General features: G+C 31.7%; 6 protein-coding genes and 1 long non-coding RNA gene across 13 annotated transcripts; 3 read left to right on the top strand and 4 right to left on the bottom strand.

The window, feature by feature from the left end:
• Positions 1-1,404: 1,404 nt before the first annotated feature.
• Positions 1,405-28,678, bottom strand: LOC127709040 (vacuolar fusion protein CCZ1 homolog). The gene is made up of 12 exons (XM_052214360.1): positions 28,309-28,678; positions 24,817-24,914; positions 23,453-23,543; positions 21,587-21,709; positions 20,509-20,598; positions 19,444-19,619; positions 17,264-17,404; positions 16,612-16,757; positions 14,303-14,417; positions 3,081-3,230; positions 1,922-2,049; positions 1,405-1,556 (listed from the first exon to the last, which is right to left on the bottom strand). The coding sequence occupies exons 1-12, from the start codon at positions 28,546-28,548 to the stop codon at positions 1,501-1,503; spliced, it is 1,554 nt and encodes a 517-aa protein (XP_052070320.1). The 5' UTR covers positions 28,549-28,678; the 3' UTR covers positions 1,405-1,500.
• LOC127709065 (uncharacterized) lies at positions 8,227-11,363 on the bottom strand. Its single transcript, XR_007985480.1, has 3 exons — positions 10,870-11,363; positions 9,130-9,664; positions 8,227-8,313 (listed from the first exon to the last, which is right to left on the bottom strand). It is a non-coding gene; the product is annotated as an uncharacterized LOC127709065 (long non-coding RNA).
• Positions 28,679-28,704: 26 nt separating the features above from the next.
• LOC127709048 (short-chain dehydrogenase/reductase family 9C member 7-like) lies at positions 28,705-39,139 on the top strand. Of its 2 annotated transcripts, none has more exons than XM_052214375.1 (7): positions 28,705-28,759; positions 30,452-30,717; positions 31,862-32,059; positions 35,616-35,768; positions 36,357-36,550; positions 37,595-37,831; positions 38,830-39,139. In XM_052214375.1, exons 2-7 carry the CDS (start codon positions 30,477-30,479, stop codon positions 38,935-38,937), a joined length of 1,131 nt encoding a protein of 376 aa, XP_052070335.1. In that variant the 5' UTR covers positions 28,705-28,759; positions 30,452-30,476; the 3' UTR covers positions 38,938-39,139. The 2 variants fall into 2 exon arrangements, with proteins under 2 accessions (XP_052070335.1, XP_052070334.1); XM_052214374.1 differs by having other exon boundaries at positions 28,711-28,766.
• Positions 39,140-41,351: 2,212 nt separating this feature from the next.
• LOC127709021 (myocardin-related transcription factor B-like) lies at positions 41,352-127,274 on the bottom strand. 4 transcript variants are annotated; one of them, XM_052214295.1, is made up of 12 exons: positions 127,202-127,274; positions 119,036-119,104; positions 107,192-107,230; positions 74,421-74,663; positions 73,638-73,703; positions 72,030-72,085; positions 57,423-57,498; positions 53,546-53,710; positions 50,450-52,715; positions 49,749-49,884; positions 48,798-48,930; positions 41,352-48,362 (listed from the first exon to the last, which is right to left on the bottom strand). In XM_052214295.1, the coding sequence occupies exons 4-12, from the start codon at positions 74,557-74,559 to the stop codon at positions 47,578-47,580; spliced, it is 3,822 nt and encodes a 1,273-aa protein (XP_052070255.1). In that variant the 5' UTR covers positions 74,560-74,663; positions 107,192-107,230; positions 119,036-119,104; positions 127,202-127,274; the 3' UTR covers positions 41,352-47,577. The 4 variants fall into 4 exon arrangements, with proteins under 4 accessions (XP_052070255.1, XP_052070253.1, XP_052070256.1 ...); XM_052214293.1 differs by lacking the exons at positions 119,036-119,104; positions 127,202-127,274 and adding an exon at positions 111,328-111,564; XM_052214296.1 differs by lacking the exons at positions 53,546-53,710; positions 119,036-119,104; positions 127,202-127,274 and adding an exon at positions 111,328-111,564.
• Positions 127,275-127,459: 185 nt separating this feature from the next.
• On the top strand, positions 127,460-156,834 carry LOC127709043 (3-phosphoinositide-dependent protein kinase 1-like). Its single transcript, XM_052214364.1, has 15 exons — positions 127,460-127,568; positions 130,300-130,422; positions 136,748-136,790; positions 137,285-137,422; positions 140,613-140,757; positions 141,563-141,672; positions 143,630-143,720; positions 144,670-144,738; positions 145,012-145,108; positions 145,999-146,172; positions 147,059-147,117; positions 148,951-149,068; positions 149,883-149,980; positions 153,800-153,854; positions 156,436-156,834. The coding sequence occupies exons 2-15, from the start codon at positions 130,318-130,320 to the stop codon at positions 156,559-156,561; spliced, it is 1,428 nt and encodes a 475-aa protein (XP_052070324.1). The 5' UTR covers positions 127,460-127,568; positions 130,300-130,317; the 3' UTR covers positions 156,562-156,834.
• Positions 156,835-185,269: 28,435 nt separating this feature from the next.
• LOC127709035 (dynein intermediate chain 3, ciliary-like) lies at positions 185,270-199,447 on the bottom strand. 3 transcript variants are annotated; one of them, XM_052214325.1, is made up of 16 exons: positions 199,318-199,447; positions 194,706-194,904; positions 193,637-193,798; positions 193,109-193,227; positions 192,837-192,979; positions 192,198-192,311; positions 191,498-191,760; positions 191,034-191,213; positions 190,660-190,703; positions 190,173-190,308; positions 189,314-189,460; positions 188,484-188,582; positions 188,065-188,220; positions 187,786-187,836; positions 187,336-187,383; positions 185,270-185,649 (listed from the first exon to the last, which is right to left on the bottom strand). In XM_052214325.1, exons 2-15 carry the CDS (start codon positions 194,886-194,888, stop codon positions 187,339-187,341), a joined length of 1,842 nt encoding a protein of 613 aa, XP_052070285.1. In that variant the 5' UTR covers positions 194,889-194,904; positions 199,318-199,447; the 3' UTR covers positions 185,270-185,649; positions 187,336-187,338. The 3 variants fall into 3 exon arrangements, with proteins under 3 accessions (XP_052070285.1, XP_052070287.1, XP_052070286.1); XM_052214327.1 differs by lacking the exon at positions 187,336-187,383 and having other exon boundaries at positions 199,318-199,419; XM_052214326.1 differs by lacking the exon at positions 185,270-185,649 and having other exon boundaries at positions 187,332-187,383; positions 199,318-199,420.
• A 219-nt stretch (positions 199,448-199,666) lies between these two features.
• Positions 199,667-225,240, top strand: LOC127709029 (AP-5 complex subunit zeta-1-like). Its single transcript, XM_052214315.1, has 19 exons — positions 199,667-199,727; positions 201,599-201,736; positions 202,352-202,547; positions 204,054-204,100; positions 206,738-206,835; positions 207,185-207,349; positions 208,063-208,239; positions 209,596-209,633; positions 210,655-210,817; positions 212,041-212,219; positions 212,655-212,738; positions 214,537-214,733; positions 219,700-219,786; positions 220,529-220,651; positions 221,521-221,653; positions 223,257-223,442; positions 223,782-223,933; positions 224,666-224,713; positions 224,949-225,240. The coding sequence occupies exons 1-19, from the start codon at positions 199,687-199,689 to the stop codon at positions 225,016-225,018; spliced, it is 2,322 nt and encodes a 773-aa protein (XP_052070275.1). The 5' UTR covers positions 199,667-199,686; the 3' UTR covers positions 225,019-225,240.
• Positions 225,241-225,559: the final 319 nt, after the last annotated feature.

Raw genomic sequence — 225,559 nt, 5'->3', positions numbered from 1 at the left:
CATTTTTGGTTGTTCCGTGTATTCCCTTTTAGTTTGATAGCCAATTTTGGTTGTTCTATCTGTATTCCCTTTTAGTTTGATAGCCATTTTTGGTTGTTCTATCTGTATTCCCTTTTAGTTTGATAGCCATTTTTGGCTGTTCTATCTGTATTCCCTTTTAGTTTGATAGCCATTTTTGGTTGTTCTGTGTATTCCCTTTTAGTTTGATAGCCATTTTTGGTTGTTCCATGTATTCCTTTTTAGCCCTTTTAGTTTGATAGCCATTTTTGGTTGTTCTGTCTGTATTCTCTTTTAGTTTGATAGCCATTTTTGGTTGTCCTGTGTATTCCCTTCTAGTTTGAGAGCCATAGTTTGATAGCCATTTTTTGTTGTTCCATGTATTCCCTTTTAGTTTGATAGCCTTAGTTTGATAGCCATTTTTGGTTGTTCTGTCTGTATTCCCTTTTAGTTTGATAGCCATAGTTTGATAGCCATTTTAGGTTGTTCTGTCTGTATTCCCTTTTAGTTTGATAGCCATTTTTGGTTGTTCTGTCTGTATTCCCTTTTAGTTTGATAGCCATTTTTGGTTGTTTTGTCTGTATTCCCTTTTAGTTTGATAGCCATAGTTTGATAGCCATTTTTGGTTGTTTTGTCTGTATTCCCTTTTAGTTTGATAGCCATAGTTTGATAGCCATTTTTGGTTGTTCTGTCTGTATTCCCTTTTAGTTTGATAGCCATTTTTGGTTGTTCTGTCTGTATACCCTTTTAGTTTGATGCTTTCAAAGGTTTTTATATCTTTGATTCTGAAGCATTTGGTCATTGTTAAATAGAAAAGTTAACTGACTTGTGGTTATACCAACACTTCCATATAAGATATTATAATAATGATGATACCAAGAGTAACATCAGCAACAACCAGAGGTCACTGTCTTTAATATCAGATACCCTTCTCCAGATTCCTTTACAATCAGCAGGCATTTTCCCCTATCAATCATGGGTGTAACTGTAGACACCCTTGACACCTTAAAATTTGCAGCAACACCACCCAGTACATAAAGTCAAGAAGAGTTTTATTTGCGAATTCAATATGCTGTTAATTTCAGCTTTTATATAGTAGTGTCCTCCAGGGTATGTGACGACCTGTGATGATACAATGGAGGTGGTATGCAGAGAATGGAAGACTTATGGATGGAAAGGAAAGTACCTGGTTACATTTATTCCAGTAACATGTGCTGTATGCACTGAAATTAGTTTAATACTTAATATTGTATACAACTATTTAGCAAATTAAAAATACACTTTCATATTGGTTTGAAAAACATAAGTTCATGAGACCTTGTGAATTATATTCTTATATAACAATTAATTTTCTCATACCTTTACTACTATATACTGCCTGGAGATGTTATTTTAAATATCACACAGTTACAGTGTCTTTTATTTATTGCACTTTCAAAACTCACATCACATACAATTTGAATAAATTAGTAGTCATAGTTCATTACCATTCATTTATATTAATTAGTCCAGGAAGAAAATACTGTTAAAATGACTTGCACATAGTCTCTTTACTTCCTCTGAAAAAAAATACACTTATTACTTTATAACTGTTCTAATCTACTTATATGAATACAAATTGCTAGTTATTTAGAGGCCACAGGAAAAATGTTAAAATACTTTTTTTAACAATGATATTTAAACTATCAATTACTTATCCAATCAATTTTACTTCAAAAGGAAATTTTAAAACTTTCAAAAGATGTTCTCATATTTTGAAAATGATGAACGATATTGTTATGCAATTACCAACAAACAGTTCTTTTTTATTAATATTTTTGTAGCAAGTAATATGTTTTATAATCTTCATTGATTATCATATTATTTTTTTTTTAAAAGTCTACACCTAATAAAAATAATAACTGTAAAACTGTAGAAAACTTACCATTAATTTCTATTAAGTTAGCATTTTTCTGGTTAATTACAACATAAAATTCTCTTTGGTCAGACCGTTTTCCAACAACCCAGTTATCTGAGGCAGTCTTTACAATAGTCTCACCGTCTTCTCCATTTCTTAAAAAGAAAATGCATTTCTGTAAATTTAAAACTACTAGACTTAGTTTTTTTTCCTTTGGCACAAAAGTATGACATTTTTTAAAGCCACAAAAAAAGCCTTTAAACTACACTCCTTACCCTGACATCCTTTTTTATCTGCTCATAAATAGTAAATAAATTTTTAAGCAGCAAAATATATTTATTGTTTATTTCTATCAATTTTTAATTGAGAAATCCAATGTTTTTCTAAATGTATCTCAATTAAAAAAAACAAAATAATCTTAAAACATTTAAAACCGCTGCATTTTTATGCACCTGTCTTAAGTCAGGAGCCTGTTGTTCAGTGGTTGTCGTTTGTTGGTGTGGTTCATAGGTGTTTCTTGTTTCTCATTTTTAATATAAATTAGACCGTTGGTTTTCCTGTTTGAATTGTTTTACACTAGTCATTTTGGGGCCCTTTATAGCTTGCTGTTTGGTGTGAGCCAAGGCTCTGTGTTGAAGGCCGTACTTTGACCTATAATTGTTAACTTTTTATACATTGTGACTTGGATGGAGAGATGTCTCATTGGCACTCATACCACATCTTCTTATCTTTATTATCTCTGTTTTAAGAACACCTGACTAGTCTTAATTTTTTTTCTTTTGTTAAGAACGCTTCATTTTTGTATAATTTCCTATTGGTGGTTGGCCTTAGTAAACCACAGGGTAATGCTGACAAATTTATCAAATTCAAAAACTGTCCGTTGCTTTTTGAATTTTAAAGGTTACATTTTCTTTAATTGTTGATCTAGTTGATTTTTGTAAAATTTAACTAGAGCAAGTGGATATGAATTTAAAATAAAATATATATATCTAACTTTTATACTTTCTAAGATATAGTTTATTCAAATATCTTCAAGACTGAAGTAGAATTGTAGAAATGTATAGAATGCATCTAAATGTCCCCTTACTACAAAATATCAGGAAAAAGAATGGAAAATTTTCTACAGGCAAGTTTTATTTCATTCTCCAATGAAACTTAGGTACTTACTATCAAATGAATATCATACCTTGACATATCAGAACTGATGTCACTAATGAGGCGTAGTGTATCTTGAGGTATGTTGACACCTGGAACTTTCTTATTGTCTGTATGAACTGTTGTTTTCTGAGCTAGGTTCATATGGTTGAAATATATATATCTGTAAGGTGGGTCACTACTGAAAAACAAAAGTCATTTGTCTAAATGTAAAATTTAAAAGATGTGATATAATTACCAATGAGAACTATTAATCAGCGATCAAATGTCATAGATTTAAGCAACTATAGGTCAATACAGCCTTCAATATTGAGTAAAAACCAGTACCCCAAAAAACAGGCTTTCAAAGGCTCTAGCATGATAAAGTATATAACAATCAAACAAGAAATCTAACAGCCTGGTTTATTTTCAAATTAATAAATGATATACAAATATATACTCCGTCATGTTTTCTTAATGAAGTTTTTGAGAAAAAAGAGTAGTGTATGAATACTGATCTTTACTAGTTGACCAACGACTTGACACTGATTGTATTGGACTTCTATGAAGCTCTTGAAAAATTCATGTACCATATAAACTGATGTCACTCACTCTGTAGACTGTTCCACTGTCATATATCTGTTTGGCTTTGACAGATGCAAGGAAGAGTAAATCACCAACTCTCCTCTTTCTTACTTTTTATCACTTACAAAAACATGCCCAATTTAGCAGAAATTGTGGTCCAATCACTGCAATGATGTGGTTTTTATATAAAAATGGTTACATGATATCATTTAAAAGGAATTTTTAGGGAATACCTGTGCAAAATGTTTGCATAAATTTGTGACAGTTGGAATTCTGACAGAAACACGGCTACTGAAAACTTAACCTTGGCATGATTGGTAGCATTAATCCCATTATTTGAAGACGTAAACGTAAACGTAAAAGATATTTAACATAGTAACAGAGTAGTTGGGCAGTATAATCTAGTTTGACCAGACTGGTAGAATGACCATTTGACCCCAGTCAATGACAAATAGGACATCTACTTAACAGCAATAAATGAAGCAACTACCTTTAAAAAGCATTTTGTTTCTTTTAATATTAATAACTAGAATACACAAAACAAACAGATCAAAGAAGTGTATTATGATGTTAGATAATAGACTAGTTATTAAGTTAGAGGTCATTCCATTTAAAACACATTAAATCTCCTTAATCCAAATCTTGTTTTTAAAACTAACACTTTAGGTAATTACCCACCAGAAAAAGACTATTGTCAATTTTGGAAATCTGTTTGGTTTATTAAAGGTCTTCAAAATATTTAACAATTTAAAGTATGTTTAATACATATGTTGATTGCGTCTGCATTCAAAAATAAATTCAAAATATTTAACAATTTAAAGTATGTTTAATACATATGTTGATTGCGTCTGCATTCAAAAATAAAATATGAATGAACTCAACAGTTTGTTTATAGAAAGTTTCATCACCTGGGGTAAAGAAAAGGTGAGCCTCAACTACAAGCTTAGTCTTAAGCTGAATCTTTGAACACTTACATATCATAAGAAAAAATATGTTTCGAAGACTGCAATAAAAATATATCTGACCAGCATTTCAATTTTTCTGCCACTGCAAATAATTTATCTGTCTAAAGTTTTTCATGTAAAACCTTCAAGAAATCTAGACATGAGAGTGCTTACAATGCAATTTTCCATATTATTTTCATTTTCAAGGAAAAATAGCTATGCTAAACCATTCATATGAATTTCATAAAAATCAGACTAGAAATGTGGATGTGAGAGCACTTACAGTTAAATTTTCCATATAGTTTTCATTTTTAAGGGACTTAACTCACTTAGAAAAAAATTGATCGGTGCTGACTTTTAAGTTTGTCCTAGACATTGCTAATATATTCTTATTTTATATTTAAAAATTTGACATGAAATGTAGGCACTTACATAGAAATTTCCATATAATTTACATTTCTAAGGGACATAACTCCATTAAAAATACCGTATAGCGGGTTATTTTCGCGGGTGTAAAATTTCGCTATTTAGGGGCAACAAAGTATACGAAAAATTTTGGCGGATTCTTCAATCCCAATTAAATATTTTGGCGGATACTATAATTGTTCCAGTTAAAAAGTTGTAAAATTGAAAACAAGTTAAATGTCCAATTTATTGATTATATTTTGATACAGTTATTCAATAGAATATCGGTAATTAGATATTTGTAACAGCTGTACAAACTTCTTGTAAATGTAACGGTTGGTTAGTTACGAAATTGACCGGACCTTTGATGTACTAATTAGAATTCAAAATTACCAAGAGTGACTTGCAACTCTTAAATAATCTGACACTAATTAATAAGGATAACATACCTGACAAAGTACCTTACACTCTTATATTATTAATTATCTTATTATGTAACCAATTAACTAATTACCACCTGACAGCCAGTGAACAATGACATTTTGCATTAAGTTGTTTAAATTCACATAAACCATTATTGATCCGACGAACGGGAAAAAAATAGATAGTTAACAAAACGCTTTACTTATTAGAAAGAACCGAACGTATGCATACATTTTCGCGGAATTTAATTTCACGATTTTCCCTTACCCGCCAAAATAAGCGAAAATAAACACCCGCGAAAATAACCCGCTATACGGTACTTGATCTGACCATTTTTTTAACATGTCAAAGCGAACACAATGCTGATATAAACTTCCGATATAAATTTCATAAAAATATTGACACTAATGTAGGCTTGAAAGTGCTTCAAGTGTAAATTTCCATACAATTGATAGCTGCTGATTTATCAACTTGTCAAATTGCTGATATAAACTTTTGATAAAGTTTTGTTAAAATTTGACAAAAAACTTAGGAGTGAAAGTGCTTACAAGACAGGATTGAAAAAACAGATGGACACATGGACGGACAGCCAGTATTTTATTGTCCCCCACTCTTTGTTTGCAATAGGAAACAATAAAAATTAGTGTTCTACTAAATTAACACAAATATGCAAATACCAATGAATAACATATAACACCCCTCCCCCAAACAAAAAACCAAAAAGATTTTGACATGTTTCATGAATGTATTGAAAGAACATGTACTCTCCAACAATCAAATACAAAAATTCAGGGTATATTTGTAGGACTTGGAGGTGCGATGGGGATGCTGAAATGCGATGGTCAGGCTGAAGTGTGATGGTCTGCGCTGAAGTGCAATGGTCCTTTCCCTGATGTGCGATGTGTTTTTTAATAGTTACCTGTAGTATATAAATTTGCATTCGTTATTTTCTATGAGTGTCCTTAGTTACAGTTGCATACTAAGTGAGAGATTGTCCTCAGCATGTGAACGTAATTCTGCGTTAACATTTTATCTTTACATAATATTATAATACAGATAGTTTGTCTGCAACCTGCATGTATTTAGAGAATGCCACGCTCCATCATAAATAAAAAAAAAAACCTTTGGTAAATTTCGAAAAAAAATCAGCTACAAAAGGTTCACTTACCCCTCTCCACCAATCATTCCCCGTTTCCCTAAATATTAAAAAGTTTATAAGCCCCTTATTAACCTAAAAACTAAAATAACTGCTTCTATCAAAAAACTGCTTCTAACAAACAACTTGACTTCTACATCGATATGCAAAGCATTGAAAGTATAGTTTATGTAGCCCATTGCACTTCAGCAATACCATCATCGCACTTCAGTGTAGCTATCAACAAGATAGTGTCACAATGCCACCATCACACTTCAGAGCTTTTAATAGGAAACTGCAGATTGTATTTTTAAACACTTCTTTTCCTTTTGAGTATCAATACTAATTCTGTGTTACCAAATCTGGGCAAGATATCATTTAAATTACATTTTAATATGTTACATTTAAAAATATAGATAGGGATGCAACTGGATAATTTTGTTTCTCTTTTTCTCCTCTCTTTTTATTCTTTTTTATTTCACACTCCTATATAATCTGTCACTTGTTATTGTTTATTTATTTATTTTGATATTTTTTCTATTTTTTTCTATTAATCTGTTCTATAGAAAATGTCTAATATTTCAAACTATAATGTATTCATAATAAAAGAACAGAATTCCAATGTCCCCTGCATTGCACATATTTCATCTATCCAAGGTACAAGGACAATAACTCAAAATAAAATGCTTCGCTGAGCGCAGCCTGATACGACTGCAGTGGTCAAATCCTGAACAGTTGGGGCAAATTTGGACACAATATTCAAGCTTGATACTATCTGAATTTGGATTGTGATCAAATTTTTGACATAATATAGGTTTCTGACACAAAATAAATGTGGTCAAAGATCTTACAAATCTAATGTGAGATACTGTGCAATTGAAGATTTCTTCGTGAAACTTTTCAAAAATTTGAAATTTTGAAAATTTTGAAAAAAAAATATGAACCCTTTTAAAATAAAATGCTTCGCTGGGCGCAGCTTGATACCACCGCAGAGGTCGAACCCTGAACAGTTGGGGCAAGTATGGACACAACATTCAAGCTTGATACAGCTCTGAATTTGGATTGTGATTAAATATTTGACACAGCATAGGTTTCTGACACAGAAAGAATGTGGTCTAAGAACTTGAATTTTTTTAATTTACCTATTATGGTCCAATGTCCAAAATCAAAATACATGGTTAGATTCAGCATATCAAAGAACCCCATATATTCAATTTTTGTTGAAATCAAACAAAGTTTAATTTTGGACCCCAACTTGGACAAACTTGAAAACTGGGCCCATAATCAAAAATCTAAACACATGTTTTGATTCAGCATATCAAAGAACCCCAAGAATTCAATTTTTGTTAAAATCAAACTAAGTTTAATTTTGGACCCTTTGGACCTTAATGTAGACCAATTTAAAAAACGGGACCCAAAATTAAAAATCTAAATACACGGTTATATTTGGAATATCAAAGAACCCCAATAATTCAATTTTTGATGAAATCAAACAAAGTTTAATTTTAGACCCTTTTGACCTCAATATGAACCAATTTGATAGCGGGGTCCACAAATAAAAAATCTAAATACATGGTTAGATTCAGCATATCAAAGAACCCCATATATTCAATTTTTGTTGAAATAAAAAAAAGTTTAATTTTGGACCCCAACTTGGACCAACTTGAAAACTGGGCCCATAATCAAAAATCTAAACATGTTCTAAACACATGTTTAGATTCAGCATATCAAAGAACCCCAAGAATTCAATTTTTGTTAAAATCAAAGTAAGTTTAATTTTGGACCCTTTGGACCTTAATGTAGTCCAATTTGAAAAACGGGACCCAAAATTAAAAATCTAAATACACGGTTAGATTTGGAATATCAAAGAACCCAATAATTCAATTTTTGATGAAATCAAACAAAGTTTAATTTTAGACCCTTTTGACCTCAATATGAACCAATTTGATAGCGGGGTCCACAAATAAAAAATCTAAATACATGGTTAGATTCAGCATATCAAAGAACCCCATATATTCAATTTTTGTTGAAATAAAAAAAAGTTTAATTTTGGACCCCAACTTGGACCAACTTGAAAACTGGGCCCATAATCAAAAATCTAAACATGTTCTAAACACATGTTTAGATTCAGCATATCAAAGAACCCCAAGAATTCAATTTTTGTTAAAATCAAACTAAGTTTAATTTTGGACCCTTTGGACCTTAATGTAGACCAATTTAAAAAACAGGACCCAAAATTAAAAATCTAAATACACAGTTAGATTTGGAATATCAAAGAACCCCAATAATTCAATTTTTGATGAAATCTAACAAAGTTTAATTTTAGACCCTTTTGACCTCAATATGAACCAATTTGATAGCAGGGTCCACAAATAAAAAATCTAAATACATGGTTAGATTCAGCATATCAAAGAACCCCATATATTCAATTTTTGTTGAAATAAAAAAAAGTTTAATTTTGGACCCCAACTTGGACCAACTTGAAAACTGGGCCCATAATCAAAAATCTAAACATGTTCTAAACACATGTTTAGATTCAGCATATCAAAGAACCCCAAGAATTCAATTTTTGTCAACTCAAAGTAAGTTTAATTTTGGTCCCCTTGGACCTTAATGTAGACCAATTTGAAAAACAGGACCCAAAATTAAAAATCTAAAAACACAGTTAGATTTGGCATATCAAAAAAACCCCAATAATTCAATTTTTAATGAAATCAAACAAAGTTTAATTTTGGACCCTTTTGACCTCAATATGAACCAATTTGATAGCGGGGTCCACAAATAAAAAATCTAAATACATGGTTAGATTCAGCATATCAAAAAACCCCATATATACAATTTTTGCTGAAATCAAACAAAGTTTAATTTTGGACCCCAACTTGGACCAACTTGAAAACTGGGCCCATAATCAAAAATCTAAACACATGTTTAGATTCAGCATATCAAAGAACCCTATATATTCAAATTTTGTTAAAATCAAACTAAGTTTAATTTTGGACCCTTTGGACCTTAATGTAGAACAATTTAAAAAACAGGACCCAAAATTAAAAATCTAAAAACACAGTTAGATTCGGCATATCAAAGAACCCCAATAATTCAATTTTTGATGAAATCAAACGAAGTTTAATTTTGGACCCTTTTGACCTCAATATGAACCAATTTGATAGCGGGGTCCACAAATAAAAAATCTAAATACATTGTTAGATTCAGCATATCAAAGAACCCCATATATTTAATTTTTGTTGAAATAAAAAAAAGTTTAATTTTGGACCCCAACTTGGACCAACTTGAAAACTGGGCCCATAATCAAAAATCTAAACATGTTCTAAACACATGTTTAGATTCAGCATATCAAAGAACCCCAAGAATTCAATTTTTGTTAAAATCAAACTAAGTTTAATTTTGGACCCTTTGGACCTGAATGTAGACCAATTTGAAAAACAGGACCCAAAATTAAAAATCTAAAAACACAGTTAGATTTGGCATATCAAAGAACCCCAATAATTCAATTTTTGATGAAATCAAACAAAGTTTAATTTTGGACCCTTTTGACCTCAATATGAACCAATTTGATAGCGGGGTCTACACATAAAAAATCTAAATACATGGTTAGATTCAGCATATCAAAAAAACCCATATATACAATTTTTGCTGAAATCAAACAAAGTTTAATTTTGGACCCCAACTTTGACCAACTTGAAAACTGGGCCCATAATCAAAAATCTAAACACATGTTTAGATTCAGCATATCAAAGATCCCCATATATTCAACTTTTGTTAAAATCAAACTAAGTTTAATTTTGGACCCTTTGGACCTTAATGTAGAACAATTTAAAAAACAGGACCCAAAATTAAAAATCTAAAAACACAGTTAGATTTGGCATATCAAAGAACCCCAATAATTCAATTTTTGATGAAATCAAACGAAGTTTAATTTTGGACCCTTTTGACCTCAATATGAACCAATTTGATAGCAGGGTCCACAAATAAAAAATCTAAATACATGGTTAGATTCAGCATATCAAAGAACCCCATATATTCAATTTTTGTTGAAATCAAACAAAGTTTAATTTTGGACCCCAACTTTGACCAACTTGAAAACTGGGCCCATAATCAAAAATCTAAACACATGTTTAGATTCAGCATATCAAAGATCCCCATATATTCAACTTTTGTTAAAATCAAACTAAGTTTAATTTTGGACCCTTTGGACCTTAATGTAGAACAATTTAAAAAACAGGACCCAAAATTAAAAATCTAAAAACACAGTTAGATTTGGCATATCAAAGAACCCCAGTAATTCAATTTTTGATGAAATCAAATGAAGTTTAATTTTGGACCCTTTTGACCTCAATATGAACCAATTTGATAGCAGGGTCCACAAATAAAAAATCTAAATACATGGTTAGATTCAGCATATCAAAGAACCCCATATATTCAATTTTTGTTGCAATCAAACAAAGTTTAATTTTGGACCCCAATTTGGACCAACTTGAAAACTGGGCCAAAAATCAAAAATCTAAATACATGTTTAGATTCAGCATATCAAAGAACCCCATTATTCAATTTTTGTTAAAATCAAACAAAGTTTAATTTTGGACCCTTTGGACCTTAATGTAGACCAATTTGAAAACTGGACCCAAAATTAAAAATCTAAATACATGGTTAGATTCGGCATAACAAATAAATAAATGTGGTCAAAGATTTTACAAATCTAATGCGCCATACTGTGCAATTAAAGATTACTTCTTGAAATTTTTCAATATTAGAAATTTGAAAAAAAAATAATATTTGAAGAATAATTCTTTTTAATTTCTGAAATCTGATATGAGAAAAAATTGACCCCCCACAATTTCTTTTTACACCCCCCCTTTTTCCCCAAAAAAATTCTTTCCCTCAAGATATGGTCATAATCTCAATTCAAATTTCCAATGGAGTTTGCAACCATAATTACCCATTTAAATTTACCATAGTGCTAACTTAATCTATTTTATAATAGAATTTAAAATATATTGTCAAATCTTTGATATGGATTTTTTTGTTAAAAAAAAGATGGAACATTTGCATATATTTTTACTGGTCTTCCTTTATAAATATACATTTCTTTAAACATAATTTAAAAGCAGTGTAAGGGAAGTAACCAAATCGTTGTATTTGGATTACCTCCCTTACACTGTTTTAAATTATCTTAATTGTTCATTAATCATTACTTTATACATAATTTAAAAGCAGTGTAAGGGAGGTAATTTCAATGATGTATTTGATTTATCTCCCTTACACTGCTTTAAATTATGTTTTGTACTAAAGTATTTGTCCATTAACCAGAACAACCTTGTTTTTCCCCCTTTTTTGCCCCTAATTCCTAAACGGTTTGAGCCATAACCCCCCAAAGCAAATCCTAACCATCCCTTTGTGGTATGGAAACTTGTAGTATAATTTCAGAGACATCCATACACTGTTCCACAGTTATTGTCTGGAAACTAGAAAATGCTTATTTTTGGCCCCTTTTTGGCCTCTAATTCCTTAACTGTTGGTACCATAACCCCCAAAATCAATCCCAACCTTCCTTTTGTGGTATTTAACCTTATGGTAAAATTTCAAAGAGATCCATTCACTTAAACTAAAGTTAGAGTGCGAAAACCAATGTGTCTTCGGACGACGACGCCAACGTCATACCAATATACGACCGCAAAAATTTTTTGCGGTGGTATAAAAAATTGGAAACCCTCCTTCCCCCCAAACTTTTTGAATCCCCTTTTAGCATTAACCATCAAACTCAATTGCAGTCTTTCCTTTGTAGTATAGAACCTTGTAGTACAATTTTAGAGAGATCCATACACTTAATCACAAGTTGCTGTCTGGAAAAGCCCATTTAAATACATCATAAAAGTATTAAAATAGAAAATGACATCATAGTCATGGCTAAAATTAAAAAACCTTAGTCAGCAACTTTTAATAGTAATATCTAAAATTAAAATTCCTTCATCAGCATTTAAATGTAACTTCTAAAAATAAATTGACAGCTAGGACTTTGCAACCATAAAAACCCATTTAAATACATCATAAAAGTATTAAAATAGAAAATGACATCATAATCATGCCTAAAATTAAAACACTTTCATCAGCAACATTAAATAGTAATATCTAAAAATAAAATTCCTTCACATACATAATCATGGCTAAAATTAAATAATTTTTAAAATAGAAAATGACATCATAATCATGCCTAAAATTAAAAAGCCTCCATCAGCAACATTAAATAGTAATATCTAAAAATAAAATTCCTTCACATACATAATCATGGCTATAATTATATTACCTTTATTAAACAATTTAAAATAGTAACTTCTAAAAATAAATTGACAGCTAATCACCTAAAGACAATACATTTCTTTATAAATAATTTACGAGCAGTGTAAGGGAGGTAATTTGACAATATGTGTTTGAATTACCTCCTTTACACTGCTTTAAAATCATGTTTTGTACCTTTAAGTAATTGTCCATTAACCTGGAAACCCTTGTTTTTCCCCCTTTTTTGCCCCTAATTCCTAAACAGTTTGAGTATAACCCCCCAAAGCAAATTCTTATCATCCCTTTGTGATATGGTAACGTGTGGTATAATTTCAGAGAGATCCATACACCATTTCACAAGTTATTGTCTGGAAACTAGAAAAATGCTTATTTGGGCCCCATTTTGGCCCCTAATTCCTAAACTGTTAGGACCATAACCCCCAAAATCAATCAAAACCTTCTTTTTGTGGTCATAAACCTTATGGTAAAATTTCATAGAAATTCATACACTTAAACAAAAGTTATTATCTGGAAACCAATGTGTCTTTGGACAATGACGACTTGATACCAATATATGACCGCAAAATTTTTGCTGTCGTATAAAAACACTGTTTTTTTTGTTCTTTAAAGCTTTTTATTAATATCTTAAGAGAAATGAAGGCTTCAGAGCAAATGCAATGCGATTTCCAATATAATTAATATTTCCAAGGGGCATAACTCGTTAAAAATATTTGACGAGCACTTATTTTCGAAAATGTCCAAGACATTACTGATATAAACTTATGATATAAGTTTCATAAAATTATGGCAAGAACTGTACACATGAGAGCGCTAACAATGCAATTTTCCATATAATCAACATTTCAAAGGGGCATAATTCTTTTAAAAAAAATTGATCGTCACTGATTTTCCAACTTGTTAAAGACATTGCTGATATAAGTTTCATAAAAATCAGGCGAGAATTATACGAATGAGAGCGCTAATGATGCAATTTTCCATATATTTAATGTTTCCAAGGGGCATAACTCTTTTAAACATATTTGATCCGCACTGATTTTCGAAATGGTCCAATTCATTGCTGATATAAGTATAGGATATAAGTTCGTGAGAGCGCTAACAAGACTGGACGGACAAATTGAAGGACAGACGGCAGATATTTCTATGTCCCCCCATGTCCCCCGCAACCTGTTGCGCTGGGGACAAAAATGATATTTATATCTTACATGTATTGTATTGTATGTAAGTCAAGTATATGTTTTAATTGTTGTAAATAAAATTTTTTTTTTTTAAAGATATCATTTAAAATGATAACCCTTCTTAATATGTTTTCTTATCTATGCACACTTTCCATGATGTGTACACATTTAGAATGGTGCATACACACATATTATCCAGAAAATTCCCAAATGTATTTCTCCTATATCTCATTCCTTTCAGTATTAAAATCTTAAAATATAATTATAATTTGTATAACTAATTTGAAAATTATACCTGACAGATAGTCGCTTAGAGTACTGTTCACCAATGTCTGATGCCAAATTTGTTAACTGTGGTCCTAAGAAAACATCTAACTTCTGACAGAGGTCAAAATTCAATGTCGTTGAAACTAATTCAAAACATAAAATATAAAGTTAAATGTTCAATATGATACAATATTACTAAAAATGAACATCATCATATTGGTGTTATTTGGTTGACTTAGTTACTAAACTCTATACATCACTGATAACATTTCATATATGATCTCAGTTATATCAGTCTAGTCACACTAGAATTGATATGGAACATGGGGAATACAAGTTGATAATTTATTTACAGAATTAACTTATCTGCTTTAAAGTTAGAATTTTAAGATGAAACAGATTGTTTCATGCATTGTCTCACCTGTTCAAAAGTAAAAAAAGCTAGATGTGTTTGAATGACACAAAAAGCTTGGAAGCCATTTCTAGGAGTGGAAATTTGAGAAGGAAAACTGTTATTCCACAAAATTTTCAAATTCCAAAACCAATAATTTCGACAAATATCAGCGGATCAGAACCAAACCTTAACTGAATCTGTAACTCATCATAGTAGACTCACATACTAAAAATCAGCTCAATATGTGGAGGAATTTAGAAAACTAAATATGGACAATGCCCCCCCCCCCCCTCTTTCTGCTCTGCCATATGCATGAGTATAGTTCCACATATTTTAGATTTGACAAACAGTGATGTTGGCATACAACTTGAAATTGTTATGCTGTCTGTAAGACACAAATGATGCCCCCACCTGACCATAGGAAATTATAAATTATAAATTTAACACTATGTATGATGATGTAACTGTAGGAGGAGATAGCCGGACAAACCATGATCTCTTTATGCAGCTAGTACCAAAAAAATGACAAAAAGTCCAACTAACTGTCATTTTCAGAATATTTGAAAAAAAAAATCAAAATCCTGTGGCCATGCACACCTCCATTATGTGTATGAACATCCTACAAAATATTAAAGCTGTATCTCCAAAACTGTAGGAGGAGATAGACGAACAAACCATGATCTCTTTATGCAGCTTGTACCAAAAAAATGACTAAGTCCGACTACCTGTCATTTTCAAAATATTTAAAAGAAATCAAAATCCTGTGGCCATGCACACCTCCATTATGTGTATGAACATCCTACAAATATTAAAGCTGTACCTCCAAAACTATAGGAGGAGATAGCTGGACAAACCATGATCTCTTTATGCAGCTAGTATCAAAAAAATGATTAAGTCCAACAACCTGTCATTTTCAGAATATTTAAAAGAAATCAAAATCCTGTGGCCATGCACACCTCCATTATGTGTATGAACATCCTACAAAATATTAAAGCTGTATCTCATAAACTGTAGGAGGAGATAGCCAGACAAACCATGATCTCTTTATGCAGCTAGTACCAAAAAAATGATTAAGTCCAACAACCTGTCATTTTTAGAATATTTAAAAGAAATCAAAATCCTGTGGCCATGCACACCTCCATTATGTGTTTGAACATCCTACAAATATTAAAGCTGTACAACCAAAACTGTAGGAGGAGATAGCTGGACAAACAATAATCCTAATACCGAACGGACGGACGGACAGACGGACAGTGGTAAATTAATATGCCCCCGACATTTTGTCTGTATAACTGTTCATTGTGGATTCTGATGGAATGGGGGAATGACAGAATGACAGGATGGACAAGGGTAAAACTATATGGCCCAACCACTTTGTGGCCGTCCCAACTGTCAAAGCATTGTGCAATAACGTGTTTATGAATTTTTGTCTAAATGGGCCTTATCAGAAAATTACAATCATTTTGGAACTTTACAAAATATCAAATTCTTATTCAGCCTCAAATTGAAACACATTAATACTGACCTAACAAATACCTAAAATAAATGACTTATCGCAAATATCTAAAATGTAGTTTGTAGTCATTCTGTTGGTCGCTGAACTGCATATTTTTCATTGTGTTTTAATTTTACAACATATGGTCTAGAGAGGCAAAGAGAGAGGTTAATACACATATCAAACTTATTTTTAACCCCACCACATTTAGTGTCTGTACCAAGTTAGGCAATCTGGACAATGTATTGTTTGTTGTTGTTTGTCTTTCTTTGAATACCTATTTCTTCAGGTGAGTCAGGAGATGGTGGTTGGCATTGTCTACAGTATTGTCCAATAAGTTTGGTATTTCCAGTTATCTTTTTAATGTATTATTCAAATATATATAATGCTCTCAATTTACATTTGTCAATTAGCAATTTTTTCATAATGTAAATAACAACAAACTTACCATTAATTAACATACAAACACTTGCATTATGTGCTCTGTACACTAGTAAATAACATTCTTCATTCTCCTCTGATGTATTCAAGTATACTCGAGGTATTTTACCAATATTTTGATCATCTTTTATATCTGGAGGACCTGTTATAAACCTGGAAATTTTAATAAGAAAAATGCCTACACATAATTACACTCATTTATTTTGAATATATGCTGAAACTCTTGTTTTTTTGTTATGTAGATTAAAAATAAAAACTTTAGATTGGGAAAATTGTAAATCTATCCTTTCTTGCAAAAAAAATGCAATTATTCATGTCTAAATATTAGTATTGATTCACAAGTCTCAATTACATGCAAACAAAATATCAAGTTTGTGAGTTCATTCAAATATAAGTTCTCTCACAATAACAAACAACTCCAAAAACTTTGTTACTTTTTAAAAAGTAAAAATTCTGTCAGTATACATAGTGCTATTTAGTAATTGTTTTAGCTGTTCTGTTTTGAACCTTTCGATACTCTCAAATGTTTAATATATTTGGTGTCACAAATTTGCAGTCTCAAGCATACCTAAAATTTTACTTTAAAATTAACTCATATACTGAAATTGGTATCATATGTTCATATAGGTAACTTTCTGTCATTTGACTGCTTTACTTACTTGCCATAATGGACACTGCCTTGAACTCTGGCTGGTGAAGTTGTTGTACTACCTAAGAGTTCTTGCTCTAAATGAGTTGGAAATAGACTTGTAGTAAGATATTTGTACATGATCCTCATATCTTCTTGCTCTAACCCACTCCTGCAATACAACAATTACAATTTTTTGTGCAACAAAAGATGAAACCTCACAAGGCTGACCATGTTATTCAATAGAAGATTGCTGATTTTAAATTTTATATTTTACACAATGTATCATTACAGAAAAGTAGATATTGGGTAAAAAGTAAAGTCACAAAAATACTGAACTTCGAGGAAAATTCAAAAAGGAAAGTCCCTTATCAAATGGCAAAATCAAAAGATCAAACACATCAAACAAATGGATAACAACTGTCATATTCCTGACTTGGTACAGGCATTTTCTTATGTAGAAAATGGTGGATTGAACCTGGTTTCATAGCTAGCTAAATCTCTCACTTGTATGACAGTCGCATCAAATTCCATTATATTGACAACGATGCGTGAACAAAACAAACAGACACAATAGGTAAAAATGTCATTGAGACAGTGACACAACAACACAATAACAGAAAATACAATTAGAAGTCAATGCTCAACCATAGGAAAATGTTTATAGCATATGTTAAGCCGTAGCATCGAAAAGTTTTTAATTTTTTTTTAGTGCATAGTACATAAAATACTTTTTAATATTTTGGATCTACTGAATGAAAATGATAAATCTAGTCAATCATATTTATTAAAGAACAAGCCAAAAGATGGGAAACGTTTCCCAAAAATAAAAACTCACATTTAAAACTTCTACAGCATTATTTGTATGAATCTTTTGCTGAAATCACAGTAATTTATATAACATTTTTGCCTACTGTTCAACATTCTCAATAATACTAAGTGCACACAAAAATTTCTGTTTACAGTAACTGATTCTACAAACAAAAAGTGGGGAATGTGTCCATGGGACACAGATGATGCCCCCGCTTGCATATAATGTTATAAAGGGATATAACTCAAGAACTGTAAAAGTGATGCTACCCAAATTTGTACTTGATCTGAGTTTTGTGGTAATAAGCATTGTGTATACATTTCATAACATTTGGTTGAGGCAAACTAAAGTAAGAGAACGGAAACAAAAAATTCAGCAATTTGTCCATTTGTAGAGGGGCATAACTCTAGAACAGCAAAAGTGACGCCACCAAAATTCGAACTTGATCTGCATTTTGTGGTAATAAGAATTGTGTATAAGTTTCATAACATTTGGTTAAGGCAAACTAAAGTAAGAGAATGGAAACGAAAAATTCAGCAATTTTTCCATTTGTAGAGGGGCATAACTGTAGAACGGCAAAAGTGACGCCACCAAAATTCAAACTTGATCTGTGTTTTGTGGTTATAAGCATTGTGTATAAGTTTCATAATATTTGGTTGAGGCAAACTAAAATTAAAGAAGGGAAACGAAAAATTCAGCAATTTTTCCATTTATAAAGGGGCATAACTCAAGAACAGTTTAAGTGAAGCCACCAAAATTCAAACTTGATCTGTGTTTTGTGGTAATTAGCATTGTGTATAAGTTTCATAACATTTGGTTGAGGCAAACTAAAGTTAGAGAACGGAAACCAATTTTGGGACGTACGTACGGACGTACAGACGGACAAGGGTAAAACTTAATGCCCCCTCCGCTACGGCGGGGGCATAAAAAATGCAGATCTAAAACAATGAACAGTAAAAGCTCAGCCTCAGCCTTTAAACTTTGGAGAAAAAAAGAAATGTTACATTAATATTTTTTCTGATATATCAATTTTCATCACAAAATATGGTCATCTGTGCAATATAAGAAGATGTAGCAACGAAATATCAAAACTGGGATGTATGAAAATACAGGCATCTCCACTGGGGGCATTGATTTTATGATTCTGTTATTTGGAACAGAAAAGACTGGGAGTCAAAGCAAGCAGTAAAATCTGGTTCTACCCACTGCTTGGATCACAAAGTGCTTGTACCTGGTCAGGAATATGATAATCAATTATGAATTGTTAAAATAATAATCGTTTTAACAGATTTTTCCTGGAATTGGTCAGTATGTTTGCATTGATTTTTTTAAATATACATGTATCAAATTTAAATTAAATGTATATCTGTTGTTTAATTTCTTTCATATGTTGTTCTTACCAGACTAACTGATCGTTGTATAAGAAAGCAGTATATTTAACAGCTGAGAACTTGGCTTCTAACAGGTTGATAAAACACTGGACTCTAAGGAATGTGTTCTTGTCTAATGGCATGAAATGAATTCCACAAAATATATCTAGTATATCACAGAACTGAGGTTTCAATGTTTGTAGATACTGAAATAGAGAGGTGTTAAAAATATTACTGTGGATTCATTCGTTTTCAAGACACAAATATTCCTGGATTGAGGAAAAAATTGTATTTATATGGATATTTAATTTTGTGATTTTGGCCAAAGTCTGCATCCAAACCTATATAAAATTTGTACTTTGTTGAACATTACAATTCTTTGTTTACCTATACCTATGAAATCCATGAAAATTGGTATCCCACAAAATAAAATGAATTCACAGTATATGATCAACTATTTGTCATTTTTCAAAGGGTTAAAACAATTTAATAACCTGTACATTTATGGTAAGTGGTGGCAACCTCAACATCAAACTTTGTACACATATTAATTGTGATGTAAACTCTTTACTATATATGCCAAATTATGGTTTTTATTGTAATTTCAAAGAAAACTGAAAATGAAAATTTAATAGAGTGAAGCATGGTGTTCTATGGACACATATTCTTTATTATTCTTTTGTTTGACCCCACAGCCTTTTGCTTGCTACAATGAGACCACAGAGATAAAATACAGTTATAAATTACAATAGGGGTCTGAGAAATTATTCTAATTTTAAAACATAAACAAAGTCACTGTAGTGTAAACTTTAAGCCAAAGTGAGGCAATTGTACTATGCTTAGCAAGGATATTGAAGAGGAGAAATACTGTTGATATATGCCTATGTTAGATTATAATAAATTCAGTTATTTGAGAAAGTCCTATGGAAAACATGTTTCTGTCTCTTAAAATATGTCATTTCACATAGGAATTTCCACAGGTGCGATGTAATACATGTAATGCCTTATTAATTCCAAGAAATGTGATAACACTATACATTTAACTTGGTGGTGTTAATATGGAAAGATTCCTCCTAATCTGACTGCATTACTTACCCTACTGTAGAAATGTTCTAATCTTTGTTTAAGGCATTGCACATCTTTGTTGTTTTTGGCTAAAATATGTTCAAATGTTCCATTAAAAAGCTGAAATAAAAACATAGCTTTATAAATATTGGGCATTCTCCTATTAGCAATGATTTACTTCCAATTTCCAAGGACAGACGAATCTATTTATTTTTAATCAAATAACCCTTAGAAATAATTATTTCCTAGAATCCATATTAATAGGCATACAAGATGCAAAATAAAAAATGTTTCGGCACTTATTTCTTGTAGGCCATACCATATAAATAAACTGGTGGTTATATATTGCTTGGCAACTGGCATCAAAATAACACATTTGGTTATCTTAAATATTAAATAATGCTGATTTTTTTTTTTACCTTTTACCATCCGAAATACTAATTTTAAACCTACCATAATAATCCCTAATACTTTTCGAGGTTTAGCTAGCTATAAAACCAGGTTTAACCAACCTTTTTCTTTGGAAAATGTCTGTACCAAGTCAGGAATATGTCACTTGTTTTTCACTTGTTCTGTTGATTGGTAGCCTTTAATTTTGTCAGTTTTTATGGACTTCCCCTTTTTGAATTTGTATATGGCAGTTGTTTTTCACTTTTTTTGTTGATTCAAAACATTAAATTTGTCAGTTTTTATGGACTTCCCCTTTTTGAATTTGCCTTGGAGTTCGGTATTTTTGTTATACTGTCTTACATACTACAATATCCATCTTTTATAGTCAAAAGAAGATTAGTATTTCATTCTGAAAGAATCATTCTTCAGTTCCTTTACAAATTTCTATGTGTTTACCTGGTACTATTAATTATCTTTGGATAGAAGTTTATGGAATACCACAAATTAGAAAAAACAGATCCACTGCTCAAATTTAAGATACATTTGTTGTATTTCTTCTTCAAACAGAACTTTCAAACAGACGGAAGGACGGACGGAAAGATGGATGGTCAAGGGTAACACATTATGCCCACATTGCCTACTGCAGGGCATATAAAGCAGGGAGAAATTTTTTTTTGTTAAATTAAGATTATCCATGAATTTTAAAACTCCTACATACATGAAACATTCTGTAAGCTTGTTTAAGTAAAGCTTCATACACACAATCTTGTACATCTTCTTCTCTGTATTCCACTATGGGTTGTCCATCCTTTGTCTTCTCTGTATAGGGTACACTAACTGTCTGCAATAAAATCACAGGCATGTATTAATTACTGCAGAATAAATAATTTTCAGGGAGTTATAATTTGATAGTTTTGTCTCTAAATTTGATTTCTTTGGAATTAATTTTTCGTCGTTTACAGTATGTGAAAGTGATATTCTTAAAGGTTTAAATTTTGTTACGTTTTAAATCTGTGGATAGTGTCCATTAAAAAAATCATTGAAATTAAAACCTAAAAGAAAATTTTTGCTTTTACATTAAATATGGTACTAACTGGCTTCTAATTAGTGACATCATCAGTGACAAAAATATGTTTTTAACATTTTTTTTTAACTTTTCCTATACAATCATGACAATCAAATTGTTATTGCATGAATATAATTCATCTAAGAATATATATATTTCACTTGCAAGCCCTTTCAATATAAAAATCTATTCTGGACAATATTCATGCAATAACCCTTCAATCAACATCGTATATCAATTCACAGATGAATATTATACACATTCTGAGACAAAAGAAAATCAAAACATTTCAGTTTTATACTTATAATAAAAAAAAAATACAACTTCACTTGCTTACATAAAGCTATTATATATATTAGGCTGATATTGAAAAAAAATCACTAGATTGCTGAAAAGGGGAGATAACATCTACAATGTATCAACTTATTTTACTACAATTGTTTGATGCTATGGTTGCACCTATTCTGTTATATGGTGCTGAGGTTTGGGGGTATGAAAACAATGATATTGTTGAATCTCTGCATTTAGAATTCTGTAAATACATTATGAAAGTTAAAAAATGTACACCTAATTGCATTGTATATGGTGAACATGGTAGAGTACCTATGTCTGGTCGATTAAAGCAAGAATGATTGGTTTTTGGGAACGTATTGTTATGGGTAAAAAAGAAAAAAATTCATATACACTGTACGAAATGTTGTATAGACTTGATTGTGGTGATGTTTATCATTCTAAATGGTTAAATTATGTAAAAGATATCTTAATTGAATGTGGTAATGTTGATGCTTGGAATAATCAATTTGTTGGAAAGTATTGTAATTTATCTAAGAATGTGAAACAGTATTATCATGATTTATTTGTAAATAATTGGAAGACTAAAATATTCAATTCATCTAAATGTTTAAATTACAGAATGTATAAGGCTGAATTTGGCATGGAAAAATATTGAACTGTATTACCTTTTGATTTAAGACACAACTTATGTAAATTTTAAATGTGGTAGTCATAGATTACCCATTAATGTGGTAGATTTTTTAGTATAGATAGGTCAGAAAGAGTTTGTGATTTATGTAATAAAGAAGAATTGGGTGATGAATTTCACTATATATTTAACTGCAATTTTTTCAATATTGAGAGACAAAAGTTTTTACCTGCAGAGATATGTAAAGTTAAAAATGTTGATAGTTTCTATGAACTAATGAATAGTAATGATAAATTCACTCTTGTTGGATTGTCTAAATTCTGTAAAATTGTAATGTCAATATTTAAGTGATATTCACCTTCCTGGATAATTCTGTACATTAGTATATATGTTTAATTTTGTTCATGCATTATATTTGTTATATTGTATTGTTTGTACTTTCATGCCTCATGTGAGGCCTTTAGTGAAATAAAAAGTTTCAAAAGTTTCAAAAAAGTTTCAAAGTTACAAAGGGTAAAGATGAAATTTAGTGATCTGCAGACAGAAAAAAGTAATTTTATAATATCTTTTTAACACTGTACAATTCTCTTTTTTACCATGATTATCCAGAAATCTTTCTCTGGTTCCAAATATGTTTGTCTTGTCTTTTGAGTATGTAAACTTTGACATGGTTTATCAGAAAACGTTCTGCAAATATAAAAATGATACATGAACTGTCGGAAACGTTCTACAAATATAGAAATAATACAAGTCAGTCATTATAAGATATATTAGATAGATTTTAGGGCGCATATACTTTTCTTCTCTTTCATCAAATACCTCCGCCATTTCAAACTATTTATTTGTACTATTGATTCAATTGTATAGACTATGTCTGAACTATAAAATTTTGGGAGTCAGTCACTACTCCCCAACTTCCCCAAGATTTTTCTTTTTTACAAAGTTAAATATATAAATTGATTTATTGACCTCAAAAGTCAATTACTGTCTTTCTTTCTTGAGGAAGCATTAAAATCCATGTAAGTTTGATAAAGATCTGATTTCTGGCTTAAAAGATTTTGTCAAGAAACAAAACTTTACCCAGATTTGTTCTCTTCTGAGGAGACATTACCAAACATATTTTGTTCATGATTGGATGTATGGTTTAAAAGGGTTTATCCAATGGCTTACACAAAATAAATGGAGGATATGTGTCCATGGAACACAGATGATGCCTCTGCTTGCATATAAAGTTATAAAGGGCATAACTCCAGAAAAGTAAAAGTGACGCAATCCAATTTCGAACTTGGATCTGAGTTTTGTAGTAATATTAAAGCTTTGTGCATAAGTTTCATAACATTTGGTTGAGGCAAACTAAAGTTGAAGAACGGAAACCAATTACAGGATGACGTACAGATGGACAAGGGTAAACCTTAATGCCCCCTCCACTACGGGAGGGGCATAAAAATTGTCCCAAGTTCATTCTTTTAATTGCTACTGAGATCTTTATCTTGACTAGTAACCTAAAATCAAAAGGGGTCTTTTTCCCCCAAGGTTTATAATCACTTAAAGATTAGTAAAGATCTGTTTTATGGCTTAGAAGATACTGTCTGGAATTAAACCTTTGCCAATTTCATCAGTCTATTTATAGGTAATGTGACCAAGACCTTGATCTAGACCCCCACAATCAAGATGTCTTGTTCTTTCATAAGGTCATTTTCAGATAAAGTTATAGTTCAGGAAACCAGAATTTTGCCCCAATTTCAGTCTATCACATAATGCTAAGACATTAACCATTGACCTAGTGACATAAAAAATCAATAGAGAACTTATTGGTCGTATTGGGCATTAACATAAAAGTTTGGCTAAGATATTGTATAAGGGTCAAAAGTTCTTATCTGATAATCAAAACCTTGATGTCTGGACAAAATTCATCATATTTTAACCTAATTAGAGGTAGAGGTAGTAAAAATATACTTACTCAGTAAACTTGCAGATAGCTTCACACAGCCCAATTTGTTTGATCTTAGTATCTATATGGTCATTCTTTGGATAGTAGTACATAATCTTTTTCTCTTCCTGGAAAAAACATTTTAGTGTATTCTAAAGTTCTGTCTTTACTGTTAAGGAATTAGTTCTGGCTGATGGGCAATTATTGATATCATATTTTTAATCCAATAAATGTCAGATTGTCATAATTTTAAAATAAAACATGGAAAAGATTAATGACAAGCCAATTTTGGGTATTGAATGAATTTTTTTTTTTATCCAATTGCTAATCAATAACGATAAAAAAATTGCTTTCTGGCAAGAACTAGATTGTTACCAGTAATGTTTGAAGGTATCCATATTTCAAATTCTGATAATATTACAGAAAACATATAAAGAGTTGAAAAACTGCTATCCTAAGACAAACTGATATAGACATCCTACTGAAATTTATATATCTGCAATAATCATATGTACAATGATGTATGCTGTTTCCAGTTTGCCAGGATATTTGAAGTTTGTTGAAGTTCTGTTATACTTTTTTTGTGCTGATATCCCTTTGATTACCGGTACATGTATTTGTGTAAGGATAAAAGGTTCTTCTATTGACTGCCTTGATAAGAATCAGGCAGTACTTTGGAAAATCCAATTTACACTTATATTTGATGCTTGATTTAAATTGGAATATATTGCTTTGATACATCTATTTACCTAAATCAAAGCTTATGTTATTTATTGTAAATTCAGCACCAAAAAACTGTCAATTTTCAGTTCTTGTGTGGGAAACTGAGAAAGTAAAATGTGTAGAGTGCAGCCTTAAAGAATAATTTGCTAATTCATAGTTTGAAACAAGACTTAAATGTTGGTTTTTTTCTGTATTGAAATTCTGTACAAAAATTTTTCTGAACATAATCTTGTTTTCCTGTATTGTTAAAGACATTGCTGTAAGAAATCCATGCCAAAGTATGGTCACAGGTATTACAGTGTAAGACAACGTTTCATATTAGCAAGTAAAGTACAACTGGACTTGACTTTACTTTCAGTAACTGCAATAGAAAAATAAGATGTGGTATGGTTGGTATTTGGACAACCATCCATCAGAGACCAAATGAGGTAGATGTACAATTGGTTACTGTACAGCCTTCAGCAATGAGCAAAACTCATAAGGTACAGTAAGCTAATATAGTCCGCAAAGCCTTCTTTGATATGGTTTTATACATTTTTATTCAGTTTTACTACTAGACCATTTTCACAGGTAGCAGCACCCACCCTTTCTATCTGACATACTGTGTCCTTTTACCTTGAAATATATGCACCTTGCCATTTTACTTAAAATTTTACAACAAAAATACAACTTTCAAACATCGATCTACATTTGTAATTCCGGTTTATCAGAAAATCTAAATTCAACCAAAATTAATTTGAACCATTGAATAGCTTCCATTAACAGATTCGGTGTCAAACATACTGTAAATTAACATCTGTTAGCACTGCCCTAAGTAATATAAATTTGTGTACATACATGTATGCTTTGAATTTCAAAAACAAAATGTATGTATAGTTACTTCCCTTGTCTTGCAGTGATTTCAAAATATACCACATTAAACTATTTTTATATATATGAAAATATTAATTAATAAAATTAACTGCAATTAAATTAATCATTGTTTCTTACATAATTTTAATTCTTTAGCACATTCATGTACATGTATTAAAAATGATATATTGAAGTTATTTTAATGTACTTTTTCAAATCTATTATACAGACCTGTGTATTATAGAGTTCAGTGCTTTTCCTGCACTGATTTTTTTATTGTACATTCTTTTTTTGAACTTTTTGAAATTCCCCTTATTGTGATTAAAAGGGACATTGAAATATTATAATATATAATAAAACAAGTTGCTTACATCTACATCATTTGGACTCTATGTTAGATAATTGTTCCATTTGCAATCATACCATATTTCCTAATTTTTATATAAACCATTCCACATGTTCATTTGTCTGTCCCAAGACAGGAATATTGTTAATGCACATGATTGTCTGTTTCCATAAATATTTTTTTTTTTGCTTCTGCTTTTTTGCAATTTGATGACAAAATTGGCAGGTTAAATTTTCACTGTGTATAATTTTTGGTGAATGGGAAAATACACACGAAAAAATTACTGAATTGTATTGTTAAAGATGTAAACAACAAACATTTGATTGAATGACAGATAATCAATTACAAATAAATATGAGAAATGCACATAATTCACAGTACTTTCAAGGAAAGTAAATTATAAACATTGCGGAATGAGAAAAGTTTTGAGCATTTTTGTGATGGTATAACAGAGCCTTCTAAAGCATATTTGTGCAAATATCCATGTAAATGTGATTTATTATAATTTAATTTTTACATTAAATGCAGCATGTTCAGGTTATACATGTAGTAATAATGAATAGATCGTCGCTTATTAACATTTTGGAACATGTCAGATTGCTGTGTTGTCAAAAGGTAATACATATATAATTAACCAAACTTATTGTTATGAAAACAGAGATCTTTATAAAATATGCACATTCTTATGATCTGTTGATCAACACAAAAGGCTGATTTTTTTGGTAAATGTTATTTCTCCTTTAGGATGAAAAGAGTTTACATATCAATTTCCTGTATACTGGATAATTAACAGTATAATGTATGCAACTTTTAAAAAGCTATAAATCTTGGAATATGCAGGGAAATTTTTGCAGGGTCAAATTTTCGCGTTTCTTTAGCTGCCACGAACAAAGCGAAAATAAAACACGCTAAAAAACCTGATATACAGTTTTACATGGTGAAACTTTTTTGACGTTTTGTCTCTAGGATTTGTTGTGTTATTGGGTTCCTGTCTTATTGATATATTCTACACATCTCCTATTTTTATAAAAAGGGATAACTGATTTGGGGCTTCTTAGCTAATAGAAAATTAAAAGTGTATTGCAAGATACATCATGTACATCTGTTACCACTGATTGTGAGGTGATATGATAGAAGTCTACAAGCTACTGACCGGATTATATGATAATAGAGTTGCCAAAGACATTTAGATACATGTATGCATAACACAAGAAAATCAACTTGACGTCACTCACTGAAACTGAAGAAACAACAAAGTCGTCTAGATCTCAGGAAGTATTTTTTTTAACCAATAAAGTTGTTGACATACAGCATGTACAGTGTATGGAACAGCCTCCTCGAAGAAGTTATTTCAGCAAAAACTTTTAACAAATTTAAGAATACAACAGATAATTTCTGGGCGAACCAAATATTAAAATATGATTTTGAGGCAGAATATGAAATGTTATCCAGAAGTGAGTAACGAACAATTAGTTATAATGACGATGAAGTAGAGCAAAATAAATAGGTACAACAGTGCTAGCTTTCTGAAGTTCCATAGGTAAATGTTTATGCTAAAATAACCAAGGGATCATATCTTATACTATGTGGTATAAACTTACATCACCCTCTCTTGGTCCATATTCTGAATTGAATACAAAGAAATTAATTAGGCTTATTCCTCCTTTAACAGCCATGCTTTTTTTTTTTTTAATTGGTGCTCGGTTATGTTTTATTTCTTGTTCGCTAGATTGTATACAAGGTGGTCTATGACTATGCTTAGTAAAAATGTTTGACAACTTATCACTGTTGCAACAACATGAAGTGGAAATTTCTTGTTTCTCATCAAAAGATGCATGCATTAATTAATGCAGGTGTGTGGTACAATAAAAGCAATCTTCAAAATCAATATCATTTTCGATTAAAGTCATATTTTGGCTTTATAGACTTCAAGTTTACTCCTACTTCCAGACAACTCTACTTTCGATTGAACCGGATGTGGTACTCTAGGCTATTTCCGGCTACTTTCACTTTGTATGGTTCGATATCGAGGACGACAGACTTGATTATTTTGTACGATGTAAAGTATTTAATAAGTATTGAACTATCAAATACACAGTTTTCAAAACACTACTTTGCTAATCACGCATAACGAAATGTTCCTTGGTTCTTAGATTTATGCATTCATTATACTGTAAGACGTCATAATTATTTGCATTTGGAATGCAAACATAAAGTGCATTGTTAATAGCTCAGTTTAAGGATCATAAACTAAGTTGGGTTGATATGCACCCTCTCAGGTAACAATTGATTGATATGGACAATAGAAGAACAATAGATATCTACACAGCAATATTTGATTTAAAGAGTGTAACTGAGTGGACAGTATCAAAAGTAATTCAGGTGTTGGTTTATCTTACCATCATATGCAGTGACGGGAAAAAATGCCCAAACAGATTTTATCTTTCTGAAACACAAAATGCATTTAACGTTTATATGTTTAGTAGATTTTAGACCTTAAAACTTTTCCAACTGCACAGGTTTGTCAGTACTCAGAGTAATTTTCTAGGTGTAAACAAAGCCATTTGTTGTGATAAAAGACCTTAAAATCGATAAAAATGTATTTGTAGTTCTTAAGAGGAGGCAAAAAATTGATGTGAAGGTATAAATAGAAATGTGATGATTTAATTTGTCAATGGGTCATAGATTTTCATCTTTGGATTACCTCATGTTGCTTTTTACTTTAAAAAGTGATTAAAACTTAAATTATAAATACTTTGCTAATTTAATGTAATCAATCACATAACAATTAAATCTAAATTCAAATGCAATAATAGTTTACATTAAATTATTACTTTCCTTTAAAGTAATCATGAAAACTTTGGATTACTTATGATTACATTGTATACTTTGATATAAAAGAAACTGTTTTTTTTACATTTTATCTTCACATAAAAAAACTTATTTTAGTGAAAAATTGTGTTTTTAATATATTTTATATATACCACATCTCCTTATTTTTATGTTATTAAAAAGCTTAGAAAAGGAGAAGAGTGTACTTGTGCTTGTCATAGTCTTTTAATGATTTTTTTGCCTGTTTAGGAATTTGGTTTTGATGTTTAATTTTTAAATTTGTATGTTCAATTGATTATGATTTCATTCACAACTCATCTACACTTGTCATACAGTTTGAGTCTATCATTTAGGATCATATTTGTAACTGAGGATGTTTGTATCAAGCAATGTGAAGCAAACATTTAATGTTGAGTTTCTCTCTCATTGACATGATCAATATCTTCCTTCATTTATATATATATATCCATAAGTTGAATTGACACAACACCCTGAATAGAAAGCAAAGTATTTATCTCTGTGTTTTGATCAGATTTATTTTTGAATTTTTGAAAGTTAACTTTTGACATTTAATTACTGTAAATTCAGAAATTATTGCGTGCATTTATTATTGCGATTTTTCAAGAATGGACAAAAATGCGAGTTTAATTATTGCGATATCATGAAAATCTGCATACAGATATATGTAACAGACATCAGAATACGAGTTCTTGTTATTGCGATAGTCACCCAGTCGCATTATTCGCATTAATAAAAACCTCGCAATAATTTCTGAATTTACAGTATATGTTTATGTGTTTTTCATATATTTCACTTTTCAAGATAAGGTTAGAAAAATGCACCAACAATTCTAAGAAAACTCATTCTGAGGTACAAAAATGTATGTCAAACATTTGTATTGTTTAATTACAGAGAGCTATAGCTGCAAGCTATCAGAATGGACAGCATAAGAAGTTACCTAGGAATGGGAATCAAGAAGTTTATAGGATTCCAGGCTTTTGAACTGACTTATCTTGGAGTATTGGCAGTGCTCCCATTCATTGTAGTCCAACCATTCATCGCCAAAACTATACTGTTTGTAGCTTTTCTCATTATACTAAATGTAGTGTATCAGAAACTTACCTTCAGACGAATAAATACAGAGGAAAAATATGTCTTCATAACTGGTTGTGATACAGGTGATAATGTGTTTTCATTATTATAACAAAATAAAGAATCACATTTAGCATTAGTAAAAGATATTTTGTATTCCAACTGTATGTGGAGGAGAAGTGTGGTGATAAGGTCCAAAATAATACCTTTATTTTTTGAACTGAAATGAAAGTAGGATCGCTTTGTACATGTTGTAATGTGACATTTAATTTTTTACCATTTGAAAATGCTTGTTAAAAATGACAAAAAATTGCAAGCATTTAAAAATAAACTCAGAGTGAGTAAAAACACATGTAAAGCCAGAATAAAGGATTCATAGTCTCTGATTATTGACTTTTCAATTTGAAGTAAACATCAGGTAGATTGGAACCATATTTAAATAGAATAATTCTTATGGAATTATGATCAATGGCTTAATATTGTGCCCAATCAACATGGCAACTGTTACTGATAAGAAATAACATTTATATCAAACTCAAAGGATACTTACTGTATGTATTTGTCCTCTTCATGTTTAGTAAAATAAGCCTACCACACACTAACTCAAATGTGGAGTCATGAAATTAATCATCAATCACTTATAAAAATGGAAAACAAATCATCACACCACCTATGTAACTATATTGAAAAATTACTGTCATTTTCTTGCAATGGTACAGGGACTTTCTCTATGAGAGATTTGGGGGTTATATCTGGTCATAGAACAACAAATCTGCCATTTGTATGACAGTTCTTCAGGTTACATCAATTAAACATTCCAGACAAAACAGACATCAAACACATAGCTTCTATATATCCCCCATCCACACATGCAGACACCCAAATAAACAACTGATGTCCTCTCTAATAAGTAGTATTCAATATTCTGTAGATGGAATAAAACTCATTTGATTTGACAGTATGTGTCAGAAATCTATAGGTCCAACAGATCCTAGCAGATCTCTTTTTATATTTTTGTTAGCCTTTTATAATGTGAATTGAGCTCAATGCTCTCCTAACACTAGCATCCCTTGTCCATTGAGATGTGACAGTAATATATTTAAATCAACATCACAATAACATTACAGCTGGAATAGGAATATGTCTTGCTTAAGAACCAAAACTTTCAGTATTTGGTTGTTAAGTATTGAAAAATGTTATTTTAAATTTGTTTTTTGTTTACTCTAAAAGGGTTTGGGAATGCTGTGGCTCGTCGTTTATCAGGAGAAGGACTGTCTGTATTTGCTGGATGTTATAATCCTGATGGAAAAGGAGCCAGTCAACTTAGATCAGAGTACAGTAGTATACAGATTATAAAGCTAGATATTACAGATGACAATTCTGTTGACCTAGCTTTTGCAGAGATAGAGAAGAAAGTCAGAGATAAAGGTATATACATATGAAAAATTGATATCAGCATCATAAACAGAAGCAGAAAGACATTGCCACAAAAAATTGAACAGAATTTTAATACTGAAGAAAACATAAGAACTGTTTTTGGTCTGACAAACTATAAATTTTATGTAGCAAATTGGTGTACATTTCTTAAAAAATTCAGATGCAATGATAAATAATAATCAATCAGTCTATTAAGCCAACAGTTATAATTAATGGACAATTCCTGTATTATATAAAGTGGATTAATACTGTCTCAATAAATTACTATATATCTCTGATTAAATAAGGCAAAGTTTTCACCAATTAATGACATACTTTCATTGTATTTTTTAAATGTGCATATTGAATTAATTTTGAAAATGTACATTTCATCAGGAGAGCCATCATAATATCATCTTCAAGGAAAGGGTTGGATCATGATTCTTTTTGGCCTAATTACTGCTTGTGTATTTTTGTAAATTTTGATTTTTACTAAAAAAAGGAATTGTGACTACTACAACATATCACTGAACAAGGAATTGTAACAGCAACTAACTTGAGTAATAATTGTTAACAAAATTTGCATCCCATGTTTAGTCTTCTTTTAATTATACAAAATTTCTTTAATGTAATATGTAGAGACAACAACATCTGGGTTACCGCAAGGTGATAGTTTTATTGAGTCTACATGTTTCGCCACTTACGGTGGCGTCTTCAGGACAATTTAAACATAGAAAACAAATACTGAAGTACATGAAATGCGGTGCATATGGGGTTACAAAGGTTAACAAGACGTAACGTCACAATAATTGATTTGACAACTTTAAAATGAAAGTGAAAGTAAAAGTTAATAATGCATTGTCAGTGTTTTTTCCAAAATGGACAACACCTCACAGGACATTCCGTACCATTCCAAAAGGCTTCACTCGGAAAGAGGTACTACTTCCAATTGCGTCGGGAATGTTGTAAGATGTATGGTAGTCGCACATGTAGGGCATGGTGGAAGTTGTGGTGAATTGGTTACATTTTGCGGTTGTGGTACACTATCCATGTTGCAAGTTTATTTCAACAATAATCGTGCGGTTCTGCGGTTCAGTAAGTTTTGCGGTGGTCTTCTTTTTCGTGGGTTTTCCTTTTCTTCGAGGTATGGGCGGTTTCTTCAGTGAGGTTGGTGGTAGAATGGAACTGGTCGGTAGACATGAGGCTAACGGTTGTAACTACAACGCAGGACGGCTAAGGTGGATCGTGTGCGGATGCAGGGGTTCACAGAAAAATGAATGATTTGTGACGAGTGAACCAACACCTTCTAACGGAAAAGCTGGTAGAGTAACCAAGATGGATACCGAAGTATGCTGCGGTTGTCTTAAAACCTCATGGAAATGTAATATGTAGAGACAACAACATCTGGGTTACCGCAAGGTGATAGTTTTATTGAGTCTACATGTTTCGCCACTTACGGTGGCGTCTTCAGGACAATTTAAACATAGAAAACAAATACTGAAGTACATGAAATGCGGTGCATATGGGGTTACAAAGGTTAACAAGACGTAACGTCACAATAATTGATTTGACAACTTTAAAATGAAAGTGAAAGTAAAAGTTAATAATGCATTGTCAGTGTTTTTTCCAAAATGGACAACACCTCACAGGACATTCCGTACCATTCCAAAAGGCTTCACTCGGAAAGAGGTACTACTTCCAATTGCGTCGGGAATGTTGTAAGATGTATGGTAGTCGCACATGTAGGGCATGGTGGAAGTTGTGGTGAATTGGTTACATTTTGCGGTTGTGGTACACTATCCATGTTGCAAGTTTATTTCAACAATAATCGTGCGGTTCTGCGGTTCAGTAAGTTTTGCGGTGGTCTTCTTTTTCGTGGGTTTTCCTTTTCTTCGAGGTATGGGCGGTTTCTTCAGTGAGGTTGGTGGTAGAATGGAACTGGTCGGTAGACATGAGGCTAACGGTTGTAACTACAACGCAGGACGGCTAAGGTGGATCGTGTGCGGATGCAGGGGTTCACAGAAAAATGAATGATTTGTGACGAGTGAACCAACACCTTCTAACGGAAAAGCTGGTAGAGTAACCAAGATGGATACCGAAGTATGCTGCGGTTGTCTTAAAACCTCATGGAAATGTAATATGTAGAGACAACAACATCTGGGTTACCGCAAGGTGATAGTTTTATTGAGTCTACATGTTTCGCCACTTACGGTGGCGTCTTCAGGACAATTTAAACATAGAAAACAAATACTGAAGTACATGAAATGCGGTGCATATGGGGTTACAAAGGTTAACAAGACGTAACGTCACAATAATTGATTTGACAACTTTAAAATGAAAGTGAAAGTAAAAGTTAATAATGCATTGTCAGTGTTTTTTCCAAAATGGACAACACCTCACAGGACATTCCGTACCATTCCAAAAGGCTTCACTCGGAAAGAGGTACTACTTCCAATTGCGTCGGGAATGTTGTAAGATGTATGGTAGTCGCACATGTAGGGCATGGTGGAAGTTGTGGTGAATTGGTTACATTTTGCGGTTGTGGTACACTATCCATGTTGCAAGTTTATTTCAACAATAATCGTGCGGTTCTGCGGTTCAGTACGTTTTGCGGTGGTCTTCTTTTTCGCGGGTTTTCCTTTTCTTCGAGGTATGGGCGGTTTCTTCAGTGAGGTTGGTGGTAGAATGGAACTGGTCGGTAGACATGAGGCTAACGGTTGTAACTACAACGCAGGACGGCTAAGGTGGATCGTGTGCGGATGCAGGGGTTCACAGAAAAATGAATGATTTGTGACGAGTGAACCAACACCTTCTAACGGAAAAGCTGGTAGAGTAACCAAGATGGATACCGAAGTATGCTGCGGTTGTCTTAAAACCTCATGGAAATGTAATATGTAGAGACAACAACATCTGGGTTACCGCAAGGTGATAGTTTTATTGAGTCTACATGTTTCGCCACTTACGGTGGCGTCTTCAGGACAATTTAAACATAGAAAACAAATACTGAAGTACATGAAATGCAGTGCATATGGGGTTACAAAGGTTAACAAGACGTAACGTCACAATAATTGATTTGACAACTTTAAAACTCAATAAAACTATCACCTTGCGGTAACCCAGATGTTGTTGTCTCTACATATTACATTTCCATGAGGTTTTAAGACAACCGCAGCATACTTCGGTATCCATCTTGGTTACTCTACCAGCTTTTCCGTTAGAAGGTGTTGGTTCACTCGTCACAAAAAATTTCTTTAAGTTAAAGTTGGAATTTTGCTAAAGTTTTGATGTAAAATAAAAAATTCATTTTCATTGGTATCATTTTTTGTTGTTGGAGAAAAATTGGTGATTTTTAGTGTATCTTATTATCATGCAATCACCACATTCTCCTATAAAATTCAACAAAAAGCAAAATTTGACATGTATTTAATTTCTTCATTTCCCAAAATCCCACTAATGATAATAAATCCACAGTATGTTATAATTCTCTTTGTTGTAATGTTTTGCTACAATCTTTTGTATTTTATAGTGCCATAATTTATATTACATAAAGACTGATGTACTCTTACAGGATTATGGGCCTTGATAAACAATGCTGCTGTGTATGGTGTTGGAGATATTGAGTTCTCTCCCCTGGATGAATATAGACGTCTTGCTGAAGTTAATTTATTTGGTTTAGTCAGAGTTACAAAGAAATTTATACCCTTGGTTAGAAAATCCAAAGGTAATATATAATGATATGGAGTTTTTTAAATGAATTTTTCATTATATGGAGGTATAAATGTACATGGCCTATGTAAAATATTATGGTATTAGTACCGGTATATGGTAATATATGAATAAAAATGAGATACTGATAGTGAATATAAACAATGAGATATCAACCTAAGAATGCAACCATTTGTTGGCCATTAGTATAGTATAAAAATTAGATTTCCTAACTCATATGGATGGATAGACAACAGAGAAAAAAAAACCTCCTGACAGACAAATACAAGACTTAGGACAAGCACATATCAATTTGGATAGGGGTGCATTGGACTCCAGTCTTAATTGACTAGGATTGTTAGTTTTCCTTCCGAAGGTCGTGGTTCTCTCCTGGCACTCTGGCTATCTCCACCAATAATAACTGATGCCACAAAATAGCACAATAGTGCTGAAAGTGGCATTAAACAGCAATCAATCCATTTGGATAGGATAACCTAGTTTCATGGATACTCATCACACTTCTAAAACCCTAAATGGTTTAATATTTAAAACGTGATCAATATAAAATAGAATTTTTGATATACATCCTAAATGTATTTTAAAGGTAGAATAGTAAATGTAACCAGTAATAAAGGAAGGATAGGTATACCCAGTAATTCAGCATTCTGTATGACCAAATATGGACAAGAAGGATTTACTGATGCACTCAGAATGGAGATGAAAAAATTTGGTGTGAAAGTAATAACTGTAGAACCTGGTAATTTTACAGGATCCACTGCCATGCTTAGTAAAAATAAGGTTTGTAAATATTGCTCTATGTAGGAAAATTTTGCTCATTAATTTTATCTGAATTATTTGACATTCAAATGAGAATCCTCTATACTGTAGAACTGAAGATTTTCAATCTTGTATGCAAGTTTCATCATAAACTACTGTGTCCTGCATTCTTTACTATTTTAATTTACTCTGTCCTAGAAAAGAAGGGGGCATAATGTTTTCTGGTCTGTGCATTGGTTCATCTGTCCCATATCAGGTTAAAGTTTTAGGTTATGAGAGGTTACCATGAAGTAGTGGTCACACCAACATAGTAGTACACTTATTCATTATGTTGTGAAATTTTTGAATAATATGGCAAATTAGGATTTTGACTCTGATTTCACAATTCAATTGAACCTGGATAAGAAAAAGTGTGCACATGGCATCATATTCTGTTTTACTTTACTTTAAGAAATGGCAACTTTCATGTAAGTTAGCACAAAATGCCCTGCAATTATGCCTCCAGAGAGTACACAAAATATGAGTAAGAAAAGCAAGCACACATATTTAAAGCCTATTTGGGATAGTTATACTCCTTCCCCCTCAGCATGTATTTATACATTTATAAGAACAAAATTTACAAATATAAAATTTGTTTTCTTCAATTTTCTTAGGGTTAAGATATTAGTCTTGGTTCTTGGTTGTCCCCGCTTGGTTGAATATCATGACATAGTCCTGATTATTAGGTTTGCCGGAAAATATTTTCACCCCTGATACCTACTGCAGTTCTGTCACTCATTGGAAATTAACTTTTGAAGAAAATTCCTCATTTACAATTTGACCAAATTAGCTATATTTGTAGGTACTCAGAACTTGAAACTTTTTAAATGTGAGCTTAATTTGATAGAGAAAAAATAAGTTTATTGAACAAAAGCCGAAGAAAATTATATGAACTTTAAATTCCACGTTATGTAAAGAGATGTGTGATACAAATTTACAGATCACAACAGTATTATAAACTTTAGATGAATTAAAAATATATTTTTGAAAAGTCATTTCATATCCTGTAAAACTTTTGAATTACAGCTTCCAACATATGAGACTGAATTAGAAAAGATGTGGCAGAGTAGTCCACAGACAGTGAAACAGACTTATGGTAGAAGTTATATGGATGGGATGATCAAATCTATTGCAGACTATTCTTCCAAGTCCAGTAACTCTATAGCACCAGTTGTCAATACTATAGAAATGGCTGTTATATCTCAGAACCCGAATCAACGATACCTTGTAGATGGAAGTAATAGCCTTGTAGATCAAGACAATGTAAGTAATAGTTCATTCATAAAAAATATGTGTTGCAGGCAGTATACACAATACAACAAAATTCATGTCTGTTTTATTGGCCAATGGAAATTGAAAACAAATTTGTAGGAATCCTATTGTCCATCTGTTTATATTATTGTATGTTTTGATTGTAACTTTATATTGCTTGTTTTAATTTCCACTTCCATTCATACTTGTATGCATCACTTTGACTCTGACATTTTCAGCAGCATAGATGTTGAATTTGTTGCATTTTGAGTATCAACAATTGTTAAAATTTTGTGATTAGGTCAAGTTTAAAAGGTACCACAAATATTGATCCAATGATATTGGTAAGCAGTTGCATCATCATCAGTATTTATCAGTTTCTATGAGTTAATTTGTGTTCCTCCTTAATCATGGTCTAGTAACATTAATATGTTGTTGAATAAATGAATGTAAGAAGATAATGGGTATATTTCAATGAGACACCAACCCTGTAAAACAATCAAACTTAAACATCCATCAAGAATTTAATGATTGACAAATCACTATACCATTATGTCAAAGTCAAGACAATTCATAAACAATTTCGATAGAAACCATCAAAGATAGTAAAAAGGCGGATTTAGGGGTCCAGGGTGCCCAGCCCCCCCTTTTATGGAGCTACATTTATGGTTAATGTAGTCTTTTTACCTATTCCACTCCAAAATTGTCTAGTTTAAGTTTTCTAGGCCTTAACAGTTATGATTTAATGACTGATATTTTTGTATTTTAAATTTAGTTTTAGGATTTTGATATCGGAACAGTTTTGTAGTTTGAAAAATCTGAATAGTGGTTAAATGTTTGACATTGTTTTGTATTAACCAGTCCTACAATCACTATAAATAGAAAGTGATGGAAGAAATTTATTTTTTTTACTCTAATTTTAAATAATTGTATATGTTACTGATTGATTATTGTATTTTTTTTAATGTTCTTAGTAAAATAATTTTTTGTATACATGTATATACTTTCAGCTTTTGATTCGGCTGGGAAGTTTTTTACCAGAACGTGTCATAGATTTCATGGTGGATAGAGCTTACAGTTCTGATAAGCTGCTTCCAAAGGAGAAATCTGCCCAGTAAAAGTCATTAGTTAAAAGGACAATCTGTCTCTGAAGAGAAATATAATGGACTTTTTTTCACTTGCCACAATAATGTACACAGAATTTGCCACATGTGAACAAATCAAATTTGAAAATTGACTCCTAATTTGTTTTTCATAGTGATTTGTAAATTTTTGTAATTGTATTTATTTAATAAATATTTTCTACTACAACTGCCAAAATGTCTTTATAGTTTTTGTCTTGCCTGAGACATAGGAATTACAATCTGGGGGCCACAGCGACGGTTTAAACTATTTGTATAAAGCTTTATATTTCAGAAGAAAGAAGACCTGGATGCTTCGTACCTTTTATGCAGATACCTTATGTTAAGATGTTTCTGTCTATCGAAAGTCCATTATCCTTGACCTCATTTTCATGGTTCAGTGACTGCTTGAAAAAAAATATAGTTTTTTGTCATGTGCAATACTCAATTATTTTGAGTTCATGTGTAATAGGGTAACTTTATTTGGTATATGGCTTCCTCTACATGTCTGTCAGACATGGGTCACCTGACCTCGATCTCATTTTATGGATCAGTGATCAAGGTTAAGTTTATGTGTTCAAATCCGTGTCTCAGACAGTGTTCCAGCTAGGTCGTTTTCACAGGGCGGTCCGCCCGCCCTTTCCCGAGTGCCGCCCTGTGCCCTTTTTAAGATGCCCTGCCCTTTTTCGTAAGTCCATGCCTTTATTGCCGTAATATATTGATGAAAATACAATTATTCTACCTGTCGTCATATTTATGACAAGTTTATGACCCTTAGCTAATTAACATTTACAGCAGGTGTAATAAGTTGTGATTACAGATAATCCGCTTATCGACATCGGATGGGTCATTTATCCATTAATTAAACTTCATAATTTACCATTGTAATAATTTTTCTCATTAAATTCGGTCAGTCAGCATTTCAATTTCAATATTTCTCAAAAGATGAAAATTTGCGTTTGATGTATCCGTAGATCGTCTGTTGTTATGTCAAAGATTTTTTTTTATGAAATTGATCTTTTAAACTAGTTTTAATCCAGAAGAAAGTAAAAACAATGCTTGACTGTACTTTTCATTATTACAAATTACAAATCTATTAAGGAAAGCGTCTAAGTATGTACATGTAGTAAAAATACCCTGGTAGGGCCTTAAAATTTCTACTGGGCCCTTGGAAAAAAGTTTTGGGATCCAGGTTGGCCCTGGAGAAAATGTAAGGTATTGTTCCTGACTGTATTGCAGATCTAGTGTAGTATTTTAACTGACATGCACAATTCATTTCACTAATGAAATAAAAATAATTCTACAAAACGCCGCTGCGTAATATACGTCCTTGCATGGTCTCTTAAATACTGTTACCCAAAATAAGGTTGATTTTCATCTAGCGTAAAAGTTACTAAACCCCCTCAAAACTCCTAGCTGAAACCCCTGCAGTTAACATAAGGCAATGTTTGACATGCCCTTTTTGAAATATCAATCATCATGCTAAAGTGCCCTTTTCATGATTGGCTCCCTGCCCCTTTGAAATCCTAGCTGGAACACTGTCAGATACTATAAGCAATAGGGACACTACCGCTATATTTGGTGTATGGACTGATTCTAAGATGTACATGTCAGACTGGCAGGTTTCATCTGACCTTGACCTCATTTTTATGGTTCAGTGGACAATGCTTAGTTTTGTGGTTTTGTCTATTTCTCATATACTATAATCAATAGAGGCTCTTTGTTTGGTGTATGGAATGATTGTTTCATCTAACCTTGACCTCATTTTGACGGTTCAGGGGACAATGTTTAGTTTTTGTGGTTTGGTCTACCTCTCTGATACTATAATCAATAGGGGCTCTATATTTGGTGTATGGAATGATTGTAAGGTGTTCATGTCTAAATGGCAGGTTTCATCTAAGCTTGACCTCATTTTCACAGATCAGGGGACAATGTTTAGTGTTTGTGGTTTAGTCTACTTCTCAGATACTATATTCACTGACATGATAGAATGTGAATCAGTTCAAACAAAATATCAAACAGCCTGAACAATAAAAGAAAAACAGATGTAACAGGCAACAACCAACAACCACTGAATAACAGGCTCCAGACTTGGGAAAGGCACATACACAATGTGGTGAGGTTCAATATGTTTAGAAGATCACCTTAATCATATTGTTGAATTGTAAATTCTCTCAGGTACATTGTCTAATACTAATATCCACCAGTTAAGATGTTATCCACCATTATTCAATGTAAAATCATACAAGTGTACTCTTCTTTAATTTAAGATATAGATATGACACTTGGATCAATGATAAACTATTCCACTTCCTGGTTGTTTGGAGAGGAAGCCATTTGGATCTAGCTGATGTAGTCTGAGAAATATTCAAAACAACCAAGTAATGGATAAATAAAACTAAGACCACTAATCAACATCAAAGCTGTTTTTATTTGGATCTAAGTAATGACATGGTGAAATGCATTTACAAAGAGCCAGGTAATGTACACCTATGTGGGTCTTTTCAAGACTGATATATGTACAAAATAACAAATGTAACAAAATTCTGTAACAATTCACTTAACCATGTGACAACATAAAGGCCAACTATATTTTCTATAATTCTGCAATTTCAGTCCTTAGCATGCTATAGCATTCTTAGAAATACTAACTTTTTACAATAAAGAATTTCTATAAATACAAAAATCTAAACTGTTTTTGACCCTAATAATACACTAAATCTTATTGATGGCCATACAAAAAAATTCACCAAATCTAAAATTTAACCTGTCACATGGTAAAGTGTTCATTAAATACTGACTAAGGTACATGCCAACAGGATGAATCATTCTACTATATAAACTCTAAATATTTCATTACTCAAATTCTTATGCTAAAAATGTGTTCAGAATATTAAAATGTAAGTTTTTTTATGATTTTCTGCCTTCAAACTTGGACGAGTAGGCAGTGCCTATATAAGGAACAATTTTGTGTGCCATTTGTTACATTATGGATAAATATATTTTTTTGTGGAATGCAAAACTGAAAAAAATCACTAATTATATATCTACATTCTAATAGGGTGCATAATTTTAAATAAAAATTGTTTTGTTTTATGTATACATGATTTTTATTTTGTTCAATGAGTATACTCCTTTAAAATTACTCTATAATTTGATAGATAAATGTATCAAAAACATATTAGTATTGTGATTAATATGCAAGTTTGACTAGAAAGTTGATTCCTAGTAAAAGTTCTGGTGAGCTTCATGAAAATCATAAAAGAATTTATATGCCTTTAAATATAGCTATCATGTTAAGATGAATAAATTTGAAAAGTCTATGTTAAATGAAGAAAAGTAATATCTATCTTTTTGATTACGATATTATGCCATCTCAATTTAGAATAGTTTCTGGCAATCCATCTGAAGTACAAAATTTTACATAGTAACTTGTTGACATGAAATAGAGCAATGGAAAATTGTTCTCAAAAATTCAAATTAATTACAAAGCAGATTCTTTAGTAAAGACAAGAAATTACTTATCTGAAATAAATTTCAATAATGAAAAAGTACAATTTCAACTTCATATTAAATATACACATTCTGTTAACAACATACTGCAACCATGATCACTAGCAAACACAACAGAACTAACAATATAAATTAATTAAATCATTATTTAACATGGGTAAGGATAACACAATCTGATATCATTTTATCAATTGATCACACAATACTGTTAAGAACTGCTCCCACAGATACCAATGTTTGTAACAAAGTTTAGAATTTGATCTAATTTAAATAGGACATCTAGTTTAATTAATCAAATTTATTACTTTTCATAATTTCAGTTGTTTTAAAAAAAAGTTAATTAGATTTAAAAATTTGATTAACATTACAAGTGTTTAAAAAAAAAAAAAAAAAAAAAAATGGAGGACAGTGCACACAAATTTGAGACTACCTAATTATCAACTGGCCTAACTAACCTTAGTAATAACATTATCCATGTCATCTAGACCTAACTTAACAAATAATATATTATTTTGTAAGAAAATATATCCAATCACATCATTAATATACATACATTATATGAGGGAACAACAAAACAGTTCTGACAATGTATATGTGTCATCCAATGTACTTGATTACTGATCTCAGAAAAATACCCCATGAATTACACATTTTTTTTTTAAATGAAAAGTATTTTATGATAGATATAACTGTAATTTAGGAAACATCAATATTTTTTGTAAGGTCTACAATTTATTTAGTTAATGAATAACACACATTTTTTTGAATACTGTAGATTAAGAAACTTTTGCAACAGGGTAGGTTTCGCAGAAATAAAAACTTGCATTGTTAATTTGTTAGCAGCATTTCCTGAAATCATTATAAATAATCTCATATTTTTGTAACTTTTAAAACATTCACAATAAATAAAATGAAAATGTATGCTTAAACAACAGCTTGTATTTTGATTTGAGAAAAATAACGAATACAAAATTACATTAGCAGTCAGTTGCAAAAATTAAAGTGCTGTTTCCGTAACTAAACTCCTAGAACATTGGACCACAGAAGCCCAAAAAATTTAGAAGAATTTTCCATATAGTAATAAGTACATTTGAAGACAAACTATCTATCTATCAGTTCTATGTTTACAATATGTTTCTTTACAATATTAAGTACATATGCACTCATATTAACAATAACATGCTTTACTAATTACGCTAGGTCTGAAGCAATCTGAAATGTACAGCAGTTCAAAGGTTTGTCTCTTGGTAATCCAGCTGAATTTATTTTACATCTTTTTTGGTAATCATAATTCGAAACCCAAATAACACATTGATTCCACAGTTTTAAATATTCGGTGTTTTTAGAAAAGGGACTGACAAATATTTAAATTTTAGTAAGTTTTATGGTGCTAATTTATTGCAAAACATTTTGAATGAATGTTTGAAATCATAACAATAGAGGAAGCTAAAAAAAGTGTGTCCAAAATACTCCAACAAGCAGCAAGCTTTCAATATCTAAGGGGTATAATTTCATTACATATGTCACTGGAATAATTAGCAAATATCTGCAGGCAAATATAAAACGTTGGATGAAGACAAAAAAGATAAATATATATGCAATTAAAGGAGATTTATTTTTCGAAAACTCTTTCAAATTCTGATATCATATCCTAAAGTACTTTTTAAAGTCAATTCTTTAACCCAAGTAAGTCACTTTGCATTATATTTACAGTAATAGGGAATATCTTGTAATTAACAAATTTATCATTTAAAAAAAAAATATTATAGAGTCATCAATTTGTTATTTGAAAATAAGAATCAACACATCTCTTTTACTCATTAACATAGCCCTTTACAATTTTGTTCTTAAAGCTTTGGATTCTGTTATGACATAAAATTAATTATAGTAAAACACCTTGTGATTCAATATTTACTATATCTTTATCAGACAAACTGACCATTGTTCATTTGCCCACTAGTCCATCCAATCAAAATATCTTGAAATCAATAAGTCAACTGGGGTTAATTGGTGTATAGTTTCATGTTAAAGGGATTCTAGTATAGTTTTGCTTATAAATAGTATGAGAAAACAAGAAATGTTCATTAGCAATGTAATGTATGTATAAATTCTTGAGACAAAACAATGAACTAACATCATAACTTAACTGACAACAACAATTAAGGCACAATGTGCACAGGGGTGTGAGCAAAATCTGTGACTTAACTAAAAAAGTTAGTAAAATGTTAGTTCTCTCTTATAGACTAATCCTATGGTCGATAATGAATTAAGCTTTCTCCTGGTCCATTAATCTCAGATCAGAATTAATTGTTTGCAGAATTGAGTATACCGATTCAGAACTGATAAAAGCTTATGTTTGTATGTTAAAATGTACTGACTCTGAATAAGCTTATTGTATTGTATTGTATTGTATAAGAATCTTTTGTATATATCGGAAGGAAAACTACTCAAAAATGTTTTCTGATGTTTGTTTTTATTAACATGATATAAGTATAACTGTATTGAAACCTCTTTTCAGATTTTGATCAAAGTATGGCACTGGTATTTTGGGCATTTTATTTTAATTACAGGTCACTACTACATTAACTAACATTAAAGGAATATGCTTATCTACTTGTATAACTTATACATTTTATGGTCTACCATACTAGTTGGTCATCATAATTATCTTACAGGCCTTGCCATGATAACTTAAATTTCATTATCAAATAATAACTTGAATTATTATGCAATTGTATTGATTTGTTCACAATAACCAATATACAAACTGTACAATCCTAACATGAAATCATGCAATTCTCTCTATGTACAAAATAGGTCTTACAATCTCTTACTTATAATTCATGCGGAAATTGTTTGAGATATTATGAGTTAAGTAATAAATTCTACCAATTTTGGCTACTTTTCAATTACATACTTCACACCAATCTAAAAGCTGCACCTGTCCAATATACTTAGGAAATTTTAGAGGTGACTTTTTACTAAGTTTTTAACAAGTGCACATCAACATCTGGAAGACTATTCCCACAATGATCAACACTGAAGAAAAGCACTAATGTTTCCATCTAAATTATTATATTGTATGTGCTTCTCAAACATCTTGACTGATTCTAGTTACTGAAATATACTACAGATAATTTCCTTCTGGTTAAAAGTTTCCAAGATAACCCTGAATGCTTTATTGAAAGACCTTAAACTCATAATGCCCCTAAAATCAAACAATCACTATATCATTACTAAAATATAAAATACATACACTCCATAGTTATATATAACTAATCTCTATTTAATGGAAATCAAACCAAAAAACAAAATATAAGTAGAAAATGACCTTATCAATTTTGACAAGAAACCTTTAAAAATCCAACCTGCATTCTATCTATCTACTTAAATCTAACAGGAAACGAAATGGAATGAAACTCTACATAGAAGACTGATGGCAAAGTGGTGATACCAGTTTTGGGGAATGTTTAGTAGCTATACTGAGCATTGTTTTCCTGACTAAGGCAACCACGCATACATTAACTAATCTACTCTAATCTATATACCTAGTTATCTGTAATCTGGTCAAAATAGGGCAAAAAATCTACCTTAATTCAACTTTCATTCAAAGGTTTCAAAAAAATGGAAAAAACAGTATTAAAGTAGTGTTAATCTATGCTTCCAAAGTCATTTCCTATACATGCAACTTTATAAATGAATTATGATTCATAGTTATTGTAATTTTATTTGAAAATTTAGTTATTCTGAAGAAAATTTAAGGATAAAAGCGAGAATATTTCACCAAATATAAACATGTAAAGTTCTCTTTATCAAACCAGTACAGATCTGAATTTAGTATTGTTGTAACAATTTTTTGTCAGAACTATTTTCAAAAGTAATAAAAGCCCATTTTTTGGACTGTAAAGTGTGTACATTTGTCTCTATGGAACTTGTATGATATGTTTACAGATAACTAAGTAAACTGCCTACTTTCACATTCCCTCACACATACTTTCCTATTCTAAATTTAGAAACTTTATAGAATGGTCATTTTATGTGCCCTCAACATGCGGTCAATACTTGACCAACATAATTATTACTTTGGTACATTTTTATATTATATTAATGGTCCCCACTTAATTTATAAATCTGGTATGGCCACCTTGCTGATGGAAGAAAGTTACCATAACCTCAAAAAGAAATAAGTTTAAACAGAGTTGAATGTGTATTTTATAGTCTATTAAAAAATTTTATGATCATACTTATCAACATTATTACTCTTTTCACCACATTTTTTGAATTTAAAAAGTAATTTCATTTAACAGATATGTGTTTTCTTTTTCATTCAATATGACTGTAAAATCTTTAAAAAGGCCTGCTGAAGTTAAATTATTCCTGCATTACACAATCAACTCTGATCAACCTAAGGTATTTTTGTTATAACTGTGATGGAATGCTCATAGAAAAATACATTGATGATGAAACAATGAATAAATTAATGATAAGGGAAAAAGCTAGATCACAAAAGTTTTGTTACAAAAGTAAAAATCAAAATGCAACAATATGAACAATCCGATAAGAATGGACCCAAAACACATAACAAAACTTTTGTCAGCATTTTAGCGGGACACACCCACTCATAAATATAAGATAGTATATACAAATTGGACCACACAGAATACAGCTTCTCAGTGTCTCCTTTATGTCAAATTCTATGGATAAAAATGATAAAAAAAAAAAGGTCTTTTATATTGAAACTATGATAAATGATATCAAAATTGTATTACTGATTACTTGATGTAAAAAGGAAAATACATTATTTTAAAAGGCAAAATTTGTCAATTTTTATATAAATGTATATCTTGTCAAAATTTTAATTAGTATCCTAACATTAACCCATGATAAATCCAAGGATTCTGACCTAAAGGAGAACTCAGAGCTGTAATAGAATAAATATAAAATCTGAACAATAAATACAATAAAAATTCAAATCAACAACAAAACATAGCACTGCAAGATAAGCTTAGGAAATCTTATCATTATGTTTCCCATTGCACTTAATTGGTCCAAAGCTGCAAAAAAAGCAACAATAAAAAATTTAAATTGCAACCTACAAAACGAGATTAAATACCCCACAATTCACTAATTAATATTTGTTTCAGTCAATTTCTCCCAATTTATTCCACTCTGCATGTCTGTTTGGCTAAAGTCTGTATCTTCAAAATTAAACAAGTCTAAAACTTCTTGTTGTGTCTTAGGAGTAAGTATAGGGTCTGACGGAAACGCAACAGGTGCATTGGCACTCAAAGGGGTTAGCCCTGTACTGGGCATGATCACATCTAACCAATCAGAAACATCCATCTGCATGTTTATATTCTGAGAATTTTCTAAGTCATTGATTCCAAGGGCAGCTATGTCAGGTTCAGAACCATGCACTGTTCCTTGTTTCATACCATTAATTCCTTGAGGTACATGTAAAAAGTCTTCTGATTGGTTATTTTTATCTAATTCTGATGGCAGGCATGTTCCCTCATTTAAGTCTAACTGTGTAAAAGGTGATTCTGATGTCCAATCCATAGAACTTAGATCCTGATTTAGCATTTCATTTATGTCTAATATATCAGAAGTACAAATGTCTGATGTAGTTGTCATAGCAACCGAACATGGTGGTGTGATTGGTTCACTTTTTATTACTGAAAACGATGGTGAACTATTCAATAATGATGACACCACATCAGTCACACTGGTCGTTGATGTTGTTGGCATTGTTGAAGCTAGTGTCATTGTGAATTGTGGAAACTGTCCAGCAGCACTTGAAGTTAGTCCTCCGTAGGAACTTGTGGCACTATTTACTGTGGATGTAGACAAACTTTGAGCTGTGGTCTTTGGTGTTGGTGGAGGCTCCTGTGCAGCACTTGGAGGTAGTTCTGTTAAAGATAATTTGTGATTAACAATAATAGGAATTGGAATTAAGAGTTTTATACCTGTTAAATGTGTAGTTTTATACCTGTTAAATGTGTAGTAATATTATAGTTTTACTATCACTTGATTGGTCTATTTACATTTTTTCAGTGTTTCATTCACATGCCTGATCATGCCAGAGTAAATTATGTTTTTTTCCAAAACACATTTTTTTCTTGGTTTTCAGAGGATTCACAATTACTGATTTCCTGTATTTTACATTATGAAAAGAAAATAATATCTGTGCACTAACAAAGCTCACTGATTTTTTTTATGGTTGAAAAAGTACTTTTAAATAACTGTGAGATTTTTTTTTTATGAGAGATCTATTAACATTCTTATTCTCAGAAATCTCTTCCATCATAGTAATGTTTTTGCATAAGATACAGGTATGAACAAACCTCCATGTCTGATCAATATTTCTAGTACATCATCCATAGCCTGACTCTTTATGATTGGTGTACTAATACTCTTGGTCATTGCCTGTGTAGAGGCAGAGGAAACACCAGGTTCTGACTTTATTGCAAGTCCACCCTATAATAAATAAAGGACATTCATATGATCTTATGGTAAATCAATAGGCACTACTTACCAATGCTCATGTAATCTAGGAAAAAAACTTTATGAAAAAATTTACCTTTACTTCAATAGATCGTCTTTTAAATTTTTTATATAGTTGTGAACCTGTTTTTAAAGGGGTTTTCTCAAGATTTAGTATGGTGTTTTGTAGGCTATCGTTGTAAGTCTTTTTTCCTCTTTTTTTTTGTTTTTTGCCATGATATTCATCTCTCTTCGACTTAAAGAGTTTGATTCTCCCTTTAGGATCTTCTGCCTCTTTTTTTTTGAGACTCATATGACCAGGTGAAATTCAATAAAAGGTAAAAAGCTTTGAATATATAGACATTTGTATATTCAGGTTCATTTTTGTCACAATATGACCTTGAAAATCAACAATAAGTTTAAATTCAAAGGTGCTCTAACTCCTAAATACTGCATGCTTAGCGGATAAGCAGCAAATACCATTTCTTAAGTCTTTTGTTTCTCCCGGCTGGGGAGAAGAAACCCAAGATGTCCCTTACTCTAGGTGAGCAAGCTACCACAACTATTTAATATTCATTTGTGATGGTGACCATAAAACTTATGCAGTGTCCATTTCAGTCCTTCTTCCTCAAAACTCTGTTGGAGTAATTTTTACAGTAAGCCACTTTACTCTAATTTTAAAGGAATAATAAAGTTAAAATCTAGATGGGTAGAACAGAAATTTGCTCTGCAGCGGAAATAAATCATGCCTGATATAAAGACCTACTTTTAGAAGTGCCACTTATCAGATATACTGACACAATTGTATTTACCTGAGCAAGGTTATGCATATTTTTAACAGCTTCATCATATCTCGGTGGCTCCTTTGAGGGAATAAAAAAGGGATTGGATTTGGCTCTAGTAATATTAGCCTTTCCTTCCACTGGTGATGATGGCACAGAAATGGCTCTGAAATGGGCAATACTGATTATCAGATACATAAAATTTATCAAGCTATCATGTTTTGTTTTTGTTATTACATTCTAATCAGACATAATACAACTCAAATATTTTGAAAGTTGTAGAAATCGTTTTTTTTAAATTATTTTCATTAGTAGAGGACCATGGTTTATCATGAAAAAAATCTTACTAAGGTCGAAGTTTTGTTTTTATATAAATAGTCCTCAGTTGATTTAAAATATTGTATACATTTTTATACTGCTTTTCAATATTTGTTTACTTCTTTTGCTTAATTTGTAAACACAGAAGAAACTATATGATTTATTTATACGTTAACATGATGATAAAGTATATTTTTTCTTGTATACTCGCTTTCTTTTTCTTCTTGTACTTTCTTTTTATAGTTCTTCATTTTGGAATACCTCTTTATAAGAAGCTTACATGAAATCAGGTAGAGGATCACCATCAAAAGCAAACTCAGATGAACCCTGTAAACTTTTAACAATTTTCAAATAAATACAAGTGTGTGAAAAATGCCCTAAATTTTTCTGGGGTCAATATTGTCTACCCTTACCTATGTTGTTGTGAAAGTCCATTAAGTGGTGGTAGATTGACAGTCTTTCCTGCAGTTGTTTGTATTGGCTGAATGTTGATCAATGAAGACAAACTGGTACCTGGTGTACCCATATTCAAACTCTGATGCAACACCTGATTACTAAAGAGGTTAGTCATTGACACTTTAGGTAGTTGATTATTGGTAATGGTAGGCTGTACTGATGTATTCACAGCTTTTAAAGCATCCACTGTCGTTAACCTTGTAGCATTCTGTAAAGCATTCAGTGGAATCTGTAATATAGTGGTTGTTCCTTCTGGTTGAGATACTGCTAATATTTGTGTTGGATGGTTACCAGGAGAAACGTTAACAGCCTGCGGAGGCGACCTTGGCTGAATCAAACTTGTTTTGACAGTCAGTGGACTCGTAACTGGCTGAGGTGACATATTTGAATTTACTACCAGTGGAGGTGAAATTGGTTGTTGTAACATCTGTGAACTTACTATTTGAGGGGGCGATGTTGGTTGTTGCAACAACTGGGTCTGTTGCTGAAGTTGATTTAATTGAGCTGTCTGTTGTTGGAGTTGATTTAACTGCTGCTGTTGTTGCTGCAAATGTTGATGTTGCATCTGTTGTAGTTTTAACCTTCGTTGAGAATCCTCAAGTTGTCTCTGGAGTTCAGATATTTTATGTCTTTGTTGCTGCAGCATTTCCTCCCTAATTAGTTGTTCTGGTGATAATGCTTCTCCGTTTTTGGGCACAGCTGTCTGAGGTTGTATGATCTGGATTTGTTGTTGATCCAGTGGTGCCTGGATTAAATGAACCTGTTGTTGTGTTGGTGATGTTACAAGAGTTATTGTTGATGATGATGGAGATAAACTACTTTGATTAAAACTCTGCTGAATGATATTGGATGGATCAGGTGTCTGATCAACTTCCATTGCCACATCCATTGGTGCCACGGACGGAGGCCGTGAATTATCCACTGTCATAGGCACAGAATTCTGAATAATGTTATTTTGTTGTTGTGAAATTAATGCTTGAGGAGAGGTCACCATCTCCATTATTTCAGGTGATAAAGGCATGAATGATTCCAGAGTACGAGGTGATGTTGGAGAGCTATTGCTCATTGAAACATCATCAGATTTAATAACTGGGAATTTTTTCACATTTACAATTGCCTGAACAGGTAGTTTTGACAATGCTGAAATATTTTTAGAGGCAATATTTAAACTGTTTGTGATAATAGTATCTGCATATGGCTTTAGCCTTTCTATCAACTGTGGTTTAGGTCCAGACACCGGTAAATTACGCTTTTTAAGTTCAGCTTTCAAATCAGCCACTTTCATATCTTCCAAATTGGCCAGAGGTTTATGTGGCACAACTTTTGTAGCAACTGGTTTACTAGGGGGGTTCAGTTGAACTTGTGGCTGACATATTGGTGATTGGGATGATTGAACAACTGTTGGTGACACCATCTTTGTCTGAATTGATGGTGATGGTGATATTGATGTCATAATATTTGCTTGTGATACCAACTGAGGCTGACTTACACTTAATGGTGAAGTTATTGTTTGTTGTGTCACTGTTTGAAAATGTCCTTGATTTGCACTCATTGGTGTCGGTGATGTAACTGTTACTGATGATGTTGTTCCTGTTGACATAACAACACCTGGTGGTAGTTTGTCAAGTTTGTTCAAATTCAAATTATTACCATTGAATTCTAACTGCCACTGCAGAAACAATTGCTGTTGCTGAAGCAAAATATGATATGGTGTATCAGATTTTTCTTGTAGTAATTGTTGCTGTTGTTGTTGTATTTGTTGTTGTTGTTGTTGCTGCTGTGTGGTCGATGTTGATGCAGGATTAGTACTTTTCACAACATTAGGAGGTCCTTTGTATTCATGGAATTTGATTACTTTAGATTTTGTCTGAGTTTTTGGTCGGTTGGATTTTTTTGGCCGCACTTTGGTCACATAATTTGAGTTGCCATTTTTCACTTGAGCAATTGAATAATTCCCTCCACTAGTAATGTTATTTGTATTAGTTATACTAAATGTTTGTGTCGTAACAACTGGCAATTTTGCCAAATTGGATTGAAAGAGTTTTTGTGCTTTATTTTGATTGGGTGGACTAGGTGCTGGAGGAATAATTGGAGGACTACCAATATCTGACATTCCAGAATCATCCCCCTGAGATGGAGAATAGGCTCCTTCACTTGTGTTACTGTCATCATCAAATGTAAATGGATGGTCATCATCATTAGGTAGAAATGGCAATGTTCCATCTATAAAATATCATACACATCATTAATCAGCTGTTGTGTCAGGGATCAGTAATCATTTTGTGACAATCTCAAAAGGTAAATTCAAAATACAATGAATGCAGTACACGTATGTGAAAGTACTGATATACATAGAAAGGGAATATACATGTAAATAGCAATATGCTAACAATTAATAGACTATATATGCATTAACTGGTTGCTGAACGCTACAGCTAGAAAAGCTTTGAAATGAAGGATCCTTTTGTATGAATGGCTAATAATTGTGCTGCTTAACTTTCCTAAAAACAATCTTTAAAGCATGCCAAATAAATAAGCTTTCCTGCTTGTTTTAATACATGTATCATACTTTAATTTACATGTTAAAATCACATTCCATGTAACATGAATATTTTTCTTTGAAGAAATTTCACAAAATCATTGTCTTTCACAAAGGAAGATTTATGATATTCTTTAAACCACCCCTCCCTATAAATAACATATATGTTTCTCTTTTAAAATTCATACCAACATTTTCATTTTATAATACATGTATTCTTTTCCTTTTGAATAGAAAGTACTGGCATTTAAGCATTGAACTTTTAATAAAGAAAACACAACAGTAAAAGCCAATGTTCATGCTGTTATAACGAAATCTAATTTGTTGTTATTTTAAAAGTTCATCATACATAACTTCTAAAAAAATTTAACAATATTAGAACAACAAATGTTAATTCATTGATAAAAGGATTTTTGATGAACACATAGGATAATTTATATGCTTTCTACAAATAATCATTTTTATTACATCTTTTAATCTAGATTTTCCAGAATTTAATGAAATCATTAGCTACCTTGAAGAGCTTCCATAAACTTTTCATCTTCAGTTTTTAAAATATTTCCCTTCATAAGATCCAGAGGTCCTGGTCTGTGATTTAATTTGACGTTAAGATCATCTACAAGTCGAGCACGCTTCAATAAACGTTGTCGCTCATGTAGAGATGGGTCTATAGTGGTATCTGAAAAAAGGGAGGATCACATCATGCATAGTCCTATACTGGTACATGGTTAAATGATAGTACTTGTACATGGTTAAATGTTTGTACTGGTACATGGTTAAATCTTTATACTGATACATAGTTAAATGTTTGTGTATGTTATAATTAATTCCGAACATGTAAAAGTGTTCAAAACAAAATCATTTTTTTAAGCAATAATACCTGTGTAAAGATTTGATTTTTTTTTGTTTTAAACATGTACATGAACCTCATAATTACACTGTTTCCATCGTAACAAGTCCATGATCAGTAAAATGTAACTGCTCTTTTGCCTTTGCTTTTGATTTTTTTTTCAAAGACAGTGTGATCATTGTAGATAAAATCATTTAACCAAGGTAACTAACTAACATTATAGAAAGCAGTCAATTTTCTGCCTAACTTCTTCCCTGTTTTGAGATCAATGACATGTTAAATTAACACTTTACTGCTATAAAGAGGACAGTGACCCTTATTGGCTGTTTATAAGAAGACATGTGTTATAAAGCATTAGTATATGAATAGAGACATGCTAAAGTAATAACTAGAACTGTAAGCATGCAAAGCTGTTGCCTTTATGGTTTGATTCACTTAAGTACTATTTTTGGTGTGACTAATTTTCAAGATTTTATGGTTAAAAAAAAACCACCACATTTATAAAGGTAAAACTGAAAAACCAATCCATTGAGTGCGAGAAATGAAATCTGGCATTCACAAAAAACCAGTACTTTTGCTCAGAGCACTTTTCTTTCGTTAATCACAGTGATAATGATAATGTAATTTTTTATATTCTCTGAAAATTGACATTTTGTTCAAATTAAATATTAAGATTATTTTTAAAAAATTACACAGAGAATTACATGCTTATTTGACAGTTTATAGGCACAACCTGCTTGGTGTGCCATTTAAAAACTGTCTATGAAAAAGATCTGTCTATGAAAAAGATGGTCAACAGTTACAGGTTAATAAAGACTTCAGTTTATCCTACAACTTTTGGCACAATAAGAAGACTATAGTAAGTACACCATGTTCACAGTCGATCATCAGATGAGATGAAAATAAATCTTTCTCTAGATACAGATAAATCAAAGGTCATAACCAAACTAATGACAACAAGATCTTTCTGTAAGTACAGATAAATCAAAGGTCAAAATCAACCTAATGACAAAACAATTTTACATACATAATGAAAGAAACCTCTCATTGATTTGATACATCATTACAGTCATGTTATGAATACAAAAAAAATACAAGTTAGCATAAATAAAGCCAGCAACAAGAATGAACTTTACATCCTTAATGTATATTCAAATGTTGGTTTTTAGTTCCAACAGTATTGACAAAATGTGTGTTTGTTCAATTCAAATTTCAAAAAGGTCCTTAAATGTAGGAAGTTGTGAATCTGTGACCTATTGCTTGTTATAACTATCATATTCTAGTACTCAAGAATATTTGTAACTCCTTTTTTAATGTTTGTACAATATTGGTTTATGTATATCTGGTCATGTACATTCATATATGTATGAATGTGCAAGGCTAACAAATTAGGATAAAAATGTTGAAAAAATTCAACAGCAAGTTGGAAGTTTTACATACATGTCCAAAATCATGCAATTGTCAACTTTAAACAAAAAACATTATACCAGGTTCAACAGATGTCATTGTAGCCTAACCAAACAGTATAAAAAAATGCTAGCATGATTATATTTCCATAAAAATGATGATGTTTTTTATTCTTTTCACTTGGAAATTATTATGTCTTAAATAAGGAATGTCCACAAGTTTGTGTATTGCATTCAGGGCCTGATGTCAGCTTAATGCTTCCCTCTAATCACAGAAGTATTCCAACTGTGTATAACTTCAAATACTGCCAGGTGGCACAAGAAATTTTTTTTCTATTAATTAACCAATATGATGAACTTTAAGATACATTGATGATCATAAACCTGTTAATTAGCAACTTTATATTTATGCACATCTAATGAATATTCAGTTGTGTTTTTGCCACTTAAGAGCGAGAGTTTAGACTTAACATGAACACTTGATAATGCAGGTTTGAGTATTATTTAATTAATAGTTTTCCATCAAATGATAAGTAGGAATGGAAAGAGGCCTGATATTAATCAACAACTCAAGGTTTTGGTTCAGTTCCAAAGTTTGACGGGATTCTTTGGCACTGTCCATAGGTAATGTGTCATGTATAATCATACAATGTACAATGACATATCAACACAATTATTTCTCTTCACATTTTTCTTCAATTTGATTGATATCTCTTCATGGAGGCCAAAAGTTTAACAATGACAACAAAAAAGTCAGTTAATGTCAGAACAGTCTTGGTGTTGAGTCGGTTAAAGTGCATGTCTTAGTGCCGAACTTATCATAGAACTTACAATGGTAAATAAAAATATCATGTACTATAAAACATTTTTAAAATCTGCAAAAAAAGTTATGGTTTAATCAATAATGTTTTGAGCAGAAGAAACTTTAGTTTAAACCTTCAAATATATCTATTTAGACAGTCAGTCTATGTTTATTTAGTTTAAACTTCCAAATATCATTGAGATAGTCAGCCTATATCTGTTCATATCAATTTGGACAGTCAGACTATATCAATTTACTTTAAACCTTCAAATATATCAAATAATTAAGGCAGTCAGACTATATTTATTTAGTTTAAACCTTCAAATATATCATCTTAGACATTATATTTAGTTTAATAGACTGATTTACAAAATAGTCCATATTAGTGTGATTTATATATTTTTGAAATAAATTGAGTTATATATGGGAGTAATTATTGTTGCAATATGTTATTGTATCGATAAATCCTACAAGGCAAAAAAAAAAAGCTTAAAATCATAACTTTTTCGAATTACTTTATCACAAACTTATAAAATTTGGTGCACCTTGTAAAATCTGAAAATAACAAACAAAAATTGAAACCCTACTATTGTTTTGCATTTCTAACTTCTAAAATTACCACAAAAATCACTAGAAATAGCCCACATTTAAAATATTATGAAATAGCAATGTTTAATTACTGTCTATAAGATAAAATCAATTAAAGTCAGGAAATTGTTCAAAAAATTTGAAACTTCAAAGTATCTTGATTATTTCAACACTGTAGGAATTATTTTTAGTACATTGCAATTATTTATAGCATTTTCTCTCCTCCTTAAAATGTTTCTTCCAATATGCCAAAACAGGTGTAAACAGGCTGGACAATATTACATTTGTTAGGCAACAATCCTCATTCATATATTTATCAATTTACTGCCACCTGTTTGACGGTTATGTCATTTAACAATTTTTAATCATACTTCTAAATGAAATAAAGCTTTTTAGTGTTAACAATCATTACCATCTAAAATATTAGTACCTTCACCTAGTTAAGATGAACACATATTAAAGCCATGTGCATTTAGTAATCTATAGGGAAATGGTATATCTCTCAGCAAATAAAGCAGTAAAAACAAGATGCACTTTCTTTAATGAAGTCTAAACAGAATTAAGAAAAGCTTCTGAAATTTTCATTGACACAAAGCTGCTCTAAGCAGTAGCTCCAAGCTTATTTGATGAATGTTTACTTGTAAATATAATTTGTAAATTCTAACTAGAGACTTCTTTTGTTTTCACTATTACTACCTTGGTTCCTTACAATTTTCTGTGTAAGTTTCTTAAATCTATATCATACCTTCTAGAATGTGTTGCTGTACCAATTGTTGTCTGTCTGGTCTGTGGGAGATTTTATATCGTAACAAGTCCCCTGTCTAAAAAGAGAATGTAAAAAATAACATGAAATTAAAATCTACATGAACATTATAATTTCTATACCAACTATATTTTGATGTGCAACATTTTATTCCTTTTTTTTCTCTTATACATAGATGTTCAAAGGCCTTGATATTAAATACGTGTATAGAATGTAAAGTTCGAAAAAAATAAATTAGAAAGTTTCAATGACAGTATACCAATCTATATCCCCCACTTAATTAAGGAAGGTCTAAGAACAGCAGTTTACCGTGGGGCGTTTACATTATTTCATTATACTTGTGATAATGTTCTTCAATCTGATTAATATCTCTTCATGGAGGCCAAAAGTTTGACAAAAATAAACCAAAACCATGTTTCAAATTAACATGCATGTAAAACATTTATTAATGATTTGAATTTTGGTAAATCTTTTCTATTTGTGTTTTGTTTATGATGTTTATTTAAACCCAATAGATCTATATCATTACATTTTGTTTTTCCCAAATAGCTTTTGAATTATTCACTCAGAACTATATCAACGATGCAGTCTATACAGGTACTTAAATACTTCGTGGGATGTAATATAGGTAGGACAAAAGTCTGAGTAAAAAACTATTGAAAATCAGTAAATATTCATCCATCTACACGTTTTATGCGGTTATTATAACCATATTCTAATGAGATGATCATTCCCTTCACTGAATGGTAAGTAACCAGGGGCCATATGGTCCTCATCATATTTTATAAAGCAGGCATCTAATTTCTAATTAACCAGATGTAGTAGGGTGGAAGGCAGTGTTTATAATGTTTTAAATTTAAAGATGTACACACAACAGATACAATTCTAACCATTTCTTTAACCAGCTGATTTTTGTCCTACAAATTCAAGCGAATGTTGCACCCAAAATGCACTGTGTCTGTAAATACATGCTGATTTCGATCAGATTTATTATATACACAAGTTTGCACTTACAATTACAAGTAAATAGTGTTAAATCTAGGTAAGTCAGTTAATAAATAGACTTAAACCGTCCTTATCTGACTTTCTTGCTAAATTTAAAACAGGGCAATATTCTTTATCTAATTAATTACATAATTTTCAAGTCAAGAAAACAATTCCTCATATATCTTTTAAAATGAAATAGTGAAATGCACAACTTTAATAAAATATATGAGCACTTAGGGCACCTACTTTTCTCACCTGCCACTCCCTTACCAACAAATGATTTTGCATTATAGCAACCTAGAGAACTACTGTAAATAATCAAGCAATAGAAAAGTAGGTAGAGATAGATAAAATGTCATAAACTGATAATTTATGCATAGAAATAACTGCATGTCAATTAACATAAATTTGGGTCTTAATAAAACAACATGTGTGATAATGTACATTTGGAAAGGAGCATCCCATAAAGATTCCAACAAATTATTCCAAACCATTTATAATCCCATGGGGGCATATAAGTATGCAATACAAATTCCAGAGGATTGATTAAAGCCAATTTTCTTTATGCCATATTAATATTTTTATGATATAATCAGTGCCATAACAGACAAAAGAACCTAAAAGCTCACCACATCATTTCTTTCTTATTGGTTTATAACCAAGTGACAGTACCAGGGAACTTTTGGTTATGATTACTTATCTGACTAAACTAACAATGCAAATTCATTGAAATAAACTGACAAATTGCACCAGAGAAAATCAGCTGACATCGAACTTTTCATTATTCTTCTATTAGGCAATTCAAAGCAGCTTACACCAAAAGGACTATTTAAGGCATAATCAGTAGCAATTTCATTGAAATTAAACATCACACGTAAATAAAATTGAGAATGGAAACGGGAAATGTGTCAAAGAGACAACAATCCGTCCAAAAAGCCACCCATGGGTCTTCAACACAGCAAGAAAATCCTGCACATGGACCGTGAAATTGGGGTCAAAACTCTAATTTGGCATTAAAATTAGAAAGATCATATCATAGGGAACATGTGTACTAAGTTTCAAGTTGATTGGAGTTCAACTTCATCAAAAACTACCTTGACCAAAAACTTTAACCTGAAGCGGGACAGACGGACGGACGAACGAAAGAACACACAGACTGAAAAACATAATGCCCCTCTACTATCATAGGTGGGGCATAAAAATGGATGTCACACTAAACTCCGAAACATATAAATGAACCAAAATTTAAAAAATATAGAAGACTAACAAAGGCCAGAGGTTCCTGACTTGGGAAAGGCGAAAAAATACAGTGGGGTAAAACAAGTTTTGTGAGATCTCAACCCTCCCCTAGTAGGGACTATTTAGAGCATTATCAATATCTGCACTTCTATTGAAATAAATTTCTAAACTATAGCTCCAGGTGTGTTCATGACCTTAAGGCTTTACTTTACTCCAAAGACTTTCACAGTTCTATTTTTAGCTCAGTTTAAGCAATGAATGAAGAAGACAGTGAGCATGTTATTATGATTTAGATAAAGAGAAAGGTTGATCATATAGTTAACATTTATGACAGATACCTGCATCCAAACTATATATCTGTCAATGATAATAATAACTAGAAATATGCTGACATTGCAATCAAAAGACTCAAGTTGTTTGACCCACATTTTTTCTCTGGTACATGCTAACCAGTACATCAATTTGAAGCTTTCATTCATTAACTGTTAACTGTATATAATCTATTGTGTATATAGCAAAAGGAAATCCCATCAGACAAGATAATCTGCAAAGAACTACAGCACTTTTATGTTGGGAAATAGTTGAATTATATGAAAAAAAGGACAGCTCATAGCCTACAAAGTTAGTTTAACCCCACTGTATGTCCATGTGCCTGTTCAAAGTTATACATGGTTGTCTTTAGTTAGATTTGAATGATTTTTGGTCCTGTAGGAAACAGTGTGTTGACAGATCTTTTGATTATCTCTGTATAGGTTTCTAAACTTTGAGCAATTAAGATGTAAAGACACTGGTCTTTTGTTGACTATATGAAGACCATATTATTGACCTAAATGTCTTTTTTTTGTTGGGTTGGTGCCTCATTTCTGAATGCCTTTTATTCATAAACATCAATTATACTGATAAGGACCAATTATATTAATGAACAAGTCGGACAACACAGCTTCTTAATGCCAACCCTTCAACAGAGAAAATGAATAGCCTTTTAGTCTATTTTGTGATGAAATCATACAGAAAATAATGCTCTTGTGTGCAATTTAAGAGACTGGATATGAGGGTTTGCCTCACAACCTGTATAGTATCATTACAAGAAGGGGTAATATTAGTCCATTACAGAAGTATTGGCAAGTATGAACTTTCTGATACCCTATTTTTCACAAAACAATTAAATCATAGATCAAAAGTGGGTAAAAACAAGGAAATATATGATTGAAATATGTCTCCACACCTTCTTGTACCTTTATTGTTTTCTCAAAGGAGTCAATTTCCTGTTCTGATTACAAACCAATACTGATGACAATTCTCAGTCACCAAAACAAATTGTTTCCTCCCAGTGAGATTGTTCTAGGAATATAACACTATGATAATAATAACATAAAGTGTCCAATTTATATACTTTGTACCATTTACTTTACATACTTATTCTACTTTTACGTCATTAAACAAGAAGATGTTAGAGCAGTAAATGTTTCTGAGACAATCATTTATTATATTAGTCATCAAAGAACCAATCTACTATTTCTTCAAATAGATTTTTAGTCCTTACACCAATCAGAGTGGTTTGAATACATTAGCCCTCTTTCTTCTCAATGCAAAGTGACTGCACTGAGTAATGTATTAATGGATAAACTGTGTATACCTGGAAAGTGTAGGTAAGGGAGGCTGCAGTAATGGTAGATGTTTACCCAGATCACCTGACAAAAAAGATCCAATGTTTCTAATCTGAACAGTTATAATGGGAGGCTGCAGTAATGGTAGATGTTTACCCAGATCACCTGACAAAAAGATCCAATGTTTCTAATCTGAACAGTTATAATTGATAGTTGTTAGTATGAGACAAATATAGGTGTAACAAAATTAAAATTTAAACTACAGAGATACAAACTGTAATTACACTACTAGATAGAACTAATGTCAAATTCTTGTTAATTACCTGTGAAACTTGTTTGGCACTGATTAATAAACATGCTTGACTTTTAGGACTTACAATCTCTGATTTACTCAACCTTAATCTAAATATCTTCGCTTCAAAATAATTTCTTAAAATTAAACAGTGCATCTGCACATGGTTACTTTTAAACAGCAGATTTCTAATCATGCTTTGGAAAGTAACACTTTTAACAACACCATTTTACTGAATTTTATAGTCTGTTTAGCATGCATTTATAGAACTTTTCTGTCAGTGCAATTGGGGGAAATAATAGCACTAAACGTTTTGATATATTATTTGCATTTGTTCCAGAAACAAATAAAAAAGAAAATTATCAACATGTAACAATCTGACATTCTTTTTTAAACATGCTGGTACCCATGTCTAGCTGTTTCTAAAATTCTTTTATGCATAAGGTCAAAGGTACAGAACTAAATTTTAATACACAAATAAGAAACTTAAACATAATATCAACAAGTGGGACACAATTTCAGTTGAGAAAAGAACTACTTACTGGTTAAATTAATTATACAGAAGTCAGCAAGAAAAGAAGAAGATATTTTGGTAGAAGCTTAGTCATTATCAATATTACAACAATGTTAAGTATTTGCTCATTATTGATGAACATAATGCAATGAAAACAAGAGATAAGACATGGGTGATTTTAGGTAAATAATTAACTGTTGATATGTACTAATTTACCCTTTATGTGGATGTATGAAACATATGGTCCTGTTTCTGATCAGACAGATACAGGGGCTAGAAGTATGCATTGATCTGTTCAACATAATTCTACGACCAGTAATTCTCAATTACGCACAACATGATCGCTTAGAGATATGCAGCAAAACACAAACTATAATACGTTTACGTTCCTTTTATTATGGAAACTTAAATAAAATGCTTTTAGATGATCCTATATTGACCTGACTTAGCATGTGTTAATCTCAGTTCTGTTTACATTTATTCTGGACAAACAGATGTAAACATAAGTAAAATAAACTCACTCTGGTAAAAATACAGACCCTGTGTTCACAAGGATCTGACAGTGCATTTCGTTCGATTCATTATTTTCGTGGGTACCAATTTTCGTGGATTGAGTAAAACTTGCATTTTTGTGTATATTTGATTTCTTGGTTTTGAAAAAGTCTGCATACAAGCCTATAGAAAATTTGTTATTTGTTGGACCATTAGATTTGTGGTTCACCTGTTCTCACAAAATCCATGAAATTGGTATCCCAGGAATACTTAAATGAATCCATATTTTTTTTTGTTCTGATACCTATTAACTCAACAAATGAAATTTCTCCTTCAAATTTTGAAGATATGTAAAATAACAATAAATCTGAAGATCCAGTATAAGGTCATAAAAGCAGAAAGTAGATTGGAGCATTATTGGATCCTTGTAAGTAAAACATGAATGCATGATCTGTATTTAAATCAGATTGAACATTAACTGAAACTTTGAAAGATGGATTTTGTTAAAATCTTATTCATTTCTGCCTTCCTTGTCATCAAGAACAGAAAAGCTTTTGGCATTGGGAAGTATGTCATTCTTTGACACTTTATCCTACTCTAATGCAATGTGACATGTAACCCTATTTCTGATTGGATGACGTCTGTCGTCAATTCCACAGTAACAGTAGATGATTCCAAGATATTTTAAAAGTTTTATTTTGAATTTTAAGAGTATTGCATTAGAATATGAATAAAAGTACCATGTTTAAAGAGTTGCCAATGTCACTCATTACTGCGGTATGGGTTTTGGTCATTGTTAAAGGCCTATAGTGACCTATAGTTGTTAATGTCTGTGTCATTTGGTCTCTTGTTGTGAGTTGTCTCATTGGCAATCATACAACATCTTCTTATTTTTATATTTATTTGACAGTTGCAAATATTGAATGAAATGGATCTGCTCCATGTCACCTATTAAACTGCCTTTGCAAATGTCAAATCCCAATTGATGGTGACAATTTTTCAAATATGGTACATGTACTGTTATTCCTTAATTCTTTAAAAACAGATGGTATCCAACTTAAATTCTAATGTTTCAGCATAGACTGTTATGGTCCATTTGTAATATTGTAAAAATATAAAACCTTTGGCTCCTTGTTCTACTCTATTTCTTCAAAGTATATTAAGACTAAATGATTTAGGAAATTAAAGCGATTTGACTTTTGAAATAAACATGTTATCAAGATGAAAGAAATCTATTACTTAAGATAATATTCTGTTATTTTCAAGCACCAAGTTTAAATTGATATTTAAGGAGGTAAATCTCAGCGATTTGATTTTAATTACAGTACAGTATAAGACTGTCACTTCAGACTTTATAACATTGTCTTATAACAACCTGTATGTGGGTGTATAAGATGGATAAACAATTGCTGAAAGCTCTGAGATTCTGCCAAAATTCCTTACCATTATGACTCAAGGACAAGTATTCCATAATATTGATCTAACACAAATTTTATTGACTGAAAAGCGATAAAAAAAATTGCGGTAAAAAAAGACCAATGATGTTGTTCTTCACAATAAATAATTATTAAACTGACTTTCAAGTGAAATTTGAAGGTTGCGAAAAATTGTGGTAAAAAAAAACCAATGGTGTTGTTCTTCACAATAAAAAATTATTAAACTGACTTTCAAGTGAAATTTGAAGGTTACTAGTCTGTTGATGGTGCTGTAACTTATAGTATGATTAAATCTGATTGCTTTCAATGATACTTCTTTCACAGTTAAGCAAAAACATTTAAAACGAAGAGTGCAAATGCTGAAATATTTCGCCTGCTTTACTGATCACAATTGATTTTACTTTGAAAGTGTTTTAGATAAAGATTTTACTACAAATATCACATATATTTATCACTATCAATGGTCCATGTAAATCAGGTCAAGGTCAGAAGAACCCTGCTAGACCAACATGTACAACTTGCATCTCACAGATGTGGTATGATTGTCAATTAGACAACTATTCACTAGAGAACAAATGACAAAGATGTAAAGAACTTAACTTTTTAATTGTCAAAGTTAATAGCAAGAAATAATAATCTTGTGATTACCCATGTTTCCTCAAGTTCAAAACTACTGTAATTGCCAAAGAAAGCAATAAATGTATAACGGAAATATTCATAAAAATTTGGCAAAACACTGTCAACACTGACACAGTTATATACATGTGGATTCATTGGCAAGCAAACCATCAATATGTGTATCATTACAGTTTGACCCAAATATAGAGTATAAATAGTATATTAATTTTCTTTTGACAAAAAATAACTACACATGACCTTGTAAAACACTCATAAGCATATCCAATAGAGCGAATTGGCATACACAGCTGAAAACATACTTGTGTCAACTGATTTCCTTGCAAGTGATTTATTCAAATCTAATTTAGGATGAGATGATTTATAAAGGTTAAAGCTAAGTAGAAATCAGGTTAAGTCATCCAAAGGCTTAGCCTTAGCAATATTTATTTCAATATCTAGCTATTGTTAAAATATCTTTCGATAAAAGAACCGTTGTAGGACTTTTTCATAACCAGCCATATCACTTTGATACAAACATACTTAAGGTCAATTTAAAGTAAATGGGCTATTTCACAGATTTTCAACAACATGTTATTTTCAAAGAAAAAATCTATGGATTTGAAATTGGAGATTTGACAATTTAAAGATAAATTTGAAAGCGTTTTTAGACGATTCTTGCCTTGATTCCATTAAAGAGTTTAGTTTTATTAATGTGACTTAGATCATTTACTGGTCCTTGACTGACCTTTAGAACTTATGAGAAGCCATCAGCTTGATTCCTGCTCTATTAAAGAGTTTAGTTTTATCAATGTGGATTAGACCATTTACTGGTCCTTGACTGACCTTTAGAACTTATGAGAAGCCATCAGCTTGATTCCTGCTCTATTAAAGAGTTTTGTTTTATCAATGAAGCACAACTGATTCTGAATCATGAAATAATTTTTCAATACATTTGAGTCATATTACTCCAGACCCCAAAGTTGCAGCCAGAAAAAAAAAAAACTACAGTGCATTAGGTTTCAGTGGTCAACCTGCAGTGCTATTTCAAAACATAAATGTAAAGGTCATTTCTGAAAACCTGGTCTTACATAGGTCACCATCACAGGTAACACGGTGAACTTCATGGAAGACGACTGAGGAATTTTTATTTATTTTGATAGTCAGAGATTAGAAGCATTCCATGTAATGCAAAAAGCAGAACCTATAATGGAGACTGAGCAAAGAAGACTTGTTATCAGCTATTTACAGAGTTCAAACATAACTTAATCATAGATGATATAAGATGTAGCATCTGGAATCCTCATTTATACTGACTGCAATATTTTCTGCAAATGTAACTCAGCAAAAAATAAATGAAAAAGTAACATATATGTAACATCTATAGATCTGGATTATTGCCAAACCACCAGTGAACATCACAATAAATAGTTACAGATATGCTAAGAACTTTCCAGAGTTGAAGAAAAAAAATAAATTACCAACACCTGAAATTAACCTTCATGCATGTGACCTTGTAAAATCAAGTCAATGACCATCAAAATATAGCTAATTTTCTAAAATACAAATCAATTTGTTTCACATTTATATTAACGTTCTTGTAAATTCCTCAGATTTCATGCCAAAAAACATGGAAAGATCGTTTAAAAACTTGGTGATAGTAATTGCTACTTGTAAACAGCCACTTCTGGACATCTAAACAATTATTCCTATAAGTATTAACCATTTGAACTTAAGATTATTTAAGGACTTAACCTTGTTCTTTCACGTTGAAATCAAAAATATGCTGAAAGATAGATTTTTAAATTATAGCCAACAGGTCTTACAATGAGTTGTAATTAGTACCTACATTTTCCAAAACAAAAGTACAGATGTGATTGAAAAGAGGGCAATCAATCAAAACATTTCATGAAAACTTGAAAAAAACAATTAGGTACAAGGATACTTTTATCAAAGAAAAAAACATATTTACCAAGGCAATTGGCTTGAGGTTAGTATAACTTTTTTTCTCTGTTATGATACAAATAAACTGTGGACACAGAGATATGTCTTGCCTTTGTAACATGTTAACAATACAAAAGTTTCGTAGTCAATAGACCATAAGTGTCCAGACGATGGCCAAATGATCTACATGAAAATGAGGTGAAGAATTTGTAATACAATTGGCCAACAAATACCATTGACTTACTACTCACAAACTTTAACAATTGTTGACACCACTGACAAAACCAGCATGCGTAAGTCTAGCCTCCATAACTTCATCAACGAAAGACAAAAATCCTAACACATCTGTGTAACTTTATGCAAAGTTACCTGGTATATAACATTTTCCACAGACCACTATAAGTATGATCAGCCTTTCAGAATACACAGTTTATACAAATAATGGGAAAACAATAAAAACAAGAGCACAAAAAACAGTAAAAGAAAACAATGCAGTATCTAAAATATATGACAGTTCTTGAGATATCAGACAACAACTTGCAGTGTAAAACATTTCTGAAACCAATTTTAAAAATGTTGCAAACAAGAATGCCATTGGGAAAATCTTGATGATAATAACTCTTCAAAACACTTCTAACCATTGCCATTTTGAACCTTAATGTACCATTAATTCTTATGTACTTATAACTGCCTTTGAACTGGAAAATACCATCATTATCTCAACAACTTATTGTATAGACTGTGAAATTTCAATTTGATTCAAATCATTGAAAAGATAAATAAAGACTTTCACCTAAATAAAAGACTTAAAGAAAAACACCAATAAAAAACTGACAACCACTGGTAAATAGACTACTGTGATGGCTATATATTGTCTGAGTCTCAATATTATTTAGGGAGACCTATTTTGATATGTGTCATATCCAGACAAATATCACTGAAATTAAAGCTATGACAATGACTTTTCAATTTGCAAGTCATAGTATATACTTGAAAAGAAAAGATACGGGGTGGCTGTATGTCATTTATATGAGACAAAAATACCATTCAGATATCCATGCAACCAATGGATTAAAAGATCAGAGCTTTAATTGCTATTTTTTTCCTTTACAGTGGTTGGAAGATAATCAAGGATGAACTTTTGTCTGACATAGTTGAACCTATCAGTTTAACAATATCAAATGGTTCTTTTGCTATTTCCTAATGCAGAAGGTCTGCTATAGTGTATAAAAAAGTTTTCTCTTTGTGATCATGTACAGAGATGATCAGTTAGAGATCAGATGAAATAATTTTCATTACAGATGGTCCTCAAATAAAATATGGATTATGATGAATTGAAAATATACATAAAAATTTCTTCTTATGTGAGAAATTGCCTAAAGAAAGGAGTCATCAAAGACATTAGACATGTTATTTTAGTATCCCAGATTTGTGTTTCATTTGCACAAGACTCAACAGTGGAACTCCAATCAAAACAGTTGTAAGTCCAAATCAGAGAAGACGTGCAATAAAACACCAAAAATCTTACTCAGGCAATAAAACACCAAAAATCTTACTCAGGCCATGAAACAGCAGATTTTTGCGTTATTGGAAGTAAACATTTTGTTAACAGTTATAGAAAGTGCAGTCTTTTGGAAAGGATAATATAGAATCTGATATTTTTAAATTATAATTGATCTTAGGTTACTACATGTTTAATGGACCTTGGTATGACTTATTTTGTGAACTGTGGCACTTGTATGTAGGCACTATTTATTTATATATTAGTTAACTGACATTGGAACATTAAATCTGAAGCAACATCAAGTAATAATTACCTAATATTACAGTCTCTTAAGTGTGAAAAACCTCTATTGTTCCGTAGAGTATGGTTAACGACATGTATGTTTGTCCTATAGGGAGTCCACATGAATAAAGAAGATATAGGGTACACATTGACCAGACAGCAACCCACAGATATAAATCGACTTGTGATAGACATATAAACAAGTCTGTTTTGGTGTACAAGTAGCTGTTATTCTTGTTATAAATTTTTGGCGACATATAAGTCATTAATTTGCTGAAGGAAACACAGCTTAAGTGTAAGGAGAACTGAAAAGAACATTCTCATCAATTGCCTCTCACAAAGATTTATTAGCATGGAATTTTATATTAGTCATTTTGTTACAAGCATGAAAGTTGGAATCAATTAGATAATCATTTCTTAAAGTACATCAACTCTAAATAGAAACATTTCCCTCATAAAATTTTGATTTTGATGTTGCATATTGATAATGTAAACAGATCAGTAAAGATGATTAATTTTGGATAAATTACCATGTTTTGTTCTTTCAAAGTACACTTGTTGTCAGGTGAGTTATTATTTTGGACCCTGTCATGATCAAATGTTTGCCAAATTGGTAGTATCTTTGCACTGCACCCAATGAAATTTTATGTTTTCTCTTTGACATGAGTACCTCGTCCTGTAATAGGATATTGTTGTATTTTCATACCAACAAGAATAAATTAATTGTACTATTTCTAAAATTTTCTTCACAGGACTGTTAACTGCAGAAAGTTACTTTTTTTGTTTAATAAATTTTCTTTAGAGCACTATACCATATTCAAGGTAGTGCAATAGAGAAGCAGACATGAACTAGAAACAGCAGGTTCACTAACAAAACCAGTTAACAATACTGTAAATAATACTAATAATACACCTACATGAAAAAAAAGCAATATAACCTTCAAGCAACCTTGAACAAGGTCAAGAAAGCATTGATTGAAATTAGAAAACTCTTTAACAATAGGTAATCATTAACAAACAATTAATACAGCTGCATAAGAAATAACCTAATCAAAGATATCTATAATTGCTGACAGGTATAAAAGTTGAGGTATTTCTGTCTCAGACAGCCCTACTATTTGAATGACAAGATGAGCTGACATGCTGCCAGATTTCAATCATCAACTTAATCATTATTTCATTCCAACAGCCTTTCTTCTTATACAATTTTACTAAATCGTAAAACAGATCTTTCAAAAGAGCCATAATCATTCCTTTTTTTCTTTTGAATGAAAGAAGAAAAGACAAAAAGAGAATCAATTTATCTTTTTTCAAACAACCTGTAACACTGTTACTGCAATCAGCATTAAGTTACATGAAACGTGACAATTGCTAATCATTTTTAATGACATGACAACTGTTGAGTTAATTCCTGGACAAGAGCTGCCAACTTAGTGCACTCTCTCTCTTGCCACATAATTGTGTAGGTGTATAATTTTCTACACCAGCTACTACGTAAACACCTCTATGATGTAAAACGCATGCTGACATCATCAAACAGATAACTTTTTTTTATAGTTTTCTCCTCAATCTTTATAATTATAAGGTATGTACCTATGCTTCCAAGTTAACAAAAATGCTTTTATCAGCAGAAAAATACTGGCGACAGAAAATGACTTGCACATGTACAGATTTTCTAAATGATACATCTGTTTGTTTGTTCATCAGTCAACAAGTTGTTTTTGCTCAATGTAATTATTTTTCCAAGTACAATTCAGTAATCAGGTAGATTGGAGTACATTGGAGTACAATAGAACTGTGTAATTAGTGTAAGCTTGTTAAAAAGACATTGCCTGTTTTCTAATTGACGGAAACAGATTTAAAAGTAGAGTATAACTCAGTTACCCTTATGACTTATATTAGCATAATGAGACAATACACTTAAAGTTGAAAACTTAGATGTTGTTTTTGCATATAACTTCGTAGTTTTCAAATTTTTTTTATTTGAATATGGAGTAATTAATAGGAATGTAGTCCTCATATCAAAAGAAAAAAATTTAAAAAATATGAGATCAAGATAAGTAAACAAATTTTTCTAAAAAAAATTTCTGACACTACTAAAATAATCTAATTTTGGATGTAACACATCTTCTGATTGGCTGAAAGATTTTTGTTTATCAGCTCATAGACGTAATTTTGTCATGTGACTGTGACGTCATCAATGTTTTTTCATGATTTACTCCTTAAAATTGGAATTCAGAATAAAATTATAAGGAATGACTGTAATATTTTTTCTGTCTATTCAAAATAACCTCAAAAATGTGGTGCACACTTTTAAATAACCGGTTATTCAGTGTGCACCACATTTTTTGATGTTATTTTCTTCATAGACAGAAAAAATATTACAGTCTTTCCTTAAATAATCAATTTTGCATATCCTATATGCATTTTTTTCAGGATTTTCCTAAAAACACAATAAAGGATCATATGACTATCTCCAAAAAATGTATATCTGATTACCAACAAAAAAGTTCATGTGATGTTTTGTAAAGTATACCCCCACTTGTGAAGACTTCCCTGCTCTGTGGATATAATAAAAGTTCTAGTATCGTCAAAGTGACTGCCCTGCAGATCTTAAAATTGCTAACACAATACAACTCATCATTGTAACCTAAATGACCAAAGATCAAATCATTCTTTAATACAGGAGCTGAGTGATATGTAACCAAAAATTCCATGCTCAGTAGGTTTAATAAAATTTCAAATTATTATGAACTAACAGAAATTGAATACTCAACAGACTGGAAAATTGTTAACACAGTACAACTCAAAAAGTTAATGCCTAAATATCAAATCATTCCATGATACATGTACTGAAGCTGAGTTATATGTCACAAAAATTACAGACAAGTTCATAATAGTAACCCAACCAGTCCATTAGTGGGAGAATATGATGACAAGACAAGTTCATAATAGTAACCCAACCAGTCCATTAGTGGGAGAATATGATAACAAGACAAGTTCATAATAGTAACCCAACCAGTCCATTAGTGGGAGAATATGATGACAAGACAAGTTCATAATAGTAACCCAACCAGTCCATTAGTGGGAGAATATGATGACAAGACAAGTTCATAATAGTAACCCAACCAGTCCATTAGTGGGAGAATATGATGACAAGACAAGTTCATAATAGTAACCCAACCAGTCCATTAGTGGGAGAATATGATGACAAGACAAGTTCATAATAGTAACCCAACCAGTCCATTAGTGGGAGAATATGATGACAAGACAAGTTCATAATAGTAACCCAACCAGTCCATTAGTGGGAGAATATGATGACAAGACAAGTTCATAATAGTAACCCAACCAGTCCATTAGTGGGAGAATATGATGACAAATATGTACTGTAAATAGCTACTAACAAGGTATTGGTCATCTAAAACACCTGCCTCATATTTGTAAATGATAATACTACTTTTACTTAATATATCATTATCTTGGTCAAACATGTTTGTTTTGTTTTTGTTTTGGTGGAAACAATCAAGACACATATATAGAAGTCAATACAAAAATAAACATAAATATAAGAATACTTCTGATACAAAATAAGTCAAGCAAGCACTGAAAGTTTGACTCTGCCATAGCAAATATAATGAGACTATAAATGTCTTGAACAACTGTTCAACTCTCCTTACCTTAGCTCTTTCTAATGATTTTCTCTGTTCTGCAAATGCTGGAGGGGTTTTCAAAGCTTAAAAAACAAAAGTACATCATATGATCATAAACACCTGTCATTAATTGGAAAAGTCAAATTCATTCATTTCATTCACCTTTCCACAATTACACAGCAGGAAAAGGATCCTGATGTATTTAGTTATAAGAGGAAAAATTGGAAGAATTCTCTATCTTGTATTTCAGATTTTATTACAAATGTTTTAACCTCAGTAACATCTTGGGTGCTTTATTAACTTCATCAATTGAATCATTAACCGATTTTAAATGATGCAATTCCATCATAAGGATATATTATTTGGTCCTAAATATTCACAGATTTTCTTGTAATTTTAATTTTTGAAGTTTGTATTCTGCCAATATTTTGAGCTTCAGGATGATTAAAGATTATTATTTTCACTCTGTAGGAAAACGACTTGTAATATGTAATTACTGTTGTAGCAGTTATAAACAAATTATATTTTACATCATAAATGGATGTAAAGAGCCTGTATATACACCATCAATGAATATTTTATACCACATAACTTTTAGTATTTGATTAACACAAATAATTCTGGCCCTCCCTATAACTCACCTCTCCTACTCGCAAGAGTCTGAACTATTTATACAATTAAAATGTGTCACAAATCCTGGATTTTGATTGGACCTCTTTGGAAGAGGGCACATCAATTGACAGCCCAATTTATTGAAATAGGTAAATCCAACAGCTCATTTCACGACTATACTTTTTTTTTGGTCCAAACAAATTTTGTAAAAATTCCACTAGCTGAAAACCGATTTTAATTGTCACTCGCTGTTACATGCTGGGAAACATTTTTATCCCTACCACATTCTATATGTGCCTGTACCAAGCCAGGAGCCTGTGATTGAGTGGTTTTCCCTTGTTGCTGTTTATCATATTTGTTTTTTGTTTATTGTGTTTTTCTGTTGCACCACTGTCCCAGGTCTAGAGTGAGGGTTGGGCGACCGCTAACATGTTTAACTCTGCCACATTCTTTATATGCCTGTCCCAAGTCAGGAGCCTGTAATTTGGTGATTGTTGTTGTTGGTTGCTGTATAACCTATTTGTTTTTCGTTTATTGATTTGTACATAAACCAAGCTTTCTCGTTTAAATTGTTTTACATTTGTAATTTAGGGGCCTTTTATAGCTTGCTGTTCAGTACGGATATAGCTCATTTTTGAAGGTCATATAGTTGCTAATTTCTACATTGTTAGGTCTCTGGTGAGGAGTTGTCTAATTGGCAATCATACCACTGTATTGTGGTTTTAGCACAGACTGATAATTAAATATGAATAACAAGTGAAACTGCGAGCTACTGCTCACTGAAGATACCTCCGCCCAAATATTTTGGTAAACAGGAAGTTGTTGAGTGATGAATCTGAAAACGCATCACACCGTATAGCTGACTTATATAAACCCTGAAACCAAATTTCAGAAATCCTTATGATGTAGTTCATGAGAAAGCTGCGACGGCTGTTTGGGAAAATTCAATCAAGCAAATCTTATAGTAAAATATAACTATAGTAAAGTGTTGGTTATAGACAAAATTAAGTTTATGATACATACGTGGATATATGCCTTGGTCTACAAGTTCAGTTACAGATCTTCTCATCATCAGCTTTCGTTTCAATGCTACAATTGGAAAAACAGCCATTTTATTATATTATAAGTTCTACATAAATACGTAAGGATATACTACATAACCAGATCTGGTTACAATTTCTATTTCTCCTAATTCATTAATTCGTACATAAAAGGTCTTGTTGCATGATTCATTGACCTGCTTCATTATCTTTTTTCTTTTTCTTATTAAGTCTATTAAGACATATTCTGCATGAATGTATTCTATGAGGGGCTACATTTGTGTGTCAATTTGGTTTCTTCTTTTTTGGCAACATCTGAAACCTCGAGCACCTTGAATACTTCCTTACTTGTATTATCAAGTGTATAGAAATGCACTACACTGAGGTTACTTGTAATCATGTGGTGATTGTTTTTGTAATTCTATGCTTAAAACAACAAATTTTATGATCCAAAACATAAACAGACTTTTGCAGGAACCATGTAAATTGGAGACTAAAGTATTTACAGAACATGATATTTTTTTTTTGGCTGTCTGACAATGTCTTACATCTAGTTTTCTGTTATGCTTTTATTACATTAAAAGTTGTACAGGAAAAGTTTACACTGTCAAAAGTTCGTACTTTCAAGGTCAATTTACACCTGTTAACTTAATTCAGTTAAAATAAAATATGACATTAAGTGCATGAACATTAAGACAGCATCAAGATATTGTTTTTGTTCACTAACTGCTATTTTTGTCTTGTCTTTTAAAAGTTTAATACATACATTCTTTATTTTTATCCATGCTTTGTTGTAATGACATTTCTTCTAATGTTGACTGTGGACTTGTTGGTTTTTCTTCTTCTCCGTTTAACTTAGGTGTTGTCCCATCAGCTGCAGCAGCTTTTGCTTTTTCTGCTTCCATCCTACAGTCTTTACAATAAAACTTATGGATGTACTGGATAGCCTCTTGATCTAGATGTGCCCCACCCCCATATAGGGGGGACCAACTGGAACTACTGCTAGAATCTGAAAATAGCAAGCATATGTTTAATCATGTATATCATTAACCTGAAAAAAAATCAAATAACATAAATGTTTACAGACCTAGACCAAATGATATGTTCCTAATTCTCTAATGCAAGTTTACTTACCCATATTGAAAATCTTCACGTTTTTTCTTATTTTATTGAGTTATCTATTTCCACTCTAAATTCTGTGAATGCAATGCAGTGGTATGTTTATAATGTCAAACACAGTACACTCAGACTAGAATCATTTTGAATTATAATCACCTTGTTAGGAAAAAGTGTAAATTGTATGAAGAAATATGTAAAGGTTCCAAAGAATCTTGTGTCATGCCTGCAACTGCTGTCTGTGTTAACGTCTAATGTTATATGCCAAAAAAAAAAAAGTCTATTTACATGTATCACAGTAATTTTTATAAAAATATTGTACATAGTACTCAGATTGCTTTCTTTTAATCATGAAGAAAATTTTGTCCAATTTTTTTGTCAATGAAGGTGTGACTTAGTTATTCAATTTCTAAAATCTTTAACCAGAAACCATGCCTTAATGTAATTGTCTGCCATTTATTATTCATCAGTATTAAAATGACCACTTGAATAAATAATCATGGACAGAAAAAATTTAAATACATTTTTGCACCAACAAACTATTATTAATGTATTTACTATAAAGCATTTCTGGAGTCAAGTTAGTTTTAGCATACATTCAAATTAACTTTATGAAGATTTCTCTCATCATTTTCTAAATTTTAAAGTACATTTATGATTTCCTTTTGATCCTCTTTAATAAATATGATATATAGTATAGAAATTTTGGCTAAACTTACAGAAAAAGTATTAGGAAATGTCTTATTAATTGTTACTGCACCTTATAAATAGATAATGTGGCTTCTTTTGGATTACAGCATTTGGAAAGTCTAAAAAATTTATTTGGATGAAAATTAAAATTAAACCTGTGCTATCACTGCAAGATGTGCCCATCCCAAGCAATCCTTTAGACAGTTTTATGTGAAATCATTAAAATACAGACTACTGCAAAAAGAAAAGTAATAAACTGTTGACAGAGAGATATGTCTCGCCTGTCTGCATTAAATTCAGAAAAAAGACAATCTGATGGACAGCAACATTGCTAATTGATTCAAAGTCGCTGGACCATGAACTAGTGGGTAGGGCCCCAAAAAGGTTTAACAAACTATATGTACAGACAGTAATGTAACTTTATAGAAAATGTTGTTGAATATTGTTAGTAGTTGCTATCAAACTAACTTAAGCAGAAAACCTTACATTGAAAATTGCAAATTAATTCAAAGTCACTGGAAAAACAATCCCTATGTCTCACTTTCCGTGACTTTTGCAGGCGAGACAAAAATCAGGGAATAAAAGGATGTCACAATGTGTTAAGTTAAATATTTCTATATGTCAAACTCAACACACTAAATATTCAATGAAGTTAAGGTTTCTAAAATTTATTGGAAACACAGGCTGCCATAGATCAGGAAAACACACAAAGTATGCTTCAAATAAAACATAAAAACAGAAATGTTAAAACAAGAGCATTCTGACATTTCCAGAGTATTTTTACACCTGTCAATCAACTATAACCTTCAATCTGAATATTACTGCAGTGATAAAAGTTGATATTTAACAGGTATGTAACAGTGACAGTTTGGTAGTAAAATATACAGGTTTAGAGCAGACATATAATTTCATTCAAAACTTCAACCACTTTTATGTCTTTAAGAATTTCTTGCCAAACTTAAAATTCAGTTCATTTAACACAACTGTGAAAAAAAATTCTGACCTAACTTATATAATTCCAAAAGAGCAGGAATCAGTATGGAAGAACACAAAATAACCCATGAACTTAAATCATTAAATACATTGGAATTTTCTAATGGCTTTCTTACTTTGTAATACTGTGGATTCATTAATTTTCGTGGGTTCCAATTTTCATGGATTGAGGAAAACTTATATTTCCGTGGATATTTAATTTCATGGTTTTGCCAAAGTCTGCAAACAAGCCTATAGAAAATGTGTACTTTATTGAACATTTGAATTTGTGGTTTATCTATACCTACAAAATCCACGGAAATTGGTATCCCATGAATAATAATGAATCCACAGTAATATGGTAATAATATGAACATGGCATCACATTTGCAGTCAAAATATATTGTAAGCCTTTCCTTTTATATTTGGTTAAAGACTTTTCAAAATAATATGTAGATATGTCTTTTTAGGTGACTACCTCTAGATATCTTAAAGTTTGTAATTTGAACCAAATTTTATTCATACTTTTACTGGTCTTTACAAATTTCAATAAATCTCTGCATATAGCTTGTTGTTACAAATGGTATAATCCCCACTGACTCTTAATTTGATCAGCTATTGCTCTCAATAAATTGAAATGAAAAAGAATTCTCCAGTAAACCATGATATTATTGTAAATTCCCCAAATAAAATACATGTACAAGTTGAATATGCCAATACAATCAAATAAAATACATGTACAAGTTGAATATGCCAATACAATCAAATAAAATACATGTACAAGTTGAATATACCAAAACAATCAAAGATTCAAAAAAGAAGTTTAAATAGCACATTTCCTACCAGTAAGATCATAGAACCTTTCCAATGGTAAAACTTCTGTTTGAACTCAGGACACCAGAACAAGATACAACACAGTTCAAAATCAGGCATGTATACATATTATATATACTGTTTTGTTATTTAAATGATATCTTCCAATTGAAAAGTTTTACATCATAACATAGATGCTGAAGATTTACAATCTTCTATCAAATAATGGTTCAAAAATGATAAATTTCAATTTTTAGCAAAACAAATTCCTGCCATTAATAATTTTTTGTTATAACCACCTACAACATTCTATCATTGAAATACATATAAAATACAATAAAGTCAACTACACAAATTTTTTTTCAGACTTTAAATCAATCTGCCAGCATCATAAAATGTTCTGTTTGAAACTTAAACCCTTTATACTGAATCCACTTCCAACAAAACCTTCTGTGTAAAATTTTAGGGAAATGAAACTTCAAACAGAATTCATACCTGTGATGATGGTCTGAACTTGTGCTTCAAATATTTACTACAAGTGCCAAAAAAATAAACACAAGTTAATTAAAAATTTTACATGTTTCCTGAAATCTTGCAGAAATATAAACATTATCTCAACTATTCCCTTTTAACATGAAAGATTGCACTACTTACTAATAATCATATACCAGACTTCAAATTGACCATTTCCAGGTCATGTTGTGTTTTATTCGATCAGTAGATTAGTTTCTGTGGAATGGAATTAATGTCTTGGCACTATATAGAACACTATCTAATTAGCTGATTAATATATCAAAAGTGGAAATCACCGACAAATTAAATTTGACTTCATTTTTTAAGTCTTACATTTCCTTATCCTAATTAAGGAAGTTGTTATGACATTTAAAGAAAAAATTATAGGATTCATTGTTTATTGCATTATTGATATACAACATTTCTCTATTTATAGAACCAAAATACTATCATTTTCTTTCCATTTAATTGCTGAGTGTGGTAGGATAAAAGCGAAAAAAAATCACCACGGAATCCGACTAATTATTTGGATTATATCAAATCTTTGTGGGCAAAAAAATTCAATTGAATTGAAAAAAATATTCAAATAATCTTCAAGACTTAGTTCAAAACAGAAGCCATTTACTTGTTAAAAAAGTGCATTGTCAAAATACATATTAACATTTTGACATTAATTATTATCTTTCAATGAAAACAGAATGCAACACAAGTCAACATTTATTTTCATTCATTTGTTCAATTCTTTCTTTTTCCTCTTTAAAAGTTTCTCTACTAAAATTTTAAATAAACTTCCTTTCTTTAAACATCTCCTTATGTTATATTATTTTCCTTTATACTGAACCCAGAAAAGCGCAACTGTATCCCAAAAAGCTTATTTATGAAAATCACTCTGCAATGATGAACAAGTCAGTAAAATCCGTCATCAATTTTAGTTTTGAAATTTAACAAAACTGCAGTTATTTTATGTATTTATAATAATAACAATTATCCAATATGTATATAATAATTTTCAAACATTCTCAATAAATACTATTACATAAAATGATATTGATTCTTATAAAAGTCTGATGTTCTTATCTTATGGTTAATTAGTGAAGGAAATATCAATTAACAATCCATAGAAAAAAACGCTATGCTATGCTAAATCAGACAGAATTAAGAACATCAGCTATATGTTTGAAAGTCATGTAATGATCATTGTACATAAGAAGCATCCAAATGATAGAACTTCTGTTAATGATCAATGTAATAAGGAGTATACAAGAGGTCCTTGTAATCAAATTATGTTAGCTTTCTGTTTGAACTGTCATTAGGCACTAGCACTTTTCTTATCTGTAGCTGTACAAAAATGCATGAACAATCCTTGAAAATGTGATTAGCTACACAATTCAACCAAGATGTACAAAATGCATTGTCCTCAAAAATGTGTTTGACTACAACATTCAACCAAACAAGCTTGTTTTGAAATGTTGTTAAAATGTTTCACATTTTAAACTTAAAAAAAAAACAAAACATGATATATGAGAACTACATAAATAAATACTCATTTTTAACCTTGTCACAGCAAAATATTATCTTAACATGAACTGGAGTGCAGCAAAAGTATTTACAAATAGTTAAAAGAAACAACAATATTTTACATACATGTAACAAGTTGGTCCATCCAGGAGACACCAATATATGAGTATGAACATAAAATGTAAATTTTCTTAATTTAAAACAAATTTATGTGTCCTTATTCTGAATGTACTGTAACAAGATAGAACCCACTGATGGGCTCTCCAAATTGCTTATTAAACTGACAACAGCAAACACTGCAATCAATCTGTTAAGAAACAGAAAATGTTAATTTGTTCACTGGTGCAACCGTTTAGCACATTAATAGGGTCATACAGGTACTTGTACAAAGACCCTATTCTGTAGGTACTATAACAAGATGAGTACACACTATGGATAAAGACTTTCAAAATGTTTATTTGACTGACAACAGCAAACGAATCAATTAACCTGTTACGAAACAGTAAGTGTTATGTGCAAAAATCTTGCAAATTAGCACGGTTCATACAGGTACTTGTACAAAGATGCACCCTGTCTTTCGATTAACCTACTTTTAAATATCAAAGCATGAGGTAAGTAGGTATGCAAACATTGCATTTAGTCAAAAAGTAAATTCCCTCTGGATACAAGGGAACCATAAATGAGAACCAGAGGAATTATCTGATTCCTATCGTATTAACTGCAGAAAATCAAAGCAGATTTTTATTACTTCTTTCAGGTGATAATTCATTTACTGCCAGAAATAATTAAATTATACCAAATTACCAAAAGGGTTACCTGGTTGAATGGACAACTTCCAACTTTTTTTTTCTTCATTTCTCAATTTTCTAAATACAATTATGGTCAAGGATACCCTTTATAAAGTGTTGCTATCTTGTCATCAATTGTTCATTAGATGTCTATTATTTACTATATGTTGAGTATAGCATTATCAATTAAAAATGTGGGGAAAAAAAGCAAAAATTAAAAATTCATGTTACCTATCATACTTATTTTGTAATGTCAATACTAGTATACAGATAATCTTTAAGTAAACATTAACCCTATGTATTTGATTATTGACCATCATCTTACACTGTGGACAAACATTAGAAAATAACTAGTGTTATGTAGATGATTATAAATAACTGCTGTACAAATAGATTATCCTACATGTACATGTAGACAGTGTTATATAATCAACAGCAATGTGTTACCAACATGCCAACGTTCGCAAGACAAAATCGTGACAGTACTAGGAAATAACTTCATACTTCTGTAAAATTCTCTATCAGTACTCATCTTCAGAAAGTACAAATGCTTTGTTTATTTTGTACTTTTAAAATGTGACATTTATTAGCTTCACATATTTATCATTTTCTTATGAAATGTTGCCACAATCCATAAAACAATTGTCTTAATTTGCTTATTACAAGTATTAGCTTATTTCAGAACAGTCATATTTACTGCTTCTTTTTTTTTAATTTACAGGCCAAAAACAACTTTCACGTGATAAAAACAATCCTGGTTTCACTTCCTCAACAATGTTTACATACTTAACATGCTTAAAATTCTTGGAAATGGCAACATTCTAGGGTCATGCTTCTTACTATTTTTGGTATCACATGATGATTGTATTCAATGCATTATTCTAATGGCTGAATGTTTTTACCTTTATTACAAATGAAAGTTAGAAAAAATAAAATGAACAAATGAACCACAGACAGAAAGTAATGTTTTTGTTCCTCTAACAGCTGGCATTTGCAATGCTCCATCAAATGTATAATAACCTCAGAAATTACAAAATCCAATTCATTCTGACCACAGACAGGATGCTACCTCTAATCTTCAAAAACTTGATTTTATTATCAGATGTTAAAAAAATGACTGCTCCTCAATGTAACCATAACAGCTGTTCGTAGTAGATAAAAATGTCTGGCCATTAGTTTACTATTATATCTTTTATTTGTTTACATAACTTTTACACTGTAATTATGAGGCTTATATAGAAGATTCAATTCAAGAATTTAAAATGACAAATTAAGACACATATTTCTTTCCTTTTTTTTAACATTTTAAAGACAATAAGTTGTGCAACACAAATTAAATACATTCTCTAAGGTAATGAACTCTTATAGATATAAGAAGATGTGGTATGAGTGCCAATGAGACACCCCTCCATCCAAGTCAAAATTTATAAAAGTAAACCATTATATTTTATCCATGTTTTATTGCATTGGGAGTCAGCAACTAATTTCAGGAAAATGCACTCTCTCATTTAATGATACTATTCTAAATGGAGCAAAAAAGCAGTGTGCAGGGTTGGTGCAAATGAATAAAACCCCTTTTGAACAAACATATCATGAGCCAGACTCAACCATTTTGAATAAAAATTTAATAAAATACATTTTGATTGAAAGCGAAATACTTACAGGCTTAATGAAATTTTCACCAGCCGTAGCTTTTTAACTAAAACATTTATTTTGAAGACTGACAGCTTTTGGAGGAGAATCAAAATCCTTGCAGAATATCACAATTTATCATAAATGTTTCAAATTCAATTCTCATAACTATTAGTCAGACAACAATGTGTATTGGGTTGAGCAAATGCATTCCTTTTTTCAATATTTGTATTGAATGACCTGATATGAAAAGTTCTCCTACAAATTCCCTCAGTCAAAATCTAGGTATGAAATGATCAGATATGACATTAAATCTTAAATATTTTCCCCGATAAAGAGATATGTTTTACACTTATCTTCTATCTTCACACATAAAATTGACACTTCTAAGAATATAGAAATATTGACTTGTCTGTGATTTATCATTAGGTTTACTATTATCTCCTAACAAATGCCATGTTCAAAAGAATTCGGTGCATAAAGTATAAATAAAATAATATGTTTTTATATAAATATATATAGCATATTTCTTTATCTTATCTATTAGAAAAATAGATTTTTTTCTGATGATATCATATATGATGATACAAGAAATGGAATTCTATTATGATCATTAGAAAGAATCCGGAGTTTTCCTCAACAATGGATGTCCCCATCATATGAAACACATTCCTATAGGATATCATCATCAAAATTTTCCAGTTACTCTCCTCCTCCAAACACAAACACACACATAAAGAACAAAGCATATCATTTAATTAATCCTATTGAAATAGATGTACTGATCTTTTGAGATAAGTCAATTGCTACTGATTTTTACAGTTTGTTCTTATGTTATGGTGTTAACCACTGTCCCAGGTTAGGGAGAGGGTTGAGCGCTCACAAACATGTTTAACCCCTCTTCTTTATATGCCTGTTTCAAGTCAGGAGCCTGTAGATAGTGGTTGTTGTTGGTTCATGTCTATCATATTTGTTTTCATTACTTGTTTTGTTATAAATTAGGCTGTTGGTTTTCTCATTTGAATTATTTCACATTTTTCATGTAGAGGCCTTTTATAGCAGAATGGTATGGGTTTTTCTTATTGTTTAAGGCTGTACGGTTGCCCATAAATTACTTAGATCCACTTCATTTGAATTGGTGGATAGTTGTCTCATCGGTAATCATACCACATCTCCTTATTTCTATATAAAATCACAATTTTGCTTTCTAGATATGTAAAAGAGCAAAATTGGAATTTAACATTTAAAATTTGATAAAACAGTTTATAACATGAATGCTTATGTTGTAGATTTAATTATTGTTACTATTTCTTTATTTCTATTCAACACATACAACCAAAGCCCTCAAACATTTCTAAATATATGGAAACATTGCATATCAAATTAAATAATATCAATTAAGTGTTCACCCACACCATCAAGGGTACACAAACCTGTCGTGTAACTTAGGGTATTTTTCTGACAAAAGGAAATACTTGAGAGTTTTTCTTTCAGTTACAAAAGGGAAATAATTATCAGGAAATCTCTTCATGTGGTCAAAATCAAAACCAAGACATGAACTGTTTACAAATTTGATCAGTTAAACTGCACTAATAGAACTCTGGAGTATGGAATCTGACTGTATGGCATGTTACAGTTTGTCTTATCTATAAACAACATTTTTCATTATGTAAATAGATGAAAAATGAGGAATGCTTATTTTGAACATACTTACAAAATATTACACAGGATTACAATAAGAAATTGGAAAAAGGTCAATTTTCTGTTTCGCATCTTTAGATTTTTGATTTTGATTGTATAATTTATACTGTGAAGCCAATTATCTTATTAAATGCTTAATTAACTTTTCATTTTATAAATTACTGCTATGTAGTTATGTACAGGAAGGCTTCAGGCTGTATAAAAACTAATACTTCTACATCCAGGGATAAAATCAAAATAAATAAACACTAAAATTTATCATATAGAATAGAATAAGGCAGATTTATTGTTTCTGGGGCAGGGTTATCTTGAAATGATAGTAGGTTTGAAGTGATGGAATAGAAAGTTTATCTGTAGCCTTTCATTACCTATCATTAGGCCAAATGGACAATTATCGATGCCTTCAATCATAACAAGACATATTGTTGATTTGACCACTTTAGATTAAGTCACTGATTAAAACTTTTATTTATCTGTTGTCTTTGAAAACAGCAAAAAACATCACTGGCTTCCAATCAAAAAAGAGAATTTAGCTCAAGGTCCATATTAAATGTATACAATATTTCAACAGTACATTATTTCCTTGTTATACAGAACTGTAAGAAAAATATATTTGCTCTCAACTAAATTTCATCAGATACTGATTAAATATATTAAATGAAATTGTCTGTCAAAGATTATAACTTATATACAATGTACCTGTTGTAATTATTAATTACAGTGGAATTTCTCAAATAAGAAGCATTGAAAATTTTAAACAAAGAATTTTATTCCCAATAATGCATCTGATAAATTAATCTCATAAATTGATTAGAATTTCCTTCATTAGAAATGCAAACAATGCTTTAGTTCTCTTTGGTCACTGAAAGATAAATGAAAGGTAGTGGTGTTGTCATTTTCATCTAAGTATTTACTTGTTGTAACTCTTGTTTAATATTTGAACTTTTGAGCCTCTCAACTATATCATCATGACTTTTAAGTTCAGATTTCTCTTTTGACAGCTTACAGTTCAACATATTCAGCTCCCATTTTGATAATTTGACATCACTTCAAATTTTCTGTTTTTCTAATTCTTATTTACAAATTTTTGGCAATCGAACATCAGTGAAATTAACAATAACACTGCAGTGAAAAATAACTTAATTACTTACATATATCAAAATGTAAAATTCTTTTTCAAACTGACAGTAGCCATAATTTTCAAATGTCTTTTTAATTTATATACACTTATAGTCAGAATACCTTTTCTGACTTACATATGACATTGGGTATTATATTTTACTTACAACATAAGTGTCAACATGAATTCCTGCATCCATGTTTACATAAATAACATTTTCATAAGAGATGTCATATACAATATGTCTTTATTACTTCAGTACCAAAACCAGTGTTTATTGAGATTATGTAACTTACTTCCTCAAAGCACTTATAGATAGACCCATAATAAAAACTGTTATTTTGTGTAATCTATAATAATCTTATGACAAGGGCTGACCAGTTTTTACAAACTACCAATTTGATTTCAGCAGAGAATGCTGCATGCTTCAGATAATAAGACAATGTCAAAATTATAAAAAATAAAACAAATGAGTTTATTACTTACCAACTGAATTTGTGTTTTGAACTAGACAAGCCATATCCAAGGAAATATAATTTCACAATGTCTTTATAAATCAGCTGTTTTCTGTCATTGCCATCAAGGTGTGAATTTTTTTTTAATTTAAGATGTAAACATTTGAGTAACTTTCTGTGAATTATCAAACTGTTTGAAGTTTCTTTAGCCCTAGGGTGTAGCAGGGCTCATGGGGTGGTACTCAAAAGATTACCAAACCCCTATCAGCTGATACTGGTCTGGCAATGAACTTCAAACATAACATCCTGCAAGAGGAAGAGTCTACTTTTCTTGGTAGGGGAGATATGTATGATAAGATAAAAGCTCATCACTAGTAACATCCTCAGCATGTGGTGTTCATTATCCCCCTTGTCAGGTAGAAAAATACAACATGTAATGTTCATGGTCTGGTGTAATGTGTTGATTATAAACATATTAATTAATAAGTATAAATATATAAGTGTGCATTAAAAAGGAGTTTAAGTACACTATTTAGAAAAATCAAATATTTTGACGCCTGTAAATAAACCACTCATTCTAGTGCAGTAGTGAGTATTAATCTGGTGTATATAATACAGGTTTTCCAACTATTAATCAGATAAGTTTAGTGATGTTTTGATAAAACTTCGTGAAAATCAAATATAAAACTTTCAAAAAGTTTTGATATAAACCATATTTTCAAAAATATTTATATTTTTTAAATTGAGGAATACTAGCAATAAATTTCTTTTATTATGACATTAAACCTTAAAAAAACAACATAAAGTACACCTTTAATAATTTTTAATTGGAAAAAATCTTCATCCTTAAACTGTTAATAAACACAATCTTCTCTGTAGGTAAACTTGTTTATTTGATTACACTGTATATTCCATTGGGTTTCTCTAATTATGTCTTCAGGACAAAAATAAACAATAGGTAGATGATTATCTTTACATCTTACTAATTAAATTGAAATGTTTACAGGTACCGAATCTTATCTCTGAAAGTCTAATGACTTCAACTGACACTGTAAAAAAGTATATATACAAACTCAAAGTGACCTGCTTTTATAGACGCTACTATTCTTTTATGCCAATTTTTACATCAGATGGTCACGTAAAATATCTGAGATCTGTACTCGGATGTAGAAACTAAATTAAAGCCAATGAACATGAAATATGATGTATAGGTCTCAGTGACCTACTTTTGTCAAGAGTAAATTCACAAAGATATACCTTAACCGAGTTTTATGATTGTAGGTCACTTACTATTCCAGATCAAAACTAGGAAATAACATGCAGTTCAGCGTGACTTACTTTTAGGAGACTGTCATACTCCCTGAGGTACTTTTTAAGAAATGCACTTAATTAAGTTCAAAATTTTGTAGTAAAGCAAATGAACCACTATGAAATATGGATCATGTGGCCTTCATCTCCACTTTATTCACATGTTCATTATGAATTAGCAGAATTTGTAACATTCAAATATATAGAACCTTATAAAAAAATAACATGTACCCCTTCGCCCCAATCCTGCCTGTAGTTTATAGCAACCGCCATTCTTTGACGGCCTGTATGACCCTCCATACTTTTTTAGAACTGCCCCAGCTGAACTGTGTTGAAAGCAGGGAGTTCAACCATGCCATTCATGGTCCATAAACTCTTCCCAGATGTGTTTTTATGGAAATATGACAACTTTAATGCCCTTCTGGGAGTTCAAAATCGGAAAATGTGAAAAGTAGGTGGGGTGGGAGTCATTTGATGGCCGCTACATTAATGGTATGGGCCGTAGGTATTAACTATTATCCTAAATACATGCATAGGTGGTGGAGGAACACAAGGAGGTATAATATGGCAAAAAAAAAATCTGGTCTGTAAAATCTAGGTCACTGTTTTGTCTGAAATCCGTAAAAACTGACGTTTAGGCAGACTTGGCTTGCCAATGATAATTTCCCAGCAAGACAATCGAGTCACATTTACTTCCAGTCAGTATGGATGGAAAGGTAATAATTTAATGACAAAGAAATACAGTTTGGTCAATGTTCACCTCTCAAGGTCGTATTAAAATCGAAAAATAGACTCAAAATGACCTTTTTCAGTAGAGGTGGGTTCAAACCCACCAGAAAATGAAAATAAGGCTGAAAAAAAGCTTTTAATAAACAAATCTCAGTCCTTCATTGATGAGGAAACAAAGGCCACTGAACCTGCTGACTAAGGTTCAGTGTTCATCCTTGAAAAAGATAAAAATCTCAAGGTGAAAGCAGTCTACTGACAATAAATATCAATGGAAAATGAATTGATGAGAGAGTTAGACAAAATACCTGTAAAGATTACCTCTGTGATTAATGGTCCTCTGCAACTATAATGTTAAGAAACAATACTTAAACCATACTACATGGGATTTTGATGGCAGTTTTTGTTTGCCTTAATCCTTACCATAACATAATACTTTGAACAATTATGACAGAACTTAATTGAAATTATTATCTTGATGCTATATATATAACTGTTGATGGTAAATAACATTTTTGTTTTGTTTGTAATAATTTATTATTCCTGACAGAATATGCAGTTAATCCTCTGTTTTTACAGATATCTTTCTTATAACCTATAGTTAGGCGGCTTCTAGTAAATTAGTAAATTTGTCATCAAAGTAAACCTATGTAAATAACAAATATTATATGTAATAGAATTATTGCTTCTTATTTATAAAGTAACACAGTTTATACTGTACCCAAATTATATAAACATTAATAAATTCATGTAATGTTTTCCAAACTTGACCTTAAGACTACAGGTGTTAATGCCTCAAATGTAATTCAAGGTTTCTGTAAATAATCATGATAATGTTTAAATAAAGTGGCTATGCTAAATAGTAGCATAAAGTTGAAAATTGATAAATAACTGCAAACAGTGAACCATAAAATTCACCTTAACTGTTATTGTTCAACCATACAAATAAGGTCACATCATACTACATGTATTTTAAAATACATTTTCATACTGATATTACAAGAACTTCACATTAAACAAATTTACACCTGATATCAATTTAATCTGTACATACACTTAATTGAGCATTTAACCATGAAACTGAGGCTACTACTACTACTACTGGTTTGTTTTACAACCATTACTATCCATGGTAAATATTGAGGTCATATTCTCCTTCTTTTCACATCTACCTAGTAAAGTTGATACATCTACTTCTCATCAATAGTTAGTTGACTTGAGCATTAAATTACGGAGCCTGTTATTTTTTACAGCATTGTTTCATGTGTTGGTTTGGTTAAGAATCATATGAAGGATTCTAAAATATTTTTCTGTTATACAAAAAGTCAAATAACTGCATTCATGCAAAGTTCTACATATACCAAAAATATCCTTAATTGTTTCAACATGCAAGTTTTATCCAAAAGCTGTCCTTCAAATAATTAAGCTATTATGTAAGAACTGCCTACATACAGATGGACAGACTGTAGAATGATAAAATCAGTCGTCAAAAATAAAATTGCTTGTGAGGAAAAAAAAATTTTGAAGACAGCAAATATATCAGGTCACTGTAGGTGATTTACAACACCTGGTTTCCTGCCAAGGTAACATATCAAACTGGTAACTAATTATCACACATACTGTAACAATATAATTATACTGAAAATTGCTTTCTGCTTTTTATGATTGATCAACAAGTTGGACATTTGTGTTTTGTTTTTTTTTTTTACTTCTGAACACAAATATAAAAATAAGATGTGGTATGATTACCAATGAAACAACTCTCAACCAGAGATCAAATGACAAAGAAGTAAGCAACCTTCAACATTGAGCTAAACCCATACCGCACAGCAAACATAAAACTCCCAAAAATGACAAATGTAAAACAATTCAAACGAGATAACTAATGGTCTGATTTAAGGACTAAAACAATAAATGAAAAACAAATATGATATACAACAACAAATGACAACCACTGATGTACAGGCTCCTGACTTGGGACTGGCATATACTGAATGTAGCGACTTTAAACATGTTTGAGGGCACCCATCCCTGCCAATACTAACAGCATTTTATAAACTAATGATGTATATTTAGTTATATATCCTTGAAAAAACCAATACCTTAATCATTAATCTAACTTTAATTTAAATATCATAGGTTCTGTATGTGTTTGTTCGTTTAAGAAAGAAAATTCATTACTAATTCTAAGAGTAACAACTCCTTTCAAAGTAGGAGGTTGACCAACATGAATGAAATATCACCCATGTATTTACCCATTATGAAAATATGTAAAAAAAATATGTTAACATATCCAACAATAGCAGAAATAACACCCAACAGCTACTGTTTTCATGATTTTTTTTCAGCCCAAGAACCATATGTCATTTATAACTTATCAAGGAAAAGTTTATTCACCAATAATCAGCTAAATATTTGGAGTCTCAAAAACTGATATTTTCAATATGTCAAGAGACATAGATGTGTTAAGGTATAAATAGAGAATATTATATGGCTTTTTCAATATCACATCTGTATCAACCCGAGACACCAATATAATCCCAAGAGCTCTGCTCGAGGGATTATATTGGTTGAGGTTTGATACGGTGTGTGATATTGAAAAAGCCATATCATATACACTTTATTATATACATGTATCTCAAGTAGATGTTTTTTTCACTTCAAACAGATTAGGGGTTTGATAAAGCCTTTGCAATGGTGACTGATGTCGATGACGTGACGTCATACAGATTAAGGATGTGATAAAGTCTTTGCAACCTTGACTGATATCGATATCATCACCAATGGCTGATACAGCACGATTGCTATTAATCGTATTACACATACAATTTACATGTATTTACTATTAAGTATATAATAACTCCTTATATATGAAGTACTGCTGCTGCACTGTACAGAAAATACCATTAAAAATTAATTCCAAAATACAAAAAAAAATAATCTCCTTTCACTGGAATTGCCAAAATTAAAAGAAAAAAGAAACATAACTTCATGGCATTTTCCACCTAAAGTGAAACATACTTTAAGAATGACCAAAAACAAGAACTGATGAAGTAGACAGCTGAATATTTCTAGATATCAGTGAATTCTGTTGTAACTTTTGTGAAGGGTGATAAAACTGATGATGGATAGATATCTATTAATAAAGATGGAGAATAGTTGTGGACAAAGCATCAGCCATTCCTCTTATTATTCATATCATAATTATTCCACAATCAACTGTAAACAACGTACAAATCTCAAGATTTACAGTTGTGAGTAAAATGAAGGAAGTGCATGATGTTTCGTCATCAAATAGAAAGACATGCTAATATACCCTTGAAGATATTATTAAAGTTCTTATTTTCATGCCTATACACACAAATGTAATTGAAACTATAAGCATGAAATATAAGATTTACAATTAATCTAAAACTGAAGAAATTTAGATACAGGATGTTATTATGAACTCTGGAAATTCAAACTGAAAAAACCTACATAGAGAATTCTTTTGTTGAAATATTTACAGCAAGAAAAAACCCCCAAAGGAAGCACACATATAAAAGCTAACTATATTTCTTCTATCTTGCAGCGTGATCCTAGCTTGCTCAGGGTTGTATAAATACTGCAACTGTTCATAATGCTGACATCACTACTTTGGCCCAAGAACAATGCTATTATTTTCAATAAGGATTTGTAAACAAAAACAAAGGTAATCCCACAAAAACCATTGTCTCTATGGATTGACAACAACACATCCCTTCCATTAAGGGTTTTTTAAAATTATCTCAGAGAGTTGAAGACTTGAGAGCAATTTCTGATATATTTAATATTTCCAAGGGGCATAACTCATTAAAAAAATTTGATCATCAATTTTTTGGTAATTGCCCGTGACATTGCTAATATCAATCTTTGATATAAATTTCATAAAAAATCTGTCAAAGAATGTACATGTGAGAGCGCTTACAATGCAAATTTCCATTACATTAATATTTCAAAGGGGCATAACTCTTTTAAAAATAATTGATCTGCACTGATTTTCAAATTTGTTCAAGACATTGCTGATATAAACAAAAATCTGGCAAGAATTGTACACATGAGAGTACTAACATTGTAATTTAACATATAATTAATATTTCTAAGGACCAGAACTCTTTTAAAAATACTTCATCACCACTGATTTTCGAACTCTTTTGAGACATCGCATATATAAAGTTACAATATAAGTATCATAAAAATCTGGCAAGAATTGAACACGAGAGTGCTAACAATGCAATTTTCCATATTATTAATATTTCTAAGGGCCATAACTCTTATAATAAAATGCTCCACTGGGTGCAGCTTGATACGACCGCAGAGGTCGAACCCTGAACAGTTGGGGCAAGTATGGACACAACATTCAAGCTTGATACAGCTCTGAATTTGAATTGTGATTAAATATTTGACACAGCATAAGTTTCTGACACAGAATGAATGTGGTCTAAGAACTTATAATTTTTTAATTTACCTATTCAAATCATATCATTATTATTTGCTTTTATTTATAAATCAGAAATAACCAACTTTAAATGGAAAATTTTAAAGAAAAAAAAAGGAAAAAAAATCCCCCCCCCAAATTTTTTGAACCCCCTTATGATTCATCATCCCCAAACTCAATCCCAGCCTTCCCTTTGTGGTATGGTACCTTGCAGTACAATTTCAGAGAGATCCATACACTTGAACACAAGTTATTGTCTGGAAACTAGAAAAATGCTTGTTTTTTTGCCCCTTTTTGGCCCCAAATTCCTAAATGTTTAGGGCAATTACCCCCAAACTCAAACCCAGCTTTCCCTTTGTGATATCGAACCTTATAGTCCAATTTCATAAAGATCCATACACTTACACATAAGTTATTGTCCTTAATCTAGAAAAAAGGCTTGTTTTTTGCCCCTAATTCCTAAAATTTTGAGGCAATTACCCCCAAAATCAATCCCAGCCTTCCCTTTGTGATATGGTACCTTGCAGTACAATTTCAGAGAGAGATCTATACACTTGAACACAAGTTATTGTCTGGAAACTAGAAAAATGCTTGTTTTTTGGCCCCTTTTAGGCCTCAAATTCCTAAATTTTTATGGCAATTACCCCCAAACTCAAACCCAGCTTTCCCTTTGTGATATGGAACCTTATAGTACAATTTCAGAAAGATCCATACACTTGCACACAAGTTATTGTCATGAAACTAGAAAAATGCTTCTTTTTTGCCCCTTTTTTGGCCCCTAATTCCTAATATTTGGAGGCAATTACCCCCATTATATGGAACCTTTTGGTACAATGTCAGAGAGATCCATACACTAACACACAAGTTCCTGTCTGGAAGTTACAAAAATGCTTATTTTTGGCCCCTAATTCCTTAACTGTTGGTACCATAACCCCCAAAATTAATCCCAACCTTCCTTTAGTGGTATTGAACCTTCTGGTAAAAAATTATAGAGATCCATTCACTTAAACTTAAGTTATTGTTCCAGAAACTAAATGCATCTTCAGATGACGCAGACGACAACATGATAGCATTATACGACGCAAAAAATTTTTTGCGGTCATAAAAAAATTATTGATCTGCACTGAATTTCAAACTTGTCCAAGACATTGCTGATATAAACCTACAATATAAGTTTCAGAAAAATCTGGCAAGAATTGTACAAATGAGAGCGCTAACGATGCAATTTTCCATATAATTAATGTTTCCAAGGAGCATAACTCTTTTAAAATTAGTTCATCTAAACTGATTTTCAAACTTGTTTGAAATGTTGCTGATATAAACCTATGATATAAGTTAAAAATCTGACAAGAATTGTACAAGTGAGAGCGCTAACAAGAGCAGACGGAGGGATGAATGCCCAGTATTTCTATGTCCCCCACAACGCGTTGCACAGGGGACAAAAATTGGTAATTAATTGAAGCACTGGACCCTGACCTAGGGGGCAGGGCCTTGTAATAGTCGTTTAACTGACATGTAATAACAGTAATGCAACTTTGTACAAAATATCATTGATATAATATCACAAGTAGTTCCTATCAAACTGACTAAAATAAGTAAAAATTAATTAATATTAAAAATGGCAAATTAATTCAAAGTCACTGGACCATGACCTAGGGGGCAGGACCTCGAAATAGTAATCAAACTGATATGTACTGATAGTAATGCAACTTTATAGAAAATATCATTGATCTATCACAAGTAGTTCCAATCAAACTGATTTAAGCAGAAAACTTAACAATTGTTAACTACACCCCGGGAACAGCAACACTCATGTGTCAAGTTCATCGACTTTCGTTGCAGGCAAGACAAAAATTCATTGTATTCCCAAAATTACAAACAAAAGTTATTTAGAATGACAAAAACAAGCTTTAAACAATCAAAGTCTAAACACAAAAAAAAAAAGGTGATTCTGAAAACAAGAGCAAAACTATTGGAACAGTAGCTTTTATCATGACATTAACAATAAGAATGAGATGTAAAATGTCCCTCTAACTATACCAAGTTAAAAAAAAAAGGATGTACACTTAAATTAATTTAAGAAGTTTTTCTGTATTTCCCATGTTATATTATTAAACTTCATGACAAATTTTCGTGCACTGTATGATTCTGTTATTTAGGAAGTCACTCACTAGGAAGACAACAAGTGTGTCAAATTATACATATATGGGTCATAATTTTATATCCTGTATTACATACAACATGCCTGTAATATCTTAACACATAGATTTAAATGCAACTAATTTTGGGCTGACATGGCATCTTTACACCACCAAATCTAGCGTTGTGGTCACATTTCATCGAAAAGATGAATAGACAAACAGCAGTACTCAGAAAACTAAAGATTCAGAGATTTACCACTTTATGTGGATTTGTAGTTGTACTTTGTTTACTCATTTCTGAGTAAGTTAAGTGTGTACTTTTGAAACAGTATTTGAATGACCCATGTAACACACAGTTAATTTCTTTGCAAAGATTGTCCAGTATAAACTTTATTTTTTTCCATGACATTTATTACAGACCTCCTCCTAGATTTACGCTATTCCCTAAATTGAAATTACCTGAACTAAATGTGTTCTCACACAGTATTCTTCAAAGTACAGAAAATAGCAATATATAATGACAAAAGAACTAGTTCTATAATAGTAGCTGTTCAAACGTTCATACCTTCATGATATGAAAAGGACTAGCTTTTACAAAAAGCTGACAAAGAACTTGGTTAGTCAAACATTCAATTTTTTCAGTTTTAATCTCCCTTTTGAATTTACCTTGGAGTTCAATATTTTTGTTTCACTTTTTTATGTAATACTGAATATATCCTAATGGAACAGAACAACCTGTTATCTAAAGAAGCTATAATGACAAGTCATTTTGAACTTTGGTGGATAGTCGTTTCGCTGGCAATCATACCATATCTCCTTATTTTTACATAATAATTCTTAAATCCCTGCCAATTTATCAGCTGATGGATACCAGTAGAATAATATAGCCTGGCAATTTCTGTACACAAATAATGTGATGTCTTATCCTTAATACTAATGTCACTCTACTTGAGACAATTTTAAGACAACAAGTGAATCTGTGAGCTACTGCTCACTCATGATACCCCAGCCCCGCTAAAAGTATAAGGTAAACAGGAAGTTGTTGAGTGATGAATCTGAAAACGCATCAAACGGTATAGCTGACTCATATAAACCCTGAAACCAAATTTCAGAAATTCTTGTAATGTAGTTCCTGGGAAAGATGCGACGAAAAATATTCATGGGACGGATGGACGGACTGACAGACGGACTGACGGATGGACGGATAGATGGACGGACAGACAGAGGTAAAACAGTAAACCCCCACTTTTTTAAAGCGGGGCTATTAAAATACACAATTCAAATGAACAGGACATTAGCAAATGAGTAAATTTATCATCATCTGTTCATTTTTCTCTGTAATTTCTTATCATTCCAAAGATTACCATAAAGAGACTGTGTTGAGTACTCAAATAAGCGTTGACACATTAAAACATAAAAATAAGGATAATAAAATGCTCCGCAGGGCGCAGCTTGATACGACCGCAGAGGTCGAACCCTGAACAGTTGGGGGAAGTATGGACACAACATTCAAGCTTGATACAGCTTTGGATTTGGATTGTGATTAAATATTTGACACAGCATAGGTTTCTAACACAGATTGAATGTGGTCTAAGAACTTAAAAATTTTAAATTGGACATTCACCTATTATGGTCCAATATCCAAAATCTAAATACATGGTTAGATTCAGCATATCAAAGAACCCCAATAATTCAATTTTTGATGAAATCAAACAAAGTTTAATTTTGGACCCTTTTGACCTCAATGTGGACAAAGTTGATAACGGGGCCCAAAAATCAAAAATCTAAATACATGGTTAGATTCAGCATATCAAAGAACCCCATATATTCAATTTTTGTTGAAATCAAACAAAGTTTAATTTTGGACCCCGATTTGGACCAACTTGAAAACTGGGCCCATAATCAAAAATCTAAATACATGTTTAGATTCAGCATATCAAAGAACCCTAAGAATTCAATTTTGTTAAAATCAAACTAAGTTTAATTTTGGACCCTTTGGACCTTAATGTAGACCAATTAGAAAACGGAACCAAAAATTAAGAATCTAAATACACGGTTAGATTCGGCATATCAAAGAACCCCAATAATTCAATTTTTGATGAAATCAAACAAAGTTTAATTTTGGACCCTTTTGACCTCAATGTGGACAAAGTTGATAACGGGGCCCAAAAATCAAAAATCTAAATACATGGTTAGATTCAGCATATCAAAGAACCCCATATATTCAATTTTTGTTGAAATCAAACAAAGTTTAATTTTGGACCCCGATTTGGACCAACTTGAAAACTGGGCCCATAATCAAAAATCTAAATACATGTTTAGATTCAGCATATCAAAGAACCCTAAGAATTCAATTTTTGTTAAAATCAAACTAAGTTTAATTTTGGACCCTTTGGACCTTAATGTAGACCAATTTGAAAACGGAACCAAAATTTAAGAATCTAAATACACAGTTAGATTCGGCATATCAAAGAACCCCAATAATTCAATTTTTGATGAAATCAAACAAAGTTTAATTTTGGACCCTTTGGACCTCAATGTGGACCAATTTAAAAACGGGGCCCAAAATTCAAAAACTAAATACACGGTTAGATTCAGCATATTAAAGAACCCCATGAAATCAAGAATAAAACCCCATTGAAATTGGTCAAGAAATAAGCAATTTATAGGAAGTATCTTCTTTTGCACAATCCTGTGCTTTTAAATATTTCTTGCTATTGCGCAATACTGTACAATTGACAATTTCTTGCTATTGCGCAATATTGTGCTATTGGATATTTCTTGCTATTGCGCAATACTGTGCAATTGAAGATTTCTTGCTATTGCGCAATACTGTGCAATTGAAGATTTCTTGCTATTGTGCAATACTGTGCAATTGAAAATTTCTTGCTATTGCACAATACTTATTATATAATAATTTACACATCCTGTTTGGTGTGTATCTCCTACCATATCATTATTATTTGATTTTAAATATAAATCAGAAATAACCAACTTAAAATGGAAAATTTTAAAAGAAACAAAAAAAAGGAAAAAAAAATAAATCCCCCCCCAAAATTTTTTGAACCCCCATTATGATTCATCACCCCCAAACTCAATCCCAGCCTCCCCTTTGTGGTATGGTACCTTGCAGTACAATTTCAGAGAGATCCATACACTTGAACACAAGTTATTGTCTGGAAACTAGAAAAAAATGTGTTTTTTGGTCCCTTTTTGGCCCCTAATTCCTAAAATTTGGAGGCAATTACCCCCAAAATCAATCCCAGCATTCCTTTAGTGATATGGAACCTTGTAGTACAATTTCAGAAAGATCCATACACTAACACACAAGTTATGTCTGGAAGTTACAAAAATGCTTATTTTTGGCCCCTTTTTGGCCCCTAATTCCTTTATTGTTATTACCATAACCCCCAAAATCAATCCCAACCTTCCTTTTGTGGTATTGAACCTTGTGGTAAAATTTCATAAAGATCCATTCACTTAAACTAAAGTTAGAGTGCGAAAACCAATGTGTCTTCGGACGACGCCGGACGACGACGACAACTACGCCAACGTCATACCAATATACGACCACAAAATTTTTTTTGCGGTCGTATAAAAACTGATTGCCAATGAAACAACTATCTACAGGAGTTCAAACGAATGGATGTAAGCAATTAAAGGCAATTGCACAACCTTTAACAATGCGAAAAAAACCATACTGTATAGTCCTCTATAAAAGGCCCTGCCATGAAAAATGTAAAATAATTCAAAAGAGAAATTAATTATATCAAAACAATTTTGCCTGCTTCAAGGTGATGGAAATGAATGTTCAAACGGAGATCATGGTCAAGAGAAACTGCCTGTTCATGTAAATGTACACGTTTTGAACTAATAAAAAAAAAATCACCCTATCATGTATAATTTCTGAAATATATATTATAAATAAAATGCTCCGCTGGGGCGCAGCTTGATACGACCGCAGAGGTCGAACCCCGAGCAGTTGGGGCAAGTATGGACACAACATTCAAGCTAGATACAGCACTGAATTTGGATTGTAATGAAATATTTGACACAGCATAGGTTTCTGACACAGAATGAAAGTGGTCTAAGAACTAAAAAAATTTTAATTTACCTATTCAAACCATATAATTATTATTTGCTTTTATATATAAATCAGAAATAACCAATTTAAAATGGAAAATTTTAAAGAAAAAAAAATTTTTTTTGAAGCCCCTTATGATTCATCACCGCCAAACTCAATCCCAGCCTTCCCTTTGTGGTATGGTACCTTGCAGTACAATTTCAGAGAGATCCATACACTTGAACTCAAGTTATTGTCTGGAAACTAGAAAAATGCTTGTTTTTTGGCCCCTTTTTGGCCCCAAATTCCTAAACGTTTAGGGCAATTACCCCCAAACTCAAACCCAGCTTTCCCTTTGTGATATGGAACCTTGCAGTACAATTTCATAAAGATCCATACACTTACACACAAGTTATTGTCCTGAAACTAAAAAAATGCTTGTTTTTTTGCCCTTTTATGGCCCCTAATTCCTAAAATTTTGAGGGAATTACCCCCAAAATCAATCCCAGCCTTTCCTTTGTAATATGGTACCTTGCAGTACAATTTCAGAGAGATCCATACACTTGAACACAAGTTATTGTCTGGAAACTAGAAAAATGCTTATTTTTGGCCCCTTTTTGGCCCCTTATTCCTAAACTTTTTGGACAATTACCCCAAACTCAATTCCAGCTTTCCCTTTGTGATATGGAACCTTGTAGTACAATTTCATAAAGATCCATACACTTACACACAAGTTATTGTCATGAAACAAGAAAAATGCTTGTTTTTTACCCTTTTTGGCCCCTAATTCCAAAAATTTGGAGGCAACTACCCCCAAAATCAATCCCAGCATTCCCTTTGTGATATGGAACCTTGTGATACAATGTCAGAGAGGTCCATACACTTACACACAAGTTATTGTCATGAAACTAGAAAAATGCTTGTTTTTTGCCCCTTTTTGGCCCCTAATTCCTAAAATTTGGAGGAAATTACCCCCAAAATCAATCCCAGCATTCCCTTTGTGATATGGAACCTTGTGGTACAATGTCAGAGAGATCCATACACTAACACACAAGTTATGTCTGGAAGTTACAAAAATGCTTATTTTTTGCCCCTAATTCCTTAACTGTTGGTACCATAACCCCCAAAATCAATCCCCACCTTCCTTTTGTGGTATTGAACCTTATGGTAAAATTTGATAAAGATCCATTCACTTAACTAAAGTTAGAGTGCGAAAACTAATGTGTCTTCGGACGACGACGACGACGCCAACGTCATACCAATATACGACCACAAACATTTTTTTGCGGTCGTATAAAAACTAAATAAAATGCTTCGCTGGGGCGCAGCTTGATACGACCGCAGAGGTCGAACCCTGAACAGTTGGGGCAAGTATGGACACAACATTCAAGCTTGATACAGCTCTGAATTTGGATTGTTATTAAATATTTGACACAGCATAGGTTTCTGACACAGAAAGAATGTGGTCTAAGAACTTGAATTTTTTTAATTTACCTATTATGGTCCAATGTCCAAAATCAAAATACATGGTTAGATTCAGCATATCAAAGAACCCCATATATTCAATTTTTGTTAAAATCAAACAAAGTTTAATTTTGGACCCCAACTTGGACAAACTTGAAAACTGGGCCCATAATCAAAAATCTAAACATATGTTTAGATTCAGCATATCAAAGAACCCCAAGAAATCAATTTTTGCTAAAATCAAACTAAGTTTAATTTTGGACCCTTTGGACCTTAATGTAGACCAATTTAAAAAACAGGACTTAAAATTAAAAATCTAAATACACGGTTAGATTTGGAATATCAAAGAACCCCAATAATTCAATTTTTGATGAAATCAAACAAAGTTTAATTTTGGACCCTTTTGACCTCAATATGAACCAATTTGATAGCGGGGCCCACAAATAAAAAATCTAAATTCATGGTAAGTTTCAGCATATCAAAGAACCCCATATATTCAATTTTTGTAGAAATCAAAAAAAGTTTAATTTTGGACCCCAACTTAGACCAACTTGAAAACTGGGCCTATAATCAAAAATCTAAACACATGTTTAGATTCAGCATATCAAAGAACCCCAAGAATTCAATTTTTGTTAAAATCAAACTAAGTTTAATTTTGGACCCTTTGGACCTCAATGAAGACCAATTTAAAAAAGGGACCCAAATTAAACATCTAAAAACACGGTTAGATTTGGCATATCAAAGAACCCCAATAATTCAATTTTTGATGAAATCAAACAAAGTTTAATTTTGGACCCTTTTGACCTCAATATGAACAAATTTGATAGCGGGGCCTACAAATAAAAAATCTAAATACATGGTTAGATTCAGCATATCAAAGAACCTCATATATTCAATTTTTGTTGAAATCAAACAAAGTTTAATTTTGGACCCCAATTTGGACCAACTTGAAAACTGGGCCCATAATCAAAAATCTAAATACATGTTTAGATTCAGCATATCAAAGAACCCCATATATTCAATTTTTGTTGAAATCAAACTAAGTTTAATTTTGGACCCTTTGGACCTTAATGTAGACCAATTTAAAAAACAGGACCCAAAATTAAAAATCTAAATACACGGTTAGATTTGGAATATCAAAGAGCCCCAATAATTCAATTTTAGATGAAATCAAACAAAGTTTAATTTTGGACCCTTTTGACCTCAATATGAACCAATTTGATAACGGGGTTCACAAATAAAAAATCTAAATACATGGTTAGATTCAGCATATCAAAGAACCCCATATAATCAATTTTTGTTGAAATCAAACAAAGTTTAATTTTGGACCCCAATTTGGACCAACTTGAAAACTGGGCCAAAAATCAAAAATCTAAATACATGTTTAGATTCAGCATATCAAAGAACCTCATATATTCAATTTTTGCTAAAATCAAACAAAGTTTAATTTTGGACCCTTTGGACCTTAATGTAGACTATTTTGAAAACTGGACCCAAAATTAAAAATCTAAATACACTGTTAGATTCGGCATAACAAATAAATAAATGTGATCAAAGATTTTACAAATCTAATGCGCCATACTGTGCAATTAAAGATTACTTCTTGAAATTTTTCAATATTTGAAATTTGAAAAAAAAATAATATTTGAAGAATAATTCTTTTTAATTTCTGAAATCTGAAATGAGAAAAAATTGACCCCCCACAATTTCTTTTTATCACCCCCCCCCCCCCCTTTTTTCCCCCAAAAAATTCTTTCCCTCAAGATATGGTCATAATCTCAATTCAAATTTCCAATGGAGTTGGCAACCATAATTACCCATTTAATTTTACCATAGTGCTAACTTAATCTATTTTATAATAGAATTAAAAATATAGTGTCAAATCTTTCATATAGATTTTTTTGTAAAATAAAATGATGCAACATTTGCAGATATTTTTACTGGTCTTCCTTTATAAATATGCATTTCTTTAAACATAATTTAAAAGCAGTGTAAGGGAAGTAACCAAAACGTTGTATTTGGATTACCTCCCTTACACTGTTTTAAATTATCTTTATTGTTCATTAACCATTACTTTATACATAATTTAAAAGCAGTGTAAGGGAGATAATTTCAATAATGTATTTGATTTATCTCCCTTACACTGCTTTAAATTATGTTTTGTACTAAAGTATTTGTCCATTAACCAGGACAACCTTGTTTTTCCCCCTTTTTTGCCCCTAATTCCTAAACGGTTTGAGCCATAACCCCCCAAAGCAAATCCTAACCATCCCTTTGTGGTATGGAAACTTGTAGTATAATTTCAGAGAGATCCATACACTGTTCCACAGTTATTGTCTGGAAACTAGAAAATGCTTATTTTTGGCCCCTTTTTGGCCCCTAATTCCTTAACTGTTGGTACCATAACCCCCAAAATCAATCCCAACCTTTCTTTTGTGGTATTTAACCTTATGGTAAAATTTCAAAAAGATCCATTCACTTAAACTAAAGTTAGAGTGCGAAAACCAATGTGTATTCGGACGACGACGCAGGACGACGACGACGACGACGCCAACGTCATACCAATATACGACCACAAAAATTTTTTTGCATTTGTATAAAAACTAAACCTGACCACTGGAACCTGAAAATAAGGTCATTAACATATTTTATACTTTAGGCAGACATATACTCATCAAAACAAATCAAAGTGTTGCTAACAAATCATATATAGTTATATGGAGCAGGCCTAATTATGGAAATTGATTCTGGCTGATTACTGAAGCATGGAGCAGGCCTAATCATAGAAATTGATTCTGGCTGATAATTAACTGAAGCATGGAGCAGGCCTAATCATAGAAATTGATTCTGTCTGCAGACTGAAGCATGGAGCAGGCCTAATCATAGGAATTGATTCTGGCTGATGACTGAAGCATGGAGCAGGCCTAATCATAGAAATTGATTCTGGCCGATGACTGAAGCATGGAGCAGGCCTAATCATAGAAATTGATTCTGGCTGATGACTAAAGCATGGAGCAGGCCTAATCATAGAAATTGATACAGGCTGATGACTGAAGCATGGAGCAGGCCTAATCATAGAAATTGATTCTGGCTGATGACTGAAGCATGGAGCAGGCCTAATCATAGAAATTGATTCTGGCTGATGACTGAAGCATGGAGCAGGCCTAATCATAGAAATTGATTCTGGCTGATGACTGAAGCATGGAGCAGGCCTAATCATAGAAATTGATTCTGGCTGATGACTGAAGCATGGAGCAGGCCTAATCATAGAAATTGATACTGGCTGAAGACTGTAGCATGAAAATGATGTTGAGGTCTATAGTCCATATAACATAAGTCAGACAGACACACACTCCTCTCATTTATTCACACCATGTACGGCTTGAATATATTCATGCATAATACATGTACTACATTGGAAAGTATTGACTGCTATAGATATATTAAACTCTTGTTTTTTTTGTTGTTTTTTTTTAAATAGAATATTAGACAAAACCTGTATGTAATAATAAGTCTTACATGTCTTAAACATCAACAGATCAAAATTACCTTCACTGGAAAAAAAAATCCTGACAGGTCAATACCCTCAGTCTATATAGCAATATAAACAGAAATAAACAATGCTAAGACATCACAGATAATCCATAAATCCAACAAATGAACCAGAAATGCAACAGAGTAATAAACAGCATTTTTGCTTTTCAGATCAAATACTACTGTACAAACAACAAGAATAGGTCGTTTCAGGTCAGTGTCCATGTCATCTGTATAATACATTTCTACTGTGGTGATATAATATTGGAAAAAAATATTATTCAAATTTTTTTTATTCAATATCAAACACAGTTGATACATAATTCAGAGGGCACTTAGGGGTTGTTCCATATAGAACATAACCTCAATAGATTAAGAAGGAAGGTTTTACAAATATAACTTTGTGTTGATAATAAAAAGATTTTATTTTTTGGGGGGGCAAGTGGGGGAAGAGTTCAATACGAAGGGTTTCCCTTAAAATTAGCTTTAAGGATAACTAAATTCCAAATACAATTGTAAATAGATGTTATCATAAGCTTAAAGCTGATACAAATGTTATAACAAAATAATTGCTTTTATTAAATCCTTGTCATATTTCTGTGAAAATTCTGCATCCTGATATTTATGAGGCATGAAAATCCCATTACAATTATTTACAGTATACAGCACAAATCATAAGTTAATGTTTCACAAGTTTATAAAATTGTAATTTGTTAGATCATTAAAATAACAAATTACAAGATAAGAAAAGCGTCTAAGTTAATGAGAAGGCACACTTTTGACCAATTAAAATAATTATATAAACAACATAATGGATCTACTATATGTCAAAACTTATTTATCATGCCATCTCACTACTACTGGGTTCTGTCTTCAACAAAGATAATAGCTTGTACCTATGTTGTTAATATTATACTGAAGTAATTCGTACTGTTACCAAAATATTCATGAACAAACAATTGGAAAGTATTTATGCAGTAGTATGGCCAAAATATACATCTGTCTAATTAAATAAGATATTTATTAGTTAGACATCAGACAATGGCCTTGCTACAAATTATCTAAATATTTCCATTTCAGCTTTAATTATAGTGTATTCCATTAACTGATTAACTAATTTGATAATGTATTGTAAGAACTGCATGAATCCTGCTTTTATATTAGTGATCTGCATTTTACTGTCTTATGATAGCCAATGCCATGGATGCTAGGTAAATTGTGGCCCTCAAGATCACACATAAATTCAGGAATACCCTGATGTGATGTAAAGGACAAATCTCTATGTGAGACTGATTAAGACAGAACTGAAAAAATTGTCTTAGAATAGCCAATGCCATGAATGCTTTGTAAATTGTGGCCCTGAAGATCATACATAAAGTCGGGAATACCCTGATATAAAGGACAAATCTCTATGTGAGACTGATTGAGACAGAATGGAAGAAATAAGATAGCCATTAAAGTTCATTTATGATGCAAACTTAAATTTCTCTTCTGCCTAAAAAAAAGATTTGTTGAAACCAAGATCTGCTTCAGTAGAAAACATGTTTTCATTTATTAGTCTATATTAATCAATGTACTTTCTAATTTGGATTTCCATTATGTAGGCTAAAAATACCAGAATAAATATAGGTTTCCAATCATTTCAAAACCTGTTCATCTAATACTGAGTATACCTGACACCATATGCTTTACCAACTCTTAACTTAAAACTATAAAACTGATATTTGCTTCTATAAATTTACATTAAAAAATAACACTGAGAGAATAAAACATAAACCTCGACAGTGATAGAATAAAAGCAGTGATGTTTCTGACAATATATCTATAATTACTGTCTTTGTTAGATAGTAAACTATTACAAAACAAGTAGCATTGTAAAAACTTGGCATGATTACCACCAAACGTGTGTACATCATATACAAATAGAACCACTTAAATGCAGATACTGCAGAAATGTTTACAACAAAAAAGCCTTAAAACATTATAACATGGGCCTTTTTCAAAATAAAAAGGTCATACTAATAAGTTAAAAACACTGTGCTTGTGGAATAAAATTCATTATGAATGCTTTAAACCCAACACGGGGAAGAAAAAAAAAAACATTATATACAGAGAACTATACAATCAATTAAAAAGATTGGCAGATATCATTTAAAATCAGCTTTGCATATGGCAGCAAGAAGCTCAGCGCTTGTAAAATTTACGTAATTAATGAACTGATATATGAACACTTTTAGATGTAGAGGGTTCCATTTGATATTTCCAGTATTCCTTTGGGTAGTCATAGCTTTATTCTAAGTTTCGCTAAATTCTTTTCATTCTGGAATAATTATTTTGTATTACATATAGAAATTTTTTGGTCAAAAGAGGTATAAACAAGACAAAGATGATGATGATGCCACTGTGGAAGGCTTGAGTATAGTACAGCAAGCACAAGTTTGAAATGTAATAAGCAGTGTGGTTGAAGAACAATTAACTTGAAATGGCATAATATAATTGATGAACCTACGATAGTTATGTCTTTCTAATTCTTACATTTTAAGACAACTTATTGCCTTTTGTTAGCTTAAACTGAACGTTTATAATTAAAATTGTACATGGTAAGTGCCATATCAATTTATTAAACCACTTTTAGTGAATATGGGACCAATGTATAAACACTTACTGAAAATTCTATTTATCATATGACAAGAGTGCACACACAGAAATGTCTCGCCTTCTTTACTGACCATTGATTTTCTGTTGATAGTCCTAAATATAAAGCTTTACTACAATTATCACATAAACTTAACATGATCCAATAAAATGAGGTCACCTTACAATCATTACATACACCAAATATAGTTGGCCTATTGCTTATAGTTTCATAGAAACGAACTTAACCAGGAAAACTTAACATTGACCAATGAACCATGAAAATGAGGTCAAGGTCAGATAAACCATGCCAGACAGACATGTACACCTTACAATCAATCTATGCATTAAATATAGTTGACATTTTGCTTATAGTATCAAAGAAACTAACTTAACCATGAAAACTTAACATTGACCAATGAACCATGAAAATGACATCAAAGTCAGATGATACCTGCCAGACAGACATGATACACCTTACAATCATTCCATACAACAAATATAGTTAACCTATTGCTTTTAGTTTAACACAAGAGTGCACACACTAAAATGTCTCGCCTTCTTTACTGACCATTGAATTTATGTTGATAGTCCTAAATATAAAGCTTTACTACAAGTATCACACAAACTTAACATTATCCAAGAAAATGAGGTCAAGGTCAGATAAACAAAATGGGAAATTCATGTACACCTTACAATCATTCAATACACCAGATATAGTTGACCAATTGCTTATAGTTTCTAAGAAACAAACTTAACCAGGAAAACTAAACATTGACCAATGAACCATGAAAATGAGGTCAAGGTCATATGAACCATGCCAGACATACATGTACACCTTACAATCATTCCATACACCAAATATAGTAGACCTATTGCTTATAGTATCTGATATATGGACTTGACCACGAAAACTTAACCTTGTTCACTGATCCATGAAATGAGGTCGAGGTCAGATGAAAACTGTCTGACAGGCATGAGGACCTTGTAAGGTACGCACATACTAAATATTGTTATCCTTTTACTCATAATAAGAAAGAAATTAACATTACAAAAATTTCTTAACTTTTTTTTCAAGTAGTCACTGAACCATGAAAATGAGGTCAAGGACAATGGACATATGACAGACGGAAACTGCATAACATAAGGCATCTATATACAAAGTATGAAGCATCCAGGTCTTCCACCTTCTTAAATATAAAGCTTTTAAGTCATTAGTTAACACCGACGGATCACTATCCCTATGTCTAGCTTTCTGCGACAGAGGGTGCAGGCTCCACAAAAAGTCATCCTCAATGCATTTTGCTTCATTATGTAATAACTAAAGTTGTAAAAGGACTAAGGCGGACAAACCATGTACCCTGCAAGCATATTTTCACAAAGAATTGACAAAGTTCATCATCTTATCTTTAAAGAAAGTTTGTCAAAAATCAAAATCCTGATAATATCACAATCTTATTGCCAGTATTTGTACTATAATTCTAACACCTTCCATAATATAAGTTCTAGCTGAAAAATCATAGTAAGGGCTAGCAGGAAAAACTTTGTACCCTATGTGAAACATAAGACAGAGAGTCAAAGGGAAACTATATATGCCTCTCTCTGACATTTTTATTAGTAGGGGGAGATAAAAATTATGCAGTCATGAACATACACTGTGGATTCGTTAATATTTTTGGGATACAAACTTTCATGTATTTTGTGGGAACAGGTGAACCACGAATTTAAATGGTCAATGAATTAAAAAATTTCTGTAGGGTTGTAAGCAGACTTTGGCAAAACCACAAATCACATATTCATGAAAATGCAAGTTTTCCTCAATCCACAAAAAATAGTACCCACAAAAATAAATGAATCCACAGTATATAAAACGGCCCAAAAAAACCCACTTACCAACACTGACTTGAGGCAAGGAAACTGCTGCAGCTATATCTGGAAAAACAAAAACAAAACACTATTGTTATTGTTATATCATGACAGACATGTTAATTGTCTAACTAGTGATGTAATATATAAGGACATTGCCAAAATCATATTCTAGATGAGCAAGATTCTTCTAGAGCTCACAATTTAGTCATCTATGCTTACACTTGCACGTACTGAGGTAGTATTAAAAGAATTTAATCGTTTCTATACATCATTTTATATTAAATTCCCAAAAATGTGTTGGTTTCTAAAAAACTTGGTCATGGTCAAGATGGTAGAATTTTTACTTTCTGTAATCTTTTGACACTTTTCAATGATTTTCCATTATAGTCATTTACAAATAAAGCTCAGGGTTCTCACTAAGGATTTTTTCAGGCGCATTCAGGGACTCATCATTATTGGCGGATTTAAAGTTCTGTGGAGAAACAATATCAATGTCTTAATTAATTTATATCATAACATATTAGAAAAGACTCATATCTAACAATCCTTTTTTTTACTTTTGCAATGAAATAATGGTGACTAGACAAAGCAGATACAATTGTGAAGCATCGTTCAGAAAATGATGAGTCAAGTCTAATTTTCATGATATCATACATAACAAAAAGCATATATTGTACCCTCAATTATCTCCTGTATCTAATGAATGATTCCTACAGCCATGGAAGTAAAATTCAATTACAGTACTGATATATAGGTCACAATGTCGCCATTAAGTTGACAAAAACACTTGAATGCATCCAAAATCTACATCACTTTATTACAGTAGGTTAAACAAGAATATGTGTCCATAGGACACTATGTCCTCCTTGGACTATCCCATTACAATCAACTGTGAAATCTGGGTCAAAATCCGTATTTGGTATACATTTTAAAAATTTCACAACCTAATAAAACATGTGTACTAAGTTTCAAGGTGATGTGATCACAATTTCATTGTTTAGTGAATTGCAAAATTTATATAAAAACCCTAACTTGGCATATATTTTTAAAAGTCACATCATTATAAACATCACCACAAAGGTGACTAGAGTATAGAAATATGGAAATCTTGGGTCTTCTTCTGACAGGCAGTGAATACCCTTATTCCAAAGGCAGTCAAAATTTCCCACCCTTCATATCCCGTATGACCTACCAACCAGAATCTACCTAATTTATTTTGATTGTTTACAGTTTTTTCTTCTTGAATATTGCATGAATTGATTGCCACTTGAATATTGCATGAATTGATTGCCACTTGAATATTGCATGAATTGATTGCCACTTAAATATTGCATGAATTGATTGCCACTTGAATATTGCATGAATTCATTGCCACTTGAATATTGCATGAATTCATTGCCACTTGAATATTGCATGAATTCATTGCCACTTGAATATTGCATGAATTCATTGCCACTTGAATAGAGCATGAATTAATTGCCACTTGAAGTTAAGCAAGCAACAACCAATCAATCTTTATACTGCAACTAGTTGTGTTTATGTCCTAAATATAGTAACACAGCTATATTTTGTGCAATGTCAATTTCATCATGGATCACTTTTTCCACAATCAGGGGTTCATAAAGGGATGAAAATAAGTTTGAAATTTGTGTTACAATTTAAAAAGCTATCAATGTATTAATTTAAGTTGTACTATAAAAACAATATTAGGTCAATGTCAGAAAAATATAAACTTTTTGTATTCAGCACAAAACTGGGAAAGGGCTCGGTAAAACCTCGCCCTTCCCAATTTATCAGCCTCATACAAAAAAGTTTATATTTTTCTGAAATTGACCTAATATTGTATATTTATAAACATGTGTACAAAGTTTCAAGTAAATGACCAAATACAAAATAAACTGTTGACACAGAGATAATTTAGAAAAAGACAATCTGATGGACAGCAACATTGCCAATTAATTCAAAGTCACTGGACCATGAACTAGGGAGCAGGGCCTCGAAATAGTTGTCAAATTGATATGTGCTGATAGTAATGCAACTTTATAGAAAATATCATTGATCTATCACAAGAAGTTCCTAGCAAACTAACTCCAGCAGAAAAATTAACATTGAAATTTGCTTACTAACTGAAAGTTGCTGGACCATGACCTAGGGTGCAGTTCCTCAAAATAGTCGTCAAACTGTTATGTATTGATAGTAATGCAACTTTATAAAAAAGTGGTTCCTATCAAACTGACTTAAGCAGAAAACTTACCCATCATTGACACCTCCAACGACGCTGCTGGAAAAGCAACACCTATGTCTCCCCTTTCGCGACGAAAAATGGATAAGGAACAAACCAACATAAAGCCCCTCTATTATTGTAGGCTGGGCATAAGAATTATTCGAAAGATAACAGTTTAGCTTAAGTCAGTAAAAGAATGAAAAATAGGATAAGAATAGCCTTACATGATCATAAAGGCCATTTGTTTATCCTTTTGAATTGTTTCCAATTTATTCCCGATGGGGCCTTTTATAGCTTTTATATGGTATGGATTTTGTTCATTGTTGAAAGTCACATACAGAATGAGTTTTGCTTAGTTATCTTGTCCCAAACAAACTGACCTATTCTAAAACTTTTAACATTTATAACAGTTACGCAAAAGTTTCAAAGTCAATAGACCATGACTGAAGGGGCAGAGCATATAATCTCAAGGAAATGAGATATGCCAATGCTACTTTAACTGCATACCAAATATCATGGTAAAAACCATTAGTGGTTCTCTTAAACTGACATAACCACATGCTATAACAAATTGTTGACGCCACTGCCACTGAAAACATCAGGCCTAAGTTGAGGCAAAGATAAGATTCTGCAAATTATAAAATACACAACTCTGGACACTGTAGACAGGGAAAAACAATATGTGTCACTAGTATTTGTCATTATCTACTTTTCTCCCAACATGCTGTACTTCTCGGCTGACTTAGATCATGGGATATCTTTAAAAATTGATCAAAAACTTATTTTATAAGAATCTGCTTGGTATTTTATTATTACAAATTTGAACAACTGCTAGTAATGTCATGTGAGATTATCTAACCTGATTTCCATACATCAGAATATCATTAGCAGAAATTAAAATCTATTTTAAGTCATAGTGATGATCATATTGGTTTGCAAATCATATTGTATTTAAAAATAAAAAAGAAACCAACAGATGACTTTCTTGTTGGTGTTTGGTTTAAATAGCATTTCAGAGAAAAACTGGTTTACTTCAATGTTCTACATATTGTAAAGGTAGCCATATTGGTCCTGTTGATTAGAATTTACTTATTTAAGAGAAATCAAAGAAAAATCATTCAAGCTAAGCTGCTTAAGTTCGCTATGAGTGGCTAGTGGTTTTCAAATGTTTAAATACAAAATAAGGAGATGTGGTATGAATGCCAATGAGACAACCCTCCAACAGAGTCCAAATGATGCAGATTTAAGCAATCAAAGGTAATCGTATAGCCTTCAATAATGAGCAAAATCAATACCCCATAGTCTGCTATACAAGGCCAGACATTACAAATGAAAAATAATTCAATCTAAAAACCAACAGCTTAATTTATAACAAAACAAAATACGAAAAAGAAATATAACAGACAGCAACAAACAACAACTGAATTGCAGGCACATGAGTAGGGACAGACACTATGAAATAACAATGGCTAACTCTATCTTTATACCTAGGTCAATTTTACAAACTACGGTATTGAAATTCACAGTAGGTGAAATAGACCAACAATAGGTGTCACTTACATTTGCCATCCCAGCACTTTTCTTAAATTATCCTCATTATTAGATATACCATAATACCAGCACCTTTTTAGCAGACCTTTATAACCTTACAAAAAATAATGACAGAAAAACAAAACAAAATCTCCTTAAATCAAACCAAACTATTTTTACAATATAGAAAAAGATTATTTAGCAATCTGACACAGAAAGCTGTAAAATGTTACAAAAAAATAATAGTAAGACTTAGTTATCATCATTGGCTTTGCAAATTGATTTCAGTTTATTTCAGAAATGAATGATTTACAGCATTATCTTGCAGGTATTTCAGTAAATCCAGAAATAACTACATTAGATCAATGAAACAAGCACCTGCCAGAGAAAAATTTAATTAACTTACCAATCATTTCCATTGTGTAATATTAACCACCATAACCCCCTATACACTATATGGAGGTACTAAAATCACATCCATGTTTTTTTCCTCCTCATCAAACCCCCATCATGACAGAGATAACGAACTCATCGCAAAGTTATAAATAGCTGCACATTAATACCCACTGCATACCATTTCATTTCTTACTGCATATGATTTATCTAACTTATGCTTCTTTTTTTTACTTTTTGTATGTAATTAATTATACCACCTACTATAAAACAGTTGTTAAAGGACAGGTGAACTTTGGTTTCGGAAGAAACCTGTTTATTTTGTTCATTTTGAAATTTAATGCTTTCTACAGTAAATTAACTGGTTACTGCAAGGTTCTGATAGGATTTAATATTCTGCAATCCACTGCTGATTTACATGTCATGCATGTAGATCAAGATTAGAAACAAAATGTAGATTTTGTTGGTTTTAAAATATTCCGTTTCAGTATTTCTTATCAATTTCATTTAAGCATTAAGGGTGGGTCATACAAATTAAGATAGTTTTTTACTGTGCATTACTATGAAGTATCTCTAAGACATGATACTATTTCAAGCTTGATGAATAGTAAGTTAAATGCAATTGTATATTGTTTACAACCATATGTAAATGCTTTTTCTTGTGTTAAGTTCAAGTTGATGTCTTATTGATGTGTAACACATATCTTCTTCTATTTACGCCTAAAGGGTATAGAAATATGGTAATTCCTGGACCTGTCTAGTAGTAAAACCCTTGATGAAGTGGGCCGTCTGTTCAGCTATGCAGGATATATAATACACCGTCAAGCCCAGTCAGATTGGGGACTCTAAATCAGATGCCTCATGTATGAAGATTGCTTTTCTCTCAGCCTGTTAAAGAACCCTTGCAACAACTCTCCGAGGGCTCATAGGCAAAATGTGTACATGTGTACTTAGTTTCAAGTTGATGTGACTACAACTTCATCAAAAACTACCCTTACCAAAAACTTCAACCTGATATGAGAGACGCCAGAGACAAAAGGAAAAAGGGAAAGACAGAATAACAGTCGGGAGGAGGCACAGACCAAAAACATATTGACCATCTACTACCATGGGAAGGGCATGAAAATATAAAAGACCATGTACATTTTTATTTGTTTAACAGCACTCTTGTAAAAAGAAGCGGTTGTCATGGTTGCAAGATACCAAACTTTGTCACTTTTTTTTTGCATTTAACAAATATTCTTTCACATTTTGTCTATTTATATGATAGTTTATAAAACTTACATTTCATGCATTTTAGAGCAAATATTGACCTTCAAATACATCTACCACAACAATATTGACAATGTTCACTATATGAAAACAAGGAAGTTAAATTCAAATGTATTTAACAATGTACAGACTGCAAGCTTTCCTTCCTGTCATATTCATTATATATATTTAAATTCTATTTAAAAATCAACAATTCATTATATATAATAGCATTATATAAGACATTTTAAAGAAATGTATCTACAATTTATAGGGAAGTAATCAGTAATTTCAATTTCTGGTCTCTCCTTTCATCATACATGATATTATAATTGTAGTTGTCCTTTTTAAAAGTCTTTATTCAAAGACAGAGTACAACAAATATGTGAGTGCTGGATTTTCAAAATCAAAGATTTGGATAATTCTAGGGAGGAAGATGGTTATTGATTTCCCTTGATATCAGTATTCTTCTCCAAAAATAACTGAACTGCACATGCATTTGCCATTACACGAAAAATGATATGATACATTTTTTCATGGCTCCATCTAAATGTTATTCTTCCAAATTAACAATTGTCTTAAATTGTATATTACAGCCCTTTAAATATTTTAAAGTGTGCTGTACAAGTGCCAACTCCAACAATTATTAGTTGCAGGGAAAAAATTAAAATCTATTGATAAAATATTCAAGAGTTACAGCACTTTATTATATAGTGTATATGCAATGGTCTACATAATTCTTGTTTCATTTTTTTTTTTTTACATTGAATGCTTTACCTATTAATCAAAATGTGTATTAACCACGCAACTGCAAGACAAAAACTGGAAAGATCAGAACTTCCAATGTATTTTTTCCAATTTTCAATTAACAGCAAGGAAAGCCAAAACTGGTCATTTTAATAGGTCATTATATTTACATCTTAGGCTCAGCAGTTCTTAATTCTACATCCAAACCATCAACTGCCATCAGAGTAAGATTATCTCTGTTTAATTTCTTTAAACTGAAATTTTCGTAATAAAGTAAAGACACAATGAACCTGATGCTAAATTTTGAAGTCTTATATGTAGCAGCTATTTTTTTTTGTGGGGGGGGGGTACTGATTCTGCATCTAAGCATACTTCAGGAATAAAACCACTAATTCATAGCACCATTGCTTTCTATGTTAAATTCTGCAATTTCAAGGATTAATGGCTACTTTGTCTTAAGTTCAAATAAAGTGGCAGCCATTTCGTGTCAAAACTATACCTTAGCCTAAATTGTGCTGAAAGTTCAACATACCTTTAATTGCATATTAGAGCACACTGGTTCCCGGAAGTTTGGTAGTACAAAAACAGGTACTTCCGATCTGAACAACAGGGCAAAAGTGCCTCCTATTATAATTTCTTATATTTTTTTTATTATTTAAAATAATCTTTCAACAAGGGTCCTACAGTGATCCCAAGTCCTTAAGATTTTATTTGATACCAAATTTATCCAAATATTTTACTTATTGACAAAGTTACAGCTATGCATAGGAACTATTTTGTTTAAAATATGTACTACTTTTTTGTATGTTCTTTCTGACCAGGCCCAAATTAGTGGATCTATATCTTCAAGAGAAGTAAGTACATTCATAAAGAGAACCAGTTGAATCCAGGCTGACATGGGAAATTCAAATACAATTGATCAATATATTTCACCACTGCAAGAAAATTACTACTAGTTGTTATTTTGATAGCCAAACAGCACCTTAAACCTAGAATACTAGAAGGTTATTTTGTTAATTGATCAAGTCAATTATATAAGGTGTATCATAAGAACATATGAATTTTGAAGCAATAGTTTTTTCTCGATAACAATCTTGCAGGTTTTGTCCTTTCAAGACTTAAAAATTTAAAAATATTAGTTTAATGAATTTAAAGGAGCATTAGCTGTCAAATCTATGTTCACCAATTTGACTCATATTCTCATATTTGATTTATAAGTTACTTAAATGTATATCCAAATTACAAAAAGTCTAAAATAAACAATTTAACAATGCATGGACTCGATAATATGTATCAACATTTCATGTGTATTTTTGTTAAGACGTCTTCTAATTGACCATCGATATGACCTCCGAAGACTGCCGAAGGTCATATAACCCAATATAAACATAAATATAGATGTAAATAGATAGCGAACTCATGCATCTGAATTTTTCTAGGTCTGTTTGATTTCATATTATAGGTTATTATAGGTTATATAAAATGCTTCGCTGAGCGCAGCTGGATACGACCGCAGAGGTCCAACCCTGAACAGTTGGGGCAAAAATGGACACAATATTTGCGCTTGATACAGGTCTGAATTTGGATTGTAATTAAATATTTGACACATAATAGGTTTCTGACACCGAATAACTGTAGTTAAAGAACTTAGAATTGGTTATATGATTTGAATTTATATTCAATTTTTTGCTTTTGTGCAATACACTATGCTGTTGCGAAATTGAACCCCCCCCCAAAAAAAAAAAAACATTTACCCCCCTTTTCTTTTTGCTTTTGTGAAATACACTATGCTGTTGCGTATTGACCCCCACCCCCCCTTTTTTTTTTGCAAAAAGAAATAATATTTGAAGAAATTTTCTTTTTAATTTCTGAAATCTTAATTGCCCCCACAATTTCTTTTTTACCCCCCTCCCCCCCTAATTTTTTTTTTCACCTCCCCCCCCCCCCTTTTCCAAAAAAAAATTCTTTCCCTCAAGATATGGTCATAATCTCAATTCAAATTTCCAATGGAGTTTGCAACCATAATTACCAATCTGAATACATCATAAAAGTCTTAAAATAAAAAAAAAATCCCAACCCATATTTTTTGAACCCCCTTATGATTCCTTATGATTCATCACCCCCAAACTCAATCCCAGCCTTCCCTTTGTGGTATGGTACCTTGCAGTACAATTTCAGAGAGATCCATACACTTGAACACAAGTTATTGTCTGGAAACTAGAACTAGAGGGTCTCGAGAGCCTGTGTAGCTCACCTGACTCTACTTTGGTTTTAGAAATCATGTAAAGATAGATAAAAATCATAACAGATACCCAAATTATGATTGAGGCCAAATTTGGTTTAATATTGGTCCCGTTATTTAATCAAATATCCTGGTGGCCATCTTGAACAGTAAATCGGCAACAAAGTAGCAACACTTGGTCAGCACCTCATAAGGAACATTCATGCCATGTTTGGTTCCATTCCATTCAGTGGTTCTCTAAAAGAAGACATTAGTATGTATTTCCCAAGGGTCCTATGTTAAACTAAGTCCCCTGCTGGCGGCCATCTTGGATGATGGACCAACTGCAAAGTAACAACATTTGGTCAGCACCTCATAAGGAATAGTCATGCCATGTTTGGTTTCATTCCATTCAGACGACGCCTTTGGGCCAGGTGAGCTAAAAATGCTTGTTTTTTGGCCCCTTTTTGGCCCCAAATTCCTAAACGTTTAGGGCAATTACCCCCAAACTCAAACCCAGCTTTCCCTTTGTGATATGGAACCTTGCAGTACAATTTCATAAAGATCCATACACTTACACACAAGTTATTGTCATGAAACTAGAAAAATGCTTGTTTTTTGCCTTTTTTGGCCCCTAATTCCTAAAATTTTGAGGCAATTACCCCCAAAATCAATCCCAGCATTCCCTTTGTGATATGGAACCTTATGGTACAATGTCAGAGCGATCCATACGCTAACACACAAGTTATTGTCTGGAAGTTACAAAAATGCTTATTTTTGGCCCCTTTTTGGCCCATAATTCCTTAACTGTTGGTACCATAACCCCCAAAATCAATCCCAACCTTTCTTTTGTGGTATTGAAACCTATGGTAAAATTTCATAGAGATCCATTCACTTAAACTAAAGTTATTGTGCGAAAACCAATGTATCTTCGGACGATGACGCAGGACGAAGACGCCGGACGACGACAATGACGCCAACGTCATGGATGCTATAAACAGTTTCGTATAAAAAACTAGGGGTTATTCCCCGACTAAAAATAACCATGGAGGGAAATCCCTTTTTATTTACTTAATTGGTGAAAAAGTATCATGTTTTTTGTATTTGATTGTAAAAATTAGTTAATTAGCTTTCAATTAAAACAGGTTGAATGATTAAAATAATCTTAAAAATTAGATTAAATATACATGTTTTGAGGGGAGACAACACTGTAAACATCCTGTTTTTTTGGCAGTGAAAATTGAAAACTTATTTGCAGCCACTGTAGCTCTTATCGAAGCAGGAAACCGTACCCTGAAGCGAGATTTTTTTGAAAGGCCAGGTAAAAACCTATGAATTTCATACAGTTTTGATTATGTGAAATGTGCGTGTATCATGTCTACATGGGTATGCACATGACCTGATTTCAGGTTTTTTATGTTCAGATTAGGCAATTTCCCCCCCCCCCCCCCCCCCCCCATGTTCTCTGAAAAGAACTTTTTTATTATATTAAAAGTACACTTTATTTTTATTTCATTATAAACTAGAGAAAATTCTGATTCCAGTGATATCTAGTTTTATACAAGTATTTTTATTAACCATTCCACCACTAAGGGTCACTTATGCATGGTCCCTCAAAATATGACGCCATAGAAAAAAACTGTTGATTGCACCCCATACCAATATACAACCGCAAATTTTTTTTGCGGACGTATAAAAAGATGGAGAATGTGATGATGCCTCTGCTTGCATACAACATTATAAAGTGACATAACTCAAGAACAACAAAAGTGATGGTATGCAAATTTGTACTTGATCTGAGTTTTGTGGTAATAAGTATTGTGTAAAGGTTTCATAATGTTTAGTTGGGGCAAACTTAAGTTACAGAATGGAAACTAAAAATTTTGCAATTTTTCGATTTATAAAGGGCATAACTCGATAATGATTAAAGTAACGCCACCAAAATTCAACTTGATCTGTGTTTTGTGGTAAAAAGCATTGTGCATAAGTTTCATAACAATTGGTTGAGGCAAACTTAAGTTAGAGAACAGAAACTAAAAATTTTGCATTTTTTTTCCATTTATAAAGGGGCATAACTCGAGAATGGTTTAAGTGACGCTACCAAAATTCAGTCTTGATCTCTATTTTGTGGTAATAAGCATTGTTTATAAGTTTCATAACATTTGGTTGAGGCAAACTCAAGTTAGAGAACTGAAACCAATTTTGGGACGTACGTACAGACGGACAAGGGTAAAACTTAATGCCCCTTCCGCTACGGCTGGGGCATAAAAAATAGTTTGACTTTTCTTGGCCCTGTACATGTGTTTTATCTACATTTCCCATGTCTATTTAACATCCTTTATATTTAATGACTAAGAATAGTTATAAGCAGTAGCGAAAGGTAAAATCAAATGATAATATTTGCACTTCAACTGGTCTGGAAAATATCAGTCACCATGTCAGTGACTTCCCAAGGAATATAAGCGCTTTCCAAATACTATAAAAATAAGAAGATGTGGTATGATTGCCAATGAGACAACTCTTCACCAGACACCAAATGGCGTAGAAGTTAACAATTATAGGTCACCCCACGGCCTTCAACAATGAGTTAAACCCATACAAGATTACTGGGTACTTCCCTTTGGCGAGTTGGCTAGCAGATGTTTCACACAACTGATTATTTGGTATAAAGTTTTACAATGACTTTAATGAACCTGCAACACAAAGTTGTCACTATTATGAAGCAATCACAACTTTCATACAATCAAAATATTATTTTTTAGTTAAAAGCAATTAATGTTAATGAGTTGTGTGTCGTGAGCGCAAGACTATTCAAGTCCTAAAAAATCTGAAAATATTGATGATTTCAATAGGAGATAGCATTGCATATATGTTAATAAAATTCATTGGATTAAGTGAAAAACTGCAAGACACCTGTTCAGCCTCGACAGACGCTTAGTTGTTGTCAAAGAGTGCACTTACCCAGGATAGAGCACCACAACTGTTTAAGTTGATGGTCACAAATAACTGAATATCTATCTAAACAAGTACTCATATAATACATAAATTGATACAATAACAAACTATTGACACAGAGATATGTCTCACCTGTCGGCATTAAATTCAGAAAAAGTGGGTAGGGCAGAAAAATGGTCAACAAACTGAGATGTACAGACAGTAATGTAACTTTATAGAACATACATGTATTGTTGTCTATTGTAAGTTGTTCCTATCAAACTAACTTAAGCAGAAACTTAACATTGAAAATTGGTAATTAATTCAAAGTCACTTGACCATGACCTCAAAATAGTCTTCAAATTGATATGTATTGATAGTAATGCAACTTCATACAAAATATCATTGATCTATCACAAGTAGTTCTTATCAAAATAACTTTAGCAGAAAACTTAACAATTTTTTAGGCCGATGACGTCGCTGGAAAAGCTATACCTATGTCTCGCCTTCTGAGACTTTCATCGCAGGCAAAACAAAAGTAAAGTGAAGTAAACATTGATTTTCTTACCTTTAAATGTGAACTGTTTCCTGTCATGTTGTTCTCTCTAGTCCTTTTTATATATTGGCTCAAAATCAACTGAAAAAATTAAAACAGCTTCTGAAATCATTTATGAAATCATCCCAATGTGACTACGTGTCATGCATGTGAAACAATTAATAAGAGATAACTAAAGTTATGATTTATACTAGAACAATAATAGAAAAATAAATATGGCAGACAGCAACCAGACAAAACCACTGGACTACATATTCCTAGCTTGGGACAAGGCATATAAAGAATGTGGCAGAATTTAACAAATTTGTGAGTGCTCAACTCTCCCAATGCTGTTAATCAGTGTTGTAACAGCACAAAATTGACAAGCGTGAGCACACTGAAATGTCTTGCCTGCTTTACTTATCAATATTGAATTTTGTTGAAAGTCTGTTATATGAAGAGTTTACTAAAATATCACATAAACTTAACAATATCAATGATTCAGGTAAATGAGGACAAGGTCCAGCTACGGCGTGGGCATAATAAAAACCAAATAAGATGAAAGAAATCCTTTTGAGATATTTCAGCCATCAGTGTCAGTCCCTTTTCAAAATATGACAAAACCATGAGTTCATTGTGTGCTAAAAAAACTCAGTCATGCATACAGGTAAGCTTTTATTTTGTCCAAATAAAAAAAATAATAAAAAGTAAAATCACAAAAATACCGAACTCCGAGAAATTTCTTCAGATTATTAAGTTGCAGTTAATGTTAGTGTCTTTACTTTTACACTTGTAATATGATTTAATTTGATTGATAATTGTTAAGCTTGTATTATTTAGCATGCAATTATGCTCTGTTTCAAAATTAAGTCTAATCATTGATTTTTTTTTTATAATTTGATAAAAGTTTATAAGGAATAGTATTAACAAAAATAACTTTTGTCATAAAGGATGCATCGGCAGCTGTGAAAAGTAAGTACACTAACTCAATAAGACCTCATAATAACAATATAACAGGGATCTCCATGGATGAAAATTTTACCATGGAGGAACTTTCACCAGACAAAAACCCTAGTGTTGTGAATGAAATGATTTTATTCCTTCATTTCATTATAAGGAATAGTGAATAGACTAATGTATTGTTCAAGACTTGTGGAGGGCAATAATTAAACTAAAATGGTTATTACAACCTAAACTTGCAAATGCCAAAGTAAAAGACAATGCAACATGCATCTTTCAATTCTGAATGTAAACCATACGTAATATTTTATTGTAAACTACAAAATTTCTTCAGATTATCAAGTTGCAGTTAATGTTAGTGTCTTTACTTTTACACTTGTAATATGATTTAATTTGATTGATAATTGTTAAGCTTGTATTATTTGGCATGCAATTATGTTCTGTTTCAAAATTAAGTCTAATCTTGTACTCATTTAAAAAGGGAGATGCGGATTAAATAAGTCAATAACAGCACATGTTCGACTTGTTAAACCTATGTACAGTAATAGCATTTAGTAATTTAGTAATTTTATATATCTTAATCAATGTTTTCTCCTGTCAGGTGTGTCTACCTGATTAGGGTCATTAGTCTGATATCCCTCCAGTCTGCACTGTTAGCCACCAGTCTGATGCAGGGCTTCCAAAAAATATTTGAGCTAGCTGGACATTTTTTTGTGTGTCTTATCCTGATTTAATCCCTTAAGACTTAGTAACAAAAGGCAACCATAGTAATCAGTTGGGCATCATATAAATTATTATTGACACAAAAACGGTATTTGACTTGATTTTTAATATAAATTTGATGTTCTGGCGTTCACTGTTAAATTGACAGTGCACCATTGGAAGTGTGCAACATCAGCGTACTAATATCTGCCTAAGACTCTTTATTTGTGCAAAATTACGCTGTCAATAACTTCACTTTCGTTTTTAAAAAGTACATTTTCCTAATACCGGATGTTGACTTGACAATGGTAAAACACGGACCATGGACGGATATGTAAAACCTGTGTACGTTTACAAAGCACAATTAACAAAAATAATTGAGTTTAAGTAGCTCATTCCGCATTATTTCTACAGGAAAATACTTGAAATGAACGTTAGATAAAGGTATCAATGATATTTTTTGGCATTTTTGAAAATTGGGATGCATAATTAAATCTAACACCTGCACACATGCACATGAGTGTACTAGTTCAAACAACGTGGTTCTGATGATTTTTCACTTAAAACCTTTATTACTACCTTTTTAAATTTTCATCAAATCATATTTAAATACGTTTTCTGGTATTCTGAATCTTGTTGACTAAATAAATTAGATGGAAACCGCTGAAATTTAAGAAAATAACTTTTAATCGACTGATCACTGTCCAGTACAAAATATTTACCTGTAGCCTGAACAGGTAAAATCAGCTGTCAGAGAACTAATTAATTAACCTTGATTGTAATGAGAGGGTATTAATGTAGGGTTTGTTTTGATAGTACTTATTCATCATGTCACTTATATGAATTGATATGTGAGGCTGTTTAACATGTTTAAGGCAAAAGGTCAGGTCAAAAAGATCGCATAAACTTATTTTTTTTCCCTGAACAATGTGAAAATGTCCGTTTCAGCCTTGGCACAACAAGTCTGACATTTATATAATTTACCGGACTTGTCCGGCAAATACCACCGTTTTGGAAGCCCTAGTCCGATGCCCCAGACTTGTAAAATTTTATTAGGACTAGCAACTATTTGCAAAACTTTGTTTAGAAACATAAAACTAGTAGTAGGAAAAGATTTTGGTGCAAACTGTCCCTTAGGGCTTTAAAACAGTAATCAGGAGGACACTTTAGATTATAATTGCTGATAAAAATGGTGGTGGCTAGAGAAATGAAAACAAATTTTGACCAAACATTTCAACCATAGCCCAATTATTTAACAATGGCAGAAGATAATTTAAAGGTGGCAGGCAGGGGACATCATATAACAGGTCATGGAAATCCCTGAGAAACAAGACTGTTTCAAGATTACATGTTTTTCATTCCCAATAAACATGTGAAACATAGATTTTGATTGGGTTAATAACGTAGTCATAAGAAACACCAATATTGACTGGACGTTCATCTTGTCTCCCTTGGAAAAAAAATTTCACAAATTCATGTTTTAGAGCTTTTTCACGATCCTGATCATGCAATCCGGACAAGCGGTCAAAATTGTGTAGTCTTCGCCTCAATCATGAAACAGTGTTCTCCCCAGAAATGTTTTAAGGTGCAAAATTTCAAGGGTGCATAAAACTATTTTAGAGTGAACTATTGTGACCAGCAATCGGTCATCAATCATTATATGCAATAATGCACAGTATTAATATACATGACAAAGAATAAGAATATATATTTGAAATAAATTCATTTTAAACACAAAAAGCAGTTATATCACAGTCAATTGTATAAGTCAAAATGTATATATAGTTCAAGAAAACTAATGTTCTTCTGGGCCTTTCATTGCTGAACAGCTTCAGAAATATTTATTTCTGTACTCTCTGTTCCTTCTAGAGATATAGTAACAAGACAGTTTGTAATTTTGTTGGACAGCCTGTTCCTCAGTCTTTATCCTTTAGGGTTGAAAACATCATCTGCCTTTCGCTTAACCCATTTCTTCTTTGCAAAGAACATGTGATTCAGCATTAAAATTGATTATGTTTAAGATGTTTGGTATTCAACTTTTTAAAACAAAATAAAATGCTTCGCTGGGCGCAGCTTGATACGACCGCAGAGGTCGAACCCTGAACAGTTGGGGCAAGTATGGACACAACATTCAAGCTTGATACAGCTCTGAATTTGGATTGTGATTAAATATTTGACACAGCATAGGTTTCTGACACAGAAAGAATGTGGTCTAAGAACTTCATTTTTTTTAATTTACCTATTATGGTCCAATGTCCAAAATCAAAATACATGGTTAGATTCAGCATATCAAAGAACCCCATATATTCAATTTTTGTTGAAATCAAACAAAGTTTAATTTTGGACCCCAACTTGGACAAACTTGAAAACTGGTCCCATAATCAAAAATCTAAACACATGTTTAGATTCAGCATATCAAAGTACCCTAAGAATTCAATTTTTGTTAAAATCAAACTAAGTTTAATTTTGGACCCTTTGGACCTTAATGTAGACAAATTTAAAAAACGGGACCCAAAATTAAAAATCTAAAAACACAGTTAGATTTGGCATATCAAAGAACCCCAATAATTCAATTTTTGATGAAATCAAACAAAGTTTAATTTTGGACCCTTTTGACCTCAATATGAACCAATTTGATAGCGGGCCCACAAATAAAAAATCTAAATACATGGTAAGATTCAGCATATTAAAGAACCCCATATATTCAATTTTTGTTGAAATCAAACAAAGTTTAATTTTGGACCCCAATTTGGACCAACTTGAAAACTGGGCCAAAAATCTAAAATCTAAATACATGTTTAGATTCAGCATATCAAAGAACCCCATATATTCAATTTTTGTTGAAATCAAACAAAGTTTAATTTTGGACCCCAACTTGGACCAACTTGAAAACTGGTCCCATAATCAAAAATCTAAACACATGTTTAGATTCAGCATATCAAAGAACCCCAAAAATTCAATTTTTGTTAAAATCAAACTAAGTTTAATTTTGGACCCTTTGGACCTTAATGTAGACCAATTTAAAAAACAGGACCCAAAATTAAAAATCTAAATACACGGTTAGATTTGGCATATCAAAGAACCCCAATAATTCAATTTTTGATGAAATCAAACAAAGTTTAATTTTGGACCCTGTTGACCTCAATATGAACCAATTTGATAGTGGGTCCACAAATAAAAAATCTAAATACATGGTAAGATTCAGCATATCAAAGAACCCCATATATTCAATTTTTGTTGAAATCAAACAAAGTTTAATTTTGGACCCCAATTTGGACCAACTTGAAAACTGGGCCAAAAATCTAAAATCTAAATACATGTTTAGATTCAGCATATCAAAGAACCCCATATATTCAATTTTTGTTGAAATCAAACAAAGTTTAATTTTGGACCCCAACTTGGACCAACTTGAAAACTGGGCCCATAATAAAAAATCTAAACACGTTTAGATTCAGCATATCAAAGAACCTTAAGAATTCAATTTTTGTTAAAATCAAACTAAGTTTAATTTTGGACCCTTTGGACCTTAATGTAGACCAATTTGAAAAACGGGACCCAAAATTAAAAATCTAAATACACGGTTAGATTCGGCATATCAAAGAACCCCAATAATTCAATTTTTGATGAAATCAAACAAAGTTTAATTTTGGACCCTTTGGACCTCAATGTGGACCAATTTAAAAACGGGGCCCAAAATCCAAAAACTTAATACACGGTTAGATTCAGCATATTAAAGAACCCCAAGAATTCAAGAATAAAACCCCATTGAAATTGATCAAGAAATAAGCAATTTATACGAAGTATCTTCTTTTGCACAATACTGTGCAATTGAATATTTCTTGCTATTGCGCAATACTGTACAATTGACAATTTCTTGCTATTGCGCAATATTGTGCTATTGGATATTTCTTGCTATTGCGCAATACTGTTAAATTGAAGATTTCTTGCTATTGCGCAATACTGTGCAATTGAAGATTTCTTGCTATTGTGCAATACTGTGCAATTGAAAATTTCTTGCTATTGCACAATACTTATTATATAATAATTTACACATCCTGTTTGGTGTGTATCTCCTACCATATCATTATTATTTGCTTTTAAATATAAATCAGAAATAACCAACTTAAAATGGAAAATTTTAAAAGAAAAAAAAAAGGAAAAAAAGAAAAAGAAAAAAAAATAAAATCCCCCCTTCCAAATTTTTTGAACCCCCTTATGATTCATCACCCCCAAACTCAATCCCAGCCTTCCCTTTGTGGTATGGTACCTTGCAGTACAATTTCAGAGAGATCCATACACTTGAACACAAGTTATTGTCTGGAAACTAGAAAAATGCTTATTTTTGGCCCCTTTTTGGCCCCCAATTCCTAAACGTTTCTGGCAATTACCCCCAAACTCAATTCCAGCTTTCCCTTTGTGATATGGAACCTTGTAGTACAATTTCAGAAATATCCAAACACTTACACACAAGTTATTGTCCTGAAACTAGAAAAAATGCTTGTTTTTTGCCCCTTTTTTGGCCCCTAATTCCTAAAATTTTGAGGCAATTACCCCCAAAATCAATTACAGCCTTCCCTTTGTGATATGGAACCTTGTGGTACAATGTCAGAGAGATCCATACACTTACACACAAGTTATTGTCTGAAAGTTACAAAAATGCTTATTTTTGGCCCCTTTTTGGCCCCTAATTCCTTAACTGTTGGTACGATAACCCCCAAAATCAATCCCAACCTTCCTTTTGTGGTATTGAACCTTATGGTGAAATTTCATGGAGATCCATTCACTTAAACTAAAGTTAGAGTGCGAAAACCAATGTGTCTTCGGACGACGCCGGACGACGACGACAACGACGACGACGACGACGACGACGCCAACGTCATACCAATATACGACCAAAAAATTTTTAATTTTTGCGGTCGTATAAAAAATGTAATGAACCAGCTGACCAGTGTCCGTTATTTGACATTACGCTTCTGTGTGTATAATTGTCAAAACGTTTCTTTGGCAGGTAGTATTAACGAAACTTGACAAATTTGTCAAAGTTAAGACCAGTGAAGTTCTAGTGACATTATACAAATGCTGCAGCGATTCCGTACATATATTTCCCGATGAACGAATTAACTATCGATGTTAAAAAATTATTTTATTTCTAAAACGTTACAGTTGACAGACGAATTTTACTTGCAAGCAACAATTTTTCACTTTCTAATAAAATAAATCACTCCTCGTTATCTTTAATAAAAGTTTATTTTACTTTTTTGACGTACAAATACTCTCATTCATAAATTACATTGTAAATTTCTTTAGTAATGTGTATTAAAATTTATCACGTGTATTCATCATGTTCATTGGTCATGTTTTAATACATTCTTCTTCTCGACCAATGAAAAAATTCGTTACTTTAATGGCCAAGTGATCGCACACAGACAATGCGTAAATATAATGTATTTGCGATCTATTTCTTCAATTTTTGCACTGAAGATTTTAAAAACTTTTATTTTCTACTAAAAATATCTATCTTCTTGATGATCATTTACGCTATAACCTGATTACATGGTCTGATAAGGCTGGAACAGGTAAATCAGAGACTTTTGCTAGTTATCAGTTATTGCGCAACATTGACCAACCTCTCAGCGGTGATCAGCAACTTGACAATTTTAACCAACATTTATAATTAAAATGTGAAAATTAACATGCTGCGGGATCAAGTATTAAGGGACAGCGGCCAATTAAGGCGCTCCAGGATCAACGAAAATATTTTGAAGGCGCTGCGGGACCACAGCGTCATATCGGCCTGGGGTGAACAGTGATGAAAGTTGGCAGGTATGATACATGTATTATCCGTCCTCTGTCAATGAATGTCAAAATTGTTATTCCCATTCATGACACCAACACATAAAATTCAACTATAAAAAATCATTACTTCGCTTTGCTCGTCATTGAGCCATGACATTTTTGCCCCTTGAGAGAACTGTAGAAATCCCTAAAATTGTTATTACAACAAACTGCCTTTAGCAAACATTCTATAAAGATTAAAATAAACAACTTCATCATATACGTATTACTGACACAATAACATCGAATAATAAAAATAGAGTTATAAAACCTAGTACTAAAAGGAATAGGGCAAAACAACGAGACCCGGGCAAACAATAATCGTGGAGAAACGACTCCGGGTGCAACAGGTTTCAGGGCTAACCAACTTGTGTTTACTGTTCTGAAGAAGGCTACAATTTGGAATACTATAGTATAAGCCAACCCAACCGGATAGGTTCGGTTTTAAAGTCATAAATAGCTTAATACCTGTTACAACACCTACCAAATCAATCCCACAATCAAATGACTTATAAACTGCCCAAGATAAGGTAATGTTGCTCAGTAACAAGCGGCAAAATTTGCTGTTAATTAATAATGTTGCAATGATTTATGTCATCTTTAACATAAACTATGACTTTAAATTTATCGGCAATCAGATCAGACAAGTGACAACTTATTGTCTTTTCTAGATCTTGTTTTTCGAAGGAAAAACAACCTTACATTTGATTCCGGAAATAGGTTCTGTCATCCGCCATTCACGAATGTCCCGGATGTTGTATATGCTATAAATAGAAACAAATTTGTTTTGTGAAATTCTGTATATCGACCCTAAATAAAAGTTGAACTATAAGTAATTCTTTATCTGCATACTATTTTTTGCACTATGTATTTCACCAAAACCAGAAAAAGGCGATGATTTAAGGATGTTCATTAATGACAGATCTTACTGAAATGCGCTTGCGTTTGGTTCACTTTCAACTTCCGGATTTGAGAAAAAATAAGAAGATGCCGGGTTGAAAATTTAAAGAAAGTGAAATAACTTTGTATTTAGACTAAATTGTCGATAACAGCTATGTGTTGCTAACTGGTAATTAATTGTTCCATACCAAAAAGCAACTTAGGTGATATTACCTTGTATTAACAGTGCATTGTACATACACACACACAAATGTCCATTCCCTTAAATTATGTCTAAATAATGTTCTGATACTTGACGAAAGTACTCTATTCAAAGGATGTGACTCTTGTTTTACAACGCTTTCCTTGAGAAAAAATTGATGGGCAGAAGTTTGCATTATAAGATTGAAAATTTAGGGCTGAATAGAATATGTAAAACGCTTCTTGTTTATTATTGTGATAAAATCATAGGGTTCAAGTCAAATCTGCACCTGGTCAAATCAGCACCTATAGAAAGTGTCAAATCGTCATCTGGTTAAATCAGCATCTTGTCAAATCGGCACCTGTTTAAAGTCAATTCTGCATCCAATAATATTTGATATAACATATGAATAATTCTAAATTTTGGGGTTGGATTTTATCATTCATTACATCGCTAAAAATTATCACATGTTATTAAGTAGTTTGAATGGTACTGTACTTAGAATACATAAGTTAATTGTTTAAAGTTTTCTCAACATTCTATGACTGATGTTTTGATTAATTTTCTTTCAATTAATTGATTAATAACTTTTATCAAATAAATAAATAACATGTTTGTTGTTTTAACTCTCTACAGGTAGTTATTTATGTTTTTTCGTTGAAAAACTTAAATAAAAAACAATGAAGCCATTACCTAAGCTGTTGTTTAATCATGAGAAAATAAGATGCAATAAAAGGGAAAACTTTTCAAAATTAAACCATATGTAGTTTATAGAAAATTTCTACAATATGGCAAGATAATAAAACTTTCTTCAACTTTTAAAGCCTTCCCTACAATTCAATCTGGAGTAAGAATTGCTCGCATGATAAATCAATTCCCTGCAGAATATTCTTGCAAGGATAACTCCTTTTGGTAAGATTCAAGGGTCTGCCAAGAGATCCAAAATGCTTCACATGTGGAATCTATGGCCATGTAGCTAGGGACTTGTATACACATTAAGTTGAACGAAAAAATTACATACAGAAACCCCCAAAAATTGTTAATTAGTCAATATTTCTGGACAACACCTTCTTCATTTTAATATTTTTGCTTAAAATACTGAAAAAAATATGTGTTCAACATATTTAACATGGATGCCAAAATGATTACATCGGGTGCCGATTTAACTAGGTAGTAGGTGTCCATTTGACTAGAATTTGATTAATATTCGTTCTTAACAGCTACTTTAGTTTGGAGTTCTGTCCAAGCATTAAAACTTCTTGCCAAAAGGTATTTTTTATATGTGTTCTTGGACCTAATTGTCCATAGTGCATCTTGGATAATTACAATTATATTCAACCCTTACCATTGCAAACTGGAGCTGGCATGTCAGTAACTGCCTTTATTAATTTATGTATCGTTGTCATTTTGCTTAGTTTCTTTTGTTACTTATTTTGACATTGGACTCTGACTTCTTTTAAACTGAGTTTTACTGTGTGTATTACTGTGTGTTTGTTTTTTCTACATTGGCTAGAGGTATAGGGGAGGGTTGAGATTTCACAAAACATATTTAACACCGCCACATTTTTGTGCCTGTCCCAAGTCAGGAGCCTCTGGCCTTTGTTAGTCTTGTATGTTTTTAAATTTTAGTTCATTTTTATGTTTTATGAGTTTAGTGTGACGTCTATTTTCACTGAACAAGTAGTAATATTTGTTTAAGGGCCAGCTGTAGCCCGCCTTCGGGTGTCAGATTTTCTCGCTGTGTTGAAGACCCATTGGTGGCCTTCGGCTGTTTTCTGCTCTTTGGTCAGGTTGTTGTCTCTTTGAAACATTCCCCATTTCCATTCTCAATTTTATATTGTACAACTGTACACTTGTACCATTGCAAACTTGTACCAACTGTGTCATATATATATGTTAGTAGGATTCAATAACTTAGTGCTATTTATGTAATTACAGACAAATTGACTTCACATCTACATATAATTTTAACATAAACTAGTTCATTAAATTATGTCTCAAAGATATAGTCAGATATATTTTCTTTTCTTTCATGCAATAATGAAAATAAAATGTGAAAAAAATTAAATATATTTATTTTCCATTGAATTGTCTTTATAATAGCATAGTTTAGTATGTTATGAATCAAAGAGTTAGAGACAATCGGTGGTGATGAATTTGGCAGCTAATGTCTCTTTAAATTTCAAGCTATCTGAAACATAACAAACAAGAATATGTGTCCATCATGTCCATAGAACACTATGCCTAGCTGGCACTTTCACATCTTCAGTAAACCATGAGTACTGGGTCAAAATCTTATGTCATATATTTTTAAATTTCTTTTATGAACATGTGTACCAAAGTTTCAAGTTGATATGACCACAAACTACCAGAAACTGAAACTTTAACCTAATGTGATACAGGATGGAAGGAGAAATGGACAGATGGATGCACAAACCAGGAAAAATACATATAACCTCTCTCTATTAGTGAGGGCTGTGCAACTTATTTCATAATTTTGAAAATTAATTAGAATTTGCTATGATAAATTATGCATGGGTTATGAATTATTTATTGGCTAAATGATGCATATAATCTGAAACATGATAAAAAAAAATTCATTAAAAGTTATGATAGAATTTGAAAAAATACAATAAGTAAATAACAAGTTTAAAAAGTTATAGATAATTGATCTTACTTATCCTGAGTTAAAAGAATAGCATGCTTTTTCACATTTAAGGTATTTTGGGTTGAAGAAATGTCTCAAATTCAAGAGGGAGGTGATGGCAATAAAAAGCCAGTAAAAAAGACTCCAAATGACTTTATGTTTGGAAAGGTCATCGGAGAAGGTTCATATTCTACAGTAAGTATTAAATCTTGAAACTACAGTTATTTTCTGCAATCTAGAATTATAAGTATAATCTTTCTAGTCACAAGAGTTTTTAAAGGGTAGAATTAGACCCCTTGTTTTTATGACAAGGTATCAACTTAAACTTGTTTAATTTTTAGTTAAAGCCTGTCATTTAAATAGGTTATTTTTTGGCTATACAGTCATGACAGTGTTTGTATTATTTGAATACTGTGGATTCATTTATTTTCGTGGGTACCAATTTTTATACGACCGCAAAAAAATTTTTGTGGTCGTATATTGGTATGACGTTGGCGTCGTCGTCGTCCGGCGTCGTCCGAAGACACATTGGTTTTCGCACTCTAACTTTAGTTAAAGTGAATGGAACTTTATGAAATTTTACCACAAGGTTCAATACCACAAAAGGAAGGTTGGGATTGATTTTGGGGGTTATGGTAATAACAGTAAAGGAATTAGGGGCCAAAAAGGGGCCAAAAATAAGCATTTTTGTAACTTCCAGACATAACTTGTGTGTTAGTGTATGGATCTCTCTGACATTGTACCACAAGGTTCCATATCACTAAAGGAATGCTGGGATTGATTATGGGGGTAATTGCCTCCAAATTTTAGGAATTAGGGGCCAAAAAAGGGGCAAAAAACAAGCATTTTTCTAGTTTCATGACAATAACTTGTGTGTAAGTGTATGGATCTTTCTGAAATTGTACTACAAGGTTCCATATCACAAAGGGAAAGCTGGGTTTGATTTTGGGGGTAATTGCCCTAAACGTTTAGGAATTTGGGACCAAAAAGGGGCCAAAAAACACATTTTTTTCTAGTTTCCAGACAATAACTTGTGTTCAAGTGTATGGATCTCTCTGAAATTGTACTGCAAGGTACCATACCACAAAGGGAAGGCTGGGATTGAGTTTGGGGGTGATGAATCATAATGGGGTTTCAAAACATTTTGGGGGGGGATTTATTTTTTTTTCCTTTTTTGTTTCTTTTAAAATTTTCCATTTTAAGTTGGTTATTTCTGATTTATATTTAAAATCAAATAATAATGATATGGTAGGAGATACACACCAAACAGGATGTGTAAATTATTATATAATAAGTATTGTGCAATAGCAAGAAATTTTCAATTGCACAGTATTGCACAATAGCAAGAAATCTTCAATTGCACAGTATTGCGCAATAGCAAGAAATCTTCAATTGCACAGTATTGCGCAATAGCAAGAAATATCCAATTGCACAGTATTGCGCAATAGCAAGAAATATCCAATAGCACAATATTGCGCAATAGCAAGAAATTGTCAATTGTACAGTATTGCGCAATAGCAAGAAATATTTAATAGCACAGGATTGTGCAAAAGAAGATACTTCCTATAAATTGCTTATTTCTTGACCAATTTCAATGGGGTTTTATTCTTGATTTCATGGGGTTCTTTAATATGCTGAATCTAACCGTGTATTTAGTTTTTGGATTTTGGGCCCCGTTTTTAAATTGGTCCACATTGAGGTCCAAAGGGTCCAAAATTAAACTTTGTTTGATTTCATCAAAAATTGAATTATTGGGGTTCTTTGATATGCCGAATCTAACTGTGTATTTAGATTCTTAAATTTTGGTTCCGTTTTCAAATTGGTCTACATTAAGGTCCAAAGGGTCCAAAATTAAACTTAGTTTGATTTTAACAAAAATTGAATTCTTAGGGTTCTTTGATATGCTGAATCTAAACATGTATTTAGATTTTTGATTATGGGCCCAGTTTTCAAGTTGGTCCAAATCGGGGTCCAAAATTAAACTTTGTTTGATTTCAACAAAAATTGAATATATGGGGTTCTTTGATATGCTGAATCTAACCATGTATTTAGATTTTTGATTTTTGGGCCCCGTTATCAACTTTGTCCACATTGAGGTCAAAAGGGTCCAAAATTAAACTTTGTTTGATTTCATCAAAAATTGAATTATTGGGGTTCTTTGATATGCCGAATCTAACCGTGTATTTAGATTCTTAATTTTTGGTTCCGTTTTCAAATTGGTCTACATTAAGGTCCAAAGGGTCCAAAATTAAACTTAGTTTGATTTTAACAAAAATTGAATTCTTAGGGTTCTTTGATATGCTGAATCTAAACATGTATTTAGATTTTTGATTATGGGCCCAGTTTTCAAGTTGGTCCAAATCGGGGTCCAAAATTATACTTTGTTTGATTTCAACAAAAATTGAATATATGGAGTTCTTTGATATGCTGAATCTAACCATGTATTTTGATTTTTGATTTTTGGGCCCCGTTATCAACTTTGTCCACATTGAGGTCAAAAGGGTCCAAAATTAAACTTTGTTTGATTTCATCAAAAATTGAATTCTTGGGGTTCTTTGATATGCTGAATCTAACCATGTATTAAGATTTTGGATATTGGACCATAATAGGTGAATGTCCAATTTAAAATTTTTAAGTTCTTAGACCACATTCAATCTGTGTTAGAAACCTATGCTGTGTCAAATATTTAATCACAATCCAAATCCAAAGCTGTATCAAGCTTGAATGTTGTGTCCATACTTCCCCCAACTGTTCAGGGTTCGACCTCTGCGGTCGTATCAAGCTGCGCCCTGCGGAGCATTTTATTTTGGATTGAGGAAAACTTGCAATTTTGTGGATACTTGATTTCTTGGTTTTAAATATTTCTGCATACAAACCTATAGAACATTTGTATTTCTTTGAACATCATTTAAATTTGTGGTTCACCTGTACCCACAAAAATTGGTATTCATCAAATAATAAATATGATAATGAATCCACAGTAGTAAGATAACAGAAAATAATTACATATTACTATAGTATAATCATTTTTGTCTCGCCTTGAAGGAGTCTAAAAGCGAGACATAGGTATGCTGTTTCCGGTGGCGGCGGTGGCGTCAACACTGTATTAGTTTGTGATTAGGTCTAGTTCATGGTGAACCACTAGTGGTAGGTCAATGATATTTGGTATGCAGTTGTATTAGCATTGGCACATCTCATTACCATGGAGATTATTTGGCCCCGCCCCCTCAGTCAAGGTCTATTGACTTTGAAACTTTTCATAGTTTACATGTATTAGTTTGTGATTAGGTCAATTTATGGGGAACCACTAGTGGTAGGTCAATGATATTTGGTATGCAGTTGTATAAGCATTGGCATATCTCATTTCCATGGAGATTATTTGGCTCCACCCCCTTAGTCATGGTCTATAGGGAAAATTTTGAAAATTGAAAATTTTTCTAAGTTAACATGTATTAGTTTGTGATTAGGTCAGTTCAAGGGGAACCATTAGTGGTAGGCCAATGTTAATTGGTGTTCAGTTGTATAAGCATTAGCACATCTCATTTCCATGGAGAATATTTGGCCCCGCCCCCTCAGTCATGGTCTATTTACTTTGAAACTTTTGCTTAGTTTACATGTATTAGTTTGTGATTTGATCAGTTTAAGATGAACTACTAATGTTAAGTCAATGATATTTGGTATGCAAATTTATTGGCATTTGCAAGTATCGTTTCCATGGAGATTATATAGGCCCACCCCTGATCATGGTTCATTGACTTTGAAACTTTTACATAGTTTACAAGTTAATGTTTGTGTTTAGGTTTGTTTAAAGGGAACGACTTATAATAAGTCAATGGTATTTGGTATGCAGTTGTATTAGCATTGGCACATCTCATTCCATGGAGATTGTTTAGCCATGTACCTTCAGTCATGGTTCATTGACTTTGAATATTTGCATAACTTACATGTTATAGTATTGCTATTTTAATTTCAACATTTGCATTATCAAAATTACAAAAAGGCGAGACATATCTCTGGGATAACAGTTTATGTTAAAAGCTTTATATGTTATAGTTTTCTTTTTCATTTTGAAAAAATATTCAAATGAAGTACATGTACATGTAGCAATTAAGTTTTCAATAGATACATTTGGGGCGCATTGCATTTGTGCCAAGTTTTACAAAATCCAATCATTCATTTGCGCCGCAAGGTTATATTTCATTTGTGCCAAAAAATAAAAACTGCATTTTCAGCATTTTACAGGTAACATATAACATAATAGTTGAAATACTCATTGCTATATATCATGAACAATATTTCTTTTTAGAGTTTCCCCTGACTAATTTTTAAAGTTATTTCATACGCATTTCTAAAAATTAAGTCACTTTCTTTTAAGATTCTAAAGTGTTCACATGTTTGCGATGTCATTGCAAGATGGACATTAAAAATTCGGAGACATCAGAGCGAATAAGTCTGTCATTTGTAGCTCACCTGGCCCAAAGGGCCATGTGAGCTTTTCTCATCACTTGGCGTCCGTCGTCCGTAAACTTTTACAAAAATCTTCTCCTCTGAAACTACTGGGCCAAATTTAACCAAACTTGGCCACAATCATCATTAGGGTATCTAGTTTAAAAAATGTGTCCGGTGACCTGGCCAACCAACCAAGATGGCCGCCATGGCTAAAAATAGAACATAGGGGTAAAATGTAGATTTTGGCTTATATCACTGAAACCAAAGCATTGAGAGCAAATCTGACATGGGGTAAAAATGTTTATCAGGTCAAGATCTATCTGCCCTGAAATTTTCAGATGAATCGGACAATCCGTTGTTAGGTTGCTGCCCCTGAATTAGTAATTTTAAGGAAATTTTGCCGTATTTGGTTATTATCTTGAATATTGTTATAGATAGAGATAAACTGTAAACAGCAATTATGTTCAGCAAAGTAAGTTCTACAAATAAGTCAACAAGACCAAAATGGTCAGTTGACCCCTTAAGGAGTAATTGCCTTTTTATAGTCAATTTTTAACAATTTTTCGTAAATTTTGGTTATCTTTTACAAAAATCTTCTCTGAAACTAAGATGAATTTAACCAAAGTTGTAAACAATCATCATTAGGGTATGTAGTTTAAAAATTGTGTCTGATGACCCTGCCCACGAACCAAGATGGCCAACATGGCTAATAATAGTACATAGGGTAAAATGCAGTTTTTGGCTCATATATCTAAACCCAAAGCATTTCGAGCAAATCTTTCAAAAACCAAATTGTTCATTAGGTCAAGATCTATCTGCCCTTAAATTTTCAGACCATTCAGGCAACCCGTTGTTGGTTGCTGCCCCTGAATTAGTAATTTTTAGAAATTTTTTCAGCTTTTGGTTATTATCTTGAATATTATTATAGATAGAGATAAACTGTAAACAGCAATAATGTACAGCAAAGTAAGACCTACAAATAAGTCAAACATGACCAAAATGGTCAATTGACCCCTTAAGGAGTTATTGCCCTTTATAATAAATTTTTAACAATTTTCATAAATTTTGTAAATTTTTACAAAATAATTTCCACTGAAACTACTGGGCCAAGTTCATTATAGATAGAGATAATTGTAAGCATCAAGAATGTTCAGTAAAGTAAGATCTACAAACACATCATCATCACCAAAACACAATTTTGTCATGAATCCATCTGTGTCCTTTGTTTAATATGCACATAGACCAAGGTGAGCGACACAGGCTCTTTAGAGCCTCTAGTTTTATGTTTTGACAATTGGAGACAAGTCATACCAAAAAAAATCTTGCAAAGCCAGAATTGAAACAGATGTGGACAACAAAACAATTATACAAACTTTAGTTTTCTATATTGTTAAAAACTGTCCAGTTGGCGACGGGCGTATCATTCCCGATCATGTCCCAGCTCTTTATTTATTTGTCATGGCATTGTCAGTTTAATTTCGACTTATTAGGTTGAATACTAGTATATATATGCCTTTGGTATCTTTCGCCATTCTTTTTGAACGAACATAATCATGGTGTTAACAAACAGAAAGTAGAATCACAGCAACTCAGAATTTTTGAAAGACCATCAAAGATTAACACCTTATATAAAAATGAGACACATGGACACACCAGCTGCAGTTTGCTTTTATGTTGACTGATTTCTGTTGAATATGTTTTATTATGCAAACAAAAACTGTGTTTTAAAGTTATTATTAAAAGTTTCTTTTAAATAAATCTATTGTTTATATGTTTTAACCTGTATTATTGGCGCAATTGAAATGTTTTATTTTTGGCGCAAATGAAATATGGTTTGTGGCGCAAATGAAATGCCAATTGGGGTAAAAGCAAAGCACCTGTACATTTGTATTGTTGAATGTCCTGAGGTTAATTAGAAATTTTACTTTCTAAAAAAAAGTTTCATGTATTGTATTTTATCAAAATGACATTTTTGACAATATTAAAGATAACAAGGGTCTGAAATTAAAGATTTGTTCAAAATTAGTTTGTAATTAGGGAACATAACATAATTTTCCAATGTTGTTTTAAGGTATATTTAGCGAAGGAAGTAGAAACTGGAACTGAATTTGCAAGTAAGTTTCAATTTAGTATTACTTAAAATTCTTTTACATGAAGAATAGGAAAATAAATTATGTCCTAAAATTTAAAATTGTTATTTAACGTTGACTAAATAGAGATGCATAAGAACTGATGGAACTAAGATCCAGAAATATCAGTCCTGACTTGAAACAGTCACTTTTCAAGTGAAAAGAACAAAAGAATACAGACATTATGATTACATTCCAGACTCGGTACAGTGACTTTTCAAGTAAAAAGAACATAAGGATACAGAAATTACACTCCTGACTGGATACAGTCGCTTTTCAAGTGAAAAGAACAAAAGAATTCAGACATTACACTTTAGACTGGGTACAGTCACGTTTCAATTGAAAAGAACCTAAGGATACAAACATTATTACACTCCCGACTGGATACAGTCACTTTTCAAAAACAAAACTGTTTTATTGTTATACATTATGTTAATTTGATGTTTTCAATGTCCAAAGCATTTTTGTTTTCTTTGCAGTTAAAGTTTTAGAAAAGAGACATATAATGAGGGAAAAGAAATCACAATACGTGATGAGAGAAAAAGAAGTTTTAATGAAGATGAATCATCCATTTATTATTAGATTATATTTTACATTTCAAGATACAGATAGATTATGTATCCTTTTTAAGATTTGATTCCTTATAAAAGTCATTTATAGAATTGTAATGAATAAAAGTAGATACAGATTCACAACAACACTTTACAGTATCTAAACAAAACACCTTTTGTACTGAATATTTGTTTGTTTTGTAGTAGACAGGTTTAACTGTAAACCAATTATCTGGTTATTAGAGGTCACCATATGGTGTCCTGTGATAAGCTATATATTCAGTGTTCCAGCTAGGATTTCAAAAGGGCAGGGAGCCAATTATGAAAAGGGCACTTTAGCACGATGATTGATATTTCAAAAAGGGCATGTCAAACATTGTCTTATGTTAACTGCAGGGGTTTCAGCTAGGAGTTTTGAGGGGGTTTAGTCACTTTTACGCTAGATGAAAATCAACCTTATTTTGGGTAACAGTATTAAAGTGACCATGCAAGGATGTATATTACTAGCTCAGTCTTCCCTAGAACATTTTTAATGCATGGTAGGTCGTAGGTTAAGTTGCAATGCAGAGCACAGCGGCGTTTTGTAGAATTATTTTTATTTCTTTAGTGAAATGATTGTGCATGTCAGTTAAAATACTACACTAGATCTGCAATACAGTCAGGAACAATACCTTACATTTTCTCCAGGGGCCAATCTGGATCCTAAAACTTTTTTCCAAGGGCCCAGTAGAAATTTTAAGGCCCTACCAGGGTATTTTTACTACAGGTACATACTTATTAATAATCTTGGATGTTCTTATAAAGGCAATAATATATGTTTGAAATGCCTAATACATGTAGTCCAGTGTTTCTGATTATGATAGAAATAATAAATGAATTATAATAAACCACATTGAGTTTTTCAGAATTAAAATCCATTTAACCATGTCTTTTCAGACTGTTAAACTTATATTTGTAATATTATATATAAAAAAAATATAAAAAAATCCTCCCTCTTTTCCATTTTACAAACCCTTGATGTAGAGTATTAAAGTATTATCAGTTTCACCCCAAGAAAGTATTCATTTTTAATGAAATAATCTTAGCAGTTAATCAAAATGAAAATCTTACTGTCTATAAATTACAATGAAATGTAACTGTTTCTTGTTAAAGGGGTTTTCCGAATTTTCCTGCCTAAAAAGTACATGGCTTTCAACAAATGTAAACAAAGCAGTCAATTTGTGATCATGGATTACAGCTTTAATTAATTTAATTTGGATATAGATATTCAATGAAAGGTACAGTCAAGCATTGTTTTTACTTTCTTCTGGATTAAAACTAGTTTAAAAGATCAATTTAAAAAAAAAGTCTTTGACATATAAACAACAGACGATCTACGGATACATCAAACGCAAATTGACATCTTTTGAGAAATATTGAAATTGAAATGCTGACTGACCGAATTTAATGAGAAAAATTATAACAATGATCAATTATGAAGTTTAATTAACTGATTAATGACCCATCCGATGTTGATAAGCGGATTATCTGTAATCACAACTTATTACACCGGCTGTAAATGTTAATTGGCTGAGGATCATAAACTTGTCATAAATATGAAGACAGGTAGAATAATTGTATTTTCATCAAAATATTACGGCAATAAAGGCATGGACTTACGAAAAAGGGCAGGGCATCTTAAAAAGGGCACAGGGCGGCACTCGGGAAAGGGCGGATGGACCGCCCTGTGAAAACGACCTAGCTGGAACACTGATATCACACACAACTATATAGTACATGGGTGGATCGAGGATTTTTGAAAGAGGGGGCGTAGAATAGAACCATTCGCTGAATTGAAAAAAAATTTTTGTTTGTCCTTTTTTTTGTTAAAAAACATTGAATAAGTGTAAAATGCACTAACGTAACGGTTACTGTCGTGGGGCATGTATATTTTATAGTTAAAGTGTAAGGGTTGGACATTTTTGATGCCATATTCTCCCCATTAATTATCTATTATAAAATGATTGGATGGATCAATGTACCAATATATTTGATGTGTGATTTGTCAGTAAAAAATGGACATGGAAAAATTTTCCACTGTGGAATTGTGAAATAGGAGTCAATACGTCCTTGCTCCATCCTTTGTTGCTTTGAAGGCGTCATGCTTGTCATCCTCAGCCTTAGCAATGTGTTACTGTAATTTGAATTTCAAAATGACTGAGTGACGTTTTTTCAACATACTGGTCAACTCCACGGTAGCGAATCATGTGACTTTGACATTATTAATAATATATTACACGTAAATACGAGGGAATAATATCTTTATAAGTAACAAATTGTCACATAAAAATTAAATATACGGGAAATGTTAAGTTAATGAAATCTAGTCTGATTAATCATTTTACAGTCTTATTAAAAAAAAAAGAAAAAAAGAAAGAAGTGCAAGTAAAGGGGGGCGGCATACGCTCTCTATGCCCCCCTCTGGATCCTCCACTGTAGTAAACAAGCAGATTCTTGAAAAATTCTTACATAAGTATCAAATACACCTGAAAATTACAAATCACTATACATTTTGTAAATGTATGAAGAACTAAGTAAACAACTACACAATGACAACTGCCAATTGTCCTCATTATACATGTACTGAAAAAACATATGATATATACCACCACAGTAAGGTTTTATAAGTTGAACAAAAATTAAATGATTATATCTTTTTATGTACCGGTATTAAAAAAATAATCATTGAACAAATTGGTAAATTTCAAGAATTTGTGAAAAAAACTTTATTCTATATTAAAAAAAAATGTCTTCTTCTTTCCTTCTTGCTGTGTTTATCATTAAAAAAAATCAAATCACGTATTCTGCATATGTTGACAAGTAACGATACACATAAGGCAATCTTAATCCTACAATTGCGAGTTGCTACAAGTGTTTCAAGGAAGAATATCATGTGTTATGTAATTAGCATAATAACAATACAGCGAAGTCAAATTTATCATAGCTTCTCATGGATTTTTTCAGGGTCCAGTATAAGGAAGAATTCCCCAAAAATTTAAATCACTCCAATAATTAATGTTCCCAAATTATAGCATTCAAACTTACCATAAAGGCATTCATAGAGTTTCCCAAAAGACCCTAATAAATACTTCCATCATACATAAGAGTATTGACAATTTGACATAGCATGAACCTGTAATGATTATAATTCAGTATAATGGCCTTTCATAGGTTTCATGAAGTATACCGGTAGTTATGATTCCTTAGTGAAATGAAGATTTTGTGTTAAACTATGCAGAACGAGGGGAGCTTTTGGATTATCTACATAAGTTGTCTTCCTTTGATGTGCATTGTTCTCAGTGGTATGCAGCAGAAATTGTACTAGCTTTAGAATATATGCACAGTTTAAATTTTATTCATAGGTGAGATTTCCATTGTTGTGTTTTAATAAGAATAGGTTGAATATCTGTTAATTGAGCTTAATGGATGAAAGAATATTGATATGGAAAAAGAAACAACTGGTATTCCCATAATTGAATAAACAGTAAACAGATGGTAGGGGAAGTTTTCAACATTCAGTCAGATGAGTGATTTTGCTCTATCTTAAATGCCTCACTGTGACTTTGAATAGAAATACAAGCGCTGGTCCTTTGCTTTTTGTGTTTTCATGTACATTAAGTGATGATATTAAAGATTTATTTATTTAGATTTGGAATGTATACAACAATAAAACATTATCTCTTTTAAGCCTTTTTTGCGAATATAAAAAAATATATAACTAACATTAAAACAATAGCACATGCAGACAATATATTCAAATTACATAGCAAACCAAATACATTTATTGAACTGAAAAATAAAATTACAGGCTGGGAAAAATAAAATGCACAATTAACTAAATTAAATACAAGCTATAAAATAAATAACAAGAAGCACAAAGGCAGTTAATGTTTATGCTTATGAAAAGCATCCAATGCATAGCCAAAAAAAAAGGTTCATGTAGCAAAAATGAGTTCTCTCTACATGTATACTGTCATAAAGGTGTTTATCAATGTTATTTACAAAACTACTGTACTTTATTGTACATGTACAAATAACAAATAACTTAAAACAATTTAACAATAAATTTTCATTAGAACTATTTAACATCAAATTATACATCTACTTTTTGAACAAAATTGATAAAATATTCTTATACTTATCCAATATTTCCTTTCTTTATTTCAGAGATTTAAAGCCTGAAAATATTTTATTAAACACAGAAATGCACATACAGATAACAGATTTTGGCAGTGCAAAGATCTTACATAAAGAAGAAGAGATAAAACCAGAGGAAGGTGTGTTAGATACAATATATTTTGCTGTGTGTTTGTTTTACCAGTTGAACTTTGCTGTTTCAGTCCAGACTCTACATCCTAGAAGAGTAATTTAAATATTACTTCTAAATGTTATTGATATTAAGATCAATTTTTTAACACAAGCAGTCTACATTTAAAATTGAACCATATGAGATGACACATGAAAGCTTTTATATATAGTCTATAATTTTGTAGAATACGAAATAGTGGAAACATGTCTTTATTTAAATTTTGTAGTTGGTAAGTAAGAAAACCATGAAATCCATAAAATTTGGTCTCAATGATAATAATTCACATGTACCGGTAATAGTTATAATGTAATATTTTTAACATATTATTTTTTTTCATATTCAAAGAAACAGAGTGCATATAGCTTTATGTCTCCTTGCAAGACATACCAATCCTAAAATCATAGAGAATAAAATATCTCAAGTTTGTGTTGACAATATAAGTGTGTCAAAAAGAATGCCCCATCACATCTTATTAGCAAATATCACTATGTTTCAGACAGTAATCAATACCCCTTGAGAAAAGCTGTTCAATTTCATTTCCTAAACCCAAAATCTAATTGTTCAAGAAATCGTTTATGTATTTTCAACCATGCTGGTGGAACAATTTGCATGCACCTTTTTTAAATATTACAAATGTAAGTACTTTCATATACAAAACACATCACATCTAATATTAATTAGTTTTCATTTGTTCATAACATTTTATCCTGTTTTATTGAACATTATACCTTTTGCCGTTATACTATTGTATGCCAGATACTTCTTTTGTTTTTCAACTAGATGAATTCTTTTCTATACCGGAGGCCTCAGGTGGTGGTAATTAGTTGTTTAACTGTGTAACCCTCCTAAAATAGTTAATTGTTGTTGTTATTTAGTCGTTGTCAAAATCAACAATTTGGTTCATGTAATTTTTCCATGTTGTCTTTGTTTACAGGGTAACTGATAAATGGACTTTGTTTTTTTGTTGACCTTATTTTTATGGATAATGTTGAGTTTAAGTGGTATCTTTAGTAAAACTTTAATCTTAATCACTTTCAACATCAAATTTATTCATGATTAGTAAAGGGGGCAAAGCATCTCGTTCATATTATGCGAAATAGAACACTTTTATGTGCTTTAAAGAATCATTGCAGGGTAAACGTGTCTTTCGGACTGGGTTCACCTGACCTTGACCTTATATGATGGATCAGTGTCAATCAAAAAGTGTTTATGCTTAGCTACTATAAGCAATAGGCTAATTAAATTTGATGTATGAAATGATTGTAATGTGTACATGTCTGTCTGGTAAGGATCTTTTTAGCTTGACCTCATTTTCATGGTTAATTGGTCAACTTTAAGTTTTTATGATTAGGTCTTGTTTCTTGATTATATAAGCAATAGGTCAACTATATTTGGTGTGTGGAATGATTGTTGATTGTAATGTGTACAAAATTATCCTTTGACCTTGACCTCATTTTCATGGATCATTATCAATGTTAAGTTTATGTGATACCTGTAGTAAACCATGATATTGACTTTCAACATAAAATTCAATGATGATCAGTTAAACTTGTAAGACACTTCACAGTATGCTCTGTTGTTTAGAAATCAACAATTGTCAAACCTTCATATAATATTATGAATTATGAATATAAGATTCTTCATGATTAAGAGAGAGTGTTCAAGCAAAATTTTGAAAGAAAATCAAATAAACAAATCAATCTGCAGTTGTAAAACAATTCACCAAAATGCCCCAGATTTATAATTGTGATTTTGGGAAATTTTGCATAAGAATGATGCTATCAAAATTTGATATGTTAATAGGTTTTTATTTCTGTTAGACCTATCCTGTTGCAATTTTAATAATAAAAACCTCACATTTTTGGGGGAATTTAGAACTTAACAAAGCCATTGCTGCAATAAGATTTATTCCTTTTTGTTTTCAGAACACCATACACAAAGGAGAAAGAATTCGTTTGTAGGAACAGCACAGTATGTGTCTCCAGAAGTTCTCACCAGTAAACAAGTCTGCAGTAGGTTAGTATGCCTTCACAAGTTCTCACCAGTAAACAAGTCTGCAGTAGGTTATTATGCTTTCACAAGTTCTCACCAGTAAACAAATTTGCAATAGGTTAGTATGCTTTCATAAGTTCTCACCAGTAAACAAGTCTGCAGTAGGTTAGTATGCCTTAGCAAGTTCTCACCTATAAACAAGTCAGCAGTAGGTTATTATGCCTTCATAGGTTCTCACCTGTAAGTGTTTTCTCCACAAAACTCCATATAATCATGTTTTTAGTAGGTAAGTACAGTCAACATGCCTTTATGGTCACCTCACTTCAGCAGTCACCTGCCTCTAAGGGTCACTTTCAGACCCAAACATTTTTCTCTATATAATTTAACTCTTTTCAGCGGTCACCCAATCTTTGCACAAAATCGTCAATTCAACTTTTAACAACAGTCATTTTCACGTTTTTAACATCCAAAATATAATCATGACGAAAAGTATATGTGTTCAGTATCGAGGTCAAAATGAGAATCTGAACCCGTTTGCAACTAAGATCGCTCAAAAGGAGGTGAATTTCTAGTGTTCCACTTCTTTCAGTTTCCATTGAAAACCGTATCATCAACATTTCTCCACTAATATTTTAAAACTAATTCAAATATTTTCTTCAAATTTAGAGCGCCAGAATTCACCATTTTTTTTTGTCTGCTGGAACGAATGATAACTATACCAATTGAAAACACTAACACAATTTGCCCCAATCCTGGCGCCTTTCAATGCCAGAATCTGATTTTTTTCAGAACCTCTTTTAAAGGTCCTCTCTTGAGAGGTCAGTTTGAACTTTAAACTTCAGAACTCTGATAAAATGTATGCTGAGAAATTATTTCTTTTTGAATGTATAGTTAATTGGGATTAAATGTCTCATTTTGGTATTTCTGATTTTTTACATATGTTGTCTAATTTCTTTAAAATAATTTCTTTCAGTTCAGACTTATGGGCTTTAGGTTGTATTATTTATCAGTTATTGTCTGGCCTTCCACCTTTCAGAGGAGGGTGAGTACCATCATTTTTATGTCATATACCAGTATATTTATAAGTGATTATTTCAAGGTTAACACCAATATATATCATACAAAATGTATTTTCCATTACAATTCATTTAAGTTTTTGTAATTTCAATGAATTAGATGAGTTATCATATTTATCACTGACAGTATTTGTAAAGTTTGCTGTTGTCAAAGAAAGTCTGTCACAAATTTATGTGATGCCTTACAAAAGATTATATTTTTGATTGATTGATTTTATATTATTATCTATATATTACAGTCATGAATTTCAAATATTCCAAAAAATCCAGAAATTAGAATATGAATTTCCAGATGGCTTTGATCCACTAGCCAGAGATTTGGTAGAAAAATTATTGGTAAGTTTTTGCATACTTAAGATGAATGTTGTGATTAATACATCTAAGGTAATTGATTATCAGAGTTTTCACCTGTGTTGTGGAAACCAATCAATCATGAAGATTTTTCATTCCTTAGGATATTATACTGATATTTAGAAAGGAGTTGTACTCACTTATACATGTGGAATAACCCATTTATTGTATGAAAATACTTCAAAACTACAAGAACACAACATGTTTTAAGTAATAGATGTTTTCAAGTGATATTTTTTGCAATATTTTACGAAATTACGGTATACTAACCTGATATTAACTTTCTATAGCAAATTTCATGTGATTCTGATAATCTCTTCTTGGAAAAAGATATAGCAGATATATTATACTGCATAAACAATTTTTAAACAACGAGCTTAAAGTGAATCCCAATGTAGTATAAGCAAAAAAATGACCACTCACTACATGTTATCTGGATAGATTTATCGGAAACTGATTTTCAGATAGTAACGATATTTACAGTAGAAATATCATTTCTGTTCTTTACATGAATAAAAATTCTTATTTAATTTTGTTTGTAACGTTCAATTTGATTGGATAATACCACAAATTTCAGGGTATCAATTTTACAGTTGATGATCTGAAATTGTGCATGCAATCATGTGACAAATTTTAAAATGTATGATTTCATCGTGTTTTCTTTCAGTTGTATGAGAAAGGAGATGACAATTTTATATTTGAAGATTAGAAACCATCAAATCGACAATTGATGACCACAAATCTTTATATACAATTGTTATCTACTAATTATGAAGTAAAAGATAATCAGAGAATAAGCGACATTGATAAAGCAGTGCAACCAAAAATAAGCACCTGCTAAAATACATTACTAATGCTTATTCTGGATTTTATAGGTTATAGAACCTTCACAACGACTTGGTTGTGAAGAACTAGGTGGAATGGAACAGCTAAAATCTCATCCCTTCTTTGAAGGAATAGATTGGGAACATGTATCTGAACAAAAACCACCAGAACTACTTCCATATTTACCAGCAACAAAAGACAATCCAGATGAATTATGGAGTCGGGTTAGTATGTCTATTTCAAGTACTATGCTCCTTTGGTATATCACCTTACAGTTTAATGTCAAAAAGAGAAGTCACATTGCACATTGATTCAGAAGTAGTTTGGGCCATGCAAGCAGTTTTAGTAAATATAAATTTGATAGGACCTTATAGGTGATATAAGTAAATTGAACCTGAGAGTTTTTATACGCCCATTTACGGGACGTATTATGGTATACCAATGTCCGTCTGTTGTCAACATGTAGGACAATAACTCAAAAACTCTTGAACCAATTTTCATGAAACTTTGATGAATTGTTTATATCTATTGACGTAAGCTCACTTTCAATTTTTATGAATTTCAGATTTTACGTTTCCGAGTAATGGGATTTTTATTCCTAAAAAAGAGGGGATTTTCTAGTTTTTGGACAATTCCTCAAAAATGCTTTTAGCAGTTTTCATGAAACTTTGGTGGCGGGTTTAAATCTATTAAAATAAGCTCCTTTTAGTTTTTTTTATAAATTTCTTATATGACATTGAGGAGTTATGGAACTTTATTTGTTGAAAATGTGACGGGCATATCATGCGCTCATGGCACAGCTCATTATTGTATTTCATGTGCTTTTATGAATTCAGAAATTAATGAGTGTTCTGATTTGAAAAATACTACAAAGTTATAATTGCATTGCAGTGATAAAACTCATATTTTAAGTTGATAGCAATATTTTACAATACAAATGTAGAAATCTGGTAGAAAAGGGTTGTTGGGAACCCCCCTAATAATTGGCACATGTTTGAATTTTGAATTTACAGAATATTTAATGTACAAGATGCAAAATTTATTTGGTTCATGAAAGCCAAAGTTTTGTCAGCTATGCTCTTGATAAATAAAATCTACTTTTTATTTCAGCCTGGCTTTGATGATAAAAGAATTGTTGAACTAATAACCAATAATGTTAGTGATAATATGTAAGTAAATATTTTTAATTGAATAAAAACATACAAACTAACTTAATCTAATATAACGTTCTACATTGAATTTTTCTTTTAAGTTATTGTATTTTCAGATAAAAATCCACCATAAGCTGAGTGGTGAAATTTTCAATATTTACTAATAGTATTATGATTAGACAGTATGCTACCATTTATATATATCTTGAACACCATTTTTTTTCTGCAATGGAAAAATACAAATTTTGTGAAGTTTAGATCCTTATTACATCCTTTCACTGCCCCCTTTTTTTAGCTCACATGGCCCAAAGGGCCAAGTGAGCATTTCTCATCACTTGGCGTTTGTTGTCAATCGTCATTGTCTGTTCACTTTAAAAATCTTCTCTGAAACTATAAGATCAAATTTAACCAAACTTGGCCACAATTATAATTGGGATATCTAGTTTAAAAATGTGGCCAATGACCCCGCTTGCCAACCAAATTGGCCTACATAGCTAAAAATAGAACATAGGGTAAAATGAAATTTTGTCGATTATATTGAAAACTGTTATAAATAGAGAAAATCTAACATGGCAAAAATGTTCAGAATGTTGAGCTCTATCAAATGTTCAGTGATGTCAAAACTGTCAGGCGACTTCTTATAGGAGTCATTGCCCTTAAATGACAAATTTTACCATTTTTTTTTTTTATTTTTTGACTTTTATCTTGAAAACTATAATTAGTAAAGAGAAACTTTAAGTTGCAAAAGTGATCAGCAAGACAAGAACAACGAATAAGTATGGTATGGTCGAAATTGCAGTTGACTCCTATTTAGAGTTATTGCCCTTTAATGACAATTTTTACCAATTTTTTGCGTTTTTCCTTATGTCTTAAAAATTATAATAGATAGATACTTAAACAAGCAAAAATGATCAGTAAGACCAGATCTACATTTATGACAATATGGAGGAAATTTTCCTTTAATGATGATATTTACCAATTTTTTTGCGTTTAGTCTTATATAAAAAAAATTATAATAGATAAATAGAAACTTCAAATCACAAAAATGATCAGCAGGGCAAGATCTACAAAAAAGTCAAATTTTGCAGATATAGTTAGTAGACTGTCACTCCTCATGGGTGTGATTGCCCTTAAATGAGGATCTTTTTACCCTCTTTTGTGTTTTGAGCAAAAACTAAAGAAGATAGAGAGAAACTAAACAGAATAAATGATCAGCAATACAAGATCAACATAAAAGAAATTTTTGTCATGAATTCTATTCATGTCTACAATGTTCGAGAGAGTACATTGTTGATTATGCACATAGAACTAGGTGAGTGACACAGGCTCTAAATCTAGTTTATAAAAAGTAACATATGTGTTACACCCTATAACACCTTGTGGCTCTGATAGAAGCAGCTAAGGACTTCCAGACTTCACCAAACAAGATGCAGTTGGTCTTCATAAGGAGGGATTAACCATGTTTGATATCAAGGTCTCTATTGAAGGTTTCCTATTAGCATTATGGAAAATGTATTATAGAGTTACAGCTTTTATCTTATTATCCAAAACTTGTACTACGGGTTCCAATTATAAGAAGATGAACCCTTTTGTTAGGTTGAGCAGCCATCAATCAATCAGTCAAGGGAAGGTTCCTTGATAGTATTTAGCAACAGAGAACTTGCACTTTGCATTCCATCTTTATCAAATTTCCTTATGACTAGAGGATAGACTCTGTCAAAGGTAAAGATAACCTGATGCATAATGAAAAAACAATCATTTGATTACGTAGCTACTGGATGCTTTGCTTGTAGTTTCATTGTTCCTTCTTTTTAATTCTCAGATTAATATTGATGGTCTTATTATTTACAGCAGTATAACTGAGGATGAAAGGAAGCAAAGGTTAGAGGAACAAAAGAAAAATAATGAATATCACAAATTTGTGGAAGACAACCTTATTCTGAAACAGGGTCTAGTCGATAAAAGAAAGGTAATGTAGATAGAAGACATCCTTACACTTCAAATAAAATACGATGCTTTCAATGTAATGTACTATCCAAATACTAGAAAGATTACGCAATAAAAAAACAGGAAAATGTAAAGTTAAGCAAATATCCACAATCAACAGAGTGTTAACAGTATAGAATCACAATTTCTCTTCAGTATAAATAGAAAGTATATGAGACAGTATCTGATAAAATGTACTGTATGTAAAATTACAAAAATCATTTGCTTAAGGATGTACTTAGGTGAAATTAAGAAAATCTAGAATTTAAAATTGATACTTTAAATCAGAAGAGCATCAGTTAAGGAAAATAAGCTATAAATATTGATAGGTTATGGAACTCCTTTTTGAGATATTAGACTTTTTAAAAATGGTGGGAAAAGGCTGACTCGGACTTTTACCTTATCTTTAGCATTGTCATTATTTGGGTCTTAAATCGTAAGAAAAGAAATGTAGAATCTGCTTAAATTTTGTTACATGACCTTTTATGAGCTATTGAAGTCTTATATGAAAAGAAAAGTGGGTGTTATGGGGCAAAATATTTAACCCTATATCTTAAACCTAAGGAGTTTGAACATTTGACAAAAATTCCTAAACCTGACCTAAGTACATCCTTAAGTTGAGTTGTTAAATTTGTTAAATGTATCACATTTCATTCTGTTTTATCCAAGTAAAATAAGGAGTAAACAATACTAAACAGCAACTGTTCTATTTTGAATTTATTTTGGCTTGATTATAGTTCAGTGTACCGGTATTGAAAATAAGATGTCATCTCTTTATCTGTTTGATTATCTTCCAGGGATTATTTGCAAGAAGACGTATGCTTTTATTAACCGAGGGACCACATTTATATTATGTTGATCCTGCTAATAAAGTTTTAAAGGGACAAATTCCATGGTTAGTATTTTCTATGTACTCTCATGAATGTAGCAAATACAAGATATTATTTTTTTCAGTCTGTAAGTTTACATTGATATACAGCTCATGCTTAAACAAGTTTAGCTCTGTTTTCACTTAGGTCTGTATTGTAAATTTCCATTGAGTTATATCATTAATTCGTTACTCTTTATTGTCCCCCACGTAACGCGTTGCGGGGGACATAGAAATACCGGGCATCCTTCCGTCCAGTCTTGTTAGCGCTCTCACAGGTACAATTCTTGCCAGATTTTTATAAAACTTATACTATAGGTTAATATCAGCAATATCTCGACTAAGTTCTATAATGGTGGATGATCGACTTTTTTTAAACGAGTTATGCCCCTTGGAAATATAAAATATGTGCAACACGTGGGACATTGGAACTCTGTTCTTTTATTTGTAATGTATTTAAATCAATTGTGAAACATTTTGGTTAACTGCTGCTTGATTGAGTCCATATCATAGATTTTCTAATTATTCTTTTGAATCCTGGCATCCATTTTTAAAAGAATTACAGGCTTAGTATCTTTAAGCTATTTACCGCAGACATTTTTATACGACCGCAAAAAATTTTGCAGTCGTATTTTGCTATCACGTCGTCTTCGTCCAAAGACATTTGGTTTCTGGACAATAACTTTAGTATTAGTAAATAGAAATCTAGTCAAAAAGTCAATTTGCAACAGCATAGTGTATTGCACAAAAGCAAAAAATTGAATATAAATTCAAATCATATAACCAATTCTAAGTTCTTTGACTACAGTTATTCTGTGTCAAATATTGAATTACAATCCAAATTCATACCTGTATCAAGCGCAAATATTGTGTTCATTTTTGCCCCAACTGTTCAGGGTTGGGCCTCTGCGGTCGTATCCAGCTGTGCTCGGCGAAGCAATTTATTATGCTTGCAATGACGTATAATAAAGCATCGTATGCATGAAAGTCCCCTTGGTTGTCGTTGAGTGTCCAACCAGCCAGTTAGGGCGGGCAGGATGACAGTTGCAGACACGATAGAGCTCTGACTGTTTGTACCGGCCTGTGCCTGTCTATATTTTTTTGTTCTTTTGCACTCAAACGCAAATGCAAAAAATTCTGAATTTATTTTCTTTATATAAAAAGAACAGACTGCATTTGTATATAGATATACTTTTGTCTCGCCTTGACGGAGTCAAAAATTGAGACATAGGTATGCTGTTTCCGGCGGCGGCGTCAACAATGTATTAGTTTGTGATTAGGTCTAGTTCATGGTGAACCACTAGTGGTAGGTCATTGATATTTGGTATGCAGTTGTATTAGCATTGGCACATCTCATTACCATGGAGATTATTTGGCCCCGCCCCCTCAGTCAAGGTCTATTGGCTTTGAAACTTTTCATAGTTTACATGTATTAGTTTGTGATTAGGTCAATTTATGGGGAACCACTAGTGGTAGGTCAATGATATTTGGTATGCAGTTGTATAAGCATTGGCATATCTCATTTCCATGGAGATTATTTGGTTCCGCCCCCTTAGTCATGGTCTAAGACTTTGACAATTTTGCTAAGTTAACATGTATTAGTTTGTGATTAGGTCAGTTCAAGGGGAACCATTAGTGGTAGGCCAATGTTAATTGGTGTTCAGTTGTATAAGCATAAGAACATCTCATTTCCATGGAGAATATTTGGCCCCGCCCCCTCAGTCATGGTCTATTTGTAACAGTAAATTTGGTCCTGTAGTAAAATTTGTCCGCCAGACTTTTTTACCTAGTTAATCAAGTCCATGACCATTATTTTACTAGGAATGTAAGTCCCAGTACAAATTTTCCTAGGAAAAAAAGTCCATAGCTAGTAAAATATGTCTGTCACTTATTTTCCTAGGAAAAATTGTCCTAAGACTTGTTTTTCTAGTAATTTTTATTATATTATAACAATTATTGAAAAGAATAAAAACAAAACCACATTTTCTTAGTTAAGATTGGAAAGTTTCATTATTTTTTTCCTTTTAAAATAAAGGACATGGATGTTATAACCTAGGCATGTTAATGACATGGACATGATGTCCTAGGAAAATTAGTCTGGGGACATAAATTTTATTAAAATATTAATACACAACTTTTAAAAAAAATTAAAACATAACATTTATATTTATCTTTTAAAATAAAGAGCATGGACGATTTTACCTAGGAATATTAATGACATGGACATGATTTCCTAGGAAAATTAGTCTGGGGACATGAATTTTATTAAAATATCAATGCACAACTCTTTAACAATATTAAAACATAAAAATTTAATTTCCATTGTTTACATGTAAATAATTTTTTTCATTAAAATTTTCCTTTTAAAATAAAGGACATGGACCTTTTTACCTAGGAATATTAATGACATGGACATGATTTCCTAGGAAAATTAGTCTAGGGACATAAATTTTATTAAAAAAATTGATACACACCTTTTAAACAATATTAAAACATAACATTTATATTTATCTTTTAAAATAATGGGCATGGACGATTTTACCTAGGAATATTAATGACATGGACATGATTTCCTACGAAAATTAGTCTGGGGACATGAATTTTATTAAAATATAAATGCACAACTCTTTAACAATATTAAAACATAAAAATTTAATTTCCATTGTTTACATGTAAATATTTTTTTTCATTAAAATTTTCCTTTTAAAATAAAGAACATGGACGTTTTTACCTAGGAATATTAATGATATGGACATGAATTCCTAGGAAAACTAGTCTGGGAACATAAATTTTATTAAAAAATTGATACACAACTTTTAAACAATATCAAAACATAACATTTATATTTTTCTTTTAAAATAAAGGGCATGGACGATTTTACCTAGGAATATTAATGACATTGAATGATTACCTAGGAAATTAGTCTGGGGAAATACATTTTATAAAAAATATAAATACAACTCTTAAAAAATATCAAAATATAACATTTAAATTTCCATTTTTTAAATGTAAATGATTTGATTCATTAATATTTTACCTTTAAAAAAAAGGACATGGATGTTTTTACCTAGGAATATTAATGACATGGACTTGAATTCCTAAGAAAATTAGTCCCGGGACATAAATTACTAACATCGGACTGAAAATACTAGTAAATTCTGTAACCATGGACTTTTTATACTAGTAATATATGTCCGCCCGGACATATTTTACCAGGACAAATTTATCTCTTACATATTGACTTTGAAACTTTTGCTTAGTTTACATGTATTAGTTTGTGATAAGATCAGTTTAAGTTGAACTGCTAATGTTAAGTCAATGATATTTGGTATGCAAATATATTGGCATTTGCAAGTATCGTTTCCATGGAGATTATATAGCCCCACCACTGATCATGGTTCATTGACTTTGAAACTTTTACATAGTTTACAAGTTAATGTTTGTGTTTAGATTTGTTTAAAAGGAACGACTAATAATAAGTCAATGGTATTTGGTATGCAGTTGTATTAGCATTGGCACATCTCATTCCATGGAGATTGTTAAGCCATGTACCTTCAGTCATGGTTCATCGACCTTGAATATTTGCATAACTTACATGTTAAAGTATTGCTATTTTAATTTCAACATTTGCATTATCAAAATTACAAAAAGGCGAGTCATATCTCTGTGATAACAGTTTATTTAATCTCTTCGGTAAGAAGAAACACATTGAGAAAGCTTTAAGCTTTGAAAAAGTCATATACAATATTTACATAAAAGCCTTTTTGTCCTTGAACATTTTGACTGAATATATTCCATAAAGCATTATGTGGTTAAGATTATTTACATATCTTTCATATATTTTAGGTCAGAAGACCTGCGACCAGAGGCAAAGAATTTTAAAACTTTTTTCATTCACACAGTAAGTATACCTTGATTGTTTGGATGGTGTTTTTTTAACGTCAACCAAGGAAAACATAAGAATATGTAGTATTTATCTGCTACGTGAGATGTAATAAACTGGTGGATATTTATTTGAAATAATTAACATTTTTTTTTATGAAGTTCTCAAAATTAGTGTATTTAATAAATGCAATAGAGTAGTAATATTTATATTTTTATTTTTTGTACATGTTTGAAAACAAGTTGAGCAAAGCTTTGAAATAATGTCCCCAGAAAAAAAAATCAGTAACTTTGTTGTCTATAGATATAAGAAGATGTGGTATGAGTGCCAATGAGACAACTCTCCATCCAAGTCACAATTTGTAAAAGTAACCATTATAGGTCAAAGTACGGCCTTCAACAGGAAGCCTTTGCTCACACCGAACAGCAAGCTATAAAGAGCCCCAAAAAATGTATATTCATTCATTTGTGTGTCCGAAGCAAATGCTTCTCCAGTGGTAAATAGAGTTTCCCTTGCTTGATTGGAACTGAAATTAAACAGATGAACAAACAATAAATGGAAAGAAGCCTATTGATTGTGTGGTCAATAGGGCACAGTTCAAGATCATTGTTACTAAAAATGGATTTTTTTTTTGAAATATACTTATCAGATAACTTGAGATTCCTTTGCCTTATTAAATTGAAGTTTATACAGATGGTAGGGGAAAGCCTTTTGATTTTGGAGTCATAAGGTCAAATTCAAGGTCACTGATACTAAAAATTTAAATAAAAGTAAAATATATGGATCGACGTCCACAAAAGGTCAACTTTTAGAAATGAGCAATTAAAATATGTTGCAGGCATCCATTTCTTAAAATATGAAATACAAGCATGTCACCATCTTATGGTGTTTATAGATCTCAACTTGTTCGATTCGCTCGTGTATGTAACAACATATTTGATTTTTTATGAAAGAAACCTCTGTATTACTGTAAAATTATTACACCAGGGTTTTCGATATCACAAACTAGTCAAAACATTTACTAAATTTTATCATCGGTACAAGGACATCATTTGTAAATATAAATCAACATGCAGACATCTTATACGTTCAGGTATTTCATATCCAATCTTTTATGGTAATATTCTATACAAAGCACAAAAGTGTCGACATTCACCTCAAAAGCTAACCAAACTTTTAAACAGACTTATTCAGAAGGGATATAGTTATGATACTGTTGTCAGGTCATTAAAGATAGCATATTTTGGTATTATTATTGATTCATTCATAGGGTCTTTGCATTGGAAATAAACACATTTATTCTAAAACCAGTTGTTGGCATGATACGGGATTATGTTCTTCTCATGTATTTTATGATGGTATGATACTAAACCCCTAACGGGCGAGATTGTGCTTGATTTTCATATGATGAAGACATAATCTTTCAATCAGTTTAATTGAGGTCTGGAGCTGGCATGTCAGTAACTGCTAGTAGTCCTTTGTTAATTTATGTATCATTGTCATTTTGCTTAGTTTCTTTTGTTGCCTATTCTGACATCGGACTCAGACTTCTTTTAAACTGAGTTTTACTGTGCGTATTGCTGTGTGTTTGTTTATTTTACATTGACTAGAGATATAGGGGGGGTTGAGATCTCACCAAACATGTTAAACGGTAACCCCGCCTCATTTTTGCACCTGTCCCAAGTCAGGAGCCTCTGGCCTTTGTTAGTCTTGTATGTTTTTAATTTTAGTTCATTTATATGTTTTGGAGTTTAGTGTGACGTCCATTTTCATTGAACTAGTACACATTTTTGTTTAGGGGCCAGCTGAAGCCCGCCTCTAGGTGCGGGATTTTCTCGCTGTGTTGAAGACCCATTGGTGGCCTTCGGCTGTTTTCTGCTCTTTGGTCAGGTTATTGTCTCTTTGACACATTCCCCATTTCCATTCTCAATTTTATGGACTATTGTCAATTTGTTCTAAATATTTGGAGAAATATTTGAATTTTACGGATGTGAATAAGCATGGATGCAATTTGGGTACTTCTCTTAACAGAAGCATGGGTCGTTTGGAGGTTTGTTCAAACCCATTTTTCTATGATTCAATTTGGATTCAAAATCAAATTGGTGGAACTATATAGTAAATAAGGATACATCTACAAAATAAACACAGAATGGAAACTTTTGTCTGGATAATAAATAAACGTAGATGAAAAACTCAAAATAGGTGCAATTTGGGTACCCTCATGTTAAGTGTTGTATTTTGATAAAGCTTATACAAATGGCTGAAAATGGGGAAGGAAGGAAGCTTATCAATTTTAAAGTCAGCTGTTAAAAATAACGTCACAGTTGCAAATGATAGCTGAACATAGTATGAAATTCTTCAAAATCTGAGTTTCAAGGTGAAATCTCTTAAATGTGACTTTTAATTATTCTTGAATATTTTTGTTGGGCACATGCTTCCAAACAGTGTCAGCCCCCTGGCTAAAATAACAAGAAGGTGTTTCTGTATATCAAGTATATAGCAAAACATGCAGGTAACGAAACACTATTATTTTTCACTAGATTTCAAGTTCTTGATTTGAAGCATAAAAAGTCATGTGAAAATTTAATATTTTTTTCAGCCGAACAGAACATACTACTTAGAAGATAAAAAATTAGGATCTCAAGACTGGGTGCAAAAAGTGGATGAAGTGTGGAAGACTTATTATGGTGATAAAAAAACAAAAGACGGATCTAAAAATGGATGACAGTACCTGTGAATCATTAAATATTATGTGTTATTCTATATATTAAAATTCAGACAACTGGGTGAGAACAGAACATTTAGCATTCTGGATTAGTTACAGCAGCTTGTTTAGAAATTTTATTGGAATTTATACATAATTTCAATTTTTAAAAATGTTAGTCTATAGAACTGACATTCTTCTCATATATTTCTAGAAAAATTTTGTCTTTAACATATGTGACCATGGTGAGCACTAGAAGTTTGAAAACTCCGTTGAAAGAAATAGTTTTATGAATTTTTTGTTGTTGTTATTTTTTTTAAGAACTGAAAATTTGTCATCAACCTGTACAGTTGAAATGTTAACTTTTATAGACTTCAAAATTTGATTTAAAAGTTTCTTACCAAATCTTTTTATTCCTAATGATGTATCACAATTTTGTTAATATGAGACTTGAGACAATACCTTTACTTAAAAAGTAAACAAGTATAAATTTGGAGTAGAAATAACAATGACTTAAAGAAATCCCCATTAAACTTACTAAAAAGACCATCCTCAAAATGTGAATTGAAAAAACTACAACTTGACACTTTGATCTAAAAACCCCAAAAAAATCATTCTTTATTATCAATTAGATAATTTGTTCATTGCTAGATTGTTAAATGCATTCATCCTGAAGAATTTATAAGTATTGTAAAAGTGTCAAATAAACTAAGATGAAAAAGAAATAATAAAAAAAAAATCATCTCAAATGGAATATTGTCTTGTCAAGTTCTTAAAATTGTTAATTTTATAAGATACTAGTCAAGTGTATGTGTTTTTATGGATAGCAAGCTTAAAATGTTTTAAAAAAAAATCTTTGTATTAGGATAAGCTTCATGACCCGTAGTTTGTTATAATATGATATATGATAGTTTATTTGTTAATGGCTTGCAAATTTAATTTAGTGAAGACTTGTTTAACATATGTGTTTGTCAAACATATGATAAAATAAAGGTTAAGTGGGTATCACATGTTGTGTAACCTACACGTTAAATATTTAAGATTTTCCTCCATGCAATACCATTTTTATCTTCTTAACTATATTTCATTTAGCAACACTAGCATCTATATTATGCATATTTTCTTACCTCAGCATCCATGTTGTGGAAAGAGGTCAAAAGTTGAATTCTGCTTCGGAAAAAACCAGAACCTATGCCTATGCATAATTAATGAAATCGCCATGGGAAGATGTCGCTGGAAACGTCTCAATTTTTTGTTCAATGCAGGGTTATACCACAAATCCCGGTGTTTAAAACATGTTAAATTTTTGTGATGCGATATACACTTTTATATTAAAATTAACAGCTCATATGACTTTAAACAAACTTAAAACATTTTTCCTAGTTTTGCTGTAGAAGAAATAGACGTGTGTTCATTTGTTACCAATATTTTTTGTTAATTTTCTAAAACAAAATTCAATCTGTCATGACTTTCTTTATTATTCTTTTTGTATTAATAAGGATCAGATATTCTGTGACAGGAGTGTCAACATCTGTGACTCTTTTATATCTATAAGGAACCTCTGGAGTGTTCAGTATCTTCCTCTTTCTATTTGCAGTGTAAATTACATGTTTTAGTATTTTGAGCATGTCTTTAGTCAAGTTTCTAACTTCATCGATATCAACTACAGTTTTCATGACATCAAGTTGTTGTCATGTGTTTCAAAACAGCACTTTTTGTAATAGCACATCTAGGTGTTTTTGTTTTTTTACTTTTAAACCCTCTCAAGATAGACTTTTTGGAATTGTGAGTGTTTACAGGTCTCTGGGACTAAGTAAGTATCATCAAGATTTGTTAATGTCTCTTTTTATGCCCCCGCCGTACTGGAGGGGGCATTAAGTTTTACCCTTGTCCGTCTGTACGTACGTACGTACATACGTACGTCTGTCCGTACGTCCCGAAATTGGTTTCCGTTCTCTAACTTGAGTTTGCCTCAACCAAATGTTATGAAACTTATACACAATGCTTATTACCACAAAACACAGATCAAGTTTGAATTTTGGTGGCGTCACTTTAACCGATCTAGAGTTATGCCCCTTTATAAAAGGAAATATTGCAAAATTTTTGGTTTCCGTTCTCTAACTTAAGTTTGCCTCAACCAAATGTTATGAAACTTATACACAATGCTTATTACCACAAAACACAGATCAAGTTTGAATTTGGGTGGTGTCACTTTAACCGATCTAGAGTTATGCCCCTTTATAAAAGGAAAAATTGCAAAATTTTTATTTTCTTCTAAATATCAAGTTTATATAATATATTTTTAAAATTGGAGTTATCTTCCTTTGACCATGATTATAGTTGAATCAACTACAATCAATGCTTTATACAATGCAATGTTTAATTTTGACTACCACTGATAAAACACAGATCAAGTTGAATTTGGGTAGTGTCACTTTAACCATTATTGAGTTATGCCCCTTTATAAATAGAAAGATTGCAAAATTTTTTAGTTTCCATTCTGTAACTGAAGTTTTCCCCAGCCAAACATTGTGAAACCTATACACAATATTTATTCCAACAAAACTCAGTAAAGATCAAGTACATTTTTTTTGTTTCAGTTCTCTAACTTGAGTTGGCCTCAACCAAATGTTATGAAACTTATACACAATGCTAATTACTACATAATACAGATTAAGTACGAAATTAGGTGGCAACACTTTTACCATTCTAGAGTTATGTCCCATTATAAACATAAAAATTGCTGAATTTTTTAGTTTGTCTCAACCAAATGTTGTAAAACTTATACACAACCGTTCTAGAGTTATGCGTCATTACAAATAGAAAAATTGCTGAATTTTTAGTTTCTGTTCTCTACTTAAGTTAGCCTCAACCAAATGTTATGAGACTTACACACAATGCTTATTACCACAAAACTCAGATCAAGTTCAAATTTGGGTAGTGTCACTTTTACCGTTCTTCAGTTATGTCCCTTTATAACTATATGATATGCAAGCGGGGGCATCATCTGTGTCCACTTGTGGACACTATCCACATTTATTTTTAATGGCTTGTTGATTGCCTGGTCAACTAAATTTTCCATATGATCATCTATTTTGTCTCCAAATTTCTTGGGCTCTTTGCACATTTTCTCCAGTTCACCAAGAAAGGCTTTGTTTTCTGCATTGTCATTTGTGTCGACTTAGTAGTCAATAATCAGTTCTTGATTATCATTTGATATCCTTAAGCCCCTTATAAGACATTTTACATTCACTGTCAATAATGTTTTTATCATTGTCAACTTTGTTTTTCTGTGCATTTTACTTTGCTTCTTTGTTAACATTGGCCTTACTCACGTTTTTCTGATTTCAGTGTCTTGAAAAGTTAACATGTTCGCTGCAAAATGAGCGATTATGTCTGTGTGAGAGTCTATCTGCCATGTATCATATCTTCCCCCAAAATGTTTTCATGGTAATGTCTCATCAACTTCTTTGTTTGGTCCTTCTTTAGCAACATCTCATTGAACAGGCCGTTGCAATGTACTGGCTTTCCAAGAATTCACTAGATGAATTTCTGGAGTTCTTCTTTTAATTGCTTCAATTATTTCCTCTTCTTCAAGGAGAATTGTTGTTGAACTTTCACAATCTTCCTAATGGAATCCAATCAATTCTTTCATTTTTAAACACTTCATGTGTAAATGTGTAGGAAGCTGGTGTGCGATGGTCTGCACTGAAGTATGGTGGTCCTTTCCCTAAAGTGGGATGGTCCATGCCACAAGTTATGTGCTAATGTGATATAAGAATGCATGATGAATAACACTTAGGAATTGATAATATTTTTATTTTGTAAAAATTCAAAAATGCTAAGATATGTAGTTATTCCCAAAATTACAAAGGTTGGTGTTTTCGTTACTTACATATTGTTTTTTGTTTTATTCTTGAATCCTGCTTTGTCTCAAAACTGGTAATCTGAGCCTAATTTTATTTTAAGTAGCAGCCCATATAAAGACACGTCATCCCACTCGAACCCATTATACTTATTTGTAGTATGTTTTTGGGATCCATACTACTGCGTGATAAGCGGAGAATTGGCAAATTTAAATTTAAAAGTCTTGGGTTTGACTGACCAGAAATCAAATCTGATCTTCCAAATGTGAGGCTAGCACACCTGCTACAGGGTCACCACAACTTTTTATGAGGTTCTGACTTATGACCATCGCATTTTAGCAAGAAGACACCATGCCATTTCATCATAACTATCAAAGTCAATGTCACAATTAGACCAGCGCACCTCCACGTAACTATAATCAAGTTAGCCTCTCAATTGCACTTCAGCGTGACCATCGCGGTTCAGAGTACTACAAATGTAATTTCAAATGAAACACTGTTAATTTCTGCACTAAGCTATCTTACATTTTCACATATTTAATACACTTTCGTCAGATTTTACGAAAAAATTACGGGTTCTGCTTTTAAGAATTGACCAATGCTGCACATTGCTGTAATGAACTTTTGCAGTTATGAAATTCCATTCTGTTGTTGAAGCTACTAAGTCATTTATTGTTCAATAAAATGAGGCATTCATATCAAACACCTAGAAAAAGAATTATATACAAACTGTCCATACAGATGCATATATAGATGAGATAAACATAAAAATCCATTCAAAATTTTACATATTTACCTAGCGTTTAAGGCCTTTCTTTATCTGTGTATCTTGGTGAAACCTGTTTTGGGATATCTGAATATCTTGTAAGTGTGTAATGTCCACCAATAACATCAATAAAATCATGATAATGCAATAATTTTATTGAATCCCTAACCTTATCTAGAATTAAGACATTGAAATTGTAAAATATATTTATGGGGGATAATAATAATCTCAAGGCTTCAAATAAAAATATTTGATGCCATCTGAATATTTGTAATATTTTTCTGAGCACTCATAAAGCTGAATTTCAATGTTAAAATGTTTCATTACAATATCTCAATAGTGTAATTGAAATAAATGATTGATTATTGAGTCTTAATTGAAAGTGTAATGGGTATAAGTGATTGTTCACCCAGTCTTAAATGGTAGTGTAATGGGTATAAGTAATTATTCATGAAGTCTTAATTGATAGTGTAATGGGTATAAGTGATTGTTCACACAGTCTTAATTGATAGTGTAATTGGTATACGTGATTGTTCACACAGTCTTAATTGATAGTGTAATTGGTATAAGTGATTGTTCACCCAGTCTTAATTGATAGTGTAATGGGTATGATTAATTGTTCACCCAATATTAATTGATATTGTAATGGGTATAAGTGATTGATCACCGAGTCTTAATTGAAAGTGTTGTGGTTTTAAGCGATTGATCCCTGACCCTTCTGCTACTAATTTAAATTATAACAATAAGAAGTAAATATTAATACTTCAAATATGAAATTACAAAATTAATTCTTAGCTGTTATGTGAATTGCATGAAACACTATACACAATTGCAATGTTTTTATCTTAATGTAAGGATATATGTTGTTGAGTTTATGAATGTATTTATTTAATAAGTTTGTATATTCGAATTTGAAGAAAGAAGTATGTTCTGAAACCATTATTGCTTTGTATAAATAATTTATTAATATAACTGTGTTATGAGGAACACAGAAAAGTAATGTTTTACATAGGGCTGTTCCAGAATTAATAGGGGTAGGGCTTAAAAGGCACATTTGATGGGTGCTGGTTATTTTAGAAAGATAGCCTGAACAAATTAATATGAGTAATTATTAAAACTTAATGCATGGCAGGGTGAAACAATAAGTGCCCTCCAAACCCAATAAATTTATATTTGGAACAGCCTTTATAAATAATGATTCATTCATGTGACATTTTAATCACATCATACTTTATATTTAAACAAAATACTTATTTTGTTCTGACTGGCTGTTCGGTGGTTTTGAAAAATTCTAAAAATCGTTTATCTATGATATGACTTGAAAAAAGAATTGTAATATAAACATGGAATGATCATTACTGGATATTTATGACTGTAAAGTACATAACATGATCATTTGTAGATAGTAAGACTTAAAAAGTGCATGGAATGACCTTTCTTATTTGTAGCTGTGACTTTATATGAGAATTATAATATGTACATAGAGTTATCATATATTGAAGCTTTTGTTCAGCATTGTTATACATATGTATGTATAAAGAGTTATCATTTCATGATAGCAATGACTCAGCGCATGAATTATAATACACATGTACAAATGTATGTACATAGATTTATCATTAATAATTGAAAGCTCTGACTAGATAAATGAACTGTAATACAGATATATGTACATGAGTTATCATTTGTCGATAGCTATGACTTAGCACATGAATTGTAATATGTACATGAAAAGTAACCATGGTGCAGCAATATTCTGTGATAATAAATAAAGACTATTTCCATTTCATTTTCTGTACTTTGTTATCACACCCCCCTGCCTTCTGTTTCAATTTGAATCCACAACTGCTCTTGAACAGCTTGACTGAATTTACGAAACTTTCACAGAATCTTACTTACATTATGCACTTTTGCACCTCCTATATCATTGTTTCGCCTGTATGAATTTGGGTTAAATTTGGTATGACATGGACTTCTTCATATCTGCACACTTACGGTAAGTACATGTGTATCAGTTTCTCCTTAACCCATAACTTAAGGAATATTTCTCAGAATCTGTACCATATACCATAATGGTAGTATAGAGAGGAATATTTTTATTAATTTTTTTCCTCATTTTTGTTGAGCCTGCGATTAACAGCAAAAGTAGGCGAGACACTGGGTTCCGCGGAACCCTTACGAATTTTTGTAACTTCCAGACATAACTTGTGTGTTAGTGTATGGATCTCTCTGACATTGTACCACAAGGTTCCATATCACAAAAGGAATGCTGGGATTGATTTTGGGGGTAATTGCCTCAAAATTTTAGGAATTAGGGGCCAAAAAAGGGGCAAAAAACAAGCATTTTTCTAGTTTCTTGACAATAACTTGTGTGTAAGTGTATGGATCTTTCTGAAATTGTACTACAAGGTTCCATATCATAAAGGGAAAGCTGGGTTTGAGTTTGGGGGTAATTGTCCTAAACGTTTTGGAATTTGGGGCCAAAAAGGGGCCAAAAAACACATTTTTCTAGTTTCCAGACAATAACTTGTGTTCACATGTATGGATCTCTCTGAAATTGTACTGCAAGGTACCATACCACAAAGGGAAGGCTGGGATTGAGTTTGGGGGTGATGAATCATAAGGGGGTTTAAAAAATTTGGGGGGGGGATTTTTTTTTTTTTCCTTTTTTTTTTCTTTTAAAATTTTCCATTTTAAGTTGGTTATTTCTGATTTATATTTAAAAGCAAATAATAATGATATGGTAGGAGATACACACCAAACAGGATGTGTAAATTTTTATATAATAAGTATTGTGCAATAGCAAGAAATTTTCAATTGCACAGTATTGCACAATAGCAAGAAATCTTCAATTGCACAGTATTGCGCAATAGCAAGAAATCTTCAATTGCACAGTATTGCGCAATAGCAAGAAATATCCAATAGCACAATATTGCGCAATAGCAAGAAATTGTCAATTGTACAGTATTGCGCAATAGCAAGAAATATTCAATTGCACAGTATTGTGCAAAAGAAGATACTTCGTATAAATTGCTTATTTCTTGACCAATTTCAAACGGGTTTTATTCTTGAATTCTTGGGGTTCTTTAATATGCTGAATCTAACCGCGTATTAAGTTTTTGGATTTTGGGCCCATTTTTTAAATTGGTCCACATTGAGGTCCAAAGGGTCCAAAATTAAACTTTGTTTGATTTCATAAAAAATTGAATTATTGGGGTTCTTTGATATGCCGAATCTAACCATGTATTTAGATTCTTAATTTTTGGTCCCGTTTTCAAATTGGTCTACATTAAGGTCCAAAGGGTCCAAAATTAAACTTAGTTTGATTTTAACAAAAATTGAATTCTTAGGGTTCTTTGATATGCTGAATCTAAACATGTATTTAGATTTTTGATTATGGGCCCAGTTTTCAAGTTGGTCCAAATCGGAGGCCAAAATTAAACTTTGCTTGATTTCAACAAAAATTGAATATATGGGGTTCTTTGATATGCTGAATCTAATCATGTATTTAGATTTTTGATTTTTGGGCCCCGTTATCAACTTTGTCTACATTGAGGTCAAAAGGGTCCAAAATTAAAATTTGTTTGATTTCATCAAAAATTGAATTCTTGGGGTTCTTTGATATGCTGAATCTAACCATGTATTTAGATTTTGGATATTGGACCATAATAGGTGAATGTCCAATTTAAAATTTTTAAGTTCTTAGACCACATTCATTCTGTGTCAGAAACCTATGTTGTGTCAAATATTTAATCACAATCCAAATGCAAAGCTGTATCAAGCTTGAATGTTGTGTCCATACTTGCCCCAACTGTTCAGGGTTCGACCTCTGTGGTCGTATCAAGCTGTGCCCTGCGGAGCATTTTATTAACGTTTCCCTTACCAAAGCATGGACTTCGAGATTGCTTTATTTGAGGGTACCCATTTGTATCTGCAACTCCTCCTAAAACCCTTATTGCAATTTTGTTTTTGATGAGAATCTTATTTGGAGGGTTTACCTTAGTAATTCATTAACTTTGCAAGGGGCAGGTGTATCATTTTATGAGCTTTCCTCACAGTACCTCTTGTTTTTATTCTAAATTGTTTGATGGACCAGGTGGTGTTAGGAATAAGTTGTTCGAAATCTCTGTATTGTATGGTAATCATTAACCTTTTATTTGTTTTTTAAGTGCTGAAACTTGAAATGATTTTTAGATCATCTTGCCATCCAGTAGGGCCATGCAAGCTTTTGCTATCTCTGGTTCTGCTGTTGTCTGTTATTAACATTAAACAAAAATCTTCCACTCAGAAGCCAGGTGACTTATTTAATACAAACTTGGCCTGAATGATCCTTATGGTATCTTGTATAAAGTTTGTGAGGTTTGTCTTCTGATCAACACAGCATGCTGTGGCTAAAAACAGATATAAGTGTTACTGTACATATTCAAAAGGTTTTGTCTTCACGATATCAATTGCTAAAAAGTTTTACCTAATTGCAGTTAGAATTCACTTCTACAAGCCGATCAACTGTTCAAGCATTTTGGCTCATAGCTTAAGTGGAATTAATGCTTTGTAGCTTTTAATTCACTTAGTTCTATGGACAATTTGAGCTTTTGTCATCACTTGGCATCCATTGTCATTGTCCATCACTGTGAACTTTTTTAATTATCTTCTCAGAAACCACTAGACCAAATTAAATGAAACTGGGACTAAATGATCCTAAGGGCATTAAGCATAAATTTTGTATCATAAAAATGTTTTATGTTACTGCCTGTCAAGTTAAACCAACCTGACCACCATGTCTTATAATAGAACATAAAGGAAACATGCAAGAAATTGTCCAATATCTTGAAAAACATGGACAACTTTCACATTTAATCTTTTCCCATACATTTCTGATGTCACAATGATTATTATGTTACAGCAAGAGTAGATTGTTCAATGAGCTCATTTATGCTGACTGACCCTCGGTCAACTGATGGAAATCATTCATAAAAAACCCTGAAATTAGTTTATAGAAGAGAAAATCTGACTAGATTAGAATGTTAAAATCTTCCATCAAATTTTCAGCTTCTTAAAAAAGTTATTGCCCTTTAAAGGGAAGGCTGGGATTGAGTTTGGGGGTAAATGCCACAAACGTTCAGGAATTAGGGGCAAAAAGGGGCCAAAAAAACAAGCATTTTTCTAGTTTCCAGACAATAACTTGTTTTAAATTATTTTGGGGGGGGGGGATTTTTTTTAAATTTCAAATTTTTTTTTGGGGGGGGGGATTTTTTTTCATAATTTTGGGGTTTTTTTTTTTCCCAAAAATTTTCCATTTTTACATAGATTATTTCTGAGTTATATATAAAACCTACAAATACTGATATGGCAGGAGATACACACCAAACAGGGTGTGTAAATTATTATATATAACAGATTAACTAAGTATTGTGCAACAGCACAGTATTGCGCAATAGCAAGAAATCTTCAATTGAGAATATATACAAATCTTTTAACCAATTTCAATGGGATTAATTTAAAGTCTTTAATTTTTTGGGGTCCTAACCTTGTATTACTATTTTGGATATTGGGTCCCATTTTTAAATTGGTCTACATTGAGGTCCAAAGGGTCCAAAATTAAACTTTGTTTGATTTCATCAAAAACTGAAATATTGCGGCTCTTTGATATGCTGAATCTGACTGTGCATTTAGATTTTTTATTTTGGGCCCTGGTTTCAAATTAGTCCTTATCAAGGTTTGAAGGGTCCAAAATTAAACTTTGTTTGATTTCAACTAAAAGTAAATTTTTGGTATCTTTTTATATGCTGAATCTAACCATGTTGTTAGATTTTGGATATCAAACCATACTAGGTAAATTAAATGTCCCATTTCAAATCTTTAAGATCTTTGACCACATTTATTTTGTGTCAGAAACCTATAACTATGTCAAAAATTTGATCACAATCCAAATTCAGACAGTATCAACCTTGAATATTGTGTACAAACTTGCCCCAACTGTTCAGGGTTCGACCGCTGCGGTCGTATCAGGCTGCGCTCGGCGAAGCATTTTATTACCAATTTTTAGCTCACCTTACACAGTAAGCTTTACTAATCACTTGGTGTATGTCATCTGTCTTTCATCATCATTGTTGTTGTAGTGATGTAGTCCCTTAACTTAAAAAAAATTCTCCTCTAAAACTGCTGGGCCAAATTTAACAAAACTTGACTAAAATTATCACTGGGAATCTAGTTTAAAAAATGTGTCCGATGACCCTGCCTGCCAACTAAGATGGCCAAAAATAGAACATCGGGTAAGAATGCAAGTTTTGTCTTTTATTGGGAAAACCCCCATAGACAAAGAATATCTGACAGGGGTAAAAATGTTCAAATGTTAAACTCTTCCTTTTGTCCATTTACTAGTATTTAAAAATTCTCAGAAAACTTTTAATAGGAGTTATTGCCCTTAGATGACGAATTTCACCATTTTTTTTTTTTTTTATACGACCACAAAAAATCGTATATTGGTTTGACGTTGGCGTCCTCGTCGTTGTCCGAAGACACATTGATTTTTGCACAATAACTTTAGTTTAAGTGAATGGATCTCTATGAAATTTTACCATAAGGTTCGATACCACAAAAGGAAGGTTGGGATTGATTTTGGGGGTTATGCTACCAACAGTTAAGGGGCCAAAAATAAGCATTTTTCTAGTTTCCAGACCATAACTTGTGGAACGGTGTATGGATCTCTCTGAAATTATACCACAAGTTTCCATACCTCAAAGGGATGGTTAGGATTTGCTTTGGGCTCAAACCGTTGGGAATTAGGGGCAAAAAAGGGGGAAAAACAAGGGTGTCCTGGTTAATGGACAAATACTTTAGTACAAAACATGATTTAAAGCAGTGTAAGGGAGGTAATTCAATCATTTGAATTACCTCCCTTACACTGCTTTTAAATTATGTATAAAGTAATGGTGAATGAACAATTAAGACAATTTAAAAGCAGTGTAAGGGAAGTAATCCAAATACAACGTTTTGATTACCTCTCTTACACTGCTTTTAAATTCTGTTTAAAGAAATGCATATTTATAAAGGAAGACCAGTAAAAATATCTGCAAATGTTGCATCTTTTTTTTTTACAAAAAAATCCATATGAAAGATTTGACACCATATTTTAAATATTATTATAAAATAGATTAAGTTAGCACTATGGTAAATTTAAATGGGTAATTATGGTTGCAAACTCCATTGGAAATTTGAATTGAGATTATGACCATATCTTGAGGGAAAGAACTTTTTTGGGGTAAAAAGAAATTGTGGGGGGTCAATTTTTCCCCCTTTCAGATTTCAGAAATTAAGAAGTAAAATTCTTCAAATATTATTTTTTTTGCAAAAAAAAAGTGTGTGTGTGTGGGGGGGGGTTTAATATGCAACAGCATAGTGTGCTGCACAAAAGCAAAAAATTGAATATAAATTCAAATCATATAACCAATTCTAAGTTCTTTGACTACAGTTATTCTCTGTCAGAAACCTTTTATGTGTCAAATATTTAATTACAATCCAAATTCAGACCTGTATCAAGCGCGAATATTGCGTCCATTTTTGCCCCAACTGTTCAGGGTTGGACCTCTGCGGTCTTATCCAGCTGCGCTCGGCGAAGTAATTTATTGACTATTATCTCAAAAACTATAATAGATAGAGAAAAACTGTGAAACCAAAAATGATCAGCAAAACCAAATCTACATATAAGTCAAATAATTGAAATTGTCAGATGACTCCTTATTAGAGTTATTGCACTTTAATTGCCACTTTTACCAATTTTTTTTTTTTTCATTTTTGCCTAATATCTTAAAAACTACAATAGACAGATAGAAACTTTAAAAGCAAAAATGATCAACAAGACTAGACTACAAATAAGTCATATTGCAGAATTAATCAGCTGACTTGTTACTTGAAGTCTTGCATTTTGATGACCATTATACTAATTTTTAGTGTTTTTGCCTATTGCCTTGAAATTATAATAGATAGGTAGACACTTAGATAGCAAAAATGTTCAGCAAGACAAGATCTACAAGTAAGTAGTGATTGCCGAAATTGTCAGACGAATCCTTATTAAGATATTGCCTTTTAATGATGACTTTTACCAATTTTGGGTTTTTGCCTTATATCTTAAAAACAATAAAAGATAGATGAAACAAATAAGTAGTGATCGACAAATTACCAATTTTGGGGTTTTCAGACCTGCCAACTATTCCGATTTATGGGGGATATCCCCCATGAGAGGTGTCGACCTGAATTTTTAAATTTTTAATTTTATAAACTGAACACCTCAAAACAGGCATTATAAAGAGTTTAAGGGGTATTTAAGCACATACATACTCATTCAAACAAAAAGAAGTAGATTAAAAACACTTATGACAATAAAAAAGGAGCATAAGTTCCTCTTGCGCTCAAAATCCCCCATAGAGATTTTGAAAAGTTGGCAGGTATGGGTTTTTATACGACCGCAAAAAAGTTTTCGGTTGTATATTGGTATGATGTTGGCGTCGTCGTCATCCGAAGACACATTGGTTTTCGCACTCTAACTTAATTTTTAAGTGAATGGATCTCTATGAAATTTTTCCATAAGGTTCAATACCACAAAAGGAAGGTTGGGATGGATTTTGGGGGTTATGGTACCAACAGTTAAGGAATTGGGGGCCAAAAAGGGGCCAAAAATAAGCATTTTTGTAACTTCCAGACATAACTTGTGTGTTAGTGTATGAATCTCTCTGACATTGTACCATAAGGTTACATATCACAAAGGGAATGCTGGGATTGATTTTGGGGGTAATTGCCTCAAAATTTTAAGAATAAGGGGCCAAAAACAAGCATTTTTCTAGTTTCATGACAATAACTTGTGTGTAAGTGTATGGATCTTTCTGAAATTGTACTGCAAGGTACCATACCACAAAGGGAACGCTGGGATTGATTTTGGGGGTAATTGCCTCAAAATTTTAGGAATAAGGGGCCAAAAAGGGGCAAAAAACAAGCATTTTTCTAGTTTCAGGACAATAACTTGTGTGTAAGTGTATGGATCTTTATGAAATTGTACTACAAGGTTCCATATCACAAAGGGAAAGCTGGGTTTGAGTTTGGGGGTAATTGCCCTAAACGTTTAGGAATTTGGGGCCAAAAAGGGGCCAAAAAACAATCATTTTTCTAGTTTCCAGACAATAACTTGTGTTCAAGTGTATGGATCTCTCTGGAATTACACTGCAAGGTACCATATACCACAAAGGGAAGGCTGGGATTGAGTTTGGAGGTGATGAATCATAAGGGGGTTCAAAAAATTGGGGGGGGGGATTTTTTTTCCTTTTTTGCCTTTTTTTTTTCTTTAAAATTTTCCATTTTAAGTTGGTTATTTCTGATTTATATATAAAAGCAAATAATAATGATATGGTTTGAATAGGTAAATTAAAATTTTTTAAGTTCTTAGACCACATTCATTCTGTGTCAGAAACCTATGCTGTGTCAAATATTTAATCACAATCCAAATTCAGTGCTGTATCAAGCTTGAATGTTGTGTCCATACTTGCCCCAACTGTTCAGGGTTCGACCTCTGCGGTGGTATCAAGCTGCACCCAGCGGAGCATTTTATTGCCTTATATCTTAAAAATAATAAAAATAGATAGAAACTTTAAGAGCAAACATTATCAGCAAGACAAAATGTAGAAATAAGTCTTTTGGCAGAAATTGAAAGTCGAATCCTTATGGGAGTTATTGCCCTTAAATGACAAATTTTACATTTTTTTTTTTAAGTTTTTGCCTATTATCTTGAAAACTATAATAGATAAAGAAAAACTGTGAAACCAAAAATGTTCAGCAAAACAAGATCTACAAATAAGTCAAATGGTTGAAATTGTCAGACAACTCCTTATTAGAGTTATTTTTGCCCTTTAATGACTATTTTTACCAATTTTTTTTTCATTTTTACCTAATATCTGAAAAACTACAATAGACGGATAGAAACTTTAAAAGCAAAAATGATCAACAAGACTAGACTATAAATAAGTCATATTGCAGAATTAATCAGCTGACTTGTTTTGGAAGTATTGCTCTTTGATGACCATTATACAAATTTTTAGTGTTTTTGCCTATTGCCTTGAAAATTATAATAGATAGGTAGACACTTAAACTAGCAAAAATGTTTAGCATGACAAGATCTACAAATAAGTAATGATCGCCGAAATTGTCAGATGAATCCTTATTAAGATATTGCCTTTTAATGATGACTTTTACCAATTTTTGGGTTTTTGCCTTATATCTTAAAAACAATAAAAGATAGATAGAAACTTTAAGAGCAAACATAATCAGCACGACAAAATGAACAAATAAGTCTTTTGGCAGAAATTGTAAGTCAAATCCTTATGGGAGTTATTGCCCTTAAATGACGAATTTTACATTTTTTTTTTAGTTTTTGCCTATAATCTGGAAAACTATAATAGATAGAGAAAAACTGTAAAAGCAAAAATATTCAGCAAAACAAGATCTACAAATAAGTCAAATGGTCGAAATTGTCAGACGACTCCTTATTAGAGTTATTGCCCTTTAATGACTATGTTTTACCATTTTTTTTTTATTTTTGCATAATACAGTATCCAAGGATTTGTATAGTATCTTAAAAACTACAATAGACAGATAGAAACTTTAAAAAGTGAAAAAAAGATCAACAAGACAAGATCCATGAATATGTCATATTGCTTAATTCCTCAGCTGACTTGTTACTGCTATGTAATGACAATTTGTGTCTCGCTGTGACAGAGTTAAAAATTCATACTTAGAAATGATGTATCTAACAGCAGCTGCGTCGGCAGCATCAACAATGTATTAGTTTGTGATAAGATCAGTTTATGGGGTAGGTCAATGAAATTTGGTTTACAGTTGTATTAGCATTGGTGCATAGCATTTCCATGGAGACAACCCAATGAAAACCCTATGGTACTGGCTTGATATCTATATCTTCCAAGGTTGATAACTACCTTTGATAGTTCAAACAAAATAGTGCAGTGAAGTGATAATTATTTACCGGTAGATCCTATCCAGTCAATGTCATGCAATTTTTTTATGATATGTTATACTTTGATATTGAAGTGACAATATGATGTGTATTTGAATTTCCATGTCAAGAAAATATTTTTTATGAAAAATTACACAAGTAATGCATGGTGTATGAATCTGTTAAAAAAATAGGTTCAACTAAAAATATGCAAGATAACTCCAACTCAAATTTTTAACTTGCCTAGCAAAATACTATTCAATGTTTTAATTAAAAATTCACAAAATTTCAAAATGAAAGCAATCTTTACTCTTCAGTGCTCACAAGCACTTTGATATAAGCATTGGCATTTCTCATTTCCATGGAGATAATCTGTTCCTGCACTTTAAGTCATGGTTCATTGACTTCGATTTTTTTGCATAGTTTATATGTATAAGTATTGCCATTTGGATTCAATATTTGTGTTATACTATCAAAATTACAAAAAAGCGAGACACATCTCTGTGTCAACAGTTTACTTCTTATTTTTAGTGTTTTGCCTATTATTATGAAAACTATAATAGATAGATAGACACTTAAAATAGCAAAAATGATTAGCAAGACAATATCTACAAATAAGTCGGCAGACTCCTGATTAGAGTTATTGCCCTTTAATTACTATTTATATCATTTTTTTGCGTTTTTGCCTGAACTGTTAAAAACTATTAAAGACAGATTGAAACTTCAAAAACAAAAATAATCAAGAGACAAAAAGTACATATAAGTCTAATGACAGAAATCGTAAGTCGAATGGTTATTGAAGTAATTGCTCTTTCGTGACGATTTTCACCAATTTTTTATTTTATTTTTTTTGTGTGCCTATCATCTTGAAAACTATAATAGATAGATAGACACACTTCAAGTAGCAAAAAATATTAACAAGACACGATCTTCAAATAAGTACACATGGTCGAAATTGTTAGTCCACGTGTTATTGGGTTTCTTGCTTTTTAATGATAATTTTTACCAATATTCTGCGTTTATGTTTGTTATCATGAAAACCATTACAGATAGAAACTTTAAATAACAAAATTGATAATCAAGGCAAGATCAACAATTAAGTCAAAGTTTGCCGAAATAATCTGAGACTCTTTGTAGGAGTCAGTGGTTGCACTTAAATGACGGGATTTTTTTTTATAACTTTTTATGTGTTTTAGGGAAAAACTAAAGAAGATCGAGAGAAACTGTTAACAGAAAGAAAAAAAACCGATCAGCAATACAAAATCAACAAAAGAGAGATCTTTGTCGTGAATTCTGTTCTAGTCTACAATGTTGGAGAGTGTCAATTGTTGAAGATGCACATAGACCTAGGGGAGCGATACAGACTCTTTAGAGCCTCTAGTTTACACTTTTAACAATTATCTTGAAAACAATAACAGACAGATGGAAGCTATACAGCAAAAAAAGAACAAGCAACCCAATAATCTACAAATAAGCTACATTACTTAAATGGTTCATTGATTGTTTTTAACTTTTATTTTTATGAAAAGATTGAAAAGATTGTTCCTATTCATTCCTTGGGCATAACGTCACCGATTTGGATGTAGCAATGTTAACCACTAAATCTATACAGTCATACTGAAATATTGTTTCCAACGCTTCTTATGTCTATGTAAATATGAACAAATGAATTGTGAAAAAATCGGGGTTATATCTTTAGGACATGCATGAAATATTTGCCACTGGACGTTAAGCAACCAACAATCATCAATCTAGTTTTGTCAATATGCCGGCTACTTTGGATCAGGTTTATTAATTAAGAGCACTGATACTATACCAACAGGATTGACATGATAAACGTTCCGTTACACACTCAGTAGTGTCAATAATGACTGTGACTGCTCATTGTGTAATATTTTAACAAAAAGTTCATGTCGCTAAATAAAAGCTAGTAGGATGCAATGAAGGGTCAAAGGGCCACATGGCTTTGTTTTGACTAGTTATGCAAATAATTTAAATAGACTATCATGTATAAGATTTGGTTTTGAAGTTTGATTGTACCTGTAGAAAACTTATTTCAAACGGGATATCACATCCTAATTTTTACGGAGACTGTTGTTTACAGAGCCCGGAAAAGATACGATCCGGGTAAACTTATCGATCCTTTAAATAAACTTGTTCTAAAAGGTTACTCATTCAACACCGTTATTAGATCTTTGAATATTGTTTTTATTGGTATTAATATTGAATTTGTTATCAGTAAATTAAAATCCAACGAAATATTATTTTATATACATATGCACATTCATGGCTCTACAATCTGTCAATACCTGTATTTTTGCATTGCACAACGTCATGTTTTCTCTGACTGTTAATGACGTCTTTACACTAAATCCATTGGATGTTGGATGTGTACTTATTGATATTTTAGTCTTAGATGCATGATTATATTATTAGTTGTTATTGGCTTTGAACTAGCTGTCAGTAACTGCGAGTACTCTCAGATCTGTACTTTTTATTGTGGGAATGTATAAGTACCCTGCCACGTCCACTCTGTTTTTGTTAGATATATTTCTCTTTGTATCCATCTGATGAGTTTAAGTCTTTTTCAACTGATTTTTAAAGTTTGTTCTTATGTTGTAATGTTACACCACTGTCCCAGGTTAGGGGGATATCGAGGTTATGTTTATGTAATCTTTTCTGTTACCATGAGCAATAGGTCCATATGATAAATAATATCTTTGTAAGGGATGCATGTTCGTATAACAAGATTTCTTTAACAACCAATGAATATAAATTTGGAAGGAATTTTCCTGAACAATGTTTTTCTATTTAAGGCAATGCTTAGTCGGCGGAAGTCTCCCAGTATGGGTTTGTAAGAGCAATAAGTGTCAATGACTCGACTATTCATCATCCGAACTTGCAAATGAAATCTATATTTAAAGGAATAGTTCAAGTTTGTGGTGCTTTGTGTACTGTTGTTTGTCTGTTTGTCTGTCTTTTTTTTGTCAGTTTATTTTCGACTTATGCGTTTGAATGTCCCTTTAGTATCTTTCTCCTCCCTTTTTTATTTGCTTAACAGATTATAATTAGCTTGTTTTTTTGCAGCCACTGAGACAACTTTGACTTATTCACAAAAACCTTATTCTCATACAATTCAAACAAGAAAACCATGGCTACTGGCATTTGTGTGTGGCATTACCTTTAATTACAAATACTAGTAACTTTATGATTACCAACAGCAATTGGCTTTGTGAGAGTTTCACTGAAAGGATATCGTCCAAATTTTAATCAAAATGAGTTAGGAATAAAGCACGGTGAATGAAAAAGCTGAAATAAACCTGTGTCATATGACTATGACAACAATATAATGACTCTTTGCTTTCCAAGTGATGCTACTAGTATGATTCTTTGCATTCTTTATTCTACATAGAATTGTAGCCATCCAGAAAATGATGTCCGTCCATTATTCCGGCTGTAGATACTCCCAGTAGGAGTAGAGAATTTACTCGTTCGAACGAAGCAAACATCACCAGCAGCCATGTTAACAACAACAGTGGAAGAAGATGTTGAAGTATAGTGATATTTGTTATTCGAATAGGATGCGCCAATTACCTCTTGATTCTTTACAATCTCAGTAGGAATATCTGAATTGGTGGACGGGATTGTTGAATACGAAAAAATGTATACTCCCGAGGTTGGAGCTGTAAATCTTCCACTTGTATGATTGTAGGAATTTCCAAAATTAACTATTACATTGTCGTATATCAGAGTATGACCAACTCCTGGATTACTTTCGTCTTTCGTCATGTATGCATAAAAAGCTGGTGTCGCTCCATTCGACCCTTGAAAAGAAACGTATAAGATTGTATCTTAATAGTGTTTGTAAACAGCAGCTTATGTATCATTTGAAAATGTTTTTATATTTATACATGCAAGATAAACGTTAGTCGGTGACTTTTATGCAGACTGTAGTGGACGCGGACAAAAATGGTTTTATCCTATTTCTTTATGAATTCTAGAGTAGTTTATGTCTGTTGCACTTTAAATACATTAAAGACAGGCAAAATCAAGAATTCAAGTTACTAATTTTGCAATAACAGAAATTGCTCTCTTTTAGCTAATGAAATCCTAAAACAAACGTCTAAACAATTGTAAACAATTTAAGATCAGGCAGGTCTACAACACCTATACATTCGACTATACACGACGGATTCCAACATTTTCAATGATCTTCTATAATTTCCAAGTAACTGCAGTGGGTGGCAACTTGTACAATTAGTCTTTTTTCGGTCACTTAGGCATTTACTCTTTTTTCAGTCAGCTATATACGCATTGGCATGATTATATCGATGTACAGTCAGTTCTTTGCGACAAAAGAACGAACTTTAAATTGTTTGCGTAAAAGTTTATTTACCCTTTCACGCGTTTTCTTGGTCTTATATTGCGTGGAAGACATTTAATTTCAAGGAGATAATAATTGCACAATAATCATGTAGGTATACAAACCGATTCTCTTGCACTTTTCCAACATAGATTCCAGTATATATATCCTTTCAACTTGGTTATCCAGTCTGTTGGTTATGAATATACTCTCATTTTCTAGCTCCATCAGCCGTTTTTGTGTCTCATACATAAAATCCTTCAATTTTGATATTTCTTGTTGAAAGCTATATTTTTCTTTCTTAGACTGGAATTCTAACTGATCTAACCTCTCGAAAATTCCCTTCTCGACTGGTTTATTTGTTGAAATTCCATTGATTATATTTAAAAGTAAATATAAAACTGTTGACATTCTTTTTCTTGTAAAATTCATTTCACTTGATTGACTTTCGGTGTATATGTAATATTTATACAGTCTTCAGACAAGAAACTCGTCGAAATTTGTCGTAGAAATCTGTTTAAATGTCATCGTTCGTATTTTGTGTGATAAGACAGGGTTTGTTTTGCTCGAGTGTTTTTCAAAACTTTAAGATTAGTAAGGAAACAACACGCCTGTCCTATGTTAGGAACCTTTCATGCAGTTGTTGTCTTTTGTCATATCTTAATGGTTTTTTGTTTGGTTTGTATTTTTGTCATTTAAAGAATTTGGAATTGATGACAGATAGATCGTTAACGGTCATCACAGTTTTTACAATTGTTTGTTGACTCCTGAGCGATTTGGAGCTTAATTTACATATTATACAGAAAAAAAAGCGTAAAACAAAAACACCGAACTCCAAGGAGATTCAAAAAGGGGAAGTCTATAAAAACTGACAAAATCAAACGCTATCAACCAACGGAACAAGTGAAAAACAACTGCCATTTTCCTGATTTGGTACAGGCATTTTCCGAAGAAAAAGTTGAGTTAAACCTGGTTTTATATCTAGCTTAACCTCCCACTTGTACGACAGTTATTTATAGTTCCGCTATATTGACAAAATTGGGTGAGCAACCCAAACAGACATAATAGGTTAATGTGACAATAATTGGATCCAGCAGCCAAAAATTTACTTTAACATACGTAGAGACTACAGACACCCGCCAGTCTATTGTTAAAAACTCTGTGTTGTCCTCTATGTGTATTTTGGTTATTTTTGTCATTGCGTGGCTGCCTCATTAACGTATACCATACATTTCATTTTACTGATTGTAAATACATTAAAGTAACATGTATTTTCTATCAATTTCAAACATATCATTTTATCGCCATTTTGTCATGTTTTATAGGGTGTTATACCTAATTCATTCCAACCGTTCGACGATTGGTTTTGGCTGGTTAGCTTTTAATGAGCTTGTCCATTGTAACCTTCAGAGAAAAAATTTAATCAGCATCACGGTGACCTTGTTATTTCTCAAAGAAAATCATAAGACAAACATACGGAAATTATTGGCAGAGCTATTCGGACAAAAAATAAAAGCAACCTATCATTTCTAATTGTTAAAATGTTTGACAGTCCAAACTCTATTTTACATTTGACTGTAAAAATTTATTATTTAAACATGTAATGAGCAGTTATATTTATTATTACTTTATTTTGATATTATTCACTGCTGCCACGTTTTGTGTTCCTTTGTAGTAACAAAAGCAATGATTATGTTGTACTTACTGGTAACTCATCTCCCTATTTGCTACCATGCTCCAACAATATGAAATTATGATATTCACTTATATATAAAGTGGTAGAAAATAGATGTTAAATCATTTTCTAGGTGCCGAAACTTCAATCACTAAAACATTGAAAAGATAATCCTTTGAAATTCTTTTGATTTCAAATCTTTAATTGATGAGGTTCTGAAGAATCCTAATATAATCATGTCATTTGCTTCAGTGGCTTTTACAATTAAGACATATGGGTGTTCTACCATTACATTAAATTGTACTTGAAATACGAAATTCTGTTAATATGCAAATGAAACAGCAGTCCAACAACTCAGTGAAATCAGAAAATACAATCGTTATATGTAATGCAATCTACAGCTGCACAGTTCTTTTTTTTTTACAATATATCAATTTCGAATGCACTATGAGAAAGACAAATAGTGACAGAATTTAAGAGTACAAAGGATGTGCTGTCATTACCAAATTCTTTTCAGAGGATTAATACTAAGATGTATACAAGGACAACTACTGGCGATTTGTTCGTCTTATGGCAGGCACATTATCATGTGTAAGGTTTAAAATAGGGTTTAATATATTTCTCAGCCTAGGTTCAGAGAATAACGTTTAATTAAAAGTGATCAACTTTAGACTTTATATCAAGTTGCTAAGCCAATCAGTATAGATAAAGGCAACAGTAGTATACCGCTGTTCGAAACTCATAAATCGATAGAGATAAAAACAAATCCGGGTTACAAACTAAAACTGAGGGAAACACACGAAGACATATCAATGGGTGTAAATATATACCCCCTGAAGGACCTAAATTCAGTAGCGGATCCCAAAATTTTCATAAAAAGGGGGGGGGGGGGCACTGACTGCCATAAGAGGGGGCCCGCTTAGTCATGCTTCAGTGATTCCCTAAATACTAAACAATCAACCAAATTTTTCCCACAAAAAAGTTGGGGGGGGGGGGGGGACCCTAAATCCGCCTCTGTAATATGACACTTCAATTCTTCAATGAATAAAATCATCTTCGGAAGAAAGAAATGGATGCAAACATAATTTATAAAACTGAAATTTTTGTTCAAATTGTCTTGTATGTCATGCCAATATCATAATTAAATTAGAAATGCCGCAATTAAGATTCAGCAAAACTTCAAAAAGCATTATTTCATATCAACTGTTTAATGTAAAATGCAAATTTTAAGTAACATTCATCAGTTGTCGAAATAATTTGTAAACATAAGTATATTTTTACAAACAGAAATTAAAATAGTATCTATTATAAATATTTGTATAAAGACACCACAGAATAAACAATGGTCAATATTAATATAAGTTAGTTGACTTACAAACATCACACATTGTAGTGAAACACGAGAAACCTCTATTAGTTGTTTGAAATATCAATTTTTGTGGTAAGGGTTAAAAATCATGTCTAGTTAGAAAATTCACGACACGTTAATCCAAACAAAATCATACCTATGTTACCTGGTTATTAGAATGTGAATGCTGTTTAGGCGTTAGTTAAACACCTACAATTTGAAATTATGTTAATAAAACATAAATTGTTATGTATATGTGCGATGACAGTCCTGTCGGCTATTATGAATGAGCAGAAAGAAATTGGTTGAGAAATAAACTTTACGACAAGAGATTATTTTAACTTTCCTATTGTGAACTTTCCATTTCTTTGTAGCAACATTCAAGCAGTGGCAGCGGACAATATGGAGTACAAACCTTCAAGATGATATGGTACTCAGAGCTTGTGTCTCCTATAATCACATTTCCTTGATAGACGGTTGCTATTAACAAGAAAGTTCTTAAACCAAGGCTTCTTGTGGTGACAATTGTCAAAATTAATATAAGTTAGTTGACTAACAACTATAACACAATGTAGTGAAACATGAGAAACCTCTATCGGTTCTTTGAAGTATCATTTTTTGTGGTAGGAGTTAAAGATCACATCTAGTTAGAAAATTCACGACTAATTAGTCATCCCTTCTAAAGATTTCATGGATGCCCCGACAATCATAATTTGCTTGACAGTTATGCATTAATTATGTCATATAAATTATATATAAGCGCAATAACTTCAGTTATAATTCTTTTTAATACATTATTGTGGTATGTATAAAATATAAGATTATGTATGGGATTTCAGTAGGTATTTTTGCTGATAAGCTTTGGTTAAATAACCTAATAGTGACAGCAAATTAGTGTTTAACGTTTAACCAGTTGCTTTAGATAATTCTTTCCCTTTATCGTCGGACCAATAGATATGTATTAGTTCCAGTGGAAACTAAAAGCTGATTTTAATTCATCAAATCATAGAACAACAAACCATTGACATATCCCAGAATGCATCTCTATCATAAAGCATCAACATATATATATAAAATGACTTATCTGTCTCTTCTAACTTCTTAAATATTACAAATATTTCATTTCTAAATAAAATCTATGGTCGCAAATGTTGTCAAAAAGACCACAGACATCATTTTTGCATTTCTATGTCCCGCGTTTGATGGTAGAGGGTATTGTGTTTTCCGGACAGTGTGTGTTTGTTGGTCCCATATCAGGTTAAAGTTTTTGTTTAAATTACCAGGCTTGTGGAGATGAGATGTGCAGATGCTAATAAAATTGCATACCAAATATCATTGACTTACCATTAGTGGTTTGCTTAAAACTGACCTAATCACTAACTTAAACAAATTGTTGCTGCCGCTGCTAACAACAGCATGCATAAGTCTTGCCTCTGCTACTTTGACAAGACAAGACAAAAATCATCTTTTGAGGCAATTTCCCCAATAAGGAGTCAACTGACAATTCCAATCATTTGACTTATATGTAGATTTTGTGCAGTTGATCATTTTTCATATTAAAGTTTCTCTTTATCTATTACTATTATATATTAAAAAAGTTGCCAAAATTGCCAAAATGGAAAAAATCTTCATTAGATGATTTTGCCTGTGCTAAATTTTCGCTATTTACAATAGTTTTCAAGATATTAGACAATACTTCCATTTTAATCCTTTCTTTTATTTAAAGCCATTGTGGCTATGGTTGGCAGCATGGATCATTAGACATATTGTTAACAAAAATACTCTTAGGATGATTCTGGCTAACTTTTATTCTGACTTGCCAAAATGTTCAGAGGAGAAGGTTTTTGTAAACATTAAGAGACAATAAGGGATGTTGACTGACATCAAGTGATCATGGCAGTATTTCAGGTGAGCTAAAAAACCGAAATGTTTAGTATGATACAGTAATCCAACAATACAATAACACCACAAAAAACCAAGAGGTAAACATGTTATCTTCAATTTTCTGTAACCATATGTCAAGCTCTTAGTCATCATGATTCTAGGCAAGTTGTATATAAATGTCAAGATGTAACCAATTTGAATGTATGCAACCTTAGCAGACAACCATTAAATTATTCTAGAACTCAGTCCTCCTTTTTATAAATATATCATTGGAATAATAAAAGATGCTCTTCAACTTTGTACATTAATTGGTCTTTTTAACTTTTTTGATTCAAATCTAATATTATTATTATTGTTATTATACAAATTTTGACGAGCAGATCAAGCCAAAAAGGACCTAAAGTATAGCCATATTAAAGAACCTTAGTGAGCGCGCTCACATACCCCACGTCCCCACATTGTCATTGGAGAAATAAAATAAGTGTAAGAAAAAAAAGTTGTATCAGAAAAAAAAATTGAACCATAATTTCCTGTCAATATGCACATCTACATAGTATGTCCTTATTATCTACACAGTTTCATGAAATTCTGTTGTGTGGTTTGAGAGGAGTTGCGATGACAAAAAGGTTGCAGTAGTATATTGGGCAAATAAGTTCAAAGGGGCGTAACTCCTGGAATAAAAATTGAATCGTAATTTCCTGTCGATATGCACATCTACATAGTATGTCCTTATTATCTGAAAAGGTTTCATGAAATTCTGTTGTGTGGTTTGAGAGGAGTTGCGATGACAAAAGGTTGCAGTAGTATATTGGGCAAATAAGTTCAAAGGGGCGTAACTCCTGGGAAAAAAATTGAATCGTAATTTCCTGTCGATATGCACATCTACGTAGTATGTCCTTATTATCTGAAAAGGTTTCATGAAATTCTGTTGTGTGGTTTGAGAGGAGTTGGGATGACAAAAGGTTGCAGTAGTATATTGGGCAAATAAGTTCAAAGGGGCGTAACTCCTGGGAAAAAAATTGAATCGTAATTTCCTGTCGATATGCACATCTACGTAGTATGTCCTTATTATCTGAAAAGGTTTCATGAAATTCTGTTGTGTGGTTTGAGAGGAGTTGGGATGACAAAAGGTTGCAGTAGTATATTGGGCAAATAAGTTCAAAGGGGCGTAACTCCTGGAAAAAAAATTGAATCGTAATTTCCTGTCGATATGCACATGTACGTAGTATGTCCTTATTATCTGAAAAGGTTTCATGAAATTCTGTTGTGTGGTTTGAGAGGAGTTGGGATGACAAACTGTTTCAGTAGTACATTAAAGTAAATAAGTTCAAAGGGGCGTTACTCCTAGAAAAAGAATTGAATCGTAATTTCCTGTCGATATGCACATCTACATAGTATGTCCTTATTATCTGAAAAGGTTTCATGAAATTCTGTTGTGTGGTTTGAGAGGAGTTGCGATGACAAAAGGTTGCAGTAGTATATTGGGCAAATAAGTTCAAAGGGGCGTAACTCCTGGAAAAAAAACTGAATCGTAATTTCCTGTCGATATGCACATCTACGTAGTATGTCCTTATTATCTGAAAAGGTTTCATGAAATTCTGTTGTGTGGTTTGAGAGGAGTTGGGATGACAAAAGGTTGCAGTAGTATATTGGGCAAATAAGTTCAAAGGGGCGTAACTCCTGGAAAAAAAATTGAATCGTAATTTCCTGTCGATATGCACATGTACGTAGTATGTCCTTATTATCTGAAAAGGTTTCATGAAATTCTGTTGTGTGGTTTGAGAGGAGTTGCGATGACAAAAGGTTGCAGTAGTATATTGGGCAAATAAGTTCAAAGGGGCGTAACTCCTGGGAAAAAAATTGAATCGTAATTTCCTGTCGATATGCACATCTACATAGTATGTCCTTATTATCTGAAAAGGTTTCATGAAATTCTGTTGTGTGGTTTGAGAGGAGTTGCGATGACAAAAGGTTGCAGTAGTATATTGGGCAAATAAGTTCAAAGGGGCGTAACTCCTGGAAAAAAAAAGTGAATCGTAATTTCCTGTCGATATGCACATCTACGTAGTATGTCCTTATTATCTGAAACGGTTTCATGAAATTCTGTTGTGTGGTTTGAGAGGAGTTGGGATGACAAACTGTTGCAGTAGTACATTAAAGTAAATAAGTTCAAAGGGGCGTTACTCCTAGAAAAAGAATTGAATCGTAATTTCCTGTCGATATGCACAACTACATAGTATGTCCTTATTATCTAAAAAGGTTTTGTGAAATTCTGTTGTGTGGTTTGAGAGGAGTTGTGATGACAAGAAACAGGACTGACGGACTGACGGACGGACAGACAGACGGACAGACGGGTCAAAAACATTATACCCTCTGCAACTCGTTGCATGGGGTATAATAAAGGCAACAGTAGTATACCGCTGTTTGAAACTCATAAATCGATAGAGATAAAAACAAATCCGGGTTACAAACTAAAACTGAGGGAAACGCATCAAATATAAGAGGAGAACAACGACACAACAAAAACACAACATTAAAATGTAACACACACAGAAACTAACTATAATATAACAATGGCCATTTTCTGACTTGGTACAGGACATTTTAAGAAAAAAATGGTGGGTTGAACCTGGTTTTGTGGCATGCCAAACCTCCAGCTTTTATGGCAAGGTCAAACACAACACCAAAAATACAACATCATATGACAGGACCACAATACAAATAAATGGGAGAACATATAGGACAAAGAAACACACGAATAATAGCTAACAAAAGGTACTAGGCTTAAAATTCAATATGCCAGACGTGCGTCTTGTCCACACAAGACCAACCAGTGACGCTCAGATGAAAAAAGTTTGTAGCCAAAACAAGTACAAAGCTGAAGAACACCGAGGACCAAAACTTCCAAAAAGTTGCGCCTAACACGGTCAGGGTTTTCTGCCTGGGACAAGAACATACTTATTATTTAGAAGAATTTATAATTTTGCAAACAGTAAATTTTATAAAATGACTATATAATAGATATACATGATAAAACCGAAGTGGGGTCTAACTACAGAATAAAAACAGATACATTACATAAAACAACTTAATCCAACACATAAAAATACACAGCCAAGTTAGCCAAAACCTCAACGCACAAAGTGACGTCACATTTGAAATTCTAAAAAAACACACAAAGTGACGTCACATTTGAATTTGTAAAAATATTTCCCAAAATAAGATAGGATTAGGATTGATTCAAGATTAAATTTGTAATACTGACATTACATTTATTAATAACAATGAAAATCCTGACAAGGAATCAAAGCATTGCAGTAGGGAGATATATTCCTTAATTTGAAATAATTTCAAAAATTTTATAACAGCAAATTTATCCAACAATATCCATATTTTCATGCCAATACAAAAGTTCTGGCTACTGGGTTGGTGATACCCTCGGGGACTAACAGTCTACCAGCAGAGGTATCTACCCAGTGGTAGTAATAGCATAAATACAGAGATTGGTGATTGCTTTATGCCTCATCAGCACAAAAAGGCTATATTGTGGCGAGATACAGAGAAGAAGGTAACATTATAAAGAGTTATGTAAAAACAATTAAAGCTATATCTTAAACCTTTTTGGAAATGCTGTTCATTACAAGGCAACATTTCCTTCTTTGAAAGGTCTCATGGAACTGTCTAGTTTTATGTTGTTCATTCATGAGGAAAAATGCATTCACTGAAATGCTACTTGAACATCCTTTTACTCCCAAGTTTTTCTGTGACTTGCATAATATGAATATACCAGGGGGATCAATAGACTACTTGTAGAAGTATTATACTAAAATATATTGTTTCATGTAATTTATTTGTTATAACAAATATAAAAAGTTTATTGTCCGTTAACAATTATAAATAAGATGGAATCACAAAAAAGTAAAAACCACTAATTTTCAATAAATAATTATGTTCGTTATAAGGCTATTTATAATGTAGCACATTTTATTTCCAGTAAATTCTCATAGTGTTTAAAAACATGGTTTCTCTTAAAAGTCATGAATGGCACTTCAAATAAGTGTTGTAATTACATATGATATTCAGCATCTAATCCAAAATGAAAACAATACTAAATGCTATCTTAGTTGTCATAAAGTCTAGGTCACTTTGTTTAGCCTCTTTTAAGATGTTTTATGTCAGTTAAACTAATCTTTCTTTCCTTCTTCTTTTTCCTGCAATGAAAGAAACAAACTCATTACCAATACAATACAGCATACACTTTTCTGAATCTGATAAAGCCAAAAGCTACTGTTTATTTATAATAAAATGAGGTTTACTTGTTCATTGGTCAAAATTCAGTTATAAAACCAAAGTTTCCTTGCAGTTTTCTGATTTTGCCATTGTGACAGCAAAGAAAGAACACTTTTTTCGCAGATCACCATAAAAGAGTGCCAAAGTGTTTAATATTTAAAAAAGACACTTTCATTGCATCTTGTGCATGACCACACTGATCTTTTCTTGATATATTTAAATGTTGTCAAGTCTCATGTATAAAATATTTTAAACTGAAATGTCTTCAGTGAAGAAAAGATGTATGTTACTAGATTCATAGGTACAAAAAGAAAATAAGTGCATATAAATAAACAAATACTTTATAAAATTTATTCTATTCTGTTCTAAAATATCAAGACATTACCACATAACATGCAAACCTATATGGTGATCATAGTTTTCCAAAAACAACACTTTCACAAAAAGCAACCATTCTAAGAGTGCTTTTTTACTATTTAAATGATATAGTGGTATACATTTTTGTTTTGCATAAACCTGTACAACCTACTAGTAGTGAAGTATGAAAACCATAAAGCAAACAAAATTCAATTATAACACCAAAATTTCCTTGCATTTTTCTGGGTTGCTTCTGTGCAGTCAGGATTCTACTTCGTCAAAATTATCTCCCCATTACGCCACCTAATTTTTATAATCGTAAAAATGGAAGCCATTATAGTGATGACGCGCTGTCAATTTAGCTCTTGAAAACCGATAAATTCATCCACATAGCATCATTACGATCCTTATATGCCAGTTGTATTTTAAAGACAAATGTATCTACTAGCTATTAAGCATCATTTAATGTACTTTTATGCATTTGATCAACTTTAAACTATTGTCTGATCGGTTGTCAGGGGAATTTTTGAAAGTTAAAAAATATGTAAAAAAATTCTAATTAAATATTTAGAGGAAGGGCAGACTAAAAATTTTCAGAGGTTGAAGACTCATTAACCTAGCTAACACACACGAAAAAATGAAGTTTTTTTGAAGTTATGCATTTTTAAGATCCACTTGAAAAGTCTGTTGTCATTTACTTTTAGTAAAAATTTGTTATTCGAACACATCTATTCTGTTGTTATGACTCATTAGAAAGGTATTTCACTTGACCCATATATTTCATTTTTTAGTACTGTAAATTTTTAATGTCATTATATCAACCAAGAGCCTAAATATATAAAAGTAATAGAATCTGAAGCGAGATGATGAATCAAATATTTTTCTTGTATACGTTTTCAAGACAGAATATTCAACTCAAACATGCCCGAACATGAAAAGGTGTACTGGATTTTCTCTTTTCGATGAAATTATTCCCCATTTTGGGGATTTTTAAACTTTTAAAGCCTACAGAAACAGATGTAAACAATTCAAATTTACCAATTTGGCCTTTTTTACCTTCTCTAACAAAGAGTTCCATTTCTTTTGTTTAATTTCAACTGGGTTTCCGCCTGTGTGACAGCAAAGAATAATTTTTTTGCAGATCACCATAAACGAGTGCTATTTCCTGAGAGATATTGCTAGTGCATTGTTGTGTACCATGCTCAATAATAAAGTGCTTTATATGAATGTTCATATCAGCATGATCTTACAGTTTAAGGGTATCCTTCATATTTCTGAGACCCTCCTGAACCGTTAGTCTATTTAATAAATAAATCATTGTAAGAGTATTAATACACAGACTGTCATTAGTTTGTTATATACTTGTAGTGGACATATTCTATGAATATTAGATCAACATAAGGTTTCTCAACAATGGACGTGTCTATACAATATGTCAATCTTTAATTTGCCAGAGTCTTAAAATGTGATTAAATTTATAAGACTATAAAAAATCTGCCATCAATAACAAATTAAAATAATAAAATAAGAGACAACCCTTAAAGTATTCCTGACTTGGGAAAGGCAAATGAACATGTGGCAGAACTAAACTTAGTTTATTGCTATATCAACCCTCTCTCTTTTAATGTTGACCTAACTCCACAAAGAACACTATATAAGTTATGTAAAAATTGTCTCCCCTTAATGTACACAAAACTTACTGGTTGTCCATTGACTTTTTCTTCACCCTCTTCTTCTTGGATTGGTGATTGCTAAAATAAAAATTAATGTAATTAAGAATTATCCATGACATAACTAAGTATCATCTTAAATAATTTGAAAACTAAAGTCCAAGTGTTATTTGTTTAATTTTAAAAGAGGGTGTATTAAAAAATAAGCTTCTGAACACACTTTTTTTTTCAAATCGCAAATAAAGAAGGTTCACAGTCCGAATGGAATCTTTCTTAAATAAGAATGTTGAGTTGTTAAAATGAACCAACCTTTCCCTTGTCTCCCTTGTCCATATCTTCTTTTGTTGCTTGTCGTCTCTCATGTAATTTCTTCTCTTCTTCAATAATCTTATAGAATTCTTTTTCTGCCTTTGTGTACAAGTCTTCTTCATTATATTCTTCTTCACCTTTATTTTCACCTTCCTCCTAAAAAAAAACAATTGATAATAAAAATACTAAGTTTACCCTTTTGATGATTACTTGAATCTAAATTATTTAAAAAATTTCTTCATCTTTTAACACAAATAACAATTTCTCTATTGCACATTTCAAACTATTTAAAAATACACAAACCCAATCAGTTACATATTGTTTTCATAATCTTGAACAGCTTTAATTTGCAATTAATGATATTTTTAAAAATTAAATTATCTGGGATATCTAAAGATCCACTATATCAATAGAGTTACCTTATCTTTGTCTGCTGAACTCTTTGATCTTTCTTTCAATTTCATTTCTCTGTGTCTTGCATCTAGAATCTTTTCTCTTCTTGTTTCTCTTTCAAACATCTAAAAAAAAGCAAATACTAGTGAAAATCAAATTCATTTATCAGGGTATTACTCAGAGAATAAACATAAAAAAGATCTATAAAATACCTAACCCTACCTGTGAAAAAAAATCATTTAAGTACAGGAGGATGTAAAGAATATGAGAAATTACTTAACAAATCAAATGCAAATATAGATATTATATAAATATTTTTTAATTATATAAATGAAATCTGTTGAAGAAATATAAAGTTTACCAAAGTCATGTTATACTGACTTTGTACTGAAATCCTTCATAAATGGATCAAATTGATCAATTATGGTACAGATGCATTAAAAGTCATCAAGGAAGATAAATACCCTAAGGTCAAATATTTCTTTAAAAATGTTCAATAGGGAAAATACCAAATTAAATGGAATCAAATGACCTATTTATACAGAATGATAATTAGTGATATAATCTACAAGGATTAGAATTTACAACTTCCTCATGAATTAATAATAAGAACATTAAAAAGTGTAAATTCAGATATTAATTTGACTTTTTTTAATTAGTGCATAAATTTAACTAAATGACCATTTCAGTCATCTAAATTCACAGTTTGAATAAGCTAGTAGTAATATTCTTCATACTTTGGTGTACAACATTTACAGAAATAAAGTTACTAATCAAGCTCATTCTTATCAATAGTTTACAGTAATAAATGTACATATGAAATCCTGTATAAATTATATAAAAAAGCTATACATACTGCAGTAACTAAATTCTTTTCATTTCTCTGTAATGAGTATAAACTGTCTGATAGTTCTAACAATGTTGTTGTTCCTGAGTGTGAACCACACGACACCAATCTACCTTGTTCTTGTACACGTATACTATGGAGAGGCTCATCACAAACCTAAAAAGAAATATATTTTACTAAATTAATAAAATTTGAAAAACACTTAAATATTATACTAGAGTGAAACTTTTACTTTGAATACAGGGTTTTCTGTATCAGTTCAAAACTTTTAATTTTCTAATTTTAGACCCTTTTCTGAGTTATGCTTATACTGTAACATTGTTGTAGAAGAAAATTGAGGGTTTTTTCCTTCAGGAACTAAAATTCCAGTGCCCCTTCTTCCTTTTGGTCATAACTCCCCAATAGGCCCTTTGGGAATCCTAAGTACAGAAAAAAACACAACAAATGAGTTTGGTAGAAATCCTTTTAATGGTTTCAAGGAGGTTTTGACACCAACTAGTTTGTTCTTAGAACAGAGGTATACAATGAATGTTTAATACACCCTCCTCTTCATTATTTATAGTGAGGACATAAGAAAACAGAAAACCCTTCTTGTTTAAGATATATCTGTGTGGATGTTTCAAATTCCTTTCATTGTTACCTTGTAGTAGCTGAACAACTATCATTTAACTGATTCTATTTCTGCCAAAGGGACATAACCATTTTTCCCAGACATATATTGTTGAGACTATATACCTAATAAATGTTTACCTGTAAACTGAGTGTAGGATCATTCTGTTTAAATATAACATCCCAAGCATCCAGTGTACCATCCATCTTAGTAACAAAGAACTATTAATCAAATTGGTGTGGCCTAATGAATGTTTACCTGTAAACTGAGTGTAGGATCATTCTGTTTAAATATAATATCCCATACATCCAGTGTACCATCCATCTTAGTAATAAAGAACACAGAGGGTCTAACAGGACTCCAACAACCATCGGTAAGGTATGACTGGTATTGTCTGTAATAAAAGAACCAGTCAATGCTTTTCTAGATAGTATTCCTCATTTCAAATAAATATATGTCTAATTAACATTAATTATGGAACTTTAACAGTCAGAATTATGCACATAAGTTCAAGAATGCTTGAATTAATTTACTTTACAATTTTTTAGGATCAATGAGTTAGCTCCCTTGAATTTTTGAAAGTTTCTAGAGTTACAGGACTTAAACCATAAAAAATGTGTGTCTTAATGTCAAGAATTTTTACAATTGGTACATTCTGGCATTATCTTTCCATAGCTCTTTAAACAACGGTTAACTGAACTGTAAATATTAAAATATATCAATAAATTCTATTATTTAAACATACTTTGTCCACATGATTGATGATTCTCTAATATCTTCTGACCAAATCTATAATTCCAACAAAACACAAGCAATTACAAATACATCGATTTGCAGTTTCATTTAAACACGGAAATATCTTTCTTAATTTTTTTCTCATTACTTTAAAATCTCATTAAAAAAAATTAAGAATGAAATATATACACTGTATAGGAAAGGAATGAAAATAAATAAAAGATGGTAGCACCTTTACTAAATTCTTTGACATTTTACAGGCAACCAGCCAGCTCTACTGAACAAATTTGTAAAAAGAAAACATAATAACAATCTCATGACTTCTCATTAGGAAAAACTCTTTTCAATATCCATTTTATTTCATCTTGAGAACTAAAAACATACCCTTGCTTTCCAATCTCCAACACTGAGGAAGTTTTTAGGGAAGAATGGATTACGTTGTAATGAGTATACTGGACCAAGATGACCGTTATATTGTGCCACTATTTTCTCTGCTGGTGTTTTGGCTTTTCTGTTACATGACATAATTGTTCCTTGTTCACATCCTACCATAAATTTAGTTGGCTGTAAAAAATAAAATATGATTTATCTCCCTTATGTAAAACTAACAATCTTGCTAATGTAGTTAAAATGGTCAAACATAAAATTTTCATATATTTTCCTCTTACATGTCAGAATTTATTAGATACTAAAAATATTACCAGACATGTAAATTACATTATAAAGAAACATGATCAAGAATATAAAATATGAACGAAAAAGGTTTTTTGTTTTTATGTTAATAACAAAAGTTTGATAGCTACAAGGAAGAGATGGTAGTATTATTCTTCACATCATGAAGCACATACCATTGTAGGTTCATACTCTAATGACATAGCTCCCATTGCTTTTGTTGGATCTTGTTTCTTTGTAGGATCTAAGTATAATTTTTCTGTTGGTTCTCCCATTTTCCTGATGTCCCACCATAACACTTGACCATCAGATGATGCTGAGAAACACTCTGTTCCTGTTTTAGACTGGATCCATATGGTTTTGTATGCAGGATCTCGATGACTTTGTTCAATAGGTGAAATTTCTACTGGTTGTGATCCTTTCCTTGTATCCCAGTAGGCTGCAAAATTTAGTCTCAACATATATATTCTCATTTCAAAGAAAAGAAGGGAAAAGTATATGTGTGAAAACATGCAGATAACGAATAAAATACATGAGTATATATATAAATAAATCTATGCTTTCAGTCTACAGTATTGATAAGTTCTATAATGTTTAACATATCTCCGGTTTTATGGTCCAGTTAACTCTGGGTAATCAATTATTATTTTTACTCATTGAAAATGTGACCTATGATGTCTAATTTACAATAAGTCAATTTAAATTCCTTCATTACTTAAGGTAAATTGGGTCAGCTTCACAAGAATATTTAATTTTTTCAAGAACTTTATACAATATCATACGCACAAGTTTTGCATCGACATTAGTTTATATAAATTATGCTTTTATCAATTAAAAAATCTGAGATCAATAAATCAATTTAACTTTGAAACTTACCGATCTGACCATTGTAACAACCACCAAGTAAAATATGAGAATCTTTTGGATTATATTCAAGACAAACTAATGGTGATACAGGCTTAAGTATCATTTCTGGTTTGTTAGGATTTTCTGAAATGAGAATATATAGATGTGATATTTGACAAGAGAATATGCCTATTGAAGAAAAGTCATGATTATAACTATTAAGGAAAATAAGTTAATTAAAGGTTTCTATGTTGTTGTTTTTTTTAAATACATAAAAAATCCAGACAAATTATAAACTAATGTCTGATTTGGAAACCAATTCATTCATTAATTGTTTGTACATATGTATGAAATATTGATTAAATTATTTTGTAGGTTTTTTTAATTTGGCTTTGGTTCAGAATGCATAACAATAAATTTATGATAACCTTGGCAAAGTACCATATTCAATAAACAAGTGCACTGCACAGTAGACATGACCTGAATTCTTTATATACTATATGACCCCTTTTATATATTTCAATCAACAATTAAAGGAAAATTCTTTATCATCATATTTCTGTCCCATATCTTGTTATAAAACTCTATATATCAGAGAATACTGTTTTCCATCACGTTTTCTGAACATCTAAGATAAGAAGCTTTAGACACATATTTGTTCACACTTACCAACATCCCAGATATAAGACTCCATACTGGTATCTGGTGTTGATCCTTGAAATTCCAGGTTACAGTAAGCTACAGCCAGTTTCTTTGGACCATCTGGAAACCAGGACATATGTGTTGCTGTACGTTTGATTTCATTTGGATCTCTGAAGAAAAATTATCAAATACTGATTTTTATTTGATTGGGGTCTTTTTTACAATACACAAAATTTCCAGAATTGGGTATAATCTAATGAATCAATTACAAAAATATTGTAGGAAATACTGCTTTTTACCTGAATACATTGATAGTCTTTGCTGAGGGTGTCTCATCCACCAAATCTCCTTCTATATCTTCAAAATATTCTTCATATATGTCTATTGCATTGTTCTGTTTGATTCTGCTTTCCATAATCTAAAATGACAAAAAAATAAACAGATTTTTCTTATGACTTCAACTTGGTATGAAGATGTGTACCTTTTTTGAACTCTAAATGTTTCACACTCAAGATTTAGTTTTCTTTTAAAGCTTACAGTAAAATGTTGGTATACAAAATTTGGTTGCCATCATTTGATTGAATAAATGGTTACTTACCCCATTAGTTTTCAGCATCAAATATTCAAACATTTTCAGTATGATTGACTATTTAATGCTAGTATATAGTTTGAAATATTAAATCCTTATTGTCAAAAATATACAGTGAACAAAAATTAACTGAACTTGGACGTGAGAGCAATAAATTTTAAGAGAGTATATTAATTTTTTAATCACATCTTTTTTCATACAAAGACATGCATATATAAAAGCTTTGACATATACTTACACTTCCGAGTTGTTGGATTGTGTTGATGTACATTTCATCTTTTTCTACTTTCTTTCTGTATCTGGAGACTTGTTCTACCTCAGCAGGATTAACATCTTTTGGCCAACCTCCTTCTGTGTGGTTTATACCCCTTGATCCTGTCTCAAATCTTTCTGTGTTAATCTAAACGTCAAGTGAAAACTTTCATTAATACTGAGAAGGGACTTTTACAAATAATGAAAATACAAGTTTCTACCTTATAGAGTGAACCAGGAATAATAAAAATACAATGTCCTGTTGTAAATTTTATCTTTAAAGTAAAATTAATCTATTTTTTTATATTTAATCATTTGGAATTTTGGAATGAACTTTGATTGCCCTCACAAACATGAAAGCTTGTTTTAGTCATGGAGGTATATAGAAAAAAAATGACTTAATATTACTAATATATTGTAAAACTGAGGAAAAAATAAAACAATGTGTACACCAAAAGAAAATTTACACAACTGTTTTTGGAAAGGGGAAGCTGCTTATGATGTTCATTTAGCCAAAATACCAATAGAAACTGTTTTGGTATAAACTTTTGATTTGACAATGTGAGCCCAATATGCAAAAAAATAAAATAGCAACATACAGAACTCCAAGAAAAATTCAAAACGGAAAGTCCCTTATCAAATGGCAAACTCAAAAGCTCAAACACATCAAACGAATAGAAAACAATTGTCATAATCCTGCCTTGGTACATGTACAGGCATTTCCTTATGTAGAAGATGGTGGATCAAAATAGTGACATCAAAGTAAAATGAAATTTCATTATTAACAATAAACAAAATCATTTTCCAGAAAAATATTCCTTGAAAATCTATGATATAAAAGTAATAGACTTATTAGTGATACATTCTCTTTTTTTTCCCAAATACATCCCAAGACCATATATTATGTCCTTTATACAAGGAAACCTTTAATATCTGAATTTCATTTCATACTTATAGATTGTTTGAATTGAAAAAATCAAAATTGAGTGCCATTTGCAAATAGGAATCTTATGGTTTTTTTTTAAATGACCTTCAATAACCTTAACTAATATTACCTCATGCTCTGACATTTCTTGGACACATTGTATACCAATGTCCACAGGATTTCTTTCAATATATTCCTGTGCAATAGATGGATTTGGTGCAATATCAACATGAAGTTCTGCTGGTCTGTCTGAGAAGTTACATTGTCGGCCAAATTCAGACCTTTTCTTCGTGTATACATACTGTATCTCCATTTTGCTGTTTTATGCTCTGAAGAATAAACTTTACTTTAGAAAAAAATAGAAGTCGAACACAATGTCTTCCAAAGACTATGATGGTATGACCTAACTATTATTGGACATTGACAAAAACAGTTGTTGCTCAAAGGGTAAAATGTCCAATAAAATTTTAAAATATATAATATCATGAAACAGAAAGAGACTGCATAGTATATCCGAAAATCATTGATACAGTTCAACATTAAAAGATAGAGACCAATTCTCATAGCATTCCTTAATACAGAAGACAATCAATGTAATGCTCGGCTGGTTTAATAAAATTCAAAGTATTGTTAAATAACAAGTAACTGCCCAGGAGATATGGCTTATTGCACTATATATACAGCTCAACATAAATAAAGTTTTAGATCAAATTAAAAATTAAAGTTTTTCTTAGGTACATGAATCAGTACTTGTGCAGCGAGATGACAATCTAATTGCAATGTGAACAAAAAAGCGAGATGACAATCTAATTGAAATGTGAACAAAAGAAGTGAGATGACAATCTAATTGAAATGTGAACAAAAGAAGATGTAAGAATTAATTTGTAAATGATTGAGAATTAAAAATGTCAATTTTTTGGGGTCTCATACATTATTGTACTGTCATCTGTTAAGTCTAAGGTAAAAAAGAATATAGCACTTATTGTATATTTCCATTGGATAACTAGGAAAGTTTTGAGCAAGAAAAATAGATGACAATACAATCATCACACATGATCTGCTCATGGGCATTGGCATATTGTTCTCTCTTCACTATTTTCCCCACAACATCAAATCATTTATATTATTGATTTCAGTATAATATTTTTGAAGCAATAGGCCTTTCTACATGTACTATACAATTACAGGTGTGCAGATAACACAGAGGGATAGTCTTCTGGTATCCTTCATGCTTTTGTTGCCAGCAAACGATTATAATCAAATTACTGTTTACGTCACAGTTCAATTTAGGGTCCTTTTTGTGGTTCACCTTTAGTCATATTGATTTCATTCAAAAACCAATACAACAGTTGGGATGTAAAATAAACAATGCATTTAAGCATAAATATAAATTGCAGGAAAGTATCATTTTTTTTATCCAGGAATTGTGTATATCTGATTACCAAAAAGCATTATGATGAATAAAACAAACATGTACAAATAAACTTCGGGTACTTATCAGTTAAACTTTTAGGAGGGTAGGAATTTTATGCCCTTTACCGTCAGGTGTCAAATGGTCATTTTCAGCTACCATTAGCCTCAAATTGGTTAAAATTTTAATTGTGATTTGTCAACATATCCTTATCGTAATTTCGGCAGTGGTCTCAAACAGGGCTCCCAAAATTTCCTGACGACAGCCGGACATTTTTCAAAGAAATATTTTGACGGTCAATGATCAGCTGGATACTTAAATGTAACTGAGAGGATGCATAAATTGATATATGTGTCTAAATAATTAGTAGTGTTATATGCAATAAAATTATTTATAACTGTTTTGTTTTCTTCATTCTAAAAATAAATAAAATATTATCCTCGGTATTGTGTCATTTTTCTGTGTATCGTAATACAGTAACCATCATTGCATCAATCAGCTTCAGTACCTGACTGTTCTCATGTTTTTGTTTCTGTTTATATAATCTATCTTCTCTCTGTGAGTACTTAACACTTTGTAAATTAAGGGTATCTTATTTGAAACTGTTGATGTTGGCTTTAATTGCAGTACAACTTGATCATCAATACACGTGATACTTTTCTTTTTGTGTATTGATTACCTGACCACGTGACTTTTACAACTGATGCGGTATTTATAGATAACATTGAGGAGGCCCAATGAAGGATATTGTTCTAAACCGTGTAAAATCTACTGAACAGTAATAACATTTTTCTTTGTACAATTTCCCAACCTGATTTAGAAAATAAGAAGAATAAATAAAAACATACTCAGTTGATAAATAATTTAAACTAATTTTCCGTTCACCAGCTTTGAGGTTTGATAAGTACAAAATTAAATGTTTTTGCGTAGCCAGATCAGTTGACTTGTCGATCATAATTCCCACGGCGGGACTTAACTTTACGTCGGACATCACCTCTTTCTCTGTAATATCGGAAATTGTCTGAATAAATTCGGAGCAGGCATTGTTCTCTTGATGTAATTTAGAAGTGATCACGGCACCATTTAACTTAGTTAAATCATTTATTGACTGAAATTTGTCCATTGGTAAGTAAGCATTACGGAACAAGGTGCACATTGCGTTGTCAGTCTTTTCATGAACTTTCTCAAATACTGATACAATTGGATTACTTTTGGAAGCTGTCTCTAATTTAAGAGCTTGAACGTGGTCATTGCTATTAGCATGCTCTACAACGGCTGACTTTCAAAAAGTTATTTTTAAGTTTATGTTTTTGACAAATGTCACAAACCATGGCATTTAGCCAGAGACATATAATATTATATGTCTCTGATTTAGCATACTGTCAAATCTTAACCATAAAAACAGTTGTAACCATTTATGAATAAAGCTTCTAGCATTTTTAGCAGATTTCGAATTTTGATCGGAATCGTCACGTTTACGTTTGCCCATGATGGCAGATTTGTAAAGTTCAATTTGAGACAAAGTCTTTATAACAGTCGGAGATTGTCATGATTGGATATTCTTCTTTATGATTTCAATTATTAAAACAGTTTTTAATATGAAAACAAGAATAGAGAACGCCCCCTCTTATTTATTGGACAACTCAGCTATTCTCGGTGTTTTTTCTATATATTTCAATAAATTTTCCCCTTTAGAGTACCCCAGTATTTAACACGATGTACAGTGTTAAATACAATAATATATCATACTTATTCATTTATAAATATCCTTATTTGAAGAATAACTTTTAAATATCAGGATACTTTTTTAAACTGAATGCTCATTTAAAATAATATCTATAAAGCGTAATTAAATAGGATGTTGTTCCATACACGCTTACATGTTTGACCTCGTTTACCTGATCACCTTTATGTACAGTGTTACGCATCATTAATTCTATTGATAAAGACAAGCTAAGGACACCTCATCAAAGGTTACAAACCTGTAATCAGTGAATGATTTATGGCTTCAATATAACTTATTGAAGGGATAATTGTTTGACAGCTTGTTGTTATTTAAATAAAAGAAAACGTGTTTTTTCTACTGTTTATTGATGTACACAAGCTAAAGACCAAGCGGTACATTTATGTACCCAGAGGATTAGACTAACTGAGACACTTCAAAGTATCTGAAATATGCTGCATCTGTTTTATTAAACCCAATTATGACCGAAATATCTTTGTGAAATAGATTGCCACAATTATAAACTAAAATGCTCAAACGGACATGCCCAAAGCCCCAAACGGACATTTTTATCGATCGATAGTTGGTAAAAATTGAAATGACCGTTTTATGAAAATGCCTTGAATAACAAAAAGTGGCAAACCAATTCTATTTGACCGTTTGAGGCTGAGAGCAGCCGGACTTTTTATGAAAGTTTCGGTCAAGTCCGGAATATATGACCGTTTTGGAAGCCCTGGTCTCAAATAATTATCCATTACAATTATTTTTGGAAAGAATACACCTAATCGCTATTTATTCCATTCCGGATAAGTTCTAAAATTACACAACTTTTTCATCCAGTTGAAGCTATCTGGGGCCCTGTTTAAACAATGCACCATGCATGATACTTTTTAATGAGATCTGTTTAAAACATCGTAAATACTTCAAACAAAATAATTTTTGACTATAATTTGAGTTTCGAAAAAGTGGATCATAATCTATCAAAGTTTCGTATTGATCGCTTTCTAAATTTTTCCCTCCCTCAGCTCGTTACTGATGACCTTTGTTGTTTATCTGTTCAAGGCCTGTTGACCCAAACAGGAAGTTGTCTAAATGACTGCTTTTTTCCGGATTGGACTAAATAGCGATAAGGTGTATTTAAAGTGATTCGTCAAAATCAGTCAATTTTTTTATTGTCATAGAAAAATGTACATTTTATCGTCATACACCAGAAATTATTATTAACATCATTTGGCAAGATTTTTTACCGTTATTCGTCATTAAGGTACCGCCATTACAACCCTCATATATGATATAGCCCATGCAACTACAAAATAATGTACTCAATATAAAGTTGTTTCCATGGGCATATTTGTCCTTCTTAAATGTTTGTTTATGTTCTTAAATTCTCTAAAAGATGTTTTTAAATTGGTCTTTATTGTTCACAACGAAAGCAGATTGTTGAATACTTCAGTATTATTGTCACAACAGTTTCAACAACATGCACCATGACTGCATGACTTTATACATTTTTAAAACTTTAAAACAAAGGATGCTTCGACCCAATATTTAAAATATAAATAAAAGAAGGTTTCCATGAGATGCACACAAATTCATTAAATTCTTTACCTCTTATTGGTTGCTTTTATTTAGTGTTTCATATGCATGTTCTTCAGTTCTTTTCACAGCCAGATATGTGTTGTCATTAGTTACTCTAATGCTGTCATGCTCATCCGTTACTTCCGTCTGCTTTGAAAAAGTAAATAAATAAAACTATGATTTAGTAAACGAATTAAATAGTTTTCAGATAAGTTTGTTGTACCAAAAATTGAAATAAAGCATTCAAATTTATTCAATAAACATAAAATTAGCATTTTCCTGAAAACTCAATCAGGAAAGATGAAATTTATGCTTATAAGAATAAATAATCTTTAATTTTAGTTTCGCTTTTTTTTATAGAAATTAAGTTCGTAAAATAGAGAGCACCTGTCAACAAATATGGCGCTGTCCAGCATAGAAAATATTTTTGCGCAAGCCAGGTTGTATTTATGCATCTGATCCAGGTTTTTCTCCAATAACAGTGCAACAAATATCTTAACTGATGGTTTTTTTAGCTATGAAAGATAAAAAATAATAAGATAAAATGTGGCTGTTCATGTCTGTAATCGCGTAGGATAAATCATGAATACAGTAGTGTCCGGTAAACCCGCACACTCCCATTTATTTCCGTAATTGTCACTTCCGTGAATATTTCGTCTGCTATTTTATTCATAGGAACTGTACGTTCTTATCATTACTGTGTGTCAAATGTTAAAGAAAAATCCTTTATTACGAAAATATCTAGTGATATATATATAATACAGTTCCTAAAGTGGGTCTCATTGGGGTCTAAGCGTGGCCGGGATTGTCGATTTTTTGTAAGCGTGATACGTGAAAGTCAAATTATTGTGCCATGAAAACGGGAAATGAAGTCTAGCGGGACACTTGAAATTACAAAAAAAAATGAGAATTGCTTATGTACATAGTGTAAGCGGGATACGGGAATCTGACAAAACAGTAAGCGAGATCCGGGATCAGAACCCCCAATGAGACCCCCCCTAAAGCTAACGATAATCTATTATTGCTTACAAAACTCGTTCCTGCATTGTCTGGAATCCCTTTATAAGTGGTCTATTAATAGATCACCTTTTCCTTTCATTAATATGTGATCAACTGGCCCTCCATACATGGGCGGATTTACCGTACAAACACATTTCCGATAAAAACACAGATGACCTACTTGTTTTGTTGATTTAAAAATTTATTTCAGATATTTTTTGGGAAATGAGATGACTACTCAAAATTGATTTGTCAGTGAATCAATTTATGTTAAATTTGATACATGTACAATTTGACTGTATATAATTAAGCAGAAATACATACGGTCGAAGCCTTAAGTAGGCAGATTTACAGGACTGCATTGTATAAATAAACATTACTTTTTATAGATTATATACACTGTTATAATTGTTGCCTTTATGTGGACAACAATAGTTTTTACATCAGATGTGACCTTTGAAATTAAAATGCGATTGCGAACTGTCCGAGGGAAAACAATTTTGTTCCATTGAAGAACTACAAAAACATCTTTGCCATGAATAAACTGAAATTGTGGTCTTTTGAGAAATATTTAAATTGAAATGCCGACTGACGGCTTTTACTGGGAAAAATAATTATAATGGTCAATTATGAGGTTTAATTAATGGATTAATGACCCATATGATGGCGATAAGCGGATTACCTGTAATCACAAATTATAACATCTGCTGTAAATGTTAATTAGCTGAGGGTCTTAAACTTGAAGACAGGTAGAATTGTAGTATTTTCATCAAAATATTGCGACAATAAAGACATGGACTTGCTAAAAAGGGCAGGGCGTCAGAAAAAGGGCATAGGGCAGCAGTCAGGAAAGGGCGGGCGGACCACCCTGCGAAAACGACCAAGCTGGAACACTGTAATAGTGTAACATTGTGAAGGCAACTCCTGAGACTATTCTACAGAAAGTTCTCATACTTGGTAGGATTATTTTCAATCACGTGTAGTTGACCATATTATACTGTCATTTTGATTTGACCATTTTTATTGGAGTTACAAATGTATGAGACCTTTACCATATTTTGACGATTGTACCACAATAACATATTGTGACATACAATTAAATTTCTCATTTATACAAACTTTGTTTCCTGGTAATGCAAACCTTATTGTAGGTACATGTTTTGAAGTAACTAAGCTGTATGAAATTTTATATCCTAACCACTTATTTTGAAAACCCTTTTCACAATAGATGTGGAATTTACTTTTTGACTAACCCTATATCTTGATTAAAGGTAGCATGTTTCATTACTTATTTAAATTTTGTATTCCCCAGAGATACATCTCAAGAAGATATAGACAGAATATGCAGTGGTATTTTAGAGAATTTATATGATCCTGAGAAGTCAGCAGAATGTATGAACCAGCTCAGAAAACTATATCTTATCATTCATGCATCTTCAATACAACCATGGTAAGTACTCAGGGATAAGATACTGTGAAAACAACTTGTTTTGATTGTAAAGCAAGGATTTAATAAGGGTATTTTTAATTTACCTACAACATTCAGCCAATAAGGTGGTTTAAATTCAATTGTCTTGAACATGCATGCTTACATCCACTTCATTTGAACTTTAGTGGAGAGTTGTCTCATTGGCAATCATACCACATCTCCTTATTTTTATATGAAATATTTGCCACTGGATGATAAGCAAACATCAATCAATCAATCGTTTAAATTCAACTTTATTTTATCGAGCTCATGTATAATTCAGATCTCTCCATTTTATACAGCAGCAAATAAAGGAATACAATTAATCATTTCTAAGAAAACCATTATTTCTACAATCAAATACAAGAATAAATTTTCCTTTAACTGCATTAACACTTTATCATTTATTTCAGTATTAATGTTTTTTTACTCTCTTATCTAAACCTGCAAATAGCAATTCATTTACCATGTGTTACTGAATCACTTAGAATATTGCCAACAACATTATGATTATAAAGAAGCTGTGGGTTTAAAAAAAAAAGAAGGTTCAAAATGATTATGAGTGCATGAAATAAAATAGAAATATATTTTTTTCAGTTTGACAAGTAATCTGGTAGGAACTATGGTAAATATGGTGGAAGCCATGGACCCTGGAAAAACCAAAGAATGTCTACTGTGTCAAAAAATTCTGACAGAAATACTACCTTGTGATGAGAAAGATTTAGGGATGGAAACAGGAATAAAAAATAATCCAAAAGAGGCTGCCAACTGTTCACTGATATATTTAATTCAGGTGACTGCAAATGGTTATCTTTTTATAATAAGGGGCTAATTTTGAATTATCTTTTAACCATAGAATAAATAAAGAGCTGCTGAACCAACGCCTCCTATGTTTTGTGCTGGTAGAGTTCCCTTAAGTGGATACCAGATGGTATGCAGGGTTGTCAGTTTAAAATTCAAATACCGCTACATTGACAACAACACTTAAGTAAACTACATCTTTTATTGTCGACATGTTTCGCCGATTAGATCGGCGTCATCAGGACAAAATATACAAAATTAGAACCCAAAAAAACTACAAGATGCCAGTTTTTTGTACTTCAGGGGTTCTAATTTTGTATATTTTGTCCTGATGACGCCGATCTAATCGGCGAAACATGTCGACAATAAAAGATGTAGTTTACTTAAGTGTTGTTGTCAATGTAGCGGTATTTGAATTTTAAAATGACAACCCTGCATACCATCTGGTATCCACTTAAGGGAACTCTACCAGCACAAAACATAGGAGGCGTTGGTTCAGCAGCTCTTTATCTATTTTTTGATATTCCGGCTGAACCCCTGCATCCCCGGATCCGCCTATACCACACAGCGCCGACCCCATGGCCATCTCTACACCAAGCAAGAACGAAGAATTCCAAGAAGCCAACAAACAACTGATACCATTAATAACTGCTGAAAAACCACCAAACAAAAGGAAAATTGTATGAAGAATAAACAGAGGATTACATTCCTAAAACAGGACTGCCAATATATCAAGATTTATATGTACCATCATTCCGTGCCATCAAAAAAATTAAATGTAAAATTGTTTAAGTGTGAAACCATAAAAAGGATCTTTCAAGAGTAAATGGAGATGACACAAAAAAGCCAAGATAGATTTCCAGTACTATTAAGAACCTACAGAAAATTAAAATTAAAAGAAGTAAGATACAACGAACATAAATCCTTCTTAACACCATTTCCAGTTAAACCAACATTGCCAAGAAATTTTGCGACAGTAAACCACTTTACGGCATTCCTGACGCGATTGGAAGTAGTACCTCTGGCCAAAGGGAAGCCAGTCGAAGTGGTACGGGTGTGCCCTAAAAGTGTTGTCCAAATTAGGAAGAAACTTTATACAAACTGTACACTGACATTGCACTTACATTCATGTTAAACAATAATTTTATTTAAAAACACATTTTATTTATACACTTACCATTAGAATAGTTTACAACCATTTTTAAGGTAAAGACAATTAGAACAATTATAGATTAACTCTGAATTTAGTAACTTCATTTGCATTGTACTATGTTTGATTCATTTTCTGTTCAATATTACATAATGATATAGAGTATCCTATAGCAACGTCAACAATGGACAATTATGACGTCATATACAAGATGCCAGTTTTTTGTACTTCAGGGGTTCTAATTTTGTATGTTTTAACCATAGAATATAAAGGTTTGCTTCCTATTCTTATATCCAGTCAAAACTTGAAAACAATTGTCTTTTAATGTTAAAAATGTTTTCATTACAGGGGGACAAAGAAAAGTGTTGGACAAGTTTATTACCAAAAGTTGAGAAGTAGGTATATTTGAGTAATAGTTTTATTTAAATACAATGTATCATTTATTTTGACAAACATTTCCTACTCTCATATACTGTTGTAATAACTTGAGGCCTGCTTTTAGTTTTTGACATGTAGGGTACATCTATCCTTGCTTTTTATGCCCCCGCCGTAGTGAAGCGGGCCGTTAAGTTTTACCCTTGTCCGTCTGTATGTCTGTTTGTACGTCTCAAAATTGGTTTCCGTTCTCTAACTTTAGTTTGCCTCAACCAAATGTTATAAAACTTATACACAATGCTTATTACCACAAAACACAGATCAAGTTTGAATTTTGGTAGCATCACTTTTACCATTCTAGAGTTATGCCCCTTTACAAATGGAAAAATTGCTGAATTTTTCGTTTCTGTACTCTAACTTTAGTTTTCCTCCACCAAATGTTATAAAACTTATACACCATTCTCATTAGCACAAAACACAGATCCAGTTTGAATTTTGATGGTGTCACTTTTACCGTTCTAGAGTTATGCCCCTTTACAAATGGAAAAATTGCTGAATAATTTGTTTCCATTCTCTAACTTTAGTTTGCCTCGACCAAATGTTATGAAACTTATGCACAATGCTAGTTACCACAAAACACAGATCCAGTTTGAATTTTGGTGGCGTCACTTTTACAGTTCTAGAGTTATGTCCTTTACAAATAGAAAAATTGCTGAATAATACGTTTCTGTTCTCTAACTTAAGTTTGCCTCAACTAAATGTTATGAAACGTATACACAATGCTTATTACCACAAAACTCAGATCAAGTACAAATTTGGGTAACATCACTTTTACAGTTCTTGAGTTATGTCCCTTTATGACGTTATATGGAAGTGGGGGATCATCTGTGTCCCATGGACACATTCCCCATTTATTTGTTATACATTGCATAGATAAGGATTTTAAGAAAAATCTATTTTGTTTTTGTACCATTAGAATAGCTGTCAACAAGATAAGTAAATTCTTGTAGCTTAAGTTCAAGTATGCAGCTTTTATCAGTCACACAAGGTTTATGACCACAAAAGGAAGGTTGGGATTGATTTTGGGGGTTATGGTCCCAACAGTTTATGAATTAGGGGCCAAAAAGGGGCCCAAATAAGTATTTTTCTAGTTTCCAGACAATAACTTGTGGAACAGTGTATGGAATTGTCTGAAACTATACCACAAGTTTCCGTACCACAAAGGGATGGTCAGAATTTGCTTTGGGGGGTTATGGCTCAAACTGTTTAGGAATTAGGGGCAAAAAAGGGGGAAAAACACGGGTTTCCAGGTTAATGGGCAATTACTTAAGTACAGAATATAATTTAAAAGCAGTTTAAGGGAGGTAATTCAAACACAACATTGACAATGTGTTTGAATTACCTCCCTTAAACTGCTTTTAAATTATGAATAAAGAAATGTTGTATTTTCTTGAGGTGATTAGCTGTCAATTTATTTTTGGAAGTTACTATTTTAAAAATGCAAGGTAATTAAATTTTAGCCATGAGAATGTATGTCATTTTCTATTTTAAGACTTTTATGATGTATTTAAATGGGTTATTATGGTTGCAAACTCCATTGGAAATTTGACAATGACTTTAGTATAAGTAAATATAAATCTATGAAATTTAAACACAAGGTTTGAAACCACAAAAGGAAGGCTGGGATTGATTATGGGGGTTATGGTTCTTATGGTTTAGGAATTAGGGGTAAAAAAGGGGCCCACATAAGCCTTTTTCTAGTTTCCAGACAATAACTTGTGGAACAGTGTAAGGAATTGTCTGAAATTGTACCACAAGTTTCCACACCACAAAGGGATGGCTAGGATTGGCTTTGGGGGTTATGGCTCAGTCTGTTTATGAATTAGGGGCAAAAAAGGGGGAAAAACAAGGAGTTCCTGGTTAATGGACTATTACTTTAGCTTTGTTTCTTTATGTTGGTACTTTTTGCTATTTGTTTGCTAGTTCTAGTATTAAATATTTTTTAGCTGTTTCTAGAAACATCAAATACTGTGATTTAAATACATATAATATTATAATAGTGTATATCAAAGGGTTCAGTGGTAATAAATTTTATACTCCGAATTGGTTATTCTTTCTTTGGGTTTTTTTTTTGCATTATAGTTACCTCCCTTACAAACTTTGTTTAATTTCAACTAAAATTAAATTTTTGGGGTTTTTTTATATGCTGAATCTAACCATGTTGTTAAATTTTAGATATCAGACCATTCTAGGTAAATTAAATGTCCCATTTCAAATTTTTAAGATCTTTGACCACATTTATTTTGTGTCAGAAACCTGTATTATGTCAAAAAATTTGATCACAATCCAAATTCAGACAGTATCAAGCTTGAATATTGTGTCCAAACTTCCCCAACTGCGGTCGTATCAGGCTGCGCTCAGCGAAGTATTTTATCAAAATTTGAATAGAATCTTTTTCTTTGCCTTTCTCTTGACAAAACCTTTTGGTATTGTTGTCAGATAATTTTGCAAAGGCTCTTATGTTTTCAGGGCCACAAGGCCTCTAATAAGAAAAGAACAGGAGTAACAGCACTATTCATTTAATACTTTGGTAGATTGGCTATTAGATATATCTCAGTGTACTCAGCATAGCCTTTTATTTTTTAATTTTTGTACAGATGGCTGTCATCACAGAATATAGAATTTGATGTGCAGAGTAAATTGTTGTCATTCCTAATAGCTATATCTCTAGAGCATCAATCAATGTTACAGAAAGGTAGGCAGATATTTTGGTGAACTTTTGTGAAATAAAATGAGACTATTTAGTGTTGGTGTGTTGGCTATAGTCAACTGTATATAAGAATAAAAGTAAAACATATTACTTCATTATGTCATCAAAAAGATGTTTTTCTTTTCAGTTTTAATGAAAATTGTATCATTTTCTTTATTTGGAAATGATTAGCTCACAACCAATAAAAATATTATTACCAGAGTGAATATCTGACATGAATCATGTATTGGTTGTTTCTTATCTCTGTCTTTCGCACACATGTATTCATAGATTGTTGCACTTTTGTCATAAACTTTTTAACCATATCCAATAGTTATTTCTATGTTACTTTCAGGACAAATTGAGAGTGTGAATGCCTATGTCTGTGATGTTTTGGTGAAAGCTAGTTTAAAACAAGCACCAAATCCATACACCATTAATCCATTTAAAAAAGAACAAACCATGGTTACAGAGGTAGATGGAACACCTAGTAGAAACATATTCACAGTATTAAATATAGGTAAAAGATGTAAAACTTACAGTATATTTATTCTTTCCTGATCTATAGAGTCATGTAAGCTCATCTACACCCATAATGTGGATCTAACATGGTCAAATCTGACTTGTGACCTTGAAGGGTTTGGCAGGCTATCTTGCAACCTAATGTCTCATTTAAAATGACCTGTGGCTTTTAAAAATGTTTAAAACCAACTATCTTACATTTTCTTGAAAGTGTCTTGTTGACCTGAGGCAATTTAAATGTGCCCTTGTGACCTAAGGGAGGTGTCCTACTGGGACCCCTTTATCTGTCAAAGTTAATACTGAATACATTATCTTCCTTTAAAATTAGATAATCAATTTGATGCAAAAACTTCTTTAAAATATTTCAGGGGCATTCCAGGTAAAAAAAAATCCACTTAATGATACTGACATCTAAGTAACTTACAATAGTTGGTCAATCGAAAGTACAGGAAAAAGATGTAATTGGACAATAGTGATAGGTTATCTTCTAAGAAAAAGTTTGTAAATCTGGTTTACTTTTGTAATAAAATAATATTAGAGGCTACCAGTTCTAAGAAATAACATTATAAGGAAACCAGTTCTAAGTAAACATGGTAAAGATGTATATAGTACATTAAAAAAAATTCCCCCATAAATCCTGCATTAAAAGCATTCAATCAGCCATTTATTTTCAGTGATTATTCTTTACAGAGATTTTTCTTTTAAATATAGGCCAGTATTACACAGAGGATCAGATGATGAACATTTTCTGTTTTTCAACTCTATATAAATGGATTTACAATTGCTCTAAAGAAGAAGAAGGGAGAGAGACGGTCAAGTCAATATTTCATAATCTGGTTGGAAAAACTATTGATTACTGTTTTAGAATATTAGACCAATGTGAAAGAAGTAAGTGCATAGAGAAACAAGTATTACTAAATGTTATACTTAAGGAGGGCATGGATATCCATTTTCTGCTTCAATTGACTATAGAGTTGCATGATTTATTAATTATGTATTTAGTGCTTAATAGTAACTATTAAAAGACAACAACATCCTGGCAAGGAAATTCTTTATTGTGGTCGACATGTTTCGCAACTGAGATTCAGGACATATAGAAATAGAAACAAACACTGAAGTACAATAAATGAGGTTATTGTGGGGTTACAGAAAGGTTAACTTGAATTATTTCGATTCTAATAGGATAAATACGGTCATTAAAAACTGAAGCAAGGGTGGGCCGTATGCCGTGTGTGTGGCTGTTCTTTTTTACTCCCTGTTAGATGAAGCTAAAACATTCTAATAAATCTGTAGCTTGCACGAATTATTTCGTAAACAACCGCTAGAAAAAAATGTGCTTAATTCTTTTAATTCTCAAACCCAACATTTGCCATTTTTAATTTACATGTTTTTTTCGTAAGCTACCGTCAAATCCAAAGTTGACATTTCGTAACTAAGGAGCCGCCATGTTGACTTGCTGAAATCAGTAAATATGTGAATAATGCAATAAGAATAGAAAATAAAACAACACCTACCTCAAAAATCCATTTTAATGTAATATTTTACGAATTTCGATGGTTCACGTTACGGAAAAACCTTCAGCTTTAGCATTTTCGTTTGTATGACGTCATGTTTTGAAATGATTTAAATGCACCAAAAGCATTAATGGACTTTTGCAGAATTTTATTTTATTTTGATTTTGTAGATTTCTCCGAGCTCTTGTGCATTAAATCTTTTTGTTATGCATCCGAATAAAAATAAAAGTTCTGTAGTCTTCTTTTCAATTGCAATTTTTAAAACAATAAAATCGGCATAGCATTTGCAAATAGGTTCCAATACATATGGCTTTACGAGGGAGGTATATTTTAGCATCCATTATTATGTATATCTCTGAGTCTGCGCTAAGTATAGATATATCGAGAATTTTATCACGGTGTTGTTTACAAAGCGAAAGAAGCACGTCATATTAGAATACTTTATTAAATATGAAGTTTCTGTCAGTTTCAATCTGAGAATTAATAGATTCATAAGACCAGGTTACATGAGAGAAGCATATTTCTAAGGGAAATAAAATCAAACTGAAAAACCGTTTTTGATTGGATAAATATTTTAATTTGTAACATACTCAAACGTTTGTATGGGTTTCTCAGACAATTATCTTTTTTAAATATTCTCTTAAACTGAATGAACCCCGAAAAAGTTGATAGATTACAATTTGTAAAAAATAGTAACATTTGTAATGTAAAAAAACATATTTGTTTACAGAACCAAAGATTCCATCTGATGTTGAACTTCAGAATAGTGTGAGTATCTTAATACAGGAACAATTTTTGTCATTACTACTGTTACTACTAAAAGTTTTTTTTTAAGAAAATTTGGTTATTAGATTTTATGTAGATTTTTGTCTCGCCTCAACGAGGTTGCAGACGCAAGACTAAGTATGCTGTTTCAGACGTCTGTAACAGCAGCATAAACAATTTGTTCAGTTTGTAATTAGTTAAGTTCAATGGGAACCACTAATGATAAGTCAATAATATCTGGGAGGCAGTTTTATTAGAATAAATACATGTCATTTCCATGGAGATGATATGGACCACCCTTGATTTTCAGCTTGAAGCAACTTCTGCATATTTCATATGGGAATTCATGTAATGCTAAAAGAATCTGCAAATGACACAATGTCTTCAAAAGAAATTTAATTCAAGACTTTTTTCCAAATCCTATATAAACATTTAAATGTTAATTTTTTTTTGTAGAATTTATGCCAGTATTTGTAGACTTTTGGTCCAAAAATATCAATTCATACACAAATATACTGACATAGTTTAGAAATAAATTATCAAATTACATATTCATTACTTACTTCAATTTGTTATTTTCAAGAACGTGATATAATTGTTTTATAATTATTTAATTTCATTTGAGGTGACTTATAGGTCCATTGGGCCGGGTGTATTAATATTTATCATATATTATATGTTTATAATCTGTACGTATTTACACATGTCACTATAATAAATAATTTACTTACTTACTACTTACTTACTTACTTCCATGATACTTATTTTACTTCTGAATTGACAACCAATCCCCTTAAAATCAGGCAAACTGACCTTGTAAAAATTGTTTAATGGAAAAACTTATAAATTTATGCCATCCAAAATACTTCTCCATATGGTCTTAACAATTATATTTGTAAGTCTCTAAGTCCAAGATGCATTATGTAAAAATATTTGATTTTTTTATGAATTTTGTTGGCCCCATATCAGAACTGATTTAAAGTATTATGTACAGTAACATTTGAATGTTTTTATTTTTTCATAGTGTTTGCTAGAAACTATAAATCTATTAGATTTGGTATGTAAAATAGATGAAGGACAGGTAGCCAGAGTATACCAGGAGATACGTAGACAACATAATAGGTTGTCCCAGGACCTCAGTAAAACAAGGCTAATGATACCTGTCTTACAGTTTTTCCTGAACCATAGTATGTATACTAGTCCTAATTTACCACTGTGATACAGTTTTCCCAAAACAAAGCATGTATTTTAATAGTTTATTACCTAGGTGATACAACCTACCTCAGACTGTCAGGTTAGCTGCTACTTCGTCATACCTGATAAAGCAATTCTTTCTTAAAAAAACAGTAGTCTATTGTTGACCTTTATATAAATAAAAGTGTCTACTTTTAAATAGATGATATTGATTCGAAATTAAAAAAAACAAACTTTATAATTTGTATTCTATTTATGAGAATAGGATATCTTATGTGAGATGAAAAAAACTTGAGTTTTTGAAATATTCATATTTAATTATTTTTATGCCCCACCTAGAGGCATTATGCTTTTCGGTCTGTGCGTCCGTACGTCCGTTCGTCCGTCTGTCCCACTTCAGGTTAAAGTTTTTGGTCAAGGTAGTTTTTGATGAAGTTGAAGTCCAATCAACTTGAAACTTAGTACACATGTTTCCTATGATATGATCTCTCTAATTTTAATGCCAAATTAGAGTTTTGACCCAAATTTCACGGTCCACTGAACATAAAAAATCATAGTGCGAGTGCGGCATCCGTGTACTATGGACACATTCTTGTTTGATTTTTTTTATCTGCATGGTATGTGTAACATTTTAAACATTTAAATCTTATGAAAGGGGATCATATACTTGAATAATGTTATCGGATACATATTATGGCCAAATATCTGACCACATGAAATGTGAATGATATCAAATCACTTTATTTTATTGAACTGCATTTACAAAGTGAATGTATACCATGACTTTACCACATGTATATAGAATAACCATACATTGTCTCGAAATATAAATTTTATTTGTACAAGGCTTAGAAACAGGTAGAAAGCGTATACTGTAACTCCTACAACTGTTCCAAATGAAATATTAAGGGTTAAAACCATCATTTTTTAATTTGGAGCGAACGACTTAAAAATTCCGCGAACCTGAACCTTTTAATGACGTCATTAATAAAACTCTATGGAAACACATTGTCAACGTCATAAATAAGGTGATATACGGTCAGTGACTGTATATCACAAATGATTATACGATCCTTGCAATGTGACTGCTCAAATAGCACAGTTGCAGTATATACTCTGTTACATGGTAATGTGGATGGTATATTTTTCATCTGATATTAGATAATATGCTGTTAATTGACATGTCTTGTGTTGATATTTGTACTTTTGCTTAAAGGTAGGACAGTAGCACATGACCCACATGATGTATTCAAACAGTATTTTCACAAATCGTTATCCTGGGGTTTCACAGACACAGCTATAGCCTTTGAGACTGTAATGTTTATCTTGGATAACCTGGAAACATTGTGTGAAGATAGTACCATACTTAGTAATCATTTTCCTAATATATTCAAGGTAAATGTTTACAATTTTATTAAAATATTTGTCACCACAGATCTTTTTTTGTTGTTGCTTTTTTGAAAGTTTTTTTAAAAAAGTTAGATTTTAATGGGGATGGTGAAGTTTGTGATGTGAATAATTTGCACTCATCTTAGAGGTGTCAAATGTACATACACATAGATTATGTTGGTTGAGATTGATACCAATAAGTTTCATGGTAATAGCAGAGGAGTTGATTGTCTTTGATTGTAATGATTGATATGCTTTGAAATGTGGAAAAGAATGGTCTTCATTTGAATCTATGTCCATTGTTTGATGATAGATATGATATATAAAAACCTAAAAAATGACACTTTTACATAGAAACCGCTTCTTAAATGACAAAAGTGTGTTGCTCTGAACAAATATCTCTGGACATTTCCAGGTTTTTAAAATGTAGTATTATTGTAGATTTTAGCATGGAATCCAAGGTCATTTGTATCAGAGTTTTGTGAAATATTACCAGCTTTGATGTCCCCTACATCTTCAGTAGAGGTAAATATTTTCTATCTTTTAAAATTTGAACTCCCAAAGTTGTATAATGTTTTTTGTCCATTTGGGACATATTTTGACAGAGATTTGTTTTGAACAACAAACCACAACTAAGGAGATATAAGTTAATAACAGACTACAACCAAGGAGAGATAAGTTAGGTACAGACTACAACTTGCAAGAATTATGCATATAACAAACAAATAATGACAGAAGAAAACATTGGAAGCAGATTTGGTATAATTATGATGATGTGATGACTCGATTTCAGATTTCACTTGTTTATAGTTATAACTTTTGTACATGTTTTGTACACTGGATTCATTATAATTTGTGGTGTACCAATTTTCACAAATAAAAATGTTAGTGTAAATTTTCTATAGGCTTGTATATAGACTTAAATCAAATCCACAAAATCAGATATCAAGGAAAATACAATTTTTCCTCAAACCTTGAAAATTGGTTCCCAAGAAAATAAATGAATTCACATTGTATGGTATATCAGTGGCATGATCATTATATTATGATATTCTTACTGAAAATTTTGTTTGACCTTTTTTAGCTCACCTGGCCCGAAGGGCCAAGTGAGCTTTTCTCATCACTTGGCTTCTGTCGTCCGGTGTCGTCCATCGTCGGCGTTAACTTTTTACATTTTGAACTTCTTCTAGAGAACCACTGAATGGAATGAAACCAAACATGGCATGAATGTTCCTTATGAGGTGCTGACCAAGTGTTGTTACTTTGTAGATGATCCATCATCCAAGATGGCCGCCAGCGGGGGACTTAGTTTAACATAGGACCCTATGGGAAATACATACAAATGTCTTCTTTTAGAGAACCACTGAATGGAATGAAACCAAAACATGGCATAAATGTTTCTTATGAGGTGCTGATTAAGTGTTGCTACTTTGTTGCCGATTTACTGTTCAAGATGGCCACCAGGATTTTTTATTAAATTACAGGACCAATATTAAACCAAATTTGGCCTCACTCATTATTAGGGTATCTGTTATGATTTAAATCTATTTTTACATGATTTCCAAAACCAAAGTAGAATCAGGTGAGCGACACAGGCTCTTGAGAGCCTCTAGTTTTCTACTTAATAACTAACAAAGGATACTAATGTATTACTTTTTATTATTTTGTGCAAATTCATTCAATGTTGAAATATTTTAAGTAATATGCATTAAATTATTATTTGTATTGTAAATAGAGTCAGGTTTATGGCATCTGGTTAGACTTATATCATGGTATCAATAGACATTTGGGCACAATTCTCTGTACATAATGTGTTGTAGATATTTCACATCCTATTAGACTAAAACTTTTGTTGTTGTAGATATTTCACATCCTATTAGACTAAAACTTTGAAGTGTTGTAGATATTTCACATCCTATTAAACTAAAACTTTGAAGTGTTGTTGATATTTCACATCCTATTAGACTAAAACTTTTATTGTTGTAGATATTACACATCCTGTTAGACTAAAACTTTGAAGTGTTGTAAATATTTCACAACCTATTAGACTAAAACTTAGAAGTGTTGTAGATATTTCACATCCTGTTACACTCAAACTTTTGTTGTTGTAGATATTTCACATCCTATTAGACTAAAACTTTGAAGTGTTGTAGATATTTCACATCCTGTTAGACTAAAACTTTTGTTGTTGTAGAAATTTCACATCCTGTTAGACTAAAACTTTTTGTGGTGTAGATACATTGTATTTCACATCCTGTTACACTAAAACTTTTAGTGTTGAGATATTTCACATCCTATTACACTAAAACATTTTGTGTTGTAGATATTCCACATCCTATTAGACTTACCCTGTATAACTATCTGTCTGGATGTGATAGAGAAATGTAATACTGAAGATGTTGCTACGGTACCAGAGACAGAACCTAATAGTTCTATGGAAGCATACCAACATCCATTCTATAGACCCATGTTTCTATTCTTTACCAGAAGTGAAGGAGGTCAGGGTGATACTATCAACAGGTTAGATTATTTTGTGGAAATTCTAATTGTATTTTGTCTTAACATTGTCTATAAGACATTCATCTTTAACAGATCTTCATCATTGAAAACTGTTAGATTTCTAATGAATTTTAGATTCTTTTAGCATTACTTTTAATGAAAATATTCACGATTGTTTACTCATAAAGTAACAAAACATCAACAAATTAATTACAGTTATGTGAGTAAATTTTTTCCAACAGTGCACACTTTCCTTTTGGAAGGAAAACACTAGCATTATAAATCCATGGCATATTTTCCCTAGGTTATCATTTTCAACATAAAAAACATACAAGTGTAAAGAAGAACTACACTAGTGCATTTCATATGCTGGTAACTGAAACTTATGACAGTATGCTTTCATATCTTCATAGCCTGTAATTTCGGCAAACATCAGCAGAGCCGAACTAAATACTTAAAAAAAGCTCAATATGCAAAGGCGTTTGGAAAAAAAGTCGGTATAATTGTTCGTTGCGGAATGACAGAATAACGGATAAGGGTAAGACTATATGGCCTCAACCGTTTTGTAGCGGGGCCATAAAAATAGAAAACATATTTTAAAGGTTTTTTTAGTTGACTTTAATAAAGTAAAGTTCAACTGAAGGACCTTGGAAATTCATAATCTCATGAACTGTAATGGATAAGATCAACTGATTCTGCATATACACTGTATATAACTTTTGGAATGTTATTGTAAGTTAATGGTGTGAGATTCCATTATACTATGTATATATACAGCTTTTAAACATATTCTTCAGAAACTTGTGATATTGCTTTATTCACTTACATGGTATTTTTTTTAAAGAAGCTGTAATTGTTACACTCACTTATTTTAGATATTTAATTAAACCACAGCTGAAGAAAGATAAATTAGAGGAATGTGAATCTGGGTTTGTCAGAAATTTAATAAAAAATTCTATTTTTGATATATTTTGTTTTTAACTGAAACAAGTCTAGATATATCAGTAACTTTTCAATGAATGAGCTTTTGGTGTAGCAGTCTATCAGCAATCTTTCCTTATCTGTTAAATATCATGTTTCTATGTTTATTTACTGTTTCATGCGTTTGATGTGGTTTGAGACGATTACAAAAAAAATCACAGTTTATGCTTACACTAGTAAAATGAATTTTTATCTTCTTGAAAATTTGTATTTGCTTCTTAACTATGCTTCTGAAATTTTTACTGCTTATGCATAGCAGAAGTTCTCGTATATAGTTAGTGTTATTTTCTCATGTAAGATTAAGTGACAAGTCTGAACAATTCTTTATCATATTTACTATGAATATCTGTCTGAAAACCAAGATGACAACCACAGTGGAATTTATGTATCTATAATATTGGTTTTGGCATCCATATTATGTTATGGCGATGTCTGCATCGGCGTCCGAAGACATTTTGGTTCACGGACAATAACTTGAGTATAAGTGTATGGATCTCTAAGAAATTTTAGCACAAGGTTCCATACCACTAAAGGATGGTTGGTATTGTTTTTGGGGGGTATTGTTCAAGTTGTTTTGAAATTAGGGGCTATAAAAGATCAGTTTTACTGGTTCATAGAAAATAAATTGGTTCGCAGACAATAACTTTAGTATAAGTGTATGGATCTGTATGAAATTTTAGCACAAGGTTCCATAGGACAATAGGAGGGTTGGGATTGATTTTGGGGGGTTATTGTCATAGTTGTTTTGTAATTAGGGGCCAGAAAGGGGCCAAAAAAAATTATTTTCTGGTTTTAAGACAATAACTTGAGTATAAGTGTATATATCTCTATTAAATTTTAGCACAAGGTTTCACACCACAATAGGAAGGTTGGGATTAATTTTGGGGGTTATTGTCATAGCTGTTTAGGAATTAGGGGCCAAAAAGAGCCTAACAAAACAATTATTTGTCTGGTTCACAGACAATAACTTGCGTATAAGTGTATGGATCTCTATTTAATTTTAGCACAAGGTTCCATACCACAATAGGAAGGTTGGGATTTATTTTGGGGGTTATTGTCGTAGCTGTTTAGTAATCAGTGGCCAAAAAGGGACCAAAAACAAAAAATTTTCATGTTTCAGGACAATAATTTGTGTATAAGAGTATAGATTTCTATGAAATTTTACCACAAGGTTCCATACTTCAAAGGGTAAGTTTGGATTGATTCTAACCATGTATTTAGATTTTGGATATTGGACCATAATAGGTAAATGTCCAATTTCAAATTTTTAAGTTCTTAGACCACATTCATTCTATGTGAGAAACTATGCTATGTCAAATATTTAATCACAATCAAAATTCAGAGCTGTAGTGCACAATTAATAGAAATTGTAAGTAGAGCCATAGTTAAAAATAGATGCAGCATCAAATCTAATTTTAAAGAAGAAATTATGTATAAATGTAGTTTGAAATTTACTGTTCATTATTAGATATTTTGAAAAATAATTATAGGTTAGTTTATAGATTTTTTAAATACTTTGTATTAATGAGGAATGATATTTTGGAAATTGTTTTTTTTTTTTCATTTTTTTTGTAAAGGTTTTTGAAGTACTTCATGGTTTGTTTGTTATTCTGTATAATTTATTTTTAAGAATGCTATATACATTTTTTTTTTTTATGAAGCAAACCCCTTTAAAAACAGCTTATATTGTCCATTAATAAATAAATAAATAAATTCTTGGTGTACTTGGATATGCTGAATCTAACTGTGCATTAAGATTTTGGATATTGGACCATAACAGGTAAAAGTCCAATATCAATTTTTTCAGTTCTTTGACCACATTCATTCTGTGTCCAAAACCTATACTGTTTCAAATATTTAATCACAATTCAAATTCTGAGCTGTATCAAGCTTGAATGTTGTGTCCATACTTGCCCAAACTGGTCAGGGTTCGACCTCTGCGGATCGTATCAAGCTGCATCCAGCGGAGCATTTTATTAGCTTATCTGACCCTAAGGGAAAGTTTTTTCATTTCCTTACATCGTTCATTCATCTAGCTTCCTCCACCAATAAAAACTGGTCGCCACAATGTAGCCAATAGTGTTGAAAGTAGCGTTAAACACCAACAATCAATCAATTAATCAAAATTTATGATTTATTTATTTATATCTTGTCTTATACTTTAGTATTTTTGTTCTTTTGTAAATTGGTTTTGAAAGTAGATAATTAGTTGTTTGTTTAAAGATTTGAAGATGATATACTGTGAATTCAGAAATTATTGTGAGGTTTTTATTAATGCGAATGGATGAGAATCGCAATAATAAGAACTCGCATTCGTGAATACGATACCTATAGCTATATGAAGATTTTCCTGAAATCGCATTAATTATTCACACATTTTTGTCAATTCTTCAAAAATCCCAAAAATAAATGCACTCAATCATTTCTGAATTTACAGTACAGTCCTACATAAATTGTTGATTTTGATGACTGCCTGAAATGAAATGCAAGTTGGCCACCTTAGTGGAAGTTATTGTAACATATATAGACAATTTTTACTTGGAATTTGTTCCTCAGACTAGAGTAATATAATGCTTATAGAATGCTATCATGATGGTCCTAAATAAATCCCAATGGTAGGTTCATGAAAATGTTACAGCCGATTTCATTGAGTGTGTAGAAAAAGGTAAAATCTTTGGTTAGCTTGCTTGCTAGCTGAACCGTGAAGTCATTATTAGGTTAGGTAAACTACCCTCCTTTATGAGTAGACTAGTCTGACAGACAGATAGAATTGGTTATCTGTAGGACTAGTCTACTCATAAAGGAGGGTAGTTTACCTAACCTAATAATGACTTCATGGTTCAGCTAGCAAGCAAGCTAACCAAAGATAATACCTATTCCTACACACTCAATGAAATCGGCTGTAATTTTTTATGCATGTATGGGATCCAAGATAGAAGACACCCTGATAAAAACCTATAACCTGTGTTATTTATGGAACTCTGTAAGAATTCAAGAAGACAACTGCTTCACTTCATAGACTGGAGTAGAATTATGCATGGATGATCTCACACTGCCAAAAAATTGTGATTGTTTACACTGGATCTGTGTAATTGCTACTACTTAAATTAGATTTAACCCTATATTAAATATATATAAACAGCTTTTCTTGACACCTGTTCAAAGAATATAGTAATGCTGTGCAAAAATGATCATGGTCCTCCTTAAAATCACAGATAACTTTCACAGCAGAATAGCAAAGCATTAAACACATTTGTATTTATAAGTGCATTTTTGTATGTTATAAATTAACAAAGGGGTGTTTGATAATACCGTTAACTTTGTTAATTATAAAAGTACAAAAATGCCCTTATAAAAACATATTTTATATTATTGTCCTTCCTTTTGCCTTTATCATGCTACTCAGTCATTCAGTAATTCTCATATCACGGCTCTCAGACGTAAGCAGAAATTATCAGTGACATAACAATGTCAGAGGAGAAGTTATCAGCAACATCACAATGTGTGAGAAGTTATCAAGCTTACTTTCGTCAAGTGTAAAACTGTACAAAGGAGGGAAAAGAACCAGAAAAAGCATGATGAACAGAATATCAAATTTTCTGCATATAGATATCTTAAAATTTCAGCTGCTTGACACAATGTGAATCTTTTTTTGCTCGTTTTCTACGCGCACTTGCCCAACAAGGTTCACATGTAGCTCATGGCTGATATTTTACAATATCAATGTGTAGAAAACCTGAAAAACCTATTATACTTATCAGAAAAAATCCTGAGACTTTAGTATTAAGTGCCAACTGAATATTGTGCAATGATGTCCTCGAAAGTAATTCTATTTTTTATTTATTTTTTAGATTTATTTAATAAAATTGAATACAGTGTAGGATCTATAATAATAATAATAATACTAATAATCTTTATTACAAGAGGGTATGCTCAATATTAGTACAAACACTATTCTCCCTTTTATGATCTATACAGTATAAATGTTTTTTAAAATATTTTATAGATTAGCAGCATTTCACAAGATATTAGAAGATTATTGTCGTCATCCACGTGTTGTTGTCTGTTCTCAGGTTGTCCCAGCACTATTAAGGTAAATATACTGTACTGAAATGGAATTTCTGTTATGACACGAATAACTGAGAATATTATGGCTATATAGAATGTGAAAAAATGAGAAATTGTGTATTGTGCTAGCCGTACTTTTGTATTGCACACTTAGATTACATCTCATAATTGTTGCTCCTTACCAAGCCATCGGTCATTATCTTGATCGCAGATCATATAATTTGAAGGTCAAGGTCACAGCTTGCATCTATTTTGATGCAGTGTCAGACCCATATTTTCTACTGTCTGCTTATATTATAGTAAAACTTACACAATTGTTGCCCATTGCTAAAGCATGTTTCGAGATCTTAACCCAAGGTTATATCTGGAAAGGTAATTTTTTGCTATTAAAAAGTAAACATGCTTAAATAATTTCATGGTTGTATCTTTGTACTAATTTACTAGATTCAAAATTTTATTAAATTATACCCAATTATGCTTTTGGACCTTTACAAAATTCAAACCTAAAATGTGAAGGTCACACCTTATAGATAATTGATATCATGTAAGCACACAACATTTTATTTTACTTTGGGTTTACTAAAGCTTAAGGCAGGTGGTATATAAGTTCCACTGAATGTATGTTCTAGTTAAAACCTAGAATTACTTGCATGTTCCTTTCAGATAGTTTATTGTCTTACATGGATTGTCCCAATTTTCTTCTTGTAATAAACTTTTATCAACATAATGATAGCAACAAAATTTTTTGAAGTTTATATCTTTTTTAGGATTTGGTTTGAGGTTATTTTAGAAGAAGCCTCTACAGATTTTGTATCACATTTATTACCAGTCCTAATCGAGAGATGTGGATTGTTGTACAATATACCAGAGTTCAAGGCAGATGTCAAAAGGTATGCAAATAATTTCATTTTAGGAAACTATGAATAGCAAATCATAGCTGCACTTCTACTTAATTTTGTCTCACTGAAAAGGAAAAAGAAGGCATGTCTGCCATAGAATATGTTGACAAAACTTCATCAAACTTTTTTCTTTAAATAGATAATTGACTTTTTGTACCAGTATTTATTTCATGGATAACTTTTGTTTTATAATTAGGGCCCCGGCGGACGCCCTATAGTGATTAGTCTGTCCGTCCATCTGTCCGTCCGTCTGTCCGTCCGTCCGTAACAAATTGTGTCCGCTCTATATCTAGAGAACCGTTATGATTTCAAAGTTTATACTTGTCATGTATATTAACCAACACCAGAGGGTGTGTCATAATGTATGTACAACTTCCTAGGTCAAAGGTCAAGGTCAAAAACTTTGGTTTTAGTTGACAACCCCATGTCCTATGGTAAAGATTGTGCCCGCTCTATATCTTGAAAACTGTTATGGTTTCAAAGTTTATACTCGACATGTATATAAACCAACACCAGAGGGTGTGTCATAATTTATGTACAACTTCCTAGGTCAAAGTTCAAGGTCAAAAACTTTGGTTTCAGTTGACAACCCCATGTCCAATGATAAAGATACAAATTTTTTACCACACATTATTCACAGCAGGGCCCACAGAGATGGCTCCCATCTCAATGATATCTAGTTTATTCAGCTACAAAAGCCTCATAAAACTTAAATGCAACAGAATTATTTTCTTAATGATAAGGAAATGATCTAAAAATTGTTTACCTCAACATGTGTAGATGATAAAATAGTATGACCGAATGCATTACTAGTAGTTTTCAGTTACTGTTTCTGATAAATTGAATTTTTAAAATTTCAGATTAATTTCCCAGTATTTTGTAAAGTTGTTGAAGAAACATCCTACAATACTCCTTGATCAACAATCAGACATCTTAGATTTCCTCATGACACCAGCTAATATTACCAATAGAGAGGACTTCTTTGCTAATATGGTTTGTAAATATAAATTTGGTTTTAAGATTTGTATGTACAATTTTATAGAATACATCAAAATTGCATGATATATTGCTAACAGAACACCTAAGTTCCATATAGTGGTAGAGGCTATTAGTTTTACCTTTGTCCTCAAATTCTTCCTACTTTCTAGATAATCCTCCCAGGTATTGAACTGATTTATGAACCGTTATTGTTATTGTGCTTCAACCTAATTTCATGTAAGGTTTTTGCCTCGCCTGCGATGTTATAGCAGAATTGAAAACATAGGGTGCAAATCTGGCTTCACTGGCATTAACTATTTGTATAAAGCTTTATATTTCAGGATGTAGACGACCTGGATCTATTATCCTTGACCTCATTTTCATGGTTACTGTATAGTTTTTTTGTCATGTGAATTTCTCACTTATTATGAGTAATAGGATATATTTATTTGATATATGAGATCCTTGCAAAGCCTACATGTCCGTCTGGCAGGTTTCATCTGACCTTGTCCTCATTTTCCTTATTCATTGGTCAATGTTAAGTTTTTCATGATAAGGTCTGTTTCTCTGATACTTTAAGCAATGGGTCGACTATATTTGGTGTATGGAATGATTGTAAGATGAACATGTCTATGTCTGCCTGGCAGATTTCCTCTGACCTTGACCTTATTTTTATGGTTGAGTATTCTTAGTTTGGTCCATTTCTCAGATACTATAAGCAATAGGTCATTTATATTTGGTGTATGGAATAATTGTAAGGTGAACATTTTGCCTGGTAGGCTTGTACGAACTTTACTTCATTTCATGGTTCTTTGGTCAATGTTAAGTTTTCATGGTGGCAGAATGGTATAAGTAGTTCGCTCATGGTTTTGATTTTGAACCCAAATGTGGCAGGTGTGTTCAACTCCAATCTTAATTGACTTTGATTGTCAGTTTTCCTGCCGAAAGGTTGGTGGTTCTCTCTGGGCACTCTGGTTTCCTCCACCAATAATAATTGACTGTCACCATATAGTCAATAGTGATGATAGTGGCATTAAAAACTAACAATCAATCAATCATTTACATGAATCATTGTTAATGTTTAGTTTATGTGATACTTGTAGTAAAACTTTCATCTTTAAGACTTCAAATATAAATTCAATCATGGTCATTAAAGCAGGCTAGATATTTCAGTGTCTGAAACATAAAGTGATGAGATACTAGCAACATTTTCTAACTTAACAATCTAACTTGTTTTTTTTCAGTTCTATCTTTCACTGAATCTGGCTGGAATAAATTAAAGCAGCAGCTTATAAAGAGGAAAAAAGTCCATCCCCCCATCTCATTAAAGCTAAATGCCTGCTCCTTGATGCTGAAAAATTTTATGTTTCTCCAACAATAAGGATTAATCTAAGGGAAAAATTTGTCCAATTACTGAAAAGAACCCAATTCCCCTGTAAAAAATTCAGATAAAATAGATTTTTTTTATCTAAATGCCAACAAAAATTAGTGTTTCATCAATATTTCCAAACCCATATTATTTTGATTTACTAAATATTTTCAGTTAAGCTGAAAATATAAAACAAATCTTTGAGTTAAGCATACAATGGAATTCAGTTGATGCCATTTTATTTTCTAGGTATGGGGTGTTGGTGAATATTGTTCTACAACAAATGATGAACGATGTACTACAGAGAATATTAGGAGATTCTTTGAAGTTTTAGAAGCTCTGACTTATGAATTGTCTGGGATGATAGCATCAACAACGACATCATCAGTATCACATGCTAAAATTACATGTATGCTGATGTCTACTTTGGCAAAGGTATGGAAATAATTATCAGTTCAACCATTTCAAAAACGTGTAATGATGTATCTTTGGTAATTTCTATGAATTATTTTTACATCTAAAAAGGATTGTAATATTCAAACTGATAATTTGTTTATTTTATGATTTTGATGAGGTTTTTCTGTCGACACATGTAAAAAATTCCTACTTTCAGTATATTTATCAAATTTGCTGAATCATTTGCCATTTCAGAGAAGTTAGGTCAGTTTCCCCTGTCATATTTATAACATTTTAAAAGTGTTAAGAAGTATGCTACTCATTTTATTCTTCAGAAATACAGATAAAGATCAATCATATACCTGTGTTTTGTTTTAGCTATCCACAAGGTGTCAAGATTTAATACCAAGAGCCATTCTGTGTTGTACTAAGGTAGCAAGACAACAGGAACAAGGATATTTAGATACTGATTCACAAGAAACCATTATTAACAGAGCACAAGAGCTGACCAATATTCTTAAAGTTCCCAAGTAAGTTTTAAATTTCGTAATTGGCCTTACTGTTATGTCTTGACGACTTTGAAGTTGAATTTACTATTACATGTACCAAGTTTCAACTTGTAAAGGTAATAAAACCTTTTGCAAAAAAAAAAGAATGTGAAATAAGTATACTTATAATAGATACAATATTCCTACTGTATTATTGGCAACAGTAGTTTTAATATACTGTTTGTACAAGTTGTTTTTTGTAATAAACAGAAAATATATTTGATACAGAAAATGTGTGCACATGACACATGTTTCAGGTATAATTATCATTGGGTATGTTCATGAATCCAGACGAATTTTTTTTAATCTCAAACTATTTAACATTTTACAGCATAACACCCAAAAAGAAATCTACAGTCATTTTTTTATCCAAATAAGATGCAAACTTATTCAAATTTTGTAATTTTAATGTGTTTACATGACTTTGTAATTACTTAGAAGTTTTTCAATCAGATTTCCTTTCTAGTTTCATTAAGCAAAGTTTTATTGTTGAGCTTACCCAGATAAAACACGATAGATACCAAGTATTAAAGGCTGTGATTCATAGTTGCTTAGGAAAATGTGAGATTGGATAGGGGAATGAAGCTACCAATGTAAGAATATAAGTAAGCAAAATATTCCTTTTTTATCAGAGTAAGGTATAACTTTTATAGCTTTGATTGGCACAAAGATAAACTCAAAAAGTTTGTTCAAATTGTTATTTTATTTTTACAGTTTTGCTGCTACTGCTTTGAACCCATCCAGTGATATATTCACAGGAAGGTAAGTTCTGAAATAACCAATATTGCTTTCAAAAATAACTATATACTTTCTGTCAAGTGAGCTTTAATTCAGTTAATTGCAAATTAAAATTCCTTTACAAAGCAATTGACTATTATCCAGAAACTGTCATAGAAAATGATAATTATAAGAGTGTTCAAGAATATTTATTTTCTTTGTAGAATTTCTATGAAATTTGTTATCTACTTTTATATTTATTTAAAGAATCTTTTTTCAGATGGCATCAGGACAGTTCCAGTCTACCTACCATACTCCGTGGAGTTTACCAAATTATCAGTACAGAATAATAAGGGTGAACAATAAAATAAAGAAATACAGTTTGACATACTTATTTTCAGCTAAGGCTGAACAGTCTATAATGTAAAGTATTGGATAGTGCAATAATTTTAATGATTGTTTTATATGAAGTGATTTGTTATTCTTTAATTGCAAAATTTTGTTATTAAATATTGTTATTAATATATATTTTTATACTGTTTTTATTGTATTAAATAAAATTAACAACATTTCTCTAGTAGTGTTCTAAAATTTTTCATCAAATTATCAGTTTGAGATAGAATATTTTACAAACTGCAACTTGAAAAAGAAAATATATGACCCATTGATATTGTGAAAGGACAAAGTCACTTGGATTAGCATACTGACTGACATGTTTACTAATGAGTATTTTCTCAAATCTGAATAAAGTATTTTAAATAGAAACTGAAAATTAAATTCACAAACTTAAATGAATGTATTTTTTGTATATTTCTTCTTTTGAATGCAACAATTTTTGTAAAGAATGAATTCTGAAACCTTGGCATCAAATTTATGTATGACTTCAGAAAA

Source organism: Mytilus californianus, unplaced genomic scaffold (assembly GCF_021869535.1).
Source record: "Mytilus californianus isolate M0D057914Y unplaced genomic scaffold, xbMytCali1.0.p SCAF_7, whole genome shotgun sequence".
Lineage (NCBI taxonomy): Eukaryota > Metazoa > Mollusca > Bivalvia > Mytilida > Mytilidae > Mytilus > Mytilus californianus.
This window is presented reverse-complemented; position numbering and strand designations above follow the sequence as displayed.

Bases quoted from the DNA above. Each gene is read 5' to 3' on its own strand.
- LOC127709035 (XM_052214325.1), bottom strand. From the start codon at position 194,888: ATGGAGATACAGTATGTATACACGAAGAAAAGGTCTGAATTTGGCCGA. The intron at 191,761-192,197 runs GTAAGTTTCAAA...TAAATTTTGCAG, and splicing joins TTGTTACAATGGTCAGATCG to CCTACTGGGATACAAGGAAA. The intron at 188,221-188,483 runs GTAACTCTATTG...GTTTTTTTTTAG, and splicing joins GTTCAGCAGACAAAGATAAG to GAGGAAGGTGAAAATAAAGG.
- LOC127709029 (XM_052214315.1), top strand. From the start codon at position 199,687: ATGGCGCTGTCCAGCATAGAAAATATTTTTGCGCAAGCCAG. The intron at 210,818-212,040 runs GTATGTATACTA...TTTTGCTTAAAG, and splicing joins ACAGTTTTTCCTGAACCATA to GTAGGACAGTAGCACATGAC. The intron at 212,220-212,654 runs GTAAATGTTTAC...GTATTATTGTAG, and splicing joins ATTTTCCTAATATATTCAAG to ATTTTAGCATGGAATCCAAG.
- LOC127709048 (XM_052214375.1), top strand. From the start codon at position 30,477: ATGGACAGCATAAGAAGTTACCTAGGAATGGGAATCAAGAAGTTTATA. The intron at 32,060-35,615 runs GTATATACATAT...GTACTCTTACAG, and splicing joins GAAGAAAGTCAGAGATAAAG to GATTATGGGCCTTGATAAAC. The intron at 37,832-38,829 runs GTAAGTAATAGT...ATATACTTTCAG, and splicing joins GCCTTGTAGATCAAGACAAT to CTTTTGATTCGGCTGGGAAG.
- LOC127709040 (XM_052214360.1), bottom strand. From the start codon at position 28,548: ATGCATGCATCTTTTGATGAGAAACAAGAAATTTCCACTTCATGTTGT. The intron at 21,710-23,452 runs GTAAAAAAGAGA...ATTTTATTGCAG, and splicing joins AAGATTTCTGGATAATCATG to ACAGTTAGTGTACCCTATAC. The intron at 20,599-21,586 runs GTATGTAGGAGT...TTTTTATTTCAG, and splicing joins AAGCTTACAGAATGTTTCAT to CTTTTTAATGGAACATTTGA.
- LOC127709043 (XM_052214364.1), top strand. From the start codon at position 130,318: ATGTCTCAAATTCAAGAGGGAGGTGATGGCAATAAAAAGCCAGTAAAA. The intron at 141,673-143,629 runs GTGTGTTAGATA...TTTTGTTTTCAG, and splicing joins AGAGATAAAACCAGAGGAAG to AACACCATACACAAAGGAGA. The intron at 146,173-147,058 runs GTTAGTATGTCT...TTTTTATTTCAG, and splicing joins CAGATGAATTATGGAGTCGG to CCTGGCTTTGATGATAAAAG.
- LOC127709021 (XM_052214293.1), bottom strand. The intron at 49,885-50,449 runs GTAAGGGTAGAC...TGCCCATTTCAG, and splicing joins GGACTTTCACAACAACATAG to AGCCATTTCTGTGCCATCAT. The intron at 48,363-48,797 runs GTTTGTTCATAC...TATCTTTAACAG, and splicing joins AATATTGATCAGACATGGAG to AACTACCTCCAAGTGCTGCA.